The 278557-nt window shown below is 41.9% G+C and overlaps 6 protein-coding genes and 2 non-coding genes across 16 annotated transcripts; 6 read left to right on the forward strand and 2 right to left on the reverse strand.

The window, feature by feature from the left end:
• Window positions 1-13519: 13519 nt before the first annotated feature.
• Window positions 13520-16647, reverse strand: HPS6 (HPS6 biogenesis of lysosomal organelles complex 2 subunit 3). Its single transcript, XM_032491043.1, has one exon. It carries the CDS (start codon window positions 16493-16495, stop codon window positions 14084-14086), a length of 2412 nt encoding a protein of 803 aa, XP_032346934.1. The 5' UTR covers window positions 16496-16647; the 3' UTR covers window positions 13520-14083.
• A 3943-nt stretch (window positions 16648-20590) lies between these two features.
• Window positions 20591-173414, forward strand: ARMH3 (armadillo like helical domain containing 3). 2 transcript variants are annotated; one of them, XR_004323817.1, is made up of 27 exons: window positions 20591-20754; window positions 32971-33083; window positions 35400-35456; window positions 35566-35712; window positions 37882-37989; window positions 41524-41616; window positions 42363-42437; window positions 42514-42600; window positions 46600-46656; window positions 47960-48003; window positions 49084-49144; window positions 50794-50840; window positions 51352-51427; window positions 52982-53075; window positions 58116-58217; window positions 61962-62020; window positions 63567-63632; window positions 64499-64568; window positions 65653-65713; window positions 75386-75474; window positions 90368-90450; window positions 91398-91524; window positions 102088-102163; window positions 143315-143393; window positions 162483-162517; window positions 169392-169508; window positions 171723-171754. XR_004323817.1 is itself a non-coding variant. In XM_032491046.1 (26 exons), exons 2-26 carry the CDS (start codon window positions 32982-32984, stop codon window positions 171813-171815), a joined length of 2070 nt encoding a protein of 689 aa, XP_032346937.1. In that variant the 5' UTR covers window positions 20598-20754; window positions 32971-32981; the 3' UTR covers window positions 171816-173414. The 2 variants fall into 2 exon arrangements, 1 of the variants encoding a protein (XP_032346937.1); XM_032491046.1 differs by lacking the exon at window positions 162483-162517 and having other exon boundaries at window positions 20598-20754; window positions 171723-173414.
• Window positions 97040-97146, reverse strand: LOC116667412. Its single transcript, XR_004324294.1, has one exon. It is a non-coding gene; the product is annotated as a U6 spliceosomal RNA (small nuclear RNA).
• TRNAV-AAC lies at window positions 121589-121660 on the forward strand. Its single transcript has one exon. It is a non-coding gene; the product is annotated as a tRNA-Val (tRNA).
• Window positions 173415-175120: 1706 nt separating the features above from the next.
• On the forward strand, window positions 175121-192575 carry KCNIP2 (potassium voltage-gated channel interacting protein 2). 6 transcript variants are annotated; one of them, XM_032491048.1, is made up of 10 exons: window positions 175121-175506; window positions 187672-187767; window positions 188610-188708; window positions 189317-189441; window positions 189857-189926; window positions 190097-190167; window positions 190299-190406; window positions 190592-190696; window positions 190831-190893; window positions 191187-192575. In XM_032491048.1, the coding sequence occupies exons 1-10, from the start codon at window positions 175434-175436 to the stop codon at window positions 191232-191234; spliced, it is 858 nt and encodes a 285-aa protein (XP_032346939.1). In that variant the 5' UTR covers window positions 175121-175433; the 3' UTR covers window positions 191235-192575. The 6 variants fall into 6 exon arrangements, with proteins under 6 accessions (XP_032346939.1, XP_006183004.1, XP_032346938.1 ...); XM_032491047.1 differs by having other exon boundaries at window positions 175122-175506; window positions 188655-188708; XM_006182942.3 differs by lacking the exon at window positions 188610-188708 and having other exon boundaries at window positions 191187-191261.
• A 3890-nt stretch (window positions 192576-196465) lies between these two features.
• On the forward strand, window positions 196466-220241 carry OGA (O-GlcNAcase). Its single transcript, XM_006183010.3, has 16 exons — window positions 196466-197109; window positions 200210-200261; window positions 200701-200798; window positions 202352-202482; window positions 203865-204036; window positions 204992-205090; window positions 205811-206095; window positions 207799-207957; window positions 208624-209237; window positions 209630-209804; window positions 212948-213033; window positions 214013-214117; window positions 214617-214702; window positions 214987-215179; window positions 216675-216834; window positions 218104-220241. Exons 1-16 carry the CDS (start codon window positions 196911-196913, stop codon window positions 218238-218240), a joined length of 2751 nt encoding a protein of 916 aa, XP_006183072.3. The 5' UTR covers window positions 196466-196910; the 3' UTR covers window positions 218241-220241.
• Window positions 220242-221221: 980 nt separating this feature from the next.
• NPM3 (nucleophosmin/nucleoplasmin 3) lies at window positions 221222-223251 on the forward strand. 3 transcript variants are annotated; one of them, XM_032491049.1, is made up of 7 exons: window positions 221222-221383; window positions 221689-221774; window positions 222006-222125; window positions 222233-222326; window positions 222674-222795; window positions 222897-222932; window positions 223097-223251. In XM_032491049.1, exons 1-5 carry the CDS (start codon window positions 221266-221268, stop codon window positions 222784-222786), a joined length of 531 nt encoding a protein of 176 aa, XP_032346940.1. In that variant the 5' UTR covers window positions 221222-221265; the 3' UTR covers window positions 222787-222795; window positions 222897-222932; window positions 223097-223251. The 3 variants fall into 3 exon arrangements, with proteins under 3 accessions (XP_032346940.1, XP_006183000.1, XP_014413298.1); XM_006182938.3 differs by having other exon boundaries at window positions 222897-223251; XM_014557812.2 differs by lacking the exon at window positions 222897-222932.
• Window positions 223252-228418: 5167 nt separating this feature from the next.
• FGF8 (fibroblast growth factor 8) lies at window positions 228419-234363 on the forward strand. Its single transcript, XM_032492068.1, has 6 exons — window positions 228419-228635; window positions 228730-228766; window positions 229296-229382; window positions 229605-229785; window positions 232938-233044; window positions 233902-234363. Exons 1-6 carry the CDS (start codon window positions 228604-228606, stop codon window positions 234190-234192), a joined length of 735 nt encoding a protein of 244 aa, XP_032347959.1. The 5' UTR covers window positions 228419-228603; the 3' UTR covers window positions 234193-234363.
• The last annotated feature ends 44194 nt before the right edge of the window (window positions 234364-278557 follow it).

Consider the following 278557-nt stretch of genomic DNA (forward strand, 5'->3'; position numbering starts at 1 on the left):
AAAAGTTGTGAGTCAGCAGCCCCCTAGTTCCAAGCTGAATTTCAAAGATGCTAGTTTTGGCCTCTGCTGGTCCCAGCTCCCTAGTACACAGAATGCTTACAACTATCTACCATGTGGCTACAGTCCCATTCTCTCAGGACCCACCTCTCAGGCTCCTGCCCACCCCACCCTGAGGTCTTCAGTGAAGCAGAACAGGTCATGCATGGCACCCTACCATTCTTAGCCTAGGGAATGGGGGAAGCTGAATGGGAATGGAAGATGATGCCATCTCCAGGTTCCTACTCCAGCCTTGGGAAGGGACTATTTTCCCACCAATTCTGGGACACTTTTCCAGAAGTAGCTAAACCCTGGATTACTCCCCTCCCTGCTACCCTACCTCTATGTTACCAGCTCACTTCTCCAGGAGGAGAACCTAGAGACGGTTCCTGGAGAGAAGTTCCAGAGAGGGTTGGGAAGGAGAATCTTTTCTCCATCGTTCCCAAACAAGTCAGGCTACCTGGAGGAAGTAAGCGTGATTTCTCTGCCTTGCTTTTAATGGATGTCAGGTGCACACAATTAGATTAATCATACCATTGTTTCATGACATATTCTTTTCATTGCCCCATGCACAGGACACATTTACTTAATTATAGTACTGTCATAAGAACTTATCACATGAAAGTTAGGACCTTGGCAATAACTGCAAAACATCCCTCTCCCAAAGTATCTGTCATTCTTTTTCCCTTTTTATATGTTTATCTTAGCTTTATGCAGTCTTAATTTCTTTTACCTTAGTATAGAGGAACACTGCTGTATGTAGTTTTTGGCTGCTTATTATTTTTATTTAAAATTATTAAGATTCATATTGTTGCATATTGCTGCAGTTCATTTGTTTTGAGGGCTGTGTAGTATTCTCTTGTGTGACTATACCACAGTTCATTCTCTTGTCACGGGACATCTAGGTTATTTCTGTTTTTCTTTTTTAATGGAGGTATATGGAGATTGAACCCAGGACTTCATGCATGCTAAGCACTCACTCTCCCACTGAGCTATACCCTCCCCCCCTGGATTATTTCTATCATGATTTCTGCTATCATGGAGAACACTTCCAGGAACGTTTTTATTTCTATCTCCTATTGTACATGTGCAGAGTTTTTCTTGGTTATATACTTAGGTGTGATCTCTGCAAAGTCCTGTCCCCAACTCTAAAGCCCAAGTTTGAGTGTTTTTACTATGACGGAGGATCTAGGGTTGACTTGAATTAATATTCAAACATTTATTGAGTACCTTCTATATAAACTACTCTGTCCATTCATTCATTCAGCCAGTCACACTACATTTAATGAGCATCTACAGCATGCCAGGAGCTGGAGGAAGAACAGTGGACAAGAGAACATGACTTATACAATTGGGTGGGGAAACCGATATTAAACAAATGGTTGCATACATGTGCAATTACAATTTGTATATAACTGAATAGTGCAGGTTAAATATATAATAGGGAGACCTAATTAAGCTGGTGTGTTCAAGAAGGCCTCTCTAAGGGAGTGATGTATCAGCTAAGGCTTGAAGGATGAGGAGAACTTGACAAGGTGAAGAGCATGGGGAAGAGGATTATGAGTAGAGGAAACAGGTCCTGATGCTGGAAAGTGCTTAGTAGGCTGGAAAAAGAACACCAGAGGGTTCTCAACCTAGTGATCAAGGGGAAGTGGTGGCAGGAGAGAGGCTGAGGCCAGATGGGATAATGCCATGGTGTCAATGATGATGATGACGGTGATGGTAACAGCAGTTAACATTCATTCTGCGCCAGGTATTGTGAGAAATCCTTTATATCAACGATCTCATTGAAAGCTGACCACAACTCTATATGATAGATACTGTTATTATCTCCCACTAACAAGAGAACACTAAAGGCCAGAAACTAAGGGTCAGAGAGGCCAAGAAACTTGCATATGGTAACAGAGATAGCAAGGATTTTGAATTTCATCCAAATATAATCCGCTGTCACTGCACAGTCTAAGGCAGGTCATGATTAAGGCCTGGTCCCTGCCCTGCTGAAATTCCCAGACCAGGGGAAAGTCAAATCTGGCCATAATTTGAGTAAAAAGCACACATCACAGGGGAGGACTAGAAACCTGCAAAGTGTTATATAGACTTATAGGGAGAGAAATTTGTTTTGACCAAACAGATTTGGGAAGACTTCTTGCTGAAAGTGAAATTGATTGTAATTGTGGAAGGGAGGTGGACCTGTGGCAGGTAATTTTGTCAAGGATCAACAGATATTCTAAGCAGAGGGATAGCTTTAGGAAGGTACTGAAGCAGGATGGTGGAGAGAAAGAATAGTGGGTACTTTACTGGATAGGAGAGAAGGAATCAGCAAAACTGCCCTAGATTTTTCTGCTTCTTTTTGCCATTTTTCAAATTTCCTTCAGTGTATTCATGCTACCATTATAATAACAAAACACTAACCATAAAAGAGATGGAATCCTGGTGGGAAGTAGCAAAGTCCTGAATTAGGGTGTTTGTGGTGGGACCGAGGAGAAAAGCAGGAGAATTTGGCTGTTTAGTGAATATGGGGAGTGAGTGAGTGGGTGAGAAGGATGGAAGGTAATGTTGAGGTTTGGAGGAACTGGGAGGACATTGGTGCCAAGAACTAAAATAGGAATCTCTGAAGTAATCACAGCATAGTGGTTCAGAGCATAGGCTCTTGCTAGAGACACCCCTGTTTTGAGTCCTGGCCCAACCACTTATAGGTAGGGAACACTTGACAAGTTATTTAACCTCTTTGAGCCTGTTTCCTCATTTCTAAAGTGGGAATAATAATAGCACATGATTTAGAGGGTTGTTAGGAAGATGAATTAATATAGAGAGTTTAGAAAGTGCCTGATGCAGAGTAAGCTTTCAGTAAAGATTAGCTATTGTGATATGCCCAGAGGCCCTGGGAGATGGGAGGCGGTGTAGTGAGGCTAAGACTTCGTCCCCAGCCACCTGTCAGACCAGAAATAGTCCCTCCACCTCCCCTATCCTAGCCTGCTCACAGCCAGGAGTTCACCTCAGGAGATGCTCCAAAGCCCACAGGAGTGGGGCTGGATGATTGGATCCCTGCAGTGGGATGTGTGAGAGGATTGGAGTGGAGGAATGGGAGTTAGGAACTAGGAAACTGCATAAGTAGGCCAGTCTAGCAGTAGAGAGGCTCTGGAGCACCCCATCGGAGCCCTCCTGTCCCCATATCAGTATATCAAGATGCTTTCTGGATTGTGTAAGGAGGCGGCATGGGAAAGGCTATCTCCGTTTGCCCAGTAGGTGCTGGCTAATTGGGTCCATTCTGCCTCACCACTCTGCCTCCTCTCCAACCTAGACCTAGACTTGTGAGAGCACAAAAAACAAAGACAGGCAGTGGGACATCTACAAGAAGATAAGGGGAGCTCTGTCTGCAGGTTTGGCCTCCAGAGGCCACCCCTGCTATCGGCCATCCCTGCCCTGCACACGCCTGCAGTAGGACGTGTGAGGAGCTACCTAGACGTCTGGCTGAAGCCCAAGACCACATTCCCTCCAGCCCTCCTCCATGGTTTGAAATATAAGGCTGGCTACATAACTGTACCTGGTGTTTGCCTTCATCTTCGATCTGGTGCTCTTTCTGTCTGGCTGCCTGTGCGAGTTCTGCAGGGGCTATTATTTCCATCAGTCCAGTTCCCAGCACCACCCATCTGCCTGCTTCCTGCTGGCCATGACCCTGTTCCTCCTTTATGTTGCCCTTCCTCTAGCCAGTGCCCACCCTTTATTTCTGAAAGAGACTCCCTCAGGCCAGGAGCCACCTCTGGCCTCTTCAGGAAGATCCCCTCCTAACCTGTGACCCCTCCCCACCTTGTGCAACTTGCTCCCCACTTTGACCCTCTGGGCCCCATCCCTCCAAGAACCATCTCCTTTCATTACCCAGAACTCCCCAAACCCAACCCTTGCTATACCCTGGTTCCTCTCACCTGCCTCTGATCCCTCTTCCATTTTCCTCTCTCATCCCTGACCCTGCATCTCTATCCATCCTCTCCTAACTTCCACACCTCCACCTGGCCTCTACTGACTCTTTCATCCTCTCTGCACATTCCAATCTGACCTTGAGTTCTTTCTCTCTCTCCCTCCTGCCTTGTCTCCCTAGGGGCTGGAACATCTGCAGCTTCATAAGCAATAAACAGCCGTATGAAGCCATTTCCTACAGCAGCTACTCCCACGGAAATAACATGTACAACCTTTGCTTCTTCCTTAAATCCACAATTTAGGCACAGAGAAATTCCCTCTACCCCTGGAAATTTCTCTCTGTGTCCCAGACTCAGATTCCACCCCCACTCCAGAATCTCAGCCTCTAAGAGAGCCTGGGTCACACCCAGGGGAGTGTCAGATTCCAGGCATCACAGTCACAGATGTGAGACAGCAGTCCACCCAATCTCATTTCTCTGTCCCTTCTCCCTAAGATTTCTGGGCTGGAAACCCCCTTCCCTCAAGCTTTCCCTTACTCCTGGTGTCCCAACCCTGTTCCCTCTACCTCCCAGAGCATGGATATAAACACTATCTATGGATAGGAGACCATCAGAAGAATCCAATCCAACCTGCTGGGTGAGGTGGAAACAGCCTTCAGTGGGACTAGAAGGGGTAGGGAGCTTGGTGGTTCATTATCATCATGTCTCCCCCAGACTTCAGGCCCTTGCTGGGGATCAACATGTGGATTGCCCTCCATGGGTATCTCCATTATATTTCTTTCAACAACACCAAGCAACTCTCCAACACCAGCTGGGTGTCCTACTATTCGACTCAGTTCTGACACTATCTACCTGGAGAATAGTATCAGATCCCATGGGTGGAGGGTTCAGTCCCACAAGACTGCCCTCCATTTCAGATGGCAGTCATAAGTCCAAGTTGTTACCTGTGCTTCTGATAGGCTGGCTATTAATTGTATATTCCTATGCCCCCGCCTTCCTGGTCTAATTAATTTGCTAGAGCAGGTCAGAGAACTTAGGAAACCAATTTACTTGCTAGATTACCAGTTTATTACAAAGGAGATTAAAGAATACGAATGAACAGTCAGATGCAGAGATACATAGGGTGAGGTCTGGGAGGGTCCTAAACACAGGAGCTTCTCTTGCCATGGAGTTTGAGGTGCACCACCCTCCCAGACTGTGGATTCATTCTGGCTCGCCAGCCTGGAAACTCTCCGAATCCTGTCCTTTGGGGGTTTTATGGAGATTCCATCACACAGATATGGGTGATTAAATCATCGGCCATGGGCAACTGATTCGATCTCTAGTCCCTCTCCCTTCCCTGAAGGTCAGAGAGTGGAACTGAAAGTTCCAGTCCTCTAATCACTTGGTTAGTTCCCCTGGCAATCAGTCCCAATCTTAAGTGCTTTCCAAAAGTCACTTCACTGACATAAACCATAAACTCTGGTGGAGTTGAAAGGGGTTTGTTATGAATATCAAGACACATTTATCAAAACACATTTATCACTTAGGAAGTTCCAAGGGTTTTAGAGGCTCTGTGCCTGAAATGGAGATGAAAACTAACTAGATATTTCTTATTATAAATCACAATATCACAGCATCAAAAGCCCATGCTGGAATCCTTTTCTGAGCAGATTGAGAGTGAGAAGGATAGGTTTAGGGGTTGGCTGTGCATGGATGGCCCTACACAGGCTCAGGAAAAAAGCAGGCCCATACTGATAGCAGTCAGGATCCCCAAGCTGGATGAACAAACGCTTGGGAGGAAGGCACAACTATTAGGTTTGAATCTTGCTTCCACCTCAGTGGAGCCACATCACAGACACATTCACTTAGGACCAGAACAGCTAGCTGCACTCAGCAAAGAGCGATACCATTTTGAAAAGCTGGCAGGGTGAGATGGGAGATGGCATCTTGGTTACACTAAGTATGAGTTCAATGATTCAAACGTTTTTCACACACCAGGGACCCTAAAAGCAAGCCAACTTCCAAATCTGGTGTTTAACCATTGAAACAGCAATTGTTCCAAACTGGCTGAGCTGGACTTATTGAGAGGTTGGCTCTGCCTTATTCTATGGATGATTTAAGTAATTTTCATGTTTTGACTGCATGTATTCAATTTTTGACCTATGTGTTGACTTTAAAACCTAATCCCTTTGTATAATATAATTCTGTTGTACTTAACTTTGTGAACTTTTCTCCATCACTTATCCTTTAAGCCTGAGTTTCCTTCTGTGTAAAACAGAGAAATGGAACTTAGAGATTCCTAAGGTTCCTATTGGTGCCCTCCAAATGATATGTATAGAATTTACAACTTACAAGTAAGTTTTTCCACATTCATTTTCTCTTTTAATCCTCAAAACTGTCCTAGAAAGTAGATACTATTATTTTCCTCTTTTATAGCTGAAGAAATTGAGGCTCAGAGAGGTTGAGAAAGTTACTCAAGGTCACACAAAAAATAGATGGTAAAGGTGGGATTAAATCTTTTTGAGTCCTTGTGAGACCAGTTTGTCTCTAGATACACTTCTAACAGGAATGCATGCAAGTATGGAGGAATGCCCCAGATTGATGGGCAGGCAGGCTCTCTTGAAGGGCTGGGGCTAGTTACAATCGATGGATGTTGTACTTTAGCATGTACCTCCTTTGCTTTGTAAGTTTCTGTGTTCTTAGTCCTTTGTTCTACATCTGTTTTTCCTAAGTCTTAAACTTCGGCTGCTAGGGCAGTCCACTCATGACTGGGGGTCCCCAGGTCCATGGGGGAAGGGAAAGGGTGCTGGCCTGAAGCATGTAGACCTGTCTCCTTTCTAGTCCCAGCTCTCTCACCTGTTAGCCAAGGATACAGTTTGCCTGTTCACAGCTTAGTTCTCTCTGTAATATGGGTATCATAACCCCTGCCCTGTAGGGGTGGGCCAACAGATGAAGGAAGTGACTGGCAGGGAGGTGACAGGGAGGTACTCTGAGATGTGAAATGCTCTTCCAGTGTGTGCATGTGTATGTGTGTTGGGGAGGGTGTAAGTTATCCAAGAAGTCCCCAGGATTGTGGCTGCAGCTTGGCCTGGCAGAGCAGTTCCTCCCTGGGCTGAGGTCAAAGCCAGGTCCTCTTCCCACTGTCAACAACAGAGCCTGGGTCCTGTTTGTTGTTCCTGGCTCCTCTCCTAGCAACCAAAGCTTTGACAAAGGTTCTGTCAAGCAATGGGGACCTTGCCCCTCAGCTCACTAGGAAGAGGGGCCAGCTGAACCAAGACCTTCAGATGCTGAGCAGCAGCATTAGATCATCCTGGGCAAGTGCAAGGAGCTCTGCCAGCAAGTTCAAGTTCACGGCCTAAGGCTCAACCTCAGTCTTAACCTGGTGAAGGGGCCTCCTGGGACCTTCAGCACTTTATTGCTATCTGGAGTCTGACCCAGCAAAGACAGCCTCCACCCAAGATATAAACCTTGTCCTGAGGGAAATGTGATAAGGGAGACCCAACCTAATTCTTGGGGTGTGTATTAGCCTTCTAGGGCTGCTGTAACAAATTACCACAAACTTGGTGGCTTAAAACAACAAAAATATATTCTCTCACAGTTCTGTAGGCCAGAAGTTCAAAAGCAAGGGGTCCACAAGGTTGGTTTGTTCTGGAGGCTCTGAGGAGAATCCATCCCGTGCCTCTTTACTAGCTTCTGCTGGCTGGCAGCAATCCTTGGCATTCTTTGGCTTGTAGACCCATAACTCCAATCTCTGCTCCTGTCTTCACATGATCTCCTTCTGTGTCTCTGTGTTTTCTCCTTTTCTATATTATAAGGATACTCGTTCTTGGATTTAGGTTCCACCTTAGTCCAGCATGATCTTTTGAGATCCTTACCTTAATTAAGTCTGCAAGGACCCTTATTCCAAATAAGGCCACATTATGAGGTTGTGGGTGGACATATACTTGAGGGAGCATCAGTTCAGCCCACTAGATGTGCCTCCAATATGCTGGGGGAGATCTAAGACCACTCTTGGAGAATCCCTGAGTCTGAAAGGAGAAAACTGTTCCTGCCTAAAGAAACCCCTTTATGATGGGGGAGACCTCGAGTCCCAGCCTGGTTCCCAAAAGACTTCAAACTGAGACAGGCACACAAATGTCTGTGGCAGAGAAGAGTCGGCATTGGCAGAATCCTGACCACTGTTCTCTATAGAACAATGTGAGGGCATTGTGTCCATTATGTCAGGATTTGGAGCAGGGGGAAAGGGGAGTTTCTGCCTCCATGAGGCAAGTGAGGAAAGCAAGGTGCATGCTCCTAGTCTTTGCCCACGCCCTTTCTCTTCCTTCAGCTCCCGGATGTTCATGAGCTGATATCAGTGTTAAATAATTTTTTTGAAAATGAATTCCTATGTGATTATATAACAAAGTAGGACTATTACCAAGGATGGGAGGTGTCTTAGTATGCTGGGGGAGCCATCAGGGTTAAGGTCGCAGAGGGTCCTTTTGCTAAAATAAGCTAGCTCCCTGAGCCCTGTTTTTCCTTATTTGCCAGGGCCTATCCATTCAGCTGGGTTCTTGTCTTTCTCACTCAGGATCCCTTCCTGAACAGGGAACCACACATGCCTTTCAGTTGGTATTACCTGATGCCACCTTTCTTCCTTCCTATAAACTGTAGGAGCCTCAGCCTACTTACTACCCATTCAATCCTTGGGGCTCCTCACGCCCCTTGACTGGGTGCTGAGTGAGGCACCAGCTCTCCTCACACCAGCATTTTGTCTCCCCTGTTAAGATCTCCCTAAAGACAATTGCGTGGTACCTTTTCCCTTTAAAGGTTTTACAACTGATCACTATGAGGAAAGAGACCCAAACTTACCAAGTCCAAGGAAGGTTTGAAAATTTCAGAAGCCAGGGAAACTCTTGCCAACTCTGGTCCGTGGAGTGAAAGGGCAGCCAGCGGCCTGGTTCTCTCTCCTCTCCTCATAGACCTGGCCTGAAGATACCAACCAGGGCAATCACTCGTTACCCTTTGCCTCCAATGTGGCTGCATTTGAGCATTTCCCAGTTGGTTTTTCTCATCTCTGAATTTCCTCAGCCTCATGCAGGAACAGCCCCTTTAGGAAAAAATTTTTTAGGAGAACCACAAAGGCTAAAGGATCTCATTCTGAAGAGGTCCTAGTAGGGTAAACTCCTAATTCCCCCTTTCCTAGCATTAGTGGTATGGATTTGGGGTTAGAGAAACTTGGGATACTTTTAGAGGACCCACAGTCTCCCTGTGGTATCCCAGAAATAGAGGGTAAGAGGCACAGACATTGTAGCAGGTATAGGGTGGGTACTGCCCCAGCTCTAGCTCCTACTCCTACTCTACCACTCCAATTCCACCACCCCACCCAGACGTGAATATCCAGGTGGAGGATATCAGGATGTCAACAGAGTTTATAATACAGAAGATCTGTCAAATTCAACTTGGAAGAATTTCTGGACAACTATCTCAGTGATATCCAGGTCAGTGTCCCCCCTGCCCTGGCCCAGGACACTGACCTGGCTAGGCTGGAGTCCACTCTGCCTCTATACCTCCAATCAGACTTTTCTTCCCTTCCCCCACTGTAGCCTTCCCACTGCCAGCATAAGACCTCTGTCTATGTCTGGTGGGGAAGCCCTGTTCCCCAATTCTGAGGCTCTAGGCTGCTCCTAGAGCCTGTTAGGGGTAGTTAGGGGTGGGACAATGCCCACTTTTCCTGGTACAAAACAAAAATAATACAGACTTTGAGAAGACTGCATGTCACCTTGGAATCTGAGTGGCTGCCAAAGCCTGAGGACCTGAAACCTATGAAATACCTGGACAGTCTGCTCCTCCAGAATCTTTAGCTCAGGGAGGCCCAGATGAGATGGACTGCCCTCGTCTTGGTAAAGGCCACCCCCCTCACTCTCACTTCCTCAGCTCTCCACAGCTCCTTCCCTTTCCCTTTATTTCCCATATAAAGGAAACCTCTAGGAGACCAAATCTAGACCAGCTGTTCCACTGGCTCTATGCTCTGGCTGTAATTCTGGTGAGAGGCCCCAAGGGACTCCCCTTCTGCTCCTTCCATCACCTCCCAGCAGTCACACCTGAGAGCCTCCTCTGCTCCCCAGAGTGGGAGCATTTCCTGCCTCCCCCAGGTGCCTCATTCCCATCTGTCTCCTCTCTCTTCTCCTGGTCCAACCCCAACCTCTTACTCATCTCTTTGCCTCTGTCTTTCCTCACCTTTGTTCTTGCTCCTGTGCAGATACCTTTGGAGCCAGGCCCAGGCTCTCCCTCTGGGAATTAGAGGAGAAACCACTACAAGGCTTCTACCCACAACTGGTGAGTGACCCTGGTCACTCAGCCCTGACCTCACAGCCTGATTCAGCTTCCTTCCCCCTTTGAATTTTTGTTTACCAGCGGAAATGGGGACCCATGCAGTAATAGTGTAAGCAGTTGACAGATCACATGGTTCCCATGAGCCTTGAAATTGTGATTCTGAAAAAGTTTTATATTTGGGAGAAGTCACCTCCATTTCACATTTTGTGCATAAAGTGAGACTATTGATTTTGAATAAGGCCTGATATCTTATTCCTCTATTTCAAATACATATAAAATGTGTCTTCCCAGAAAACTCTGCTGTGTCCACAACTTCTTCTCCAGTTGGATCAAATTATCCAGATCAGTCTGGTAGCTGGGCACAGTGCCAGCCTGGGAGTGGAAGAATTTTAGCATCTCAGTCTGCCTTGTTTTGTGGGTGATACCTACCATCTTAAGTACAAGACCAGAGTCCCTTCCCCTTCTCATGATTTTGCTCCGTGAGTTCTAACCTGACCTCCTTCTCTTCCTCCTCCTCTCTTGCCCACAGAGAACCTTAATTTACCACCTCCATAGGCTTCCTCAGTCCTTAGGCAAGAAATGGGCAAGTATGTGCATGTTGTAGGGTAATGGGTGGAGCTGGCAGTGATGAGAGGAACCACCAGGGGGAGCCTGTGCCTAGGAAGAGACTGAACGGGGGCCTGGGGAGCCACTCAGGATTTTTCATCCCTTTTTTTCCAGGGCAGTAAGGGTGCTAGGCATTCCAGTCCCAGGTGGCTCCCTATAGAGTTGGGGCTCTAGAGCTGCCCTCTCCCCACTCTTTGACTCCCTCTTTTTCCCCTGAACACCCAGGGAAGGTGTAAATCAAATTCTGGTGCATTTATACAATATGGAATATTTCCTAAGGATAAGTGAGTGGAGATCCCAAGTCTGGGGTCTTTGGTTGGCAGGGAGTATTCTAGGACCAGAGGGTTGAGAGGGTCCCTAGACAGGATTTGGGACCTGGGAAAATGGGAAATCTATGGACTAAGGTCCTTGATGTTGGATGCCTAGGTAAAAGGGGAGGTTCTGGAGCTGAAGGTTTTAAGCAGTAGACAAGGTCCCAGGTCCAAAATCTCTGGGCAGGAGGTGGTAGGAGGACCTAAGGTCCCTGGGTAGGTGAAGGAGAGGATCCTAGGTCAGTGGATAGGAGCATTTCCACAGGTATGCCTCACCTTTGGAGATCTCTCAAGTTCACTTGGCAGTAGCCTCTGGAAAGCTTGAAGGTGAAGCTAAGCTAGGCAAGACTAGAATGCAGTCTGGGCAAAGGAGAGCAGGCAAATCCTGAGGGTCCTTTAGCTGCCTATATGGCCATGGAACCTAATCCTCCTTTTTTTTCAATCCCCCTCCTGCCCATTCATATTTCCAGTCCCAGCTCTATACTTCTCTTACATCACCAGGGGATTCAATGTCTGGACATAGACCACAATTTCCATGCTGCACAGTGACTGAAACACAGGACTACAGCAACCCAAGTCTTCAACCTGAAAAGGCCAGAAATCAAAGCCCCACCTCTTCTTCTGCATGTGGCCTGTAGGAGATTGGACCTGGTGGCCAGTGTGGGCAATGTCCAAACACTTCCTCGACTCAGCCCTAGGCCTGGTCCTGGCCACTTGTCATTGAGACTCCTACAGTGGACTCCTAGTCGGTATCCCTGTCTCAGTTCTAATCTTGCTTACCCAGAGTATTGTAACAAGCATATCTGATCAAGGGCCAGATTCTCAACAAACACATCTCTTCCTTCACGACTGACCCTGCCTCCGGTTCTAGTCTTCTCTCCAGCCACTTCCACCCTCTGAAGAATACATTACACTTTGAATTACCTCCGGTCCTAGAATACTCCCTGCCAACCAAAGACCCCAGACTTGGGGCAGTCCTTACTTTGGGCCCAAGCCTTGGACAAGGGACACCTGGGGCCCAGGATGATGCTGAGTAGCAGCACCCAGGGTCCAACCCTAAGCCCATAACCAGGCTGAGGGCTGACGGGTAGAAATGAGCAGAGGGCCAAGGCCTCTTTGAAGGTGGTTCTGCTGACTAAATCCAGAACAGGAATCTGTACTAGAGACACTCTTGTTTCTTGGCTTAGGGGGTCAGACTCCAAGCAACCCTGCTCCAGTGACTCTTGTTACTAAGCCAGAGGGCTCTGCAGGTAGCTCTCTTGTCTGTGGTAAATCTTTCTCTCAACCAGAGGCTGCTCCAGGAATCCTGGGGGAGATGGGCATAGGCCCAGGGCCCAGCACAGTTTCTACTTGGGAACAGAAGGGTCTTGGGGAAAGGAAGTGTGCAGCTCTGCAGAATCCCCTCCTCACAACAGGCTAGAGAAACTAGCAATCAGCCAGGAATGAGAAGCGCATTCAAGCCCAAGCAGGTAGCAGCTATTGGGCTGTACAGTGAGGTGGTTTAAATCTCAGAGACGCTACTTTCTAGTTGACTGACCTTGGTCAAGTAATCTTTCTAAACCTCTATTTCCTCACCTGTAAAGTGGGGATAATATTAGAACTTTCCCAATGGGATTATTAGAAACATTAAATGGATTATTTAAAGACCAGCAGATTATATGTGGAATCTAAAAAAAAAGGATACAAATGACCTTATCTACAAAACAGAATTTATCTACAGAACAGAAACAGACTCACAGACATACAGAACAAACTTATGGTTACCAGGGGGTATAGGGGTGGGAAGGGATGAACTGGGAGTTCGAAATTTATACCTCTTAGAGAGTGATGGAAATGTTAGCTATCTTGATTGTGGTGGTGGTTTCATTGGTATATATATCTATCAAAATTCATCAAATTTTACAGGAATTGTACTACAATAAAAGTGTTAAAAAAATAAAGATCAGCAGAGTGCCTGGCACATATTAAATGCTCATAAATGTTAATTTCATTATTGAAAGTGGCCGTTTTAGCCAACAGATTGACATTCAACCACTCCTTCTATAACCCATAAATCTAATAGTCTCTCAGCTGTTCAAAAACACACCAACCACATTTCTCTGTGTTTTCCAACACCAATGGTCAATTCTCTGTGGACACCAATTGGGTGCCCTACAAGTCAACTCAATTTTGACACTAATTACATGGAGTTAGCACAGACAGGTTAAGGGCTCAATCCCACAAGACTGCCCACACTTCAAAAACCAGTCACAAGTCACTGTACTTCTGACTGGCTAGTTATAAATGAGTTCCCATGATATAAACTGGTTTGATAATTTGCTAGAATGGTTCACAGAATCCAAGGAAATACTTCACTTATGTTTACAGGTTTATTAAAGGACACAGTAGCCAGATGGAAGAGATACTGAGGGCAAGGCATGGTATGGGGTGTGCGCATGGGGCTCCCATGCCCTTTCTGGGTGTGTCACCCTCCCACCAAGCCAGAAGCTCATCAAATTTCCCTGTTCAGGAGTTTTTACAGAGCTCAATCTCTAGCCCCACTCCCCTCCCAGGAGGCTGAAGATGGGGCTGAAAGTTCCAACCCTCTCATCATTTGGCCTTTCTGGTGATCAGCTCCACCCTGAGGCTAGGGGTCCCCACATTAAGTTACCTCATTAGTATAAATACAGGTTTGATCTAAAGGGGCTTGTTATAACAAAGACACTTCAATCACTTGGGAAGTTCCAAGGTTTTAGGAGCTCTGTACTAGAACAGAAATCTGAGGACAAAGACCAAACATATTTTTTACACCACAATATTTAACATACATATATAAAGGTTGCTCCAAAAGAGAGAAGAGTATTGCACCCACAGGTCCCACGCTGGCCCCTTCCAACTCCTAGGCACCCTTCCCTGATCACTGAGTTCTAGAAACAATTTTCAGCCTGTGTCAGTTACACCAAGGCCCTGTTCTGGTAATGCCCAGGCCTCCAGGCCTGGGTGCTCTGATGCCTGGAGGGTTGTCATAGGTCCTCGAGGTGGGGTGGGGGGTGGAGTGCCTGAGTCCCCTAGGATGTCCTCATACAGGCTTAGAACTGACCCTGAGGGCTGTCCTTGAGTCCCAGTCTGCTCCAGCAGGGTTCTGAGCAAGCCCACAGTGAGAGAAGGCTCTGCCCCAGGCTCAGGGAATGGGGTGGGGGGCTCCAACTCATCTGGGAGGTGTGTCCGCAGTAGAAGCAGGAGCTCAGCTGGAGCTAGGTCTGGTGGGCACAGGCGGCAAAGGAGGGGGAGGTGGGCATCAAGTCGACGGTGCTGGGCAAATTCAGCCAACAGCAGTTTGAAGATCTCACTTCGAAGCAAGGGACTGGAAGGGCTGAGGGCCAGGCCAGCCTCTAGAACCCGCTCCCACTGCTCCTTTTGCACCAGCTGTCCCACAGCTTGGAGCACAGCTTTGGGCCGCCCACTACCCAAGAGCAGGTCCAGCTCTAGTGCTTCCGGCCTAGTCCCATCCTTACCTAGTACTGCCAGGGCTCGGCGATAGAGGGGCAGCCCTGGACCCCCTGCCCCCCAGCCAGGCCCACCCTGCTGCTGTGCCAGCTCCACAAAGGGCGGTAGCCATTGTGGCTCCAGCCGGCAGAGGCACTGGCACAGGAGTTCAAAGAGGGGCAGCATCCCATTTGGTGGTTCCTTTCCAGTTGCTGTACCCGCCAGTACCTTCTTCCACACGTCAGGGGGAGCTTGGGACCTCAGCCTGCCATTCCCATCTGGCTGGAGCTGCAGGGCCCTGAGGATGGCACCCCAGGCTGCTGTAGGAAGGGTTTGGAAAATGGTGTTGAGCTGAGTCAGCTGGTCTCCCACCAACTCAGTCCTCAGCAGGCGAGCCACTTCGTGCTCTGCCAGCTCAGTCCAGCCAGCCTCCTCCTCATCCCCAGCCACCAGCTGGGCTTTGAGATGCTCTAAACCCCGGTAATCCCGAAGCTCGGCCCTCAGTGTGGTCAATAGTGTAGATGGGGATACGTGACCCTGGAGGATGGAGGCCAGGGCCTGAGGCGCCCGGAATGTGCTGTTGTGTCTCAGTTCCTCTGGGGTAAGCTGCGCACCCCGCAGGCTCCGACGCTGGTAATACTCACAGGCCTCCTCAAACACCAGGTCTTCAGCTGAAGGCAGCTCAAGGCCCTGCAGGGTGCCCCAGCCTACTCGAAACAGACCCAAGGCTGAAAGCAAACGAAGACCACCTCGGGTCTCCAGCTCTTCCTCATCTTCTGTGCCAGGGGCTGGGGGTTCCAGCAAATGTACTCGGTCTGTACTTAGGACCTTCCTCTCTAGCAGCTGCCCACTGCCCATGTCCAGAAGTTCTAATGTGGAGCCTAGCACACAGGCCAGAGTGCCATGAAATGTGCCCAGTGCTGCAGACCCTGCCAAACCAACAGGTGCCTCCTGCAGGGTGCCAACAGCCCGGGTACCACCGTGGGGCTGCACGAGGCTCACAGCGCCTCTGAAGTCAAGCCACAGCAGGCCATGGGGAGTTGGGGCCCAGGTATGTACAGTCAATGGCTGTCTGGGGGATAGCAGCCCAGGAAGGCCTCGGAGCAGGGTCCGGAAGTCCCATGTGTCCCCTCGTCCAGGATTTAGGCTTTTACTGTGGGAGAGGCCAAGACACGGGGCAGCCACCACCACCTTGCCCTTGCCTGGGCTCCAGATGAGCAGAATGTGGCCCACACCAGGCCAGGTGGTGGCAGTGGGCACTAGGAAGACGTCCTTGCGGGAGGCCAGCAGCCCGAAAAAGGGGCAGTGGTGCAGCAGGATGTGGGTTCGGCCCAGGTTGGTGCCGGCCTCCCCGCTGGGCTCCAGAGTCCGGACGCACACACAGTGGCTGAAAGCCACTGCGGGAGGCCCTACCTGGCCCTCAGAGCTGGCCTGACGCTCCTCGCACCACACGAGGCGGCCTCGGGGCGCCGCCACGGCCACTACGCGGGCTCCACCACCCGGACACAACTCGGTGCTCTGCAGCATCCGCCAGCCAGGCCCCATCTCAGCGCTCCACACCTCGGCTAGGCCACTCTCCCACACCAGGACCAGAGCCGGTCGCGCGGGCCACGGCAGGAAGAAGGCATCTAGCGGTGAGGACTGGCCAGCTGGCCAGGTACGTTCCAGCTCTGGGCCGGGTCCACGCACCGCGACCAGCAGCTGCGGGGCCGGCGCCCCCGGGGGTCGCAGCAGCAGCAGGTGGCGGCCGTCCGGGCTGCAGCGGACTCGGACAGCTGGGTCCCCAGCCAGCAACTCCCGGAGCTGGGCCGCGCCGCTGAAGTTGCTCAGGTCCGTGAGCAGGCGCAGAGTCCCGGCACGCTTCATGACGCCGCCCGCGCCGTAGCACACCCAGGCCCGCCGCCCCGTGGGGCGAGGCCCGGCTCTCAGTCAGGGTTCCCGCGGGAGGTCGAATGGGCTGAGACTTCCGTCCTACGCCGATGAGGTGAGCTAAGAGTCGGCCCCGCCTTTCCCGGCTAGCTCGGGACCTGCCCCTGTTTACGTCCGGCCCGCGCAACACCGCCCACCAGGGGCGGAGCCGGGGTGGGATCGGTGAGCCTCGCTGGGGGTGGAGCCTCCCGAGCATCCTAGGGTCTCAGCGACTTGGACCTCGCCAGCTCTTGGGACGCTCTCTGAGATGTAGGCCCGCAGCCCCAGGGCCCAGAGACTGACTCAGGAATCAGGATTCCAGCCCTCTCAGCCTTGAACTGATAGCGTCCAACTCCCAAGGCTTCCCTTTCCTCCAAGCCTCGCTCTCTCTCACACAGATTTATTCACCCATTTATTCATGAATTTTTTTTACTGAGTACTTACTAAATTCCAGGCTCTGAGTAGATAACCTGAACAAAAGAGAAAACCTCAACTTAATGGAGATGACAATCTAGTGGAAAACAATAATAATAATAATAATAATAATAATAATAATAATAATAATAATAATAATAATAATAATAGCTAGTACTTCCTTAGCACTTATTGTGTGACCCACCCCACCCACCCCATCTCCTTTTACAGATAAGAAAAACGAAGCAAGAGAGATAAATGGACCGAGATCACACAGCTATTAAGCGGTAGAGGTGGGATTTGAACCATAGGCAATCTGGGTCCAGAATCACCAAACCACTTTACCATATCAACAGTTCATCACCCAAACTAACATTTTGCTAGAAAACAAAATATATACTTCAATAGCATGGAGTCTGTGTGTAATCTCTCCAGCAACACCTACATATTGACATGCAGGAGTCCTTTCCATTCCTGACTGCCTTCTCAGGGTATTCTTCCCTCTTCCTTGAGCCTTACCTCTTCCTCCCTTTCCACACAACTTCCCTGAGAACTGCATCCATTTCTATTTCATTAGCCTCATTCTGTCCTCTTGCTCTCAGGATAGAAACACCCTCCAGTCTGTCCTATCTTAGTAGTCACTGTTTCATTCTCATCTCCAAACTTTACCTCTACCACTCCCTCTCCCTTTTCTTTCACAGTCTTGCAAAGATCCTCTAGCACTTGTTGCCTCTACTTTTTCTCCTTCCATTCACTCTTCAAACCATTACTTATCTGAAGTAGATTTTCCCGAGGTCTTTAAGTTATTTTAATTTCCTTTTCTCTTTGAGACATTTGACGGCTTCCTTATTGAAAGTCCCTCCTGTGGTTTCCAAAGCATCTTTCTCCTCTACTTTTCCTCTTTTTCAGACAGTACTGTCTGCAGAATTTTGTTTGCCATTGGTTCCTCTTCCTCCACGAGCCTTTAAATGCTGGTTTTAAATTCCATTTGGAGCCCTTTTCTCTTTTTTCTCCCTTATTATTATTTTTGTTAACCCTCTTCTTAGGCCATTTCTTCCCTTCTAATGGCGTGGACCATTACCACTAAGCCAATGGCTCCAAAATGTTTATCTACAGCCCAATATCTCTGCTGAGTTTCAATAAAGGATATCCAAATGTCTACTAAATATTCCTGCCTGGATGTCTCATGGGCATTTCGGTCTCAACATGTCCTAAACATCATCTTCTTCCTCAAATTTGCTCCTCCTCCAGCTGTTCATAGTTGCCATAGGATTTTTTTAATTGTTGTATCCTCACTTTAAAAAAAAAACTACATTTTTAAAATTGAAGTAAAGTTGATTTACAATATCATATAAAACTACATACTTTTTGAGGCTTTATGTTTAGCTATATTTCTGGTGGATACATACATGCATGAGTGCACAAAAGCACGAACACATGTATGTACCATTGTATTTTTAATTTTTTTCTTCCAGTTTCATTGAGATATAATTGACACACATGACTGTATAAGTTTAAGGTGTACGGCACACAATTTGACTTACATATATCATGAAATCATAACCACACTAAATTTTAGTGGACATCCATGGTCTCATATAGATATAAAATTAAAGAAAAAGGAAAAAATGTTTCCCTTGTGATGAGAATTCTTAGGATTTATTAACAAATTTCTTGTGTAACTTACAGTAGTGTTAGTTATATTTATCATGTTGTACATTATGTCATATCCTCACTTTTAGAGTAGAGTCTGGCACAAATAAAGACTTCAATAGATGTTTGGTGAAAAAGTGAGTAAGCTTAAGTAGGCATGTTTGCATGTGTGATATCACTTAGGAACCTTTTGATTAAGAGTTACAGAATAGTTACAGAAGTAGGATATCTTAAGGAAAAATGAAATTTACTAGAACATTAGGGCATCACAGAATATTCAGGAGATGAAGAACAGGCTTGGAAAATGCACAGGAACCAAAACACTCTCTGAAGGCGAAGAAATAGGATGCACAACTGTTTTTCATCAGGAACCAAACATCCAGGATACCACAGTTCCTGGTGCTACATGATGAGGTCACTGCACTGGTGGACAGAACCTGTTATGAATGAATTCTGACCATCTTTTCATCTTTGCATCTATTGATCAAGAAGCCCTTGGAAGCTGTACCTAGTGGCCAAACCCAGGTCATATGAGCTCACTTTACTTGATTGCCCAGGTCCCAGTTTTCCACCGAGACTATACACAAAGGAAGAGGCCCCCAGAAAAAGAGGGGGAAGGTTCAGTGCTGGATAACCAAACCAATATGACATAGACTTTTTAGACATCCCCATTTTCCAGATAGAAGACTAAGGCTCAGAGAGCTCCAAATGTCAAGTCATAGAGCTAGGAAGTAGCCCCCCTGGGATTCATTCCCACAGTATCTCCATAGGTAGTGTTTTTACCTACTCAGTCTATGGACTTCTAACCTTAACCTCTTCTGAATCTGTATTTAATTCACTTCTCACCAGTGTATTGTGTTGTTTCAGGTTCATACTTTATCGTTTCCTTTTCTCCTCTCCTCTAAGACTTGACTTGACCTTCCCCCAGGAAGCCTCCAGAGACTGAAATGGACTTTTCCCTTCTCTGGCATTTCAGGGCATTTATAACTTGAGCCTGTCTAAGCTTGCCCTCGATAATTCACTGTCTGATATTTAAAACTTTGATTTAATGTTTAATTGCTATCTATCTATCTATCTAATCTATCAGTTTGTTACAATATAATCTCAATAATTATAATTTGTTGTTTTTCTTCTGTAGTTTGTTTTTTCTCCCAGAATTTGGTATCCAGTAGGTGCTCAACAAAGATTTGTTAAAATGAATTCAGATATGGGAAGGGCTCTTTCAGCTGTGCAGGAGACTTCTAACTGGTGTTCAGGAACTCACCTCAAGATGTCCTCCTCTTGCCCTTCTTACTCTTTTTTATATCCTATTAGGGTACAACTTTTTACTACTAATCATATTTTATGTTACTGTGTAAATAGACAAGAAAAATTAAAATCTTCCTGAGCTTTTGGGTCACTAAGAACTTTTCTCTGATAGATCTGGGCTCAAACTCTTCTTCAACTCTTACTAACTCTAGAACATAGGGCAAGCTATTTAATGACTCAAAAACTTTGTTTCGTTATCTGTGAAGCACGTATTCTATAAAGTCATTGTAAGGAGACACGTGCACAGGTACTCACACACTGCCGGGCGTCTTTTTTAATCTCCCACTCTGCATATAAGAAAACTGAGACTAAGAGAGGTAACTTGCTAAGTTGACACAGCTTTACACGGTGATTCGCAGATAGTAGGCACGCTATACATGTAAGTTGAATGAGTTTGTTTCCAATCTTACACTTACAGTGTTGTAATAAATAGGTTATATATATATTTCCGAACTTTGCCAGTGTTCCTAGAGAATATTGAAGTGCAACTACTTATTTCAGAGTCGGCCATATTAAAAAGAAAAACCTGCTAATGCAACTTGCATCCAGTAGACCCTCGATAGTTGTTTCTTTTCCTAATTTCTTTCTCGCGGTGCATTTCGGGAGTCGTAGTCTTTGTGATGCTTGCTGGGAGTCGTGGTCTGAGCCAGTCTCAGGAAGCGGGCGCGAGCTAACCTATCACACGGCGGGCTTTAGGACCCCGCGAGGCACGGCGAGCTGGGGAAAGGGTCGGGGGAGGTCGGGAGCGCGTCCGTGAGCCCGGAGCGGCGGCCGCGTCGGTGGCGTCGGGAGCGAGCGGGCCCGTGAGCGGCGCGGGTGGTGGAGGAGGAGCCCGGGGCTCGGTAAGCGGTGCCGGCCCGGGCCGGTCTCCGAACCTGGCCAACCTCTGCGGGTCCTGCCATACTAGGCCTTGGCCCCGAGGCGGCTCTGGGGGCGGGGCCTGCGCTCGCCTAGGGGACGATGGGGGTGACGGGGGGAGAGAGAGGGAGGACAGCTGCTGAGGCGGGCGGAGGCTGCGTGCGGCTGGGAGGCTGGGCCTGGGGCGGCAAAGCGGAGTCGAGTGAGAAGCTGCTCGCTCCTCCTGCGGCCGGTCCCTCCCACTCTGGGTCCCTGCTGGGCCCTCCTGGCAGCTGAGGCGCTGACCTTTGACCCTGGCATGGGGTGACCCTGACCTCTCAAGCTACCTTGAAAGCTTTTCCTCCCAGGTTGTTCCCACCCCTGGTTGGCCTTCAGCCCAGCCTGGCCCGGGGGTGAAGAAGGCAGGGGGCAAGACTACTGAGAAGGTCTAGAGGAAGGCCTGAAGTCTTCAGGTGTCCCATAAGGGTCCCTTCCTGTCCTTTACAGGCTCTGAGCGCTGGGCTTCAGCCCACCCTTAACACACAATAAGTGAAGCTACTGTGTTTTCTCCGGGTTACGTGGTGTGAGCCTGAGAAACGAACCTGTTCCCATGCAGGGTGCAGGGAAGAAACGGGGAAAAACTGGTTCCCTGGGGAAGGAAAACTATCAGAAGCTGAGGAGTCTGCCTCTGGAGATGGGGAAGTAGAAACTTGGGCCAGGCCTGAATAAATGTTTCTGGATCATCCGATTCTCCTCAGTTCTTCCTCTCCAGAAAACATTTTGAGCTTAGTGAGAGCTGTTTCTTTGCTGTTCTGTACTTTCACTGACTTTGTAAACAAGGGCAAGTATGATTTGTGTCCCTGCCCTTAACTTAGAACAAATTAATTAGATTATTTTGGGTGTGTCTTTACTTGGACTTGTATGCACGGTATTTCCTATGTGAAAGCTTTCCAGATAGCAGATCAGTCAGGCTAGAGAAAGGTGAATCCTTTTTAGGATTGTAAAGGGGAACTCTCATCTTTCCTTAGTGAATAGGGGAGCCTTTAAGGTGTTTTCATTGGATGTTTAGGCACTGTAATTCATTCACTCATTCAACGTTTGTGTAATAATAATAAAACCTCTTGAAAACTCAAAATGCAGTTCTTATGAAAGTTGGACTTTCACATAGAGCCAAGCTCAAGAATCCATAAAATTTGGGGAAAATAGCCAAATAACAAATTGATCCAGAATATCGGAGGGTGAACTGTTTATTCAGCATGCATTCATTGAACACTTATTGTGTAACTGTACTGGGTTAGAAATATGAGTATCTTTTCTTAGGAACATCAGGGAGACATATTCATATGAAAATTGTGGTGCTGTGTGTTACTTATCCATTTAAAGAAGTTTATACAGTGTGAGGGAAATGTTACCATTGTCTGGAGAGTCAGGGAAATCTTTAAGGGAGGAGATATTAAGCTGGGTATTGGAAGATGAGTAGGAGCTTGCACAAGAAAGGAAAGGTTATTCCGGCTAGAGAGAACAGCATGAACAAAGGTGTGGTGAAAGTGTGAGGGGAAAAAAAATTAACATGACGCTCAAGTGTTAGAAAATTTGTCCAAAACAGGATGTGTGGTGGGAAAATCGCCAGGGGGTGAGACTGAAATGAGTAGGGAGCCATTGGAGCTTTTAATGTTAGGGAGTGACAGAAGTGCAGATTAAAGTAATGAGAGATGAAGCAGGGAGACTAAGAGTTGTTGCAGTTGACTGAGAGTAAATAAAGTGTGACAGTGGGAATGAAGAGGAGGGGATGGGTTTTAGAAGTATTTCTGAGACAGCTGCAATAGGACTTAGTGACTGGGGAGAGACAGTAAAGTTTTCTAATTTGAGAAATTGAGTAAATGCAAATTTCACTGATCAGGATATGGATTAGAAAAGGTAGAGCAGATTTTTTTAAGGGTTAGGATGGCTATAGTAAAAGGTGCAGGGGAGGCAGTCTGGTCTGCTGAGATCAAGTTGATTGTGGGGTATGCACATGGAGAGATGTCAGTAGGCAGCTGAAAGTAAGGAGGCCTGGTGAGCTTATTATCTTAACAATAGCTCTGAGTAAGTGAGAATATATATGAAAAAATCCTGGGAAAATGTTTATTTTGTTTCTTTATAAGGAAGTATTAGAATATGCACTTATTCCACTTAATAGCTTTCCAAGGCAGGGGCCATAACTCAGTAACTTTGCATCCCTTTTTCTCTTATGCTATACCTGTGTTGTTATAAGGTTTCGATAAATGTTAGTTATTAAGGTAGCAGGAAATCAATTTGCTTTGCCAGGTTGCAGTTACCTTTTGGGCTTTCCTTAAGAAGAGTATGGGAGTTTGTTTATAATTTTTGTTTTATACTTAGGGGGTATTCTTGGGACTTGTATGGTTCAACAGGAAAGGAAATGAAGACAGTATGAGTGACGTTGTGCTGTTTGAGGAAATTCAGGGCTTGAGCAGGAGATAGACAGTATTAATTTATAAGAGGCTCCTGCTCACTGAAAAGAGGATCTTGTGAGTTCTCATTCTGGGAGATGTCAGAAAAATGTGATTTTCAATCCGAGTTTCCTGAAATCCTGTCAATTTGAAGTTGATGCTTCCTACTGTAGGTGCAAGTGCATTCCTTCATGTGTAAAATCACTTAAAGGAACCTGAGATAGTCATGTTTATCTAAACCTCTTCATCTGTATTATTTGTGAAAGTAGGCAGACTCAGTAGATTCTGATGGGATTCGATTGAATTCTCTTCTGTGAAACTAGTTCACTTCTAGTAGTTACAGATTGTGGCTGATTCCCAGAGTAGAGATTGGGGAATTCCTGTTTTGCCACTTGTTGCTTAGTCTTGGAGAAGTCCCCGAGTTAATTCCACTTTCAAACACCCACTCAGAGGTGAGTGCTGTCCAGAGCACACACAAGGTATGGACACTGCCCTGTAGTGCCTCAGGTGTTTATTACTAAAGCAGGCTGGTTCTTTCCTAGCATTGAGAAAATAGGGATGATGCTTGTCAGATGATGTCCTGTGTTGACTGACTTTTCTTGGGTAAAGTGGAACTGTTGATATTATAGATATCCATTTGGAGTTTCCATAGAACTGGAGGTAGAAATGCCTAGCATTCTCTTAAATGCTTATAGTGCTACTATTTACCTTTGGGGAGTGTGGGATGATTTGCAGAAGGACATAGGGAGCAGATAACTTGCCTAAAGAAAAAAAAATTGCATCTAGAGGAACTTTTTTAGGAGAGTCAGGGCAGGAGACTTTCTGGCTTTAGAAACATATTGCCTCCTCTTGTTTATTCGGTGAACGACTCCTGGTCAGACAGTGGAGAGGTGATATTTGACTCAGCCATAATTGCTGGACAGGTAGGATTTTCATCTCCTTCACTAGGCATTATAGATTACTATAGTCAGTGTATCTTGTAGTGATCTTTCAGACATGGGCATCCTGGGGCTAAGATCCTAAGGAAAGGCGATGCCATTGTTAAGTTAAAATGGGGAGAATGAGATGGAAGTAGGTGAGGATTGCTTGCTCCCAGTGCCTCTTCTAGAAATGGCAGTTTTATTCATTCTCTCAGAGTTATCTGTCCAGATGCTCCTTTTCTTTTAAAGCCTGGTTTAAGGCTTAGATGAGTATATCTCAAACTTTAGTGAGCATCAGAATTATTTGGGGCAGGGTTTTTCAACCTTGGCATTACTGACATTTTTTTTTTTTTTTTGGAGTGAAGGTAGATTTATTCAGAGAGATACATTGAAAGGCAAGAGAAAGGCCACAAGGTGTGGGGGTTGGGTGCTCAGATTAAAAGTAGGTACGCACAGAATGTGGGCCATCTCTGAAGAGGGAAGAGAGAGAAGGGTGGCTGCGAGGCATGGTGTTGCTGGTTTTTTTATGGGCTTTTATGGGCTTGGTGGCTTCATATGCTAATGAGTGGAAGGACCAGTCTAAGGGGAAGGGGCTGGGATCCCAGAAAGTTGGCCATTTTCCACTCTTTGACCTTTTGTGGCTAGCCTTGGGATTGCCATGGTGCCTGTGGGCGTGTTACTCACCATGTTAATATATTACAATGGGCTTATAATGAAGCTCAAGATCTGCTAGAAGTTAAATCTCTCATCATCCTGAGCCTCAAGGCCTACTGGGGGTTGAATGTTTCACCATTTTGATGTTAATTGCTGTAGCATTCCTTGAATGGCTGTGCCCTGCCTTCTTCCTGTCTCATTCCCCCCTTTGAGATTTTACTCCCATAATTTTATGGGGTTGCAGAGGGGCGAAGGTCCATCTTCTAAAACTGCTTCCGGGCTGAGTAGGGGCGTTGACTCTGCCTATCAGGGAGTAAAAAGTCTCTGAATCCCTAATCTAGGGGCCCCAGGGGCAGGACAGCCTTTTGTTTTTGCATCCAAGGGCTGAGGGTGTGGGCTGGAATCCTTGCACAGCCATCATCTGATGTGCGGCTGCTGTAACCCACTGTTTCCATTGACTTCTGAGGAATTTTCTTAAAGATGAAACAACTTTGTAACAACAGTCTGACATTTTAATCAGGTTGCCAATTACTTGCCACGTGGTCTTAATTTGGATGTCCGAGTGGTCACCTTGGTGGATCTTCACAAGTCCAAAGAGAGAGAGTGATAGAGGAGAGAATGACAAAAGATCAAGGGGAGACAAGCCTTGGGCTCCTTCATGGCTAGAGAGATGGTCTACCAGATCCTGCAGGCAGCGTCAACCTCCACCTAAGGGCTACTCGAATCTGCACGGTGCGGGAGAAACCCCCTGCCACCCTCCGAAGAGAGGGTAGCCGTAACCCAATAGGCGGATCGAGATTATGCCCTTTGAACCCTGCTTCTTTATGTAAATGCCCCACACGTTGGGCGCCAGAGAAATGATGCAGGAAAACAGATGTGGGGCATGAGAAGGACTGTGTCCCAGGTCTCGGTTGAACCCCTGGGAAGTGCCCCGCCAAGTGTGGGTCCTTGGCTTCACGCAGGAAAGAATTCAAGAGCGAGCCACAGTTGAGTGAAGGTAGATTTATTCAGAGAGATACATTGAAGGTCAAGAGAAAGGCCACAAGGTGTGGGGTTGGGTGCTCAGATTAAAAGTAGCTGCACACTTCATAGACAGAATGTGGGCCATCACCGACGAGGGAGAGAGAGAGAGGGGCGGCCCATTACTGACTTACTGGGCCAGGTAATTCTTTGCTGTGGAAACTGTCCTGTGTACTTTAGGATGTTTAGTAGCACCCCTGGCCTCTGCCCAGTTGGTGCCAGTAGTACCTCCCCTCCCAGCTGTGACAACCAAAAATGTCCAGGTATTGACAGATCTCCCCCTGGGAGGCAAAATTGCCCCAGTTGAGAACCATTGACTTGGGGTGATTTTTTGGGAGGGGTGGGGGACATAATTAGGTTTATTTATTTTTTTATTTTTAGAGGTACTGGGGATTGAACCCAGGACCTTGTGCATGCCAAGCATGCACTCTACCACTGAGCTATATGCTCCCCCCAACTTGGGGTGATTGTTAAAAATGTAGACTTAATTCTTATCTTGAAAAGTCTATTTCAGTAGTGGGGAGAGGGAGTTTAGGAGTCTATATTTCCAGGAGGCCTGCCAGGACATTCTGAAACATGTGATCACAGCTCTGCAGGGGTAAAAATTTTCTCTCTTAAGCTGAGCACTGTACAGAATTTATACGTACTTGAGTTGCTCTCCATTTCATCTTTCTGTGTTTTACAGTCTCTTTCCATTCATTATCAAGTTTTGGTGAAGAATTATCCTCAGAGCACTGACTTAGCTCAATTAAAATAGTATGGATTAGATCCTGTAGTGGATATCAGTGTGTTTCAGCCCCTTTTTTTCCAATTACTATATTGGATGCATCTATTAACTTGGTTAGACACTCAGATTCTTCCTTTCAAGTTTTCTAATATTCTATTAATTTGTCTATCTCTTTTTCACTTTACCGTGATCAGTATTTATACACATATGCATGCATCAGTTATCTTTTACTTTCTACCATGGCACATCTACTTACTGGCAAACTAGTATGAAACTCAAGATATCTGGACTCTCCAGTTTGTTCATTAAGGTCACCAAGCATGTACTCTTCCTCCTCACTTACCTGGAACCTCTTCAGTTTCTCTATAGATGCTCAGCTTTGTATATGTGTAGATTACTCATAAGAGCTGGACTCAAACATCAGGCTGTCTGGATTTGAGTCCCTGCTCTCACTTACCTTGGCAAGTTGTTGTTGTTGTTTTTAACCAATTCATGCTTTAATTTTCTTACAGTAAAGTTCCTGGGGCATAGGTTTGTTGTGAGGATAAAGTAAATTAATGTATATTTAAAGTGCTTAGAACAGTGCTTGGTACATAGTAAGTGCTGAATAAGTGTCAATTCTTTTGTGGCTATTTTACATCAGAGTCCTGTGTGTGCTAGTTGGGGTCCTTTTGTTCTAGTGTTCTGCATGGATATTGTTAAACTTTCATATATATATGTGTATATATATATAAGCACACATTATTTTAGATTGAGGAATAGCTTATGTAATATGAAGTATACAAATTGATAATTTTTTTACACATGTCCATATTTGTGTGACCTCCACTCAGATCGAGAGAGCACATTTCTCACAGGGGACTATATTCAATAACTTGTAATAACCTATAATGAAAAAGAGTATGAAAAAGAATATGTATATATCTGTAAGTGAATCACTGTGCTGTACACCAGAAACTAACAGAGCTTTGTAAATCAACTATACTTCAATTAAAACAAAAAAGAGAGAGAGCACATTTCTAGCACCTCGGAAGGCTTCCTTGTGCTCCTTCCTACTCATCTCCCCTCCTAGGGTTAACACTATTCTGACCTCTGTCACCGTAGAGTAATTTTGCCTTTTTGAATTTCATGTAAATGGAATCATTAGTTTGTACTCTTCTTTCAGATATTTTTATTCAACATCTATAAAAATAATCAATATTGTTTCAATAATTTGTTCTTTTAAATTTCTGTGTAGTATTGTATATATTATACTATATATGTAATATAATTTCTCCATTCTGCTGATGTTCATTTGAATTCTCTTTATAAATTAAAAAAACTCACACAAACACCGACTTCAATAAATTTTATAAAAACATTAAAAAAAGGGAATGTTTATACTCTAGGCACTCTGGCATTTCTGTTTCTTGAACATGGCAAGTGTGTTCAAATCTTGGAGCCTTTGCACTTGCCATTGCCTCCGTTCGAAACACTATTCCTAAGATTTTCACATGGCTGTCTCCTTCCTGTTAGTCTGATCTCAGCCCACGGACACTTCTCATAGAGGCCTACTACTGCAATCTATTATAGTCCCGCTAAACAATTTGTCTTCAACATACGTATCATTGCCTCCATTTGTTTATTGTCTTTCTTCCCTCTACTAGAATGAAAACTCTGAGAGCAGGGATCTTGTCTGTCTTGTTCACTTCTGTGTCCCTAGTGCTTTGCACCTAAAAGGTGATCAGTATTCGTTGAATGAATGAATGAATGAATGAATGCCTGATCTGTGCATGTTTTTTTCTTTGTAGGTGATTTCTGGTCACATTTATTTTTATTCATTTTCCTTCTTTCCCCTTCCTTTTTTCTTTCTTTTCTCCTTTTTCTTTTCTTATATACTGGTTGAAATGTTTTGGGATGTTTACCTCAGTATCTACCTACACTAGTGTTTTGGAGTCTCCCTGAGCAGAGAAGAGAGGACAGTACTTGCTGACAATCCATTATAAGTATGAACTTAGGAAAAAAAAAACAAACTTAAAAAAAAGTATGAACTTAGAACCCCAGATTAATGCATTGAAAGCCTACAGAGAGCTGTTCCATGACCCAACCCCACTTATTGAGATATAATTGATCTATATCTTTAAGGTTATATATGATAATTATATGATAATTTGATATACATATATAGTGAAATGATTACCACAATAGTTAATAGATCTGTTACCTCACAAAGTTACTTTTTTTCTTTTCTTTTTTTTTTTTTTTTGTAGTGAGAACACTTAAGCTTTAATTGTAGCAACTTACAGATAACACAATACAGTATTGCTAACCATAGTCACCATGTTATACATTACATCCCCAGAACTTGTTAGTCTTGTAACTGGAAGTTTGTACCCTTTGACCAGCATCTCCCCATTTGCTCCATCCCCCAGCCCCTGGCAACTACCAATCTAATCTACTCTTTCTGTGTTGGGCTTTTTTTAGATTCTCCACATAAGTGAGGTCATATAACATTTGTCTTGTTAAAAAAAAATTGTCTTTCTCTGTCTGGCTTATTTCACTTGGTGTAATGGCCTCAAGATTCATCCATGTTGTAAATGGCAGGATTTCCTTTTTCATGGCTAAATAATATCCCATTTTGTGTATATATTGCATTTTCTTTATCCATTTGTCCACTGATGGACATTTAGGTTGTTTCTATGTTTTGGTTATTGTGAATAATGCTGTAGTGAATATGAGGGTGCAAATATCTCTTCAAAATAGTGATTTTATTTCCTTCAGATATATAAGTAGAAGTGGGATTGCTGGATCATATGGTAATTTTATTTTTACTATCTGAGGGAGCTCCATGTTTTCCGTAGTGGCTGTACCAATTTATATTCCCACCGATAGTGCACAAGGGTTCCCTTTTGTGCATATTCTTGCCATGGCTTCTTTTTACAGATTAGCAAATTGAAGCCCAGGGAGGGAAAGGAAACTTAAGGTTATAGAATGAGTGTATAAAAATTAGGACTAAAACTGAAGACTTTTTTTTTTTAAAGGTTTTTTCCAGTCTTTTTGAGAAATAATTGGCATACATCACTGTAAGTGTAAGGTGTACACCATGATGGTTTAATTTACATATATTGTGAAATGATTTCTTCAAGTAGATTTAGTTAACCTCCATCATCTCAAATAGGTACAATACCAAGACTTTTGATAGATTAACTGTGGTAAATCTGGAAGTTAGTGTATTTCTGTTAAATTAATATTCTGATACTAGAACTGGCATGCAATGTGCTCAAGAAGTCAATAAAACAAATGACAAACTAGTTAAGAGTAACTAGCATTCCTTGTATATTAGACATCAGAAGTGTTTGACTTTAGGTTTTAAAATCTTGAAGTTTGACTGTTTTATCCTGTAGGGATGTGAAGTGATATGCATTTAAAAATGTGTGGCTGGATTGCTATAATATATAGTTCTTAAAAGGCTGTATAACTTAGGTCTTTCACAGAGAAGTTGTGCTACATGTCATGGGACCAGCGGTCCCTAAGGTTTAGGAATGAAAGACTTCATTGATTTACCATTGGCTTTGGGGGATTTGAAGTCATTCCTAAGTTTGGTGGTAGGTGAAATGAGTATTGAAAAGTTGCCTGATTCTTTTTTATACTTTGTCTATTATGTCTTATTCCTGGTTAAAGCCTAAGATGACATTTCTGTGGGATTGCTGTGGTTTTTCTGTGTTTGCTTCTTTGTTAGAAGTATTTAAAAACTTGAATTAACTGAGGTCATAGCAGTCACAAAATGCTTCTTTCTCTTCTGTGTGGTCCCATAGCATTTTCATTGTACTTTTAATCTATTTCTCATGATTTGCCTTGTGTTATGGGTTATATGCCTGTTTCTGTCAATAGATTGTGAGCTACTAGAGGATCAGGCCTGGAGTTCCTTCTTTGTAACCCCTTAGTGCCTAAACGAGTGCTTTACAATATTTAGGTTTTCCTCATGTGTTTGTGGTATTTCAGTAATGCTGAGAGAATCACTAGATCATATGTTTAGCCCAATCCCCTTATTTTACTTGTAAGGGAACTGAGAAGAACAGTGACTTACTGAGTGTCAACTGAGTGTCAGTTGATTGGGAGAGCAGTGTTCTAGTCTCAGTTCTGCTGGTTGTTTGTTCCATTATGCCTTGCTGCTCCTCAGCTGGTACTGGTTCTCTCTTTTACAACAGGGGAGGATTGTGAAAGAGGAAAAAAACACTGGGAGAATATAAACAGATTACACTCACATACTGATGTACTGCAATTTACTGCTCTACCAGTCAGATATTTTACTTTCAAATTTGGCAGCACAGGCTTGATTTCTGAGACCTCAGAAAGACTTTTGTAAGAGTTCCACACTTCTCCCAGTCTACTACTGTAAGAAACACCTCTCTTTGCTGTGTTTTATGGGTAGAAGTGCTGACAGGAGGAGACTTCGTTGTGTTTCCAGTCACATTTCAGACAGCTTGGGTGGTGAATTCCAGGTGCCTTTGATGGTGACAGAGTAATGAGTTGAGATCCTTGGATGAATTTCCCCCTGCTCCAAATGGAAGGAGAATGGTGAAATGAATTTAATTTCTTAGGAAATTTGTTACTTTGGATTGGTATTATTTTTCCTTCCTCTCCTACTCCCTTTTGCTTATTAGAAAGTATTGATTCTGAAATAGAGAAAATAAGTTTATTAGATTTGGGGTGGACATTGATTAGCTGTAATCCAATTATAAATCTCAGAGGGAGATGTTTGTAAGCATGTGCTTTTCACATCCAGGGACTTGTGGTTCCTGCTGTTCTTGTTAATCACCTGGTTGAAGCTGAGCACATAAAAGATCTATATCCACTAAGCTTAGAATTGCGTTGCTTTTGATTTATTTTAATAGAATCCTCTTGATTTCCAATTTATTTCCCCCCCAATAAGGACATCTTCCTCTTGACAACCTATTTAAAAGACACAGGAATGTTTTGAAGGGAGCCTTTATTTAATGCCTTAAAGCAAAGCCATAATCAATATAGTATGAATTGCCCAAAAGAGTCTTCTCTTTTTTGTTGTTGTTTTTTCCTTCAGTTTTCTCTGGATTACGAAGGAGTAAGAGGGTTTATTGAAACTTTGATAGAAATAGGCCTTACTGAAATTTTAGGTCAAACCTGGGACTTTTCAGGTCCTCTCCTTGCCCGCACTTAGAAACAGTCAGTGATAGGCATACACTGAGCATTTACCATGAGCCAAGTGCTAATAAAAAAAGTATAAGATATAGTCCCTGTGCTAAGGATGGTTAATATCTGGTTGAGGAAATTTTCTGTGTTTTTTTGCTCATAGGTGAATCTCCTTTTTGGCTATATGTGTTAGAGAAAAACAATGTCTGAGATACAATCTTTATGCAATTGGATGCACCTCTTCCTTTAAATAAAAGTTTGATTTTGATTTGAAAGATAGTGCATATTTTCCAAGTGTCATTGAACAAAATGAATTTTGTTCTGCTCTTTTGGATTTGTCTGGAAGTAAAATCAGTCTCCTCACTACACCCATACTTGCTATTGAGTGAGATTAAGTTTCACAACTAGAGCCTAGGATTTAAGAGAAAGATAAGAATTTTGTCAGCAATAGAAAGAATCTCGGAAGTGAGAGAATATATGTAAAGCCACATGGAGACCTATGGGATTTCAAATTCTCACTTGAAAAAAATTGAGAATTCCTTGAAGCAAGACAGAAAAATTTGAACATGATTCATGGAACTGCTTTCATATAGAATTAAACTATACATTGAAGTTTGATCTGCAGTATAGTGTTATAAACATATATATATATATATATATATAAAATTAAATTTGGAAGGACTATATTATTATGTTTGGTTATTTTGAAATTAAATTAAATTTTTGATCTTTTAACTGCTGTTTTCTGCCTTGGGTCTCTCTCTTTCCAGAGGAATTTCTGAAGACAGTCAAGTGCAGTGTGATTTATGAGGCAGTGAAGGCCAAGTACTTTACAGTGATGAGGACCTACTTACTTTGGGGAAATCAATGGAGCACATCAGTCTGCAGCACATTTCCTGCCTTAATGGTTCTCAGCTAGATCAATACTTGAAATTTAACTTCACCATCAGTCTATGGGCAGTATGTGCTTTGCAGCCTTCCTTCCATCAACCTCAAATATATGGCCAGACCTATTATAGATGGAGCTAGTTACACTTTCCTGCTTGGTTTTGGATCTGCTTTAAGCCTTGTCCACTGGCATGTTTTAAGGATGTAAAATGTGTTGGGCTGTAGGCCAAGTAACAATTTAAACCTTGAAATTATGCAGTCAGAGGAGGGGGTTTTGGACAGATGCACAAGATCTATAGCATGGTTGTTTATCATTTCTCCTTCCTAAAAAATTTCCCATTGAGAGGAATTTCAATAGACTCTCCAGCATCTTAGAGAGCATTTCTAGCACTAACTGTGTCTTTCTCTTCACAGATTCTCTAACTATGGCACAGGTAGAGAAACGAGGGGGTTTGCTCCGGAAATCTTCAGCTTCCAAAAAACCACTGAAGGAAAAAGTGGTGCTGATGTATGATGAGATCTTCATGGTAAGGTCTGGAGCCCTGACATTCTGCACAGCTTGACTCCTTAGTTTCTGATTCCAAATGAGAAATAACCTTACCTCTACCTTCTAGATTTCTTCAGAGGGAAAAAAAGGGCGAGGAAGAGTGAGAGTAAGCTCTGTCATGGTAGAAATTATGATCATGTATTAATTAATATAGATTGTTATTATATTCTTCTTACAGATTGTTGCCTTGAGCTGGGTACAACAATTGAAAGGAGGGAGGAAGGGTCAGGAAGCTTCTTTTTTGAATATCTTTAGGACTTGTCTTCCTTATGATTTGACTTAAGGACCTGACTGTCCTAGATGTCCCTTGAAATTCCTTTTGGCCCTAGAATTCAATGGTTCACATATTTTAAAAAGATGCACTATTATATTCCATCTCAAGTTGTTAGTGGACAGAACAATTGCTTAGTTAGACTTTCATCTTCCAACTCTATGAGATGACTAAGGAATTATTAGCAATTGGATTGTGGATTTCTTTGGGTCTTCAGAACTGCTTATTAACCATAGTCAAGCCTGTGTTGTAAAATATACCCTATTAGGGAAGATTAGAGTAATTAGATAACCTGCAGAGGTACTTGCCTTCTGAAATCCTAATCATATGTAGTGCATGTAAAACAATAATACTTGTAAAAAGAGTTACCGTATGTTGAGTTCCTGCTATGTGCCTGACATTATTCTAAATGCATCACCAAATACATGCAAGAGGGCTGTGTTTTGACATGTGTCATGTAAAAGGATGTGTTCTAATGAGAAAACCACAATCACAGCTAGAAGGTGACAGAGCCGTGATTTGGACCCTAGTGTCTAACTCCAGAGTCCTTACTTCCTCAACTTTTCCACACGGCCTAGGATAAATAATTTGATCAAGTAAAATATCTAACTCTTGACAAGCCTTAGAGACAGAGTTTGACATGCAGACAGTTAATACAGAATTACCCAGGTCAGTACAGGTGGCTGTACAGAGAAAAATGAGTAGTTACTAGGATCCTCCCAGGCTCTTTCTATCTTAACTAAGCTTGGCATACCTGTGACTCCTGCTTGAGTGAGCTTTGAAGATGGGAAGTGCCAACTCCATGAATTCCCTGATTTTCATATATAGACAACAAAATGACATTACAGAAGTGTGAGGGTCAATATGTGGCTCCTCTTGGGGAAGCAGGACTTGAGAGAAAGGGGTAGAAATAATTCATTAATGAGGACCTTACGAGAAGGCCAGAAATGTTGCTTTGCTATGTCATTCTCAATTAAAAATCCAGAAGAGATTCCTAGTATAGTATTTTCTTAGGAGTTAGGAGTTTTTTTAGGATCAGGAGTTCTTAACTAATGAAGACATTACTTCTTGGTAGTACTTTTAAAAGGTCAGCTTAAAGTAAAGTGACAGCAGGCAATTGACCTATTGATTTTATGTTATTAGATTTCCTATAAAGTAGGGGTTTCTTTTTCTTATATCATTCATTAATCAGAAGCCTCTAACTTCCTAGATTTATGTTTGAAAATCATTGCTAAGAAAATTTAAATTTTAGCTAATTTTGCTAAACTTTTGGACCAATTTGAATTAAGAACAGAGTATATTAAAGGCTCTGTACAGAGGACTAAATTCATATAGGAGGGCAAGTAGAAGCAGGATGTTATAAAAATCATGGCAGTGTTTCTTAGATGATCTGGGTTCTGACCCCTGCACTTGTGTCAAGTCTTGTGGATCCTCTTTCCCAAAAGGAGGAGAATGATAATATGTACCCTACCTGGCTCACTGGGACTTTGTATTTCATATGTGTGAATAGGCTTTGAAAACAGCACGATGCAAATACAGTGGGGACGTATCATAATATGATTAACTGATTCGGATGGCTAGGTTCACTTCTTGCTAAGAAGAGAAAGTTTTTTTAATTAAAAAATTTAATATAATTTTTAAAGGTTATACTACATTTATAGTTATTATAAAATATTGGCTGTATTCCCTATGTTTTACAATATATCCTTATAGGCTGCCACTCACCCAGTAGTTTGTACCTCCCACTATCCCATCCCTATATTGAAAGAAAGTTTTGAAGGAGATTCTTTGAGCCATTATTTAACTTTTGGTGTAGGGTATATATATCCATGCAAAATGTGTTCCATTTGGGGAAAAAAAAACTCAAATAGCTGCTGTTCCCTATTATAGCTGTTTGGAGTGACCAAACATTTTCAAAGTAATTGTGAAAGGTAAGGTTGATTACGTGTAGTGACCCTTTCAAATGTATTCTTAATGCTTTGATGTTAGTTGAGGACACTGAATCTGCTTATCTTCTGGTTTCAGACCGAGGACCCTAGTAAATGCAGTCCTCGATTTTGGGAGGAACTCTTCCTTATGAAGGTAAGACTTGGTGGCATCTGTGGATTGTGCTGGTAACTGAGATTGCCTTCTCATGTGTTCTAGGTGCTACACTAAAAATGCACTCAGGTCCTTATTGTTTCCTTGGTAGGTGAATTTAGAGTACCTAGAAGGCAAGCTGGAATCTCTTGATGGTGAGGAGTTAATGAAGATCAAGGACAATATTAATTGCTTATTTCAACACTGCATCCAGGCTCTGGGAGAGGAACATCCAATTCGAGTGGTCAATGCATTGCAGGTACAAAGCTGGGAGATTGGGGAAGTCTTGTTTAATATGAGAAAGAAATTGTAATACATTGTAATACATCTATTGAAATTTGAGGAACTTAGAATTACCCTTAGGTATGACGTTTTCTTTTTTTTTTTTTTTTTTTCTTTTCTTTATTCCTTTAAGTAATCAAACATCTGTGCCATGTTTAACTATCTTCCTGATTGAACAAATTAATGCCTATAGTAGTAGTCTTGTCCATTTGTATAATTTGATCTAATGCCAAGGCAGATTGTTTGACAGAATTCTTTTTTTTAAAAATTTAATTAATTTTAATGGGGGGAAGGTAATTAGATTTATTTATTCATTTATTGATTGATTCATTCATTTAAAGTGGCAGTACAGAGGATTGAACCCAGGACCTAGTCCATGCTAAGCATGAGCTCTGCCACTGAGCTATGTCCTCTTTCCCCAGAATTCCTATTATTACTTGAGAAAAGGAGATAGAGAGAAAATTCAGGAAAGGATGCTTAGTCTACAGCAAAAATCAGAAGAATATGTTAATTAAAAAATAAACAATATTTTCTTAAATAAACTTAGTAGTTTCTCACTAGATCAAGAGTTCTTAATCTGAAATTTCAGAAGGTCTTTGACTCCCTGAAATTATATGTAATATTTTATGTGTATATGTACATTTTTTCTGGAGAGAGGGCTTTCATCAGATTCTCAAAAGGGTCTATAACTCAAAAAACATTAAGAATCTCTGTTCTTAATTCTAAGTGACATGATCATGAGGAAGATTCATTGAACAGTTATTTCTTGAATGTTATGTGCCAACCATTGGGTTAGTGGGGTATGTTATAGGCTTCTTGAGGGCAAGAATCATTTCATTCAGTGCTTTGTTTCTAGTGTGTCGAACAGTGCCTGGCAAATAGCACTCTAGAAGTAAATTTTTTTTGAATGAATGCTGGGCAAAATTTCTAAAGTTTATAGTGTAGTAGCTCCACTGTAGCCTAGATTGGGCTGAGTACCTAGGATTGTGATTGACAAGCTTAGAATATGAAGTACCCATGATAGCATAAAGAATTCTGTTGGAACTTTTGGTAAATTGGGTTTTAGTTTCTAACGTACAAGTTGGGCATATCACTTGTGAGCCCCAGTTTTCTCATCTGAGAATGTAGAAATTTCTTATTGAGCTGAAGCCCCAGAAAGAAGGACCATGTTTATCCTGTAGCTTTGTTAACTTTTGGCCAGTAAATTCTACATTTTGAGTATCATGGTTGTAGAGACTCATTGAAAGTTGAAATGAAAGTTGGAAATTATACTTCCTGTAATTGCAGTGGCTCACTGTGGAGGCATGAATTGTAAACTGTTTTTAGTTCAGTGGACATTAAGCCACTTGGTGACCCATAAAAATATAGTAAATTATTGTAATAACTGATATTTGTTAAGCTTTAACAAAGTTAAGTTCCAGGCACTATTCCAGGGATTTTAAGAAAGTTCCAGGGACTGTTCTAAGTGCTTTACATAGCCTTCACAACATTCCTATGAGATGAATGCTGTTATTATCATTTCCATTTTATACATGAGAAAACTGAGGCACTGAAAAGATAACTAATTTGTTCAGGCTCAGACAGCTAGTAAGAGAGGATGGGGATTGTAATAATTTTTTTTGTTTTAAGTGAAAGCAAGTTTATTTAGAGAGATTTACATTCCATAGGCAGAACACCAGCCATCTTAAAAGGCGAGAGTGGCCTGTAATGAATTTTTAAGATTTAAATTGATTGGTTGCTATCATATAGGGAGTTCTGTAATTATTAAAAATAACTACTAAAAATGATAAACTATAGTGTAAATACTAAAATTAGTTTTAAATAAAGGAAAGTTCCACCAATCTCATGACTCAAACTCAAGAACTGTTTATTTTTGAGTATCACCTTCCAGTCTTTGTCTGCAGTGTAATCTTTAAAAAGAAGATGGCCAGAAAACAATAAAAAAAAAAAAAGAGAATGACAACAGTTTCAGTTGCTGTTCCTCTTTTAATTTCTGGACTGTGTTTTGGATCTCAGAGAATAGAGCAATTGAATGTCAGCTGTGTAAGGAGGAGGTTCTGAGGTTGCAGTGTGAGGCTACTGATCCAGTGCCCTTTGTGTCTTGAGACTTTGTTTCTGTAAAGAATTCTTTCTCTCATCTCTGCAGACCTTATGTGCACTCATTCGAGGAGTCCATCAAAAGAATAAGTCTACCTCTGGGTTTGACATTATCAACATGCTGATGGGCTTTGACAAGGCGGAGCTGTGCATGAAGGTGAGGTGTAAGTGCAAATGTGCCTGTGGATGTCTGTTTCTGAAAGCTCTTCATGGGTACCTTCTGCAGACAGATATACTAGAAGATTGGGACTTAAATAGACATAGATAATTAAATTTGGCCTTGAATTTGGAATTTTTATTTTACAGATTTGGTTTATCTGAATAAAGGAAAATTTGAAACTCAAATTTGAGTCAAGTCATCCTTTCCCAGCAGGATAAAGACTGAGCAGCTTATCTTATGATTTATGTCATATGATCATAAATTCTTAAAAACATTTATGAATTTAAATAGAATGTAACAAATTAATACATGAGGATAACTTTAGTTCTAAACTTTGTTTTATTTAACACAATGACTTTATCAGAATTTTTATTTCTATTGTTTGATGCTTTAAAAAACAGCTTTATTAATATATAATTCACATATCATACAATTTACCCTTTTAACATATATAATTCAGTAGTTTTTAGTGTATTCATAGGGTTACACAACCATCACTGCTATTAATTCAGAACAGTTTTCATCACCCCCAAAAGAAAACATGTACCCATTAACAGTAATTCCTTATTCCCCTTTCTCTCCAGACCCTGGCAACCATTAATCTGCTTTATATCTCTATAGATTTACCTCTTCTGGACATCTCATATAAATGGAGTCATATCGTATGTGGTCTTTTATGTTTGTCTTCTTTCACTCAGCATGATATTTTCAAGATTCATCCATGTTGCAGCATATATCAGTACTTCATTCCTTTTTTTTTTGACTGATCAGTATTCCATTGTATGAATGTTCCACATCATTTTATTTATCCATTCATCAGTTGATAGACATTTGAGATGTTTCAGCTTTTGGCTGTTATGAGTAATGCTGCTATGAACATTCATGTAAAAGTTTTTATGTGGACATATGTTTTCAGTTCTCTTAGGTATATACTTAGGAGTAGAATTACTAGGTTATATGGTAACTCTATGTTTAACATTTTGAGGAAACTTCAAATTGTTTTCCAAAGTGGCTGTACCATTTTACAGTTTCACCAGCAATGTGTATATGTATGTACTGGAGAAATGTCTATTCACATCCTTTGCCCATTTCTAGATTGAATTATTCATCTTTTTGTTGTTGCATTGTAAGAGTTCTTTATATATTTTGGATATAAGTCCCTTATCAGATATCTGATTTGCAGTCTTTGTTGCTACTTGAATGAATATTATTCACAATATGAACTTTGAAGAACTAGTCTTCTCTCACCCACTGAATTTAAAATAAAAAAATCTGTATGTCAGAGAATCTTTTAGTGATTAGGTTATTTTTAAAAGTTATGAAAATAAAAAAGTTTCTTTTGTATAGCAGAGGGAACTATGTTCAATATCTTGCAATAATCTTTAATGGAAAAAAATATGAAAACAAATATATGTATGTATATGCATGACTGAGACATTGTGCTGTACACCAGAGGTTGACACATTGAAATTGACTGTATTTCAATAAAAAAAATGTTATGAATATACAATTAGGAATACACGAAGATTTAGTACCAGAGTCAATTTTTAATTCTAGGCTTTTACAAGCCATATATACCATGGTAAAATCCCAGATATCGTTTTTCATTCTTACAGTTTTAACTTCTGCTTTTATGCTGCTCATTATCAAGTCTCTATCTTTAGCCTTAATATCCCCTCCTGAGTCTCAGAATTGTTCTCTGTAAGCACTTGCTGAATGTATCCACTCACACATCCCTAAGTATCTCTTGCTTGGCATATCCAAAATGGAACTCATTGTTTTCCCTACATCTGTTCTTCCTTATTCATTTCCTGTCAGAATGGGGGCACCTGTCTTCTCAGTTCCCCAAGCCAAAAACCTGGGAGTCAACCTTGACTCTTATCCCTCATCTTTCATATCTAGAAAATCACCATGTTCAGCTAATTTTACCTTAGCTCATATTTCTCATATCTCTCTTTTCTTTTTTTCCCCTACTGCCGAAGTCTCCATTATCCCTCACCTGAACTATTGCAGTAATGCCTTAATTCATTCTTTTGACAAACATTTGTTGAGCTCCTACGTGCCAGGCACTGGGGATACAGAGGTAAATAAGACATGACAACGATCCTCAGAAAATTGATAGATTAGCTTTCATTTGTCTCCCTCCTTCCAGACTTACCACCTTTAAATCTGTCATCTACACTGACACCAGAGTGATGTATCTTAACGCTCAAATCTTTCTTGGTTAAAATCCTTCATTAGTTTCTTATCACTAAAAGGATAAAGACCAAACTCCCTCGTTAGCCTTATAAAACTTGCATGATGTACTTCCTATTTATTTCTCAAATCTCGTCTCTCACCACAGTGCCTCACTCTTTATGCTTCCATAATAACAAACTACTCATATTCCATCTGCACACCCAGGGCCATTCATTCCTCATTGGTCTTTGATTATGCTCATGCCTGTCTAGAATTCCTTTCCTCCTCAAGATTTAATTAATTCCTACTGATTTTTCAAAATACAACCTGCCCCTGAGGAGTCCTGAAATAGGTAACTTCTGACCTAATTCCCTTCCTCCATGTATATTTTTGTCGTATTAACCATTAAATTAAAACTATTTACGTACTTTTCTTTCTTGTTAGACTGGAGTTGCCTAGAGAGCAAGGGTCATTGTCTTGTATTTTTCTTGTATTCTTTGGAAGCACAATATTTAGCATATAATAGATGCTCACTATGTATATGTTGAATTGAACTGAAGTAGCTTATTTTGAACCTTTGCTTGAATTCCCAGCATGCTAAATCCTTATTCTCCATTCACTTTTCTGCTTCATTTAATTGGAATATTTCTTTTTTTCTTCCTTCTATTGTCATATCTAAGGGTTTTATTTTTGATTACATTGGCTCTAACAGCTGGCTGTCAGTACAGCTGATAAACTCCAGTCACATTGTTTGGTAGAATTGACCAGGATGAACATGAGCTAGCTTTGTTGGATAGTGCTTGTGGCTAGTGATTAGCTCATAGTGATATTGTCTGTGTTGTTTGTTCATTGTGTCTGCATCAAGTGATATGCTTTATTCATCAAATAATGAAACATACCTAGTTATTTTTCCATTATTATTAGCCTTTAATATAATTATTTAATTTATTATTTTAAATTTATTTGATATAATTTAATTTTACTTAGTTTATTATTTATTGTTTTTAATTTGTATATTATTTAATTTAACCATTATTATTAATCTTTAAAAAATTTACTTCATTCAAATCTAAAGGCTTGTATGAGGATGACAGGCTGCAAACATTCATTTGGTAGAATAGTGAACTCTATTATTCTGTGCAGTTGTTCTAAAGCATTTTCCCCAAAATAGCTAAACTTAAAAGTCTTCCTTTTCTTTGTCTAATCTTAAAAGGGGGTAGGCCTCAGGGAATAATATGGTTGCTTCATTTTATGTGATTCACATTACTCTGTGTAACATAATGCAGAGTTGGAAAAAGACACAGTGGAGATGTTATTTGATATGGTTTAATACTTAATGGTGCTCTTTCTCAGAACTTGATGGAGAGTTTGGACTCATTGCTTTGTGCAGAAGGCTCTGAAAGTCTGAAGAGTTTATGCCTGAAACTTCTCCTCTGCTTAGTGACTGTAAGTGACCCCTCTATATGTTTCTCTGTCAAGGGTGTTAATCCACAATAGGGGCAAATGTGAATATTTGAGCCTAAAGTTAGCAAAGAAAGGAGAAAAAAACATCTCTCACATCTCTACTGGGCCATTACATCACTCTGTTGTATTTGAATATATAGAAGGAAGTTAGTTGCATGGGTTTTCGCTTCCTGCTCTTTGGGGCAACTGCTGGCATTTTTAACCTATACGGAGAACTACCCTCTTCTGGATTGCCAGATTTTGCCCTTCTCATCAGGTCTCATTTGGAAACAGTTTTTGTAATTCCGAATATTTTTATTTGCCCTGACTGATTTTATAGGGGGGGGCTGGCCTGTATCTTCTAGTAGGAGGAGGGCAGGATATTATTCATTCACGTCAGGTGGTTGGTTCCCTTTCCCTGCCTCCGCTTGAAGATTCTGGATCATAAACTTCTTCCTGTTCATTTCAGAAATGAAATCCAAGAAACTGTTAAGCCAATGCTTATGTGAGGGTATGAGAGAAATAATGAAAAGTTCTAAGATTAAAAAGTTTTAATTTGCTAACTTCTTGTCCTTCTAGTGTCTGTCTATTTAAGCTATGGTGGCTTTAGGAGTGCTTATGAAAGGTCTATTGAGTATCTAGTAAAATGTTTTAACATTTCTGTTTCTTTTAGATAGTGGGGGAGGAGATATATATAAGATATCAGAGTGTCTCAGTATAGACTTTAAATAGCCTTTTATTGTATTCAGGTAACCGATAACATCAGCCAGAACACTATGCTGGAGTATGTAATGATCAACAGCATATTTGAAGCAATTTTGCAGGTAAGTCAGTTTCCTCTTTCTCTTTTGGGTAAACCACCTCCTCAAGCACTGTCATCATGTCTGGTTCTTGTTACAGATACTCTCCCACCCCCCAAGTCGTAGGGAACATGGCTATGATGCTGTAGTCCTCTTGGCTTTGCTGGTGAACTACAGAAAATATGAGGTAAGTGGCTCCCTTAATGGGCAGCTGTTATCTTTCTATAATCTTCCTAAATGTGGCCACTCCTAGAGGACTTGGCTTAATGTAGAAGACATGTTCTTAGTAAATGGTATATAGGTTAATTTTGATACATTCTAGAAGTCCTGTATTAGGTGCCTGGGATAGAGGATGTAGCTGTTTAAAGGAATCCTGTGGTGCAACTTCTAATAAAGTGAGTAAGTATCTCTTAATGTAGTGGTTCCCAAACCCACCTTATTACTAGAATCACCTTGGAACTTTTTAAAAAGAAGGCATTTCTGGGTCTTTCTCTTGACACACCAAATCAGAATCTCTTAGGTGTGAACCACTGACTAAATGCATCTGTTTTGAAAGATTGGACTTACATATTGGATTTCCCTAATGCAATCCACTTGTGTAAGTATCACTGTCAGTCTGGGGACTCTCTCTGATTTTAATGGAAATTGAAGATAGGGCCTTACCCATAATAATTCTGGAGTTCTCTTTGCCTCTGAATTAGTCAGGGACAGCTTAATAGGTTTTTGAGGTGAAGAGCTGAACTGAGATTTATACTTGGAGTAGTACATCTACTTGAGTCCCCTCAAAAGGCAGAATACATAGAAGAGGAAGGGGGCCACTTAGGGCACATCAGGAGCCTCGTTGGGGATTGCTTTGGAGGAATAGGGGGCATTTGGCACTGAGTCCAGGATACTAGGAATACTTTACTGAACCCAGAAATCAGGAACTGCATCAAGGCAACTGACTTTCTAATAAGTAGCAATACTGTGAGAAATGGACTAGCAATACTGTGAGGGAAGATTTTCATTTTTGAGCTCCTGGATCTTCACTTAGTGATTTTTTGATATGATTCCTAGTCAGGTCAAAAGTGATGGGTAACAAAATCTGGAGCTTATTCTTATAAGGAGAGATATGAAAGAAGAGGAGGCTGTAAGAGAGGAATACTTAAAGAGGGACTGGAATATGTGGAACAACGTTAATTTATTATAAATCCTAGGAGCTGACGGCTTTCATTGCTTGGGGGACCTGATGAATGGTGTACAGAGCTACTAATAAATATGTAACTTATCACCAACACCTGCTTTACTGGTGATCTGGAGGGGCCAGCATGGTAGCCATCTTGATCTCTGTCATGTGTAATAGACTCTGGGGCTTTATTACAACAATGAGAAAAATAGCCAAGGGAGAATACCGAAGATAGTTAAAGAGAGTTTAGTTATATGTGATAGGAAAGCGCCATCATCAGTAATGAATATTTTTGGAACATTCTGCTGGATGTAGGCCACTCTGAGGCAATGACTTGGCTTCTCTAAATGTGAACTGAAACCAGGCTCAGCCCAGTAGGACTTCCTGAAATGTCAGCCTGAAAAATTGGACATGGCCAAGGAACTGGAGAAAATCATATTTCTGGAGTGGGATATGCATCTCTAGTCTGTCAGAAGCCCCAGAAGAATTAGTATAGTAGGCAAGGGCAAACTGGTGGGCATAATTTATCTGGGCTTTTGCAGCTTGTGATATAAGTCACTCAGCAGAAACTGTTAGGGAAACTTGGTGACCATGGAGCAGGAAGGTTTTTGACAGGAGCACGAGGAGTTCAGATGAACACAGCAAACCCAAAACCTGGAAGTTTTATGCGGAATATGAGAGGGTATGTGCTAGGGAGAACAGCATTCTAGTTACCACCACAATTGATCCTATGACCAATGAAGTAAGTTGTAACCTTCCCAGAAAGGTGCTCAGGGCACCAGAGAGACTTGGTGCCCAGCTAAACACAGAAAAGACAAACTAGGTGCTGGACTTAAGGATTGGAAGTAATTCTTCCTCACTTTAAATAATGTATTCCATTTTAGTCATTTCATCTAAAGAGGTAGAGGAGGCAAAAAAAAAAAAAAAAAAAAAAGGTCTAGGGAAGAGCAATGAAATTTGTTAAGTATGTTTTAGATCAAATAAAGGCAGGACCCTATTAGAGTGATTTTCTGTGAAGGCTCACTGAGTTTGTAATTCTGTCTTGTGGTTGAATAGTAAATTGCCTTGAGTTTTAAAACATGACCAGCACCACAGGTATGTAGTGTTAAGGAAAATCAGTGTCTGGTAGAATAGAAATTTTCATAGCATTAAGATCTTGGCCTTCTAGGTTGGCCAAGTCTCCCTGAAGTGATGAAGTGATTCAGTCTCCAACTGCTGCCCTGAACATAATGTTTCCCAGAAATTACAAAATTGTTTATTATGTCCAGTTGTAAGTTGTTCTTTTTCTTTCTCTCTTTTTTTCCCCTCAAGAGCTTCCTTTGAATGTGATAAAAATGTCAAAGGAGAAAAAATATAGCTACCAATTATTGAGCCCTTACCATATGCCAGATACTGTATTAAAGATTTCACTTGATTTACATCTCATAGCAACACCAAGGAAGAAAATATTAACCCCCATTTTACAGATGAGAGAATTGACATTAGATTAATTGACATGTCTAACTTGTCAAAATTAATAAGTAGAGGAGCTAGAACTCAAGCCCTTGATTTTAGCCACTTTGCATTTTCCTCAGCTGTTGCTAATGCATGGACTGTTCTTGGTAATCAGATGATCCTTATTACCTAAGACAGTCTACTTTTGGGAAGGCAAGTAACTAGAACTTGCAAAAATTGTGCCAAGAGACAGTGGCTTGCTCCTTCTAGTGTTGTTCTCATCATGATGGCATCTCAAAATCAGCCTACTGCTGATTTTCATTTCCAAAAATCCATTTGCTTGGGATCTTGTCTGAAGTCTATAGTATCAGCAGGATTTGACTCTTAGTTTTAGGAAGAATGTTGAGAGCCTTCCTCTGTCAGATCAAGTAACAAATGGAGTGGGTTTTACCTCCTTGAATTGTGTTGTAGAAAACCTTAGAAACATTTGGGCTGTTAAGAAAGCAAACTGTCTCTTTCTCTGTTCCCGTTTGACATTCAAAAAATGCCCTCAGAAACTTGATTAAATAAAGTCTGTGGGGAGGAGGTTAGCCTTTCAGTTGGGTTTTCAAGTTTCTCAGTAATGAGTTTTCTCTGTTGTAAAAACTGCCAACCTGAGAACTATTGTTTCTTGCTTCCCTTGGGTTAGAATTGGTGCCTGAACTCTATTAGGTCTTTCCTCACATCCCATAGGTGAGCAGATCATTGGTTCTCATCCCACCAGTAGGAGATGGCCCAATTGCTTAATGGGTTTAAATATGTGTCCATTTCCATATGCTGCCCAGCTGAGATTGAATCTGGAAAAACTCAAGAAATCTTCCAATGCTATATGTGATGGAACAATCATTATCCCAGTTCCTGACCAGATTGTACTTTGGGTAATCACATCTTATTTTCAGTTCCCCGCAGTGTAATTTGAGTATTGGATTCATAAATGGCCTCTCTGGCTGTTAAGCAGCTGCCACTTTCCACCCCCAAGGTGTCTTTGTTTTACGGGTGGGTGAATCAGTCCTTGCACGTAGTTTGTGGAATGGTTAGGGAGCCTTTGGGATGTACGTTAGCAACTTATAAATTTGTGCCTTATGGCAAGGAAGCTTTTAATGTCCCCCCAAAGACAGCTGTCCCTATGGACTCAGTAAATTATTGGCAGGATAGGACAAAAGTGAGTTTTGTGGGGTATTCACTTCTTAGAAACAAATAAGAGGGAAAGATGGGAGAAGTGGCTGATGTAGGCCTGAGCTGATTCAGTCTAGAAGGAAATGCAAGTAGAACAGAACTGGTGTGTGTGTGTGCGCGCACGTGCGTGCATGTGTATGTGTGTGTGTGTGTATCCATGTATCTGTGTGTGTGCTTGGTGAATGCCCATGCACACTGAGAGATTTACAGGAAATGGGGAAAGTCAACTGGCAAGATAGTTGGGCATGGGTATTAGGAGCATCACTCTAGAGAGAGGGCCTTATAGAAGCATTTTTGTTAACACTTTGTTGAATACCTAATGGGTTCTTAACTAGGTCACACTCACCTAGAGTCTCTTCTCTTGTTTAACAGTCTGTGAATCCTTATATTGTGAAGCTGTCTATTGTGGATGATGAAGCCACACTCAATGTGAGTATATGGATCCTGTGTATTGCTTTAATTACTAGCCTTTGGTGGCCTTATTTCAGTGGATATTTAGAACAGAGAGTAGAGAGCTGTTGTGTTAATTTTATCTGGCTATAAAGAGGGAATATGTCTTTCTTTCTTTTTAGAGCATCAGTGCTATTGTCTTATTGTTTTCTATCTCCTCATCATGGAACAGATATCTGGAGGAGACATTTGCTTGCTAATCATGATGAAATGATCATTATATTTCATGTTCTACTGTGCTAAGGTTGGTTATCCTACAGAGTCAAGAAGTTACATTTCCAAGAATAAGAAGGTCTAGATGGTATGTCAAATCACCATGATGTACATTTTAAATATCTTATAATTTTACATGTCAGTTATACCTCAATAAAGCTGAAATTTAAAAAAAAAAAGAAGGCTTAGATGACTAAATGTTGGGAGAGTCCTTGTAGAACCAGCCTGATTTTATTTACAGCGTGAGTTGGTGAAGCTGAAACATGGAGGAGGATATGTGTCTGCTACATATATCCTTGAAAGTTTGGGAATTAACATCTGATCTCTGAATATAAGGAAGAAAATGACCAGGTGTCTGGCTTTATTCTCTTTCCATCTTGCCCTCTTCATTCTTCTAATCTCTCTTATTAAAAAAAAGCACACATGATTGATTCATCCTTGGGCCTTAATTGATTTTTGTGATACTGCTTAGCAGGTTCTAGAGGGAAAGTTGATAAATTACTTTAACATTTATTAAGTGCTTTTTTCCATTACACTCCTATTTTCTTCTGCCCTGAAAGAGAGTGGCTCGTCTGTATGCACCTTCATTTCACATGGGACTCGTTGTTAGTTTTATATATATATATATAAAAACATTTTTTATTGAATTATAGTCATTTTACAATGTTGTGTCAAATTCCAGTGTAGAGTCATTGTTACTTTTATTGTGGGTGTTTTAGAGACATTTGAAAGCTTTTTGTTTGAAGCTTCTAACTCAGTCTTCTCTTTTGAGGTGACAATGGTCCCAGTGAAATGGTCAGTGACCTGGGCTGGTCTTTCTCACCTCTTGTTACTCTATTTTAATTGTATCTGGAAACATTAAATAAGATAATTAGATCAGAAAAATCTTTCCAGAGAAGTTCCTTTTGATCCTTTGATAATGTCTCTCTGAATTTCTGTTCTTGTCACCAATTTTCAGGTAGAACTTCTTGGGCTTTGACCGTGGGGCTGTGATTAGTGTTTTCCCTGGTCTAGTCATAGCATTGCCACTAGCCCCTTATTTCATCTGTGCTATGTTTTTTCTCTCTAGGGAATGGGGCTTGTGATTGCTCAGGCTTTATCTGAGTACAACAGGTAAGTACACCTTTCCAGAAGGGAAGGGTCTAAATTTCATTTGAGTTTGTTGAGTAGGAACAGGTTTGTTAGCGTTTGTGGGTGAATGTCCCTTACCTCTCCTAGAAGACTATTCAGAGGTGCAGCTGCTAGCCTTTGTATTTGCTCTAGCTTGTCTTTATGACTTTAGCAGGAGTTACTCCTAACACTAGGGAAAAAGTAGCCACCAGGTTAGTGTCCATCTTTTGTTCAAGCAATTCTTACATTCAGACATTCTTTTGCAACCTTTGGTATTTTATTGCAGAGTATTTAAACTACTTTTCCAGCCATAAATAGGCTCTTCCACTTAGCCCAATGTATCATACAAATACCATTTTCTATGTAAAAAAGGTTGTGAAGCACTGCTTCTTTATATGCTTAAAAAAATGAAAGGAGAAAGCATTGAATTAGTTTTAGTTTGACAGATGCTTTTTTTTCATCAGTAATCAACTGTAGCTTCCCAGGGTTCCTGTCTATTCTGAGGGCTCTTTTCATTGATGCCTGCTTTCCCCCTTGCTGGGGATGGGGAAGGATCTGGTATTCAGTGAATGAGAACCAGAAGTATGTCTAATCCTGGCAAGGGCCAGGCAGGATCTTTCTTACTCCTTTCCAGACTTTCCTCACACACAATTGGGTGTTGGAATTTCAAATCTGTCCTATCTCCACAAATAGTTTAACTCACAGATTTCCCTCCTCTTCCTTCAAAAACAAACAAGATTTTCACTTTTACAGCCTTAAACTAATTTTACTGTCACACTTTTCAAATAATAGTCTGTTTGGGAAATAACTGGATCAGCCATATGTTAGAGCAGTTTCACACTTTTGCAGCTTGCTTTCTAAGTCTCTCCCAAAGTAGCCAGGCACTTTGGTGCACATTACCTCAAGAGCAGATGGGCGCCTCTTAGCTTGCAGGGGAAACTGCGGTGGCTAGATTGTTGTAACACTTTTGTTTTCTGGAGTCAGTGAATTCTGCAAGTGAGCTGCCCTGCTTACTTAGTATGCCAAAGACAAAGACATATGTGATAAATAATCCTAAAGTTGAATTTAGTTATTTTTATTCAGGCAGTATAAAGACAAGGAAGAAGAACACCAGAGTGGTTTTTTCTCTGCTTTAACAAATATGGTAAGTCTTAAACATCTACTTGTTTTTCCTCTCCTGTTCAGAAGTCTGTGAGATCTGCTGGTGTGGGCAAATCTGGACTCAAAAGTTTAGATGTTTGAGATGAAGGCATGATGAGAGGGGAGGGAGGCTGCTCAGAGCAGATTTTTTGAGAGCTGTATCTCTTAGTGATTTCTAAACCCAAGTGAGAAAGGGGAAAGAAGAGCTCTGATTTCTCTGGGACTGATTTTTTCAAGTTAATTAATTCAGTTTTTTAAAGGCTTAAAATAAAAGGTTCATATTAAGCCAGACTTTTGCTTCCTAAGAGTTGGCTTTATTTGAGGACTGACACTATGAAACACAGAATAGGAGGGTTTAGATCTCTGTCCAAACCTGAGTCATCTTTGGTTGTCTGCTTTGCCCTCTTCATCTCTTGTAGCTGGTCCTGGAGTTGAGGAATTGGTGCAGTGATCTGAGCCACTCTTCTAAAGGCTTAGGGTCTGGGCTGAGAGGTCCATGGTTGAGGAGATTTGTTTGAACCATGGTTGGTTCACTTTGTAAGACTGCTGAGCAAGGTTTATCAACCTTGATATTACAGGCATTTTGGGCCAGATAATCTGGGACTAATTTTTAAGAGATAAATCTGGAAGGTCTTAGAACCTAGGCATATTCAGAAAGTCTGTCTTCTTGGGCATTACTATTCAAGTAATCAGCCCTAGGGCAAGATAGTTTTTGAGTTCATTGTAAGAAATAGCAATCTCCCGCTCCCTCTCCCCAAATGGCAACTTCCCCTCCCCTCAATATCTCTGCCGTCTTCTTTCTCAGAGCCTGTTCTCAAGGAAAGGACTTGGTAAACTCTTTAACTGTGAAGCATAAATGGGTAGTCCCTCAGATGTCAGAGCAGTGTGAGTGATGTATTGGTGTTTTGTTTAATGTATTGGATATAATTATATTGCATCCAGAGACCTTTGCTCTTTAACAAAGATGAAAAATTTTGTACCAAACAAATGAAGCTCCAGCTGCATTCTTTTGGGCATCATTATATAGGTGGAAAAGGTATATTTAGAGGGATGGGCACCTATCTCAGTGCCTCTGATATCACACGTATTGGAGGCAACCTACTCCATTTACTTACTCAGCTGCTCTGCCTAGGACACAAACAAAAGATTTTATGATGTGAAAGATGGACAGTGGGTCTTAATTAGACAGTTCTGGTCTGAAACCCAAGTATTTTCATGAAGACAATTCATGAAATTGGGGATGAACAGCCTGCTTTCTGTGATGTTCATTGTGAGTTAGTTTCTGACTTCAAATAAGCAGGAAAGATGCAAAGTGATGAGGATGTCTAGGTTAACATTTACTTGCTGTCAGTGGTTACTTAATTTGCACGTAAAATGTAGAGCTGGACCAAATTACTAGAATTAAAAAAAAAAAAAACTCCCTTTAAGTAAAGACAATTTAAAGGAATTCTCATTATTTCATTTGTTACTTATGATTCTTTTAAGATCTTCAGAGTGAGCTGGTTTTGGTGTGTGTGACTGGTGGGCCAGAGTTCCAAGTTCCCTGGGACCGCAAGCAGTTTGTTTTTTCACTATTTAAAGGCTATTTCATAGGCACCAAGCTCCTCTCACACTTCCCTGTTATAAGTATGCAATGCCCCTTTTCTTCCACAGGTAGGCAGCATGTTCATAGCAGATGCCCATGAGAAAATCTCAGTACAGTAAGTGCCTGAAATTCTTGTGCATTGACTTGAACTTCATTGTGGGCTCTCTTGATGGTTATGAAAGTGGAAATGTTACCTCTGCTAATCTTTTACAGATTCTAACTTTTTTGGTGATTTATCAAATGTTTCTTGAGTTTTAAATGATAGTGAACCTTACAAACCTCTACTTTGGTCACATGTACTGAGCCCCAATAAGAATAACTTCCCAGCTGTCTCTGGAATGAAATGAAAGGGGATTGGGTGTCTGAGCCAGTTAAGGACTCAGTTGGCTTGGGGTGGAAAAGTGAGAGGGGGAAAATAGTGAATGAAGTAGATAACTAGTTCTAAGGAATTAAAGTTAAGGCCCTGACTGTGTACACTTTATATATGCCCAAAAAGGAAATACAGAGAGCATTGGAAACTCAAAGCGATTTATAATGAGGAGCTAGATGTAATCTTACCTTCATGATTTTACTGTTTTAACTCCTCCACTATAGGAGACTATTCAATTTATTCTCTTTTTCTTTAGAACCAATGAGGCCATCCTTCTGGCACTTTATGAAGCTGTTCATTTAAATCGCAACTTCATCACGGTGTTAGCCCAGGTTGGTTATATAAAAACTTCAATCCTTTTTCTCCCTGAATTTCATACAGATTCACTGTATTGAAAAGTCTGTCTGGCTGTGCCCCTGTACAACCTGCTTTGCACTGGTGAGCGATAGTAACAGAGTTGCCTCAGTTGCCTTTGTTTCATGCTCTCCTTTAATATGTGTGTTTCTATCTGCTGCTGAAGTGGGTCTGATAACATGCGAAGTTAGGGATTTTGACCAATTTACCGATTCTGTTAACTCAAGTGAGTTGAGATTACTTCATTTTGCTCTCTGGAAATCCCTTGGTATTATCTGCCCATATGGATTTTTATAACTAGCTTTCTGCTTTCTAAACCTCTGTGGAATTACAACCAGAGATAAAATAGGCCACATCACTTATCTTATTATCTCACCCATTTCCAGAGAATAAAAGTACAAAATAGCCTTTGCTGCATAAGGTTCGCTGTTAACAGAAAAAAAAATGGTCTACAAATATTGTAAGCTGGAAGTCACAGCATACTGAGTACTGGGTCGCTTGCCTAAGGGATCTCCTCAGTAGTTGGTCCAGAAGGGAACTAAAATAGGCTGAGAACTCAAGTGCTGCCCATGAAAGCTGTCTTAAAAAATTGATAGTGTTTTTATTTTAAAACCAGACTGTTTAAAATATGTATGAAGGTTTCTTTTAAAGGAAAGTTTGCTTATGCTTTTTCCTTCAGAGGGCAGATGTGTATGGGATCCACTGGGTTTCAACAACAAAAAATAAGGTCAAAAAAGCAGTGTGCTGGTTGGGGTCTTCCTCAGAGGCACTTAAGGTTTTTCACAACTGATAACATGAGACTTTATCCACTATTCTCATGATGTTCCTTGTCTGCTCTCCAAATTCCATAATTGATTTTAAAGGAAGAGATGAGGAAGGTAAAGTCTCATAAAGCTGTTGGGCAAGAGAAGCGAGTAGCCACCTCTCAGCCTAATTCTCAAGAGCTAATATGGCCAGGATGGCTAAGGAAGGTAAGGGAAAGGGGAGCCATCTGGTTTGGTCCCTAATGGATGTCTCCCCTCGTGTCTCTGCCTCACTGTGCTACACACTCTTGTTTGTTGTGGAACAAGAAGGCTGCCCTCTGCATAGCTCTTTTAATAGTACCTGTTATCCCCTTTGCTCACCTGCATTTATTAGTTGACTGTGTAGTCATCAGAATAGTCTATAGATGTGTTTTAGGTTGGTCTGCTAAGAGTAGTTCCTTCCCAGGTTCAGATAGGACTGCAAATGCCCTTTTTTTTGGGTAGATAATCCTGTGTATTTGTTTATCCTAGTTTTTTATTCATATGGTTCTGCAGAAAACTTATGTAATGGGAACTTATTTGCTTACAGAAAACTAGCCTGAAGAGCTTCTTATTAGAGTTTTGCAAGCATCAACAGTAATCAGGTACTCATGGGAACTAAATGTAGAAGCAGTTCTTCCTCAGTGAGCTTTCTGTTTCATTATGAGGCCAGGAATACCAGAAAGGATAAGCAGAGGATACCCAGAACTGAATTTTCTCTTTTCTTACCTTATCTGTGCTCTTTTTCAGAGTCATCCAGAAATGGGCTTGGTGACAACCCCTGTCAGTCCTGTTCCAACAACCCCAGCCACACCACTTGGGACCACGCCACCCTCCTCTGATGGTAAGTCCACTACCTCTTTTGTTATCCTGATTAGTATGATCTTGAATCTCTAGGGGGTGAGCATAGCTTTCTTTTTTTTAACAAAACCCACAATTGTTAATTCTTTCTCTCAAGGAATTGTCGGAAGAACTGTCCTTCAGAATTTCTGAAGCTCCAAAGAAAACTTTGAAGAAGATAGTCAAGTGCTTTTCTGTGTATAACAAGCTATATAATTTCAGCTTGTCCTCCTCAGGGAATGGTCGTAGAATCAGGGAATGCTAAATCTAAAGGGACCTCAGAGGTCAGTGATGCCTGTCCTGCCAAACTCTCAGGGTACTTGTGAGGCTCAGATGAGACATTTTAGTATACCTCACTGAAATAAATGTAAAATAGTAATATTATCTCATGTTATCATTTGACAAATGAGAGAATTGAGGCCAGAGAAATAAGTAGTTTGCCAAAGGTTAGTGAGAGTTAAGACTAAGAACCGAGACATGGGTCAGGGCAGGGACCATGCCTATTTTGTTCACTACTAAATGCCCAGGATAGTGTCTGGCATGGTCATTGCTTAGTAAACATTTATTGAGTAAATGAATGAGAAAGTGAACCTGATATTTGCTGACTGTTATATGTCTGCCAGCCACTTCCAGTTAGGAAACAACAAGGATGTAATAATTGGGAGTTTGGTGGGTATTTAAGACTTCTCTCCCTAAAAAAAAAAAATAAAAAATTTTCCACTTTAAAAATCTTATCATTGGAACATAAGAAAAGGATAACAGAAAAGAAATTATGAATTTTGCTTAATAAACTGTGTCAACTTGAGTTGGTTCTATTGTCAGCTGAGTGTATTTGATGGAGTACCTTAACCTAAAAATAATCTTCATTAATACTTGATGTTTTGCTTCAAATATTGACCTCATTTTGGGTAAAGAAGTACAGGAAATCTAGCTTTGATCCTTTCTTTGTGCCTCTCTATCATCTATATGTGAAATGACCTTCTTTGATCTGCCTTTTCTTCTTTAAATTTTTATATAGCACCAGTGGCAGCAGTATTTTAAGGTAGTATAAGCAGTATTGGTACAAAAGCATGACAGAGCGGTGCCATTCAAGTCTATGGTAGCAAATTTGAGCTGTTTAGAATTGAAAGTCAAATTCCAAAATATAGATTTCCCCAGCTATCTGAAAGTAGACCTCTCCTATGAAACTTGCCGTAAGCTGAAATGACGTAAAGCAAGGAAACAATTACCTTAGGATGCATCTTGCTAACAGATGCACAAAGTAAATTGAGATAAAGCACAGATGCTCACACAGTTCTCAGCTTGATTCTTAGATGTTGAGTATAGTTCCTGGTGGAGGAACTTGGTGGTGTCACTCTCACTGCTTGTGGTGCTTACTGCCTCTATTACAACTCACTGCAAAACAAATGCTGAATGGTATTTTCATTTCTTGGCTTTCTTCTTTCTCTCCTCCCACCCCAACTCTTGTCTCTTGTTAAGTTCATTTCTAGTTAATAGGTGGTAGGATTTTTTTTTCTATATTTTTCTTTGGTTGAATTTGAAAAAGAAAAAGTTGAACATATATACTTAAAACTTTTTTTTTTTAGCTTTATTGAGGTTTACTTGACAAATAAAATTGTAAGATATTTAAAGTGTACATGGTGGTGACTTGATATGCATGTACGTTGTGAAAAGAGTCCCCCATCTCTTTGATTAACACATCCATCACCTCACATATTTATCTTTTTATTTTTATTTTTTGCAGGGGGTGAGAACATTTAAGTTCTACTCTCTTAGCAAATTTCAGTTAATGCAACATCGTGTTATCAACAAAGTCATAATGTTTTACATTAGATCTTCAGACCTTATTAATCTTATAGCTGAAAGTTTGTACCCTTTAGCCAACCTCTCCCTAGTTCTCCCACTTCCTAGCCCCTGGCAACCACTTTTCTACAATTTTTTTCTATGAGTTTGACTTTTTTTTTTAAGATTCCACATATAAGTGATGCCATACAGTATTTGTCTTTCTCTGGTTTATTTCACTTAGCATAATGCCCTCAAGTTCCATCCATGTTGTAAATGGCAGAATTTCCTTCTTTCTCGTGGCTAAACAATATTCCCTTGTGTGTATATATGTATACATGTCTTTATCCATTCATCTATTGATGGACATTTAGGTTGTTTCCATGTCTTGGCTACTGTGAATAATGTGGCAGTGAAAATGGGAGTGAAAATATCTCTGATATCCTGTTTTCATTTCCTTTGGATATGTACCTAGAAGTGGGATTGCTGGATCATATGACAGTTCTGTTTTTAATTTTCTGAGGAGCCTTCATACAATTTTCCTTAGTGGCTGCATCAGTTTACATTCCCATTAACATTGCACAAGGATTCCCTTTCCTCCACATTCTCACCAACATTTGTTATCATTTGTCTTTTTATTTTAAAGTTAATTAAATTTTTTTTTATTGTGTATTTTATTTGTAGCACTTATAAGTTTCAGGTGTACAACATAGTAATTCATAATTTTTAAAGATTAGACTCTATTTATAGTTACAGTAAAATATAGGCTTTATTCTCTGTGCTATATAGTATAATCTTGTAGCTTTTTTTTTTTTATACATAGTAGTTTGTACCTCTGAATTCCTTACCCCTATCCATCCCCTTCCCATTCTGCCTTTTTTCTTTTTTTTCCCTTTTTTTCTGGAGTAGGTAATTAGGTTGGTTTGTTTGTTTTTAAATGGACGTACTGGGGATTGAACCCAGGATCTTTTGTGTGCTAAGTACACACTCTACTACTGAGCTATACCCTCCCCAACTCTTGCTTTTGTGTTAAAAGTGAAAATCCTCTTTGGATTTCTTTCTGTTAGAGAAAACAGGTACTAATGTAGGTTTTTAAAAAAAGCAAAATGGCTTACATAAAATGAGCTTTCGAAAAGTGGGGCATACCTGTATCCTCATGGGAGGGGAGCATGTAGTAGGATTGCTGCTTGTCTCTGCTTATTCAGGTCATTGAATAATCCAATGGAAATACTGTTCTTTCTTGTTAAGGATGAAGGCTGCCTGGTTACCATGGATATCAGAAGCTATATATATATACACATACATACACACACACACACACACACACACACATACACATACATACACATCTATCTGAGTTCCATGTGATGTTAGGGTTTGAATGTTTCAGAGAACTGCCTTTCAAACTGTTCATTGTGAACACTTCCACCCACACTCTTGATTATGCAATGGCAGGATTTGTGCTTACTTACCTGCAACCAGTGAGCTTTTATTTTTTCTAGTGGGACGATGGAGTCAGCCCACTTTCAGATGGCTGTCTCCTTTGACAAAGGCAGCTGGGAAGAATTATGAAGCCAGAGATCAAGGAATAACTTATCCTTAGGAAGGAGATTTTAATTTGTGAGGGATTTTATTCTGTCTTTTCTATGTTGTTCTTTTTCCTCTCTCCTAGCTCATTTCCTTTCTGTAGGGGCCCTAAGTTTTATAGCTCTGTTTTCAAGTTTTGGTTTTTAATTGGTTTTTAATATAACTGGTGCTGAGTAGCCTAGTTATATTTAAAGTTATGCCACTGGAGCCATTATTTTTAAAAGCCAGCGGTTTAGCTGTAACATTTGTTCTCAGTTCAGACTTGACATTTGACAGCTCAGCCTTGGCATGACAGGACTTTTCTGGTAAACTAAAAATACATATACTTCTATATTTCTACATATTATATAAGACAGTTTTCCAGTTATTGCTCCATTTGAGTGGGAAAAAAGTCCCACTTACCAGTTAGATGCCTCTTTGTGTTGGACAAAGGAATGACTGTGGGCTCTGAGCTTCAGAATAGGCTGTAGTTTGAAATGACAGTCTCAGGTCATTTACCTATAAAATGAATTAAGACCTTTTAGTATTTAAGCATAAAAATATATTTGTCTTTTATTAGTTCTTAGGGGCTGAATTGTGGGAAAACAGCCAAGGGTTGGGCATGCTAATTTCTCCTCATAAGACTTTTTGCTGTGCTTGCTGTGTATTATGGATCCATAATATGCAAATGTATCCCAGTGTTAATAAATGTTCTCTGCATACATTGTTATAATTCCAGAGGGATTCATTATGGTTATAAATACATATTATGAATAATTTCCCAAACTCAGCTCAGTCTTCATAGGTGAAAATATAAGAGAAAGCTATAGATTCTCTAGTTTGGGCTATCATGAGCCACCTTTTGCCCGTACATTATGTTTTAGGTAGTGTAAAAACACTTAACAAGTTGCCTAAGTCTAATTTGAAGTATTAGAAACTTGGGAAGTCTATATTAAGTCTGTCCTGTGCGGGTCAGCCCAAGTCTGGTCCCTTATTGTTCATTGGGACTGTGGCTCAGAGAGTGTGAGTGGAGGTAGTTTCTCTTGGAAACAGCAAGCAGCTAGGAATATAAAACTCAGTTCCCAGGCTGTCCCAGTCAATAATGTCCACTTATTTTCAATTTGCATATTCCTTATCAGGTTCCCTTTCAGGGAAGGGATTAAGAAATAGAATTTGAATGTAGTTCTGCCTTAATTTTTTCCCTTCCATTTGAATATTTCCAGCCTAAAGGCTTATTCTCAAAATTGAGCAAGATTTTTCCTTGTTAGGAATGAATTGTCATTTATTTTAAGCAGTAGACTCATCAAAGCAAGGCTCATTTATATTCAATACAGATCTTTCCCTTAGGTACAAATTTAAGTGCTTTTAAAATGGGCCTTGAGCCCTTTTGGGTTACTTGGGGCTAGAAAGTAGAATCAAAATAGCCTTCTTAGGATGTTGGGAGAAAAGCACTATTCCTGGAGACTGGCATTCTTAGATATGAGAGAAGGGCATTGGGCTTAATCTTGGGGGTTGGAAGGGCTCTAGAGGCCTAGGAAGAGCAGATAAACATTTTATGAGAAGCGCTTGGTTCTTCCTCTGTTGTGGAAAGAGCTTGTTTAGTGATTTCCTTGCCTACTGGCAAGTTGGCTTTGTAGGAAGAAGTGTTAGATGTAATATGTTATAGGCTAAGTGCATTTCATCTGTTCTCTTCCAGTTATAAGTTCTGTGGAACTCCCTCTAGATGCAGATGTACAGACCAGCAATCTCCTGATCACCTTCTTAAAGTATAGCTCGATTGTCATGCAGGACACCAAAGGTAAGGCATGCTGCTTCGGGGGCTCAGGAAGCAGGAGGTGTGGTAAGCAGCTGCTTAGCTGGATCAAGGAGCAGCATCAATACTTTGAAGCTTTGACAAGTTGAACCACTGAGGCCCCCTGTGTAAGGTGATGGTCCTGTTTACTGGAAGACAGTGATTTCTCACTGCCAGATGGCAATTAGGTGGTGTTGGGAAAACCTGGAGCTGGAGGGGGAGTGCTCCAAAATAGAACAGGAAGAAAAAATTGATCTCTGCAAAAACTAGCAAGTCTTCTTAGCAGATTTGGTAAGTAGATGCAAACTCTTGTGTGTGGGAAGTAGGGGGATTAGCATGTTTCAGGGAATTCCCTTTTGAGGACAAGGACCGAAAGCATCAGCTCCTGGTGAGAATTAGAGGACTGTTGTACAGAGTACAGTAGGAAAGGGTGAGATTCAGAGGGACTGTGTTCTTTAACACTTAAAACAGAGTGTCAGTACCCATCCCTGAAATGCAGAAAGAAAGTGGGACAGAAGTAGGTGTTGAAAAAGTTTGTTTATTCTGTTTTTTTGTTTTTCCTTTGTTTATGATTTTTCTGTGATCTTTTAATTGGTGGTAGGGTAGTAGAATAATTGGGCTAGGAGTGACAGAGGATTGGGAAGAAACCCAGCACAGTCTGTCTATATATCTTTTTGTGTTTGTTTGTTTTTTATATATTTCATTTATTTATTTATTATTTATTTCAATTTTTTTTTTGCAGGGGGAGGTATTTTCTTTTTAACCTAGTTTTTCCTTATACTGGATTTATATGAGTGTTTACAATTTTTTTGTTGCAGTAAAGTATATATAACATAAAATTTACCATTTTCACCATTTTAAAGTGTATAGTTCAGTGACATTAAGTACAATCCCTAGAATTCCAGAATGGAGCTGAAAGGCAAGAGCTGCATAAGAGTTATCCTCTTATGATAGACTTACAAAGACTAGGATTGGGGGACTTTTGGAGTAAGAAAGAAACTGTGGTAGACAGAGATAGAGAGCTAAAAGATAAAAATGAGAGATGAAGAACTGCCAGAATTAAAAGGAACCTGGGCAGACAGAATCTAAACTGTTTAACACTTAGACATACTGCATTAGCTTTTTGAGATCTTTGTCTTGCAGTCTTTGATTTTTTTCTCTTGTTATGCCTTGTGAGTGTGCTCTTCCCAGAGAGAGCTATGTATTGGGATGAGATGGATACAAGTAGTCCATGTCACAGATTCCTAATTTAGAGAGTTCCGTTGGGAGCTGCAGAGATGGTGAGCCTCTGAGACTTGGCAAGTGAGATCTGGCAGGCAAGGATAGCGAGACTCTTGTGTATCAGTGTTTTCCTGAGGCCATCGCTTCTCCTTTATGGAAATGGGTAACCTCTTCCTTTCTCTAGACATATTGCAGCAACCACAGAAAGAGAAAAACTGCATAGCAGTGACCCTGAAAATGAACTTTTAGCTTTGCTTGATATAGCACAGTGAATTGAGGCCCTTGGAACTCACTTTTAGCCTTAATGATTATATAAACCCCTTTGTCCTGGTCACTTTGCCATCCATAAAATGGAAAGCAAAATTGAGGGCATTTTAATTGCAGTATGTGTGGTCTCAGGCTATTTCTCTAAATTGAGACTGGGTTAGGTCTTTGCCAACAGGTAACCTAAATATGGCAAGGTATGTATGGCAGCCTAAATATGATTAGGTATGATGAAGAGTTACTTTTAAAAACGGCTCCTGTGTGGCTTCACTGGCCCAGCTCTCTTCCTTTTGATTAAGATCCTGACCTGGCTAACAGGATCTCGTTATGTTTTTAGGAGCAATAGAAGCAACTTCTTCCCTTGGCTCTGTTCCTCCTCCCCCTCCTCTCAATACTATTTCTTCTTTATTATATATCTATCATTTGATACCTATAAAAAGATGCTTTTAATATATATGACTATATGACTATCAGGTTATACGTTTATAATAAGCATAATAAATAGCATAGGTCATAAAGTATAATAATAAAGTGAACATATGTGAACCTACCACTCAACTTAAGAAACTCTTAATGCTGTTAAAACTACCTTTGTGTCCCCTCCCGAGTTACTACTCTCCTCACCATTCTCCAGAATTTTGTGTTTATCATCTCCTTGATTTGGCTCTGCTTTCAAAGCCTTTTTTTCCTGAAGATCTTCTGACTTGGGTATTGTCACCCTAAGAAAATATATACTTAATCTTTAAAATATACATTAGGCAAAAATATTAAAGATATGTATGTATATCTGTGCATACATAGACTTAAAGTTGATTCACCCAAGTTTTAACAGTATTGGTGTCTGAGTAGTGTGATTAAACTTGGTTTCTATTATCCTTTTTTATGCTTTTCTGAATTAAAAAAAAGTGTTTATAATGAAATATGCCCTATTTTTATATTCAGAAACAGTTTTTTTTTTTTTTCCTTTTTCTTTATAAGTGGAGAGATAGCTACAGGCTTTTCTATAAGAGTTGTTTATGAGCTTTGGGGGAAAGGGAGGATAGTGCCAGAGAAACCCTGTGTCCAAGTGTAGGTGGAAGAGTCTCATGAATCTAGTTTTGCATAGGCAGGGGCATTTCTCTTCTGGCTGCCTAGGGGCTCTGGTGTAAGCCACTGGGAATGCCAGATAGGGATTAGCATCATTTCTGTTTTGCATGGCCTATCTCTGAGGAGAGATGAATGTATTTCTTTGACCACAACCCTCATTATGCCTTCTGATTGTCAGATTTTAGTTGATAGATTCCATCTTTGAGGAAGTAACAGGTTAATGTCAGGATGAGTACTATTAGCTAACTTCTGTAGCACTGTAGTCTGCTAATAGATCTCTCCAGAATGGACTTTAGTCTGGGTCCTGTCAAAGCTAATTTGAAACATCATAAGCCATTTATCTGTTTTGGATATACTGGCATGACCCTCTTTTTTCCTCCATTTCACCCTGTCACCCACAAAGATCCTGAAAAGTAATTAAGCTTTGATGGTTCTGGTAATTGGCAGTGATAGAGTAGCTCTTTCTTGGTCATTCATGTGGGCTTAGAGCCCTGTTATTGAGGTTGCTTTCTTTCTTAATAACTAGAATGTGAATTCTTAGAGACCACAGACTTTTGGTTAGTTCAGTGCTACATCTCTAGTGCCTAGCACAGTGTCCATCATATAGTAGGCACTAAATAAATATTTGTAGAGGCAGTAAGAAAAATGATTAAGAATTCTCTGCTTTCCTGGTCATATATAAGTAATATTCACAGTACAAGAGAAGTATGAGGTGGACCCTAGTCTCCAGTTAACTTCTTTCTGATTCTACTGCCAGTTTGCGAAGAACAGGTATAAAGTTTTTCTAGATTTTGTGGTAGGTGGGTAAAGATGATGGTGCTTATAGCTAATGGATGGGGAGGGGTGGGAAAGGGAATGGACCTGATTATTCAGAAGCAAAGGGCTGATACGGAAACTAAGCGCATGGCCCTGATGGTAATAGGAAACATTATAATAATTACATGGTTCTCTGGATGGTGGTTAGCTGTTCATCAGACTACCAGAGTATTAAAAAAAATACTGGGGCAATTCTTTTGCCTAGAAGATAAGCAAGGATTACTCTAGTAGAACCTTGACTTTCATTCATGAGTTTTGTAGGGAAAGAAAGTATGAATGTTCTTTTTGATGCTACACATCTTTATTCTTTCTAGAAACATGGTCTGGATGATTTAAAGAGAAGAGTTTATTTTTTCTTTTCAGATGAGCACCGACTTCACAGTGGCAAACTCTGTCTGATTATCCTTACATGTATTGCAGAGGTAGGTCTCACCAGCCTTCTGGTATTAGCTTATCTTGCACCAAGTGTTTTCTCTTTCTGCCCTTTTCCCCAGTTCCTGTCTCCTGGCTTTTATAATCCTAAAGCTTGAGGGAGAAAAATCTTCCCCCATCTTATTGTCTCTTCCCTACTCCAATAGTACTTTGTCTTCTTCGTAGTGTATTCTTAGTGTCTGGCACATAGTAAAGGCTCAATTAGAATTTACTGCATGAATTAATAATGAATTGTGATATGTAATAACTATAATTGAGAACTGAAAGATTCTAGTTTTTAAGAGTTTGAAATGAGACTTATGCCTCTTTAGAAAAAATAATCCTGCTCCTTTGAAGCTGTTCATGTTTGGTCTTTTGCATTTAGCAAAATGGAAAAAGGAGCTCAGGTTTCCTGTGGGGAGAGGTAGAGAGAAAAGCCAAGGAGGGGAATTGGAAACTGAGTAAAGTGGGCTGATTGCAGTTTGATGAAGAGCAAGAGCCCAAGGGAAAAAAAGAAGAGGTTTTTGGCTTTGTAAGAAGGCACTTTTGGTTGGATTAATTGGGCCTGAACTCACCCTAGATCTTGGTGGCAACACAGGTATGCCAAAAAATGAGTCAATTTAGAGCTAAATTTGTACTTTCAACCTCCTCCTTCACTTATTCCTTATTTTGATCTTTTCTCTCCTAAGAAAAAGTAAAGGTGTGGTCCACATGGAGTAGAGATCTCTCTCAGTCTTTCCCTTTTTATGTTCTCTGTGGAAAGATGACCTACTTTTCACCAGGTTAGGGGTAGCTGGTTTTAGAAGAGCTGCTTATTAGCAGTGGGCCTGGGTGTAATTGCTTTTCAAAAATCTTTCCAAGAAAATCTTTAAAGGAGTTGTTTTTCACAGATTGTAACAGTTCCTAGTAATTGGAGTCTGTAGGCATGTCAGATCTTCAGAACAGGTATTGGGAAAGGTCCAAGGAATGTTTATTACTGACCCATGGTGAGAGGTTTTTGATTTTCCATCAGTCTTCAGCAAAGCCAGGGATAAATGGGGTCTTGCCTACTGCCATGCTGCCTGTGTAAGCAGTATTCTCTTGCTGTGCCAAACCCATTCCCGGCGGAGTGCAGACCTTTCTTCTTAATTGTAGATCCTCATGTGGAGCTTGCACATGCATCCTGCAGTTCCTATGAGAACCTTCAAGCTGTCACAAACAGAGCAGCCTCCTTGGGCAGATGGGAAGGAAGAGAGAATAGGAAAACAGATTCCTCTCAGCATTTGCCTCAAATGCCCATGCCTTAATTTTTATTGTTTGTAATTTGCTTAGAGATTTTTGGCCAGTTAGAGACACACTGGAAGATTACACCCAACTGAAATCTCATGGCTTAAGTAGGGATTGACATAAAGGCTCTAGGCTTATCCCACGAGCTCTCTCACTGGTCCTTGAAAGGAGTTCTTTAAGTCCTACAAATCCTTGGACTTTAAGATTATAGATTATAGATAGATTATAAACTGAGTTTCTTAAGTATAGGTTTCATTCCTTACTTTTTCTCTATATTTTTATTTTTATTAGGATCAATATGCCAATGCATTTTTGCATGACGACAACATGAATTTTCGTGTAAACTTACATAGAATGGTAGGTGTGACTTTTGTTTCTTGTTTCTTTGTAGGGAAAATTTTTGTGTGTGTTGGTAGGATTGGGGAGGATGAAATTGATTCTACTAGAACAAATGCGGGTGGAAAGTTGTGCTAAAGGGCTCTTGCTTGACTGCTGTTCAGTAGACCCATGCCTGTTGTGATTTTTTGTGTGTCATGGAGGTGTTACCTAATCAAGAGAGAATAGAAAGATCCACAACCATATACCCACAGCAGTAATACTCATGGCAGTAATATTAGAATCTATCAGTAACATAGATTTTAACAAGAAGATAGGCCTAAGCCTTTTGTTTGTAGTATGATCTTTGATTGATCGATGACAGGTACTACTTTGATTTATTCACCTGAGAGGTGGGGGAAATAGAATATGGAGGACCAGGGAATTTTCTAAAACATGGAGGTACATTCAGAAATATCATATTGAGGTTTACACTGAAAACTTTCTTTTGTTTTTTTGCAACTGTGACTGTTACTGCCTCTATATAGTCACCTTCTCCTCTTCTTTTTCTTAATTATTATTTTATCAAAGAAAAATACTAATATACCTCTTTTGTTGTTAGTAATATCACTTGTATAGAGAAAATCAAAGTAAAAGCGACAACTTTCTCATTATAGTATGTTCCTGTTGTCTTGCTGTGAATTGTGTTTTTGTTACAGGCCTGCATTGAAAACTGAGAAGCATTTACGTGTCCTCTCTGCCCCACCCCACCCCCACCACTAGAAAAAGAAAGAAAAAGTAGCATCTCTGTAGTAGTGATTTTATTTGCATGAAAAACATGATAATGATAATGAGCCATTGGCTGTTGTTTCAGGTGTCTACTAATTTAATTTCTTTTTTGTATGAAGCCTATGAGACACAGGAAGAAGGCAGCAGACAAGAATCTTCCCTGCCGTCCTTTAGTATGTGCGGTACTCGGTGAGTGTCATCAAGATTGGCGTGTTTCAGAGCCAGTGATAGGTTTTCATGATTAAGATGAAGGATAGATCCTGGTTGATGTTCTTCCTCCTCAGTGAAGAAAGTTACTAGTTATGTTTCTTCCCTGGCCTCAGAAACCGTGTTTATTGTTGAGTTTGGTAAAGTAATCTCAATAAATATAATTGTCAATTAAAGGGTGCTCTGATGAAAAGAAAAGGATCTTTCTAGGGAGACAGATGGCTAAGTCTAAGCTTGATATGTGATTTAAATTTGTAAATTATCTTACTCCTGATCAAGATTTCAAATTATTCCTTCCTTTTCTTGGTCTAAATTGATGTGTCAGCTGGCTAGGAGGCTTAAAGTTCAAGGTTCAAACATACAAAACTTCCTCTGAGTAAATTAAGCTGAGATGAGATTGACAGAGCTGACAGATAGGGGGATGTATCATAGCTAATTTTTTCTGCCTAGAATTCTGCATTTTCCTCAGGGGAGTGATCTGAACTCTTAATCTCATTTCACTTGGATATCCAGCCCTAGTTCCTAGATCTACTTGATTTTAGAAACAGTAATTAAGACGATATAATAAACTTCTATTGACCCAAAGCTCTACAGACCATTTCAGTCAATATCTGTCAAACTGAGTGTGATAGCAAGATGAGACAGACTTACATAGCTTTAGAGTTTTAGTCTCTGGTTACATGGATGTGATCCGTAATTTTTTCTCAGCTTGCTCATCACTTGGGTCTCAGAATATGATTTCCCTTTGGCATTTTGCATTAGTTCCATGGTATGAAATATCTATGATGAAATCTCCCTTGTATCTGAGTTTATTGGCAGGTCAAGATATCCTTCTGGAAGTAGGAGACAGAACTAATTTTGTTGTTACAAGTGTCAGGTGTTGAAAAGTGTTGCAAAAACTGCCTCATATAAAATAAATTTAAGTGCACATTAATAAAGATGTGGTTGATGGATGCCATTCAGCATGAGTGCAAGGTGTACTGGGAAGGTTTTTTTTTTTCCCAACTTAAAGGCAAGCAATGAATTTCATTCTGATTGATCTAATTTTTTTCCTTTTCCCATTCAGACCTGATGGTAGAGTTTATTGTAACACACATGATGAAGGAGTTTCCTATGGATCTCTATGTGTAAGTACTGTGGTTCATTTAATGTGTGCAAATCTATTTTACAGAATTGAGTGATGGGAAGTTTATAATCACAAAACTTCTATATATATGTCATTTCAGGAAAAACACATTTATATGTGGAGAAATGTCAGGGAGCATTTTGTGGCCTGGATTTATATGTTTTCCCAGAAGCGGGTAAAAGTGCAAACCACAGTTTGAATTCACATCTTCATTATCATTTTTAGGCACACCGAATGAAGAACTGGGCTGATACACTGAAGCAGTGATCATAGGTGGCTCTTGTATCCAAAGATATGGAATACCAGCAGAACACTTAGTTATCCCTGGGCTTTGGTATCAAAGTAGTCAGCAGCAGGTAGAAGGCAGGGAAAGACCAGAGAGTTAGACCTTCTGGTCCATTCTTAGCCTACATTGTCCTAGCAGCCTAGTCAGAACTCTGCTAGCTAGGCAGATGGTGTGTACAGTGACCTGGCTGGGAGATTCCTGCCTACTGAGGAGATCTGATTGTCTATCACAATTCTTTTCAACCAGTACAACTGGAGACAACTGAAAATCATATTTTAATAAAGTTTAAGCCTTTAGGCTTTCTCTCTTCTTTGCTGTTTCAGTATTCTTATCGTTAATGCCCAAGAACAGCTGTGCCATGTTAGTGTGATCTCAAGTGTGTATATTACCTTTATTCCTTAAAAAGCATTGGAATTCATGGGTTCAGTCCCCAGTACCTCCTAAAAATAAATAAGTAAACCTAACTCCCCCCTCAAATAAAATAAATTTTTAAAAATAATAAAATAAAATTTTTAAAAAAGCATCGAACCTCAGTCTGACAACGAAATTAGTACCTCCACTTTTTTGAGTAAGAGAACAGTTTGGCACACAGCAAGCTTAGTGTACCTTGTTCCAATGCCAGGGCTGGGATCTAGGGAGATATAAGAGATTTTACTCTGAATAGAGTAGATTGCCAGCTTTTTAGACCATTTGTAGGCTACATAGTCTTGATTTCCTAGGTATGAAATAATGATACAAATTTTATGTTTAGGTAAATAGGTTGTGGTTTGATTTTTCCATATCTTTTGGATGTTTAAAAGTAAATCTTATCCTATATTTCAATTCAAAGACCATGAAAGGCTGCTTTTTTAAAGCACTTATTAGAGGAGTTTTCTGCTTGTGTTAGATGGGATCTCTGAACATCATTACCTTAGGGATCAGATTTGTTTTGCCACAGACTGTATTTCTAGCTTGATTATCTTATGTTCTAGTTCTAAGATATGTTATTGACTTTGTAGTATATTATTATAGTCTCAGTTTTCTCATTTTCCAAGGAAGGAAACTGAGGCTCTGGAGATTTGGTATTCAGTTAGTAAGCACCATTGCTTGAACATGAACGTAAATTTTCTTATGGTAAATCCTGGGCTGTTCCCTTCCTTCTCAGGTGTATTATCTATTTCTATGTAACACACTACCCCGAAACAGAGAGGTTTAAAACGAACATTTATTATCTCACAGTTTCTATGGTTCAAAAATCCAGGAACAGTTTAGCTGGGTAGTTTTGGCATAAGCTGTAGTCAGCGTTTTGGCTCCACTGAAGCTCTACTGGGCTTTACTGGGGCTGGAGAATTGCTTCCAAGCTCACGTACATGGTTGTTGGCAAATCTCAATTCCTTGCTGCATGGGCCTCTCCATAGGGTTGCTCAACATGGCAGCTGGCTTTCCCCAAAGCAAATAATCCAAGAGAGAAAGAGAAGGAGGAGAGCCCAAGATGGAAGTCATAATGCCTTTTATAACCTAATCTATAATGACATACCATTCCTGTTGGCCACACAGACCAGGCCTGATACAGTGTGAGAAGGGACTACATAAAGTGTGAATGCCAGGAGGTGGGGACTAATGGGTGCCATCTTGCAGGCTGGCTGCCACAGTTGCACACCTAGTTAGTTGCATCAGCAAGAGTCAAACTCAAGTCTGTCTGACCCCAGAGACTGTACTCTTAACTACTACTATGATAAGTAACAAAGGAAATATTTCTTTAGGATGACTAATGCTGACTGGGGCATCGGAAAAGGCTGTATTTGACCTGAGTCATGAAGAAACAGTAGGAGTTTTCTATGTGGAGGAGTGGGGAGGGACACCTCAGGCAGGGGACCAGCATGTTCAAAAGCTTGGAGATTTGAAAGTGTGGCATGTTGGAGAATAGGAAGTAATTCAGGATGATTAGAATGTAAGGTGCATGGAGGAAGGATAGGAGGGCAGAAAAAAAGTTGCCTGAGATTAAGTGGATAATGGATAACAGTTAAAGGTGGGATGACAGGGTAAGACTGTGTGTTCAGTATTTAGAGTTACTGGTATGTATCTGTCCACCCAAACCCTCACATCCTAGCCATTGAATCTAATCTACACTAACTGTTTTGACTCCCTCCTCCCCTGAGTTCCTAACTTTTTGGTTTTGCCTTGCTTTCTCAATTCTTTTTCCGCCTGTTTCCTAATTGAATGTCCTGAGGTTAGGGAAGATGGAGAAGATAATGAGGCATCAAGCTGGCAGAGGCTGGGCAGAAGGTCCCACCCTCAGGCTGAATTCACTTTTCTTCATTACTACCCATGGGCATATTTCCACATCTTCCTCTCCTTACTTCCAACCCTCTTTCCAGTTTTTGGCATTTGGAGCATCACATCCTTTTTAGGTGAACTTACCTGCTCCTAGCTGGGCATCAGGCCAGGTTGCTACTCTCACTTCTCATTATGTACTGCTTTTCAGCAGCATAGAGCAGAATGAGAAATTGAAAGCAAAATGAATTTCTACCATTTCAGATAAGTTTATAATCCTCCTAGTAAAATATGAAGAAATATGGAGTGTGAAAGACTTAATACTCAAAGCCAGAATCTGGGTCAGAAATGAAACAGTTTCACATCTGTATATGAATGCTGTAGGTAAAGTAATAATGGGGGAAGGTGCTTATACAAAAAAAAGAAAAAAAAAAAAAAAAAAAAAAAGAAGAAGAAGAAGGAAAGAAAAGCCTTGCCTGGAGCAGTAAGAGGGAGGAAAACCCAACCAGTTAATTTCCAGTTCTGGCTGTACTCTTTTATTCTTGCCACCACCCCCACTGCTGCTACAGGATTTGGGAGTTAGGGGAAATAGTCTCTGAGGAGAGTAAACTCTCCTTTAAGTTACTCTTACATGGAAAATGTGGAGTCTTTCTAAATCAGGGATTCTCAAACCCATGTGTGGAGATTTCAATGGACCCTACAAGAAGATTTCAGGTTAAAGTGTCTTGTGTTGAAGTAGGAAACCTCTACATGCATAAAGAGACACCCTAAGTAGTAAATTTGGAGTCATTCAACCAGTATGTTTTTAAGATCGTAGCAGTTGTTAAAATTTTCTTTCTGCTTGGTAAGTAGTATTAAGTTACTGAGACCACAAGGATAATAATGTCATCTTTTGGGTGGCTGCAGAGGTGGGAACAGAGCCTGGAGTGGATGTTGAAAGCCTTTGAACTAGAGGGTGCTGGCATCAGAGGGTGGTGACATAGATAGTATCTCACTGCTGCTCCATAGTGGCTCAGTATTGGGACAGTGTTGTTAATAGAGATAAGGTGCAACTGTCCAGGTCCAGGCCATGTGAGAAGTGCTGGTGTCCAGTGTACTGTGTGTGGGTGGTCATGCATGGGCAGGTTCCAGCCACCCTTGCTGGCTGCAACAAAGCTTTCAGCACCAGGGAGGGACCTAGTGACTATCAGTTTAATGTCAAATTGATAGAAGAATTTGTATATTCCTGAGTTAAACCATGGCTCAAACTAGGGCATCCTGTGGTTAGTGACAACTGCATCATATAGGAGATCACACCACAATTTCTAAACATCAACAAATGATTTGGGAAGTACTAGGATTATTTACAGTACAATTTATATTACTTTGTAAGCAGTTTTGATACAATTTATTTAAAGAATAAAAGGAAATTGTTTAAAATTTTGATACATGTATTGATGTATATGTTAATTTATATTTCTTTCTGGTTTGCATTAATATCACTCCTGGAGATACTGAAGTCTTTTAAGAGAGATCTGTTACATAGTCCTCTCATAAAGTTCTGTCTGAAAGGCCTCCTACAAAACTACTGAGAGCTGTAAGGAGTGGAAAGAACAGAGAGATATGTATAATGAAGCCAGTAGAATAGGCTGGTAAGGTAGCAATGCAGGCCCATTATTGGAAATATTCTGAAAACTTCCAGGACTTTAACATACAAATTTAGTTCATTTCAATTGTATGTTTGATGTGTTGTCAGGCACTTTAATCCCTTTAGCTAGTGTCTTTAGCTCTCACTTCACAGAGGGAGGTTTGTGGAGGGTTGGTTTGTGGGGGGATGCTTTTTTTTTTTTTGCCTTTTTTTACCTTCTGCTAAGAGGCCCAAGAAATTAGCTACACCATTTTTGCTTGATTCCATGAACTGTCAAATTGATACCCTACAGATCGATACGGTGTTAGTTAGTAGGATCCTGCTGAAGTCAGTGAGATCTCAGGATACTCTTTGTCTTATATTAAAGCCATAGAACCTGTGAGAGTCTTAATCCCACCTCTAGAAGTATTCTCCACTTGAAGTTACCATTCAGCTGAATTTCAGTTGGGGCACATTATGTGGAGAGGAGCCACTTTGCTAAGCCCTTTTGCCTTGCTTATTTTCTCTTCTATTTTTGTTTTCTTTGCCTTATTCTTTTCATGTCAGAACAGTTTCAAGAGAAAAAAGCCTCTCTCATTTGCCTCAATCTAGCAGGTTATGCGTATCTAGTTTCTAAGAACTTGACCACTTAGTTCTTGTAAGACTTAAGTGTAGGATGTTTACTTGGTATGCAGTCAGTATTTGTGAAATGAATGAATGAAGAGATAGGTCTGACTTCTGAAACTTTTGGTTTATATGATGAGCCTGGAGCTTCAGAGCAGTACAGTCCAGCCTTGGGCCTCTGTGCCCCCACCCTCAATCTACTTTCTGTCTCTCTCTGTTTGCCTATTTTGGACATTTTTATAAATGAAATACATATGATCTTTTGTGACTGACTTTTTTTTTTTTTACTTATGTTTTCATCCATCTTGTATGATTTATATTTTATTTATGGATGTACAACATCATTTCATTTATCCATTCATCATTTGATAGACATTTGGGTTGTTTATACCTTTAGCTGTTATGAATAATGCTGCTATGAACCTTCATGTACAAGCTTTTGTGTGGATGTATGTTTCATTTTTCTTGTGTATATACCTAGTAGTAGAATTTGTGGGCCATATGGTAACTCTATGTTTAACATTTTGAGAAACTTTTAAACTATTTTCCAAAGTGGTGATACCATTTGACATTTCCACCAACAAGGTATGAGGGCTCCAACTTCTCTATATCCTCACTACTGCCAAGGTTTTTGTTTTTGCTTGGACTTTTTCCCTCTTTGGCAAAAGTAGAAGGAACATTAACTTAATTTAAGAAATGACAGTGTAAAACCTTGAGTACTTAGATTCTTGGTTCACAGATTTACATACTAGTTCTCTCCATATTAATTCTCTCATGTTCTGCCTGTTGGTTTCTAGACCCCCATTGCCAAGGACTTACTAACAGGATTTCAGTAGGATGAGTGGTTTGATGAGTTTTAACAAATGTATACATCCCTGTAACAACTATTCTAATCAAGATATAAAACATTTCTATCTTTCAGAAGTCCCTTTGTGCCCTTTTCTAGATTTAAAACATTTTTTTAAATGAATTTGTTTTAAATGGTGTTTTTTTTTTTAAGCTATAAAAGTAAAATATACTTGTAGAAAATTTGGTGAAAATAGAAAAAGAGAAAGAATAGAATTCACTTACAATCCTACATTGAAGCAACCACCATTAACATGAAAACTTAATCTGTTTTCTATGCATTTGAATATAGTTGTAACCATTATATATTTAATTGTATACAATTTTGCATGCTGTTTTTTCATTTACCATTATAACAGAAATATCTGTGTTGTGAAAAATTCTCCATGAATGTGCTTTTAAAGAGCTTCATGAGATTTCATTATATGTATGTGTAATAGTTTGCGTGGGCTGCCATAACAAAAAAACCACAGATCGGGTAGCTTAAACAACAGAAATTTATTCCTCACAGCTCTGGAGGTTGGAAGTCGAAGATCAAGGTGCCAGAACCTTTGGTTTCTACAGAGGCCTGTCTCCTTGGCTTATAGATGGCCCTCTTCTTATAAGGAAGTTAGTTCTAGCAGATTATTAGAGCCCCAGCCTTTGACGTCATTTAACTTTACCTCCTTAAAGGCCTTTTCTCCAAATTCAGTCACATTGGGGTTAGGATATCCACGTATGAATTTTGGAGGAACACAGTACATAACATTATGTAATGATTTACTTACTCTTCTTTCAGTGTTGGACATTCTTTTCACAGTTATTTCCAGTTTTCTTTTACTCTGAATAAGATTATGTTGAACATCTTTTTGCATAAAGCATTTTTTTTTCCATTCTGGATTAAAGCTGAATTTTCTGGAGTGGCATTAGTGGATCAAAGGATATAAACATTATTAAGACTATTCATGGAGATTGCCAAATTGTCTACTAAAAGGGCTCTGTACCAATTATACTTCCTCTGATAATATATGAGTGGCTATTTTGCTGTACTTTTGTCAGCATTAAAATCTATTAATTTGATATGCAAAAGCAGGATCTTTTTTTTTTTTAAGGGTGGTATTTTTCATTTATTTAATTTATTTTGGGGGAGAGGGTAGGCTTATTTATTTATTTATTTTTATGTAACGGCAGTATTGGGGGATCAAACCCATGACCTTGTGCATGCTAGGCATGCACTTTACCACTGAGCTATACTCTTCCCCCAGGATCTTGTTTTAATATGACTTTTTTAGGTGAAGTTGAACATTGTTGGAAAATGTTAACTTTCCATATTTCCCCTTTATTGGGGGACGGGAGAATTTGTTGACCATTTCCTTTGCCCATCTTTCTTATTAGGAGCATTAGTTTTTCTTATCAATTTGTATAAATTTATATATATTAAGCATAGTAACCCTTTCATGTCATTTGTTGCAAATGTAATTTCCTGTATTGTTTGACTCTTAGTTTTAATCATTATAATTTTTGTAATCAAACAAGAGGTTTTCATTTTTAGGAAGTAAATTTTATCAATATTTTCCTTTATACTTTCATCCATAGCTTTTTTTTTAAACTATTTTTAAAAATTGAGTTATAGTCTGTTTACAATGTTGTGTCAATTTCCAGTGTGAAGCGCAAATTTTCAGTTATACGTGAATATATATATATTCATTGTTGCATTCTTTTTCACTGTGAGCTACCACAAGATCTGGTATATATTTCCCTGTGCTATACAGTATAATCTTGTTTATCTATTCTACATATGCCTGTCAGTGTCTACAAATTTCGAACTCCCAGTCTGTCCCTTCCCATCCCCCTCCCCTCTGGCAACCACAAGTTTGTATTCTATGTCTATGAGTCTGTTTCTGTTTTGTATTTATGTTCATTTGTCTTTTTCTTTCTTTCTTTCTTTCTTTCTTTGGATTCCACATATGAGTGATCTCATATGGTATTTTTCTTTCTTTTTCTGGCTTACTTCACTTAGAATGACATTCTCCAGGGACATCCATGTTGCTGCAAATGGCATTATGTTGTCATTTTTATGGCTGAATAGTATTCCATTGTATAAATATACCATATCTTTATCCAGTCATCTGTCAATGGACATTTAGGCTGTTTCCATGTCCTGGCTATTGTAAATAGTGCTGCTATGAACATTGGAGTGCAGGTGTTTTTTTGAAGAAGGATTTCTTCTGGATATATGCCCAGGAGTGGAATTACTGGGTCATATGGTAAGTCTGTTCCTAGTCTTTTGAGTAATCTCTATACTGCTTTCCACAGTGGCTGCTCCAAACTGCATTCCCACCCTTTTCTCCACAGCCTCTCCAGCATTTGTCATTTGTGGACTTTTGAATGATGGCCATTCTGACTGGTGTGAGGTGATACCTCATCATAGTTTTGATTTGCATTTCTCTGATAATTAGTGATATTGAACATTTTTTCATGTGCCTATTGATCATTTGTATTTTTTCCTTGGAGAATTGCTTGTTTAGGTCTTCTGACCCTTTTTGGATTGGATTGTTTGTTTTTTTCCTGCTACATCGTATGAGCTGCTAATATATTCTGGAGATCAAGCCTTTGTCAGTTTCATCTTTTGCAAAAATTTTCTCCCATTCCGTAGGTTGTCGTTTTGTTTTGCTTATGGTTTCCTTTGCTGTGCAGAAGTTTGTAAGTTTAATTAGGTCCCATTTGTTTATTCTTGCTTTTATTTCTATTGCTTGGGTAGACTGCCCTAGGAGAACATTTTTGAAATGTATGTGAGATAATGTTTTGCCTGTGTTTTTTCTTCCAGGAGGTTTGTATCTTGTCTTATGTTTAAGTCTTTGATCCATTTTGAGTTTATTTTTGTGTATGGTGTAAGGGAGTGTTCTAGCTTCATTGATTGACATGCTGCTGTCCAGTTTTCCTAACACCATTTGCTGAACATCCATAGCTTTTCAAGCTTTCAAAACCCTACGCCAGTCAGAGATGAAAAAACATTTTGTTGTTAGGTTTATAATGTTTAAAAATGTCTTTCATCTCAATCTCAACCTACTAACCGCTTATTTGGAAATATTCTCAAAAACATATATGTTGTTAGGATGTGAATAATGTTGAATATTCCAATGATCTAGAATAGCACTGTCCAATAGAATTTTTTGTGACTATAGAAAAGTTCTGTATATCTGTGCTGTCCAGTGTGGCAACCACTAGCCCTGTGTGGTTATTGAGTATTTAATAATGTGGTTAGTGAAACAGACTCACAGACATAGAATACAAACTTGTGGTTGCCAGGGGCGGGGGTGAGAAGGGATAGACTTGGAGTTCGAAATTTGTAGATACTGACAGGCATATGTAGAATAGATAAACAAGATTATACGGTACAGCACAGGGAGGTATATACAAGATCTTGTGGTAGCTCACAGCGAAAAAAAATGTGACAATGAATATGTGTATTTTCATGTATAACTGAAAAATTGTGCTCTACACTGGAATTTGACACAACATTGTAAAATGACTGTAACTCAATAAAAAATGTTTAAAAAAATAATGTGGTTAGTGCAACTGAGGAACTGAATTTTTAATTTAACTTTTAATGTAAATAAAATTTAGATTTAAATTTTAAATAAATTTTAAATCTAAATTTTATTTGAAATTTAATTCATATTAAAAACAAATTTAAATAGATCTAAAGACTTAAGTTCTTTAATTTTGTGTTTTCTCATCATATGTTTGCAGTTTTGAGTGGAGTAGTATAATTTTGGTCCACTGGTGCATCCTTCCTCTCAGGAAAGATACTCAAGGGAATGTTAACAATTGTGTCTAATTGAATATTGATATGTATGTGGTTATAGCTCTCTTTTCCTAATGATAAGGGGAGTTAACACAAGCAGTGTGTGTATGGTGGGGGGAGGTGGGATATATCCACCAGAAAACTGTAGGTCAAAGTTCCTTTATTTTGCATGTGTACAAGTTCATATCCAGCTTCTTCAGTGGCCTTAGCAAAGCTGCCTTGCTAGAGAAGGGGTATTTGGGTTATTCCATTTTTTCTTTTTCTGTTACAGGCGCTGCATTCAGGTAGTACATAAACTACTTTGCTACCAGAAGAAGTGTAGAGTACGTCTGCATTATACCTGGCGGGAACTCTGGTCAGGTAACTTTCTCTTTTGAATTTATCCTCTTACTATATCATTTATGAGCCCCTAGACGTGGGCATAAGGTGAATTTTTTTTTTAAATTTTTTGGTTTGTTTAGGTTGCTCCTATTTTCATTTATACTTTTTGTCATTTCAGCCTTACTCTAATCCAAACCTGGGTATGTCACATATCTTTTCCATACTTTCTCTCTTATTCCTTCTCCTCCCTGTATTTTTTTGTTAGCTGGTAGAATTAAATATTTCTTGAGTTCCAATGATTCTTCCTTTGAGTGAGAGTGAGGTAGGAGGAGTCAGTACAAACTTGGATTCTCCCTTGGCTCCATTTGGTAGCAGCATATGGACTATAGGGAGGCTTCTGTGTGTTTCTTCGGGATGAGTAATCTCAGGAGGAATGTCATAGGGAGAGAGGGTGGGGAGAGGGTGGAGAGATGGGGGAATCCTGTTCTTTGTATTACATCTGGCATTATTACTGTTTACAGACAGTGTCAGTTTTACCAGTCCCCCTGTGCTGCAGACAGAAACAGCAAATTACAGTGTTTACTTTTGCCTTTCTATCCATTTGGTAGCCCAGCAAAGTCACTGTCACCCCTGCAGGCGAGAAGTGGCTCTTCTCTAAGGGTACAATTAATACTGGCTTGCTACCCCTTTCTTTTGTGCAACTAAATTGGAGGTTTCAGGAAAGCAGAGGAGACATGTTCTCTGTGACATCTGCTTGCTGATAAGTCCTGTGGCTTTTGTGACCTGGTGGTACAATAAAGTCTTCTCCAGATGATTATAGTGATGAATCGTTGCCCCACCCTTGAGAGAGCTACTTTGTATTCTGAGCAGAAGAGGGTGTATTAAGTGTCAGAGGCTTTATGAGAAATGGGCCAGTAACCCTGCCCTTTTCCATGGAATTCATCTCACTTGTTGTGACACATGGTTTCCTCCCAACTCAATTTGGCCTTCTAAATTTAGTCCTTCATAATGGGAAGTACAGATACTTAATTAATGGATTAGGAAGTTCTTTGTAGTTACTGCCTATGGTGGTGAAGGGGGAGTGCACAATAACACTAAGTGCCAATAGTGGCATTTTGATATTTTAGGAGAAAACAGTATGATTGTGTGAGAGTTTGAGATGAAGGGAATGTCAGAAATGCTAAAGAGAGATCAAAAGAGATTCAGACTAAAGTTAGTAGAATTTCTTAGGTAGGAACAATTCTTTTTGATATAAAGGACTATTATGGTTATATATGGATAATTATGTGATGATTAGGCTCCAAAATTTTAGAATTAAAGAGAAAACACAAAAATGATGCAAATCTCTGGATATCAGGATAATTGTAGGACTTAAAACAAGTACAAATGGTTGATGTCTATAACTGAGATGAAGTTACACATTGTAATACTGAAGAGTTGGTGGTAGTAGTTGTTTCTACCTGCTTTTGATTCTCTTCTGGTTTTATTTTCTCTTTTATTCTATTCTTCTTCCTTTCTATCCTAGCCATCCCGTGTCTGCCTTTCTTCTATGCTTGTCATCTTCCTCATTGTCCTGTTCCATTGCCTCTTCCATTGCCTCCTACCCTTCACCCTGGTCTGTCTCCCTGGGGCCTAGGGCTTCCTATTAGTCTCTTACCTCTACCTTGTATCCTGTCCTTTATGCTGCTGTTGTCACACATTTTACTTTTACATATGTTATAAATCCCAAAATACATTGCCATCATTTTTGTTTTAAAAGGCAATTATATTTTAAAGTGATACAAAATGCCTTTTATATTTATCTTTCTGAATATTAGCTTTTCCTATTCTGGCTAGAAAATTATGAGGCAGGAGACCATTCTTCATTCTGTGTTGGTCGGTTGACTATTTTTTTGAGTACTTTATGTCATGTTCAGCTCTGTTTATAATTATTTACTATTTTAGGACTGATTGATTTGCTTTCTAAGGCCTTTGATAGTTTTGAGAGGAAGTGTGTATGAGTGTCGTTAGTGAGACTTGGACAGCTGCTTGTTCCTAAGGCATAGGCGTTTGTACTAGAGTTCTCTGCCAAGTGAGGATAGTTCCTTTTCCAATGCAGACTAGGTGAGCCCTCTTGGAACCCTGGCTCCCCATATTCATGGATGGAGTATATACAGTGAGATGCCGAGCAGCAAGTGTTAAGGAAAGCTGCAAAACACTACACTACATCTGATGCATCAGAGCCCATGATAATGTATAATATTACAATCAGTGAATATAAATGTGGCTATGGTGGATCCACCTACTCCTTGGCTGACTACCCCTCATATTTTGGTATGCCCGTATTTTCATTCTTTCTTTGCCTTCTAGACTTACGGATTTGAGGGAGGTGTGTGAAGCTCATCATGGCAAGCATGCTTATGTATATAGATGCTTGCCCATGCTGCAAACGTTAATTGAATTTTACTTACAAATAAGACTGGTAAGATATTTGTTGTTAGCTTGGAAACACAGGAGACCTGGAGTGCCTAGGAAGCGGTCAGCTAGGGTCCAAATGCCATTTGTTATTTGGAATGGGGGTGTTTAGTATCACTGCACTTCTAGTGGTGATTTTTATTCTTATATGTTTGATTATAGTAGCTCTTTGTGATTAGGGAGGTAGCCAGAGGTCCCCCTCCAAATTCCTGTATGGAATTCTCAGGCTTGGTTTTATGGATGAGGAGGAGCCAACTATATTAGTTAGGGTTTAATCCTGCCTGATATGTTGGTTTCACAGACATAAGCTGTGACCTACTCCCTGCTGCCACTGTCTATTTATATGATGCCTGTCACCATGGTATCTGAGTATGTGGGGAAATATATTTAGGCTAACTTCAACTAGAATATGGAAAGGGAGAAATCCTGCCTTTCTCATTGCCTTCTTTTCAGCAGTCACTATTTTTCACCAAGTTATGGAAAGTTCATAGTTCTTCTCTGACCTCTAGGCTACCCAGATCTCCTATTTTGAGTAAAAGATTAGATCTTAAAACTCTTCTCTGATAAAGATAGAAAATTGGGTTTTAGGATAAGATCCTAGTGAAATAGTTCTTTACCTTTGAGATTATAATGAAAGATATGATCCAGGAAAATATCCATTTGCACATATATATTTTGCATATAATTTCAGAGAGTTCATGGACCTTCTGAAGCCCATCCATGATCCCATGTTAAGAATCCCCATATTTTTAGGTTCCACAACCTCCCAATTAATTCTGTCTTCATAGAATATCTTAATACTTGATTAATTTTTTCTTTATTTACTGATTGTGCTACACCCCTCCTAGGAACTTTAGTAATCTCTGAAATTCTTGAGGCTAGAGTCGTGTTGGTCCCTATGTTTTGTTTCCTGTGTCTTCCTACAGAACTTCGGGCTTCTATTTTAGCATATCACATTATTTTGCTATGTTTGCCTATGTCTGTACAATGATTTGTTTAAATATCTATCTTTCCTTTTTAAAAAGTTCCTGGAGGGCAGGGCCTGTGTTTTAATCATTGTTTTAGCCCCAGCACACTGCTTGGCTTATAATAGGGGCTCAGAAAACATTTGAATGAATAAATAAATGGATGAGTGGGTATGTAGAATTTCCAGTAATGATGAATCAACATTCTCTTAAAGCAGCCCAATGTTGTATTTTGACCTCAAATAATAATAATATAATAATAATAATAATAATAATAATAATAGTAGTAGTAGTAGTAGTAGTAGTAGTAGTAGTAGTAGTAGTAGTAGTAATAGTATTAGGAGCTGACTTCATCACCTTTTTGTGTTGTTGATGTGAAAGGGAGTAGTGGGTAATTTCTCTTTCTTTTGTCTTTCTTCCTTACCTACAGATACATGGATTGCTTTTAACCAAGTGAAAATGGAAACTTAGGTGTTTTCTAAGCCATTAACCAAAGAATGAGCAGAATGTGTAGAGAGACACATGTAGTTGTTGGAGAGGAGAATACTTGAACAGAACTTCTTGGAGTCAGCTTCTTTTATTTCTACTGTGGACAGAAGGAGTATTGGGGAGGCAGCCTGCCTTTAAATAGAGTAGCTGTCTACAGTCTGAAAACAAGGGTCGATTTAAAGGCAGATTTATATTGGCATTTTATATTTGACATTTATCTATGGATCACAGTTCTTACTCTTTCACTTTGCCATACCCCTCGGTGATAAGTCATTGTTTTTATCACCATTTGTTGGAAAATGGAGTTGAGGTATAGAAGGATAAGTGAGTTGCTAAGGATCATGGAACCAGACACTAAACAGAGTCATGATCAGAACTTAGAGTTCCTGACTCCTATGCTCAGACACAGATCACTAGGCAACGTTTGCCTTCCTGCAGGAAGAGGCCCCTAAAGCCCCCAAAACAATCTGTTCAGCTTCTCTGTGTTAAATAGCATCCAAAGCATTCACAGCTTTCTGAAAAAGAGAGAAATTGTACATGGCCTGACCTTTTAGATACCTACTGGGAAAAATAGAAAACCCACAGAGTGTGACAGCTTTCTGGATCCAGCTGGGTCTCTCATCACTGACAGAAGCCTATGACTTCATGGTTAGGTACACCTTGAGACTGGGAATTGAGAGTCTTTCATTGGGAGCTTGTTACACTATAGGTGTTGTCATAAAGGACTGAAAATTTTCAAAAGAAAGACTGACTTGAGTCGTAGATTTATTTGGCAGTTCTTGTATCGGTATAGCTTTGACGGTTTAGCAGTCCCTCCTGATTTGGGGAAACTGTCTTTTGAATTTTTAATTGTCTGCTTCTTTTAGTTTAGTTTCTTTTTTGAACTTTTTATTTTGATATAATTACAGACTCACAGGAAGTTGCAAAAATAGTACTGAGAGTTCTTGTACCCTTCACCCAGCTTCTGCCAATGATAACATCTTATATAACTCTACAATATCACTTTTAGTTTTGAAGAGGGTATATCCAGGTGGGAAAGAACATAGCAGTAAACAGCTAGAGTATATGGGAAGAGGAATTTTGGCAGCTGCTATTGCTGTTTTGTTCTTAAAATTGCTTCTTAAATTGTTCTTCCTCTTTTCCCCAAATTTTCTCTGATTTAGGGGAATATGTTACACGATGTATTCTAGGCTTGATGTGCCTAATTAAGACTGCTCTAGCTTCCATGTGCAAGAAGATGGAGGCTTCTGTGGACAATCAGTTCCTCTCAAAGTTAGAATGTTCTGATATACAGGCATTAGAAGGTATTTCTCTCTTTTCATAATTTTGTTATGAAAGATTTTGTACAGCAGTGTACAAAGCTCCAAGACTGAAAAAGAATGCTAGGAAACTTTTTTTTTCCTTCAAATCACCACATTTGGCTAAATCCAGAATTTATACTATTTTGAGTCTTTCTCTTGTCCTCATCCCCTCAGAAACTTGGCAGAAGCAAAAGATAAGAATTTCTAACAAGTTAAGCCTGTTAGGAGAAAAAGATTCCTACCTACAAGCCTCTTAAAAGAGTGAGCAATCTCTGTTATTTTCTTTGCACATAAAGTCACTTCCTATCCAGAGAAATGTCAACTCTCATAGGCCCATTAGCATCTTGTCAAGTAAAAGAGGCAGAGGAAGGAGTAGCTGTGCTTTTGTTGCTCTGCCTAACTGGTTGGTTTCATAAAGTATCATCATTCTCTGGATCTCTAGTGAGCGGGACAGGTCTGTTACTGGTTTTCTCTCATTTTGTCAGAAAGTAAAGTTCTTGGTTCTACCTCAGATGGCTCCACTGAGACATGGTTTCATTGACTTAGATTTCTTAAACGGTGACTTTGACTATCTTTCAGTTGAGCAATGTTGGAAAAATAAGGAAGTGGTATAGGGCCCGAGAAGGCAGTGGCTTCTGAGCTTGCTTAGTTAGAGGCAGCTACATAAGAATGAGGTGTATGGGATCTTGCATTTCTCAGTCTAAGTTCCATATGGGAACTTTCACATAAAAGCTCATTTTCATGATAAAGAAGAGGGTGGGTGGTAACTGTGAGGATTGCAGTGTCCTCAAGAAAATGGGGAATTGGAGACAGTTGAGAATCTTATTTTCTCTTTAGCAGGTATACTTCAACAGCAAGGAAAATTGTAAGACAAAACCTAACTTCCATTTAAAGAAAGGATTTGTTCTTTTTTCCAGGTCATCTAGAGGAGTGTGGCACCTTTAGACAGTGCAACCTGTTGACATACTGACTTTTTATTGTGTTAAAATACACATAACAACACATGTGGTTACCGTCTTAACCATTTTTTAATATATGTTCAGTGGTACGAAATGCATTCATACGGTAATGCAGCCGTCACCACCATCATTTCCCAAAACTCTTGTCATCTTGTAAAACTGAAACTCTTCTCCCTTTCCCCCAGTCCCTGACAACCACCATTCTGCCTTCTGTCTTTTATGATTTTGACTACTCTAAGTACCGCATGTAAATGGAATCATACAGTATTTCTTTTTCTGTGTGACTGGTTTATTTCACTTATAATGTCCTCAAGGTTTAAGAAATGAGATTCTCCCCCTTCCTGCAGAGTTTGCTGTTTCTTTTTTTTTGTTGTTGTTGTTATTTTTGATTACAGATTGTAGACTGTCTTTGTGCTAGTGATCAGCCTAAGGTGTAAACTTAATGTCTTTTTAAAGGTCTCCTCTGAGACTTTTTTTGGGCATGCACAGTCATTCTCTAATTTCCTCTGTATATGCAGTTGTTTTCGAATGTCCTAGTCTTTAATGTCTGGCTCCTGAAAGGGGAAAAGTAAAAAATGAAGGTGGGGAACAAGGGGGGCACTGGCCCTTTAAATCTGGAGTCACTGTCTGAAGGGGAAGGGCTTACAACAATGACGGGAGGTATAACAAAATGGCTGCCCATCTCTTTGCATCTCTATGTTCAGAAGCAGCAAATCAGTGATTAGAGCACAGGTCCCCATATTTGGAAGACAGGGTCCTTTTTGCCCACACTAGCCCCTGTAAGCTGCTCCAGAAACAGGTGTACAGCAGCTTGCCACATGGCTGGGGGGTGGGGAATGGGTAGCTGCTAATGTGCTAAGAGTTGAAATTGACCAAAATGAACCAAATTTACCGTCTGCTGGAAGTTGCAAACCTTCGTTGGAGTCCAGAGTTCTAAAATAGTTACATCAGACAGATTCTGCCAGTGCAGTTACTGTCTAGGAGGGGCCAGAGATCCTGGTGCTTCACAGTCTTCCCGGAATCCTCCCACTAGATGTACTGACTTTTGTGCTCTGTTCACCTGGAGAGGCTCATAGCACATAGCCAAACCATTTCATTTTCTTGTTTGACTCATTGGCCTCTGTTTCAGTGAGGTGCTTGTGTTTGCCATCAGATACCTGTATTCTGAGAAGCCATCTAGTGTATTTTAAAATTATTCTGCTGGTAAGTGTTGGTTTCTAAGTCCTTCCTGTGCCACTTTGCTGATTGACAGTGAGTCTGCTGATTGCTGGCAGTGTCCCTGGGTAATTGGTGATTTTGTCCAGAGATGCTAGAATTGGCTAGAGTTTATAGTGCCTCTGGGGTTTTGGAGGCATTGGCTTGTTACACTAGTGCTATTTCTAGCCTGCCCTTTGAGTTCTTCTACCTCTTTCCTGTGCAAGTGAGGTGCTAAGTTTTTCTATTCTATCAGTCACTTTGAAATTATTCACTTCCCCTAATGAGTGGATTTTGACTTGGAATCTCTGGCATCTCATCCTCGCTCCATGCCAGGCCACAAAATAGTGCCTGGCTGAGTCTTGCCTTTGCTTTGTCTCTCTTCCTCTCCATAGCATGTAAAAGCTGTTTAAACAGACAGCTCTCTCTGACCTGATTCTTCAGAGACATTTATTTGTGCTCTGCTGGAGGCTCTCTGTCTCCTTCCTGTTTTTAATCTTATTTAAATGTCATTCACTTGGTTTTGTAATTAAACCTCCCCTCTGCTTCTCTGAGGCAGACGCTGAGCTACCACCTAATTGTGTCTTCCCATGGTTGGCTTGTTCCTCTCTGCACCTGGTTTACCTCAGTGTAGGGCACAGGTTTTAGCTCTGGAGAAGTTCCCCTATCCATTATTCATCTTACTTTCCTACATGGCAACACAATTTGCTGCTTGCTACCTTCTTTTCTTCCCTTTGAATTCAAAGCAGGTTAGAAAAAAGTCTGAGAAAGTCCTCATTGTGTGAGTTACACTAATGCTAGGAACAGCTCTGCAAACAAGGTTCCTTGTGGAGTGAGGCGCGGCAGCGGAGGGGGCCTGTGTAAGGTGGCAGAATTCTCAGGTGGATAGTTCTGAACGCTTCCCATTTGAAAAACAGATTGACTGCTTCTGCCTCTGGGAATTCACTTGGGGCTCAGGGAACAATCAAGGTGTCCATTCCTGGCTCAGCTTCCCAGAACCTGCACACTATCTTCTATTCTACCTATGTCTGCATACAGAAAAGTCAGAACTTCTGTATACTGCTGCCATATTTGATGCCCAGGAGTCTCCAAGGAAAAGAGCTAGGGCCAAAGATAAGTAGGAGCCTGACACTTGCCTCTAGTGCAGAGTCAAAAGAGGCAGCAGTTGCAGCCAATTGGTAGTTCCTGAAAAAGAACCCAGAAACTAAGTTTTCAAAGTGCCTGGAAAAAAAGACTTTTCAATGAAGACCTAAGTGTTCATGGAGCACCCACTTCCCTACAAATTAAACATATGGAATGTGTAATTTAATACCTCAAATGTTTCACTGACATAACTTCTCTATTTGTCATTTAGTGCAGGTAGAGACTAGTTGGAGCCAGGTATCTGGAGCCTCATTTAGTAGAAATAGAAAAGATTAGGAGTCAAACCCAGGATCCCCAAGGATTTCCAAGAATATTGTTAGTACAGTTGACCCTTGAACAGTGTGAGTGTTTGGGGTGCTAACATCTCCCCACCCCCTCCATCCCTGTTGAAAATCCGCATGTAACTTTACTATCAGCCCTCCTTATCCACGGTTTCTTATTTGTGGATTCAACCAAACATGGATCGTGTAGTACTGTAGTATGCATTTATTGAAAAGAATCGAAATATAAATGAACCTGCACAGTTCAAATCCATGTTGTTCAAGGGTCAGCTGTACTTCAGTGTGTTGATAGCTTTGATTGTAAAGTTTGATTATTATTTTGAAAACTGCCATAGTATTGTCTTGGAAGCTGTCTGGGGTTTATTTTGAATTTGCATTTCTGCCCAAGAGTCCATGGTTCTCTGATGATTGAGTGTATTTGGCTCCTTTTCTTTTCCCCATCAAAAAGGAAACACCTTTGTATGTTTAGCTCTGTACTCAGTTCTGTGTACCGTGATGTAAATTTCAGCTCATCAGTTATGCTGAGGTTACAGAAAGTTGGGATGGAGAGTTTGCAGGGCTCATACTAGTGTCCATGGAAAGAAAAACACTGGTCTCTTGCTTGTTTGTTTTTTTAACTGGTAAAATCATTTTTAAGTGTACAATTCAGTGGCGTTAAGTACATTTATGTTGTTGTACAACTGTCTCTACCTTCCATCTCCAGAACTTTTTAATTTTCTTAAACTGAAACTCTGTATCCATTAAACAGTAACTCTGCATTCTTCCCTCTCCACACCCCTGATAACCACCAATCTATTTTCTGTCTCCACAAATTTGATTTCTCTGGGTACTGCATATAAGTCAAATCATAGAGTATTTGTCTCTTTGTGACTGACTTTTTTCACTTAGCGTAGTGTCTTCATGGTTCATCCATGTTTTAGCTTGTGTCTGAATTTCCTTCCTCTTTCACGCTGAATATTATTCTGTTGTATGTATTTACCATATTTGGTTTACCTATTCATCTGTCAATACATTCTTGTATTCCTTCCACCTTTTGGCTATTGTGAATAATGCTTCTAGGAACGTGACTGTACAAATACTTGAGTTCTTGCTTTCAACCTCTTGTTTTTGAAAGAATGCAGGTTTAAATGTCCTGGGTCAGTAGAGTGAAACCCTGAGATGCTTACAAAAGAGATAGACTTGAACTTACAGGATTTTTCCATTGGTCACTTGGGTATGTGAGGGGCTGATTATTGGTGTTCTGACTAAAGTTATGGTTTTGGGAAGCAAATATAGGTATTGGCCCTAGATAGCTAATTGCTTCACCATCAACAAATGTTTTTTTAATTGAAGTTTAGGAGGAACCAGTACAGTTTCATAGACCTCAGCAGTGGGAGTTCATGGACCTTCCTGTTATGTTGCCCTTAGTGCGGTCTAGCTCCAACTAGCTATGTGGTTTGGATTACTTATTCATTAACCTTTCTGAATTTCAATTTGGTCATCTGTAAATTGGGACAGTAATACCTACTTAATTGGATAGTTAAGAGAATTCAGTGAGAGTGATGTACTTTAACTGCTTTACATAATGCCTGGCATCTAACAGGTACCTAATAAATGTTACCTCCCTTGTCACTTGTGATTGATGTGTTTCTCCCTTTGAAAAGAGATAAATGCAGTGTGGGGGAGGTGATTCCAGTAGTTAAGTGTCTCTTTTTAAGATACCAAGTGGAGGGCAGTAGAAAAGAGGGAAGTTTTGAGATAGTTGTCCCTCTATATCTGTGGTTCCATATCCATGGATTCAATCAACAATGGATCAAAAATATTTGAAAAAAATTCCAGAAAGTTCCAAAGAGCAAAACTTGAATATGCTGCACACCAGCAACTATTTATATAGCATTTACATTGTATTTACAACTATTTACATAGCATTTATATTATATCGGGTATTATAAGTAATCTGGAGGTGATTTAAAGTATACAGGAATATATGTGTAGGTTGTATGCAAATGCTATGCCATTTTATATAAAGGACTTGGACATTTATGGATTTTTGTATCTGTGGGGGGTCCTGCAACTAATCACTTCCCAAGGATAATGAGGGACAACAGTACTTTGTGTGAGCTTCTGGCACAGTTCTTGACTTGGAGCTGTCACTCAGGAAGATACGATGAATTTCTTTATATATTATATCTGTTTCATTGGTGTTTTGGGGCAGCCTACTCCTGAGACTGTGGAGGATGGGGGCTGCTGAGAAGTGTCTATTTAAAGGCCTGGAAGGTCTCAACCACCAAGCTTTCCTCATCTTAAAGGATACTCTGCAATAAGCTGTGCCATTTTGTTACATGGGATGAACAGCAATTGCTCATGTAATGGGCAAAACAATTTATACAGTACTGAGTTTCTATAACATAGGCCCTTTTTCTTTGGAAGCCTCTCATAGGGTTGTGTCTTTAGTGAGGAAGAGCTTGTGTTAGTCTCTTCCCCTCTGCTTCCTTTTAAAAACTATTATTTAAAAATTGGAAACATGGTAAACCAAAGGGTTAAACTAAAGAGAAAATGGAGTATATCCTGCCCCTTTATCTTCACAGTGACTACACATGTATTGTACTTGATACCAAACTCTTACAGACATATGACTAATGAACAATACTATGTTTATACAACCAACCCTTTATCTTTTATAGTTATCTTAACTCTTTCCTCTATGTAATGTTACTTCTGAGACTGTCCTTGGAACAGTTTGGCTGGTCATGTGCCCAGATGGCACCAAGTGGACAAGAGGATTTTCTAAAAATGGGTGTGTATAGAGAGTATCCGTGAGCCAGAAGCCAGCCAGCATGAGCTCTGTGCTACATGTGTGTTGGCACTGAGCTCCTGGGTACCAGTTCTATAAACTCCTTGAACCTGCCCCTGACACAAGGCTTTTCTTTGGCCTGCAGTTAAACCTGGTCTTAGCTTTATACCACAGTAGCCTATGAATAAGCCTGGATATTAACTGTTTATACTCATGTTTTGGTTTTGGTTCTGATTTTGCATAAAGAAAGGGGATCTTAGCTCCCCTTGAAGTCCAGATCCAATCATATTCCATGTTCAGTACATAATTAAAAAGGAGGCAACCCTGAGTGAGGGAAATAGAAACAGTTTTAGTTGACAGGTTTTGTTTGTTTGTTTGTTTGTTTTTAAGATACTAAGAGAGGAAGCAGAAACGGAAAGGGGGAAAGATGTGTGTGAAAGGAGAGAGGTGTGTGAAAGGTGAGATGTGAAGAGAGATGAGAGCGGATATATAGGGCCTGCTGAGGCGGTTTATGCTGAGAAAAGCTACTGGGAGTTTTTTAAGTGATGAGAGTAGAAGAAAAGTAATAGTGAGGTATTAAATACCTGTACTCTAATAAGTAGCTGAGGACCAAGAGAAGAAGGGGACCAAATATATGAAAATAACCTTGGAGCAGCCAAGAAAATTATAAACCAGAGTCTGGAGAAGTGTTTGTGATCGTATAGGCAGCAAGTCTAAGCACACCATTCATAAGTTTCCTTCCCTTGAATATTTGATTCTATCTAGCACCTTTATTTGTTTAATGGTAGAAGGAACATTAAATAGGAGACCAGGTTCTAGTCCCAGCTTAGTCACTAAATAGTTGGGGTGGTGGGGGAAAGGGGATGTTTTCTAATTCCAGAATAAGGGAATTGTATTGAATGATCTCTAAGGTCCTTTCTAGCTCAAAAAATCTATAATCAGGTATGTCGAAGCCTCACAGACTTTGAACTTTCATCACAGCAGGTCAGAGGATAGAAAAAAATGTGTGTAGTAACGTGTATAGCACACTGAACAGTTGATAGAATGAGTACAAAATCAGAGAGATGATGGAGGAAAAAAGCACTGTTTTATGGGATATTTGGGGCATTCCCTCTTGAAGAGGAATTGTGGTCCCTGATGGGTTGTGGCAACCAATTTTAAGGTTGCTTTGTCCATTTTAACTGCCTACTAAATTCCTACTAGAGAATGATGACTTCCAGGTAGGAGAACCTTGGCTTTTTTGGGAAGGTAGGATTGGGGAACCATGCATCTGACCTCAGTTGTCAGGGGCAGAGTGCAGGTTTCTCCTGACACTGAAATCCGAGTATCACAGTGCTGGACTCTCCTTCCCAATACTATGTGGCTCTGCTGATGTCTGTGGCAGTTGGGACACATGCCGCCTCTGGGCCTGAGCCAGAATTACTCTCTTTTTCCCCTCATATTTACCACTTTGTCATCCCCCACTCTGAATCCCAGAGATCAAGACTAGCTCTGGTCCAGCAGAGGAACAATAAATCATTGCTCTCACTTCCTTTTCTCTAGGTTTTCTGCCTCTTAATTACCACATAACCACTGCTGAGGCTGCATCTTTGTGCTGTGTGTGCTGGGGACAAAAGCCCTTGTTGATTGGATGTGTGCAAAAGGAGCTTTGTCTCTGTCTAGCCATTATGTTTTGCAGAGTGCCACATGTGTTACCTATCCTTTTCTCTTGTCTCCTGTGGGTTTATAGGTCTGATTGTCAGGTGATTTATCCATTAACAAGGCTTGTCTAAGCTCTGGGGTTAGGGGGTGGAGTGGGCAGACCTCACTCATTAAGGAGAGAGGTTTGGGCTGGGTAGTCATTTTTATGTGGATTTTAGCTAGTTCTCTTCATTCTCTGAGCTCCTGGTAGGAGCTAAGCAGGTTTTGTGATCCAGAACGGGCTCCCATGGAGCGTTTTTTGGGTCCAGTGCAGTAGATCACTTGTTAACAGACAACATCAAAAGGGCCAGCTGCCTGTCATTTGCCTTTCCATTATGAAACCTCAGAGACCTTGAATCGGGGTGAAGAGTTCATAAACGAGGATGCCTACCTCCTTCATCCTTGACAAGACTTTTTTCTTTTTCTTTTTCTGTTTGAAGGGAAGATTCAGGCTTTAGAAGCAGAATGTAGACAAGCTCTTGTACTTTTCCTTGCCTGCTGTTTCTTTACTGTACCTGTGCTTTTAGAGGATTGAGAGTGAGGGGTGTTGTGTGGCAGGCAGCCAGTGTCTGGAGAGACTTACTCCTACTCATCATTCCCTGCTGTTTAAAATCAAAGCTCACATCTCTTCTCTAAGAGTAGTAAACTTCACACAAAGCTCAGACAGCATGGGAGAATGGACTCCTTTGCTGGCAAAGAAGCAGATACGGTCTTAGAAAAAGAGAGGTCAAGCCTTTTTTTGTGTCTGTGGCAGTAGGGAGGGTTGGGGGGGAGAAGACAAAAGGACCATCAGTTACTTGCAGCTGCTGAACCCCTTCTTTGTAGTTCCTCATCAAGCAGGGGAGATAGGTACAGGGGTAATACTCATGATGGGCATAGAAGCAGAATTTATTTTGTGATCTTGGGTGAAAGAGTGTAAGGTAACTGATAATTTCTTTTATGCTTAATATTTATTTGCAGAAATGTCTTTAAAGCTGCACTGTTGACCTAGGGACTTGGCAGTCAGTGTCTTTACTGAGATTGCTTGGATTTTAGCACTCTCTCCCCTCATTAAGGATTGCCAGGCAGAAAGGGGACCTTTTCAGTAAATGTTGTCACGGTTGAGAGAGGACAGAGCAAGCTGCACTTTTGTTTGAATAGTTCAAACAGTTGAGGGCTTTTTCTTCATGAACTCTTTTCTCATCCAGAGCTGAAGCAGTAGGTTCTACAGTATAATTGGCTCATCTGTTGACCAGTTAGAATTGAAAGATGTCCTTCGTAGCAATGATGTTGGAAATATATACATAGCTAAAACTTGGTGATCTGGGATGCTAGCAGCCTAGAGGGAGAAGGGGACACTCATTTTGACTAGTTAACTGAGCAAATTTGATGGAGAAATTGCCGTACAGGAGTAAACTTGGAACACTCAAGTGTCCATTTTATAGGCAAATTTCTGAGCTTAATTGATATTTAAGAAGAGGCAAAAAGTAGATTTTTAAAAACCTATGGCAGATAAGCAGATATGTGCTTGGGCAGGTTAGTGCTTTCTTCAAATATACCTACTTTTCCTGATTTTAAAAAGTCCTTAGTAGCTGTGATGTACTCATTCTAGCCCTATTTGGCTTTCTATAGAGCTAGTCTACTTTCATTTAACTTTATTGATTATGCTTTGAATATCTTATTGATGTCTTTCTTTCTTTCTTTCTTTTTTAAGCCTTGATAAATTTGCTGAAGTTCCTTATGTCAAATGAGACTGTACTTTTGGCGAAACACAACATTTTTACATTAGCTCTTATGGTGAGTAACAACAACAACAAAAATACTTCTTTTTCTGAAGCCATAACCTAAGGCAGAGATGGGCCGGTTTGAGACAGGAGCTGGTGTTCTAGAGATTAAGACACAGCGGGGGACCAGGCCTTTATTTTTCCCTTTGGGTCAGAATCTCTCCACTGGCACTCCCCACTTTCACCTATGTCTTTGGAGAACCTGGGACTCTTTTGTGAGAGTATATTGTCTGGCAGGAGCAGGTGTAGGTCAGATCTCTGGGTATGAATCGTGAGCCTTGGTCCCAGTTGAGACACTGTACTAGACCACTGTAATCTCTGGGTTGGTACTTAGCAAAGCTCTAGCGATGTCTCAGCAAATAAATAGTTCCTCATGGCTGCATGTGCTTTCTGAGGGACATTATAGGTACCTTCTTCTCTGACTGGTTCTTTAGGGTAGGAGGGCATTGGGCCTTTTGACTGTCTTCTTAGGATGTTGCCCAGTGTGTTCATAAATGTTTAGTATCAAGGGAAAAGCCTTGATTTGTGGAATTTGCTGATTTCCTTGGTAAAACTACACCCATGCTGGCCATTTTCAAGGTGTCATCATGATATGTTGCATGCAGAGTTGGGAAGAGTTAAGCAGTAACACACCAGTATATGATATTCCCACCACAGAGATGTATGAGGTATAAATTAATTTCAAGAGCATAATACTAAATACTAAAAGGTAGAAAATAATTAGGAAGTGATGAGTTTTGAGTATTTATTACCTTTATTTTAATATAATTTATTGAATTATAAGTTTATGTAAATTAATTTTTAATAATAGCTTTGTTTAATAACCAGCTCACAAAATTTCTGAAAATCTAACAATTAGCTCTTATAAGACAATAAAAGCTGGCTACAGCATATTACTGATAATATTTTTCTGGTCTTCATGGTGTGGTGCCTGTATATGGACTTTTGCTTCTGTTTTAGATTGTGAACCTATTTAATATGTTCATCACGTATGGTGATACATTCCTGCCCACCCCCAGCAGCTATGATGAACTCTACTATGAGATTATCCGCATGCATCAGAGCTTTGACAACCTCTACTCCATGGGTAAGTTGTCTTCTTTTTACTCCTCTCTCCCCGTCAGCTGTGACTTTTTGGCATATAAGAGGAAAAGACTGCAAAAGATTCTCCTCTAGTTGTTTAGTGCCCTTGCTTGGCACAGAATTATAGTAGTCTCCTTTTCTCAGACAATAGGAAGGTATATGTGGATTTCTTTGCCTTCAGGAACTCAAAATTCATCTCAGTAGAAAGCTGGTTAGCAGCCCTGTGGGCCTTCTTGATGTCTGTGAAAGAGAGAATAGGGAGGCATGTGGATTTAGTGAATGCCAGTGAGATGGCAGTGAGAGTGGGTGGGAGTTGACAGCAGCAAATAGAAGAGCTTGGATCCCAAAGGAACATTGTGTGATTTGAGAAGGCATAAGGTTTTAAGGAGTTTTAATGTACCTGTGTATTTTTAGTATAACTTACAAGAGAAAGTGGGCATTAGATAAAAATCTTTCTTGCAAGCCTTTTGTGATTGGCTCACTGGAGATTTACTCTGCAGCCATAGTAAGTGTAACTAATTTCTGTAAGAGATCATGTATACCTGTAAATGTGATTGAAGAGTCCAGTCAAACCTACCTAAATTTGAAAGATCAGGAAGGATTTCTGTAGATTGCATAGAAACAGAAAGCCACTCAATAAAGCTATGAAAAAACTACTTATTTGTTTTATTGAGATGTAATTGATATATAGTAAACCGCACTCATTTAAAGTATACAATTTTTGATGTTTTGATATATGTATATGTACATGAAGTTGTCATTACAATCAAGATAATGTACATATCCATCCCCTCCCCTTAATTTCCTCATGTCCCTCTTACCCCCTGTTATCCCTCACCCCTCTATCCCTGAGTAACCACTGATCTGCTTTCGGTCACTATGGATTAGTTTGCTTTATCCTTTTGTTGGGGCTATTTATGAAAACCCCATCTTCTGCTTGGGCTCCTGAGAAAAGTATCATGAGAAAAGTAGAGGGGATTTGGGACAAGTACCAAGAGAAAGAATAGAAGCTAACAGTGGGAAAGAAGAATGGCCTAGAAGGAAAAAAATTTTTTTTCTAATAGACTTGTTTAGGGGGAGGGTATAGCTCAAGTGGTAGAGTGCATGCTTAGCATGCATGAGGTCCTGGGTTCAATCCCCAGTGCCTCCTCTAAGAATAAATAAATAAACCTAATTATCCCTCCCTCCCCAAAAGACTTGTTTAGAGCAGTAGAGGAAAACTTTTAAGAGCGCCATGTATAGCTTTGCTGTGACATCTTAGGCAGTGGGAGTAGGGCCTTGTGTTACTAGGATGTTTTCAACTGCAAGTATCAAAAAACTCTGGCAAACTATCTTAAACAATAGGATAATTATTTCACTTTACAAGAATTCTAAGGAATAACAGTTCCAGAATTGTGTGATCAGTTGCTCAACAGTGTTTGCAAGGACCCAGGTTTTTTTCTATTTCTCTGCTTTCTTATTTTCAGTGTAATAGCTTTAGCATCAGGTCAGCTTCCTTAAGAGCAACTCCTGTTGTCATAAAAGGCACATCTCTCTCTCTCTTTTTTTAGGAACTAGGAAGTCTTCCATGAGAACCCTCTAGCAAACTTCCCTTTGGTGCAGTGTGCTTAGTGTACCCTGGTGTGGTTTGCATCTACCTGGCTTTACCAATGTCCTTGTTTTTGAGAATGTAGAATTTTTTGAGGGTGAAGAGCTGCTGCAGAGGTTTTCACACCCATTAACAGATGAATAAAGATGTCTTTTCAGTGAGGAAAAGAAAAAGAGTTGGAGTGGAGGAGATATTTTATAGAAGTCTGACTTATCTGCTCAACTGGGCCATGCACACAGTCAAATGAGATAAGCCCTTGTAGCTACAGCAACAAGATAAAAGAGGATATCTGGGAATGCTCAAATCTGCCAAGGGAACTGAAATGTTAACCAGAAAAGCACAAATAGGAAAGTGAAATTTCACTAAATGAAACACAACGAACAGTAGGAGATAGTGTGTTTCAGTGCTCTCCATTTTGTATGAATTATGAAACTTCTAGTGGAAATAACATTTTTTTAAGTCAGATTTTTTGAGGTATAATTTACATATGTAGTAAAATTCACCCTTTTTAATGTACAGTTCTGAATTTCCACAGATGCATATATAAATGTAATTATTACAGAAAATCAAGATATAGAAGAGTTTTATCATCTCAGAAATGCCTCTTGTGCTCCTGAGGTCAACTCCTCTACCACCCCAACCTGGCAATCACTGATCTGTTCCTTGTCCCCATAGTTTTGTCTTTTCTAAAAATATATATGCAGATGGAATCATACAATACAGTCTTTTGAGTATGATTTCTTTTACCTAGTAATTTGTTTGAAATTCATCCATATTGATGCATGTATCAGTAGTTCATTCCTTTTTATTATAGAATAATATTCCATTGAGGGAATATGCTGGCTTAGTTTATCCATTTATCAGTTAAAGGACATTTGGGAGGTTTCCAGTTTTTAGTGATTATAAATAAAGCCCCTGTAAACATTCTTGTATACAGTTTTATGTGGACACAAGTTTTCATTTCACTTGGATATGTGCCTATGAATGGGATTTTGGGATATTATGTAAGTATATGTTTAACTTTATAAGAAACCACCAGACTGTTTTCCAAAGTAGATGTACTGTTTTACATCCCTTCAGCAATATGCAGGAGTTGTAATAGTTCCATATCCTAGCTAGCTTTTTTTTTTTTTGGTGGGGGAGGGGGCTTCTTACAGGTGTGTAGCGGTGTCTCATTATGGTTTTAATTTGCATTTTCCTGATGAGTAATGGTGTTGAACATCTTTTCCTGCTCTTATTTGCCATCCATATATCATCTTTGGTGAAGGGTTTGTTCAGATCTTTTGCCAGTTAAAAAAACATACATTGCATACCCATGTTTATAGCAGCACTGTTAATAATAGCGAAGAGATGAAAGCAACCCAGATGTCCATCAACAGATGAATGGATAAATAAAATGTGGTATATACATATGATGGAATACTATGCAGCCTTTAAAAGGAAATCTTACTACATGTTACAGTGCAGATGATTGCTGAATACATTATGGTAAATGAAATAAGCCAATCACAAAAGATTTCTACCTATGTGAGGTATCGAAAGTGGTCAAATTCATGGTTACAGAATGGTGGTTACCAGGGTATATAGTGGGGAGGATGTAAAAGGAATTGTTTAATAGGTGCAGAGCTTTAGTTCTGTAAGATAAAATGGTTCTGAAGATCTGTTTCACAGCAGTGTGTATATACTTAACATCATTGAACTATACACTTTAAGATGGTTAAGATGGTAAATTTTATGATAGTTTTTTTTTTAACCACAATTTAAAAAATACACTAAACTCTAGACTTTATTTGGATTCTACTAATTTTTCCTCTAATGTCCCTTTTGTATTCCAGGATCTCACCTATTGCCACATTATATTTGCTCATATTGTCTACTTAGTCTCTTCTTATTTGACAGTTTCGTATAATGTTTCCTTGTTTTTTCATGACCCTGACAGTTTTGAGGAGACTGTTCCTCAATTTGGGTTTGTCTCATGACTTACTCATGGTTGGACTAGGGTTATGGCTTGGGGAAAGAATGTCACAGAGTCAAAGTGGCCTTTTAATCACACCAAGAGTATATGTTATTAACATGACAGTACTGGTGATGTTAATCTTGATTACTCGGTTAAGGAAGGGTTTGCAAAGTTTCTCCGCTGCAGAGTTGCTTTTTTTTTTCTCCCTTTCCATGCTCTGTGCTTTGTAAGCAAGTCACTAAATGCAGCCAATGGTATGGAAGTAGGGGCTGGGAGGGAGAGGTTAAGCTGTACCACCTTGAAAGGAGAGTATCTACATACGTTATTATTTAGAATTCTTCTATAAGGAGAACTGGGTCGTTTTCTTATTTTTGAGGTGTGAGATTTCTTGGTATATTTTGCACACTGTTCCTTTCTCAGATATGTGTTTTGCACATATTTTCTCCCAGATTGTAGCTTGTAGTTTCATTTTAATATTGTCTTTCAACGAAGTTTTAATTTTTGATAAATACAGTTATAAATTTTCTTATATGGTTTTTAATTTTTGTGTAGCATCTAAGAAATCTTTCTCTAACCCAAGGATAAAAAGATTATCTTTTAATTTTAATTTTTGATTTTTATAGTTTTAGCACCTTACACTTAGGTCTCAGATTCATTTTAAGTTAATTTTTCTGTATAGTGCTAGGTTTGGATTGGGGTTCATGTTTAATATATGGATTTTCACTTGTTTCAGCACCATTTGTTGAAGAGATTGTCTTTCTCCATTGAATTGCTTTGGCACATTTGTCAAAAATCAGTTGACCTTACATATGTAGGTGTATTTCTGGACCTTACACTTTGTTCTGTTGTTGTATGTATTTATTTTTTCACAAATAACACTATCTTGATTACTATACCTTTACAGTTAGTCTTGAAACCAAGTAGTGTGAGTCCTTTAACCTTGTTCTTCTATTTCAAAATTGTTTTGTCTATCTTAGGTCCTTTACTTTTTGCATATGAATTTTAGCATATGTTTTTTGTCAAAAATCTACTGGACTTTTGATTAAGATTATGGTGAAGCTATAGATCATTTTGGGGAAAAAATGACATCTTAGTAAATGTTACCGTCCATGAACAGAGTATATCGCTTTGTTTAATGAAGTCTTCTTTGATTTTTCTCATCAGTGTTTTATAGTTTCAGTATGCAAATCTTGCACATGTTTTATTAAATTTATCTCCAAGTAATTCATAGATTTTAATGCTATTATAAATAGTATTTTTTACAATTTCAATTTTTATTTGTTCATTGCTAATATATAGAAACATTATTGATTTTTGAATTTGACCTTTTATCCCATCATCTTGCTTAACTCACTTTTTAGATTTAGTAGTTTCTTGTAACCTTTTTGGGATTTTCTGTGTAGTCAATAAAGTTGCCTATGAATAAAAGTTTTATTCCTTCCATTCCAATCTGTATGCCTTTTGTTTCTTTTTTCTTGCCTTATTTCACTGGTGAAATAGGCTCTCCAGTACTCCAATAAATAAGAGTGGTGAGAGTGGATATGTATGCCTTGTTTCTAAACTTAAGGTATAAGGATTTAGTTATTCTACATTAAGTGTGCCATTATCTATAGGTTTTTCATAGATAACCTTTATCAGGTTGAATAAATTCCCTTTTGTTTCTAGTTTCCTGAGAGTTATGTTCATTAATGAATGTCTGATTCTTTTTTTTTTAATTATTGAAGTAAAGCAAAGTAGTTGATTTACAATATTGTGTTAATTTTTGGTATACAGCATTGTGATTTAGTTGTGTGTATATGTGTGTCCGTGTGTGTGTGTATTCCTTTAAAAATATCAGGGGGAGGGTATAGCTCAAGTGGTAGAGTGCGTGCTTAGCATGCATGAGGTCCTGGGTTCAATCCCCAGTACCTTCTCTAAGAATAAATAAATAATATGTAAACCTAATCACCTCCCCCCACCAAAAAAATTAAAAAAAAAAAAAAGGAACACTTCATGAATTTGCATGTCATTCTGGTGCAGGGACTGTGCTGGTCTTCTCTATATCATTCCAATTTTAGTATATGTGCAGCTGAAGCAAGCACTGTGTTGGATTCTTTTTCAAAGCATTTATTGAGATGATCACATGATTTTCCTACCGTAAACTGTTAATATAGTGATTGATTCATTTTTGAATGTTGAACTAACTTCACATGAATGTCTGTAGAGCCTTTACTGATTTCCTTTCTTTCATTCCTGATGTTGATAATTTGTTGGTAATTTGTATCTTGTCTTTTTCTTGATCATTCTGGCTACATGTTTGTCAAGTTTATTGATGTAGGCAGTCAATCTAGTTAAACTACAAGTTCTCACATTCAGAGGGTGGTGTTTCCAGTATCAGTTCAGTTTTCAAAGCCTTTTCTGTGATACTTGAATCTTGGATACGTGAATCAGATTCTTGGATCTGGTCCACACATGCATCATTCAGGGGTTAGCTGGAGACTGTGACTGTAGTTGAAATACCAGTTTGCTTTTTAAACGTTTTGCTTTGCTACTTTGTATTTGTTCCATGCTTGCTCAACTCAGGGGTGTGGCTGAGAATTATACAACTTTCATATACAGAGTTAGGGGAACACTTTCTCCTGGTCTATCTAGGATTTCCTCTCTGTTTTCTGACCAGCAAAAGCCCCTTTCCCTGGTGTCTATCTTACAGAAAGATGAAGTTACCAGCTCCTCCATCATGCCTCACTGTGATTGTCTGGACCTTGAGGCAAACCTGCAAGAGAAAATTGGAAACAAGAAAACCTGGACACCCACTTTTGTGGGTGTTTCTCCAAGTTTTGACTCCCTTCTATAATCTGTCTGCGTTTGTTTAATTTTCAGAGCCCTCTGGTAGTACTTTTTATATTTTATACATGATTTTTAGCTGTAATCAGCAGGGGAGAGAGGCTATAGTGGGCTTACTCTGCCACACTGGAAGTGGAATCTCACCTTCATTTTTTAAAGACATTTTGCTTAATATAGAACTTTTCTTTCAGTACTTTTAAAAAAATGTCATTTCGTTATTTTCTGGCTTGCATAGTTCCTGATGAGAAGTCTATTGTCATTCTTATCTTTATTTCTCTGTTTATAATGTGTCTTTTTTTCTCTGCATTCTGTTAATATTTTCTCTTTACCACTGATTTTCTGCACTTTAATTATCACATACCTTAGCATGGTTTTCTTTATGTTTATTTTTCTTGGGGTTCTTTAAGCTTCTTGGATCTGTGAATTCCTAGTTTTCATCAAATGTGAAAAATTGTGGGCTATTAATTTCTTCAAATATTTTTCTGTCCCCTCTCCTCTTGTTTTGGAACTTCTATTATATATATGTGAGACCTCTTGACAATGTCTTATAGGCTACTAAAGCTCTGTGGGTATTTTTTTTCTTTCCTTTTTTTGGTCTTTTCTCTCTCTCTTTTATTTTAGATTGTTTTTATTCCTCAGTCTTCAAATTCACTGATCTTTTCTTTTGTATTTTTGTAATATGCTCTTAACCTCGTTAATCTCAGTTCATTTTATCGAGTGTATTTTTCATTTCAGAAAGTATTTTCTTTCCTAGAAGTTCTATTTGGACTTCCTTTTTTTTTTTTTAAATGTTCATTTCTTTCCTCACCATATTTATATTTTCCTCAATCTTCGTGAGCATATAGAGCATATTTACAATAGTTGTTTCAATGTCCTTGTCTGCCAATTCCATCATCTCTCTTCATGTCTAGATCTGTTTCTATTGACTGGTTTTTCTCCTGCTTATGGGTCATATTTTTCTGCTTCTAATAATGATGGTAATTTTTAAATTTGATTTTGGACAGTGTGATGTTAAGGTTATAAGTGCTTGATTTTGTTATGTTTCCTTATATAATGTTGGATTTTGTTCTGGAATGCAGTTACATTATATAGAATCAGTTTCATCCTTTCAGGGTTTGCTTTTAAGAGTTGTTAGGGCAGGTTGAGAGCAACTTTTATTATGGGCTAATTTGTCCGCTTTACTAATGCACTACCAGTCTGCAGAGTCTGCCTGATAACCCACGTATTAGTAGGTCTTCCCACTCTTGCTGGTAAAAACACAAATTGTTTTAATTAGTGGAGCCCTCTACGAGCTCCACAGTTTCTTCTGTTTTCCAGTGGTTCTTTGCCCCAGCCTTGGGTAGTTTCTTCTCTATCTGCAGATCAGCGCTTAGCAAAAGATGTAAGACAAACCTTCTACAGACTTCTAGAGTTCCCTGTCAAACCCCCTCCTCTACAGTACCCTGCCCCACAAATTCTAGGTGCTTTGGCCTTTCCAATTGCAATCTCTATATCTTTGACTTGGCAAGACTTCTGGGTTCTGTTTAGGTTCCTCCTCCCTGCCCTGCAGGCCAGAAACTTTTCCATGCAATAAGGTGGGATAATGTAGGGCTCACCTTATTTGTTTCCCTTCTTCAGGGATCACAGTTCTGTATATCTATTTTCCAGAGTCTGATAACTATTGTTTCATATATTTTGTCTAGTTTTCTTTTGTTTAAGGTAGGAGAGTTAATTATGTCTTTGTTACTCCATTCATGGCTAGAAGAGGAAAGCACATGTTTAATATTTCTGTGGCATTAATGTACTGCAGTGACATCCACTGAATAGGATGGACTTAACAGGAGCTGCCCTGAGCCATAAATAATATCATATTTTGTTGAAATTTTTTTTATTTAAAAAAAGCTAATTACCAATACTAAAGAAAAAAATTACAATCTTTCTAGTATGACCACTATTTTCATAGTTGTATATTAGTCTACATAGTGAAACATAGTTTCACATAGTTGTAATCATGTTGTCTTATTTTGTGTTAGGAAAACACAAATTATCATAAAAATTTTTCCTTTTTTTTTTTTGTAGTTTTCTTAAGTCTCTTTCTCTTTTTGCATAGTATGGATATAGTTTATTTAACCATTCTTTTTTTTCATGGAAATTATGGTTGTTTCTAGTTTTTGCTATTACTTAAGTCTCTTTTTAAACTGGCTGCATAGTATGTTATTTTTGTGTACCATAATTTGCTACATAAATGATAACCTTAGCTTGAGGCTTTTATGACATTTTGGAATAATTTTATGTTTAAATTTGGTAACTTAGAAAAGAACGTAAAAGCCTATGGCGTTTCCAAAGGAAATACAGTGATGAGGTCATCTGGGTACCTGTTCACTAAGGAACAGAAGTGACAGGATGTTACAGAGAGATAATCCATGGGCAGAGTTAAATACTTCTCTGAGGTAAGGAGAGGAAAATTCAGCTCAGTTCCGTAAATGTTAGATCCTCACCATCAGAGAATTTATGATTTGGTGGAGTATCCAGTGGAAAACAAACACATCTAAACAGTTTTTGGATTAAGTTGAAAAAAAAATACATCTGACCTGCTGAAACAATTTTGTTCATTATATGAGTAAATTTGCATATACAATGGGTGAAACCTGAGTTCAGACCGTAGAGCTCTAACTTGGAACTATACCAAGTTCCCTTGCATGAAATCTTGTAAATCAGAAAAGCAGCGCTCTGATAATATGTTTTAACAAGGCTTCCATTTTCTCTTTCATAAAATTGCATGAATTTATAAAAATGGGGTATTGCTGGAACAGATGCAGAGCAGCGAGACGAGTTTTATTTCCCTGTTACAGCCATAGGCCCTCCCTCTGGTGGAGTTGCTGCTACTACTCTTCTTGCTAGAGGAACACTGGTCAGGAGCAGGTAGTGATGGTACTCAAATGTAAAGTAGCTACGCAGATTGGTTACAGATTTCTTAACGTTGGCTAGGCTCTGCTTTCCTTCCTTTGGGAAAGTCTCGGGTACATTCATTTATTTGTTTGGGAGGCAGTTTATTTAAATTAATGATAGCTAATACTTATATAGCATTTACTATGTGCCAGACACTGATCCAAGGCTTTATATACAGTGACTTTTTTGATTTCCACGATAGTCCTTTCATATAAGTGTTACTATTACTCTCAAGTAAGTGGCAGGGGCTGGACTTGGACCCTGACATTTGGCTTCAGAGTTCATACTCTTAACCACTTGTTGTATAAGTGTAGGCTCTAGATTCATTCCCTCCAGGTTTAAATCCCAGCTGCATTGCTTACAACTCTATGAATGAACTTGATCAATTAATGACTTGTCTCCTGTGAGTCTCAGTTTCCTCGTAAGTATGTTATATTGCATATAACCTTCGTCCATTTCCTGGTACATAGTAAACTGTCTACATATTTAGCTTGTTACTTATTTGTTCATTAAAAACATGTACTCGGAGTGCCCACCATATGTTTGTGCTTGTTTGTCTCTTTTCTAAAATAGTGTAGCTACTGTGTGTGTGGTCCTGAAGCTCATAGCTGATAGAGGATATGATGATATGTATTTCTATCATTCCTCCTCCTGTGAGTAAGTGTGGAAAAGAGAATTTGGTCAGAGAAGGAAAGACTTTTTCTATTGTTTCATGTTGCAGGTCACATGATTAAGTCAGAGGAACTAAAACTGGTTACTGCTTGATTGAAACATTACCATCCTATATCTGGCAAGGTTATTTATCCTGTTTGACCCAGCCTTAAACCTTTAGGAGAAAGATATACTATATGTGGTGCAGGATGGGGCACTTACTCAGCTGGCCAATTCAGCTAAATCAGCCCCAGCCATTGGGGAAATGATTAATGTGGCAGTCAGGTTACCCTCACATCACCCCAATGTAGATTTTAAATGGATGCAAAAACTAAGTGTGGAAACCTGTTTGTGGGGAGTGGAGGGAGGGGAACCCAAGGTAGAGGAGGAGTAGAATATTTTGATAGAAAGTAAAAAAAAAGAGGAAAAAAAAATACCCTATAAAAATAGTTGAGAATAGCTCTTATATTTTTCTCCAGGATGAGGATGTCTTAACTAGAAGATTGGCACAGGCTGTGTTTGGTTATTCTAATAGTGCTGTTCTGAGATGTGTCTTTGATCCTTACATTTGTGTTTTATACCAGGGGTCTGACACATCTTTGTTTTTTCCTTCTTTACAGTCCTGAGGCTTTCTACCAATGCAGGCCAGTGGAAAGAAGCAGCTAGCAAGGTGACCCACGCGTTGGTTAATATCAGGTAAGGGATGAGAATTTATCTCTTTTAGAGTTCCTTGGCTCATCCTGAGGTTTATTGTACCTTTCTAAGTGGAGTGTGTTGAACACCACTACTATTTTAAGCCTTGATGTCTGTAGGAGTGAAAGAAATTGTCGTACTTGATCAAGAAAAGCAGGAGTGCATGTGACTTTCATTTTGTCATATTGAAATAGCTCACAGTGTTTGCTACTCTGGATTTTCTTACCAAGAGATGGTTGCAAGCCATTTTCAGGCATCTTTGTTGCCAAAGTGTTTTCTGTGTATAGGCCATCGGAAAGCTTTTCTCTGGAAATTTTTTCTGCTGTTCTCCATGAGCTCAATGAATGACTCATGGGGATCTGGAACTTTGACGTTTTGCTTAACATGGCTATTTCTATTTGTGGTAAACAGAGCCAAATGGAGCTCATGGGGCTAAGTCATTTTAGGTTCCTTATGAAACAGCAAGGCAATTACAGAGTGCTGTATATATTGGATAAAATTGAGTCAGACACGAAGTTGGTTTAGGGTCTTGAGAAAGTAGCACACACTCCAGGCGTGAGCTGTTTGTAAATTGAGAGAATGTGCTTTCAGTATTATGAAACCCAAAGCTGACTTTTCTTACACTCCTTTTTCCTCTTGTGCCTATCATTTTTCATTTTCTCAACAGTTATTAAGTTGTTCTTGCAAACAATTGAAAAATTAACACTGAGTAGAAGAGGCAAATCCAACAGATGGGGAAACTTGAATTAGCTCCAGATATATGCCTTGCCAGAAGTTCCCGGTAATAATAGTAGTTCACATATACAACTTGGTATAGATTCTAATTTGTGCCAGAGCTGGGATTCAGTGTTTGTTTCTGTGTTTTTCTTTTCTTGCTTTATTTTGTTTTGTTTTATTTATTTATTTATTTATTTATTTATTTATTTATTTATTTATTTATTTATTTATTTATTTATTTATTATTTTTAAAGGTAAAATGCCCTGTCCCTGCAATGATTTACTACAGTGTTTGGCACATCTGGGAACAAAAGAAAAAGTGTGAAATGTGTGTTGGGAGGGCTGGGATGAGGGAGCATGGGGGTGAGATGTGCTAACAAGATTGCACTGAAGGTTGATCTGCCTTACCTGACCCCAGAGACATTTTATAGCAAACACAGCTTCATAAATCTCACAAATAAATGCATATCTTCATCTAGCAAATAAACCAGTTACTGTAGTAAGACCTTATGATAAATGTGACTTTCTGTAAGAATCAGGAATTACAAACTGCCTTCTACCAAATATCCCTTTGTGACCCAAGAGCAGTATGACAAATGTGGGTGTTTGAAAGAAGCACCAGATTCTGGGCTAGGGTATGAAGTGCATATGGGTATAATTTATGTTGTGTTTATTTATTCATGTATTTGCTTGGGCTTTCCAGGCAGCTCCTTTTCATCTGGGGCCTGTTTCCTTGATCACATTCCTTTATGCTTGCTTTATCTCCTACTTTGTTGTTTTTCCTTTCGGTGGCTTTTGGCTTGGATGCTGTCCTTATTCTTCCCAAGGGCCATCAAGCAGCTGATTTAAGCTATTGTCCTGTCCTTCTTCTGAATAGCCCAGAAAGAAATGGGCTGAGCTTTGAGTAGATGCCCATAACCATGACCTCTTCCTTCTCTTTGTAAGTCTCTGTCAGGCCTATACCTTCATTTTCATTCTTTAGACTTTTTTTGATGAACTTGCTGCAGAGAATAATTACATCACCTTCACTGTTGCTAATGAAATAGACTTGGACTATATGGCGAAAGTTCAAAGATCCAGTCAGTTTTTTCCAGAGATTACTGGAAAGATGTGTTCGAATGTCACTTACCACACTGAGGCCAGATCAGGGGAAAATATTGGTGATACTAAGCCTGCAAAAGTTTACTCTTTTCCTTTTTAATATTTGCTTTCACTTAATAAGTGCTTACCTTTGTGCAACTCTTTCATATACTGCTGTCTTCTTCAATCATCAAACTCTACAAAGTAGAGTATATTATAAACTTTTAAAAAATACACTGTTTACTAATGAGGAAACTGAGTCTTAAAGATATTGTAAATTGCAGAAAGTCCCACAACTGTTGTGTGGCAAAGCTGAGAGTTAATCATAGGTCTTCTAAATCCAAGTCCAGGGCTCTTTCTTCTATACCATAATGCCTTCTTCCGTAGAATTGCATCAAACGCTACTGTGGAGGTAATCAGAAGTCTCAGCATGATATATTGAAAGGAGCATTGGAATCTGAATTAGAGGAACTGGGTTTTAAATTTTTTGTCTATACCTCTTAATGTGTGACCTTGAGTAAGTTATTTATCTTCTCTAGACCTCTTCCAACTATCTATAAGATGAAAGTCATGATGATATTAACTGTTTTACAGGGAAGTGATTGTGAGAATTACATAATGTAATGTTTATGAAAGCACTTAGTAAATTATAAAATACTGGTCATTTCACTTAGCATAATGTCTTTCAGGTTCATTCCTGTTGTAGCATGTGTCATAATTTCCTTTTTAGGCTGAGTAATATTCCATTGCATGTATATGCCACATTTTGTTTATCCATTCATCCAGTGATGAAACCCCAAGTCGGTTGCTTCCACCTTTTGGTTGTTGTGTTTTGGTTATTTGTACATGGATGTACAAATATCTGTTCAGTTCCTGCTTTCATTTCTTTTGGGCATATACCCAGAAGTGGAATTGGTGGATCATATGGTAATTTTGTTTAATCTTTTGAGGAGTTGCCATACCATTTTTCAGGGTTAGCATTTTGAGCCTTCCTAAAAATATTTCCTAAGTATGTCTTCGTTTATCCCTTCTATAAAAGTTAAGATGTTACCCTTAACCTTAAAAGGTATTTGCTTTTCTTTGTAGGTAGGCTTTGATGCTTTGAATGAGGGTGGTTCAGGGAGTATTCTTTACTCTGAGTTAGTATTTTCTCTGAGTCAGTATTTTCTTAGCTGAGGGCAAAAAAAGTGGTATGCCTAAGAAGTCTGATTCCACTGAGCCAGCAGTAATGAGTGCTGCCTTCAGCTCCTTTGCTTTGTTTCTTTGCTCCTTCAGAGCCTTGGGTTGTACATCCATGACACTAATAACTTTGGATGGCTTAAAAAACAAGAGACTGTTAGAAATTTGGACTTATGAGTCTCCCAGGGATACCATGGGATATTTAACTATTGGCTACCAAGTTAATATCAAGGACAGAGTATATAAAGTCTTAGTAGTAAAATTGTGATGATATGTAACATTTTCTTTTATTGTTTATAAAGGTTATTTGTGCTGTTCCCATACTTGGAAAGGATTTCTAAAGCAGAGGGAACAAACTCTTAGCCACCTCTCCTGTAGTGTGTTTTCTGATAGTCAGGGGAAGGGATTGGGTGGCATGCAAAATTTTCAGACACCTAACAGCTGGGAGAGCCTCTGAGACTGGTTTGCCAGTTGATGACAGCTATAAGTTATGTCTTTGGGATCTTCCGGAATGCAATGCAAGTAATGGCAACCCTAACATAATATCTCACCAGCACTTTCTCTGCATACCTTTCTGTACTTTGGAGTTTAAATTGTGACAGTGAAAGTTAAAAGTACTTCTTCCACTTGCTTGGAAGCCTAATTTGCTCAAGTGTCAGTCTGTTTCTTTTTACTTGTCTTTTGTGACTTAGTCATGCTAGTTCTTAATTGTCACAGTTATTTGTGTTTAAACAATTTGTCTCTCTCTTCCTATTTGATCCTTCAGAGAGATTCTTAAAATGCAGCTGCTTAGAAACTGCTATTTTTATTGAAACACTTGATGCCATTAATTTATAGGGTTCTATATTTGTTTCTCCCCTTCAGAAGATTGTTCCATTGCTTTGCCATGAGAAAAAATAGTATTGCTCCACCTTTAAAATTCCACTTGGGGTAATTGTTACTTCAGCTGCCTTCACAGATCTCCTGATCCACAAAGGAAAAATACTCTTGAGGGGTCATGTGCAGGACTGGAAGGAAAACATTTGAAAGTTTTGCTTGGAGACTTCTGTGTTAAATATTTCCTGCCACCATTTAGCAGGCTACTCCAGTGAGGTCCTGTACTTTAGGGAAGACGTCTGCTGACTATTAATCTAATTAGTCAAAAGAGAAGAAGAATGTTAGACTAAAATCTGACCTTCATCTAACCAAACAACTTTCAAGGTAAGTAATTTGAAGCCCTTAATGAATCTCTTCAAGTTAACGTCTTAATGCTTTCGCTTAATGAGCATTTTATTAGCACCATGTTCACAATCCTGTTCTCTGGTTGCTCACAGAAATAGTGGCTGAATCACTGCAAATAGGTTTTTCTCCTGATTTGTAATTTTCTTAAGGTGGATAAAGTTTGAAGTTTGATTATATATTAGTTTTTCTCTTCATTTGGAATACATCAAGATAAAGTTTAGTTTTTCTTAAAAAAAAAAAAAGACAAATGACTTATATATAAAACAGAGACAGACTCACAGACATAGAATACAGACTTGTGGTTGCCAGGTGGGAGGGGTGTGGGTAGGGAGAAAGTGGGAGTTCGAGATTTGCAGATACTGATTGGTATATATAAAATAGATAAACAAGGTTATACTGTATAGCACATGAAACTATATTTGATATCTTGTAGTAGCTTACAGTGAAAAAGAATATGAGAATGCATATGTGTATATCCATGTATGACTGAAGCATTGTGCTGTGCACCAGAAATTGACACAACATTGTAAACTGATTATACCTCGATTAAAAAAAAAAAAAGACTTAGATATTGCTGGCATTGTGACTAGCCTGGGGTTTGGAATGAGAATTTAGTGTATCTTTGTAAGTCTCTTAATTGTTCACCTAGTGAATTTCCCTGTTGTCCCCTTGTTTGCTCCATGTCTTTTTGTTCCAATGCTGACATGCCCCCTTCTTCCTTCTTATGTGCTTATATAGCTATTTTCCTTCACCCTAAAAATACTCCCTCAAAAAAAAAAAAAAAAAAAGAAGGGATACTTTAAATGTACACTTAGCTGGGGGAGTTTAAGGAATAAGAAAAGCTCTTGGCAGCTTCTAGATAAAGGGGTTTATTGAGAATAACAACTTTTGGAATGGGCTGGGTATAGAATTCTGAATGTCACAGGTAGGGGAAGTGGGGACACCCTCAGGGAGTAATCTAGGAGAGTATACTCACGGTTGATGACCACAGAGTTAGGGTTGGGAAGGGAATGGAAGGTCTTAGCCAGGCAAAATCCCCCCAAATCTCTTTGCCCATGGACCTTTTTGGGCTACAAAATTTGCCTCTTAGTCACAGCTCTCTTATCAGAATGGATACTGACAAGTTGAGAGGAGGAGCAGTTTGATGTCAAGCACTTCAACTGAAGGATGCAACTTAGGCTAGTGAGAAGTAAATGTGGGCTAAAGGGATTAATGATAGGAGTAGAGGCGTTGGGCTGATGACTCTTGAGTAACAAGGAGTACATGAATATAACCTAGTTCAGTTGTCTGCTCTAAAGTGGCAGGCAGGCTCAGATTATCCTTGGGGTTAAAATTGATCAGTAATGACCTTTTTTTCTGTTAATCAGACCCTGCAGATCTCCCATTACAGAGAATGAAAAGCATTATGCAGATTAACACAAAGCACCAAAATGAGGCTGCTGTAATACCGTTTCCCCAGTGGCTGGGAACATTACATATTATTCTAATAGTTGCTGTTCTCTAATCTCTTAAGACTACAGCTAGAAATGAAAAACCAAACGCTGAATCCCATGTGGTTAATCATCTGTTTTGCCTTAACTTGGTTTATGCTGCAAAGTGAGGTTTTGCATTAGGTCATATCTGGGCTTGGTGAACTGCAGTGCAGTAAAGAAGTTTTGGTTTAGGAAATTCAGATATTTATAATGAAATATTAAGATTTTTTTTGTTGGGGCTGCTGTGATTTTAGGTGAGTGTGACTTTAGCTTATAAAACCCCTCCTTACCTCAACCTGAAATTCCCTTGGGGTCTTTTTCCACTTTGCTTTTTGAAAAAATAATTGTGGGAAAATATACATAACATAAAATTTATCATTTTAACCATTTCAAAGTCTACAGTTCTGTGGCATTAAGTACATCCACATTGTTGTGTAACCACCACCACCAGCCATCTCCAGAACTTTTTCATCTCCCCCAACTGAAACTCTGTATCATTAAACAATAATTCCTCATTTCCTCCTCCCCCCAGCCCCTGACAATCACCATTCTGCTTTTATGTGTCTATGAATTTACTACTCCAGGAACTTCATATAAGAGGAATTATACAATATTTGTCCTTCTGTGACCGGCTGTTTTACTTAGCATAACATCCACAAGGTTCTTCCATGTTGTAGCATATATCAGAATTTCCTTGCTTTTTTTTTAAAGACCAAATTCAGTATTCCATTGTAAGTATACACTGCATTTTGTTTATCCATTTGTCCACTGGTGAACCCTTGCATTGCTTTCACCTTTTGGCTGTTGTAAATAATGTTGCTGTGAACATTGGTGTACAAATATTTGAGAATATTTGCTTTCTGTTTTCACTTCTTTTGGGTATATACACCCAGAAGTAGAATTGCTGGATCATATGGTAATTCTATTTTTAATATTTTGAGGAATCATATACCTTTTCCCACAGCAGCTGCACCATTTTACATTCCCACCAATGATGCACAAGGGTTCCAGTTTCTCCACAGCCTCCTCAGCACTTGTTATCTTCTATTTTTTAAAATCATAACCATCCTAATGGGTGTAAAGTGTATCTCATTGTGGTTTTGATTTGCATTCCCCTGATTACTGGTTGTTTTGAGTATCTTCTCCTGTGCTTATTGGCTGTTTGTTTATCTTCTTTGGAGAAAGGTCTATTCAAGTCCTTTGCTGATTTTTAATTTGGGTTGTGTTGTTGTTGAGTTTTAGAAATTCTTTATGTATCCTTGATCTATCTTTTATCAGATACATGGTTTACAGATGTTTTCTTCTTTCCATAGATTGCCTTTTCATCTTATTGATAGTGTCCTGTGATGCACAAAAGTTTTTAATTTTGGTGAATTCCAAATTACCTATTATTTTTTTCTTTTGTTGTCTGTGCTTTTGGTATCATATCCAAGAATTCGTTGTCAGTGCAAGTCATGAAGCTTTTCCCTTATGTTTCTTGAAGAGTTTTATAGTTTTAGCTCTTACATTTAGGTCTTTGATCCATTTTGAGTGAAGTTTTTTATATGGTGTAAGGTAAGAGTCCAACTTTGGCTTTTTTGCATTTTCTCAGTACTGCTTTGTGGGAGTATTTTTGCAGTTTTTTGGTTTTTTTTAATGGAGGTATTGGGGATTGAACCCAGGACCTTGTGCATACTAAGCATGGTTTCATTAATTTTTCTCTTTTGTTTTTCTATTCTTTATTGTATTGGTTTCCACTCTTGTTTAATTATTTCCATCCTTCTGCTTACTTTAGGCTTAATTTGCTCTTCCATAAAACAAACTTCAATAAGTTTTAAATGATAGAAATAATACAAGGTATATATTCTGTGACCACAGTAGAATGAAATTAGGAATCAACAATGGAAAGAAATTTGATCCTAGAAAATACTTTGTATAATTTCTGTTAATTAAAAATTTTGAGGTTTGTTTTATGGCCTAACATATGAACTATCCTGGAGAATGTTCTATATGCACATCAGGAAAATATATATTCTGCTATGGTTGAGTATATTTTTCTATGTTAGGTATAATTGATACATAGTGCTGTTCAAGTCTCCTATTTTCATGTTGATCTTCTGCCTGGTTTTATCCATTATTAAAGAATGGGTATAGAAGTCTTCAGTTTTTATTGTTGAATTGTCTCTGCCTTCATTTCTTTCTTGGCATATCTTTTTTTTTTCATTGTTTTACTTTCAATCTGTTTGTATCTTTGAGTCTAAAATGTGTCTCTGGTAGGTGGCGTATCATTGGATATTATATACTTTATCCAGTCTGATAATCACTGCCTTTTGATTGGATTGTTTATTCCATTCATATTTAATGCTATTATTAATATAATTGGACTTATGTCTGCCATTTCACTTCTAGTTTTTTGTGTGCCTCTGGTCTTTTTTGTTCCTCTGTACCTTCTTTACTGCCTTCTTTTTCATGAAGTGAAGATTTTCTCATGTAGCACTTTGATTTATTTAATGTTTTTTTTTCACTATTTCTTTAATGGTTGCTCTAAGGCTTACCATATACACCTTAACTTATTAGAATTAGAAGCTGTTCAAATTTATAATAACTTAATCTCAGTGAGATATAGAAACATTACATTTATGTAGCTCTAAATAACACATATATGCAGCATTCACTTCAGTAAACTGTGTTTGCCAAAAAACGCACTAAAAGGGAGAATTTCACATACTTCCTGAGAAAATGAGGTTACATTAAAAACAGGACCCCAGTTTTCTCCACTTTTTTGTGTCTGGAACTAGGACTAGATGATAGTGGAAGAAAATTCTGTATTTAGAGTTTAGATACATGTATTTCCTTTGTGAGAGATTTTCTCACATGTAAATGTTAAATACAGCATTCTAGATCCTGCCTTTATTCTTTGGTGAGCTAATAGCCCATAGCTGTTTCTTTTTCTTTACTCAAAATGTGAGCAATCTGAGCTCATTGGCTCTTGATGCCTACATGTTGCGCTTTATAACAAAGAGTACAGGTACAAAAATCAAAGGACTAATTAGGGAACAGTTGTTTTGGAGGTATATAATTTTTGAGAGAAGGTACACAGTAGTTTGATGTGGAGTGCATGAAAGAGTTGTTAGGTGTGTTCTTTTATGTCTGGAGTTAGTATTGGTTTGTGGAAGATATTCTCGTCCTGCCCCCTATCTTTTGCGTGTATCTCATTTTCTTGCAGCAAGGTAGTGGCTGCTGATTGTGGCCTGTTTTTATTGACTCAGATAAGGGACTGTCTGTGGAGTATGACTCCTAGGAGAAAAGGAGTCAACTTTGAGCTCAGCCCTCTGTCCTGAATCAAGCTACTGGAATGTGAAATAGAAGGATCTCCTTGGGGGGTTCTAGGTGCATGATCTGACAGTATCATTTGAGGTCTCCTAGACATGGGGCCCTTACCCTTTGTAAAGGCTAGTATTTTATAGAAATGTGAGCAGCCAACTTAGGGAACCTTGTAATTGTGAGTTAGTTGGGAAAGATCTTATATGTATCTAGTGACCTTATTTTGAATGTTGTTTTGGCAAACACTTAATCTTTTTGCTTGTTAATTACATTGACATTTTTTCTCTTGTAATGAATTGTGCCAATTACTTACTTGAGCCTTTTGGAGGTGGCTTACAGGGACTGCCTTTGTGACTGAGCCAGTGATAATGAAGTAGCTGCTTCCTGGTGACTAAGATAATTAAGAGTACAGGGTCTTGAGGTAAGTTGGAAGGGTTTTGTTCTGAGCAGACAGTAGCAGATGAAATTGCTGAGAGCACCGGAAGAAAAATGTCTGATTGGCAATTTGTACCAGAATATTCTAGCCCTTGGTCCCAGATGTGTGAATGAATGGCCCCCATGTGGCAGGAGAGCAAATTCTCTCCTCTCTCTTTAGGTCTGCAGTCTTATAACATTCTTTATTTCTGTAAATATATATTTATATAGCAAAGGCCTTTGGTTTGTACTTGTCCCATTGGTAGTTAATTGGATCTCCTACCTATAATTTTATGGTGTGGTAAGTTAACTTCAGCATTAAACCTAGCATTAACTTTTTTTAATGAGTATCTGAAATGAGCCATCTGATATATGACCTTTATATTCTGCTAATTTTTTTTTTTTTAGCTAATCTTTTAACCAGCAGGACCTACCATATGCTATTTAAAGTTTCTTTAGATAAGCATCCAAAACCTGTGAAGAGAAAGAGAGTGAATGAGAGGAAGTGTGGTGTGTTTGTTGGAGATAGATTTGGGCCTCTTTCTTTAGAAGACTGTGGTTTTAGGAGCATTTCTTTATTCTTCTCTTTCTGTCACTGCTTCCTTAGTTTTACAACTCTTTCTAAATACTGGGAGTTGAGAACCAGAGGGGCAGTCAAGGTGATGTAGAATTGCAGCTCTGTCTTAGCAGGTCAGGAGGAAAGATATTTCCAGTTGACTTATTATGAAATGGGGTCATAGGAATGGGAAGCGGGGCTAAAGTCTACAGCAGTCCAGAGCCTGTCCTTCCTGGGCTTTTGCCTTTGCCCAGCCAGCTGTCTCCATCCTCTGGCTCTCTGGAGATGGCCTGCTTTTGCTGGCACGACTGTCCCTGGTCCCTTAGGAATTTGCTGCTCCCTAATTATTATTGATCCTAAGAAAAGAAGAAACATTTTGTTTTCACCTGAGGAAAGGTTGTTTTGTTTTGTTTTGTTTTGTTTTGTTTTGTTTTTTCCCCAAAAGGAACTCTTGCTAGGTAATGTAGACATTTAATCATGGTTTAGTTCATAAAATGCTGGTTTCTAATTGTAACTTATATAAAGCCTAGCCACAAGTGGAATCAATAGGCATAGTTTAGCTCCCTAATTCCTTTCCCTTTTTCACCCCATATCTAAGATACTTTAAAAAGTAGTCTTTTAAAAACTGTGGGCAGTTCTTCATTTTATCCCCTACTTTTCCCTCACCATTTATCTTTTCCAACAGTCAGGGTGGAACTCTGTCCTTATATCTCAGGTATTCTAACCACATTGAACAGTTGACTGTTAATCTGCTGATAGGATGAAGAAGCCATTACTATTGGGTAGCAATATATTATCCTGTCAGCAAACCAAAACAGGCATCTCTTCAGCAGATGAAACTTTAGGTTTCTTTAGATTATTGTGAACAAACAGAGACGTGTTCTTGGCCATAGGAGCTTAATCATTGTAAGTTCTCAGATTATACTAGAATGGCTAAGGTCCCATACTTCCTGTTTTCTATTTGACTTTGATCTTGCAGATTAACAGTGCTGGGTCACAGAACCTTAAAGGCTGAAAGAATTTAAAAGTCCATCTACCCCACTCACCTTCCCAAATCATAAATCTTATTTGTTGGGGTTAATATCCAGCCTCTGCTTGAAGACTTAGTGAAATAGTACTTAATACTTTAAGCTTTATAGTGTCCAGCTTTTTAAATGATGAGACTCTCGTGCTAATGTCAGACTCTTCCTTTTTATAACCTGAATGTATTGATTCTATTTCTACCTTCAGATGCAACACCAAAAAATTTACTGTCTTCTGTGTTGACTTCTTCAAAGGGCTAACATGTATACTACTGCCCTCTGTAGGCAAAATGTCTTTTCTTCTCTCAGTTGTTCTTCGTATGACATGGCTTCAAAATCTCTGGCATATTGTGATTGTCCTTTAGATTTATTCTAACTTCTCAGTTTGCCTCCTGAATTATGATGGTAGAGTGTGCCTTGTACCAAATAAGCATTCAGTAAGTGTTATTTGGATTGATTGACGCCTAGAACTGGATCCAGATGTGATCTGAGTATCTCAGATTGTAGGGAGACTATTAGCACCCAGGATATGGACCTATTTCATTTGTAGCCTCTAGTTGCATTAATTTTTCAGCAGCTGAATTTCATTGTTGGTTCATACAAGCTTAAGTCCCACTAAAACTTTCACATCTGCTTAAAGTGACCTGCTGTCAAGCTAACTCTTCCCCATCCTATAATTGTTCAGTTGGTAGTGCTATTTTGCTTTCTGGTGCTGGTTTGTTTGATGCTATTTGCGCATTCTAGAAGCTTTTTAAACAATACAGAAAAGTGGAAAGGACAAAGTAAGGTAAAATCATCTAAAAACATCACATTCAGAGATAGGTACTATTACAGTTCTGGTGAATCTCCTGAACATCTCCAGTTGGTTTTTGACTTTAAACTAACCTAAAGGAAACTCTTTATTGTTTTTAAATGTATCTTGTTGACAGCAATCATTCTATGTATTGGTTTTTCTTTGCAGCTTTGAATCATTAGCACATTTGATAAATATGCTTCTAATAGAATTTATTCTTCTATTTCTAGTCTATTAGAATTTCTTCTACTAGAAATTTAGATTATGCCTTCTAAATTTTTGTCCAGATGCTTTGATCTAATCCCAACTCTGCTACTGATTTGATGGATAATTTGGGAATAATCTCTCCCCTTTCTGGGTTTTGGCTTGCAGCTATTATATAAAATGGCCTTGAAGACTGAATTTTTTTCTTAAGAGTCAACTGCAAAGCTCTTTGTAAAGAATAAACTTGTGAAGAAAAAACTGTGGGTGGGGAATCATCAGCCAGGGCCAGACTAGAAAAATAAAATCCTTTTGTAGAAAAATCAGGGATGACAACCTTCATAGAATAGTGCAGAATGAAGATCTGATCCTGTATCCTCCTACTTCCCCAAAACCCCAGCAGAATGATTTACCAATTGACATGTTTAAAAAAGAAAAGAAGAAGGAAGGAAGGAAGGAAGGAAGGAAGGAAGGAAGGAAGGAAGGAAGGAAGGATGGAAAGAAAGAAAAAGATTGTAGCAAGCATTACTTCTTATATTGAGAAATTAGAACATGCAGGTGAAGGAGATTAAAAGGCAGCTTGGAGTGAGGGTGGGTGGGAGAGCTTTACTGTGAAAGAAAATGTTCTTTACGGTTTTCTCTTTTAATTAGTAGTAAGCTTGGTGGTCACAGTAAAGGCTCTTCTCAGTTGGGGTACATAGGGAGAGAAAAGTATGAAACTCACTGCTGCCTGCTATTTCTCCCTAAACTAGCTTTGCCTGTGCATTGCTTTCCCCCTGGGTTCTTAAAGAAGGTGTGTGATAATCTAAAACTGAAACTGAGGTAGTGCTTTAAGCAGGCAATTAATGACGTGGTAAGAATTTTTAGCTCCAGTAGATTAATTGTTAAATGAATTGTGTCTGAATTTTACTGTCATTTTACTGTGGTATCAGCCTAATTATAAATATAGTGTTACATAGTAGAAGACAATAATAAGCAGAATTATGTACTCAGTGATCAGACTTTAGGAATTTCTAACACTGAGGAGAGATTTTCTTCTTAAACTATCTCTTGCGGTTTCTTTTATGTAGGCTTTGATTAATTTTACCTCGATTATACATTTTCCCCTGGAGCCTAGATACTGTGCATGCTCTAGCAAAGTGAGCTCCTATCCTAAGAGGTTTCATGAGATTTTTTTGTTATAATTAGTTTCTATATAATTTCTTTTAAAACCAATAACATGTGAGTGGGATGTCAAACATAGGGTGCACCGGTGCATTTTTACTACCCTGGGCACCAAAGAACATTAATTTCTGTCTCATTTGACACTATTTTCATATAACGAAAATTCTCAATCTCAAGGAAGCGCTAGAGACAGTTGGTTCTCATTGGACTCTCCTCGTCTGCACTCATCTTGGTGACAACTCCGAAAAGGCAGCAGGAGTAGCCATCTGTAGTGCGAGCTCGTTCTGAGCATAAGGGGCTGATTCCTGACCAGGGTTTTGACTGTTACCTCATCTTTCTTATGGGATAATTTACTAGATGGTGTTCAGGTAGAGATGGATTAAAATCTGTTCCCTTTGCCCATTTAATCTGAACCAATTTCCTACTTCAAAATTATGAACTATTTGATAAATTGTAAAGAGTACAGGATTAGTGTTTATTTGTAATAAAGCTTGATCTTAAAATGAACATCTGTGAACCATTCACCTTAAGAAATAAAATTACCGACACACTGAAACCCTATCTTTGTTTCCTTTTAATTGAGGTAAAATGTGTGAGATCTTAGGTGTGTAATTGAACAACTTTTTTATGTGTGTATATACCCATTTAGTCACCATCCAGATCAAGACATAGAGCATTTCCATCAGCCCATTTCCCTCATGACCCTCCTTTTCCCCAGAACTAGGCAGTTTTCTGACTCCTTTCACCACAAGTTAGTTTTGTCTGTTCTTGAACTTAAGATAAACAAATCATGTAGTACATCCTCTTTTGTGTTTGGTTTCTTGCACTCAATGTAATGTTTTTGAGATTTATCCACTTTGTAGTATATATTAGTTCATTCCTTTAAAAAAATAATGCAGACATTTAAAAAATTGTGATGAGAAACATACACAATTTACCATTTTAACCATTTTTAGGTGTAGAGTTCAGTAGTGTTAAGTATATTCATATTGTTGTACAACAGATATCCAGAACCTCTTCATCTTGCAGAGCTGAAACTCTATTCTTGTTAAACAACAGCTTCCCCCAGTTTCCACCATCTCCCCAGCCCGTGGCAACCACTGTTCTACTTTCTGTTTCTATGAATTTGACTACTTTAGATATCTTATATAAGGGAAATCGTTCGTATTTTTGTGACTGGCTTTTTTCACTTAGCATAGTGTCCTCAAGGTTCATTCATGTTGGAGCATGTGACAGAATCTCCTTCCTTTTTAAGGCTGAGCTGAATAACATTCCATTATATATATAAACTGTATTTTATTTATTCATTTGTTGATGGACACTTGGGTTGTTTCCACTTTTTGGCTATTATGAATAATGCTGCTATGAATAGGGATGTGCGAATGTCTGATAGTTTATTCCTTTTTATTGCTGAGCAGTATTTTATTATTGTATAAATATACCATAATTAATTTGTTCATTCTCTGCATTTCTTTTTCAGTTGGATTCTCTAAGCTTCTAGTCTTGTTTGTCATCTTCATTGCCTCTTTCTCTCTTGCTCTCCTCCCTGTGCTTATTCCCGTCACTGGCTCACTCAACACCTGCAGAATAAAATTTAAGTTCTGTAGCATGGCATACGGTTCCATTCTTAATATGCTTCCTGGAATATCTGTCCTCATTGCAACTATGCCAGACTACCTAGAGTTCTCTGGACAAACAAGAGGCTCTTATAGTTCCTGGACAAACTGTTTTATATTCCTGACCCCATATATATATCATTCCTCCTTGCCTTGGATGTCCTTCCCAGTTGTCCAGTTGTCCATTTCTCAGCCTGTCTCCTAAAATAGTGCGTCTTCAGCATCACTTTATCCTTGGAGCCAGTCCTGGCCATTCTACAGCAGTAACTATCTACTTGTCTCTCTTCTTTACTAGACTGTGAACTCATAAAGGCAGGCCTCATCTGTGCCTTACTCATCTTAGTAACATGGTGCTAAGTGACATTCAATGAATATTTGTTGAACACAGATCAACATAGAGTTCTGCTCTCTTAGACAAGCTAGGATTCAGGGTACTGACTGGGCCTGGTCTGGAATGGGCTGGGAGTAATAGTACTTCAGTTACTATTGGGCTGATAGAGGGAGTCCATAAGGGCAATTCAGAGAGAGCATCTCAGAGTATTACTGAACAGAAGTTGCCAGGCAAAGTCTCCAAAAGAGAAAAGGACTGGAGAGCCAGGCTGACTGGAAGAGTTCAGATACAAGTCATTGATACCAGCCAGAAATAATAAAGCAAAAAAGGTTTGAAGGAGACAAGAGTAAGGGTTAAAATCTAGAGGTAAATGCCCTGGGCCAAATAGGTTTTTCAAATTGTGAGCACAGTCAGGGTGAAAGTGTAAAAAGCATGACTTTCCGGGTACAATTGAATAAGTATTGAATGTTTCATGGGACTCAGCATTAGAAGTCGATCAGGACAGTAAAGAGAAAACCACTTTGGTTGTAGCCAGAAGATGCCTCGGACTCTGTCAGGTGCTTTTATCTACAGGAGTTTGGTTTAAAAAAAAAGGGAGGCATAGCCTTTTAAGACTAATACCTAGAGAAAAAAAGTCAGTGAGAGATGAGAATATTAAAAGAAGTACCATGAGCTTCCTTGACAAAAAAAGAGGGCAGTTCATCTAGTCTCAACTAGAGCCAAGCAGAGAGAGTAGCTGGGAAGTTGGAGATACGAAGAGAGCCTCTTGTATCTTCTTAGCTAATGTGCGTCACTCTGTCTTTGAAAATTGAGGCCATTCAAAATAACCGGCCTGTTGGTATTCTTCAAACGGTGAAGCTGTTGGAGCTCATGGAAAATGGGTCGTTGTTTAAAGAAAGAAGGAAGGAAGGAGAGAAGGAAAGAAGAGGAGAGGAGTAAAGGAGATTTCTTTGACTTCAATTTTACTGCATAGATATGCCCTCAACACTTGCTCTGAAGATCAAAAGCTCTGTTTCTCTCTGTTGTCAGCTATTGAAGGTCTTTCCTTTGGGTTTTGCTAATATTTGTGACCTATAATTGTCACTCCTGATGTTAAGTGTTTTCTTTTCATGAGTCATTTAGCAATTATCTATGGTTTTGACTAAACTGACCTCAATTTAGAACTCTTGAGGTTAAGACCGCCATGCCTATTGCCGTGTACCTCTGCCCCAAAACCCTTAGCTCTCTGGGTGCTCAGGGACTGTAACTTGATTTGAGAAGCTCAGTGTTCTTTTTTCAAGAAATCCATGTTCTACTAAAGCTGACAATTCATTGTCTACTGTACAATTTTGAGTTGGGATAACAAATTAGAGTTTGGGATACATTACAGATGATAAATGTGACTTCCTTAAAGGGAAATCCATTTGTTTTGCTTAGTGTTTCTGTGATTAATTACTTGCCAGATTAAATTGCTCCATAAAAATGCATAGTATTTTATTCGATTGCTTTTCATGGTGATTAATTAGGCCATACTGTTGCTTTGTATGTTAATTATGCTGACATTTTTTTTTCTCTTCTAGTTTAATTAATACAGCATTTATTTGAAAGACTGTTTTTAGGACAGGACACTGTTTTAGGAGGAACAAAACTCAGATTTGCTTTTAGGCTGGTGTTAGGGAGTAACATCTCAAATTTTCCGAGTGTGCTCTCTCTGTTGGTCCTTGTCTGTATCTGTGATTTGCATAATGTGTGCTAACTGTGAATAAGTTAATAACTGAGAAAAGCTCTGTTAGGTTTTCCTGTAGTTATTAAAAGTGATATACTGAAGATTCTTGGCTCAACTGAAAATTAATTTAAGAATATAGAGGAGAAGCTACTGATGCAACATATCCTATAAAACAAGTGTAAAGATAAATGGTGCTGTGTGTGGCTTGGGAAGAGTGTTGTTTCCTAGGATGCTGCAGGGTGCTTATGAGGAAAGTAGGAATATTTAGCATTTTTTATTAATGATCTAGGACTGAAAGTAAATAGAATGTTAATGAAATTTGTAAGTGATGCTGATTTGGAGATGTTTACTACACTCAGGAGGGCAGAGAAATGATAGAGATGGACCAGGAAGAGAAGCATCACAGAACTAGCAACACAGCTATTCCATTGGGAAAATACATATCTGTTGTATAGAAATAGCTTATATAGAATTGGGCAGTTAGTTTCAAAAGTAGATCTTCCAGCAGTTCACTCCTAGGAATTTACCCAAGTGAAATGAAAACTTGGGTTTGAATAAATGTTTACAGTGGGTTTGTCCACATATCTCTCAAAACTGGAAACAACCCAAGTGACCCTTAGCTGATCAGTGAATAAACTGTGGTATACCCATAAATTATGGAATACTACTCAGCAATAAAAAGGGGTGAATTACTGACAGATGCAGCAACATAGATGAATTAAATTGCATTATGCAGAAAGAAACTAGATTCAAAAGGCTGCACAGTGTATGATTTCATGTATGATATCTGGAAAAGGAAAAATTATAGGGATAGACTTTAGATCAGCCAGGAGCTATGGTTGGGAGGAGGGTATATGGGGGAATTTTTTGGGTGATAGAACTGTTCTGTGTCTTGATTATGGTGTTGATTACATGACTGTATGCATTTTTCAAAAAGACTGTACTAAAAAGGGTAAATTTTATTAAATTCAAATTATACCTTAATTTAAAAATTAGGGGAAAAAAAGGATCTTCACAGGGAATAGTAAGAAATTCAACTTTTGACTATCACTACCATGCTTTATGTGTAGCAACTTTTTGAAAGTGATTTGAGTAACAAGAGCTAGAATTGGAGGATTTGGATTTTATACATGTTCCTTCCAAGTTCCGACGTGTTTTGGTTTGTTTGTTTTTGAGTGGAAGCAGAGATGGGAGGGTGAGTTGCAATGGTTTTCCTTGGGTGTCAGCATTATATAAACCTGTATACTGATGAAAGGGTTATTTTAAGAAGGAAATCACAGTTAAGGAGATTTTGGACCTTGTTGATTGCCATCAGACATAGACATGCAGATCATTTCCCCAATTTATGGATTGAATCCAATTATTTGGAGTTGTGTGGATTTAGTTTTTGTTTTAAAGCTTTGTTTATTTGTTCTCTCTGGGCCTTTCCACCACTGAATTGTTATAAGACCCAGAATAGTGCCCAGGATATTTCTGTTCCAGAGCTAACCTCAGGGACAACTTCTGTACCTCTCTACATTTGAACTGGAACAAAAAGCTTTGTCACACTATGGGTTTTTGAGGCAGGTTTGCAGAATGTCAGGGACCCAAGGATAGGTGAACCATAAATGCTAACTCATTGCTGAGGGCTGCTGTGCCTTTTTCCTCCCCTTCCCCATGTCTCCTGTGATCTGAACAGTGTATATAGTGCTTGCTTCTCATGTCCAACTTGAAGCACCTCCCTGAATGCCGAATTATTCAATATCTATTCAGTGTCTCTAAAAATAGCCCAGTGGGGGAAAATTATATGGTGGTAGTATTGTTATACTACTTGCAGCAGAAATATTCAATATAGCTCTATGGCTGCAGATTAGTGTGCTAACTGCTGACTACCCTGAGCAGATCTGTGGCCACCATTCTGGCCCAGACGAGGCAGATAACATTTAGCAAGATGCTGATTCCCTGAGTGACTTGCCAAGCAAATATCTCTAGGTCTTTCAGTGTTTGCAGCTGAATGGTTTTCAGCACTGGACCTGATGGGGCTGCTGTGCCCCCAACCAAGACCCCATCTGTTAAAGCTTCATATTGATTTGTATCCCTAGTTATAAAAATCTGTCCCTTCTCCTCCTAGTGTGATAAATAATAACACATATAATAGATGAAGTCTGCTGTTGGAGCAGAACTCTTACTGCTCAGGGTTGGATTAAACTAATTTAATCAGAAGTGGGACTTTCTCAGACATGTCAAGTGGCTTATTGTCTTCTTACTCTGACTTAGCATGTTCACCTATACTTGCAGGGTCTAGCAAGTAGTAATTAAAAAGCTATAATTAACACTGTAAAAAATGACAAGTTTTAGTAGGGAAAGAAGTTATAAGATGACATTTAAAAATTTTGACTAGATAAATAGCTGATAATGAAACCCTGTTAGATAAAGGCTTATGTCAGCAATGTATCGTATCTTAATCCTGTATTTTTATGCCCCTTCCACCCAAAAGGGATCTAAAATGCAATTTGCTGACTATACATAGTAGATGCATAGCACTTCATCTAGCTGGCAAATGCAGCTCCATCTTGGCTAACTCTTAATTAGTCAGTAATTACTTATTTTATATTTCCTGTGTACCAACCCTGTGCCTTAGCTCCTGACCTGCATCAACAGTACCACACAGTGGGGAAGGTATAGCTCAGTGGTAGGGCACATGCTTAACATGCATGAGGTCCTGGGTTCAATCCCTAGTACCTTCGTTAAATAAATAAATTAAATTAACCTAATTACAACGCCCCCCCCAATAGTACCACACGGCAAGACTTCATAAGGGTAGAAGGTCATTGCAGTTAACACTTTGGAAGGACATCTGAAGGCCAGGGTACAATTATGTTGTACCCAAGATAGAATGTGACCAAGATAGCTGTGCTCCCACTGTAGCTCCTTGGAAAAGCTCCAGGAGATGACAGACTGCTGCTTACCACCCATTATTTGCTTCTGGAGAGTTTCTGAAGCATTCCCTCCCTCCTGTGTAGTCATGGAAGTCACTGAGGAACTTCCAGGAGGGAGGAAACCACTTTAAGCACCAAACCAGACAGGACATTTGCCCACTAGAGTCTGGTTGCCTTTGACTTTAGTCAAGACTGATATCTTTCCTTCTGTCTGACCTTTTAAATAAGGGCTTTCTATTAGAGCAAGAATTCCCCACTCTTCACCCCTATCTTGGGTATCCTTCCAGAGATAATGTGTGCATTGTGGAATTGTGTTTTGTTTGGGGATTTTTGTTTATCAGTCATTTGGGAAATGCAAAATCTGACATCTATTCCTGATAAAAATTCTCAGCAAATTAGGAATAGAAGAGCTTCCTCAACCCTATAAATTTAGCTGTCATATTCAATGTTGAAAGACTAAATGCTTTTCCTTGAAGGTCAGTAACAAAGTGAGGGTGTCTGCTTTCATCACCTTTATTCAAGTTTGTGATGGAGATTCTGGACAGTGCAGTCAGGCAAGAAAAAGAAATGTAAGGTGTCCAGATTGAAAAGGAAGGCATAAACTGTCTTTATTTGTGGACAACGTGATTGTCTAAATAGAAAACCTGTCTAAATAGAGAACCTGATGGATTCTTCAGAAAGTTACTAGAATAAATGAGTTTAACAAGTTTGTTTTCTCTTGGTAGTAAATTTCAGAGATGAAGGTCAATTTACTTTTAATTCTTCCTGCTAGTATCAATAGCAGTTAAATACAGCACTTATTTACCAAAGACTGGATATTTTGAAGAGCATTTCAACCTTTTGTGTTTTTAACTTACCAAGGCTCCATCATTGTAATCATTTTTTGTGTCGAAGTATAGACCACAGAAAAAGCAAGTGGACCAGTGAAAGGAGAAACATTTGCAATAAGGTCCAGAGAGCAATGGTCCAATATAAGTATATTGTCAGCCACATATAGCTTTATTTTGAAATAGGTGAAATTAATTTTAATAATACGTTATTTACACATATCACATTTTGCGTTGAAATTAATAGTAAACCTTTTGTAAACCTTTCCACAGCTCAACCAGTAAGCATTGACAAGAACTCAGCATCATTAAATTCATTGTCTTCTAGTTCTCTCAACTGTTCCATAATCCTGCAGTGTTCATAGATTTCCCAGGTATATATTAAATGATTTTAGCAACTGTATCCATGACACTCACAGAGTCTGCTTCAGAAAACTATGCACGAGTATTTTTAACATGTACCATGCAGTAAAATGAAGCAGAAGGGGAAAACTTCAGTATTGTTTTAAAATGCCAATAAATCTGGAGTTTTGACCTAACGTAACTGGAGCACCATCTGTGTTCTGGAATTTTTTAAAAAATCTAGCCAAATTCTTTATTGATGGATGTAGAAGATTAAAAAATATTTATGCCATGAGTTCAGGTTTGGGGGCTGAGAATTGACACTATTTCTTTGTATATTTGGAAGTTCTTTAAGACAGATTGTACCCAAAGTAGTAATTGAGCAGTATCATCTAAAATCTAAAGAAAAGTAATTTAAAACATTTTGAATCAATTGATCTTTTATATCATTAGAAATGTCTTATATTTTATAGGCAACTGTTCGGTGGTTTAATTGAAGACCTTTCACTATTCATAAGGTAGTTTTAAGTTTTTTCCCCATAGTTTTTGATAAACTATCCATAACTGAAATAATAGTTTCTTTTATGATATCACCATCAAAAAAATGGTTTAGTGGCCAAAAATAAAAGCTCATATTCTGTTCATCATTAAAATTTTTTTGTTGGACATGTAATTCTGATTTCAGACAAACTATTTTGTTGATTCATTTTTAATGTTCTAATATTAAGGATAAACTTTTATTCACTTTATATTTGCTGGCATTTGTTAATAGCATTTATTACCTTGAAAAGTTGTTTACAGAACTTCCGTTTTGCCTTGCTGAAGCAAATTGCAGTTGCCATTCTTCATGAAACTTGCAACATACCTCCTTCCAGTCTCTTTTTTCCTTTGCTGTTCTGCAGTAGTTCTATTATTTGCATCTCTACTCAATAATGCATCCATAGTGTGCCTTCATTTTAAACTTTAAAATCTATTCATATTTACTTTTTAAAACTAGAAACATAATTTAAGTATAATTAAAAACTAGTAAGTATTTTACTTTAATTACCAATGCTGGTTTGTGTAGGTATCACTGTAACTCAGTGGTTCTCAACCGAAGCAATTTTGCCCAGGACATTTGGCATGTTTTGGTCATCACAGCTTGGAGGGGGTGGTGCTACCAGCATTTAGTAGATAGAGACGAGGGATGCTGCTAAACATTCTGCAGGACCCAGGACAGCCCCCCCACAACAAATTATCTAACCCAAAATGTCGATAGTGCTGTGGTTAAGAAACCCTGCTATAACTTATGCTGTCTGCATAAAATAATAAATGAATGCATTACATTTTTAAATTCATACATAGAAACTGAGTTTGAACTGAATCAATCCAATGATATCAACTAGATTGGTGAGACGTTTATGTGTAGTACTGGAAACAAAACAATGCCTGATGTACTCTGTGATAGAACAGTAATATCTTACACAGTGCAATGGTTAAAGTGAAATGTAGTCCTTCCAAGACAAAGTTGTATTTAATGGAATAATATTTTGCACTGCTTCAGTTTAAATTAATTAAAAATTCAATCCCTCAGTCATAATAACCACAGTTCAAGTGGTCAGTAGCCACATGTGGCTAATGGCTACAGAACAGGTCAAGAAAATTAGACATGATGGGTTGACTAACACCCATCCTCACACTGTAGGAGCAGGGACAGGGAGGACAGTTGTGTTTTTTTGTTTTTTTTTTTTTTATTGAGTTATAGTCATTTTACAATGTTGTGTCAAATTCCAGTGTAGAGCACAATTTTTCAGTTATACATGAACATACATACATTCATTGTCACATTCTCTTTCTCTGTGAGCCACCACAAGATCCTGTATATATTTCTCTGTGCTACACAGTACAATCTTGTTTATCTATTCTACATTTTGAAATCCCAGTCTGTCCCTTCCCACCCCCACCCCCCTGGCAACCACAAGTTTGTATTCTATGTCTATGAGTCTGTTTCTGCTTTGTATTTATGTTTTTTGTTTTTGTTTTTTTAGATTCCACATATGAGCGATCTCATATGGTATTTTTCTTTCTCTTTCTGGCTTATTTCACTTAGAATGGCATTCTCCAGTAACATCCATGTTGCTGCAAATGGCATTATGTTGTTGGTTTTTATGGCTGAATAGTATTCCATTGTATAAATACATCACATCTTCTTTATCCAGTCATCTGTTGATGGACATTTAGGCTGTTTCCATGTCTGGGCTATTGTAAATATTGCTGGTATGAACATTAGGGTGCAGGTGTCATTTTGAAGTAGGGTTCCTTCTGGATATATGCAGTTGAATCCTTACTCACCTTAGAGTTTGAAATGTGGCATTTTAGCCTGGTTTCTTTCTTTCTTTTTTTTTTTTTTTCTTTTTTACAGGGAAAATAATTTTATTCCCGTTTTATAGAAAAGTTTGCTGAGGCTTGGACAGTTGTCCAGAACAACATATCTCGAGGATGTGAACCCAGATCTACATGATTCCAAAGCTCATAGTCTTGCCAAACCCTAGTCAACATGACTTTCATAGCCTGGTTTCTGTAGGCGCTGGATATCTCTACTTTTTCCCTAAAAATAGACCAACACATTATTTTATTAGAATATAACTCCAGGTTTTTAACCCTGCATTTTCTGAGGTCAGTTACCACTGAAAATCAGGCCTGACACTGGTTGTACAATAGATTCCCAACTGTTCCTGTATCCCACTAGAATGAAACTTCTGGATCACAGCTATTATCTCATTTCCTGAGCTTCTAATTCACTTTCTTCAAATTAGGCAAAGAATGAAGGCTTATTCATCACAATTTCTCAGTAACTGCTTCTCTTCTTGCTTAAAAAACACCTTTACATAGATCTGGAAGAGCAAAGAGTTCAAAACACAGTAAATTATAGAGATGCTTAAGGGCACTCAAAGGAGGTAAGACTTGTTCCCATTGACAAACAGGATGTCAGGTTGTCTCCCCTTTGGTAATAACATTTCAAGCACAGCTTGGTAGCTCTTTGAGGTATAGTGTTATGAAGCTGTAATGTTTCATCCTTGCTTGTTCTACCTTAGACTGAAGGTTTTAGTCTAAATAGGTGGATGGTCAGATATAGAATTAGTTTAAGGGGAGGGTACCTACCTTGTATCATGGGGCATATAACTGATTTTTCCCCCTTGAATCAGAGAAACTAGTGTTAACTACCGAAAGTGCTGCTATCTTTATTTTTTTCTTAACTGTTTTGAGCCTGAATATCTGATTCTTTATAGCTCCATAGGTGAACAGATTTCACAGTTTTTACTACCAGCATAGTCTTGCCTCTTGAACTTTATAACCTACCTAGAGATCCCACAAGTACCTCAAACATTCCAAACAATATACTTTATTGAATATGCCAATTTGAGAACCATATCCTCCCATGTTTACTATTTCAATTAGTAGTATCATCATCTGTTAGCTGACTAAAGCAGAAATCTCAAGATTGCTTTAGAATCTTTTCCCTCCTTCACCTCGTCAGTAGATTGTTTCAGCTTTACCTCCTAAATATTTCTCAAGTGACTTCTTCTCCATTTCTACAACTACCATTTTAGTTCAAGGGCTCATAACCCCTCACATTTCAAGAGCTTCCTAACTATTCTGCCTTCAGTCTTTTCCTCATAGTAGCCACTATTCAGTTTACTTAATCACTAGAGTTGAATTTCAGAAGGCAGGTCATTACACTGCTGGTGGGAGTATGTTGGTACCATGTTTGAGGGCAGTTTGGCAATATCTAGTAAAGTCCAAGTTGCCCAAACCTGACAATACCGTAATTTTATTCTTAGCTGTATTTCTTGGAGAAAATTTTCCAAATGATCGCTAAGATAAGAATACTTGTTAAATATTGTTTTTAATACCAAGAAAGTTAGAAACCACCTAAATTTCCAACAATAGAACGGGTTGTGGTATTTTTACATACTGGAATATTATACAACACCAAAATGGACTAGACCTACACGTCAACAAAAATCTCATAAATATAATATTGAATGAAATAGCTACCAAATATAAGATAATTTGCACATATTAAAAACACAAAAAATGTTACTTAGAGACATGTTTCTATTTAGTTAAAGAATAAAGCTGTGTATAGGAATGATAAATACCAAAATCAGGAGATTGTTTACCACTGGGAAGAGAGAGACAGACATGCAATTAAGAGGTACACGGAGGGTTTGAAAGGTATTTGTAATGCTGTCTTAAGTTGGATATCGAGTACACAGACATTCAGTATGTTCTTCTCTACACCTTTTTTCTCTGTATAAAGTATTTCATTAGAAAAATGACTAGATTTTAAATCTTGTGTGGTTTCCCATCATTGATAGGGGTAGGATAATGTCCGAATTTCTTCACATAACACCTTCATCCCAGGCAATCTTTCTAGCCTTATTTACTGCCACTCTCTCATCTATCCTAAGATCTGGCGGAATTAGACTTGGTCACAGAGTATCAAATTTCATACCTCTGTGCCTTTGTACATGCTTTTTACCTACAATGTCTTCCTGTTCTTCTTTTCACTAGCAAAATCCTATTAAATGCTTCAAAATGTAGCTCAGATGTCACCTCGCTTTAAAGCTTTCTGGATTCTTTGGAGCAGGATGATTCACACCTGCATTGCCACAGGACTTTGTATGTTTCTCTCTTAAAGCACTTATCACACTAAGGTATAGTTGTTTATATGTTTGTCCATCACTAGATGGTGAGCTCCTAAGGACAGAGACCATGGTTTTTTTTATTTCTGGAATCTCTGCCCCAGCACAGTGCAGTGTGGTACAGTAAATGTTTGTTTGGTGCATGAAAAGATGGCTGGAATGAACTGTTCCGTCTTCCAAGGCCTTATACTGCTGCCATTGTGTTGCAGAATCATCAGCTGACCTGAAGTTCTAAGCTATGGAAGTGGATGTTAAGATGCCTGAGAAGTGCTTGTAGGGCTCCCCCGCTGGTAGTACTTCCCAGATGTGTCTGTGGAGCCCCGTTATAAAAGTCTGCTTCAGATCTTAATAGACAGCAGGAAATATAGTCTTGGCAGCTCCTGGGTTAATCTAGTATAGCCAGGAAGTATGTTTTGGAGTTGTTACCAGAAAGTCCCCCTCAATGATGAGCTGAATTGTTTATTCCAACACAGTAGAATTTACTAGCTTCTAATTCCCTCCAGGGTAACAAGAGGACAGCCAAGAGGTTTTAATTATCTGAAATGGGGCTTTGAGACAACTAAAGCCACTTTGAAGTGAATTATAGATAGCATTATGCATTGTTTTTCTTCCTTTTTAAAGTAACAAGTTAAGGCATTTAATGCTATTTTTATCTTGCAGACTCACTGAATTTTAAGGATGATTTTAAGGATTCTTTAAAAAACCCTTTCATTGGCTGAGTGATGGGTTGCTGTCATTTATGTAAGCTAGAGGCCCTGCTGAAGGAATCTATGTGTTCTGATGCTGTTTGACATGCTGTTTTTGTTTTATAGCTGTTTGGATGCCTTACTGCTCTTGGCAGTAAGGTGTATTTTCAGGTTCTTCATGAGGTTAAAAGTTCTCTTGTGTAATTCTTATTGAGGACCTCCCCAAATGTATATTATTGTCTTATAAGCCAAAAGAGAACCAAGGAAAGTGTTATAATTAACAAGCAGCTGCAAAGCAGAGCCATTTAGTCTCTTCAGTGTGGTTTGATGGAGATCAGAGACTAGAGGCTTCAGTCTGGCTTTACGTGAAGCAGCTGCATCACCAGCTGGAAAGTGACACACTGTAGAGGGTGGGCACAGCACAGCTGAGATCCATCCACTCCCATGTGAGACTCAAAGGCCTGCCTTCAACTTGTATAGTTGCTTTGTGTCTACATTTAGTTTATGGGAGAGGAGGTACAGAACTTGCCATGAGCATCTTGAGTCAGCACTGAGCAAAAAGATGCAAACAGGACCCCAGCAGGCAAGGGTCTCGTGGCTTTCACTAAGGTATCCTGCCACCCCTTAGCTGAAAATATTTAAAACAATATCCTGGGAAAGGAAGCTATCATTTTTCTCTTTGGTTTACTGGAAAAGGTTGGCTGGTTGTTTTGTTTTGTTTCTCAATGCATTAACCTAATTTAACTTACCTAGTAAGGTTTCTTTAGTCAGATTTAGTGAAAAGTGGGTAATAATCTCCATCCCTAGAAGGAAATGTGTCAGGGAAGGGTATAGTTCAGTGGCAGAGTGTGTGCTTAGCATGCACAGGTCCTGGGTGCAATCCCCAGTACTTCCATTAAAATAAATAAATAAAAACCCAATTATCTCCCCTGCCAAAAAGAATTTTAAAAAATAAATAATTTTTTTAAAAAAAGAAAATGTGTCAGAACATTCTTACCTTTCCTTACCTGCTTAAATTAACTCATATTTCAAGACTCCCCTTGAGCACCATCTTCTTCAGGATGCCTTTCCTAAGTCCTCAGATTGAGCTAAGTACCCCTTTTCTGTGCGCCTATGATACCTTTTGTCTTCTTTGTCTGTCTAGCCCTTACAACATCATAATGAGATAATCCATCTATGTTATATATCTTTTCCACTACCTGTAAATTCCTTGCTACCTGGGATCAAATTTCATTTACCTCCCCCATTGCCTAACATAGTACCTGCACATAGTAGTTATTCAATTATTTGTCAAACAAACTGAACTATTGAGTCATGGGCTATGCTACCAAACCCTAAGATTCAGATACCATAGAGCTTTCTTCTAGGGACAGAATGTTTCTTTACTATGTGAGAAAGTAGTCAGTTTACAGAATAAGGGAAGAGGAGAGAATATAGAAGTTCTGTCTTTCTAAAATGGTGCATATAGGATAAACAAAGTTCTGTAGTCACTTTAAAACTTAATCTTTCCTTTTGGTAGCATTACCTTCTCAGGAGGGGGAAAACTTGCCACTATTTCTGGTATATTGGAGAGAAAGCAGCTAATAATTTCTTCGTGAGCATAAAACAATTATACCCAGCCTCCTGTAGAGACAATCTGCCAGAGCTAGCGGTCTCACCCTCCACATGGGCTTCATTTTCTTACCTCCGATTCCATAGACTCTCCCCTAAAGACCTTCATCTTGTTGCACTATTATGATGAATGTGTGGAGCTGGCTCTCACCCCCTGCTCTACAAGCTATTACTGGAGGTGCTGTCAAAGAATCAGGCCCCAAATTTATCCTCCCATTAAGTCCTCTCCTGGGCAACACTGCTTGGTTCTGAGTAGCAGTCATCTAGTCTCCTCTCCTTTTCCCACCTCGCACTGCCTTTGAATGTAAGGAAACCACAGGCCCTCTTGCAAAGAGTGGAGAGTAAGGCTGCAAATCACTTTCTACCACAGCTCTTTGTTTGCACTCATTCTAGGCCTAGAGAGAAGCTCAGATATATGAGTGCCTGCACATGCACGTGCTATGAGACCTCCATCAATTTCTGTCACAAACCCATTCCATGTCATTTCCTCAATAGGCTAGTCATGTCTGTCTCCCAGCAATGTCTTTAGGATCGCCTGTCTATAATGAGTTAGAGATTTATTGGCTTCTAAACACAGGAGCCTTACCTGCTTACCTGTCTACTCTTAACTACTCTGAGTGACAGACACGTGGCTTTTGATGAGTTTTTAAATGTGCTATATGATTTTTGAATTTGTCCCCTTAGAAACTCTTACAGCCTTACTCTTGTGAGGGTTTCTGTTGAATAGAAGCTCTCTGGGTCCCTGACTTAGTAGGCTGCCATTTAGTCAGTTTGGGGCTTTCATTTTGACTCTCATAATTCTTTGCAGAAGGAAACAGGGCTAAAGGTGCTTTGGGTGCCATTTGTACATGTTATGATAATTGATGAATATCCATTTCCTTTAGCAAACAGTGGATTTTGTTCAATAATGGATGCTGATTAGATTGTTGAGAAAATCTGATCCTTAGCTTTGGTGCTAACTCATTAATAAAGCTGATATTGAGGCTGCCTAATGTTGGAAAAGCAATATTCCTCAGTAATATTTCTTTTCCTGTGGAGAAAGTATAATACAATGAAATTTTAACTTTTCCTCTTTTCAGTGAGAGAGATACCATCAACTTCACCTAAGCAGAATGGTTCAAAACTTTGAGCAGCTTGTTTATTCTTCATTTACTTCTTAATTTACTAAACCTTCCCATTCTTCTTACCTTACTAACTGAATTGCTACCCAGCTCCCCTGCTTTTTCTCCCACACCCATGCTCTCTACCTTTCAAAGCTCCTTTTTCTAGCCAACCCCACCACTTGCCCCTACAATTTATACCCAGGCTTAGGGGAAACCACGTGTGCTAGGGCTTCTCTGAAGGCAGCAGAAGTCACTGCCAGAGCAGGTGAAAGCAGCCTGTTGTTTCAGAGCTGACAAGAAGGGCGAAGCTCTCTGTCACAGTGGGCAGCCTGCAGAAAGGACCGAGTAATGCCGCGTCTCGGTGGTTAGCACCTGCAGGCTCACAGCTGACAGTGCACTGTAATAAAATTCATCCCTGTTCACTTAACTGATGTGGGCTTTATGGTAAACGTTCTTGTGCTTAATTACTTTGGCAGACTAGCTGATTGCCTTTCCTGAGGAGTTCTAAAAGATCCCCCTGGGATGGAACATAAACCACTTTCCATGTCTTTTAATTTTATTCTTTACTTGGAGTACTTGAGAACCGGTATGTGATCCATATGGCCACCATTCTTTCTCCTTTATATGAGCATCAGGACCACTCCTGTCTAGTATGGTGTCCATATGGCCCACACTGGACCGCTCAGGAATCTTGACAGCCCTCTTCCGTTTTTGTTCACATGTGATCTCCATTCCTTCCTCTCCACCACTGAAATATATGCACAGCTCTTCTCATTTAGTTTGGAATCCATGTGCCTCTTTTTCTCTAACTAGTATGGGATCCACAGAAAATTTCCCTCTCTCCCCAGTCTAGCATGTGATCTACTAGATTAATTTCCCTCTTTTTTTGAAGTGATATGAAGAGAAGCCTGCGTTAGTCAATTGCTATTTTTTTTTTTTGCTATTCTGCCCCCTCTGTGCTTAAAAGTTATAAATGTCTTACAATAAGTTGATTAATTGCACTAATGAGAATGAGGTGTAATTAAAATATTTCAGGGTTTTGGCTCATGTCAGATTTTTCTAAAAAGTTCTCAAGTCACATTCAAGGGATTGGAATGTTCCCCATTAATTAAAAGTAGATCACTTTGGGTTTTTGAACTGATCACCACTGCCTCAGAAGTCCTCCCAGGTATGTGTTAAGATTTTCTTGTATCCCAAAGTAGGGCAGAAAATCTATTAGGCATTTTCATATGGCCTACTTTGTTCCTTTATATTCAGTAGATGTTTCTGAGAGTACAGAGGGGCCTTGCTTCTGGAGATAGGAAATCCAGAGCCAAACTACTAATTGCAAAGGCTGTCAAAGGTTTGCATTCTGCAGCTTCAGGAACTCTGCCAGCAACTCCTGGCCTGCCACTTGAGACAGTAAGCGAATTTGTAGCACAGAGTAATGGAATCTGAGCAGGGTTAGGTCATCTGGTAGGTGTTTTATCCTAAGCAAGTTTTGGAGCCTCTGTTCATTTATTGAGAGAAAGTGTTGATAAAAAGCAGACATTTCTAAGGAGCATGGATTAAATGATGTCTTTTATGGAAATGTAGATGGTCCATTTGACTTTTGTAGTTCCTTTATCTCCTGTGGTTCATTCTTCTCCATTTACATTCATTGTGATTATAACAGAGAGAAAATGTCAAGTTGGTATCTAAAGCAGGAAGGAATTCTGTTTCTCTCTCTTGGCAGTGCTAGAAGAGACAATTTAGCCAAAGTGTAAAGCCCATGGCATCTTACTTGGCTTAAATCTATGGTTTGGGGCCACAGTTACTAGAAATTTGTTCATTTTTCAAACAAAGTAGCTATAACCAATTGCTTAATTTCCAGCAGGTGATGAGGTGGAAACCTACATTGGGCAAAATCATGCATCAAAGTAGAAAGCTCAAACTGCCAAAGTGTGTAGTCATGCACAGCTTCAGAAAATGAGGCGACTGCCCCTCAGGCCGTGTACATTTCATACACATTAACTCTTTCCTGTTTATCTCCCTTTAATGAATTGTGAACCTTCATTTGTCTAATGCAGAGCCTGGGAAAAATGCTGTCCAGTAGGTGAATAACTTACCTGCTATGACACATGTGTTTCTCACCTAGAAATCACAGAGAATTATTCCTTCAAAACATTCTCCAGGTTAAAGCGTGAGGGTTACTGTGGTGTAGTACAGAACATTCTCTGTTCTACTCCCTTCAGTCAATACATTTGTGTACACAAATAAGTCAGATTCTCTCGATCAATTTCCAGACTTGGAGCACTGCATACAGCAAGCAGCTAGATGCAGTGGCCAATAGCTCATCCTTCCTGATGGTTGTCAAAATGCCTTCTATAATGAGGTTCCATTTCTGTGTGTCTGGTCCTGAAAAGAACAGCCCCAGGAACAGCAGTATGAGGAAGGGGATGATTGGCATGAAAGAGTTAAGACCTAGTATCTAAGAGATAAGTTAGAGGGACAGTCTGAACAGGTCACTCACTGAAGTTTTGATTAGATAGTTTCAAAGTGAAAAGGTTAGAAGGCATTCTAATTTGAGGTTTTATTTTGTTTAATGTTAATCAGCAGAGTCTCTGAGGCTTGTAATGCACTGCTGTTAACAGGCATCAAGGGAAATTGCTTTTTTTGTTGTTGTTGTTGAATTGGATGGGCTGAAAATTCACTGACTCCATGAAGAAGGAAGCTCATTACTGCATGAAATGGGAGTGTATGAGGCAATTCTGAAGGTGAAAAGAAATGTTAAATAACTCAACCCCAGATGAACCATTTTAACCACTGCCACATACCACTCAGTCATACCTTCACTCTTTTTCAGAAGCCAGTCTTTACCTGTATGTTTGAAGGTTTCCCAGATTGAAGCAATTATAAATATGATGGTTTTTCTTGTCTTTAATCCCAGATATCTGAGAATATACTCTGTAGTCTAGATTACCGGACTGCTCTTTGGAATCTAGGAAGAGGGAAGCTGCTTGGGAAAAAAAAGTTCCCTTTAGGGCAAGTCATATGCTTATATAGGAAAACACAGAGGAAAGCTTTGGAAAGGAAACCCGACCAGATGAAGAGTACCTCTCTGGTACTCAGAGAGGCTGGTCTTTTGCCCAAGGTCATACAGCCTAAAAGTGGAGGAATCAGGATTTTAACTCAGGTCTATTGCCTTTAAAGCCTTGCTTTTTGCATTCTATATACAATGTTGTTCAGAGAAGCAATTGTATTTTAACTTGGCCTTCCAAAAGGAAAAGTAAGACTTAGGCTTTTTAGTGGTGAAGAAAAATAGCATTCCATGTGAAGAAAACCATGTAAACAAAAGCATGACATCCAAGTGTACATGATGAGCAAGCATTTGAGAATACAGGGCTATAGCTCTTATGAGGTTGGGGCTTGAGATCCAAATGTATTTTTATCAGGCTTCAGATATTCACTCACAATTAGACTCTTTAATGTAAATCTGGTAGCCTTATAGGAATAATTTTTGGGTAAAACTTTTTTTCCTCCACACACTCCCTCTCAGCTCATAGGTAACACTCCCTCCATTGAAAATGAAAGCCCCAGGAGGGGAAATAGCCCCCTCTTGTAAGACAAGGATTTCCTTTGGGAGAGATTCCACATGTCACCTTCAAACCAAATATAGGCCTCCCTGCACCCCCAACCTCAGAAACTGGACTGCAATTTGCCTTTAGAGGTGGATGATCGGCCCCCACCCTGTCCCTGCATCCATTAGGGAGAGTTGGTTGCCTCAGACATGTCCACACTAAAGGCGTTTGGGGGACTTCCCTTCTTTCTCCAGTAAAGATGTAAGAGGAGGGATTTTCATGCTCAGAAACAGGGCAAAGGTCTGGTAACCCATCCTGACCAAGTCACCCCTTAGGGTAAAACTTGTACGAATCTTCCTAGTACGTACTGTGTTGAGTATACCAGTTATGTTACTCCTCCTTCCTTGGAGTCAGAGCTATAGAAATTTTGCCTGTAAACAACCTTTGCCTGTTTTTCTCCTTTTTGCCTGAAGGATTTACATAGCAGCTTTTAGAGATAGTTTGCTTTCTTCAAATGTCTCAATAAGGAAACAATCACTGTTCTAAGCTTCTGGATGAAACTATTGTTTATTTATTGTTTTATAAAGACCCTTAGATGTTTCTGTCTGTGGGAGGTAGCTGGGATTGTGAGAAGTTGCATCTTAAGAGGATTTGCTGTAGGTTCACATTGGATATGAAGAAGAATCCACATTTTCTCTTAAGCTACATTGCCTACATTGTTAAAGTAACATTTCCATGCATTTCCCAGGTAAGTTGGGCATTAACTATGATTCTCAGCCATCATCCACCCAGCACTGGGGAAAAGAAAGCTGCTTTGTAGAGTCATGAGTCAGAGAGAATAAGTTAAAAATGGACCAAGAAATCCCCAGCCAGTTTGTACCTCAGCCTTGCTGTTCCATCTGTCCACTTCATTTTGCTTCAGTTTATATAAGTGACCCCTGTCTTCAGCATTCAGAAGTTGACAGTTGCATTGGAGGGTGGCCCAGATTCTTGCCCTTAAAGGTGCTTTGGGTGCAGAGCCTTCCCTTAGTGTGGCTGGCTTTAACAGTTTTCCTTACCTACGACACTGTCTTTTTATTCTTCCTTTCCCTTTTTTGGGACTTTCTAGTTCAGTAGCATTTGGAGACCCAGTACCAGAGTTTAACATACTCTGCCACTCCTCCCCCACCCTCCACCTTCAAATAAACAAACAAACAGAAACTTAGGCTTACTTTTAGAAGACGTTAGGTTACTTTAGGAAGAAGTGCCAGAGAGCTTTTCCCTAGCCTCCTGGTATGACTTAAAAAGAAGAGAAAGCTTTACTGTCTTCAGTGACAACTTTTGCTCTTTCTTTGGGGGACAGCTGTTCATGTCTGAGTCACCTTTTCTTCTGGAATGGGGATAAGACATTTTTATTGTTATTTTCATACTTTTGGAAAATAGCTCCTTTCTTGTGGTGAGATTGGACAAAAACCTTAGACTTTATCACTTACTCATTTATTCAGTTTTAAAAATTGAATCTCTTAATATGCCAGGCATTTTGCTAAAGGCCTGGGAATATATTGGTGACCAAAATTAATTTGGTCCCTACTCTCATGGAGCATTTAGTTCCAGTTTGAGGAAAGCTGAAGGCTTGGTGAGAAATATCGTTCCTATTCCCCCACTGAGTTCTAGCTCCAGACTCCTTTCCCTTTCCTTGGGCTTTATTTCTTTAAATCTTCTTCCTAGTCTTGGATGGATGGCTCTCTGAGTAATGTGGGCAGCTCCAGCCATTTCTCAAAAAACAAACAAACAAAAAGTGGTCAAGAGTATTGGGGGTTGGTTCTCCCCCACCAACATTTTATTCCAAGGAGTTCTGTGTTCAGCAGCCAAAAGTGGATGTCATTTGCCAAATGCAGACCTTTTAATCTAAAGAAATCATATATGTTACCAGGAGTTGAACTTTTCTTATCTCCAGGCAGGGTTGGTTCTCCCTGCACATGTGGCTTCCATTACCAGTCTCACCCACATCTCTGCTACCTCTTGTGGTATTGCACCACAGAGGCTTCTCCAGAAGCTCCTAAGACGTTATCTGCTATAATTTACAAAATAGTGGCCCAGTGAGCTTTTCCTCCTGCCACCAGCATCACTAACATGTGCAAGCTCTAGGAAATTATCTTGGTGAGTGAAACACCCTGCTATCTTTGTATTCTATGTGGAATTGGTTGCTGAGGAAAGCAGCTTACTCAAGAACTGCTGGAGTTAAGGAGGCCTTAATCTTTTTTTTTTTTTAAACAGTTTTATTCATGTATGTTATACAATTCACCCATTTAACATGTACAACTCATTTTTATTTAATATATTCATAACGTTATACAACCACTACCACAATCTAATATTGGAATATTTTGTTCCCCACAAAAGGTACTCCATACCTATTAGCAGTTAATCCCCATTCCTCCTCTAACCCTCCCTTCAGCCCCAAGCAACCAACCACTAATGTATTTTCTATCTCTCTAAATTTGCCTATTCTGGACCTTTCCTCTAAACAGAATTGTACAATATGTGGCCTTTTGTGACTTCATGTAACATATTTTAAAGATTCATTCATACTGTAGCATTTATCAGTACTTCATTCCTTTTTATGGGTGCATAATACTCTATTATAGTTATGCCACATTTTATTTATCCATTCTTTCAGTTGATGGACATTTGGGTTGTTTCTATTTTTTGGCTATTATCAATAATGCTGCTGTCAACATTTGTGTACAGGTTTTTGTGTAAATGTAATGTTTTCATTCTCTTTGACGTATATGTAGGAGTAGAATTTCTGGGTCATGTGGTAACTCTATGCATTAACGTTTGAGGAGCTGTCAAACCACTTTCCAAAGTAACTGTACCATTTTATAGTCCCATAAGCACTGTTTTAGAGTTCTGATTTCTTGATGTGCTTGCCAACACTTGTTAGCTGTCTTTTTGATTATTGATGTCCTAGTGGATGTGAAGTGGCATCTCATTGGGATTTCTCATCAGAAATATGATTTGCAAATATTTTCTCCCATTCTGTGGGTCATCTTTTCACTTTATTTATTTTTATATTTTTCATATTATTTCATTATTTTTTGACAGAGGGGGGAGGTGATTAGATTTATTTATTTTTTAATGGAGGTTCTAGGGGTTGAACCCAGGACCTTATGCATGCTAAGCATGTGCTCTACCACTTGAGCTATACCCTCCCCCCTGTCTTTTCACTTTCTTGATGGTATCATTTGCAGCACAAACGTTTTTAAACTTGACCTACTTTTTTTTTTTGTCACTTGTGCTTTTGGTATCCTATCTAAGAAGTCATTGCCTAACCCAAAGTCATGAAGATTTACTCTCATGTATTCTTCTTAAAAATGTATAGTTTTTACATCTTACATTGAATCTGTGATCCATTTTAAGTTTTGTGTATGGTGTGAGGTAGTGGTCCAACTTTATTCTTTTGCATGTAGATATTCAGTTGCCCCAGCATCATTTCTTGAAAAGACTTCTTTTCTAATTGAATTGTTTTGCCACCTTTGTCAAAGGGAAGCCTTAATCTATTCATAATGGCTATTTTCTCATTCATTGCCCCACTCACACATTCCTGTGCCTCCCTACTCCTCCTCTTCCTTTCAAATCCCCTTTTCCAAAATACTTTTAAGCATTAGAGCTTTCTGCTGGCACAACCTTTTGTTTAAATACCTGAAAGACTGAGATCAGATGAAAACCAATTTCAAGATGCAAATAAAAGGGAAAATGTGCACTTGTTTCTTTGCTATATATGGTACTACCCACCCTGGTATCTTTTCAGACATTGTCTCTGTTCAGTGTGTGTGTGTGTGTGTGTGTGTGTGTGTGTGTGTGTGTGTGTGTGTGTTTTCTCTGTGGCACAGGCTACTCAAAACCCCCTGCAAGATCTTTCTTTACTAAAGTCTGTTTCTCACCTAGTAAAGCCTAAGGGCCAGGTCCACTCTGCCTGAGAAGCTAATAACCCATGTAGCTACATTTATGACTAAAACTTTGTAGCAGAGGAACGTTGGACTGATCCTCTTCTAGAAGAGAAGGATACTATAACCTGCAGTATAAAGGGTATATTGAGAGGAAGTCCCCTGCAGAATGGGAAGCTGACTTTATCTACGCTACAATTTTCCTAAGACTGACTTTGGCTTGGGTTCTGCTTTGCCCAAATGCCAGAATCTCTGTGGAGAGTAGAAATCCACATATTAGTCTTCTCAGCTGCCATAACAAAATACCATAGACTAGGCAGTTTAAAAAACAGAAATTAATTTTCTCACAGTTCTGGAGGTTAGAAGTCCCAGGTCAAGGTCCAGCAGGGTCAGTTTCTGGTGAAGAATCTCTTGCTGGCTTGCAGACAGCTGCCTTCTGGCTGTGTCCTCAAATGGTGGAGAGAGAGAGAGATTAAGCAAACTCTCTGTTGTCTCTTGTAAGGAAACTGATACTGTTGGATCAGTGCCCCGCCCTTATGACCTCATTTGAATTTAGTTACTTCTGTAAAGGCTCTCTCTCCAAGTACAAGTACATTGGAGGTTAGTGCTTCAACACATGAAGGGGGCAGGTTGCGAAAATATTCAGTTCATAACAATCTAATACAAACCTGGTAGAGGTGCCCTGATATAGCTTCTTGCTCAGGCAAGAGGTTTGCTCCCTGGTTTCTTCAGTTACCTTCTTTCCTTATTGAGCTTCATTTTCTACCAGGCTAGCCAGAGGCAAGGAACTTGGGTCCTTCTTGTAGTATTCACCTTCTCTGAACCTGACCTTTTTAGATGGGATGGGTGGGGAGGGAATTGAACTCATTCTTTGCTCATTTATCTTTTGATAGAAAAAAATTGTCATTTCTTCCTTGCTGGAACTCTCAAATTTTGTACTTCAACACCGGACAGTTGCTACCTGTCAGGTTTTGATCAGTGAAAATGAGAGCCCTACTGTTAGAATGTCTCAGTATAGCCCTTCCCTCTCTCCAGATGTTCAGAAGAGATGGTAGTAGATCCTTTTGGTGGTGGTATCAGTGGGAAGGAAAGCCTAAACTAAAAAGAGAGACTCCTCCTTCATCCATAAATCTGGTATCTCATCTTTCTCCCACTGAGAGCAAGTCAGCTGTAAGTTTTATTCTAGGACCACCGCCAGGTGGGGCAGTGTGGAATCACAACCCAAGTGAGCCCTGGTAGCCTCCAAACTTCCTGGGGAAGGAGAAGCTAAGTATTTCAGTCACTGCAAAGGTATGCGTCACTCAGTGTGGGCTGACTTAGCCTGGTTTTGGTGTTTTGTCATCACTTTGCTATCTCAGAACATTTTTCCATTTCAACAGTATGAAGTCCTGAGTACTTTAGTAGGAAATTTCCAAACCATCTCCAAAATACCTTGCTAAACAGCCTGGAGGGAGAACAACCAGTGTCAGACAATTTTTCTTACTCTTCTGCCTAGTGCCCTGCACCTGATACCTCCAGTAAATCAGATCAGTACTTAGATTTTACAGGTAACAGTCCCAAAGAAAAAGTAAGAAAAATAAAGCAGAGGCATATACCCTCTGTCCTTTGTGGGTACTGAGTTAGAGATTATTAACCAGCTTTATACTGTTCCTCCTCTCTTGGGTTTCTAAACAGTCCCTCAACTTGCCTGGTAGGAGGCCTTCATCACCTGCTGAGATCTGAAGCCCTAGGATGAGAATGTCATAGGGTAGGTTGGAAGATGATTTTATCTTCATCCCACATATAAATTCCCGGAGTGGCAAATCTATCATACCCTTAGGATGAGTTTGCCCAAACGGTATCAGCATATATACCCTGCAATATCCAGCACAGGGCATCCTTAGATCCAGCTGACATTTGCTAATGGTGAGAAGGGAAGGAAATAAGTGTGCTTTCTGAAGATAGTACCTTCCAGGTTTTTTCTTTCCCTCCCTCCTGCCCTCTCCTCCCTTTCTCCCTCTGAGTTCCTGACCCCACCCACATCTAACTTTCTTCCCTCTTTTTCTTTCTCCTTCTTTTTCTTGCTTCCTCACTTTCTTTATTAGCAAGAAAATTTCTCAGATAGGGAACAGAATTACAGCATCCCCATGGACCCAGGGATTATTTCATTGTCCAGACCTCACAGACTTCTCTGGATTGCTAACTGGACCCCAGTGGCTGCTACCATCCTACCCAAACAGACATTAGAGTTCCTTGGAGTTCTCTGTCTCCAAGCCTAGGCAAAGCAAAGCAAAAAAAAAAAAAAAAAAAACAGTCCTAGTTCAATTGAGTCAGGATTTTTTTTTCAAACATTTTCAAAAAAATTTTTTTTTACTAAGAAATTTAAGGAAAGCCTTAAAAAAAACTATAAAAGCATGAAATAGATGTATTTACAGAGTGCAGATTATTTTTCCCAAAATAACTGAGGTCTAATAGTAGATTGAATTGGCTATTGTATTTCCTTTCCTTCAGTCCTATCACTTTTTGGATGCTACATCCAGAGTCTACACTGGGTTAACTGTAAGTTAGTACTGCTGCTAGGTTTGGTGGGATTCTCAGTTCACTGTATCTGTTCCCCCTGTCTTCTCATTGGGTCTAGGCTCCTGGTTTTCCTTTCTGCTCCTGGACTGTCATCCTGCCAGTACCCTCAAACTTTGCCTTCTGAATGAGAAAAATATTTAACACACCACTTGGTCACAAATCAATTTTGGATTTAGACCAAGCTACAACCTTAACTTGCAGATAACATCTCTACCCTTCTTGGTAGTCTCTGGAAAAATGAGTTACCAAAACTTGCCTCTTGCTCCTGACCCATTTCTGTTTTATTTGATTTATTCATTCACTTAATATTTATTGAGCACCAGCTGTGTGCCAGGCATTGTGCTAGATGTTTGACATTGCTTTATTATATAAATGTTGCAAGAATCCTCATAAGATTTAGTTCACTCTTTAAACAAATGGTTATTGTATGCCGACAATGTACTATTCCTAGGTACTGTGCTGAGTGCCAAGGGAGTAGTAGTATTCCCATTTTTTCCCCCTCTGGTGAGACATACAGCTTCCGAAAAATCATTCAGAAAAACAAGTGGTCAAATTAGGATTTCAAACCATAATTTTTTTTTTGAAGTTTCTGGCTTGTATTTCTATTATTTGTGTTAGATTAGATGGTTCTATAATTCTTTATTATCAGTAAGTTATGTTGAAAAAAATATTGACTTCTATTGTGCTATCACACACATTTTAATAAACTTTTTATTTTGGAATAATTTTAAAATTACAGGAAAAGTGCAAAGATAATACACAGAGTTTCTGTATGCTCCTCAACCTAGTTTCCCCATCTTATATTACCATGGTGCATATATCAACATTAAGAAACTGGTACTGATATATTACTATTACCTAAACTCCGTATTTTATTTGGATTTCACCAGTTTATCCATTGATGTCCTCTTTCTGTTCTGGAATTCAGTTCAGAGTATCACATTGCATTTAGCTATCATGTCTCCCCAGGGGCCTCTGGTCTGTGACAATTTCTCAAGTTTTGCTTTTCATGACCTTGACCGTCTCAACGGGGTAGTGGCTAGGTATTCTGTAGAATGTCCCCCAATGTGAGTTTGTCTGATGTTGTTCTCATGATTAGACTGAGATTTAAAAAAAATTAGACTGAGATTATAGGTTTTGGGAAGTATGCAACAGAGGTGAAGTGTGCTTCTCATCAGTTCATACCAGGGGTTACATGACAGCCACATGACACCACCGGCGATCTTCACCTTCACTTGGTTAAGGTAGTATTCACTGTGATCCTTTACTGTCAGGTTACTGTTTTTCCCTTTCACTACTCTGTTCTTTGGAGATAAGTCTAGCCCACCTTCAGTGGAAATAGGAACTAAACTCTATCTCCTAAATAGGAGTGTGTCTACACATATTATTTGAAATTGTTATGTTAGAAAGATTTGTCTCTTCTCCCCATTTATTTAATAACTTTTATATCACTGTAGACTCATGCTAAACTCTAATCTAAAGCCTATGCTTTTTCTGCTACATCAGATAAGAAATGACAAAGACCTATACCAAGACACTGGTTTCAGGGACATTTATTTCAGATCTCAGAGGTTTTTAAGAGGTAGATTTGATAAGACATGGTGACCTTGAATGTGACAAAGTGGTGGAGAGGGGGATTTTGAAAACGGCACTCAGATTTTGGTTTGAATGGCTGTAAATAAAATTTTGGTTTTAAATATTAACCAACGAGTAAGAAGTTTGGTTCTAGGCTTTGATAAAGCGCAGCTTCTTCAGAGACTGTGTTTAGCCTACATGTTAGTTTAGCTTTACTGAGTGCCCTGTTCTAAGTTAGAGCAAACGACTTCCTTTCTGACTGAAACACCAGGGCCCCCTAGTGGACAGCCCCCCGGGTCCTGTTTCTTGTCTGAAAGAGGGTTGGGTTTTTGTTTTTTGTTTGGTTGTGAGGTTTTCCCCTAGTTCATTTGCAGAGCAGAGTTGCTTGATTCTATTCTCTGTCTAATAAATTATTAAACCCTTCCCATTTTAGAGTTATAGGTTCATCGCCATGTGACCTCATGTTCATAAGAGGACAGTTACCCTCTGACAGTCACTCCCATGCTCTTATACACTAAACCAGAGGGTAGTTGATACTTGTTTTTAACTCATTTATCCTCTTCTTCTATCTGGTGCTATATTAATGTTAATTCTTTGTTTCAGAGCCATCATCAACCACTTTAACCCCAAAATTGAATCCTATGCTGCTGTGAATCACATATCCCAACTGTCGGAGGAACAGGTAAGCCACTACATTCCCCAGAGTGACCCTAGTTGGTGGCCTAAATCAAGCAGTTACCCTCCTCTGATGGCAGAGGGATTCTGTGACTGAACTTCTAATGGGAGTGGAAAGTACCAGGCTGCCAAGAAGAATTAGTAAGGGATTTGTTGATAGTACTTTAAATAGAATGATGGCTTCTGCTTTTGTGCCATATGAAGGGTTCATTTAATTATGTAGAAGATATGTAGGTGAAACTTTGGTGAATTATTATTTTAGAGTGGGTGATGAGACATTCCTTTTTTTAAATTTTGGGCAGAGAGTCATTTTGATTTTTGAAAATAAGTAAAAACTTGGAAATGGTTGAAACTACCAATTAGAAAAACCCTGAGTTCAGCTTAATTTGATGTTGTTTGGCTCCCTAAAACATAAGCCCTCCTTAGGGCAGATTTCCTTACTAATTTCTAAGCTCTATCTACCTTGAACAATTATTTCTGAGTGGATTTTTCTATGGTATTGACTGAGTTGGAGATGTAGATAGTGTTGTATGTTCGTTTTCCTTGAGTCTGGCCTGATTTCCTCTTCAACCAAAGTGCCTGCACTCAGCTCTGCATTATATAAAAGTCCAGATGGGGCTTTAGCGTGGCATGGGATTGAACTTGATGTTTCAGAATGAGACTCTTGAGTCCTGTTTTTTAAAAGCACAAAATGAAACATCTATTCACACAATCTCAATTCCTTCCCACCCTACTCCCAAGGAGGGCTTAGGTATTCATAAGGTGAGAGTCCAGATACAGGCTCTAAGCCAATTTAGAAAACCCACCTATGCTCTGTTCTCCCTCTTTTGCCAACTGCATCAGTGTAACCCTTCGCTGAGTCTCTTGCTGGCAGGGCCAGCCAGCCAGCTGTGGTGCGATTGTGTATTCAGTGTTCCTAAAAGCTATTCAGCTCACCAAATGAGGCTCCAAGCAAGCCTTTTTCCTAATGGACAGCTTCTCAGTATTTCCACTGGTGGCTCTTTCCTCAGCCAGATGGATAGGACTCGATTAGTCTATCAGTTGTTCCCTTTGACATATTTGTTCTCTTTTGTGAGGCCAGCTGTGAGAATCCATCCTCTTATTTAAACTGCTTTGATAAATGGCTTTCATTTTCTTTTTTCCTCTTCTGTCTATGAAGCAGTCCCAAGTCCTGTTCTTTGATGCCACTGCTCTCTGTGAGGTGCTCTGAGATGCTACCTTTTTCCTGTCGGACCAGTTCAGATTAGTTTTATTATATCATTTTTATGCAAGAGAATTCAATATCTTGAATTTTGTATAGTGAAAGAAAGGGTGACTTTCCTACCACAGCAAGCTCTGGTTAATCTAAAAGCTTTTTTTTTTTTTTTAAAAAAAAAGGAAGACACATTTTCCCAGTCAGCCACGTGCAGTATTCATCCCCCAGCAGCTTGGGAAGGTCAGGCTGAAATCTTTCTAAAGCAGTAGCAGCCACAGACCAATAATAAAAATCCATTCTGGCGCATGAGGCAATCTGGAAAAGAATGATTAGCAAGCACGTGTCCTCATCCTCCTCCTACTTCTTTCAAAGTTAAATGAAGTGATGAAAGTGCCTCTTGAAAAGAGTCCATAAGTCAGAGATGAGGCGATTTCTGTGGAGTGGGAGAGTACACAGCCCTATTCGAGAATATGGAACAGATAGCAGCTCTCAAAGATTTATTTTCTTAGTCAATAAGTAATTGCATGCCTGCTGTATACAAAGTGTGATGCTGGGTAGTGGGGATCAGAGGTGAATAATCTGAGTGTGGTCCTTGCTCTCATGAAGTTTTTGTACACTCATTACTTCTCTTAACAACCCTTTTCACTTGAGTTGGGGAAGGGTGGTATTATTCTGGGACCCTTTTCAAAACTGCCCTCAAAATAATATTGCTTCTCTTCCTTGACTCTGAAGGGTGATAAATGACAGCATTAGGGTGCACTTGGTTTTATTCTCAGCACTATCAAATTAGAAGTATTTGACTGCCTTGTTAATCTCCAACATGTGTTGGAGCACTTCTCTCCCTTCACTTAAGAACATTAATGCTAATATCACTAATGTTAAATGTGTTCACAGCTTCCCAAAGAACTGGCTTTGGGATGCAGTAGGGCTTGCAGTTGTTAGCAGCAAACTAAGTAGAAAGGAAAAATCAGAAACTTAATCCCCAAGTAGGTTCTAAAGTACTCCTAAAGTAAAACCTAAAGACCATGGATAGGAGTTAACTGGGATTTATAGCACTTAGTAAGACAGCAGACAAGAGAGGCCTCTGCTACCTACCCAGATCTGCCTACCAAGACTGCTGTTTTCTTCTGGCAAGAAATTAATGACTTTTTGAGTTCTGCCAACCCCCAGACACATTGTAGCCTCTGTTTGAGGCATTTCAAGATGCTTGTAAGTCCATTATTGCTTATTAAACAAAGCCCAGTCTCTCACACTGGGGTTTCTTTTCAGATGTCCAGAAGATAGATGACATTTTTCTTTTACTTCACATTGACTTCATGGAGGGCAAAGCTTTTTAATCAGTTACTACCCTCAGCATGACTGAATGTTCTTGCATTTTCTAGTGTAATAAACTGTATTCATTTTTATATTGTGTACAAAGGTGTCATATTTGTCTGGGATTGATTGCGAAGCTTGTTCACTTTGACTCCTTTTTTTGTGTGTGATAAAGTATATATAACATAAAATTTACCATTTTAACCATTTTTAAGTGTACAGTTCAATGGCATGAAGTACATTTACATTGTTGTGCAACTATCACCACTATCCATCTTATCTATCCAGAATTTTCTCATCATTCCATATAGAACCCTATACCCATTAAACAATAACTCCTCATTTCCACTCCCTCCAGCCCCTGATAACCACTTTTCTACTTTGGTCTTTATGTATCTGACTATTCAAGGTGTCGCATAGAAAGTGAAATCATACATTATTTGACCTTTTGCATGTGGTCTGTTTCTCTTAGCATAATGTCTTCAAGGTTCATCCATGCTGTAGCATGTTTCAGAATTTCATTCCTTTCAAAGCTAAATAATATTCCATTGTATATATATAGCACATTTTGTTTATCCTTTCTTCCATCGATGGACACCTGGGTTGTTTCCAACTTTGGGCTATTGTGAAGAATGCTGCTCTGAACATTGGTGTACACATAGCTGTTTGAGTCCCTGCTTTCAGTAGAATTGCTGGATCAAATGGTAACTCTATGTTTAATTTTTTGAGAAGCCACCATAGTGTTTCCCACAGTGGCTGCACTGTTTTATATTCCAATTTTTCCACATCCTTGTCAACACTTGTTGTTTTCTGTTTTTTGACAATAGCCATCCTAATGGGAGTGAAGTGGTATCTCACTGTGGTTTTGACTTGTATTTCCCTAATCATTATTAATGTTGAGCATCTCTTCATGTGTTTATTGACCATTTGTTTATCTTCTTTGAAGAAATGTCTCTTTAAGCCCATTTTTAAAATTGGGCTATTGGGTTTTTGTTGTTGAGTTTTAGGAGTTCTTTATATTTTCGGGATATTAATCTCTCATCAGATATGTGATTAGCAAACATTTTCTTCCATTCTGTAGGTTACCTTTTGCAGTGTTGACAGTGTCCCTTGATGCACAAAAGTTTTCAATTTTGATGAAATCCTATTTGTCTGTTCTTTGGTTGCCTGTACTTTTGGTGTCATCTCTAAGAAATCATTGCCAAATCCAATTTCATGAAACTTTCCTCTCTTTGATCCATTTTGAATTAATTTTTGTATATGGTGTTTGGCAAGGGCATTTTGACCTCTTTATATTTCACATATCTATATGAATAAGGTTTATGGAGAAGATACAACTTGCTTTTCCAAGAAATGTAAAACCACTCCCAGTTCATTCCCTACTGGGTTTACTTGTCTCTTGTACATCTTATGAAAATTGTCCTTCAGGCCCCTTGCCCACCCTCAACTAATTTAGCACCTTTCTTTTCCTGTTACAGCTGTTGATAGGATATGTCCTAGCTGGTAGAATCATTTGTTATGCCGCCCCTATCCCTACCAGTGACCTGCACCCTGACTTTCATTCTCCCACAAGGATAGCTGGGTCACACAACCAGTGTCTCATAGATAAATCCCAGTGACCTTTTTGTCTGTACTAAAAAATGTGGATGGGAGGTATTTAAGAGAGTATCTTGACCCTAGACTCTTGGGTTTGGATGTTTTGAGGATATCCTGCATATTACATTTGAGATGGAATACTCCCTCCAGATAAATATGTTGAAATAGAAGAGCCCTTCAGGGGGTTCTCCTCCCAATTTTGTCCTACCCTAAACTCTTATATTCTACCTCTGCTTTATTCCTGCTTTGCAAATTAGGAAAAAGACTTTAGGCTATATCTTACTAGAAATGGGTCCACACTCAAGAGATCTGTCATGAAATTCCTTGGAATAATACTAGCTCACAGGTTTTTAACCCAAGGTCCAAGAATAGGCTGTAGAGAATTATTGCATACTCTAAAATTGTGTAAAATTATGCATCTTTTTTTCTTCTTGAAGGGGCTCCATTTTTGTAAAAGTTCTGAACTAGTCTTTGACCCCTTCAGCACACACAATTTTTTAAAGAATCACTGGCTTGACTGCCTTGAATGGTACCTTATAGCTTTCCTTGCCCCCAGAGTCACCAGACCTTTGAAAATGCCCATTGAGGATCTTAAGCTCCTTTTAGGCTATTCACTATTTATTTTGGTTTGCAAATGCTATGACATTGATTTATATCAGCTCTAATTTCCTTATAGACAAGAGAGGGCTTCATAGCAGAACTTTGTAGAAGATTCCCTAGAGCCCTGAATAACCAGATAACATACTGGCCATTGAAGATTCAAGTCAAAACCTTCTCTGAGCACCTGATTCCTTAAGCTTTCAGTCCCTTTCATGACCAGTTTTGTACCTTTGAAATATCCCATTGGAGAGCAAGTAAATGACTGGCCCGCTTTTGCTTTCTTCAGCCTTCATTCAGCTATCAGTATTTTAGCATTTATTGCTTTGTGCTTCATTCAGATCATGATGGGCATTTGAGGAATACAGAAATATAATAAAGGGTCTTTGTTCTCAAAAGATGGAATAAGTGCAAAATATGGCCTAAGGCAACTTATTATCAATAGCTGACCAGTAGTAGCAATAGGATTTGTGAGCTCCTGTTAAGTAATGATCTCTGCAGATTGTGGTGGTCAAGAAAGGCCATATGGAGGAAAGAACTGAGTTGGACCTTGAAAGAGGAGGAATAGAAATTGGGTAACTGGAGAGGCATAGATTGTAAAGTGTACTTAAAGCCAGGATCGGAAAAGGACAGAAAGATGGAGAAGAGCCCCAAAGTTTCCATGTCTTTTCCTCAGGTCACAGGGTACCCAGAGAGTGGATGGCTTAGAAATATAACTCAGTCATTTAAATTGTTAGCACAGCTTCCATAATCCCTGGTGCACTGACTCTCAGCCCTGTCCTAATTGTACTGCCTTTGATTCAGTTCACAAGCGTTCATCAAAGGCCTAGTATGAGCCAGCCTCAATGCTAGTAGGCATATGATTAGACCTAATGGGTAAACCGATCTCTCTTTTTTTTCCCCTGGTAAAAAACACATAACAAAACTTACCATCTTAACCATTCTTAAAGTACAGTACGGCAATGTTAATATGTACATTGTTGTTCAGTTGATCTCTAGAACTTTTTTGTCTTCCAAAACTGAAATTCTGTCTGCTGAACAACTCCCCTTTCCGCCTGGCAATCACCATTCTACTTTTTGTTTCTAACCTATCTTGAAGCTGGTGTTCCTTTCAACCAAGTGGCCCGGGAGCTTGCTAAACATTTGTCTACATACAAACTTAGGAATTTTCTGGGAAGATCAGAAAGATGATCTACGGGCACCCCCACATGTCTCAGGGCTGTAGGACAGTGTAACCAAATATCCAAGCTTTCTACATTTGGAGTTTCACCTCCCGTTATTTCTCTAGGTCTTCATTCTCACTAGGGCTTTGGATTTTGGATTCAGAGGAGGCCCTCTATAATGTAGTATATTATAAGAGATATCTTTTAAAGTATTAAGACAAAACAATATAATTCATTTGTGGGAGCAGGTTAAAGTAAATTAGGGAAACAAACGAAAAAATACTTCACACCTGAATAAAGTTTACATTGGAAGCTAAGTATTTATTTTCATCTAATAGTAATCTTTCTAAATCTTTTTGATTTTCTCCTGATCCTAAGATCCTAAGATAAGAGCTACTGTAAATAACTGCTGGGTGTTTAGAGATCCTAATGAAAGCTAGCTTTATTTTTCCCAGAGAGGAGTGAGATACTAGTAAGAGGAGAGCCGTAGTTTGTGGGGCAACATTGTTAGGGACCCTAAACACCCATTACTTGAGAAAATCTAGGAGGAAGCACAGAAAGATCTTGAGGAGATATCCTAACAGCTTTAAGACTTACAAGGAAAATGGAGCCTGGTACTGCAGCTTGAGTTGTTGGCCCTTGGGGTGCTAGTAAATGTTTAACAACTGGTAGCCGTGTGAGTGGTAGGAAGGGGCTGATTTGAAGTGCAAGGTGGTGGGGGCAGTGAATGCTCCCACCATGGCTACCAATGTGAAGCCAGGTGGCTCTCACAGTGCTTGAAAATTTAACAGTCAGCATCACAGGCCAAGCATATGTGAGCCAGCTCCCACATACCACTGGTTGTTGAGGAAGACCTGGAGAAGGGGGCTGTAAAGCTGCCAGGCGGGGCTTTCTGAGCAAGAGGTGAGTGTGGTTCACTTTCCCTATGAGAGCTACCTATATAAAGTTCTCCCCAGAGTAATTGAGGCCTCGGAGCAGCCCACTCTGAGAGCCCCTGTGCTGTTTTCTCATCTTAGAACCAAGGCCTTAGCCACCATGCAAGACAGCCTTAGCAGAGACGTATGCCGGAGAGCTGAGATTTAAGACGCCCACAATAGCCATAACTCAGTTTCCTGTACGTGGCATTGTGCTTTTCTACAACAGCCTGTAGTTTTGCACTGCCTCTCTATAACCCTGAGGGATGGTTGCTGTGGGAACTCTTAGTGAGTCCGAGCATGTGACACAAGCGTTGGCTGTCTGACCCTGCCTTTCTTGTTGCCATTGTTTAGATTCTGGCATTTCAGCTGATCTCTTTGGGAGAAAAAAAGATTGATACGGGTTATTTGTTCACTGGATTCACTGAAGCAGGAAAGACAGAAAGTCAAAGGCGGAGGGATTTTCCTACAAGCTGCTTAACCTCAGAAATCAACTATGTTATATAGGGCGTCCTGAGAAGGTCCTCATAAGGAGGTCAGCTGTTATGTGCTGCTAGAATCTCTCCTCTCTTACTTGGACCAGGAGGTAAGCTATATATACTACCAGAGATAGGGGAGAAAGTATTTTGGATTTTATCTCCTCTGAATAAAGGAGAAAGTATTTTCGATTGAAAAAGAACACAAGTAGATAAAAGGAAAGGAGCAGCTAGTAGTTTTTGAGCTAGACACTTTTACTTAGGTTGTTTACTTAATTCTTTGATCAACTGTTTGGGGTAGGTACAGTTATTTTCATTTTATAGATGAAGATGCAAAAGAAGCTAAGTAATTTGTCCAAGGTCACACGGCTGTTAGTAGTAAAACCCTAATGTGTCCCTAAGTCTGTCTGACACCAGAGTCTAAGCTTTTTCATCAGGCCGAGGCATGTGAGACTACTGGAGCTTGTCAGGTATTCTGAAGGAAGAGGCAAGTCAGGATAGGAAGGGAGAGGGAGAAGCAGTGAAAGGGGAGCTAACAGGGCTCATTCCTAGGGGATAGGGAAAGGTCCTGGTTGGGAAGGGCCCACTCAGTTAAGGAGAGAGAGTACTGAACAGGGGCCTGGAGAGTTTGCTTGCCAGTTAGGCAGAAATGCCTAAGGAGAGGCTCCTGGCACGGTATGATAGCTTTATAAGTGAGGGAAGAGTGTCTTCCATCCAAGCATGTCAGGAAAGCCACTATGAAAAATAAATCCACACACCAAAGGAAGGTGATGGATTTTAAAAAGTATCCATTCATTCATTCATTCATTCATTTAAAAGACAATGTATTTATGTGGGTTGAAATCTAAAAGGTTGCACACTGAATTTTAATTGTTTTTAAAGTAGTACTTCCAATTTGTCTTGGGAAACAAAAAAAAAGCAAAATGAAGATTCAAAATTAATGTCCCCCAGCCAAGCTAGCTGAATGCAGAGGTCACTGGTGAAGAGCTCAGCTTATTATTCATGTCTGCCACTGTCAGCATTTTCTCCAATTAAGTATGAATTTTGAAATGCCCATCGCATAAGCTTCTGGTCTTTCTCAGTCAGGCTTCATTGCCAGAAGCTTCATTGGCAGTGCATGGGAGGAACAGTGTTGGAGCTCATAGGAATTCCACTAGTTTTCAAGAAGTTACAGGAGACAGCAGCCCTTGCTTTCTTGATTTAAGCTAAGACGGTTCCTTTATCCCAGTTATTTAGTTGTACAGGTAGGACTTCTCTCTTCTATTTTTTAGCTGCCTCCTTCCTTCCAAATAGATCTTTGCAAACTTTTATTTCCACTGCAGTCTCTTCCCCAGGTGACAGTTCAAACTGTATAAGGTGTGCTTGGAAGAGCATGGTTTGCCATTGTGGTAGTTAACATTGGAGGAAAGAAGTGTTGCTCTGCAAACTTTTATCTCTGTTGTAAACTGTGTTAATTGGAAATGTTTTTGCTAAGTGCCATAACAGAGCTTTGACCTTTCACAGTGATCCTGCTCAAAGGAAGTTGCAGTCCTAAAAATTACCCACCCATTTAGAAGAACTGTGAATAGCCCACAAATGGGTTTCTGTTAAAAGAATTCTTGTCTGTTAGGAAAGGTTAGGTAAGTAAGGTCTGGCAGGGAGGCAGAGACCCCATGTCAAATTGTGGGAGAATTACAAGCAGAGACTGTTTTCTGTCTCCCTCCCTGATACGTAATATGCTTCCAAGGAAAGAAACCTCAAGTAGGGAGGACTGAGACATCTGCCCCTTAGTGTGATGGCATGCCTTACTTGTGCAGGTAAGGTAAGGACTGGAGCACGTTGGATCTGTAATTACTGCAAAGAAAAGCTTCACAACTGTTGTCTAGAGTTTCAGCCAAATAAAATCAGGGAGGTAGGACAACAGCCCAGGGAAATTAAAGAAAGTCAATGTCATCACTCCTTTAACCAGCCTTTCACTCATCACGCACTGTGAGGTTCATTATCTGGTCCCCCTTGCTGAAGGGCCGAGCCAGTCTGTCAGATCAATAAATCTCAGGGCAGTGGAAGAGCCCATTGGTAGCAGGCTTGAAAGACATGGATGGACTGGAAGAACTGGCCAATTTAAACTGGTTCTGAAATCGAGTTTGGTCCTGAAGCATATGAGATGAGAATAGAAAGGGGAAAAAAATTCTGCAGATTATATGCAAGGTGGCTGTATTGAGGAAACTGGTACCTTTTAAAAAGCATCATCTTTTTTAGCCTAAGAGATCTGTGTCCAGCTTTTGGATCCTTATTTCCAAACAGTTATATTGGATGATTATACCTTGGAGAAATACTCAGGTTATCTTGGATAGAAAGTCATTGTAAGCACCCAGTGGAGGGAAGGATGATCACTCAATGAGGCCTGTGATTTTGTTATCAGGTTGCTAGTTGTTCTAGTTCCTATACTATTGGCTTGTTTTCTTTTTCTTCTCTTTCTTTCTTTCTTTTCTTTTCTTTTCTTTTCTTTTTTTTTTTTTTTTAGCCACTTTGAGCTAAAGTGTTTTGAAAAAGAACAAATTCTTGCCTCTCAAGGAAACTCTCAGAACCTGATTTGGTCTAAGAATTCTCTGCTTCTTGGTATCCTTAGTGCAATAAGACAAGGAATGGGTGCTCCAGCTTCAAATTCCCCAGATTATTTTCTGTGTGGAAGTACAGAGGTATCTGCTGTATGCCAAGCCAGGGGCTATAAAAATGCAAAAATCATACCTGCCCTTGAGGACTTCACAGTATAAGAATCAGGATCACTACTTTCTTGCTTAGACCTTTGCCTTTGTGCTCTCCTGTAGACCTTACTCAGCTGGTGTATTTGGCATGCTTGCAGCAGCATCCCAGCCCCTCAATACTTTATAAACTTGAGAAGGACAGATAAACCTCCCTCCTTGTACCCTAGTGAAAAATTGCCTCATGATAAATCCATATATGGTTGATTGGCTGATGACCCTTATTTGGAGTGAGTTTCCGTAAGGAGAGCCATGATCATCTCATATCTTTCACTCCTGCCTTAGTTTCATAAAAAAGGCAAGAGTAGAACCTTAATTAGATGTCCTTGGTAAAGGGTAGGACCCTATAATTTCCTGAGTTTGGCAAATGATTGTTTGTCAAAAGATCTAGGTAAGTATACCCACTTTAAAAAAACTTATGTGGCTACTGCCCAGCTGAAAATTATTCTAAACACTGTTGATTGTTACCTGGAGTCAGGGAGGAGTGCCATGGATGGAGAGATGGATAGAAGTAGGACAATGAGGGGAATCTTTGGTATTGTGGAAATACTAGGAACTTCTAACTTATAGTTACTGATAAATCAGTATGAATCTTTCTTGTCCAAACCAAAAATGGAATGGTAAGACCAAAAATGCTGTAAGCTTACTGCCATGACCATACATCTTTTTTCTTTTTCTTTTTTTCTTTTCTTTTTTTTTTTTTTTTGACTAGGCATGCTTTATGGGACTTACTTTTTATTTAACTTTATTGAAGTATAATTAACATATAATAAGATATAGTTATGTAATCATTACCACTACAAGATATAGAACATTTCCATCACCCCTAAAAGTTCTCTTTTGCATTTAGTCTTGTTTGCAGATCTGTGCTCTAGGTAACCACTAATGATGTAATTTCTATCACTATAGATTAGATTTGTCTTTTATAGAATCTCACATAAATAAATTCATACAATACGTGCTCTCTTGTGTCTGAGATTCATCCACATTGTGACACTTCTAGCTATTCACCCAAGAGAAATGAAAATACATATGTCTACCCAAAGACTTACATACAGATATTCATAGTAACATTATTCATGATAACCAAAACTAGAAACAAACTGAAATGTCCGTCAGCAGCTGAATGGATAAACAAACTGTGATACATCCATACAATGAAATATTATTCAGCCATAAAAAGGAATGAAGTACTGATACATGCTACAACATGGATGATTCTTGAAAACTTATGAAGGAAGCCAGTCACAAAACACCACATATTATGTGATTCCATTTATTTGAAATGTCCAGAGTAGGCAAATCTAGAGAGACAGAAAATAGGTAAGTGGCTACCTAAAGCTTGGGTTGGGGAGCAAGTTGGGAAGTGACTGCAGATGGGTATGAGGTTTGTTTTTGGATTGATGAAAATGTTCTAAATTTAGATCATGATGATAATTGCCAACTGTGTGAATATACCAAAACCGTTGAATTGTACACTTTAAATGACTGAATTTTATGGTATGTAAATTATATCTCAATAAAGATTAAAAAAGAGAAAGAGAGTGAAAAGAAACTACCAAACTGTTTTTGAAAGCAGTTGTACAATTTTTAATTTCAGCCAACAAGTTCTAGCTGCTTCATATCTTTGTCACATTAGAAATTGTGAGTCTTTTCAATTTTAGCCATTCTGGTGGGTATGCAGTGCTCTCATTATACTGCTTTTAAAATTACTACTTACTTTGCATGAGCAGCTGACCATTTGCCTGTTTTTAAAATTTGATTGTCTGTTTTATTATAATATGAGTTTTTGTATATTCTGGATGCAGGTCCTTTGTCAAATATATGTCAGTCAGTGGCTTGCCTTTGCAAGTCCATTAGGTGTTTGTCCAGACATTTTAATGAAGACCAATTTTAATTTAACTTAATACTTTAAAGTTGAATTTATTAATTTTTAAACAATTTTTGCTTTTGTGTTTTATGTAGTAAATCTTTGCTTACTCCTAGTTGTGAAATTTTTCACCTACATTTTCTTCTGTAAGTTTTATAGTTCTGGCTTTTACATTTAGTTCTTTGCTCCATTTCAAGTTAATTTTTTGTAAGATGTTTGGTAATAGTAAATGTTCATCCACCAAACCCAACCCCAACTATCCAGTTGTTCCATTGTCATTTGTTGAAAAGACTATACTTTCCCCAATTGAAATACCTTGGCACATTTGTAAGAAATCAATTGATTATGTATATGTGGGTCTATTTCTGAAGTATCAGTTCTGTTCCATTGGTTTGTATGTCTAAATTTATGCCCTACACTGTCATGATTATTGTAGGTCTGTAGTAAATCTTGAAATCAGGTAACATAAGTCCTCTAATTTTGCTCTTTTTAAAAGTGTGTAGAATATTCTAGGTCCTTTGCATTTCTAAATAAAGTGTAAAATTAGCTTGTCCATTTCTACTTAAAAAAAAAAAAAGCCTGCTAAGATTTTGTTTGGAATTACATTAACTCTATAGATAAACTTGGGAGAGAATTAACACTTTAGTAATGCTGTTTTCAAATCCATGATCATAATACACCTCTCCATTTATTTAGAGGTTTAAAATTTTCTCATCAATCTCATTTCTCTCAATTTTATAGTTTTTAGCATACTGTTTTGTACCTATTTTGTCCAATCTGTCTATAAATATTTTATTTTTGTTATATAAATGGTATTTTGAATTTTGATTTCCAATTTTTGCTAGTATATAGAAATATAATTATTTTCAAATTGACCTTTTTTCTACAACTTTGATAAACTCATTTATTAATTTTTTTTAGAGTCCTTAGACTTTTCTGTACTCACAATCATACTGTGTCCAAGTAAATTCAGTTTTACTTCTGTCTTTCAAATCTGTATGTCTTTGATTTATTTTTCTTTCTATTTTGCACTGGCTGGGACCTCCAGTACAATATTTAAATGGTAAGAGTAGGTATCCTTGCCAGATCTTCAGGAGAAAACATTTGGTCTTTCATCATTAAGTAATGTGTTAGCTATAAGTTTTCATAGATTCCCTTCATTCCTGAGTTTGCTGAGAGCTTTTATTATGAATGAATGTTGAATTTTGTCAGTGGTTTTTTCCTGCATTTATTGAGATGATCATATGGATTTTTTCTTTTATTCTCTTAATATGGTGACTGATTTTTAAATATTAATTCAATCATATTCCTAAGGTAAACCCCCTTGATCATGATACAGAATTTATTTTATATATTACAGAATTTGAGTTGCTAATATTTTTGTTGATTATTTTAGTGTCAGTATTTATGCAGAATATTAGTTCATAGTTTTCTTGTGATGTCTTTGTCTAGTTTTGGTATTAGATCATGCTGCCTTATAAAATAAGTTGGGGAGTATTCCTTCCTTTGAAAAGAGTTTGTGAAGGATTGTTCTTGCCTAATGATTAATAGAATTCACCAGTAAAGGCATCTGGGTCTAGAATTTTCTTTGTGGGGAGAATTTTTTACTCAATGTTTTATTATGAAAAATTTCAAACATACAGTAAAGTTGAAAAAATTGTATGGTGAATACTGATACAACCACCTAGATTCTGTCATTTAAGTTTTACTATACTTCATCACATATCTGAACACCCAAAGAATGGATCTCCATCAGTCCATCTTATTTTTTTATGCATTTCAAAGTAAATTGCATATATCAGTTTACTTTTGTGGGAAGCATTTTAATTATTAATTTGGTTTCTTTAATAGATTTAGGGATAGTCAGGTTTTCTACATCTTCTTGAGCCAATTTTAGCTATTTGTGTCTTCAAGGAAGTTATTCATTCATATAGGTTGTTGAACTTATTGGCATAAATTGTTCATTATATTCACCTTTTTCCTTTAAATGCCAATAGGATTTATAGTGATGTCCCCTCTTTCATTCATGATACGGGTAACGTGTGTCTTTTCTTTTTTGTTCCTGATTAGTCTAGCTAGAAGTTTATCAATTTTATTAATCTTTTCACAGAATCAGCTTTTAGTTTCATTGATCTTCTATTGTTTTTCTGTTTTCTATTTCACTGATTTATGTGATTATCTTTATTATTTCCTTCTGTTTTAGTTTAATTTGCTTTTTCTAATTTCTAAAGGTGGAAACTTAAATCATTGATTTTAGTTCTTTTGTTTCCTACTGCAGTTGACCCTTGAACAACGTGGGTTTGAAATGTGTGGGTTCACTTATATGCAGATATTTTTCAATAATAAATACCATGGTACTAACACAGTCCATGGTTGGTTGACTCCATGGATGGAAAGGACAAGCTGTAAGTTATACATGGATTAACCCCCACATTGTTCAAGGGTCAGTTGTTTAAAAATTTAGTGCTGTAAATTTCCCCTGTGTTAGCAACATCCCACAAGTTTTGGTAGCCTCTGTTTTCATTTTCATTCAGTTCAAAATATTTTCTCATTTCTTTTGTGATATTTAGAAATGTGTTGTTTCATTTCCATTATTTGGAAATTGTCCAGGTAAATTTCTGTTATTAATTTCTTATTTAATTCCCTGGTAGACAGAAAATATTCTCCATGTGATTTTAATCCTTTTAAATTTATTGAGATTTGTTTTATGATCTAGCATATGGTCTGTCTTGTTGAATATTTTCTCTGTGCATTTTCAAAGTTTATGTATTCTGATGTTGTTGAGTAGAATTTTAGATAAATGCCTTTAGGTCAAGTTGGTTGGTAACATGGTTTAAATCTTCTCTTTAGTGATTTTCTGTCTACTTAGTCTATCAGTTACTGAGAGGAGTATTGAAACCTACTACTGAAATAGTAGATTTTTCTATTTCTTCTTTCAGTTCTTTCAATTTTGCTTCATTCAGAATTTTGAAGTTCTGTTATTAGGTGCACATACATACAGGATTGTCTTCTATATGAACTGACTCCTTTTTCATTATGAAATTTTACTCTTCTTTTAAATTGAAGTATAGTCAGTTTACAATGTATCAATTTCTGGTGTACAGTATAACATTTCAGTTATACATATCCATACATATATTTATTTTCAAATTCTTTTTCATTATAGGTTACTACAAGATATGGAATATAGTTATCTGTACTATACAGAAAAAACTTGTTGTTTTGAAATTTCGTTCTTTATTCCTGATAATATTCCTTGTTTTGAAGTCTCCTTTGTCAGGTATTAATATAGCAGTTCTTCAAATTAGTGTTAATATAGCATATCTTTTCCATCTTTTTACTTTCAGCCTATTTGTGTCTTTGTATTTTAAGTGGATTTCTTTTAGACAGCCCATAGTTGGGTCTTGATTTTATATCCACTCTGACAATCTCTGCCTTTTAATTGGAGTGTTAGTGTTACATTTAATTTATTTACTAACATGGCAGTGTTAAAATCTGCCATCTTGCTTTTCTTCTTCTTCTTTTTCTCCCATGTATTCTTTGTTCACTTTTTTCTTTTTCTGCCTTTGTTTGGATTAATTGAATTTTTTTTGTGATTCCACTTGATGTCCAATATTAACTTCTTAGTTATACCTCTTAGTTTTATTTTTTTTAGTTTACTCTAGGTTTTACAATATGCACCTTTAACTTATTTCAGTGTACTTTCAAAATATGTTATATGATTTCATGTAATGTATAATAACCTTGCAACAGTGTATTTCCATTTGTCACCCTCCTGTTCTTTATACTACTGTTGTCATACATTTTCTTCTAAATGTCTTATAAATTTCACTATATGTTATTACTTTTTTATTATTACTTTTTGCTTTAAAGAGTCAATGATCTTTTTTCCTGGTTCTCAAATTTATGTAAAAGTATTTTATATTTACCCTTATTTACCATTCCCAGTATTCTTGTTTGTTTGTTTTGTCAGGGGGAGGTAATTAGGTTTATTTACTTATTTTTTAAATGGAGGTACTGTGAATTGAACCCAGGACTTTGTACATGCTAAGCATGCACTCTACCACTGAGCTATACCCTCCCCCCCCAGTATTCTTTGTTCCTGTTTATAGACCCAGATAATGTAATTTTCCTTCTGCCAAAGGAACTTCTTTTAACATCTCTTGTAGTGCGAGACTGTTGGCAACACATTGTCTTAGACTGTTTGTTTGAAAAGGTCTTTTTTCACTCTTATTTCTGAAGGATGTTTTTGCTGGTTATAGAATTCTAGGTTAACAATATTTTTTTTTAAATACAGATATCATTCCATTGTCTTCTGGTTTGCATGGTTTCTGACAAGAAGTGTGACTTCTTATCTTTGTTCCTCTGTATACAATGTGTTCTCCCTCTTTTGGCTACTTTTAATATTCTGTCTTTAACACTGATTTTCAGCTATTTTATTATGATGTACCTTATATTTTCCACTTTACTTCTTATTATGTTCATGGTTGTCTTTAAACACTTTAACATATTTATAATAGCTCTTTAAATGTCCTTGTTTACTAATTTTGTCATCTCTCTCATTTCTGGGTCTATTTCTGTTGACTGATATTTCTTTTAGCTCTAAGTTACATTTTCCTCATTTTCCTGCTTCTTGACATGTCTGATAAACTTTTATTGCATACTGGGCATTGTGAATGTTATATAGTTGAGTGCTAGATTTTGTTGCCTTTCTTTATTAAATAATGTTGAACTTTATTGAGGAATGTAGGTAAGGTATTTGTGGAGCAGCAATTACTTTTGAAGCTTCTTTTTTTCATGTGGTCTTTTTTCCAGTTTTATTGAGATATAACTGACATACAGCACTGTTAAAGGTATACAGCATAATGACTTGACTTACATATTTGTGAAATGATTACCATAATAAGTTTAGTTAACATACATCATCTCATTATAAATACCAAGGAAGGGAGGTTTCTTTGTGATGAGAACTCTCGGGCTTTACTCTCAGTGACTTTCAAATATACCATACAGCAGTGTTAAGTGTAGTCATCATGTTGTACATTACATCCCCAGTACTTATGTATAACTGGAAGTTTTATCTTTGTTTAGGAAGGTTTAGAGTAGCCTTTATCTCTGGGTCTAATTTAGTCCCACTACTAAGGTGTGACTGTTCTGGTGTCTCTTTTGAATGCCCTATGTATTCAACAGGTACTTTTCATTCCAGTTGTTTTCTTTCTCTCTGAATTCCTGTCCTGCAATGCGTTATACCATGTATGAAAAGAGTTCTTTCTTTCTCTGTGGAAGTGGAAGTCCTGAACTACTTTAAAATATTACTGTATACCCTGGGTTACCCACCTAAATTTTTTTTCCAGCTAAATTTTTTAAATTTCATACACTTTTCAGAGAACCTTTCCTTGCATTAACTATTCAGGCGTATTGTCCATTTTACTTTATTCTCTTCCTCCCTCCCTCCCTCCCTCCCTTCCTCTTTTTCCAGTTACTAGAGGGTAGAGTCTTGAATGGATATTGGAAATGTTATAGTGAGCATTTTAATATATTTTTAAAGGTAATCCACTAAAAAGATCCTCTTCCCTTTCCTCACTTTTTCCTTCTATTCTTTGGCCCAGGTCCCAGCCTTACATATTTAGAAAGGATCAACCCTCAACTCTCTTAAAACAGCAGGAACTGAAACATGAAGCTCTTGGATAGCTAATATTTTGCCCTGATATTTAACTGTCTGCTTGGTCACCATACCTCTTTTAGGCTGTGTCCATTTGGATGTGGACCAAGCATTGTCCTGAATAAGAGAAGATCAAATAGATAGCATCTAAAGGAAGCTAACAGTTTTTTCTGGGTACTAGTTAGCCTTGGAGTTTATGAATCTAATAATTTCTTCTCCTTGTCTTCTGAGATGCAAATCTGTTAGTTACTGTATGCAAACAAGTGCTAAAAATAGCTCAGCAAGACTTTGAACCTGGCTATTCAGAGATCACTATGTGTGTCTGCTCAGATTGTTTTGGACAGTTATCTAATGAGTACACTGCACAATTGAGTTAAATTTGTGCAACTGAAATTTGTTGCTGTAAGCACCCTCAGAAGGGTGTTTCAGAATGAATCAAACCTGATTTCTGAAAGATTGAAACTATAGATTGTCTGTTTGGGGAGTAAAGTGACATTCTTTCCAACCCTTTCAACCTTGTGATCATCTTTTGTGCAGGATTTACTTTTTCAGCATCTGGGCTGAGCCTGAATAATCTGCCCTTCAGATAACAGACCCTGAGTGGAGCCTAAGCCATCAGTGCCAGAGTCACAGACCTGTCAGAGTTAATGGCCCTCCCTGTGGCTGCTGTCCCAGGAACCCTGTGACACTGGTGGAGAATTTTGCAATCCAAATTAGCTGAGTAGAATTAAGTAGGCAAAAGATAAAAGACCTTGGATTCCTTAATTTTCCCTTTCTTAAAAAGTGTGATACTATTTCACTCAGGCTGCCCATTCACTGGTCAGTTTTGCAGCTGTCTCCAAACCACACTTAGTACTACTGCTTCAACTGTATATGTGCTTCTGTGTGTGGGTATGCCCTTCCATGGTGGTTTATCTTGAGTCCCCATTTTGCTTGTTAGCTCCTTAAAGGCAGGACTTGGCTCTGAGGGCTTTAGAAGCCTATCAGAGTGCTGGGCAGACTGTAAAGGCCTAACTCTAATCTTACCGTGTGAACTTTGGTTGGGCCTGAGTGTTACTAAATTAGTCCACAAGCATGTTGAGTGTTTACTGTTCCTTACAACTGTGTTAGGCATTGTGGAAAATCTGTAATGTAACACTGAGTCCCTTCCTTCAGGGTGCTGAGAAGCTAGCTGTGACACAGTTTCAGTGAGGAAATCAGTAGTAATAGCATGTTTATTTCTCCAGGAGAGGGCCTGCCACTCAGCCTGCCTACACCTGCTGATGCACAAACCCTAAAGTGGCCTGCTCTTTTCTCCACAGGAAATCCCTCATTGGGAAGCCTGTAGAAGACAACTTTCTTCCAGAAATTGGGGGGAGGCCGAATTTGTTCACTTATAGAAGGGGTTGGAATTTCAGGTCCTAAAAAGCAGTTATTCATGGAGTCATGTTAAAATGAAAGTGAATAATAATGATAATCGCTATGGTTTTAAGTACTTCTGTATGTCAAGCAATATATTTGGCACTTTATATACATTGCCTTATTTGATATTCTATGTGATGAACATTATTATTATCTCCATTTTATAGATGAGGAAACGGGCTCACCCAGCTCCTCCACGCTGGTAAGTGGTAGCAGTAGGGTTGGAGCCAGGCAGGCTGGCTCTAGAGCCATACTCTTAATTACATTATTTTGAAAATTAATAGCTATTGGTTGAGACTCTTTTCAGGGCCCAGGCCCAACTAGACACATACTGTGACCCACCAAAGTCTTTACTTGGAGAACATCTTTTCAGTGCTTCTTGTTTAGCTTTAACTAGTCCTGAATTTAGAAGAGTAAATATGGATTATGGAGGAAGAAAAATTGGCTTTTTGCTTCTCTGTCATCAGAATTCTCCTTATAAGCTGTCTAACACCTGACCACAACTTCATTGTGAGAAAGCCACTGAGAGTTGTCCTTAGACTGGTGGGATTGCAAGGTTAGGGACAGACCTTTATTGCTTCTGGGAGAAAAGAGTGTTGTTCCTCACTGGGGGACATAGAACCAGTTCTGGAGAAGATCTGCTTTAGGAAAATAGAGGAAAAGTAAGAGGCTAGATTAGGTCCTTTCAGAGAAAATGAAAAGTCACACCTCCTGTTCCTCTTCAGTCTCTTACTGACATTTATAGAGCATATCAGCCCTGTTACAAATCCAGAAAAGGGAGTTAGGCCCTGAGTAGGTCATTATCATTTTTATAGGAAAGGGGATTTTCCTTTGAGTTTAAGGACCTTTACTGGGTAGTAGAAGGAAAAAGGTTCCAGCCTTCCTGACTGAGAAATGGTCTGTTTGACTTGTTATGCTCTTTTTCCACAGTTGATGAGAGGATACCTCAGTTTGCATTTACCATAAAAAACACCTGCAGCTACTTGGACCTTCCTGTCCTCTCTAGCAGTCCATTTGCCACTGACCATTATTCAAGGCCTGCTCTGTGCTCAGCACTATTTCTTTTAGAGATAAAGCTTTAGGCTAGAGCAATGAACAGTTTAAGGGGGCGGCATGGAGAGCAAACCTCATAATTCAAACCTTCTTGGTTCTATAAGCACCAGGATAGGTTTGCCCCAAATCCGGAACCATTGTGAGGGATGGATTTTATTTCTCACTAACTTGACATTGACCAGACTCCATCATCAGTTTGTAGAATAAGCAGTACCTGTTCAGCTCTCTGTTACTGACGGGAGAGAGAAGCAAAGGGCAATGTCCACACTTATGCCTAGTGATGCTCTTGTTTGTCATTTCAAAGCTTGATCCCTCAAGCTGTCCTTTCCTACTTTATAGAAGGAATGGGACTGAAAAATCATGTTCTCTAACCAGTGAATAAACATCTGAAATATAGCAAATGGCCAGGGTCCAGTAGAGAGATGGATGGAAATTATCATGAAATCCTCTAAAAAGCCTCATCTTCTTTCTTCCTTTTACCTACTTTATCTGTTTCAAACTATCCAGAGATTAATTTTTCTATGATTAGGGGTTTGGCAGGGTTAAAGCAGAATGACATAAAAGTGGAAACAGAGTGCTTAGAGTCTCTTTGGAAGAATGGAAAACTGGCCTTGAGGTATGAACATTCATTGTAGAAGGGATTCACTGAATCCTCTTAACACACCACCCCAAGCCTAGAAACAATTTGGTGGCTGTGGCCAAAGAAGCCAAATTAAAAATTAAAGACCTTTGAGTTTCAAGCTTCTAAATGAGTATTAAGTAATTAAAATAGCAACCAAAACCAGATTTTGCTGATAATGAACCTGAGAGGTCTGTAAGGTTTTGTAGGTGGTTTACACTAACTATCAACGGGGTCTTCAGCTGCTGTTGGTGAAAGATGACAAGCCCTGGAGCCCTGACGACCTGGTATTCATTAAAGCTCAAACATCAAACCAGGCCTTCCCCAGATTACCTTCTCAGCTCTCCACAGATGATGCTTCCCACTTCTTAGGAGTGAGTTTGAATTCCTTGAATCTTTGTTCTCTGAAAGATTGTTTCGCCTGTAAGCTCAGGAATGTGCATCAGATTACACTAGCCTGCCAGTACAGGAAGAGCACTGGACTAGGAGTCTCAAAGGCTATCTAATCCCATCTTGTGTCTTTGGGCAGTTCAGAATCTTTCAGGATATCTGTTTTCATCTGTGACATGAGGGCCATGAACCAGATAGGTGATTTCAAAGGTTCCTTCCAGAACTATTATTTCTGATTCTGTTTCTATGGTAACATTTCAGCAATAAGAGAAATGTTGCCTTCCGTATCACTGTCCTCAGATATTAGTGATAACTCCAGACCCTCCTGGGCACCATTTAACCACCTGATTTGTCTTATTTGAATACATCATATACTTTCTATTTCCATTTTTTCTTTCTTTGTTTTCAGTAACCTTCATTCATTTGGCATCTTTTATTCGCTAGATCCTATCATTTATATTTTAACATTTATATATTATCTCTAATCCTTGTAATATTATAAGAAAATATAATGACTATTTTACAGATAAAGAAATTAAAGCTAAGACAGATCAAGGTCATATAAGTAAATTATGGTGCTAAGGTTTCTCTAATTCCATGACCTCTTTCCATTACACCCCTCTGCAATCTTGATAGGTTCCATGTTTATTTTCTGTTCTATGAGAAGTCTCAGTACGTTTCTCTATTGGTGTCTTGTGTTTTCATCCTCATTTGGCAGCCTGGCCTCTAGGGAAGGCCATACATGTTGCCCTGGCTGAGAGTGGGCTAGTGGCAGACTTACATACTCTCCCCAAATATAGGTTATGTACTATAGCTGTCAGTTCAAATTGAGTAGAAGGTAGTGAACACAAGTTTGTGGTCAGGTCACATCCTATTACTTAGTTGTTCCCTCATTCTCATTCTGCTGGAAATTCAGTCCAACAGAGATTTGAGGCCAAGCAATTTTTCAGGCACAGGGCAAAGCCCCTGGCATCAATTGGATAGCTATTGCCAGGAACTTCCAACTTGGTGAGTCTCTTTTGCTGCTGTCTTCAGGCTAGAAGTTATTTACCATTTCAAAGGCCCTGCTAAAAACAATGGGGCAGAGGCTACTGAATAGTCTTTGGGGAATGCCTATTATATGTGATAGGGGAATGGTGTGTGTGTATTCAAAACCTCACCAGCAATTTTGAACTTTGTGCACTAGGATCTTGCTCCTTCCTGATGTGGCCAAGAGCCTTACAACCTGTATTGTGTAAGGCCGGGCCTCTATAGGCCTCTCTGCTCAGCTTTTCTTTAGTATAACCTGTATCCCCTTGAACTACCAAGATTGTTTGGTTGGCAGTAGGCACTGGGCATTCTGTGACTTCTGGATGATGCATTGCCGGTTACACTCAGGACAGTGGGGTCATTATAGGAAGCCTGCTTTCGTATTGAATAGAGAACTTAGGTTTTCTCATCACCAGTATGTGCCGTAGGCTGAATGAAGGTGTGTAAGGCCCTAGCCGCTGGTTTATGGTTAGAACTATTTGGGACTAAGCAGAACTACCAAATGCCCACTGTCACCAAAAAGAGGCTTTCATCACAAAATTAGTAACCATTTATTGACTGTTCTTAATGTGCCAGGCATTGGACAGTCATTATCTCAATTCATCCTCACATCAGCCCTATGACGTAGATAGTGTTATCCGCATTTTACAAATAAGAAAACTGAAGTTCAAAGAGATTAATGTATATAAGTTTTCATAGCTAATTAGTGGTCAATCTGGGACCAAAATTGTGGTCTCTCTGACCTCAAAGCCTATGTCAGGACTTTCCCCTCCAGAGACCTCGGGGGAGGGGTTTAGGTCCCCCCCCCTTCCTCAGTTTATTCTTCCCTCACCTGAGGCAGAATGTTTCAAGGCAAAGAAGAGGGCATGGGATCTTTGAAACTGAGGCCATTTGTGTCTTCCACTTAAATCCAGAAGATATTCCTTTGTGGTAAAGAATCATCCATGCACGTAAGATCTTTGGGACAGTTTGAAATAGGTAGGTACTTCATGGGCTGTGAAGACAGTGTGGAGTCCAGGAGCTATCCAGGTAGCTGTATAGCCATTGGGATGATAATGTTTCCATCAGTTGTATGTTACTTTCAGGAACTCAAAACTTTTATTCCCATGTCATTTTTGGAAGGTGAGTTCAAACTCCATCTTATAGAGAGAAGGGCTGAAGCTCAAAGAAGTTAGCTGATTGTCTGAGATCCCATAGTAAAAGTGGGACTCCTAGTTCAGTTCTCCATCTATCAGGCCTTCTGCAAGGACCCAGATTCCTGTGTACTGAGTATCATAGGTAGGAGTGTAAGGACTGCTTAGAGAGCATGTGGCTGGTAGATAATTTACTGTCTTTAGAGCTACATTGAACTGAGGTGGTGAACATAGTTCTAGGAGGCCCACAAGCCCAACAACTGATGAAAGAAGGTGGGCTTGTGCCAGGGTATAGACTGTTATCTGATGGATTGGGGAGGGATGTCCCCCTAGGAGGGGCCTTTGAAATTGCCAGGAAGCCAGAAATTGAGGCTGCAAATTATGGTAAAACCTAAGGTCTTTAGGCACAAGGACTCTGGGAAATTGACCTCTGCCTGAGTGCTGCCCTTGCCGTGTCCCAGGCCAGTGTTGAGTGTGAGGCCCAAATAGGATATGTTCCCAAAGTCTGAAACTACAGGAAGCTAAGTCTGAGACTAGGAAAGTACCCCTAGTGTTCCAAAGTCCCAAATGGGCTGGTTCCCAGACCTGAGATTAGAATGTTTTATTCTCTTGGAAATGTAAGGGAAGTGATATAGGCAGGTGATGGCAGGGGCTCGGTGAACACAAGAAAGGACCAGGGAAGGAGAAGGTGACACTGGGCAATGTCTGGACAGGGGGAGAGCTGAGATCATGTACTAAGTCCAGCCAGGCCCCTGGTTTCCTTCCAAGGAACTGATAGCTCAGGTGCCTTCTCTGCTTTCACCTCCCTGCAAGAAACTGAACAACTTAATTCTGGCAAAAGCCAACTTTACTGAAAGGAAAAGTCTCTGTTCTGAGCTATATCTTAGACTTTCTACTCTGCCCTGGCAAGAGGAAAGAAAGCACAGGCGATCAAGGCAGCCTTGTCTGAGGCTTTCAGGATATAGCATCTTTTGACGTGCTGCACCTTCTTCTCAGAAATTGGCTTTAGCGTTGGTAGTTGCCTTTTGGCACCTGGCACCTCTTAGGAAAGGCTGAGCCCAGGTTGCTGAGTCATAGCCATTGCTGAGCAGCTGCCCAGAGTTCAGGGTTTGGGAAAGCAGGTATTATTTTATTCTGCCTGATTCTTGGGGGATGGTCCCATCTTGCCTTTTTCTGGAATTTTGCCTTTTTCTTGTCTTGAGCCATTCACTTCTGAGCCAAGACCTTGGCTGTAGATATTCCAGCCATGAGCACAGTCCACGTGCATGAGAGGGCCAGATTACTTTTATGGGTGACTGGCGTTGCTGGGTCTTCCTGCTGACAGAGCTGACAAATGGAATTAGAAGCAAAGGAGCCAGCCTATATTATGTCTGTGGGACCCAGCTTGGCAAAGTGACCTTGAGGAGCCTGAGTCTGGACCAGAGCTTTGATCTAACTGTTCGTTCCCCCCAAACTCAGGGACACAAGCCTTTGTTCTGCTTCCCTACTCTCTCTTCTCAGGAATTCTTGGCAGGCAGAAGTGTTTATTACCAGGTGAAGTCTCCTCTGGCACAAGGCTGAGTTGGTGAAGTAAACAGCCCAGAGGCACCTTTATACCCCTCAGGAGTCCATCCTCAGTCCCTCTGGGCAGTCCTGACTCTGGTTCATTCCCTTTACCCCTACCTTCTGTTGGAGCTGAGCCTCCCTCATTATACTCATTCCTCCCAAGACTCCCTACTGAGCTGGGAGTTCTCCATGACATGGTAGCCTTCCCTTCCAGGTCAGATCAACTTGCAGAATAGCTATCATCCAGATTACCAGAGTGAATAATCACTCTCTCTCCTGGTCTCTCCTTTCTGTCCAGCTCACTTCTTCTAACTTGATATAGAAAATCTGTATCTTCTGATGTAACTAATCATTGTATAACACAAATATAATTACCTTCAAGCTGGAAAGACAGTACTGCACTCTCTAAATCCTAGTCTGATCTTGCTAATAATGGACATGACATATCCAAAATAGTTTTTAATACAGTGGGCAGCAGGGGCCAGGCTAAGTCTTCTGAATATTTGTGACATAACTAATTGTCGTTGCCTTTGGTTTGTGGTCTTATAAGCTGAAGGCACTTCAGGACTGGCTTTGGTAATCCTTTCCTTCTGGAACCACAGAGATCCAAGGTTTTGGAGTCAGTGGAGGTCTGAATCTACCTCCATAGAAAGTCAGAGGCATGGTCGGGGAGGGACCCCCTCATCAGAACTAAAGAGGATGGATGAGATGAGCTCTAGCTTAGTCTAGAAAGTGTCCCCTACACTCCAAAGCATGGATGCCCAAAAGTTCCATTCAGGCAATGGATAGGAAGGTTGAGTTGGCATTGAGAGATGAAAACAAGTAACAGATGGTGATGAGGAACATCCCAGGACTGAAGAAATGTGGTTCCCAGAAAGGGAAGAGGAAGGAGACATTGGCAAAGTCTTACTCAGTAACTGTGACAGCTTGGCCAGGGAAAGCTGTGGGATATGGCTGAGAATGCATCTGCGGTATCAGAGATACTGGGGGGCTCAGATACTCACTGTTCTGTCACTTCTTCTCATGCTCCTTTACCATACCCAGACTAACAGTCTTGGTGGCCAGGTTGGACTGGTCAAGAAAGGCAGGAATTGGAAGAGATTAGAAAGTGGCCTCAGAAACCTCCCTGTGGAGGAATAGCTCCTGAAGCCAGGCTTTTTTTCTGGATAATAAGTAATAAGCAAGGTCTCTTGGGGGTGTGGTCCCAGACTGAATCCAACCTGGCAGGGCAGCAGGAGGGACATGGGGGCCAAATGACTTAGGGTTTGTATGGCCCAAGCCCCTCCTGGTCCTTGACTTCCCACCAGGTGCTAGAGGTGGTGCGAGCCAACTATGACACGCTCACACTGAAGCTGCAGGATGGCCTGGACCAGTATGAGCGCTACTCAGAGCAGCACAAGGAAGCTGCCTTCTTCAAAGAGCTGGTGAGTGTGCCCCGTCTCTGTCCTGCCTGTGCCTCTTGGGGGCCCTTTCCCAGCCACAGGGTCCTGCTGTGTAGATGAGCAATGGCTGATAGAAGTAAGACTGGAAGGGTCTGCTGGGGTTGGGTTAGCAGCTTCTCTCCCATAGCAGTCCAGGAAGGACGAAGCAGCAAGAGAAGAAGATATTCCCCTGGGTACTGGTGCCACACTGGGAAGGGTGAAAAGCCTGAGGCAGCAGTGCCCACCTCTCCTCTGCAGCCATGGAGACAGTCCTTGCACAGCTCCAGCTGGGCCTGGAGTTTGATGTGTGTTCCCAGTGGCAGCTCTGGCTCATTACTCCTTATCCTGTCCTCAGAGCAACTAATGGGAGTAATTGATTCTTCTTCTCCTTCTGCAGTCACTTCTACCTAAATTCCTAATGGGATCCTGGTCTTAGTGCCTTCCCAATCTAGTTCTCCAGTCTTCACTCCCTACCCCTGCTCCCACTTGCCAGTCACTTAGCTTCCCGCAGCCCCCTCCCTTGGCCACCTGGAGCTATTGAATATTTGTTCTGCCCCCTATTCCACCTCCCAGTCAGCATCTCCAGGGAACTGGACTCACTCTGCTGATGGTCCCTTTCCTGCCCTGTGCTCACTAGCTACTCCCAGGAAAAGCTCAGTCTCCTTGTAGTCCTGCCACTCCACTTGCCTGGTCGTGCGTGAGCATCCTGGCTGGGGGCTGAGACCAGGACACGCAGGCCTCTGTACCTACTTTCCATGTCCTCAGACCTCTCACTGCTTGGGGCAGAACTTGCATCAGCCCAGCTTTTACTTTCCTATGCCCAGTCTGTGATGAAGGTGCTGGATTTTAGACCATCTGTCTTGTGCTAAACTCAGCCCAACTCTGACCATGCCACATGGCATTCCTGGGATTTTGGACTTCCCCAGAGGCAGATATTCCCTGAGGTGAGTTGGTTGGGAATGAGGAAGCCATTAGTGTAAGGAGATAGCAGAGTAGAGTATGTTTATGGAGTGGTTGGCAAGTCTTCAAGTGGGGGGCTTACTGGGAGCTAAGTCTTAACAAAGACAGTAAGTTATTAAGAGATGAAGAGGTTGTAGAGGAGAGAGTTCGAGCAGTTCTGTCTTGAGGCTTTTGGGCTCTAGCCTCTGCCTTACTCAGTTCTCCTGTCTGTTCCTCTGGCACAGGGGAGCGAAGAGGGTCTGGTCAGGATTGAACCTAATGAGCTTGAATTGCCTGCTGTTTGCCATGCTGCCCTTTGCTCTACTTCCTCCCTGATGACTTCATTAAGTTTCCCATAGCAAAGCAGAAAATGAAGAAAAGCTCCCTGGACTTTGGAGCCTAGGACAGATGTACATTTTTTTTTCCTTCCTCCCCTGCTTTGTCTCTTGTGTTCACATCTATTTCCCATGAACGAATCTCTTTCCAGAGTCTGCTGGATTCCTTTTAGAACCACTCAGAGCAGGGAGTTTGGCTCTCTGACCCCTTTCCCAGAGGTCCTTTCCCTTGCTGACACAGGCAAGACTTCCTGCAAGGTTCTTGGTCTGTGGGTACAAAGCGTGTGAGGTGAGCGGTGGGGACATAGCAAGAATATGGCCAGACTTTCTTCTGAAGTGGGCAGCATCTTTGTGGTATGGAGATGCTGGACCAGGAGAGAAACCTGCATCCTGCTCCTAAGACTGGGTCTCACCACTATATGACCTGATCCTGGCCATTGGCCTCCTTGGATCATACTCCTGCCATCTATGTCAGACAAGGGCTGCACCTCTAAACATTCTTTCCAACTCAGAAAAGTAGATAAATACAGAGGGTGGTTGAGGAGACTAGAAGCACACCCAAAGAGAAGTAGCTCCAGAGCATGAGTCCTCTGGCCTCAATTTCTCCTCCGCCAACAGACCACTGACCAGACCAGTCCCCTCTTGCCTGGCCGTGGCAGGGACAGAGGCCTGACCTCAGCCCTCCTTCTCTGTCTGTGCCTGCTTCTTCCTCTTCACATGCTCAGACACTCTTCTCACATCCACTAGAGTTTGTCTCTCAGTCCCTCTTTTCTTCACACTGTCTGCTCATTTACTTGCAGGGATGATAGCTGTTAAGGGTTAATTTCCTAAGAGAGAAACTTCCAGCACTGCATCTTGGCCTTGTGCTTCACCCTAGCCCCTGCTGTTTGTAACAGACTCCCTTCTGTTTTGTCTCTGCCTCTGCCCTCCCACCTTTTCCCAGGTTCGATCCATTAGCACCAATGTCCGGAGGAACCTGGCCTTCCACACACTCAGCCAGGAAGTCCTGCTCAAGGAGTTCTCCACTATCTCCTGAGGCCACGCATACCTGAGCAGCCACTGACCGCCCTTACCCATCTGGGCTGGAGAGGGAGCGAGGGGAGAGGGCCTGTTCCCAAGGTTGGAGAAAAACACAGATACCGAGTTCTCTCGGTGAAGGCCATACTTCAGTGGAGCTTGGACAGCAGGGGCCAGGATGGGCAAGCCAAGGATAATCTTATTTAGGGAGGGAATGGGTGGGCACAGGGAGAAGCCTTCAAAAATGTGGGGACTTCCAGGGTGGGCTGCTTGAATAGCTCCTCACATTTCCAATTGAGAGTACAAGTTGTGGCTACTGACTAATTTTCAGGAGCTGTTGGGGCAAGCCTTAGGGTGATGCCGACACCCTAGGGATCAGTGGCTCTCCTAGGCTTCTGAAAACAGACTAACTCTCAGATGTAGGTGGAGCCAATTCTGCTTCCTTTGAGCCTGGGGCTGAGCTGGGCCTGAAATCTGTGTCCCCTGCCCACCCTGGCACTTTGTCCAGTCATTAGGGCCCTTCGCTCAGGCTTAGGGGGAGGTAGGAACGGGATACCTTTTTTCTAAATCCAGAGCTGACTCCTCTGGGAGAGTGGAGATTAGAATGCCCAGTGCTCTGCTGTCCAGCTACCACTTTCTGGATTAGATTCTTGGCACCAGGAGTACCTGTTAGCTTTCCCCTGCCTTCCAACCCATTGACTCGTCAGCACTACAGGGTCACAACCTTAGCTTTTTATTTTCAATCTGATTTAAACTGTCTTAGAGTATGTGTGTGAAATAAACATTGACAGGTTTTCTGGAGCCCTCAGGTGCCTACTTTGCTGGTTCCCTTTCCAGCAGCTTCCCCACCTCCTTAACCACCCCCTCCTCTGGGAGCCTCTCCTGCCTCTGCTGAGCTCCCCTCCACGTGTTCCACCCCCTCACCCGGCTGTTGTTTACATCCAGCCTGCCTGAGAATTTCCTCTGGGGAGGAATCTGTTCCTGCTGTGGTCTGGTGCCTGGGAGGGAGAAAACTTGCTGGGGCCAGGCTCTGAATCAGGCCAGGTGAGCATCCTGGAGAGGCCATTCTGTCTACCCATATTCTGGGTGGAACCGCAAGCAGTTCTGCTGACCTTTGGGAAGTTGGCCTATGGTTCCTCATCTGGACAGCCTCCGTGGGACTACTGTAGGCTTTCCCTGCCCCACAGCTGCCTTCAAAGTAGCTGCTACTCTGAGATCCTCCCTTTCCAAAGCACTTTCTAAAGCCCTCAGGATGGCAGCCAGCAAGCAGCACAGAAAGAATCTAGGAGTAGGTGCAGGAATCCAGCAAAAAGAGCAGGTTTGGGACCTCCCCAGCTTCTATTCTACTGGACTTAGATCTCTTTTGGATACATGCTCTCCCTGGGAACCAGAGTTCTGGCTCCAGCATTCAACAGATAGGTACTATTTCCAGAGAATCCACCAACATGCTGCCAGGTACAGTTGTAGACTCTTAAGAGATCAGAAGCTGGGTCATCTCTGATCACTAGATGGGTAGTTCAGCCTGAGACATTTAGTGTTTTCCATTGATAAACCCCAGAGGAGCAGGAGCTGGAAGCTGGTGGCAAATTGGAGTTATTAAAAATTGATTTGTATGGGACCGTCTTTTTAGTGTCTTTTTTCCCCCACCCTTTATCTCTGTTACCCAGCACTCATTTCTCAAAGACAAAGTTAAGGTAATGTCTCAGGCACTGGTCTCATCTGGCTAGGGGCCCCTTTAGAGACTCTGTTCCTGAATCTCCTGTCCCTAATGGAAGCCAGTTCAATTCAGAAGTTGTAGTCTCCCTTGCCTTCTGAGTGGAAGGAGGGAAAAGAAAATCCTTTTACCTCCAAACTTGCTGTTGAGGCCAGTCGGCCTATTTGGGCTGTTTCTGGATTCCTGCCAGCCTTTCCTATGAAGTGATTAAGGGCTAGTCTAGGGCATGGTGCAATAAGCAAAGCCCTCCGTTGTAAAGACCCGTCTCTTGACCCATTTACACACCCATTCTAAAAACTGCAAACAGGAGTCCCATCCTTTCCTAGAGTTCAACCCCAAAAGGAGCTGCCTATACTCTGTCCGTGCCCCAGTGTGTATGGCAAGTCTGTGGAGAATCCTTCAGATTCAGGGGAGAGCCAGGAGCAGGGCATTGCTCCCAAAATAATCCCTCCTTCAGCTGCCCCTCTCATGCCTGAACTCCCACCACAATTCCTCCTGAGTTAATTGAATCAAGCCCTTGGAAATTAATCCATTTGAAGAGATTAAATGTGTTGGAGTCACTTTAGCTGAAGCTTTCAGTCTTGGCAGGTCATTCCTGCAGAGGAGCTGTTGGACAGGAAGGATTACCTGGGACACTGCCGCCATACCATCCAGACACATCAGACATTGCCACCACCATCCCCAAATCCTCACAATGGCTGGGGGGCTCATGGGCTAGGAGCCCAGGAAGCATCCTGGGAAAGGTCAGACATGTAGGATCAGCATTCAGTAGCCATTCCTGGGAGCCAGAGGTAGCCCAGCTCTATGCTAGCCCCTGGCTTCAGAAAAGAGGCTAATCTAAGGGAAGGGGGCTTCATAACAAGGGTATTTCTCCCCCACTCTTACCTGCATCCTGAAACCCCTCAGTCGTTCCCCAAATCTTCTGGAAAACAGAAGGAATCTAGGACAGGGCAGGTGACGGAAGAGAACAGGGCAGAAAAGTTGAAAGAAAAAAAAGGGGAGGAGGGGACAAAAGAGCTAGAAAGTCTTGAGAAACTGGCCTGGTTCACTCTTTTCCTTTTCTTCCCAGTTGGCCAACGAAGGTCATTAGATCAGGGAAGAAGGCACTCTTGAGAGTGAATGGGGCCCAGAGGCAGGGTCCTTAAGTGGGTGAGGGTTGGAGTCCTTCCAAGAGAAGAGAAAATTGTAGTCCACTGACCTGAGATAAGCCTGTATTAGAGGCTGGGTTGATCTTTGCGTCTCCAGCTCCCTTCAAGCAGGGTGGGCACTGATGGGGGCTGCAGAGACTCATTCATGAGAGGAGAACAGCAGAAAAATAGGGGCTTACATGCAGACTGACAGGACAGGGGACTTAAACATACCCTGGCCAGGAGTGACGGTGGGAGAAGGAGTGCTGAGAATCTGGGGCGGGGATTTCTCATAGAGGGGCCTTTCTGGTCCTATTCCCTCCACCCCTAGCACCCAGGGCTTCAGGTTTGGTGGGGAGTGTTGCAGGAGAGTCAGTCTCCCTCCCAGCACTTAGCTCACCCTTTCACCGGGTGCCTCCCCCGAGCTGCAAAGAGGAGGGGGCGGGGGTAGGGGGAGCCAATCCCGGCAGCGCCAAAGGGGGGAGGTGGCGGTGACAGCCGCGGGGAGGGGGCGGGAGGAGAGAGGCTGCTCGGCTCCGGCTCCGTGCTCTGTTCCGCTCTGCTTCCGGCTCTGCGCTCACCTACTGCCCAAGCCTCCCGCTTCTGCCCCAGGATCCCCAGGTGGGCCCTAGACCCCCGGCCCCGGTCCCCAGACTCAGCCCCAGCCGGGACTCTCCCGGCCCCCAGCCCCGGCAGCGCGCTACGCCGCCAGGGGGCGCCGTGTGAGCGCCCCATCCCGGCCACCGGGCGCCCCCTCCCACGGCCCAGGTGGGACGGGAGGGGGGCGCCAGGGGCCATGCGGGGCCAGAGCCGTAAGGAGAGTTTGTCCGATTCCCGAGACCTGGACGGATCCTATGACCAGCTCACGGGTGAGTTGGTGGCACGGGGGTCGGGGGGAGGAAGGGTAGATTCCGTACCCCCAGACCCTTAAGCCTCTCTGACCCTGGCCAGTCCCTTACCCACACTCTGCCCCATTCCCAGGCACCCTCCTGTTTTGGGCAGCAGCACACTGAGGTTCAAAGCCTTGGGTCCTGCGGGGAGGAGGTGGGGGGTTGGTTTCAGGGGAGAGCAGGCATGCAGGTGGGGAGAGGCAGCAGGTGTGGGCGTGTGTGACACAAGGCTAGGAGGGTGTCTAGAGTGGGAGGTGTTACGTGCATGAGCGCCTGTCATTCTTTGTGTCTATGTGTGTATATATGTGTGCGCCTCTCACAGCTGGTTGCCATGTGCCCTAGGCTTGGTGACAGCCAGGGTGAGTGTGATTGTGTGTGGCTGTGAAATTGTATGATCTTGTCAGATGTTTGAGTGAGGTTGTGTAGGACCCTGATTTGACTCATGAAGTTGTTTTGACCATGCATCTCTGTTCTGTGTGCAACTAACTGCGTGCTTTGAGTGTGTGATTATGTATGAAGTGGCATGTGACTACCAGTTTGTGTCAGGTCTTCACTTTATGGTGGTATGTCTCTTTCTTTGTAAGACTTTATGACTGTGAACTCCTGGGACAATCATTTGTTGAAGTGGTTTGTGTCGTGTTTTGTGATTGTGAGACTATGCGGATTATATGGGTGTTTGACACTGATTTTGTCCTTTTGTGTGGTGATGTCTGTAGTGTCTTACCCTTGCTACCTCTCTGGCTTCCTGGTGCAGAAGGGGGTCTTTAGTGCACACCACTGCTTCCCTACCTTTTCCACATATAGCCCAGGTGGACCCAAGGAGGGATTCTGGTGTCCATCTGCCCAGCCTGGGTGCCAGGAGAAGCCAGGTGCCTGGCTCCTGTGGGAAGGTTTTGGTTAATGCTGGGTCAGCCACCCTCCAAAAGTATTTAGAGATCATTCTTACAACTGAAGCTTCTTCAAACCCCAACAACCCTCCCAAAACTTCAAACTAGAGGAAAACACAGCCTCTTGACTCCCCTCCAGACCCAGAGGTAGAAGCTCTAGGCCTGGGCAGTGCCACGTGGCCTCCCATTGTAAGTATCCCCCCAAACCACTTTGCTGTCCAGGCATCCTCTCTCTCCCACACTGGGGAAGTATGTGAGACCAGTACATCTGTGCCTGTGCATATTCCTGGGTTTGGTAGGCAGATCCATGTGTTTGTGTGGGTGACTGTGTCACCTTGTGTGCATTTCCATGTACTTGTGTTTCTGTCTTATTGTGTAGCTTGCAGAAGAACTCCAATAGACATGGGAGGAGGGAGACTGTCTCACTTGTCTAACAAGCTGGGGAGGTGAAGGAAGGCCACGATCCTTCTGTCCTGCTCCGAGTGAGGTTAAGACTTGGGGATGGGGGAGAGGGCTAGGTTGTAATGCCTTGAAAAAGTGTCTCCCTGACTCACCCACCCTGAAGAAGTTGAATCCCTATGCCAAAACTCCCAGAAAGAGGAGCCCTTCCACTCAGGCGGCCCCAGGTGTGCCCTAGATGTGTCTCAAACCTGGATGGATTCTAAAGGTCCAGCTGACTAGCTCTGCTTTGAATTCTGTTCTCACCAACTCAGGATCCTTGAGAATAGTAAGAGTCTCAGGGCCCTCGTTAGCACCACATTAGTCAGTGTTTGCTTCCGTCTTTAATTGATTCTCCCTTTTAGTGGAATCATCCCTTCCCCACTTAGCTGTTTGAATCAGAGATTGGTTGGAGATGGGGAAGCACTTGCATTGGAAGATGCAAGAATGGAAGTGTGAATACCAGCTTTGTATGACTTGCTCTCTGGACCTTTCTTTTCTCATCTGTAAAATGGGAAATACTACTTCCTACCTGCCTTCCTCCCACGGGAAATAGTTCAAATCTTGACAAGCATCAAAAATCGTGTTCCACGTGATCAGCATCCTCGCCGTAGATAGCTCCACACACGACTTGGAAAGTAGAAATAAGACTGCCAGGAGCTCTCCTCTGGAAGAAGGGCTTATCTTGCAGTGGGAGATAAGTGGGGTTGGGAAGCCGGTGTTATGGCTCCGGGTGCTCTGAGACGCAGGAGCTGAAGCCTGAAGGGGAGTCGTTGTCCGCAGTGCTGAAGAGCGCGAAAGGCCGGGGGTGCAGTCAGACCATTCAATTTTCCAACGTTCCTTCCCTATTCTGCCGGGATTCCTGGGATCGGACTTGAGGGTATTCTTTGGCTCCAGTCACCTCGGCCTATCAGGCCGACCGGAGGGGGCGCCAAAGCCATACCTCAGGGCATCCTGGGTTGCTCTGGCAGCTTTTCTTCCCCACTCCTACCCCAGGCTCAAAACAAATCTTGGGGAGACCTTTAGGGGAAAAAAATCTGAGCCCCACTCCTCCCCGCATCTAACCCCTCCGGTCTTCCCAGCCCGGCAGGGCAGCTTGGCAGTGCGGCGGGGTGGGAAAGGCAGCGATAAGCGGCTGTCCTGTCCGAGCTGGAAGCAAAGAAAGGACTGGAGAAGATGAAGGAGTTGGGCCCTGACTGACCACAGTCAGATCTCGGGTCCCTGCTGGGATCTCCGGAGTCCTGTCCCTCTGGCCATAAACGTCGTTCCTTGGACTGGGGCGCCCCCATGTGGTCTTAGAGGAGGCATGGTTGTGAAGCTGATTCCAAAAGGGGATGTCGCCAAATCTAGTGGCAAGATTTCATGGAGTTCGAAGGTTGACTATCGCCTCGTAAATGTAGGATTTTCAGCCAAAAATGCGGGATCTGGGTTGGAGGGGTGGGATGCCCGTAGGCCCTCCCACCAATTTGAAAGCGTTAGTGGGTCCTGGAAAGGTTTACGATGGGTGAAACCAGATAGCGATGAGTCCAAGAAAGGTGTCTGGGCCAGGACTGTGGGGAGGGGGCTTCTCTTTGATGCATGTGGCTGGCAGTCCTCGTATGATGGGAGAGTGTGAACCCGCCAGATCAGGACACAGGGACACAAAACAGAAACAGCTACAAGAGAAAGCGATGATTCGATGCCAGAAGACAGAGACTGGTAGGGGCACATCCCTGCTGCTCCTTTGTCACCCTAATACACCGGTCAGTTCCTCCTCCTCCCTCCTGCTCTCTTCCATTGGTCCAGGAAGTATGAAAGTGTGGGAAGTTGCCATGACAACTGTGTCCTCTTACCCCTTCGCATCTCTGCCAAAATGGGAGGAGGAGGGGTGTGACAGCGAAGGAGGGAATGAAGTAGGCTATTAAAAGACAATGTTCATTCCCCCTCCAGCTCCTTTTTCAAAAACCGTGGGTGCCCCCCTTCCCCACCAGAAATTCAAGAAAACGTTCCTAGAGAAGACTGTGAAGAGAGTACGCGCTGCCCCTTGCCTCCACCCTCCTCCCGCCGCCCCAGTCTAGGAACTTTGGGGGCGGGTGCTTCAGATGAAGGGGCGAGGGTGAGTTCCCTTCGTGTGGCCTGGAGAAGACGGAGGTGGGGCGGTGTGGGGGGACTCTGCTGTCTGAGATCTTGGTCCTATGGGTCCCGCCCTCCCGCGCCGCCCACGCAGGGCCCACTCGGGTGGGGGCGGAGACCTGACCGCCGGGCCTTGGGGGCGGAGCTTGGCCACACTGCTCAAGGCTGGACCATGAACCGATGCCCCCGCAGGTGCCGGAGCCCGTTGGGGCAGGCAGCGCGATCCCTCTACCAGCTGGTGACTGGGTCGCTGTCGCCAGGTATGAGGAAGGGGGGAAGGAGCTGGACCCCTCAAAAAGTGAGTGAAATGGGATAGGAGCCTTGCCTAGGTGGGTAGAGAAAGGGCCACTCACAGAGATGGAAGGAGCAGGGTCCCTCAAAGAAAAGGGTTTAAAGGGCAAGACCACAACAGAAGTGAAGCTAGGGTCCCTTACTGAGAAAGTGGAGGACATAGGGATCTCAAAGAGGAAAGGAGAGGTGTCATCATGGTCCCTCAAATGGTGGAGGAGGGGGCAGGACTTCTCACTGAGAGCAGAGGTGGAGCCTCAAGTAGATGGAAGTAAGGGGCAAGGTCCCTCACAGGGACAGAAGGAGGAAGCTTGCAGCAGAGCAGGGAAAAGGCAAAGCCCTTTACTGAATTGCTTAGTTGAATGGGATCTTAAGATGACTGGAGTCAGTGTCCAGAAGGAAAAAATACTGAAGTGGGGCTGGACCAACATGAACTCAGCTAGTGAGTTTATACATGATGGGATAGATAGACTTGTGTGGCATAAGGATTGTATGTCTCCATTTTGTTTATCTCTGGGAGTCTGTATTAAAGGGAGTTGTGCATCACTAGGGTTGTGATTACTGGGGCTGTGTGTCCTGGAATTCTGTGACACTAAGACTGCATGCACCTGGAATTCTATGCTTTAGAGTTGGGTTGGGGGTTCCTGGGTCACACTGAGTTAGTTGTGTAGCCTTCAAAAGGTTATGCCTTGGTTTGGGATTTGTGGAACTTGTGACATGTGGATTGTGGGTATCACATCATAGTACTGCTGAGATTTACACACACCTCCACTTGGGTTTTTTTAGAGCTGCCTGGGCAGGACCCACAGAACCCAGCATCCCCTCCCAACCTGGCCTAGGGAGACCAAAACAACCTAGTCTTGTGGCATTCTGGGATCTGTAGTTCTCTGGCTGTCTCCATGGTATCCCTTCAGGCCCCTGGAGTATAAACAGGCCTCTCTTTATCATGTGCTCCCCAGAAGGAGGGGAGATGGGGCTGAATAGAGCCATGCTTGGATGTCTCTTGGGGAGCAGGTGTCCTCCAAGCCCCCTGCTTGGGCCTGTCTCCAGTGACAGATGGCTGGAGCCAGGCAGGGCCAGCTCTCAATCATAGCAGGCATGACTTCTAGGCCCTAAAATAGCCCCAAGGCCTAGGGAGGTAATTAATCACCTGATGCAGCTGGGGGCTGCTATGTCTTCTGGTCTGGCTGGGGATGGAGTGGGGCTGGAGGGCTGAGAAAAGGGTCTTCACTGACTGGGTTCTTCACTGGGGGAGCAAAGGCAGATGGGAAAGTGGGACAGCTACATAGTGTGGGTCCCCTTCATAAGGCAGTATTACTCTGGGTTTGAACTTCAGGAGGTAAATAACTAAATGACAGGTGTATCTCTGTGGTGAGATTTGAGGGGCTAGGGAGGGCTCATCTAATGCTTCAAGATAGTTTTCCCTTCAGCCCTCACTCTGCCTGAAGTGCTTCCATTAAGACTTCACTCCTTTGAGTGAAGAGCTAAGTGGCACAGCGATGCTTGAGGACAGAGCTGGGCAAGTTTCTCATAGGGCCCTAAGACTTGAGAGGTCTCTGAATTGGGGTGGAGGGAGAGCCTGAAAAACAACTTGCTCTTTCGCTTCCATCAGACCCTCCCACCAGAGGTCTGCTTGAGTTAAGACCTTGAGTCCTGTGAGGCTGGGTCAGGGTCTCTGAAGGTTGAGGGTGGGGGTGAGAGAGGGGAGAGGAGTGTCCAAGGACAGGGCAACCGGCTGCATGGTTGTCAATCTGTCCATCTGGGAATCAGCTGCTGTGCTGCCTCCTTTCAAATAGCCTGGCTTGGCATTCAAGGTTCCATGGGATCTGATCCTTTTTGGTCTTATCAGTCATAGCTCCCCCAATACAAAATTGAGCTGCACTCAGGATTCCTTGACACCTCCACACACATTGGAGAGACAGCCTGAGGGAGCTGGCAGATCACTGATTCTGATTCAAGTCTTGATTTATCCTTTATCATCTATCTTATCTTGGGAAAATCACTTATTTTAGCTTCAATTCCTTCATCTGCAAAATGGATATACTACTGCTCAATCTGACCATGTCAGCCGTAAACACAGAAATAATAAACCCTACCTCTGAGGGGTAACAGATAATATATGTAAAGTATCAAGGACACAAAATGTGCTCAATAAATATTGGTCCCTTTGTTAAGGTGGACTGTTGACATTTCAGCCATTCTTTAAGAACCAGCTCAAAAAATAACCTCTTCAAGATTTTCCTGGACTCCCAGTTAGAAAGCTTTTACTATACCTCATTTCATGGCCTGCCTAAGACAGTTCCTACCACATAGTCAGCACACAAAAAATATTTTTTGAATGAATAGATGACTGATAGTTCTCTCAATGGGCTGTCTCTCCCTAACCAGTGGGAGCCAGAACCCTGTTTGGTTCATCTTTGTTCCATGGGCACCAGCTCAGAGCCTGGCATTCAATTTGTGTAAGTCCAATTTTTAAACATCTTTGCCCTCTAGGGGCTTGGAATCTAGCTGAGGAAACAGGACTGATCCAGAAAGATCTGAGTTCAAATTTGCAAAATCTCCTCTTAGCTAGGTGACCTTGAACAAATTCCTTTACCTCTCTGGGCCTCGTTTACATTATCAGTGAAATGGGCACAATACTATTCACTCTACCTACCTCATGGGGTTGTCATGAGAAGCCATTGAAATAGCAATGTTTGTGGAAATGCTTTGTAAATTGTTAAGAGCTGTAGAAATGTAAGGAGGGGAGTGTCATGTTATTACTAATGGCAGCAAACACTTATAAGCAGTTACTCTGTGCTAGGAGTTATGCTAACAGCTTTCCACATATTAATTCATTTAGGAGGACTTAGCAACCATATGAGGTAGGAAGCTGAGACACACAGAGACTAAGAACTCACCCTGTGAATTGCAAGTGGCAGATCTGGGATTTGAACCCAGGAAGTCTGCCACCCTTGCCCACACTATTACCTACCATGCTAAGCTGCCTCCTTCTACTGTTCCCACTCATAACATCACAGACTTAGGTGATGAGTTTTGAGGGCCCACCAATGAGTTCAGTAGCATTTCAGGTAGCTGGGAGCCCACAAGGGCGAGAGGCTCTGAAGGGAAGGGAATTTAAGCTGCCTCTAAAGGACAGGTAAGAACTGTAGGCTAGAAAGAGCACAGGAGGGATGGCATTTCAGGCAGATGGAATAGCAGGAGCAAAGACACAGAGACAGCACCTAGTTTGGTGTATTTGGGGGACAGTGAGGAGGCCAAACTGGCTGGAAAAGAGATCTGCTGATGAGGGTAGGGGGAAGGGTATTAAATGTCAGACATAGATTTTGGACAGTGAAAGGGGGATACATGGTCAGCTCATCTGTAAGCCTGTAACCTCCAAAGGTGTGAGAAACCAAAAACAGTCTCTGAGTTTACTTCTTTGGGGGCGGGGTGGGAGAGGCAAGCAGAGGACCACACCTGCCTGAGGCATGCCCTCCTTCCCAGTCTTTTCCACTCCTTCCCAGTCTTTTCCACATCTTCCCAAGGATGTGGGAGAGGGAAGGGTAAGATAGGGTGTGAGATGGATGCCTGACCCCCCAGTGGTATCCATGTAGAACTGCAGATCAGTGAACCTCTAATGAAGCATGGCCCCCATCCTCACCCCCACCCCACAACTGGGGCTGAAACACACCCATACCAGAGCTGGACAAGGTGGGAGGGCTCCCTCTGGGGTTAATCCCCTAAACTGGGCCTCCTAGGTGGGCAAGCCATCTAAGAAGGGAGCCAGTGTAGTGAGGTCAGACTGGATTAAAGCTGAGGCTCTGATACTTCTTGATCTTGGAGATTTACTTAACCTCTTTCTGTCTAGTTTCCCCACCGGTGATGTGGGGACAGTAGTACCTTCTTCATAGGTTTATTGTGACAATTCAGTGTGATAATGCCTGTAAGCACATAGCACGTTGTCTAGCACACAGTGAGTGTTCCAGTCTTTAGCCAGCTGTGGCAGGACCCCAGAGGCACTTGTCTTCTGGCTCACAGTCTCTGCAGGCCTCTCCCTGCACCCCCTACACACACACCATCATCCCCACCACTACCACCAGGAGGGAGCAGGGAAGATGGGGAGGGGCTCCAGGAATACTCCAGGGCTCCAGGGTGGCTCCCTTGGAAGGCTCAGATTTCCCTCCTACCCTGGGCTTTTCCATCAGCTCAGTAACAATTCCCAAAGAGCAGCCAGGAGGGCGAGAAGAGCACATCCCTCATCCTCTCCCAAGGAGCTTGAGTCTCTGGGTCCCAGAGGCAGCTGCAGTAATTCTCCTCCCAGTGATAGGGCTAAGCAACCTTTTTCCTACTCAGACTATTGTAACTAATCCCACCTCCCATGGGCCTCAGTTTCCCTGTCTGTAACCTGTGGGAAGAGAGTGCTTCCCACATCACAGTCTCTATGGCAACCTTGATCGATGTGGGTGGTGTCCTCCTGATGGGAGAGGTCACTGCCTTCTCCCCCTTTATATTCTCAGTTTCATGCAGATGCAATTACACAACCACCATAGACCCATGCTTCTAATCACAGGACATATCCATACCAGTCTTCAGACCCACATGCCACAACCCTGCTAAAATACAAACCTCACACCCCATACACACTCGGAAGTACTCCAGTACACTCTCACACACACATACTATAGATACCCAGGTCACAGACCTGTATACACCAGACACACACCTAACAGACAGATGCTCACTCCTGTGCAAACACACAGAGACATATGTAAGAGGAGGTACACACACTCTCCATACAAACACAGAAATGTACACACAAGAAAACACCCAGACACCCATAACGCTTTCTGACCCGCACATCTATTACTTATGCATGTGCAGCTCATACTTTCTCTCACACACACACTGCCTTTCTCTACCTTCTCTCTAAGCCCAGCTCCTCTGGCTGCCCCTTCCCTTTGGCAAAGATTAGCCACAGGGTTTCTGGGGGAAGCTGCCCTCAGGGACAGGGGCAGGTCACTGCCCCCCTCCTCTGGCTTCGCCTGGCCTGGCCCATATCCTTCAAGCCAAAGGCTTCTGAGGAGATACCAGTGCAGAGGCTGAGGTGGCCCCGTGAAGAGGAAGAGGCTATGGCTGGGAGGCTGTGGCTGGGAGGCGTGTGGGGAGGCGGGGTTGGGGGGAGGGGGAGGAGATCCTGGGAGGGAGAAGGGGAGGGAGGCTGCAGGCAGTCCTACTCAGGCTGGGGAGCCCGCGGGGCAGGTGGTGTGGGTAGGACTGGCCAGCGTGTCTGAGCCTCAGCCTGTGGGGCCATGCCCCAGGCCCACCATGAACCTGGAAGGGCTGGAGATGGTCGCTGTGCTTGTGGTCCTCGCTCTGTTTGTCAAGGTCCTGGAGCAGTTTGGCCTCTTTGAGCCTGTCTCCTTGGAAGGTAACCCAGGTGTCTGGGCATGTCTGTCTGGTCTGTTGGCTGGAGGGATAGCGGCTGGCAGGACTGTGGAGGGATTACTCTGGCCTTATGACTCACTTGGGGGCTGCAGGGGTGAGGAGGTTAGTGATGGGGTGGGACATCTGGGGGAGGGGAGGAGGGGAGTTAGGGGAATAGGACATCTGGGAGAGGTAAAGAGGGGGACTCGTAGATCTGGGGGAGGTGAGGGAATCTGGGGGAGTGGGTGTCTGAGGGAGGTGAAGCCCAGCATGGGAGGGCTAGAGTTGGGGGGAGGAGTATCTGGGGGACATGAGGAGAAGTCTGGAGACGGGCAGGGGTACCTGGAGAGGAAGGAAGTTCCAGAGATCCTGAGACAACACCAGACTTCTGGGGAGTCCCTTTTGTGGTCAGGGACCCACAATGGCTCTGAAGATGTGTGTGACTCTCCACACCTCCATCCCTCAAGTGTGGGTTACAGAGTGCATGTGGACTCAGTGTGTGAGAGATACAGGGGGTGTGGCTGTGTGTTCATGTGTGTGAGGAAGGACAAAATGTGTGACTACTTGGGCCTGTATGTATGACAGGGGTGTGATTTAATGTGTCTGAGTGACAAAGTGTGTAGCTTTATGCGATCGCGGATGTGACTGTGCCTCAGAGGCATGGGGCGTGAGGCTGAGCTTCTTTGGGTATCTGATTATGTGGGGGGCTGTTCCCACAGTTCCCTGAGGATATACCAGCTTCATACCCAAGTTGAGGGAGGGGGGTAGGTTCGGAGGGACAGGAGTCGGAACACTGTGAATGAGACATTTATAGATCAGCTCTGGCAGGAGAGTGAGGAGGGATCAGATAAAGGACCCTGCTTCCTAAGCTCCCTTGCCTCTCCTAGCTCCTCTTAGGAGGGCAGAATGGGCTCCAGGGCCTAGACATTGGGAGTGGGAAGTAGATTCTCTGCCCCACCCCAAAGTTAAGTGGAGAGATCGATACTGGAGGTCGGGATAACACGTTTTGCCTTCCCCAGGGAGTTTTGGCCTCTCCCTCTTTTCACACCAAGAACTGTGCAGCTCCAGTTCCACTGGGGACAGGAAAACAGGCAAGAACCGTGGTAAGAGGGCTGCAGGGTAGACACCTGGGAGAACTGAAAAGATGTGAAAGGAGCTGGGGACAAATGGAAGGCCCATGAATTGCCTGCCCTAGGGTTTAGTAAGAGCAGAAAACTCCTAGCCTACCCTCCATCTGCTGCTGCATTTATTGGGGTAGGGTGGGGAGCAGAGATTGGTCCTGGATGAACTGGGATTCATACAGTCCTGAAAAGATGAAGTCAGCTGGCCTGTAACTTGCCATCTCCTTTAGACTATTTGGTGGGAAGCAGGGGTCATCCAGGAAACCCAGACATCCAGTGTGCTGAAGACATCCCCTTTTTCTTCCTACCTTCAGAGCCTGGAGGAGATTGAGTCCTTGAAACAGGCAGGGGACCAGATATTTGGGATATGTGAAGAGGAAGAGGTTGGGAGAGGAGGGAGAGCTATCCTCCAGTCCAGTGGCGACAACACCACCGGAGGCCCCAGGCACAATCCGGCTTCGGGAAACCAAAGTCCAGGCTAATGGAGCCCTGGGCCAGGGGCCAGGCCGCCATCGATCCCCTACCCAGCCCACAGCCTCCCTCCCACCTCTCCATAGCTCCTGTGGGGGAGCAGGGAGAGAGGACTATGGGAGGGAGAGGAGGCCTTGAGCAGCTATCTCCTGGGAGCAGAGCACTGTCCTGAGGGTGGAGCCTGGCTTGGGAGCGGGGCCTGTGAGGGAGCTGGGGTGCCAATCTACAACTAAAGGAAGTTGGGCTCCTCCAGCAATGGACTTCAGTGTGCCAGGTTCACTGAACTCTGGCCGGTGGGTGCAGCCCAGAGACAGACACATACGTGAGTGCGCGCACACACACACAAAGGTGGAGGGTCTCCCTGGGATGCAATTAGAGCTGTAGGACATATGTGTAAATAAGAGGAAGTGAGGCGAACTGTGATCAGTGGGCTCTGGGTAGTCCCACATACTCATCCCCAAGGTCTGTCATTGCCTCAAAGTTCGCTATCATTTCACCTTCAAAGAGTAAGCCACACTGGGAAGGACAGGGAAGGGACACACCTTTATGGTGGATGAGTTAGATGATGAGGAACTCTGTTCCATTGGCAGGAAGATTCTAGGTGACTTGCATGAGGGGTTACAGGAAAAAGTGGGTGCATCTTGGGCAAATGCGGGTTCCGTGCATGAGGTGCAGTCTTAGGTGTCTGGGTGCCATGGGCACCTAAGTCACAGTATGATATGGGTATGTGTCGTGGTGACCTTAATATGTCATGGTGACCACACTGTGCCTTTGTGTCCCAGGGTTGTTCTGTGTTCTTTTGTGGTTTGATCATGCTGTGTTTAAGACGGTCTTTATGTGTCCTTACGTGTGTGTCATATTTTTTCTAGGTCAGTCATATTTGTATGTTTGTATTAAGGAATACTAGGTCAGAGTGGGTCTGTCTCTGTGTGTGTGCATGTGGATGTGAGTGAGTTACTGGGTATCGAGCTGCCACTGTATGGGGTCCATCCCCTAGTGATTTATCATTCTATGTGTCATTATACACGTCTGTCACTGTATATGTGTGTGTGTTGAGAGAGGCATTCCTGCCCAGGCAGTCTTTAGGTTGGACATCACTCTCAGAGGTCCAGCTATAGCACTGGAGCCAAGGCACTGGGTCAACAAAGACTGAGGTCAGTGCCACTTCCCTTGCTGGCCCCCTCCCTGTCCCCGGCTAAGTCCCTTTATACAAGGTGCCCGAGCCACCTTGGTGGACTTTCCATGCCTGTGAAACCCACTGGACTCCCCTAACTGACCCCAGCTACCCTCGTCATTACCCCTCCCCCGTCTTCCCCCAACACCCACCCCCAGCCGGGTCAATTTATGATGGTGGGGAGGGTACAGGGAACAGAGGGACAGCGGAGGTTAATGTACCTTCCTGGGGTCTTCTCTCTTCCCAGGCCACCCTCCAGGGCCCACTAAAAAAGCGCTGAAGCAGCGGTTCCTCAAGCTGCTGCCTTGCTGCGGGCCCCAAGCCCTGCCCTCAGTCAGTGAAAGCAAGTGCCTCTCCTGTGCTTCCGGGGGCGGGGCTGTACGTGTGTGGGCGTGGCCAGTGTGAGGGGAGCCGGTGCGCGTGCGTGTGTGTGTGTGAGCGCGACCAGTATGGCAGAGGTGGGCTGGGCACTGGCTGGCCTGAGTGTGAGGGGGCGTAGCTACCGAGTGCAGACCGGAAAGTGTGAGTGTGATCAGTTTGGGGGCGGAGCCTGAGTGTGGGCAGTCTTTGGTCTGTTAAATGGGCGGGATCTGGGTGTTTGGGCGTGGTGTTTGTGGCGGGGCTGAGGCGACTCTGAGCCTGTGTGGGTGTGCCCAGTGTGGCAGGGGCAGAACCAGGCGGCTGTGAAGGTCTTTGCGTGGCTTCGCTGGGGTTAGTGTCTGGCTGCCGGTCCCGTGCCTGGGCATGTTTTGAGCCTTGAGATGTAGGTAGCCAGTGCCTAGACTAGATGGATGCAAGTGTAGGGGTGGAGCCCGTCTTTCTCCAGATGACAGGATACTTGAGTTTTCTAGTCCTAGCCTGGTCCCCAGTTGAGTGACCTTGTTTTGTCTGTAGGCTTGTTTTCTCATTTGGGTCTTGCCCACCTCATAGGATAACACTGCATTTTGCAAACTATAGAGGCCCAGTTTGTAGTCATTATTTGACAGTGTCTTTATGTTTGATTCCTCTGTGTCCCACATGGGAGTAGACTTGGAAAAAGGAGAGGTGTCATGTGCCTGGGGTCAGATTCGTGTGTGTCTATGCTCATTCGTTACGTTGCCTTTGGGCGCGGGGTTGGGGTGTGTGCATTGTAATAACATGCAGGTCTGTGAGATTTGCTGAGTGTGAGGGGCGAAGTGTGTGTAGTCGGCTGGGTCTTCCGCTTTCTCGGTGACAGTTCGCTCCCTTCAGCATTAGCCGCCCCAGCCTCCCTCCGCCCCCACAGACCCCGCCCGCTGGACCCAGGTGACTTACTCTCCTGGTAGGGGCGGGGGCGGGAGACTTGGGGAGCTGGGGTGGGGGCACTTGCCTGGGGACTGGATGTTGGGAACTGGGGCGGGGCTGAGATGGGCCGGGGGTGTGGCAGGAGCCGTATGGGTGGGGCTTGGCTGGAGCTGGGCGGGGCATGGCTCAGGCATGGCTGGGATAGGTGGGCCTTGGCTGGAGGGAAGGATTCGGGCTGGGCAAAGGTGGGGCTGGGCGGATCTGAGTTGGTCAGAGAAGGCCCAGAACTCAGATGCCTCCTCTCCAACCTATTTTTCCTACTCCTGCCTTTCTGGGACGAAGATGGGGCTGAGGGGCCTTCCCCTCCAACCAAGGATCAAGGACCCAAGGGCCAGCGCTGACTCAGACTCCTGGCTCTGGGGCAGGCCTGGCCTTGGGCTTGGCCCACTAGTGGACCTCAAAGCATCTTCTCTCCTTGCCTTGATGTCCTTAGTTCAGGGTCCAGGGAAATAGCAGGCTGGTCTCTGGAGTCAGAGATGGGGGAATGGATGGTTCAGTGATTTTGAAGAGGGGTCGTGGGGGCCGGGCCTGAGGCGCGGCTGTACCCCACAACCGCCCCCACCCCGCAGACAGCGTGGAGGATGAGTTTGAACTGTCCACTGTGTGTCACCGGCCTGAGGGTCTGGAGCAGCTACAGGAACAAACCAAATTCACGCGCAAGGAATTGCAAGTCCTGTACCGGGGCTTCAAAAACGTGAGTGCAAAGCTGAGCCAAACTGGGTGAGGGATGGAGCAGCAGGGGCAGGACCTATCCAGGAGTTTTCAGAAAGGTTGCCCTGGTTGCTTTGGGGAGTGAAAGGGAAGGGGAGGGGAGGGGACAGCCCCCCTTCCCCATAGATCGAACTTCTAGATGGGGGTTCTAGCCGGTTTGAGAAGGTGTGAAGCCTATAGATTGGCCTGTCAGTTCTGTATTTTTTATTTGTGTGCTGGGGAGAAATTTTACCTCCAGTAGAAAAGCTATGTGGTGAGACCCCTGGAGACAAGAAGATTTCCCCTTTCTCTGGGAGTCTCTGAACACTAGAGTAGGGGATGGGGAGGGCGGGGAGGGGTGAGTGGAAGGGGTTTTTGTCTCTTTCTTCAGTCTGGTTTCCCTCCCCCTGCCTCCCCAGGAATGTCCCAGTGGAATTGTCAATGAGGAGAACTTCAAGCAGATTTACTCCCAGTTCTTTCCTCAAGGAGGTAAGGGTTTGAGTCCTGAGAGGAAGCAGCTATCCATCTCTAAGCTGAGGCAGGGAGAGGTTCTGGAGGGACTGGAAATGCCAAGTGAATGGGGTTTGAGGAGCCGCATAGAGGTAGGAAGTCCTCTCCTGTCTGGAAGCCAAGCTTACTCATCTACATTTATCCTACAGACTCCAGCACATATGCCACCTTCCTCTTCAATGCCTTTGACACCAACCATGATGGCTCAGTCAGTTTTGAGGTAAGCTGAAGGAGGTGGGCCAGGGACGCCTGTTTCCTGGGGCTTCAGGGCCAGCATCTATGGGACAAACCCAGAGAGATGGTTGGATGAAGGGTATCTGAAGACCCATTTCCCCCCTGCCTCCTTCCTAGGACTTTGTGGCTGGTTTGTCGGTGATTCTTCGGGGAACCATAGATGACAGGCTGAACTGGGCCTTCAACCTGTATGACCTCAACAAGGATGGCTGCATCACCAAGGAGGTGTGAGGCAACTGAAGAGCTGGAGGGGCTGTATGTGTGTGAGGAGGTGCAAAGGGCCCATAGGAGGGAAACGTGACCCACATAAGCGTCACCAGCAAGGGGTGAGGTCTGCCCTAGGCCCTAGGCCTTCCGGTTTGGAGGCTGGAGGCTCTGAGGAGGGATCTTCTTCTCTCTTGGCCTAACAGGAAATGCTTGATATCATGAAGTCCATCTATGACATGATGGGCAAGTATACATATCCTGCACTCCGGGAGGAGGCCCCAAGAGAACATGTGGAGAGCTTCTTCCAGGTGCCTGGGACTGGGTAGGCTGGGTTTTGGAGTGAAGGGAAGGAGGTAAGGTCCCAGCAGGGAATTTACCCAAGTTCTGCCTGCCTTTCTTCTGCCATCCCTCCCGTTTTCCCTACCTGACTACCTTTTTGCAGAAGATGGACAGGAACAAGGATGGTGTGGTGACTGTCGAGGAATTCATTGAGTCTTGTCAAAAGGTACAGGCCCTGCCCTCATTTCCCTGGTCTGGACTCAGGGCCTGATTCAATGATGTAGCAGAAGACTCCTCTGAGCAGAGTACCATCTCCCTAACTCACCCCCACTCCTGAATCCTATTTCCTCACAACTTGAGGAGGCCTGTCCCTTCCCCACTTCTCTGGGTATCTCCTTCCTCACTGCCTCTCTGTCTCTGAATGTCCCCATTTCTGACTCAATGTCCCTTTCCCTGTCTCTGATAAGCTCTTTTTTCTTTCTTTCTCTCCAATCTGCTTCTCTCCCACCATGGCTACAGGACGAGAACATCATGAGGTCCATGCAGCTCTTTGACAATGTCATCTAGTTCCCCAGGAGAGGGGGTCAGTTGTCCTGGGTGACCATGCTCTATCCCTAGTCCAGGTGGACCTCACCCTTCTCTTCCCAGGTCTGTCCTCATCCTAGCCCTAGTCTGGGGGTTGTAGGAAGCCAAGAGCCTGGGGATTCAGTGGTCCAGATTGCTAGAGCTGAGGTGGCCAGGGAGTGGGCAGAGTTTCTCTGTAGGGTGTTCCCAACTTCCAACAGCTCCCACCCCCTTCCTGTCTGAAACTCAGTGCTGAGGGTGCCTGTGTTACAGGAATTGAGTGCTCCTAACCCTCCCACCCGAGAAACCACAACACTAGACAAAATGTCTCCTGCTATGGTGCTTTCCCCATCCCTGATCTCATAAACATTTCCCCTAAGACTCCCTTATCAGAAAGGCTGTTTTGTCCTTGGCACTGACTGGCCTTTCAGACCAGGGCCTTTGAGAGCCCTGTAGGAGGGGAACAAGAATGTAGAAGGAGTAATCTTGGGCCTGAGCCAGTGATTAGGTCCTAGGAAGTGGCTGGGGTAGAGAGCAGAAAGGCCTGGGGATTGTCAGGGAGAGCATGCCAGACTACAGCTTTGAGCTCTACAGGTCTGCCACTCAAGCCATCAGAATATGAGGTTCCAGGCTCTTCAGAAGACCTTGTTTCCTTGGAAATACCCCAGAAATTTTCCATACTCCTCAGTACCCCAGGAGAGCCTGAGATCCTGGTGTCTGGCTCATCCTTGGAATTCCTTCCCTCCTTCCTTTCTGTTTGTATGGTGGTGGCGGCAGCAGGGGGAACATGGGCAGGAACTGTCCTGGCTGATACCTGCCAGAGTTTCAGCCTACCCTCTCTGATGGCTACAAGTTTTCATTTGCCATTTCCTCTAGACTTGGAGGCACAGAGTGAGCCAGGGACCACACAGTGGATGCCTTAGAAGAAAAGGGAAAGGAGGCAGGCATAGCATTTGAACCCAGTGTGGGGGCATTTATTAGAATCTTTGATCTACCCAGGCTCTCTTCCTGCCCCCCACATAGCCTCCTCATTTCCCACCTAGAGTCTCCTGTTGCTCTAATCAGTCTACCCAGAGATGCCCCTGAGCACACCCTGAAGGCAGGGGCCATAGGACCTAGGTCCCACCTCACTGTCAGCACCCCTGCCATGCTGCCACCCCTTAATATATCTGCTTGTCCCATTTAGCTCACCCTCCCAGTCAGCCATGATCTGAGGGGGAGGGCCCCCAAGGAACCCCCTTTCCCATCAGAACACTGTTGACTGCTTTGCATTTTTGGCTCCTCTGTATATTTTGTAAAATAAGAAACACACCAAATCCAATAAAACACAATGGCTATGCATAGGCTGCTGTCTCCGCCTTTTTGTCCCTCCTACCCCACACATAACTCATACCCCATAGTTCATACACCTGCAGCCTTTTAGATCCCAAAGAAAATGCCTCCTTTCCCATAGTATGGCCATCCCTTGGCAGGAGACCAAGACACAGGTTCTGGAGTGGTTGGAAACCTACTGGACTTCAGAGAGGCCCCCAAATCTTCCTCCCATATCCTTAGAGGAGACAAAGAGACAGGATATTGATGTCCAGAAGACTATGCCAAGCTAGACATTCTTTAGAAGTTGAATCAAGAATTTCTAATTTACAGACATTTAATTTCAAAATGGTTTCTTTTGAGAGGGGAATTCCCTTTAGTTTCTAATTAAAGTTCCTTTGTATAAACATCCCAACCTTGCCTCCAGTGTAGGCATACATTTGTGTCTGTACCCCAGCCAAGAATGATGGGGGATCAGATGGAGAGGACCCAGGGCAGGTCACCATGGAGAAGGTGACACAAAGGGTAATAGAGACTTCCTGTGTAGGGTAGAAACATACTTTGTTCTGCTTCTGGAAAGAGGCCACCAATGGTAAGTTCCTCTCATCCTTTCTCTAGGGCACCATTACATGGTGACTAAGCTTCACCATTCATAGAAGGGGGATCAGGCCTTCTCTTCCAACACTGTACACAATGACAAGGTCAAGGGAGTGGTATGGTGTCCAAGAAACAAAACCTTACTTTCAGAGTTCATCATTCTTTCTTCAGTGTTCCCTCTCACATCATCACAAACTAACTGCTCCTTAGGTCCTTGGGTTTCTTTGGGTCATAACCCCTCTGAGATCTAATGAAAGTGGTGGCCCCACTATCCAGAAGAACAAAAAAAGCAAGCACACTTTTCCATATATTTTTGTGTCCCTGAAGCCCATCCATGGGCCTTAAGTTAAGAACCTATAACCTAGCCTACCTCTCAGCCTTCCATTGTACAGAAGAGGAAACAGGCTCAAAGAGGGCAGAGGACTTGCTCAAGGTCACCTGATGAATTTATAGGAGAATTGAGACTAGATCCAGTCTCCCAAGTCTCTGTCCAGAGTGGCCTTGGGGCACAGTAAAGATCTGTGTGTGAAAGATGGATGCTGTGCATGTAATGCACAATCCAGACAAGGTGATGCTGTGACAATCTCTCATGTTGCCCTATACTTTTCCTTCCTGGCACTTCTCAGTTTGTGACCGTATATTTATTTGATAATACACTTTTTCAATACACTTTAAGCTCCTGAGGGCTCCTTGAGTGCCTGGACTAGTTTTTCCCATCTCACCATTCTATCCCGGGGCCTGGCACATAATAGGCATTCAATAATTGTATGAGTAATTGTATGATTGGATGAATGAACGTGGTGAGTGTGTGTGTATATAACGGGGTTAGGTATGGAGACAGTCTCTATATTTTAGGGCATATCCAAGTTTAAGGGAAGTTGAAGTCTGAAGCTTGTAAGTTCTGGGGAGATGAGAAGTACCCCAGAGCCAGGACAGACAAATGGGATCCAGAAAAAAACAGGAGGTTGGCATTCTGATCATTTTTTCTGGCCACTGGTTGGATTCTGAATGTTGTTAGCTACTCCATCTCAAAACACTCTTTTTTTTTTTTTTTGCCTTTCAGTGTTTCATGCTCTCCTAGTTTTCCTCTTACCTTTCTGGATATCCTTTCTCAACTTTCCCTTGCAGACTCATCCTTCTCAACTGGAATACCAAATATTGGGCCCCACAGCTCAGACTTGAACTTATTCTCCAAATCACATCCAATCCCATGGCTTTAATCACCATCTATATGCACGAGAATCCTAAATTTATATTCCCAGAATTCTCCTCTGATCTCTAAGACCCATATATCCTATTCCTATTTGAGATATTCATGTGGATCTGTAATGGTTATACTTAACATGTTCAAAATGGACTTTGATTCATGCCTTCCCAGTCTTCCCTATCTCAATGAATGACACCATCTGCCTAGTTGCTAGGTCAAAATTTAGGAGTCTTCATTTTTCCCTCTCCCTCACTCTCCCCTCTAGTCAGTCACCAATTCCACCACCAAAGGAGCACTATCTCTGTCTCCACTGCTGTTCCCTAGTCCAAGTCACTGACACTGTTTACCAAGATTACTACCAATTCTTGCATCTGAAGTAGCCCCTCCTTGCTGTGGTTACTCTTCATCATGTCACTATATTTCCTCCCTTCATAGCACTTATCACAAACTGAGTTCCTGTGTATGTACTGAATTTGTTACTGTCTGTTTCCCCAACCAGAACATAAGCTCATTGAGGGCAGGGCCCTATCTCATTCATTCCACAAATATTTATCATAGGCCTATTATGCTCTGGTTCCTGTTGTAGGTGCTAGAGGGTAGAGCTGTGGTGTGGAGAGAAAGTGTGTGGCAAGAACTACTCTACAAGTTTGAGTAGTACATATATGGAAGGTGGATCTTACCTGGGTCACAGCCCCCGGAGTGTGGACTATGGAGAGTAGATGAAATTGTCGCTGATGACTTGCTAGAAGTTGCCACAGTATGGGTGTGAAGCAAAGGGTGAAGTGTCATGTGACTAAAGTGTCATGAGATTGGAATGACAGCCGCCAAATCCCCTAAGGACTACAATATCCAGCGAAGCTGCTGTGGCCCCCAACTGTCATCAAGGAGGTCCCTAAGAAAATACTTGCTCTTAACCCTCATCTCAACAGTCCAGGACTAAAAAGGACTATAAGAATCCGTGGAGCTACAAGTAGGATAACCACTGGAAGAGTCTAATATGAGATTGAAGGGTAAAATGGACAGTATTAAGTCTTAATAATAGAATGAGACTGACGTGTTTATTTCACATTTATACTTCACATGTTGCAACAGATCCCTCAACCAACAGGTGCATTGTGAAGGGGCCAAAGGGAGCCCTGAGATCATACAACAAGGGGACCCAAACCCATCTAGGGCTCAGGGAAGGCTTCCCGCCTAAAAATGTTTATGCTGAGGCCCAAGAGATCTCACTTCTCCCTTACACACACTTCACAATCCCCATTCTCAAATAAGCCAGGTCTTTTCACCCCCCTACATTTGTACTCTCTTCCACTGGCCTAGAGTGCTCTCTTCTCTTCTCCCCTACTCAATCTGGCTAACTCCTACTTATCTTTTATGACCCAGCTCAAAAATGAAGCCAATGCCGCCGCCTCTCCCCAAAGGAAGATTAAATCAGTCCCTCCTCTGAGCTCTCACAATACTTAGGTACGCAGTGGGGAGACTCTGTGTGTACTCGCTTGTCAGCATCCCTAACCTGTGAGCTCATAGTGGCCCAAGAGGCCAGCATGAGGCAAGCTTAACAGGTGTCCGCTGAATGAAGGAATGAACGAATGATTGATTTTTTTAAAGGGGTTATTAGCGCCAAGCTGGAGGTGGAGGGAAATGTTTCCAGGCAGAGGGGTGAGCTGAGCTTCTTGGAGTGTTTGTCTTGCCAGAACCAAGCTTGGGTCGGGCTAATGTAATGAACCAACCTATCAGAAGGATCTCAATAGAAAGTAGGTCAGTTTCTTCCTATCGCTTTAAGAACTAGAGGCTTCGTTTCCGCGCCTGCGCATTGAGAGAGTAAACGCCTCTCCTTTTCACCCTCCCCCCCCCCCCCCGCAAACGACCCCCCGCCCTTATCCCTATTGCCCCAACTGGCTGCGGCCTCCTCCCATACTCCCCTTTCTCAGGTCGGGTAATGGTCCGTTCCAGGGCGCCTGGCTCGTTCTGGAGGGTGGAGAACATAAATGGTACATTCCACTGCCTTCATTACCTTCCGCTTTTTGAGTCTCTTCTCTTCTACTTCCCCCTACCGAATGAAGCTAAATAGGCTGGCCCAAAAGAAGGAGGGGGAGCCGGGCTGAGGGGACCGGTCTAAGCCGGTCTCCGGCGCAGGCGCAGTGCGGATAAACAGGAAGCGGGCGGTAGAGGCAGTGGCAGAGATCTAGGGGCTTCGAGTGAAGGCAGCGGAAGAACTAGGATTATTGGAAGGGCAGCAGAGGCCGACTGAGAACGAAAAAAGGCGCCTTGGCCATCTACCTCTAGGCAAGGAGAGATCGCGGCCTCGCTCTCCGCTTGGATTTCCGGATCCGCAGCTTAGGCTGAGGCAGCGGCTGACAAAGGGCTCGCGCCGGTGCCGCCGCCCTTCTCATCCGGGCATTCGGGTCCCTGCGGAGAGGGAGGGGGAAGGGCAGAGGGGGAGGGGAAGGAATAAGAGGGGGGCGCGCTTGGAGCCGAGGCCCTCTCTAGGGCTCCGGGCCTGCAGCCCAACGGACGGAGGCCGAGGAGGACCTGCAGAGGTGGCGGCGGCCGGGGTCAGGAGGATGGTGCAGAAAGAGAGCCAGGCGGCGCTGGAGGAGCGGGAGAGCGAGCTCAACTCCAACCCTGCCGCCTCCGCGGGGGCATCGTTGGAGCCGCCGGCAGCTCCGGCCCCCGGAGAAGACAACCCATCCGGGGCCGGGGGAGCAGCGGTGGCCGGGGCGGCAGGAGGGGCTCGGAGGTTCCTATGTGGCGTGGTGGAAGGTGAGCGTCCTCCCTCCCGCTCCACACAGTACCAACACTTTCTTTCCCCGTGAGGCGGGTGGCGGCGGTGCTTTGCGGGGCTCTAAAAAGAGGTTATTCCCTTGGGTCTGAAATTTGATCCTGCTGAAACGAGGTGAGGGGCGAGACGGAGGGCAAGCAAGCCTTCTCGAGTTCTTAAACGGCGTCGAATTCCCCTCTGGCTATTAACAAGCCTGACCCCACCCGTCTTGGGCTTGGAGCCAGGCATGCTCCAAAGGAGGCAGTGGTAAGCAGCCTACTCTTAGGCTAAGTTACACATCTTTGTGCCTTGGGATCTTACTATCTAGGGGGTTTGTGTTCTGATGGAAAGACGTGTATAGTGCTGCTGTTCCCTACCCTTTCGAAAAAGATAGCCCGTGTAGGTGTGCTAGTTGGACTCCTGGAGTGAAGAGGAGCATAGTCAGCCTGTAGTTTGACACATCCTCTTTGCTTAGAGGGTTTTTTGTTTGTTTTTTGCTGGCCAGTCCCATCCCCTACCCTTTGAGGATTCTTTTGCAGCCTAGAAAATTACCCTTGGCCAGCTGCTGTGCTTTGCTTCTGAAGGATGAAGCTTTTACTTTAATAGTATCTGAGATACGGAATTTCAGTTTTGTGACTGAAGAGGTTTAAAAATGCCCTTCTCACCTCCCTTTTCATTTCCACTTAAAAGTAATGATGGACTTTTTTGATGGTTGGGGAAAATGACCGAAAGATTGTATCACAGTTTATGAATGTAATGGACCTTTAATTCTCTGGAAGCTTTTCGTTCTCTGGAAGCATGAATCGGTTACACTATTGCTCTTTCCTAGAGTACAGCATGTATTTGAACTTAATATTTTGACTGACCCAGGGTTTCCTGTCTGTCTACTTTACTAGTTCTCTTCTGTATGTAATGGTGTCCATAGGAGTAACACTTTAAAAAAATTGGTCTTTATTAAGATGTGGAAAAGGAAAGGAGGATTGTGTTCTTGGTTGAGAGCTTAAGCGTATGTGGAGTATTCATTTGAAAGATGGGTGGTGGTTATGGTATCTCAGATAAAGTTTAATTGTAGGAGAGAACAGATTTAATTTGCAGCTACAGTAAGGAATGAAATGGTTCAGCAAAGTTAACTGTATTGCAGAATTTTGGGAAAACAGAATGGAAAATTACCTATGTATTTGGAGTCAGTGTTTCTGAAAACAAGATTGCTTTGTTTGACTTTACATTGATGTATTTATTGGGCTAGAATCTGTATTTTGTCATCTGAGATCTTGGAGTGGAGGGCGGAGGAGTGCTGGGGGATATAGAAATTTTAGAGCTAGACTACAGTGAGTCTAAGGAAACTATTACATCTACAGTAAAGATGGAGGAAAAACTAGTTGTGGTTTAGATCAGTTGGTTTGTTTTTCGGAATAGTATTAAAAGGGAACAGTCTATTTAGAATTGTTTTATCTGTTGTGTCTCCTCCTTCCCATTCCCTAGTATATTTTCTTGGTGACTGAGCACCTCATATTTTTTTGTTTTGTTTTGTTTTTCTTTCTTCCCTTCAGGAACCTTTGTTGGTTTTAACTCGTGTGTAACAGCACTGCTTCCTCTCTATGGTGCCGATTAACTAAACCTATGAACCTAACTCTGAGATCAAAATCAGGGTTTCTGAAGATTAAAATGTTAAAGTTAGACGCTTGAAAACTTTTTAAAATGTTGAATCAGTTCTAAAGGAGTGTTTAATGCCTACTCCTTTAAGAGAAAAATGCTAAGTGTTGTAGGAAAGCTGTAAGGAGTTTTATAAAATTCATCTATTATTTTAAATCACCTCTAAGTGAGTAACCATTGCATTGTCAAGACAAAGTGCTACAGTTTCATGTGAGTATGTAATGACTTTTTCTCTGGTCTATCATAGTCCTTGTTTGTGGTGCAGAGTAACCATTCTATCTGGAGATAGGAGCTTATTATCCTTCGGAAATTTGGGTTTTAAGTTAGTCTTTTAGACTCTGTGTGTGTGAGGAGCATTTTGTGTTCAAAACCCAGTTTTAACCATCTTCTTGGTATTCCTAAGAGACTGTCCTTATCTCTTGCAGATTAAACTGAGAAAGGTGGAAAATAAAGGTTAGACAAACTTTAAGGTGTGATTAGCACATGAGGCAGCTCCAAATACCAGTTTGTTACTTATGCCACTACTTAAGTCATCAGTCAGCAGCTTTGTTTCCTGCAGTGTGCATTACTAGTGTTTTCTCCCCATCTGGGACATTCTGGAGCAAGTCACATTCTTGAATTTTCAGTTGTTCAAACATGTGCTCTGGAATTGAGATTGCTTGAGAGTTTCCTGTTTGGGCCAGTTCCAATGTTGAATTTGTTGTGAGCGTAGTTTAAGGCAGTTTTTGGGCGGTCCCTTTTATTACATCAGGAACCTAAAAAAAAAAAGTAATCATAAAATTACGTCAATGAAGTTCTTTTCTAATTCTGTTCCTGATTTTTTTCCTACCTTGTTTATCTCCTCTTTCCCTTCTAAAAGCAGTTTAACTCTCCCCCTAGGTAGTAATTGTTATTTTTAGCAGTTTTGGATGACTCCCGCCCCGGTAAGATTGAGATAATCTTTTTAACGGTTAGATTTAAATCTGTTTGGTCTTTGTTGGTAGTGAAAAGAGATGATGATGTTTAGCTGTTTTTAGATGACTTTATCACATAAGTAATAAGTGTTCATGATAGAAATTCAAAATTTGTTTCATGTGGAAGAGCTGCATTCAACTTTTTTTTTTTTAATTTCACCTGTTGCTTTTTTTGTGTGTGCTGATTTTTGTTTGTTTGTTTTAATGGCGATACAGGGGATTGAACCCAGGACCTCTTGCATGCTAATAAGCACGTGCTCTACCACTGAGCTATACCCTCCCCCCTGAAAAATCAGAAAATTTGCCTAAGCAAAAGGGAATAAAAAGTCACTTATAATATCACCCCAAAACACCTTCATGTTTTTCTAAACATCCTTCAGATTTTGGTGTATTGTACATAATTTTTTTACAAAATGGCATTGTATGTATTATAACCTGCTTTTCTTGGTAGACAGTTCATCACATTCTTACAATTTCATTCTTACTTTGAATTTAGGATTTTATGGAAGACCATGGGTTATGGAACAGAGAAAAGAACTCTTTAGAAGGTAATTTTTTATTATGTGAAGGAGAGTCTTAAACCATTAACATTTCATTTTGTTTGAAGAAATACTAACACCAAATAGGGCAGGTGCAGTTTGATTATTTCTCAGTTGCAGAACTTATTTTTACCTTGGTCTTTTACCTCTTCTTCACCTAAGCTAGTGGTTCTCAAACTTGCCTGGGAAAGCTGGATAGGTTTTGGGGTTTACCTGCCTTCACCCAGAGCTGTTGTGTTTTTATTTAAGACTGTTTAATATGTTGACTTTCCATATAAAGTTTAATTTTTTTGCAATTCCACTGGGTTACAAAAAGGTTAAAAGCGACTGCCTCAGAATGTTAACTTTTTAAGAGATGGGGCTTCTCCAAGAAAAGGGAAAAAAAATGGAGATTTACAGCGTTTACATGTTGTCTCTTTATACATATGTAATTTTCTTTCCTCTTAAGGCTCCAGAAATGGGAACTAAATACATATTTGTATGCTCCAAAAGATGACTACAAACATAGGATGTTTTGGCGAGAGATGTATTCAGTGGAAGAAGCTGGTAATTTTTCTTTTTAATCCATAAATTTAGAGTATGTGAAGAAGACAGCTGTATTTTAAATGTAGTTGTGTAAGAATTAAGTATTTCATTTTCAGTTTGTAGGTAGTATTCTTTTGTTCTATCTGGTAATTCTTTGTGTTAGTGCAGATTGAAATAATGGTGCTAAGAGTGAGCAGCCATGGTGTGATTCATGGGTATGCCAGTCTGACTCTGCCTGTTCTGTCGTCATAAATTGTAGTTTTTAACTTCTGCCAGTGGACTAAACAGTGGGCCACTGTACAGAGAGGTGCTGAAGCATGCTTAGGCCTAGCTAGGGCAAGGCAACTGAGGTGCCTGCCTTGGATGCAAAGTTTAAGGGAATCCCAAAAAATCAGCAATTAAGGTAAATAATATTTCCTTATGCATTTTAAAAATCAGAAGTAATGCAAATAATTTAAGAATAAAGTACCAAAGTTTTAAGTGAAAATGAGATCAGAATTACTGATGCTTTGCTTCAGGCTCAAGAAGGGCTTGGTCTTGACCACTTGATTACTATTACTGATCCTGTCTTTATTTAAAATAAAGAAGGACCTCACCCTAGTGCAGGCTTGTACTGAATTGAAAAGCCATCCGAAACTATCCTTGCTACTTGTGTTCTTATGTTGAGTTAGTTACATAAAATTCATAAGTAAGATAAGTAAATTAACCAAGTGGTGCTTTTCTTTGGGAACTTGAGTGAACGGGGAACATTTTCATATCTAAAATTAAATGGTATACACATGTAGCTAGCAAGATACTTGGTTAAAGCCCAGCCAAGGCACTGAAGGCAGAAAGTTTTCTGAAATTATGAAGAAGCAATTCATACTTATCCCATCTGCATCTAGTGTTGCTGTTTACTACTCTATATAATTTAAGTGTGTCTTCAACTTGATTATTTTCTGGTAAAGCTGGTAGTGAAATTTAATATGATCAAAATATAGTCAAATGACTTATCTTGAGATACCACTGAAAGTTATTTAAAGATACATCCTGTGGTATGGAATAGTATTTCAGTTTACTTAGGATAACTGGCACATTTTAAAAACTTTAAACTGTGATGAAAATTTTTCCTGTGGTTACAAAGATGAGGGGGTCAAGATTGTTAAGGCCATCACTTAACCCTCATTCTTAAGAACACATTTTTCTTTTCCAAGTTATAAAGTAGATGTAGATTTATTTATTTAGGAATTTCAGTTGTTAAGAGACTGCAAAAACAAAAAACATACCTCTCAGATACTATAGAAAATAAAAATGGTTTATATGCAGTAAGAGAATTGATGCTTAATTCAAATTTATTGAGAAGTGGCAATGAAAGGAAGAGAATGCTTTTATTGAAGTTAGGATGGCATTAGATTACATCAGGTTTGTGTCATTTTGTATCACCTGTTGTCACAATGAACCTGACAATTTTGTAAAATTTAAAGGACTTTATTTTTCTTGACATTGAGCATTGCAGAAAATAACCTCTTTGGTTGAAAGATGAAGGTTCTTTTAGTTTTCTGTACTGCTTTCTAAAATCATGGACTCTTCTTTAGAGCAACTTATGACTCTCATCTCTGCTGCACGGGAATATGAGATAGAGTTCATCTATGCTATCTCACCTGGATTGGATATTACCTTTTCTAACCCCAAGGAAGTATCTACCTTGAAACGCAAACTGGATCAGGTAATTTCCTTAATTCTTTGTTGTTTTTCTCTGAATCAGTTCTTGAAACTGAAAATTTCTGATTTGGTTCTATGATGTTAAAAGGAAACCAAATTCATAGTACTTCTTTGTTTCTATACAAAGTTTTTACTTTACCCCTTTTGATAGAGGAATATTTTCTAAAATGAGTGAAAAGAGCTTTACTGGAAGTACTATTGCTTCTCAAACTTCAGTTTGCATAAGAACTGCCTTTAAAGAATGCATAGAAGTGATGCTTAAAAGAATGTTCATAGGCTCCATTCCCAGAGATTCTTACACAGACTTGGGGTGGAGACTTACCTCAGATTCCAGGTGATTCTGAGGTAAGTGGTCCAGAGTCACATTTCAAGAAACTGTGTACTTTTGGGTGCTTGGCTGAATTTCTGAGTGAGGTTATAGAAACAGAATTCCCTCAGTTACATGAACAAGAGATGAAATTCAGTATGTTAATGGTTGGCTGGTTTCCCAAGATGAGAAGGTAAACTAGGTAAACATGTAAACTGTTGGAGAACTTGATTTAATCTAAATTCTACTTAACATAAGAGCTGCACATCTTTTTTGGTGAAGAAGTTTTGCTGGTATATATATTTAGGCAAAGGTTTATATTATTGGTGGCATTAAAATGGTAAAAATTTTAAAGTTGTTAAATTTCTATGAATAAACTTTTAAGAGGTTATTTCTGTATTAGATCATATTCTGTGTTGATCTTTATGATTGATGACTTAGATTTATGTGCAAAGAAATTAATTAGATGGGACTGCTTTTTAGAGGGGATGTAATTGGGTTTTATTTATTTATTCAGTGGAGGAACTGGGGGTTGAACCCAGGACTTTGTGCATCCTAAGCACGTGCTTTACCACTGAGCTATTCCCTCCCCCTAAGAAATTAGGATCAGTGAAATTTTTTTTTTTTATGGAGGTACTGGGGATTGATCCCAAGACCTCATGCATGCTAATACCCACTGAGCAATAACCACCCCCCAAGGATCAGTGAATCTTGACTAGAACAGGCGACTTGGGTTTTTCATGTCTTAGGTTACATATTGTTCATGTTTTTGGTTTTTTCTGTTTGGTTTTTATATTAATCAGAAATGAAAGAAGTGGACGGTTAGGCCACATTATAGAAGCTTTGTTGGAATATGTTGGTGTATTGCATTCAAACCCAAATGAAAAAATGGGTCCCCAAACTGTCTAGCTGTTTAACATAGAAAATGTAAAAGCAGTGGTTTGGCGCTTAACATTCTACTAAGGGAAATATTTGACTTTCAAGTGTAACTATTAAGTATATATTTTAATATATTTTGAATCCTGTATTTCTTACTCTTTAAGATGGTAAAGCATCTTTTTTTTTTTTTCATTTCCTAGGTTTCTCAGTTTGGATGCAGGTCATTTGCTTTGCTTTTTGATGATATTGATCATAATATGTGTGCAGCTGACAAAGAGGTATTCAGTTCTTTTGCGCATGCCCAGGTCTCCATCACAAATGAAATTTATCAGTATCTAGGAGAGCCAGAAACGTTCCTCTTCTGTCCCACAGGTATTGTATATAATAGCCTTATATTTAAATGTATATATATTATATTTATATAAATTTAACATAATTTTATAATATAATTTATATACATATAACATACAAAATATATATTTTATAAACAAATACATTATATAATTATGTATATTATGTAATATATTAACAATCTGTATTAAATAGTCTTTTTGAAATATTTAACTTTCAAAGGACCATTTATGGGCTTTATTGTGTTGTTCCCTCTCCCTTTGGTGTATAAAGGTAGGAATTCTTTTTCTAGAAGACATTTCTCAAGATCTTAAATTGGGGGAACTTTAGAGACTAACAAATGACAGCTGAATAGGCCAAAGATTTTATGTATTTTTTAGTACTGAAAGCATATTAACATTACATTTTCAGAGTTAAAGGAAGGATAGTATTATCGAAATGAAAACTAGAAAAAGCAAATTTACATTGCTTTTAACATAGTCACTCCTCATTTCCTCCTACTTGTTCCTTTTTTCTGCCCTTGCATATCTGTATCCCTTTTCACTCCTCCCACTCCCATCTGGGCTCTTAACTTCCCATAGTCAGCATAGAAAGCTTAATAATTTTTCCCCCTATCCCTTTATCCCCTCCTCTTCCCTCCTTGGTTCCTTCCCTTGAAAATATTCTGTCTCTTTTTTGCCTCTCAAAATTCAGCCTGTAGGAAAATTTCCCTAAACTTGACTTCTTGCTCAGGAATAGTTAAATAAGTTAGTTCTAAGAAATTTTAGACCGAATTTAACTGTGTGTATGTCTGTCTTAGAGTATTGTGAGCCATGAACTTTATCTCAGTGGTCTCATGCTACATGAGTACTCAGATAATGTTTAATAAGATTATACTTGGGGATTACTTAATGCACTACAAATTATAATTAGTTGTAGTTGAGACTAATAGCCAGGGGCATAATGTTGCGTTCTTTAATTTTTCCCCTACATTCAGAATATTGTGGCACTTTCTGTTATCCAAATGTGTCTCAGTCTCCTTACTTAAGGACTGTGGGTGAAAAGCTGCTACCTGGAATTGAGGTGCTTTGGACAGGTGAGTCTTAAGATTTATACAGCAAAACTTACAATTAACTAGGACCTAGAGAAATTTGTTGTTCTGGTTAATTGGATACTTTTTTTTAAAGCTGAGCCTTAGCTAGAACATTTTGCTATTCTCTTTCTTTTATAAAGTATAGATTCTTCACTTAGTATTAAAAAACACCTTTGAGGATTTTGCAGTGAATCTGAGTTATCAGTTTTACTGGTAAATTGTAGATCTGTAGGGATCTGGGCTAACAGGCATTGATCACAGCACTAGGGTAGTGTTTTATTTTACAAAATGAAATCTGTAATGCTAGATCAATAGTAATCAATGAACTGTATTAGCTTTTATTCTGAGAATGAAGGGCAGAAACCCCAGAGTTTAGGTTAACTGAGATTTGTCTAATTGAAGATACACTGTATTATAATGGAAAAAAGTTGTTTACATGAAAATTTGTTTCTTATTGATGTATCAGTTTGAGGAAACTTGCCCAAACTTTAAATATTCATACCTTTTAACTACTAATTCTATTTCTCAGAATCTGATCAGAGGAATTATTGATGGGGGTGGGGGATAAAACCTAGTAAAAAGACGTATTGCTGTGTTATTTTAAAAAGAAAAAAATTTTAGAAATTATACATGTAACAAGGAAATACATACCAAATTATATGCAGTATATTTTGAAGAATCATGTATGAGAGTATTTTAATAAATGGTGATCATTATTTCTAGGTCCCAAAGTTGTATCTAAAGAAATTCCAGTAGAGTCCATTGAAGAGGTTTCTAAGATTATTAAGAGAGCTCCGGTAATCTGGGATAACATTCATGCTAATGATTATGACCAGAAGAGACTATTTCTGGGTCCATACAAAGGAAGATCCACAGAACTCATCCCACGGTTAAAAGGAGTCCTGACTAATCCAAATTGTGAATTTGAAGCCAACTATGTTGCTATCCATACCCTTGCCACTTGGTACAAATCAAACATGAATGGAGTGAGAAAAGATGTCGTAATGAGTGAGTAGATGATTTAGTTCTTGACCTTGGGAGGAGAATTGGGGTTAACTACAACCATTGGCAAGTACGTATTCCTGTGTCATCAAGATTTAAGAGGTTTATGTTTTGTTTTGTTTTATTTTGTTTTTAAAGGTAATGTTTAGTCCTATGGATGAGATTTATGTGATAGAAAGAAGGGCTGAGTGGCTTTGGACAAGTTACTAAAAATCTCTTGGCCTCAGTTTTTTGTTTTTTAAAATGTGACTTAGCCTTTGAAGTCTGAGTAATTAGACAAGGTAGCCTTTTAGTGTTCCTTTTTTTTCCCCTAGAATAATTCTGATTGAATTTGTGTTTTCGGGTGATTTTGCTAAATGGTATATTTTAGATGGCTAGATGTTCTTGTCTCAGTTACTTAACGTATCATTTAGATTCAGCATACATTTATGGAACATATTCTCATTTTAGACATTGGCTTACTGACTTTCATTTGTGAAAAATTCCTAATTGAGTTCCAAGTAAGAGAATGCTGATTAGTTGTTTATTAACATTTAAACACGTATTTTGTGGCAAGTGTGTCTTCCCAGGCACTAAGGATGCAAAGAATAAAATAGTCCCTACTTTGGAAGAATTTAGTCTGGTATTAGATAAAGCAGATAGGCTACTGTACTATATATAGTATGATAAGTGCTGAAGGAACTTAGAAGGGGAGGGAGTGATTACTTCTGCTAAGCAAAAGTGGTAAGAAATGATTTTCATAGAGGAGGAGAACTTAAACTGGGTCAAAGTATAGGTAAAGTCGGCTGGGCTTTAAAGGTTTGGTAAGCTAGAGATGAAAACACTGGACACTGAAAATTTGAAGTTATCTGAATTTTGGCCCATTTGGAGGTATTGAAATGTCACATTTTGATGCTTGGGAGTATGTAGTTGAAAGTTGTGTTGTTTCTTAGTTCTGTACCCCTACTTCCAATTCTGTTTATTGAATTAATGCCTTCCTTCAAGGTTCAGTCATTGTCACTCCCTTCTCCCCAATAAAAAATACAAAATTAGGGATATAATCTCAGTCCCTTCTGTACACATGGCTGTTAGCATCTCCCTCTTTTAAGGCAGAGCATGAAGCATATTAAGGATTGGTAGACATTGGTCAGACTGGGTCATGTGCAGGAAAATAAGGAAAGCTAAAAATAGTGGGTTTTGAATACCAAGGAAAAGAGAGTTTAGACTTTTCCCTACCATTCTCCTGATTCAGTGCTAAATTATATGCTTTTTATCTCTGTTCATATGTGGGCTCTCTGTCAATTTTCTCTTCTCCCCTCAGTGCATTTATTTGCCCATTTTCATAATTATTTGCGTTTTAAGTTATAAGCCCCTGAAGGGTGGGGAATGTTTTCTTCATGAAAAGCATGGTGCCTTTAGCCTTGCATTCCCACTAATCGGTACGCAGTGGACATTTAAATGCCTTTTCCAGTGATTCTAAAATTAGTGTTTTTTATTTGAATTGGAATTTTACATTTAGCAATAAATGCATTTAGTTGACTGTTCTAGGTAAAGTGGTTCGGTGAAGGGTCTTGTTTGTGTTTGCATTGTTATGCTTAAGGTTTATTCTTTTTCCAGTTCTTTGCTTCTCTCGTTTTACTGTAGCAATTAGTGATTTGCTTTTGTCCCCCTCACTTGTCTGGAGGCTTTTGTAATCAAAACTGTTTTTGTGTTCTTTCTCTTTTTTGCAGCTGACAGTGAAGACAGTACAGTATCCATCCAGATAAAGTTAGAAAATGAAGGCAGTGATGAAGATATTGAAACTGATGTACTCTATAGTCCACAGATGGCTCTAAAGTTAGCTTTAACAGAATGGCTGCAGGAGTTTGGCGTACCTCATCAGTACAGCAGTGAGTTTGGCCATTCTTTGTAAGGGAGTTGGATCATATTGTTTGAGACATAGAGCAAAAGAACATTTATGATGTCTTCTTATAGGCCCACCAAGCAAAATGAAATTCAAGAATCTAGAAAATAAGGTTTTAAAAATCTTACTTTTGGTCTTAAATAGCTTTCATCTTGATGGAAAGTAATTTGTTTTTAAAATGGCTTTTTTGAAATAGTTGTTTTTATTTTTTAATTTTTACTTACTTCAATTTTTAAAAAAATATATTTTAATGTTTACTAAACAACTGTTTTATTTTTATTTTGTGGGGGAAGGTAATTAGGTTTATTTATTTTTTAATGGAGGTACTGGGGTTTGAACCCAGGACCTCATGAATGCTAAGCATGTACTCTACCACTGAGCTGTACCCTCCCCCTGAAATAGTTGTTTAAATACAGATCTTCAAAAGAGAAGAAAATAATAGATGTTGACATTTTTATCATCTTTTTCCCCACTTCTCTTTCCTTGCCCACCTCCTTGATGGTTTAGAAAAAGTTGTGCTTTTCTCATGGCTCAAATTATTGGGAATCTCAAGTTCAGATTCATAATTACAGATATGCTAAGAGGAAAACATTTCACCAGATCTAATTTGTTCTGTTTCTAATTCTGATTTTCTGGCAATTTGTTTTTGTAGGTAGGCAAGTTGCACACAGTGGATCTAAAGCAAGTGTAGTTGATGGGACTCCTCTAGTTGCAGCACCTTCTTTAAATGCCACAACTGTAGTTACAACAGTTTACCAGGAGCCCATTATGAGCCAAGGAGCAGCCTTGAGTGGTGAGCCTACAGCTCTGACCAAGGAAGAAGAAAAGAAACAGCCAGATGAGGAACCCATGGACATGGTAGTGGAAAAACAGGAAGAAACAGACCACAAGAATGACAATCAAATACTAACAGAAATTGTCGAAGCTAAGATGGCAGAGGAATTGAAACCAATGGACACTGATAAAGAGAGCATAGCTGAATCAAAATCCCCAGAGATGTCTATGCAGGAAGATTGCATTAGTGATATTGCCCCTATGCAGACTGATGAACAGACAAACAAGGAGCAGTTTGTGCCTGGTCCAAATGAAAAGCCTTTGTACACTGCAGAACCGGTGACTTTGGAGGATTTACAATTACTTGCTGACCTATTCTACCTTCCTTATGAACATGGACCCAAAGGAGCACAGATGTTAAGGGAGTTCCAGTGGCTTCGAGCGAATAGCAGTGTTGTTAGCGTCAATTGCAAAGGAAAAGACTCTGAAAAAGTGAGTATGCTTAATTTACCTGCTGCTTTAGCCTGAATGGGTCCCTGTGCTGATGATATAGAGGGGTCTTAAATGAGTGAGAATTGACCACATCTTAGAATGTGTTCTGTAAAGTAGATGTGAACTCTGCTGAATTTGGTACATACAGTTCCATAGTTTGACCTTATAGTAGTTAGGAATGAAGAAAAGTCAAAGTTTATTATTTTAGGAGTATTTGTCAGTTTGGGGAGAGACAGACTTTTATTGTTTGTCTTGAAGAGTTTAACCCAGTGAGTCTTTAATATTTAGAATAAATTTGCAGGTACCTGATAACAAACAGCTTTGTTTGTAACTGTTTTAGATTATTTTGTTAAGCTTTCAATTTTTTGAGTGTTTTTATTAATCCTCAATAGATTGAAGAATGGCGGTCACGAGCAGCCAAGTTTGAAGAGATGTGCGGACTAGTGATGGGAATGTTCACTCGGCTCTCCAATTGTGCCAACAGGACAATCCTTTATGACATGTACTCCTATGTTTGGGATATCAAGAGTATAATGTCTATGGTGAAGTCTTTTGTACAGTGGTTAGGTAGGTGCAACAGGAATAATCTCTTCTCCTCAGATATATTGTCCCCTAAAAAAAAAAAAAAGATTATCCCACAGGGAGAAAAACATTTAGGTAATTGGCAAATTTCCAACTGTTTAAACTCTTTACCTAAATTTCTTTCAAAGGTGTAGCCATTTTTGCAGACTTGAGGTGCAAGCCTCAGTGTATATCTGGCACATTGATTTTTCTCCCTTGGGCTAATTCAGCATAAGTATCTTGAAAATGTGTTAGAAAGTACTGACTTTAACTTGCTCTGACTGAATGCTTCCTGGATGGAACCCTGTATACCACATTTATGTGATTTGGAGATTAGACACTATGAATTGTGACTCTGTAAGCTCTCTGCTGCTTGCTGTGTCTTGATGATGATAATGCTGTGTTTAACAGAACAATTGCTGAAATGACCCTAAGGGGCCTGGAAAGAGGAAGCCATCCTCCCAGCCCTGTGCGCATGCGAGCTTTAGTGGTAGGCTATTCTGGTGCTACTTGGTATTATTTCACATGATTTTTTCTTTATCCCTCAACCACGTAATTGGTTTTAGCAGGGGATAGAAATTACAGTCCCCTAAAAACTCTCTGCTTCATTAAATGGACTTCAGTATGTCTCTTTTGAAAACTGGTTCTTTTTGTTGTTGTTTTTTTTTTTTTTTAATTCTCAAACTTTGTAAAAAGCACCAGCATGGCCAAGTTCCTCCAGGGATTTCATTTCATTTCCAGGTTTTCAATCCAGCTATAAGGAATATGTAATGGACTTAGACACATAGCACACAGCAGGCAGCAAGGCTAACTGACATGTCATAGTTTTCATAGTAGTCACAAATAATATGATGGGTTACATAGTCTTAGTTGTGAAATAGAAGTGTGAAACATGAGCTTAGAGTAACTCAGGAATAGTTGCAAAGAGATTTCTCACTTTCTGCTTGTATACTTTTGGACTCAATAAAAAAATTTTTCCTGTGGTACAACTAATTAGCAGCTAAAAGTAGTCTCTGTTAATGTGAAAATAAAGAACTTTGAGTTGCCATGTATATAACATAACAAGTAGAAGAGAGAATTTTGCTCTCTTCTTGTTAAAAGACTCCAAGATACCTCTTCTCTGTGATGGATAAGTGCCCTTAGGCGCAGGAAAGACTTCTATATTGATTGTTGGATGATGGCATTTGCTTTCTAGGCTTTGGCTAGGGGGTTATAAATTGAAATCTTAAATTTCCAACCTGTAATCTGGATTATTGAGCTTGAGAAAGTATTGCTTAAAACAATTAATACTCAGCTTTTAATTCAAGAATTATTAAAAGTTCTTGGTTATATACAGTATTGCTTCATTTTCCTCTCAAGCTTTACCTCTGTACTGTGCAATTAGGGGGGCAGCTTTCCCAAATTGTATGTGGCTGTTGTACAATCTCAAGGTCAGAGCATTTTAGAAGTTTTAAATAATCATCTTGGCAACCACAGAGCTTTACAGTAGCTCAATGAGAGTATTTTCATGGTTCTATAATAATTTCAGGGAGTTACTGATTAGAATCCTTTGTTTTCCTCCTCTCTCCAGTCCAGCTGGCATTCAGTCCTTTAAAGAATGTGGCTATGCAGTACTTTTGATTACTAACGACTTCTATTATCTTCTTCCCCATTGTGTACAGATGGGAGAATCCTCAGCACAAGTGTCTACTACTATTGGATGGACAGCGGCAGATGTTCACAGCGCGTCATGATAAATTAGTTTAAGTTGAAAGGTTCTGTGAGGTAGTTCAGGTAGAGTTAAGGGCAGTAGGCATGAACTGAAGTCACGTTTGCGCAGCGACTGAGGCATTAACCATGTTTTCATTTACACAGCTCTTCGTACATGCAGCTTTTTATTGTAATAGTTGGAAGTGCTAGTTACGTTGTAGTCTCAAAGTAGGGGGTAGGGGAAATTGGCTGATCTTAAAAGTTTGAGAGGTATAGTTTTTACCTGCAGTGTACATTTACACTGAGCTATGGAATGGGGAAGATTCTCTTCCTAGCCTAAATTTTGACCCTATTTCATATTTATTTTACAAATATTAAATTATATATTTTTAAAGTACCCCTACCCCTAAAAAATGACAACCCTGGATATAACCTCTTAATGGGCCTGAATTGTCAACAAAAAATTTGGTTTGCTTTGGGACTGTCTGACTAGCACACTATATATTGTACTGATGAGACTGTTAACTTGAACAGGAGGTAGAATGCTGTCTTCAAATGGAAAAGAACTATTTGCGCTGCTTTATCTTGTCAGAAGACTGGGCAGGTGATTTTGATTTGGCCTCCCAAGCATTTGCTTTTAATTATTGTATTATTAGCTTCCTTTATTGCCTATGGAGTTGGTTAAGTGGTGACCTTAAATACTGACTTCTGGACCTCAAAGCCTGCCATTCTGTGTGTGAGCTCTGCACTGCAGAGACTGTAATGGTCCATCAGAGGAGCCAGATACGGTCATACTTTTAAGAAAAGTATGTTTTAGCTCTGGACAGAGGAAAGCATCAGTCAGCTCTCCTTAGTGTTTAGAATCTGTCAGACTGGTATTATTACTAGCCAGGTCTGAATTTGGATTATCCTTGTCAGGAAAAAAAAAGTACTCATTTCGTTTCATTGTCAAATTATAGCAAGTTCTTTTATTTATTCTGCTGATCTTAGTTTTCTGACAAGATTAACCCTCCTTCCCTTTTTTCCTTTCCTGTACCCTTTCTCAAAATGTAAAATGTGACTTCAGACAGGTTTAATTCCTTCGTGGGCTGTGATAATAAAATATCTCATCTATCTCATTCATTTCACTCTATGGTTACTGTAATTTTGCTGCAGAACAAGCAGCTACCTTGATTTTTATAGTTGTATCTAGGTAATATATAAACTTGATCCAGACAAAGTTTCAATAATGTAAGAAAGGGTAGAATTCTTAACAGTGATTATTCATTAATTAGAGGAAGGAATATCAGTATTGAAATTCCATTACAAATTTTAAAAAATTATTATCACAGCCTTGTTCTGAAACCCTGGATTATTATTGTTAGCTATTTCCACAAAGTGTTTGTTAGTTTGTTGGACGTTTGAGACCCCAGGAAATCCCCTTTCTCGTAACGTTCTCCGCTTGGATCTGATCTCAACAGGGTGTCGTAGTCATTCTTCAGCACAGTTCTTAATTGGAGACCAAGAACCCTGGGCCTTTAGAGGTGGTCTAGCAGGAGAGTTCCAGGTATCAATATGAATTCACAACTGAATTGACATTTTCTTTGTTTTATGAGAAACCTTATGTTGCGCATCAGATGGCTGGAAGGATTGGTCTGCCGAAGGCTTTCTAGTCCCAAATTCAATTTAGTTACATAGCTGGATTTTAAATCAAATTTTCCTCCTCTTTCACAGTAATTTCTGAAGGAGATGCTGCCAATTCCCCCCGCGCCTGCGAAGCGCAGCGGCTCTAGGTATACACTTCACATTGTTTCTTTGCAGGTCGCACAGCATTTTAATCTGCGCCCGCAATGCACAATGCGCGCATGCTTGTCTGCCAGTGGAAACTCCATGAGCAAAAAAAAGGATGAGTAATTATGCAAGTGTATGGTAAAAGGACTTTTGGATATTTTCCCAATTAAATTATAGATAAAACTCGTACTTGAAAGAACAGTCCATTAATGAAAATTTGAACAAAATATAAGGTTATTTTGGTGTTGGAATTTGTTCATGGACTTTTCAGGTGCTCTACTTTTCTCCCCCCAACAGGTGCTCTGCTGCGCACAGCAAACTGAAGCGCATTGCTTTGGGGATAAAGCGTCTCCTGGACAGATAACCCTCTTCAGACCAAACCTCTCCTCCTGACATTCTGTTCTGCCATCTTTTAGTAGAAAGATGGTCTATATGAGATTGGTTTAAAAAATAGATTTGTCATAATTGGAATAGTTTTTTTTTTGTTTGTTTTGTTTTTTGGGTTTTTTATACTGTAAATTTAAATCCCCAGTAATATGCCACTAAAGCTATGTAACTCAGTTTGGATAATTTCTATTCAGAAGCACCCCACTCCCCCAGCAAAGAGGTGTTTATGTTAGTAAAGCATAGTGCATCCCTCTTCTTTAGGTCTGCCTGCAGTAGCCAGTTAATGTTAAGTTGGTAATCTGCAGTGCACACTAAGAAATAGGTATCTTCCCAGCACTAATTCATCTCCCTTTTTTTTCTTCCCACAGCGTTTGCTGCCAATTGATGGGGCAAATGACCTCTTTTTTCAACCACCCCCACTGACTCCTACCTCCAAAGTTTATACTATCAGACCATATTTTCCTAAAGATGAGGTAATTGTCTACCTGCCAACTTGGTGTATGGTTTTGGTGAACACTTATTACTTTCCTTTGTTAAAAGAATCAGTTTTGTGTCTTAAAATATGAACTTTAGATGGAGAAAGTTAATTAAAACACTGAACCTCCAGGATGTTTAAGGAAGAAGCTAAGGAGTTTAGACTCATAACATCTTGTGCTAAATCCTTTAAAAAATCAGATGAAATGTATTCAGAGTTGGAATTACTAAATAGTATGTCTGAATGATATGTTGTCCTTGGCTGATTTTCTCCAGTATATTAGTTTTCTGCAATTTTCAGCTGTAAAATACCTACAGGCTGTTGATAATCAGTTATAGAAAAAAGCGAGCCTGTTTAAAACATTTTGGACATATAGAAAAGTGAGAGAGACTCAGACATTTTGTTACTCCCTCTTCTAGAAGTCCAGTCTGACTTATGAGTGTCATATTGTTAAGTTCTGTTTCTTGATGCATTGCTTAACTGGATTATATTTTCAGGCTTCCGTGTACAAGATTTGCAGAGAAATGTATGACGATGGAGTGGGTTTACCTTTTCAAAGTCAGCCTGACCTTATTGGAGACAAGTATGTGATGAATGAAGTATTTGGACTTATTGGACCTGGGAATAAACATTCCATAGCCATATTTATCAGGTTGAGGGGAGGTGATGACTGGAAATAGTTTTTTAGAAGTTCTACTGTAGTTTAATAAAATTTGAGTATTCATACGTGTGTATTTCTAGTTTGTATTTCCATCAAATATAGTTTCCACAGGTTGTCATTTGAGTGTATTGGGTCTTATATCACTGAATTCTAAAGTGTTAACATTAGTAACTTCACTCACTCTGGCCTCTTTTTTTTCTGAGCAGGTTAGTAGGAGGGTTGCTTTCCCTCAGCCTGGATTACTGTTTTGTCCTAGAAGATGAAGATGGCATATGTGGTTATGCCCTGGGCACTGTAGATGTGACTCCCTTCATTAAAAAATGTAAAATTTCCTGGATTCCCTTCATGCAGGAGAAGTATACCAAGCCAAATGGTGACAAAGAACTCTCTGAGGCTGAGGTAATTCACAGATTTAGAATTATACACTGGTAATTTTTTTTTAAGTATTTACTAAAATAAAGGGAGTAGATATATCTTAAAATCTCTGCTTTCTACACTTTCTTACAGAAAAGGATTCTTAGGGCTTATTCTTATTAGCATGTAACTTCCCTACAGTTTTTGACTTGGAAGTGTTGTAATACTTCCTGAAGTAAAAGCACAATATAGACAGTTAAAGAACTTTCTTTTTCCCTCCCTGTTTTGAAGCACCAAACTTAAGGATGCTATAGTCTCTTCTTTGGGTTCTCAGGGCACCCGAAATTTCTCATTTGCTTACTAATGAAGCTAACTTATTTTCTCAGTAATGCATTTCTCATTGTAATTAAAAAATAATAGGGATGAACTTTAAATGAAGTTTTTTCTTGAGGATAATTTTTATGCTTAGTGAATACTCATAGATAATATATTTGTGACAACTTTTTTCTTCCATATTGCTTCTCTTCCCCTTTTCTAAAATCCTCTACCCCTCTCCCCCACACCAGTGTACTCAGATTCTCTCTATAGTTTATTACTATTTTTCACCTTTTGCCCCTGGCCGGATGGCTATGTAATAAGGGGCTGGTTTGGAGTGGCCTCCCTTACTTGGGATTCATTGACACAGACCGCAGAATGCTGGTGATTAAGCTGTTGATGTGTTGCTTTTCCATATCTGACAGTTTTCAGCACAGAAACATATGAAGAATGACTCGTGTTTATTACAAATTGTTTTGTAAAAATTGTGGTAAAGTATACACAGTATGAAATTTACTGTCAACCATTTTTAAACTTTATTTATGTACTTTACAATCTTCTTTTTAAATTGAAGTATAGCTGATGTACAATATTTCATTTATAGGTATAGAATATAGTGAGTCACAATTTTTAAAGTTTAATACTTGATTTATAGTTACTAAAATGTTGGCTATATTCTCCATGTTGTACAATACATCCTTCTAGCTTATTTTATACCTGATAATTTGTACCTCTTAATCCTCCACCTCCATCTTGCCCCTCCCCCTTCCTTTAACCATTTTTTAGTGTACAGTTCAGTAGTGTTAAAGTACATGTCACATTTTTGTGCAGCAATACAGGCTTTTAAAAAACTTTTATTTTGAATAATAGTAGATGTACAGAAGGTACAAAGATAATAGAGTTCCAGTATACCCCTCACCTACTTTCTACATTTATCCTACTCTCAGAAACCAACTTTGGTTCATTACTATAAACACCTCACTGTACTTACCAGTTTTTCCATTCCAGGATCCAATTCAGTATACCACATTACATTTAGACAAACTTTTAAAAAGTGAACGCTCCAGCTAGAATTATAAACTAATTCTACATGTGGTAATTTTATATTACCAGGAGAGTTCTTGAATGTTACTTTCCTTTTCCTGTTACTGAGTTCTGTAGTTGGGATATAGATTCATAATGAATAGCTACTGAAAGTCAAAAAGAGTCTTCCTCATTTTTACAGAAAATAATGTTGAGTTTCCATGAAGAGCAGGAAGTGTTGCCAGAAACTTTCCTTGCCAACTTTCCTTCTCTGATAAAGATGGATATTCACAAAAAAGTAACTGACCCAAGCGTAGCCAAAAGCATGATGGCTTGTCTCCTTTCTTCACTGAAGGCTAATGGTGAGTACATATTTGTGGAGTTGCCGGTGTTTGGGCTAGGTGGGGACAGGACTGTATTTTAGGATAAAAAGAAAGAAGTGAATTTACATTCCTTTCCCCACCGTTTATGGTTTGCCTTCAGAATTAGTGGTGCAAGAATTGCATGTGTATTAGTCATTGAAAAATACTGCTCTTTTACACTATGAATGCTTACTTTGAGCCCCAGTTGAAAGAGAAGTGAACACATGAGGTTGTGTTTGTTTTGCCAGGATACTCATAAATGATAGTTGAAAATTAAATGAACCTCGGAGGGAGACTTCATTTCGGAATGCAGAATCACCGATTTTTTTTTTTTTTTTTTTTTTTGAGTTTGCTATCTAAACCTTCAAAAATACTTTGCTATACATTAGTGGTATGGAAACTTTCTGTAAAGGGCCAGATAATGTTTTAGGCTTTAGAGGCAACATACAGTGTCCTGTTGCATCTTTTTTTTTTTTAAAACAATCTTTTAAAAATGTAAAATAAAACAAACAAAAGCCTTATTTTTAGCCTTGGGCAATACAAAAATGGGCAGCTTGTTGAGCATTCGTTAGACTGTTGTTGATACATGAGAATGCACTTTCTGTGTCTTTATATCTGATTCAGTGGTGTCCCTTTGTGGGACAATTTAAACAACTCTGAAGAAAGCATTATTCTTAGTGTTTTGCCTAAAACTGAATCATGCAGATGTATGAGGTATGTCTTAACATACAACACATTCTGGTTATATTGGCTTGTGACATAGGCTGGAATAGGCTCTGCCCTGTGGGCTCCTCAAAGGTATGTTTTATTATATTAAACAGTTATCTTTTGCCTTGAGGTTTCTTACAACCTCTCTGTCAAAAGATTTTCTTTCTGGGAAAGTTTTACTCACCATTGAAAAAAATGTTGGGGGTGAGGGGCAATATATCTTATAGTTAAGAATTGTATTTATTTAAGATATACAATTTGGTGACTTGCAATATATTGTGAAATAATCACCATATTCAAGCTAGTTAACATATCCATCATTTTAAGATAGTTATCACTGCAGCATCCATTATTGATGAATATTAATATTCATTAACTTTTAATATGAATTTAAAAATTATATGAAATTTAGGGGCTGATATAGATAAGCTCCTACTATGATCTATTTGGAATATATTAAAGATTAATCATAATTTATATTCATAATTCTTCATATTCATAATTATTGATATACTTCACATTCATAATTGACATTCACATTTTGAATATTTTTTTTCCTAGGCTCCCGAGGGGCTTTCTGTGAAGTGAGACCGGATGATAAAAGAATTTTGGAATTTTACAGCAAGTTAGGCTGTTTTGAAATTGCAAAAATGGAAGGATTTCCAAAGGACGTGGTTATACTTGGTCGGAGCCTGTGACATTTGTTGGCACTATGAACTGTCGGAAAGTCTCTTAACTTCACCTGGTGTGTGGTGGTTGGGGTCTTTGTACAGTTCAGCCTCTGGAGCGGCAACAAATCAGCTGATGGGGATTGGAAACAAAGAAGACTATATAAAACTCACCCATCGTACTTTGAGACTACTCACTGGTTGGAAGAAGATAGTATTGCTGCAAATCCTGTGTGAAAGAGATCTGGGCCTCCTTATTGGGTCTTGTGTTAGGTGCCAAGACCTCTTACATGGGCTTTAGGGAAGGGTTCTTCAATAAATGTAGTCAGCACTGTTTTTTGCATCCAGTATGGTTGCATTTCTCACCTAAGAGTAATCAAAATCATTTGTCATCCTCCTTGGCTTATTGAATGAAATGTATCTCATTCTCGGGGTCATGGCAAAGATGAGAAAGATTTGGTTTCAGAGGCTTCAGGGTGGAGATTCCAAGTGGGATGGTTATGGCATAGTTTAAGCTGAATAAACGATTTCAATTTGGGCAGTTTTTCTGCTTTTTGTAAAGCCATGGCCAATTGTCTTTGTAGTGACCATTGGTTCAGGCATGTTGTGCTTTGTAGGGACAAATGTGCAGTTGTTTGTGGCAAAAGCCTAAAAGTGACAAACTTGTAAAAAAATTTTTGTATATAAACTAGCTGTAACCTGACTATCCTTTGTGTTTACTGTTTTTGTAATTTTCCTTTTGAAAATGAAAGGGTGTGGTTCAGGATGGCACTTTGAATAATGTTATATCAGTGGAAGGTGGATTTTCTTTACTTTTGTCTTCGTTTTTTTAAGAAGTTTTATTACTTTTGAAGTGCCTCCCACCTAGGGCTAGGCCATGACCACTTTGGGTACGAGAGCCTAACTTCCATAGGACTCAATCTGTTGGAAAGTACAGTCACTTCTGGAAATTAACCTCAATGCAGGTCAGCATGTGAAAAGTTTAGACATCTGGCAAGTAGGGTTCAGGGACTGATTGATCTCATTTGCCCTCAGGTCAGATGTCCTTTAATTTCAAGACCTGTTACTACTGGTTTTATTAAATCAGTCTTTAGTTCTTGCATGTTTGTATCTAATTTTTTTAAAAGAATGAGCACACTTTAACCAATGACTTACAGTTAACTTTTTTTCTTTAACCACAGTTACTGAAAGCTTTATTTTAATTTAGATTTGGTGTTTTTAAGGGTTCTGAGCTTGAGACTAGCGGGTAATCTCTGCAGGATTCATTTTTTTAATCATGGCTGGCTGACTTCTCCAGATTCCTAACAGTATATTGTTATCTTGCTTCCCTGCAGTTTTGTATCAGCTGTTTTAACTTTGAGCTGAGAGGGGAGCATCAAGGAAAAGGAAACTTGAAACATTTTCCTTCCTAGATTTCCATCCGTACGGGTTTTGAAGAGTCTTTTAAAGCAGTACCCAGTGCTACCAGGTGACTTTGAACCAAGGCCTGTGAATGTGCATTGAATGGGAGAGGTGAAGGAAGACCTCTTTATATTCAGTTTAGAAATCTTTAACTGATAGCAGGATATGTATGGTATGTTGGACAACTGGAACCTAGCTGGCATTTTCAAGGACTTAGGTGAAGGGAAGATCTTCGCAAGATACTGTTTAAAATGGCTTAATGTCATTTGGTTTTCTCTTAAGTACATTTTGTACATGAGTGGACAGTTTCTAGCATTTTATCTGGAGAATTTCATGGTCAACCTCTTATGGAATCAGGATTTTTAGCAAGTTTGCTTGTGGCTTTATCTTGGCTTTTAATTATCAGTTTGGCTGGTCTTCTGGTCACAGAGCTAACTATGAAACAGATTTCCAGGCCTCTAGGATCGTAAAGTGCTATGCTGTCTTCTCTATGGTTATGAATATTTATTAAGATTGGGATGACATTTCATTGATTGTTTATTAGATCACAGCTCAGTTCCTGTAGAAAACGAACTGTAAAACTATCTGAAGACCATTGCAAGAGGCAAAATAAAACTTGAAGTGAATGTGCGTGGTGTACTATGTAAACCTTCCTGTTTCTTCCTCCTCTTTCTTCTGCCCTTCATGCCTCACCTACAAGCCGGTATTCCGCCTCTCAGCAGCTGTTCGAAGTTGGATTTCAAAGGCAGTCCTCCCGCACTCCCAGTAAAAGATTGCCTTCCAGATTCTCCTCAAGGCAAGGGAAAAGAAAAGACTAGTTCTTAGTCAAGCCACTTGCTTGCCACAGTTACAACCTGGGTGTGAATTAGGGCAGCTAGTTTGAGTGAGTTCCTGCCATGTAATAGAATAAGGAACAGAATTTGCCTGATGATTTGATCAAAAGGTGAAAGTTGGAGGCGTAGCCTATATTACAAAACGGGGAGTCCAAGGCAGAAAGATGTTCCTGGACTAGCATGCCTCTGCCAGAAACTGCAGTTAGTCCCACGCTTGAGCTAACGTCCTCTTCTAGCAATCACCAGCATCCAGCCAGCTTCTGAATGTCAGTGAAGATGTGCCATCTGGATAGAGGTGCAGGGTCGTTAGAGTAGGAAGCGTGTCCAGGAATGGACTGAGTGGTTTGGGCAGAATACCTAGAACTGAAAGTCTTCCTTCAGGCTCCTCGGCTCCCTTGGAGAGAAGGCAAATCTGAGCGTATTTCCTTTGCTTTTATAAGAAAAACGCTGCACTGTATCTCGCCTTTGCTGGGAGAATTGGAAAGGCTTCATTTATATACACTTCTTTAAAGAAAGCTTACCTTGGGTTGGGGGACACTAGAGGGTGAGCGGAATTAGAGAAAATGGAGGCAGGAGCCGCCCTTAAGAGTCTTGGTCATGGAAGTGAGCCAGGGCGTTAATGTTAATCCCAAATCCATCTTTAATGATACTTACTCTGCGGTCTCGATGCACCGGCCTGAAACTCCTGAGCCGAGACGGGGCGATGGAACCCTGGACCCCGGGCGCCTGGCGAGAGTCTCCTTTAATAGGCGGAGCCGGAACCGCAGAGAGTCCCCGGCTTTGTACGTGTCGGGGGCGGGGCCACAGACGGCCCTTGCAGCATGGCCGCCGGCGCCGCCTCCGCCTTGGCGTTTTTGAGTCAGGAGAGCCGAACTCGTGCCGGGGTTATAGGCGGTCTGCGAGTCCCGGCCCCGGTCACTATGGACAGTTTTTTCTTCGGTATTGAGGAAAGGAGGGACTGAGGGTGGTACTGGGGCGGTCGGAGGCAGGGCTGAGGAATAGAAATGCAGAAAGGTGCACGACGTGAGGGCGGAGGGGGCCTCGCATGCGGCAGCTCTAGCAGAAGCGGGTGGCCGGGACCCTGTCCCAGATACGCGAGGCGGGGCCCAGGCTGAGAGCTCCAGGTGTTCCTGAGAAGTGGGCGTGTGAATGGCCGGTCAGACCCTGGCTGCACGTGAACGGGATTCGGTGAAAACATCGCCACATATTTACGCACACTCACCGCTCACCGTTATCTCTTACAGGTTGTGAGCTCTCGGGCCACACCCGCTCTTTCACCTTCAAGGTAGAGGAAGAAGATGATGCGGAGCACGTGCTGGCTTTGACCATGGTAAGGGGCGAGGAAGGGGGTTGGCGGTTAATAGCTCTACCTCAGCAGGCAACCAGTGGTCCTCTACCCGCGTCTCTCCCCTTCCCCCGTTTACTGGGAGTCACCTCCTCCGCCTAACCCCGGCATAGAGGGCTCCCCTGGCCAGGTGATCCAGGGACCTCTGAGGCTGGGCAAGTTTGTGGTGTCCACCCTCACTTGGGGAAACTCCGAAGCCCTGTGTATCCTTCCTAGCTCTGCCTCACCGAAGGAGCCAAAGATGAGTGTAACGTGGTAGAAGTTGTGGCCAGGAACCATGACCACCAGGAGATTGCAGTCCCTGTGGCCAACCTAAAGTTGTCCTGCCAACCTATGGTGAGTTCCCTGGCCATACCTTATGGGGTTGAGAGGTAGGGATTGAGGACTTACGGACTCCTCACAAGATGGGGTGGGCCAGGCCTTCATCCTTGTTTTCCTTCCAGCTCAGTTTGGATGACTTCCAGCTCCAACCACCTGTGACCTTCCGCCTGAAGTCAGGTTCTGGCCCTGTGCGAATCACTGGGCGGCACCAGATTGGTAAGTCTTCTCGCTTGCTTCCAGTGGACTCTCCATCAGGATTCCTGCCCCACCTCAACCTTATCTCCCAGTGCAGTTCCCATACAGACCCTTTATGATGTGTCCTCTACTTTCTGTCCTCAAGCCATTCTCCTTATGGAACCTGTCTAGCTTCTCCAGTTCCAGTGATGTGGACTCCTTTGGCTCTTTGTCATCTAGTTTAGTATCTGAAGTTTTTCCCACAGACCATAAGCTCTAGGAGGTGAGGGTCCCGCAAGCCTAGAGCCACAGGGCATGAATAAATAGCATGTGGTATGAAGGGAGTGTGGCTTTAACTTCCCTCCCTGTATTGCTTGTGTGCCTACCAGTTACTATAAGCAATGACCTTTCTGAGGAAGAGAGTGAAGAAGAGGGAAGTGAGGAGGAGGAAGCTGAGTTGTGTCCCATCTTGCCTGCTAAGAAGCAAGGAGGCAGGCCCTAACCCTTCCTGGTAAGTTGGGGGTAGGCATGCCCAGCAGAGTCGGGAGTTGTGGGGCAGGCAGAAGGAGCAGGTGTGGGCCTAGATGCTGACCCCTTGTTTGCTCTCTGCAGGTCAGCTAGCTGCCTGCCACATGTACCATGCACCAGGTTCCTGCACAAGTTTCAAGAATTTTATGTTTTCTCTGTTGAAGAGGGAGTGTGGGGGTGGATGGGTGGGGTCTTGGGCTGGTGATAGAAGAGAGGGGTCCCATTCTCCACAGGGCAATGGTTTTCTAATCCTATACCATGTCTGGGGTTTCCCTTTTCTCCAGGAGTGGGAGGAACTCTGAATTTTTATCCTGACCCTCTCTCCCCACTTGCCTATGAGATTGGAGGTCAGCATCTGAAGCTCAGGACTACACATTTCTTATATTTTTTACATTTTTGGATAAAGGTTGAAATAAAGTGTGGAGTTTTTTTTTTGCTACTTATTTGTGTGGCTTCTTTCCCTGCTGGGGTGGCATTCCCCTAGGGACCACCAGGTGGCACTGTGGCAGCACAAAGGGTGGCCTTGGGTCTGGGGGAGGGTGGGATCCTGCTATTCCCAAGGCCCTGGGACTAGCCCAGTCCTAGGCCCTAACTGCCTTCCTAAAAGAGGATCTCCCAACACCAAGCCCATTCCCAGTCCCTAAAGGTGGGGGAGGGCCATTCCAGGAGGTTATCAGCATCCAAACAAGGGGTCTGGGCCTCTGTCAGCACTCAGGCTGATGAGCAGGGGTGCAGATAATGGGGCTTAAGCAGCCCAAGGAATGTGCATCTCTAGCCCCATGAGGGGGCTCAGGCCCTAAGAGGGCCTGTGAGGGGTAGGGCAGAGGCCAGTCTTTGCTCCTCCTTCCAGTCTTGTAGCCCATCTCTGAGCCAGTCTGGGCCCTTAGAAACCTGATTCCGGGAGCCAGATGGAGGGGGCTGGCCAGATTGGGTGACAGAGAAACCAGAATCCGGGTGGCCTGGCATATGGGGGCAGAGAGGAGCCCCTGGGATTCAGCCTCCTGGGCTAAGGTGTTCCTGGCCCCAGCACACTGCCTAGTGTGGGGGTTCTCTGGTGCCTGAAATAAGGTAGTTCTGGGATTTGGCTGCTGCTGTGCTAGGAAGAGAAAGATGTACCTGTGTATATGACCAAGTCTGGGGTCAGCAGTTCAGCAGCTGTGTTGATGGGGGTGGGGGGCGATGTCTCAATGTCCTCCAAACAAACAAACAAACAAACAAACAAACATAAGGTTACCTCCTGAGACAACCTGGGGCCAGACATGCTGAGGATGGATAGAGAACAATGTCTGGTGGGGCTAGGCCCACTCACTCCCACACTCGCTCCTGGGCAAATGAGTGAACAAGTGGGAGAGGTCCCTAGATAACCCCAAGAGGCTGGTATTGGGGCAGGTGAGGTAAACTTTGGAGAGAGTGTCCCTACAACATGGAAAATCACTCCCTCTTCAACACATCCCTGGAGGAGTTTACCCTCTCTCTGTGGTGAGGAGCAAAGAGGTCTAATTTTGAAACTCCCTTTTTCCTCAAGTTGAGGATAACGAAAGATGATCCCTTTCTGTGTTGCAGTGTCGCAGGCCCTTTTCTCTTCTCTAGGAGGACTTTCCTGAAGTGCTTCCACCGGGAACCAGAGGGGTGGGGGCAGCTGGAATAGGACCGTTCCCCTTCCCGCGACACCGGGCCGGGAGATAGTGGGGGAAGGTGGAGTTGGCGCCCTCTGGTGGACAAGGTTGAAGCGGCCTGTGGCCAAGCGGCTTCCCACGCCGCCTCTCCAGGAGCTCCAGGCGTGAGCCGCAGGGCAGGCGCCTCTACGTGCCCTGCGAGTGGTCTGGGCGTCCGCAGTTTAGGCAGAATAAGAGGGAATAAGTCAGCAAGGCTGGTCGGAAGCCTGGCTGAGTGCAGGGAAAAGTCATTTCTCGGGGAAAGCCTTCCCAGCCGACCCATCTACCCTCTGCGTGTGGACCAGCCCCAGTATTTACCACCACCACCCCCACCGCCACTCCGCGACGCCGCTGACCGCTCATTGTCTGTCAGTGCCTTGGCTGGTTTCTTACTGGGTCTCCCCGCAGCCCTGGCCGGCGCCAAGCGCGCTCCTGCCCGTGGTGGGGGCCCAATCCACATCTGTTTCGTCCAGGAGTTTCCTGGCCCGACGGGGCGCCCCGCGGACAGAGCTGGGAATTGTTCTTTCTCCCTATCCGACCCCACCTCTCTTGGATCCCCCTTCCTGGCCCCTCAGCGCACAGTAGGAGCGCTGCCAATTCACTTTGGCCTTAGAGCGCTGAGGGACGAAGGCGTACGCCCGTACGCCGGGGTTTGCAGATCGCTGGAGGAGGGGCAGGCCTGTATTTGCGGGGCGCAGAGGGAAGACTCCCAGACCGGGACTCCAAATCCTTAACACAGTCTCGGCGATTTGCATTTGAACGGTCCGCGGAGGGTCTGCGGCGCTTTGAACGCTCGGGCGCAGGAGGCGCGCGTTGAAGCGAGCGGCAGTCTAGGCGGCCCGCGCCGGCTGGTGTGGATTTGAGGGGCCCGGGGTGGGCGGGGGGGGGGGATGGGGAGGTGACAGATGCGTTTGGAAAAAAGGCTGAAGGTGTGTGTTTGGGTCCCCGCGAGGGTGTGTTTGCGGAGAGGGGCCGTTTGTGTTGGCTAGGAGTGTGTGTTTGTTTGCGGGAGGCGAGGGAGTGTGTGTGTGTGTGTGTCCGTGTGTGTGTCTGTGTGTGTGTTTGTATTTGCGGAGTGTGGGGGCGGCCAGGAAAGGTGGCTGGGCTGTCATTCAGCGATCAGGTTGACAGGCGCTCCCTCATCAGGACCAGGGAGCTCTGATTGCAGATTCGAGGAAACAAAATAGCAATTGTAATTACGGGGCTTTGATAAGATAAAGGAAGGAGCTAGCTGGCCGGCAGGCGAGCCAGAGAGCGAGGGAGGAGAGAGCGGCCTGCTGGGGCCCGATGGAGTATTTGCATCTGTCACTCACGAGAGTGTGCCCTGGCAGTACTGGGCGCCTGATGTGGGGGTGGGGTAGGGTGTCCCCATTGCGCTCCTCCTCCCCTCCTCTGTCTAGAGACACCGACTTTTGGGGAGATGAGAAGAATCCCCTAAACTGAGGAAGGTCCAGTTCAGGGGAAGTTCTCCAAATGTAAAGGAATTCTGGTCCAGTAGAGGCCCCTTGGTAGAGGTTAAGGTGTAGGACTCAAACCCTGATCTCCACACTTTTAGGCCTTGGATTGCCCACCTCTGGTGGAGATAGAAGAAGGTGGATTAATATCACTGAGGTTCAGCCCAAGTCCTTCATAACCTTCTGGGGGCTCCAAACCAGGGTTGGACCCTCATCTGAGCCAGGTACTTCTGCATCCACCTACACTTTAAGGAAAGGCAGGTGCCCAGAGTGACTTAGGTTGTTAACTCCAGGACTATGCACACTAATGATGGGCTAGGTGCCCTGACCCCTGCCTAGGTCCTGCTCCCTGCTGTTCTCAACAAACTATTTTCAGAGGGCTGGGTCCCTGGTGAGGAGAAGGCTCTTATCCTTGCTCTCCATCTCTCCACTCATTTATTTATTTATGCATACAAAGAAACATTTTCAAAGGCCTATTATGTGCAGGGCATGAAGTTAAGGAGGTGAACATCTTGGCTGCTTGAAGCAGTGCAGCTGGGAAGGTAGACACTCAACAAGTGGCTAGTAACCTCTAAGACAGAAGGGCACAAATGAAGGAAAAGTGCTGGTCTGGGCTGTGGGCACTGAAGCCCATCTCACCTCTTTCCCTTCAATGGACCCACCTCCCAGTAGGATTGAGAAGAGACAGAGCAAACTCAGCCTTTAGCAAATACAACTGGTCAATAAATGGTGGTGCTTATGGTTAGTATCTGTTGGGACGGTGGTGAAGGCAAGTTTCCTTGGGGAGGCCCCACATGCACTGAGGTCTAAATGCTCAGCCAGTTTCCCCATTATTCATTCATTGAATACTAATTGCAGAACAACCCTGCCCAGCTCTCTGTCACAAGCTGCAGCATCCCAGCTAGTTAGACATGGCCCTTGCCTAGAGGTCTGTATGGGCAAGAGTGAGCCAAGGGGAAAGATTCCTGGAGGTGGGTAACAGGTGGGCTAAGGGAGTCTACTTCTCTGGGGAGGGATGAGACATTGGGACAAGTCTTCCAACTCTTTTCCCATCTAGACCCTGCTCAGTGTTAGCATTATGGCTGGGATTGGGAAAGATGGGGCAGAGGAAGGGGTGGTGGGCAGAACTTGGCTGTGCTGCTATGTAGGACAAGGGCCTGCTTACTGTGTCTGGCCTAATGGCTTTCTGGCACCACTCCAACCTCTCCAGTCCAACCCCCAAGGACATGGGGGGGGGCCAGTGGGGTAGCGAAAGTCTTGGGAGAGGGCAGCAGCTGGGCAGGGCATCAGTAGCTCCACCTGCTCCTCAGAGTTACCTATCCCAGGGTACCTCTGCCCACCAAGGTTACTCCCAAAGAAGCACCGTGGTACATGGAAGGAAGCAATGAGGGTCTGGAAAAAGCTTAGACAAGTCCCTACCTCCTTTTGGCAGTCCCCTTTCCCCACAGGTGACACAATACACCAGTCCATGTCTAGTAAAAAGTAGGTGTGCCTGTTCAACGCACAAATAATGGGACTCTGACTGGCAAAGCCTGGGTGACCTGAATCTACGTCTCTTCCCCAGGAAAAGCAGCTGAGAGTAGCTGTTTTTGCCCCTTCTGCCTGCTGCTTTGGGTGGGTGGTGGGGCAGCACTGTAGGTCTTCCCAGTGACCTCTGGGCTCTCCCACGTAAGTGTCTATGGTTCCTCTCAAACTTCAGACTAGTGAGGGCAGGGGACGGGCAGGGGCAGTGGTGATGGTGATAATGGAGGCGGGATGGGAAGGAGATGCTTCTCGATCTCAGGGCCTTCTTGGGAGACTGACCGAGACAGGCGAGACCAGCATGGCGGGGTACTCAGCGGAAAGACTGAGGGGGTCGGGTCCCCGTCGCACACGCACCCACTCACTGCCGGAGAGATGAGCGCACTGCCATTCACTCCAGCGTTAGCGGCCACTAGCAGGAAGCAGGCCCAGGCGAAGCGCACAGTAGGTGGTTCAGAGACCCACCGTACAGCCTGAGGCGTAAGCGGACCCGGCCCCATGGTGGGGACCTAGCATCTTCCGACTCGGGAGCACCGGCAGTCCGGGAAGCCCCAGCCGAGGGTCTCTGGACTCCAAGGAGCGGGCTGCCCGAGACGCCCCTCATTGCAGCGCGCCCGGACCCCAAGAACGCGCGAGGGGACAGGCAGGGGATCGGGGGAGGCGCCCGCACCGGCGGCCCCCGCCCCTCCCGCCAGTCCCCAGACCCCTCCCATCGTCCAGACCCCCAATCCCAGACCCGCCGGCCGCCCCGCCCCGGTCCGCCCCGCCCCCGCTCCGGGCTGCCTCCCGGCCCCCGCTCCCAGCCGGGGGCTGCGGGCTCCGGCCGCCCGCCCTGCGCTCCCCCCTTGCGCCCGGTACGGCGCCCCCCGCCCCCACCCCTCCCCCTCCCTTCCCACCTACCCACCCTCCCTGCCGGCCCGTTACCCTCCCGCCCGCTCCGGCTCCTGAGCAGCCAGCGGCCACCGGCTCCGGCAGCGGCTCAGAGGCACTCGGCGCGGCGCGGCGAGCTCGACATTCCCCGGGTCCCGCAGAGCCGCGTCGGGATCGCCCGGGCTCCCGCCCTCGAGCCTCGGCCACCGCCGCCCTCGGCTAGTCTGTCCGCGGCCGCCCGAGCGCCGGCGCGATCCCGCCGGGGCCGTGCGTGCTCCCCGGCTGCGCGCCATGGGCAGTCCCCGCTCGGCGCTGAGCTGCCTGTGAGTACCGCCGCCCCGCGCCCCGAGCCGCGCGCCCGCCCTCCCGCCGCTCACCCCGCGCCCCTCTCTCCCCGCCCGCTTTTGTCTCCCACAGGCTGTTGCACTTGCTGGTTCTCTGCCTCCAAGCCCAGGTAAGGCGCGCCGCGCGGAGGCGGGGGCCCGGGCGGGCGGGGGCCGGCGGGGGGCAAGGTCGGGCAGGAGCACTGGGACCGACCCTATGGTCGCGTGGCGGGGCTGGAAGGCACCTTAGAAGTGCAGCCCTAACTACCCCGAGAAGGGAGCTAAGGAACAGAGAGGTAGTACCTGCCTAAGGTCACACAGCCAGTGAGTGGCGAGGCTAGACCCCGAAGTCTCGGAGTCCAGCGCTGTCTCCCACGCCTTCTAGCCAGGTGGGGGTGGTTGGGGAACTCCGCGGGCAGCCACACCTGGCCGCCGAGGAAGAGGGCATCCGGGGCTAGGGTTGCGTTCGTTGTTAGAAGTCCGGTGACTGCATCAGGGACTCTCTCCGCGGCTCTCAGGGGAGACTTGCGGCGGATCTGGCCGAATAATCAGGTGTCTAGGCCCTCTGCGCTCTCAACATTTGCTCCGTAAATTTGTCTTTATAAATGTCAGGGGTCGGGCAGCGCTGCCTCCCGACTTAAAAGCGCCCTGCTCTTCTAGGAAGGCCCGGGCGGGGGGCCTGCGCTGGGCAGGGAGCTCGCTTCCCTGTTCCGAGCTGGCCGGGAGTCCCAGGGTGTTTCCCAACAGGTGGGTCCAGCTCCTTCCCCATCCCCGGCTCATCCATGCTAGGCTGGGTCTGTCTGACTTTCCTGGGTGGGGGTGGTGGCCCGAGCTGGCATGTTGGGGGGACCCCAGCCCTTGCCGGCTTCCTGGGGCAGTGGAGGGGGGTGCCGGGTGATGGGGGCCACTTGGGCCCCTGGGCGGAGTAGCATTATAATGGCGTGTTGTGTATTTTTCAATTTCCTAAAGGTAACTGTTCAGTCCTCACCTAATTTTACACAGCATGTGAGGGAGCAGAGCCTGGTGACGGATCAGCTCAGCCGCCGCCTCATCCGGACCTACCAGCTCTACAGCCGCACCAGCGGGAAGCACGTGCAGGTCCTGGCCAACAAGCGCATCAACGCCATGGCAGAAGACGGGGACCCCTTCGGTAAGGCGAGCTGCACTGTGGCCAGTAAAGGTAGTTTGCTGAATGTGCCCCCTTACCCCCTCGCTGGCCTGTTGTGACAGGACCCAACAGCCCCATCTGTGCCAGGACAGAGGCCTGCACGGTCCCCAGCTCAGAAGGGAAGGAGTTAAGGCAAAAAAGCATCTTGGGGGTCAGCTGGAGAAGAGAGGGCTGGGGAAGGGACCTGAGGGAGTACTTGGCCCACAGGTGCCCCCTTCCCTGCCCAGCAGATGAATGAATCCAGGAATCTCCCTTTCCACCTCCCCCTCTCATACCCCTCCCCACTGCAGGTGGAGGCAGAGGGTTCAGGGGGAGGGGGCCCAGGTTTAAGGGAAGCTCTTGAAAGAGGATATGTCGCCAGGGCCCACAAAAGGAGAGTGGGAAAGGGAAGGGAGAGAAATCCCCCCAGCTCTCCCAGCTTGGGGGGTGCTGTGAACCTTTAAATACTTTGATCAGGAGGGTCAATTACGCATGGGGGCTAAGCTAGGAAAAGGGCCCTCCCGGCTCTACTTGTCCAGGAACCCAGGCAGTCGGTCAGAGCGGGGCTCCTGGCTCCCGGTGGGGTGGTGAGTACAGGGAGCTACTGCGGAGCGGAGAGGCTGAGGACTGATTGATTTCTAAAACATTCAATATTTCTGCCTTGAAACAAGGCCAATTTCCAGAGTCCTGGATGTACCAAGAGAAAAGCAAGCCCTCTGGGTGGCTGGTGTTGTTTTTAGAGAGTGATTATTGTGAGTTTAAAAACCTTTAAATAATGACCAAGTTAAACAAGCATGAAAGGAGAGGGGAAGACTCTATTAAAATGTAATAAAAAGGTGAGGCATTTTAAGAGCTAAGAAGAAAAATGAAGAATGATATAAAACAGAAAAAGAACGAGCCTTTTTTTCAGATGTGGAGTTTGAAAGGAGTTGCAAGTCTGTAAATGTTAAAAAAGAGGTTCAAGATTGTTCTCTATGAATCTCTGGAGAGACCCCCGCGTCTGGCAGAGCGATTAAAACTCTTCTTACTTTCACCTTTTTTAACATTTCCTGAATACTTTCTCCTCTTCTCGAGCCAGTTTGGGGGATCGAGTATGTCTCGCTGCATTTTTTCTGCATCGACGTAGCTAACTTCCCTTCAAAGCTGGAGAAGGAGACATAATTTTCCTGGGATAAATCTGTCACTGGGGTGGAAGAGTAGGTTTGAAAATGTTAAGCTTTCCAAAAGCCCGGTCGGGAAAGCCGCTGTAAACTGCGGCCCCAGCTCCCCAGATCCATCCAGGAAGGAGAGTGGGGGCTTTCGGAGGTGGGGGTGGGGGTGGCCTGCCTGGTGGCCGAGCTCCCCCGCTGGGCTGGCAGGGCCAGCCTACCGTCCCTTTGTCCCTCCAAACTGGCTGCTTGCTGCCCTTTTCAGCTTCCAAGGAAAGGAAACGAATGTCTGGTTCCTCCTGGGTTTGCTCCACTGGAGCAAATGGTCCAGCATCCTTGGGTTTTGAGGAGGGAAGAAGAGGCTAAGCTGGCCATCGAGGAATTCATCTTCAGACATCAGAGTTCTGATGCCCACTTCTCTCCTTGCAAGTATAGGAGGCTTCCCAGGTTCCCTGGTTCCTGCCTGGTGGGCAGGAGCAGGAGCAGAAGGGCCCAAGACCAGAGGCTTAGGGTGTACAGCCAGGATGGAAGAGTCAGGGGAGAACAGCGGGGAAGTCCCAGTTACTTCCTTATGGGCCCCAGGGAGGGACAGACAGGCTATTCCATCCTTACTGCCCTGTTTGGCCAGAATCCTCAGAATGGGATCCTCTTCCCTCTTTTCTAGTCACTGTCCTTCCTGGCCCTTAAAAGTAGCTGCTTCTTGCCCTGGAAGGAGGGATGAGCAGACTGGCTGGGTCCAAGAGAAGGTGGGTGGGAGGGGAGGTGACAGCTGCATTTCCCTGGCTGACTTGGAGCCAGACTGGGGACTTGGTTACTGGATCCCAGCTACGTGCTTCTGTGAAGGGGGGCAGGTAGTCACAGGCTGGGCAGTGAGGGCTGCCTTGCTGACCTGTGCCCATCCCCTCCATTAGTTTCAGGGATCGAGAAGGTGCCACCTGGTCAGAGCAGGCTGGGAGGCCGCCCTGGGAGTCCCCAAACTTCTTTCTCAGGGAGGGAAAAATGTTGAGCTCTGCAGGAGGGAGAGCCAGAGACCCAGCGCCTTCGGTCCCATTCCAAACAGCTAAGTCAGCCCCCACTCCCTCCTTGGTGACAGCCTCAAAGGGAGGAATTGTCTGGAGAGTGGACAGGGATCAGGGCTTCTGTGGCAAGCTGACTGTCAAAGGGAAGAGGGAAGGGGGAAGGCACAGAATTCAGCTTCCAGTCTCCAGGCTCTCCAGAGTGAGAGGCAAGCACACCTGACTTCCCTCCTCACCCACAGAAAGTGTTTGGTCACTGGGGTAAGAAGCCCAGCACTGAGGGAAGTTGAAAGAGAAAAGACTATTGAGTTGTTGATTTCTGGACACTGGGGCTGGGGACTGGGGTACTGGGAGGCGTGGGGAAGAGGCAGCATCCTCCCAGCTGCTGTCAGAGGTTCTGGGGACACAGCAGGCTCTGGGCTGTGTGTACAAGAAGAGCTGTTCTCATCTCTGGCAGAGTAGGGGTGGGGTGCGGGGATGGTCAAGGCTGTGAGTTAGAATCTGTGGTACCAGAAACAAGAAAGAGTGCTTTATGTTTGACCTCAGGACCGGAGGTCACCACTGCACCTCGGATGTGTGTAATGATCTGTGAGGCATGTGCATACAATATTTTGAAGAATCCTCAGACATCTTTTGATTAATAGTGGAATTCTAGTCAAATTAAATTTTACTTGAAGCCTCAACATAAAATTCATTAGTCTGGTTTTTATACAGGGTCTTTTCAATTTGATGGCCCCAAAACCCCTCTGCAGAACCCAGTTCATACACTGGGTCCAATGTATGTCTCGTCCATCCCCCTCTGTAAACCCAGAGGAGGGGCCTGAGGCCCAGAAAGGGGACCTTCCCAGGGCTGCACAGCTTATTAGTAGCTGGGCTGGGGCTGGAGCCCATGTCTTGGGGGTCTGGCCCTTGGAGCAGTTGCTCCTGGGATGGGCCAGCTCCTGGGATGGGCCAGATGTGCCAATAACCATCCCCCTACCTTCCCTGATAGCAAAGCTCATTGTGGAGACAGATACCTTTGGGAGCCGGGTTCGAGTGAGAGGAGCTGAGACAGGCCTCTACATCTGCATGAACAAGAAGGGGAAGTTGATTGCCAAGGTGAGGTCCCAGAAGGAAGGCGGGGTGCCTGGGGCCTGGGGAGCAGGCTGCACAGGCTGAGCTCTTGCAGGATCCCAACAAGGTGGGCAGAGAAACAGAGGGCCACCTTGGGGTTACCTAATGATTGGGTGGGGAGGCGGTCGGGGAGGTGGGGGAGGAGGAAACTGCTTGAGAGATGAAAAGCTATAAAGGCAAAGTAGGAAGAAGGAAGGCTAGGGAAGGGGCTGTGGAGGGGGTGTCGGTAAATTCCATATATCTTTTTAACAAATCGCCAAATTGCTTTGCTATTATGTCCAATTACATGGTACCAGCATTTGGAATGTTCAGTAAGCCGCAGGCCCAGCCCCTCGGCCGAGCTCTGAAATGGCCCTATTAGTCACGGCTCCTCTCCAGCCTCGAGCTCCCCGCTTCCTGGGCTTCTGGGGCTTGGGGCTCAGCACCTCGTCACCGGCCTTCCCTCCCCTATAGGGTGGCAGCCCTGGGGCTGCAGGCCGGCATCCTGAGGGGCTGAGGGGGCAGGTGGGGAAACGGGCTCTAGCAGCTTGGGCCAGACTGGTGGGCAAGAGGCCAGGGCGGGCAGAGCCCGGGCTGGGCCCCTTCTCTGCGTCTCTGTGTCGGGGCCCAGCCCCTTCGTAGACAGCCATGTGTCACTGCTGCCCAGGAGGACAGGAAGTTGCCGGGTGGGCTGTGGGTTGTGAGGGATTAAAGAGCGGGTGCCCGGGCAGGGGGTGGGGCTGCCCACCCTGCCATCTGCTGGGGTGCCCACCTGCTGTCTGGGACCGCCTGCCCTCTGCCTCTGATGGGGGGGTGCTCCGGACAGAGCCCAGTGACACCGTGTCTGGCCCCTCTACCTGCAGAGCAACGGCAAAGGCAAGGATTGTGTATTCACGGAGATCGTGCTGGAGAACAACTACACGGCCCTGCAGAATGCCAAGTACGAGGGCTGGTACATGGCCTTCACCCGCAAGGGCCGGCCCCGCAAGGGCTCCAAGACACGGCAGCACCAGCGTGAGGTCCACTTCATGAAGCGGCTGCCCCGAGGCCACCACACCACCGAGCAGAGCCTGCGCTTCGAGTTCCTCAACTACCCGCCCTTCACGCGCAGCCTGCGAGGCAGCCAGAGGACTTGGGCCCCTGAGCCCCGATAGGCCCTGCCGGGCCCCTCCCCGCTGCTCCGAGCACCGGAGATTTTCATCTTGGGCATCTCCTGCAAGATGAGGTCTGCGCTACTGAAGGCTGGGGAGGAGCTGGGGAAGCCCCGGTTTCTAGTTGTTGATAATTGTTTGCTGTTGGGTTTTTGTTGTTGTTTTTTTAAAACAAAAGAGAGGCTCTATTTTTGTATTCCACTTGGTTGTGGTGTCTGTCTTCTTAACTCTCAGGAAGGCTGGTGAATGGCCTAGACTGGGATTCCGGCAGGGGTTCCCTGGGGGTGGGGGGCTTTTCTAGTCTAACAGAGGTGCTCCTGAGACCTCAGCACCTGCAGGGCAAGCCGGCCAGGCAGCCAGGGGCTCCACTGCACCCCCAGGTGGGGCCTGGGAGGAAAGGGCCACGGCTTAATGTCAGGTCTTTTAAGGGTGGGTTGTCAGTGGGGGAGGTGGTTGTATATTAGTTGCTATTAACTGAATGAAATATTTATTTAACTGGAGTATTAAAAGTGTGTGTTGGAGAGTGAGTCCTGCTAGGGGTCAGCAGCCCCCCTCCCCTGCATTACCTCAGCAAACCAGGCTCCAGCTCTGACTGTGGCCTCCCTTCCACCTAAGGACCTGTACCTGTAGGCATTCCCATCACTGTTACTGGAGGGGTTTTCCTGGGAGGACAGAAGCAGGGAAAGTGGCAAGAAGAGGCTCTTAGGTGGTCCTGGGACATCTTGACTTGGGCTCTTAATAGGAGTCATTGCTAACACTTTCCCAGGCCACTTCTGGATCAGAAATAATGACTGCTAAAACCGGTGCTGTAAACATGGATTCAGTGAGTCCTTTAAAAAGTGCCTTTCTTGTGTGCCTTGGTCTGTGTGAGAGACAGATCAGAGATGCCAGAGCTAGTTCTTTCTGAGTATCAGGCTCCAGAAAATGAAAAAAAAGAGCAGCTGCTAGGGTCCAAGTTAGGGGTTTGTTGGATGGGGGGCCGCCAAAGCTAGTGTTGACAATTGTGACATGGAACAAGTGTTAATTTTGGGAGATCTGGTTAGAGAGTTGGGAGCAGGAGGTGCTGAGCTCAGGTGCTGAAAAAGAGCCCAGGGGACTATGGTCCAGGGAGAGGTTGCTGACCTTGGAGAGATCGGCCCTAGAGGGAGAGGAACTGGCATCGGCCAGGAAGGAAAGGTCACCAGCCAAGAGCAGAACTCAAACTCTGGCCAGGAGGAGAAGCAGCAGGTGGTATGTCAGAAGGACTAGCCCGTGAGGAAGGATTGCTATGGAGGAAGGAAGACCAGGTCATTCATGGTGTGGACAAGAGGATTGGCCTGTGGTGGGTGGAGGGGTATGGGTTTGGAGGTAGACTGGTGAGATTGGCATCACACCACCCCCAAGAGAGCCCAAGCCTAGAGGCAGTAGGTCTGAGGACAGAACTGGCTCAGTCAGCATAACTAAGGCCTTTCTTTCTGGCTGCTTCTGCTACCTTTTCTTAGGATGCTCTGGGCTGATCTCACAGCCCAGTTATTGGGCCAACCCAGAAACCTCTTCCCTCTGGGCCTCTGTTCTTTGGTACCTCCTTTGCATGGAGGGCAACTCAAGGCTTGCCCCACCACATGGGCCTTCCAGAGTTGCAGCCACAAGTCTCAGGCTCAGGCCATCCAGGTGGATCAGGAATTCCAAGGCTCAGTGAGAAGCCTTGGAGTAGAGAGGCTGGGGTACTATGGGGTCTCTTCTGGCCTGCCATGGGGGTGAGGGGCTCTGGATAGAGTAGGTCTCTCCTGATGCATAGACATGGGGGATGTGGGGAGGTGCTCTAGACATCTCCCTTCCAGCTCCCCCAGCTCTTAGTGCCTCCTCTTCTGCTCCATCCCCTCCCCTCCCCCTTTAATTAATTCTGGGTGAGCAGCCTGGCTTTATTGTGCAAGGAGCTGGGGTCTCACTGTGGGAAAAGTCACACCTTCTGAGCAGCTTCTGATGCCATGCAAATGAAGAGACCGTCCAGGAAACGCTTTCATCTGCACGGCCGCCTGTCCAGCCCCCAGCCCAGTAATTACCCACATTTCATTTGTTTGAGAGCAATTCCTAGGGGAAACCACAGAGCAGGAGGGAGTCTGGGTGGGTGGGTGGGGGGTGGAATGTCAGGCTCTCCCTGCCTGTGATCCTGGCCACAAGTGGGGCCAGGCTGGGCCAAGGCTGGTCACTGGCTAGACTAAAGTAACCCTGAAGCCCCCAGGCTGGGGATGCCTGAGTACTCCAGGGTAGTAGGGTGGAACTTTGCCATGGGTGCCATGAGAGAGAAGAGGTGGGCTGTCCAGAGAGCCAGCTGGACCTGCCTCGTGGAGAGCAGAGAGATGACTGATGGGGGAGAATAGGGTCTGGAGCGTTGCAATCTGGTCCCTGAGATGGCCTGAGGCTTCAGGAAGGGGTTGACTCCCAGCAGGACCCAGGCCAGGGACCCTTGGGAGCTGAACCCAGAGCAGTGGGGCTGGGCCAGGCCAGAGCACCCACCATCTTGTTTATCTTTGTGTAGCTGCCTCCACAGAGCCCTCGCTAATGGGGTTTTACAGCCCACTCAAGCTGCAACTGGCCAAGAATCAATCATTACCGGCACTTAGTGGTTTGATAGTTAACAGCCTGAACTGAAGCCAAACTGGTTGTTAACTGTGATAACAACTGATTTCAAGGGGTTATTGCCGGCCCAATATGCTCTGCCCATTTATTTCAGGGAAAACAAGCAGGGAGCTGTTTCAAGGCCCAGAAAAGGGAGGAGGATTGGGCTTTCCTCAGCCAAAAGGCCCACCGCTCTGTCTCGGGGTGGGTGCTGGCTGTGCGGCCCCAGGGGCCGGCTGAAGTGTGCGTGGAGGCTGGGCCTCCCAGAACTCACTGAGCACCTGTGTGTGGGCCCAGGTTATCCATGCAGAAGGGCCTCTCTAGTCCTCCCTTCTCCCCACGTCTTGCCTCATCCTGATTCCCCATCTCCCGTCTCCTCCTTTTCTTACAGCAGCGACCCTCGTGAGGCCCTCACAGGGACCGACTCTCCATAAGGAGGAACCTAGGCCTGGTGGCCAGGCCTCTTCTTGTCCCTACTCTGCAGGTGTGGCTGGACCTCTTCACCCATTCCTCCCTCACCCAGGGCTGCCAGAGCCCAGGCAAGTCCAAGCCAGAACCTTGCCTTTCATTTCAAAGCCAGTGATGACTCCACCTAAGCCTTGACTGGAAAGAATGAGTGAGAGCTCTCTCCTCTCACTCCACCAGGTCCTGCCCATCCCCACCTGTTACCCTCAGCTGAATGGCAACAGGTGAGGCTATGGCCAAGCATCATTCTAGAAAGCTGCTGCAGCCAAGGACCTGGGGTTTCTCCACTGTCTACAAACAGATAATCCGAGGCCCAGAAGTCACATAGCCAGGGTGAAAGGTAGTACGAGAAATCAGGTCTTAATTCCCAGACCCAGGCTGCCTCTTGCGGACTTTCTCTAATTCATTTACTCATTCACTCTGTATTGAGTACCTGTTATGGGCCAGGCTGTGTTCTGGGTAGTGGGGAAAAAGCAGAAAATAAGAGACAAAAACCCTGTCATTATGGAGCTCATATTCTAGTAGGGGGTGGGGGTAGGGTGAGAACCAACAGTATATAGAGTTTATCAGACACTGACAACCACGAAAGAGAAAAATGCAGAGAGGGAATGAGTGTGGAAGGTGGGGGTAGGGTAGAAGCAATTTTAAATTGGGTGGTCAAAGAAGATTTCACTGAAAACTTAATGCTTGTGCAGATACCTGATGAAGGTAAAGCATTCAGATATGTCAGGGAGGAGACATCCAGGTAGAGGGAATAGCCAGTACAAAGCTTATTGCATTAGGGGAAGAGGAGAGAGGCCAGCGTGGCTGGAGCAGAGTGAAGGTAGGATATGGGTGTAATGTGGGGGTAATGGGGGGGTGGAGAGTGATGGAAGCCTAGATGAGGCTGGAGACATAGAAGAGGTGGCGGAGGAGGGCAGATCCTGTAAAGCTATTGAAAAGACTTTAGTCTTAACCCTGAATGAGACAGCAAGCCACTGGGAGTTTTTGAGCAGTAGACTGACATGATCTGAATTAAGTTTTAACAAGATTGCTTTGGCTGCTGTGTTGAGAATAGACAGTAGGGGGGCAAGGGAGACCAGTTATGAAGTTTCTACAGTAATCTTGGCGAGAGATAATAGGGGATTAGAGGTGATGAGAAGAGATCGGTATTTTGGACATTTTTCACAAGTAGGGGTGACAGGATGTGCTGATGGATTTGGATGTGGTTTGTGAGCAAGAGAGGAGTCGAGAGGTGTCCACAATTTCTGCCCTGAGTGACTGAAAGGATGGAGAGGCCCTTTACTGAGACGGAGAAGATTCTAAGAGGTACAGATTTTGAGAAGAGTAGGGGTTTAGTTTTGGACATGTTAAGTCTGAGCTGACTAAATATTCAGGTGGAGATGTTGAGTAGGCAGCTGTCTGTGAGTCTGGAATTCAAGGGCGAGATCTCATGTGAAGATATAAATTTGGGAGTATTCTGCTCATGTTTTTAAAGCCAGGCGATGGAATGGATTTCCTAGGGAGTGAGCATAGTTAGTAAAGAGGAAAGCGCCAAGCCTGAGCCCTGTAACCTGCGAACATTTAGAGGTCAGTCAGGGTGAAGCAGGGAACCAGCAGTGATTGGGAAAGTGTGGCCCAAGACGTAGGTGGGAGGAAGACCAAGAGGGTGCGTGTCCTGATGATACCGGAAAAGGACAGTTTCTGAGCCCAAAGCTTTCAGTGGGGTTAGGATAGAGTTTTACTGTCATCAACTATCTCCCTTCCCTCCTACCCCTGACCAATCACAGGGCCAAGAGGAAGTAGTCAACTAATAGGGTTAGTTTAACCTGGTTTCACCTTGGGGTCTCCTTGACTCTTCTTTCTGCCTCCCCCTGCCTTGCATCCTGCTGCTTTTACTTCCAGAAGATGTCTCAGATGTAGCCCATCTACTCTCCTGCTTTTCTACTGCCCCCTCCCTGCTCCAAGGCACCATCAGCTCTTGTCTGGCTTATGGCAACAGCCCTGTCACTGCTCTCCCTGGTTCCTCTCTTATCCCCCTACAATCCTTTCTGAACTCAGTAGCCAGGACTTCCAAAAACACAAATCTGATTATGTTACTTCTGCCATATCTAGGATGGAATTCAGACTCCTTTCCAGGGCCTGTGCAGTCCCCTCCATGCTCTGGCCCTTGTCTGCCTACCTTAACCATATGGCTTAATCTCTCTCCCTCTTGCCGACTGCGCTCTGGCCACACTTCCTTCCAGCTTCTCCAAAAAGCCAGGCTCCTATCTGCCTCAGAGCCTTTGCACTGCTGTTCTCTCCACTTGGAATGCTTTTCTTCTAGATCGTTGGAGGGCTGACTGCTTGTGTAGATCTCTGCTGTCATTCTCTGCTCTCTTTTCTTTATTACACTTATTGCTATCTAATGTTATCTTGTTTTTTATTTATTTACTTGCTTTTGGTCTGCCAATTCCTCCCAAGAGAGCAGGGACTTTGACTTGGTTCACTGATGAATATCCAGTGCCTAGAACAGTGCCTGGCACATTGTAGGTGTTCAGAAAACATTGGTTGAGGCAATCAACTAATAAAATGAGAGTAGAGGTGGAGGCTGTTGAACAGAGAAGGTGGGTTGGGGACTCTGTATCTGGGACTTGGGTCAGGATTTAGGAAATGCCTGAAGGTCAGGAAATACCTGAGGATGGTTCTCAGATGGGTGACCCTTGGAGCCCATCTGGATATCACTGTCTTACTAAAAGAGGGTTCAAGGCTATCTGGCACAGGCTCACCCCCATTTTCTCAAGCCGCAATAAATGTCTTCAATACCTGGACAAACAAGCATCTAAGAGGGCCTATTGGGATGGATGTTTCAGAACCTCGTGAAATTCTGCTTCCTTCTCTGCTACTGGGTTTCCATAGCAACCAGGGGATTTCAAAGGAGGGAAGGGGAATTAAGAGCCAGAGAGAGCAGAGGAGAGAGGAGGAGTAAGTGGGTAGCAAGACAGATGGGGAGCTGGCAGGAACTCCGGGGGATCCCCAACTCCCATGTTACTGTGGGAAGTTGTGCCAATAAGGTCCCTTTGGCTGTCCCCCTTCCCCATCTGGATCTCTTGCTGACCTTCAAGAACCAACTGTCCATCTGGGCAGGCCCCAGAGCTGACCCTTATGCATGCCCCCCTCCTACTGGCTGGCAGATGCTTGACGAAACAATGCAGATGGCAGATGTTAGTGAAACAAGTTGGGGCCACTGGATTGGTTTGGGGAGATGCATTCCTTTCTCTCCCTTCCTTGGCTGCGAATAGTCAGGAAAGGACATGGCGGGAGGACAGTTAGGGCGTGATCCTATGCCAAGTGAGGTCCCAAGCTTTGGCACTTGGGAGTTAAGGTCCCCAATCATGAAGGATCAGACCGGCTCTAGCTTGGACCTGGCTGGAGGTGCTCAGCAAGGGGCCGGCCGGGACACTGCTTTGAGGGAGCAAGAAGCAGCCTGCACAGAACTCTGTGCTGTTTGCAGCCTCCCAGTACCTTGAGCCCAGAGGACCAGAAAATGCCTGAGACTGGGGCCTGGGGCCTGGGGCCTGGGAGTGGTGGAACAGTAAGCTCTCGAGGAGCCGGGGCACTGGGCCCTGAGACCCAAGCCAACTGCCTGGAGAACCAGCCAGTGACTTCCAAAGGTGAGAGTGACCAGGCCAACACCAAATTCCAGCTGTCCCTCTGTCTCCTCACAGGCACACAGCTCCCGAACACACAGGCTCAAAACCTCTACCTTCTTGGACTCCTCCCTATTTCCAGCTACAGGCATTTAATTGTTTCAATTGGACAGACATCACCAACTCCTACTAAATCTTTCTTCACAGAGAAATCTCCCTGTCCCATTACAACTATACCTGGGCCATTTCATGTCCTCCCACCTTGTCTCCCTGGGCTTTTTTGTATCACCTCCCCCTCCTTGCCTCCCGCAGCCTTCAGTAATGAAGAGCAAACTCATAAAACATTCATCATGGGTAATACACCATGTAGGATCCACCTGATCTCAATTCTGATAGGAGAGCCGGGTCACTAGGATGCTGGGTCTTAGGCTTCTGAGGGTTGGGGCTGACTTCTCTACCTTGGGCTCAAGTTCCAGCCACTTCCATTAAGCCAGGGCTGGTGCTCCCTGGTGGGGTGGGGGGTAGGGATCTCTGGGCAGAGTAGAATAGGGGGTTTCTGAGAAGAGGGACTAGCAGTCCAAGGAGGGAGAGGTGGCTTCTAGGGGCCCTCCTAAGAGAGGTATGACTGATAGCTGGGGCTCCAAATAAAATTTGGAGACAAGGTGGGCTGTGACCTTGTACTGAGTGAGGAGTGTCAGAGCCTAAGCAGAAGTGTCTGGAATGGTTATTTTTGCCCCAGGGAGCCTGGTAAGATGGAAGTGTGCACAGATGTGTGAGGGAGGGGAGGGTGCGGTGTTGGTGTCAGCCTGCCCAGGAAGCAGGCCTCCAGGTGGGGACAATTTCATCAAAAGCAGAGAGAGGGAAGGGAAAGGAAAGGGAACCTTCTCTTACTCTCCGGAAAAGCCGTGGAGTTTGCACTGACGCCCACACTGATGTGTGCCCCCGCCCCCATCCCCCAGGCCTTGGCAAAGTCAGAGAAGGACTTCAGAGAAATGGCACCGGGAGCAGCCAGAATCAGCTGTGGCTTTGGAGTCAGATGGGACTAAGTTGAATTCTGAACCCTCTCAGGTTCCCCCTTTGTGCCCAACATCCCAGCTAGGGCAGGTGGGGAGAGAGATGGAGGGCCTAAGCCTGTCAGGCTTCTCTCAGGCATCCAGGGGAAGATGGTGGCAAGGACCCTCCAGAGAAGAAGGGCTGGGTGGGCTCCAGGCCACCCCCTCGGCCCTGCTGGGAAGGTGCCTCCAGGCCAAGGGGCCAGGCCCGCTCCCTCCTCAGAGCACCTGGACAAGCGGGCCTGTTCCCACAGCCTCTCAGAGAGGCTCCCGTCTCTTCCTGCACTGACCACTCACACCCAGGGATTATCCCAACCAGAAACTTCCATTCGGAACAAAGCTCCCAGGAATGAAACCCGAGCTGCCACGGAGAGGCTCCCAGGCTAACTGGGAAGTGGCCGGGAAAGGGAGGGAAAACTTGCAAAGCACCAGGAGCCTCAGGGAGGCCGTGAAACCTGAAGACGAACGACTAGCCAGTGGACTGGTGCTGGGGAGCTGCCACCGCCTGCTGCAGAACCGGGGGTCAGCGGAGCCGGGTGGGAAAACGGGGTTGGGGGGAGGCGGGGGGTGCACCCCCAGGCTTTTCCAGGGGAGAGTAATTGGTGCACCTGTGGCTAGGGCCAATATCCCCTGTGAGGCCCTCAGGGCTGGCCTGCAGTTACTCAAGCGGCCCCCTCCCTTCTCCCTTCCCCACCCCCCTCCCAGCTGCTTCCACTTACTCCAGGGGGCCGCTGGGTCGGTCAGTGCCGGGCCTGCCAGCACGCCCAAGGGAGGGGACAGAAGGGTAATACCCATGGTTACCATTTATCGAGCACCCATCAGGTGCCAGGGTGCTGCATATGTGATTTCTAATCCTCACCAGAGCCGGGGCAAGGTCAGTACTACCAGCCCCATTTTACTGGTGGGGAAACTAAGGCTAAGAGAAGTTAAGCAATTTGCCCCAAGTGATAAAGCTGGTTAGCGGTTAACCTAGGATCTGCACCGGGGCTTTTGGACTCTGAAGTGCTAAAGCACCTCTGCCCCTCCACGCTCTAAAGTCTTAAAATCCCGCATTAGAGCCCTGGTTAATTTAAAAATAAACTCTTCCCCTCAAGCCCCTCAAGTGTGACAATGAAAAAGCTATGAGTGGTCATTTCTCTTGGATCCTGGTGACCTTGTGAAAGTGATTTCACTGCTCTGGGGCCCAGTCTCCTCATTTGTAAAATAGGATTCATAATAGTGCCTACTTAGAGGTGGAGGGCCAAAAAGGTAATGCACATGAAGTGCTCAGAGCAGTGCTGGGCACAGAGGAAATACTCAATAAATGCAATTCTTGTTGTTAGAAGGATCCTTTCCCCCTTTGCCTAGGAGCCTAGGGCCCTGAGGAAGAAGCCCTCAGCAGGCTGGGTGGATTATCCTAAGCTCACCCCCCTCCCTGCTGGCCTCTATGGGTTCAAATGTAGGTTAGAAGGCACCTCAGAGGGCCAAGGACTTTGAGGTATTCCGGAGCCAACAGGGAATCCTGGCTTCCACTTCCAGAGCAGCTCCACCCTCCAGTGGCTGAGCCACCCAGTCTTCCACAGAAGTAAGGCACTTTGCTGAACTACTAGGCTGTCCTGGTTTGGCTCTGAAGGCTGTCTGCGAATCCCAACCCAGCAGAATCCTTCTTTTGGAGGATCCTTGGAATTGAGCTGACCTGGGAAAGGGGCAAAGGTAAGGTGGCTGGGATGGGTCCCTGGGGCTGGGCTACCGTCTGGTGTGGGGCTCCCTGTGGTATTGCCAAGTGGTAGGCAGCTTTGGCTCTGAGGAGGAGTCATTTTCCCGTGCTGAAGGCCAGGAGCTTAGTCAGAGGCTGTGGCCTTGCCTTTTACCAGCAGCCTCCCCAGGTCAGGCTTCCAAGACGACTGTTCTCTGGGGCCAACACCAAGGGCACTAAGGACTGGCTTTGCCCCACAGGTAGAGAGACCCTGCTAGTCTCTGCTCACTTTCCCAACATCTGGGCATCCAGAGGTCTGGCTTCTGGCTACCATTAGTGACTGGGGCTTGGGCTAAGAGACTAAGGATATCATGTTCAAGGACAAACTCGAAGTCACCTTTTGTGATGCCTATGCTTGAGCCTGTGCAGTCAGCAGAGGTGACAGCTGAGAAGGGGTAGTGGGCTGGGCAGGAGGGCATCTCCCAGCTTGGGGGCTGGCTCCATGTGGAATGTGGGGCAAAAAAGGATTCTTTCCAGGAGTGGGAGCATAGCTCTGCAGTAGAGCACATGTTTAGCATGCACAGGATCCTAGGTTCAATCCCTACTACCTCCATTTAAAAAAAGAGAAAAGAATTCTTTCCACTGCCATGCGCCAAGCACTAGGCTCCACTCTACCTCTCATCCACAGTGAAAGAAATGGTTTTGTTCCTGTTCTTGGGGCGTTTATAGTCTAGTGAGAGAAACTACATGTACAAATCATGGTTGGATATCAAGTAGGCAATTACAAATGGGGGTGCTTTTTACTGAGTCTATACTCATAAATATTTTAAGCTAAGTGCTTAGGTACCAGGACTACAGTGTGTGTGTGCACTTGTGAGTGTGTAACATGTTGACATAAATATTCTTTAGTGAGCGCCTTACATTTCAGGCAGTGTGTTTACATACTTTATTTCTATTATTCCTTCTATTCATCTTCTAACAACTCAGTGTACTAGGTATCACTATTCCTAATTTACAGAGGAGGAAGTTGGAGTTCACTGGGGTTAAAGAATGTCTCCAAGCCACACAGCTGGTCAGTGGTCAGCCCGGGATTTGAAGCCAGATCTGTTGACTCTAGTCTTTCCAATCTGCAAAGCACACCAATGACTAACAATGCAGAGCAGAATGTAATGGAAAAAGTGACCTAAGGCAGGTACCAACATGGTGCTAGGGAATTTCTGGAAAGGAAGAGTTCCCGCCTGGTTGAAGGGTAGAGGCACTAAGGAATCAAGACTGACTTGCCCAAGGCCATACAGCTGAATAGCAAGGTGTCAGAGGTAAAATTCAGGAGTCAGGACTCCAAGATCAATACCTGTTCTGACAATAAGAACTTTGAGAGGAATTCACCTAAGCCCTGTTTTGTTAAAGAAAAAATTCTGAAGTCTGTGGAAGTCCCTCAGGACCTGTGTGACATTTGGATGAACTAAAAGCAAATGTGAAAAGTGGAGAAGAAACCCACTTCTTTCCTTCAACAGCACTCTGCAGGGGTGGTTATCCCTAAGAGGATTTTACCCCCTAAATAAGTTGTTATCCCCATTTTACAACTGGAGAAACTGAGATTCAGAAAAGTGAAGAAACGTCTTCCTTCCAAAGGATTTAAATCCAGATCAGTTGGTCTTTAAAACCCAAGCTCTCAACTTCCCAGCTTTTCTGGCTCAGACTCCTCCAAGAGTAAACCTTTTCTTCTCTATTAAGGGGGAAAACATCTTCTGCCTGGTTAGAAACACCACTGGCTTGTGGGTGGTTCTGAGCCGTATGGCGCAGGGACTGGGGTTACACAGGCAGGCTGTGAGAGATCAGAAGTTCCAGCTTGATGTTTGTGCTGAGATCTCGACATGCACCCTTGGGGCTGGGGTGGTGGTGGCGCTAATCACTTGCTTGTGACCCCCTGACCCTACACCCGCCTCTGGCTTCTGCCACTCCTGGAATGGCCCATGTTGATGGCTCAAGCAAAAAAATTAAAAACAAAACAAAATAAAAACTAACTTAGAATTTACTTGGAGTTCCCTCTTCAGGTTACTGGCACTTTGTTAGGAAAGTAAAACTCCTTGTTGGAGGCTCAGAAGGACCTCACTTCGAGGACTAAACCTGGGTTCTAGCCTGGCTTTTGTTACTAACCAGCTGTGTGACCTTGGTCAAGGGGCTTAACCTTATAAGCCTTTGTGAGTGGGCAGAAAAGTGGGCAAGAACACAATGTACTTTGGAAGGAAAGATTCAAATGACAGCCAGAGAATGGGAGTCAGAGTTGGGGTTTAGGTCGTCCTGGGAAAGAGGCTCCAGACCTGCTAGGCGTAGTGTCCCACTGCGAGCCCACTTGGGAGCAGGCACCATAGGGAATGGGGAAATGGGAGAGGAAACCGAAGGCAAAAAAAGCTGCTGCTTTCCTTGTGTGGGAGGCCAAATGTAGGCCCCATCACAGTCCCTCTGGGAAGTCAAGTCATGGACATCTAGACACTCCCAGCCTCAGGAAGCACTGACTCTCCCATTCTTTGGGCCTCTCTGTACCCAATGCACTCTTCTATCTCAAAAGTGGTTCCACTTCCTGTTACTTTAATGTCAACCTTCTCGGTAGAAAGTGAACTCCTGGAAGGAATGGAACTTGACTTTCATTAATGTTCCTTGGCCCCTGTACTGACTGCCCAGCACAGGAAGTACCACCTCCCTGTCTGACAGAGAACAGAATGAATAGATAGGTGGATACATCTCTGGTGAGTAGGAAGAGGTTCAATATCACAGAGTAGAAAAAACCTTTAAAGCTCATTACAAAAGAGGAGGAATATTCAAGAAGAAATGGAACCTCAAATGGCTTGCAGGATTTAGGAGCCAAAAGCTAAGAATGAGAACACCAATTCACATGGTTCCTGGGGCCAACAGTGGCCAGGGAAGCCTGGACTGGGTAGACCTGAGGCCATTCTCAGGCTCCTTGGAGAAGATGTAAAGGGAGGTGGTGTGCAGGGCTCAGGTTCATTGTCTTTAGATGGAGTGACCATGCATCCTGGTCTATACATAATTTCCTAGAGTAATTATTAATATCTCAAAGTATTTTGGTCCTGGTTTGGATGACAAACTCTCTTTTTAAAGTAGTATTTCCCTCCTCCCGTCTTTTCTTTTTTGTATTTTTTGTTGAGAGATAATTCACATACCACAAAATTTACCCGTTTAAAGCATATAATGCAGTGGCTTTTTAGTATATTGACAAAATTGCGCAATTATCACTACTATCTAATTCCAGAACATTTTCATCACCCTAAAAAGAAGCCTTGCCCAATTACTCTCCATTCCCCTGGAATGCTAATCTGCTTTCTGTTGCTATTGATTTTCCTATTCTGGACATTTCATATATTTTGATTCATTCAGTTCGCGGCCTTTTGTGTTAGGCTTCTTTCACTTAGCATAATGTTTTCTAGGTTCATCTATGTTGTCACATGAATCAGTACTTTGGAAAACAAATTATTCGGTCACTCTATTTATAGCTGTTAATTCGGTAGCTATTGCATTGTGAGTGTCGCCCTGGGGCCAGAGAGGAATTTAGATGGAGGAGCCGGGCTAAGATTCTCTTACTAGAGAGGTTATTCTGTTGGCTCAAGGCACAGAAGCACTGATGGGGGATACAGCAGAGAAGGAGCCTTGTTTAGGATTCTAGAGTCTTCAGCTGGCATTTTTATTGGCTTCGAGCTCCTTGACTCCCTGTTAGTAGTTACAGAGAACTGGCAGCAGTCTGATCTATTGCCAGCTTCTTGGAGAAAAGCAGAATTTAATGAATTAAAAAATGAATGAGGGGAGAAATGAACCACAGGCTCTAGGTTGAGTGTGCTCAGTCACTGGCTTTGCGTGAGTCCCTCCGTGTCTACTCTCTGTAAGATGAGCACAGTGATAATAAGGAAAATCCAAAGCTACTAGGTTTTAAGACACTTCACAGAATCTTCCAGTTTTCTCTGGACTGTTTTGCAGATGTGTAATGCTAAGATCCACACACTTAGGGCAGGCTGGACCTTTTGAAAGGTGTAGAGCTCACAACTGTGTGGGGGTTTGAGCCGTCCATCAGTTGGGTAGTTTGTGCACTAAGCAGGTAGGCCAGGATAGTTTGGGTATACCTCACACTGTTTTAATGGCATGGAGTTAATCATGAGAAAATGTTATGTATCTTTCTGCAGATACATTTCTACTTGTCTGCCTTTCCCTGATGCATTGAGTTCCCAGGAACAAGGGCCAATTCTTATACAGTCTGTCTCCCCCATAATACCCAACACAGGGCCTTACACATATAGGGGTCCCGTGTGTACTAGGGGAAGGGAAGGGAAGGCCAAGCAAGTAGTACTTGTTAGTGTGTAGAAGTATTTCTTCATCTTTAGGGGACTAATTAACAATCTGCCAAAGACTTGGGCGCCATGGGGAGGGGCCCCTCGGCCCCACCTTAGGCAATCAGAAACAGTCGTGTGGTGCCACCAGACCCCATACAAGGAGGCACAGCACGAAGCAGCGGGGCCTATGAGTTGGCAGACCTGGGGAGGCTGTCCTCAGGGGAAAACCGAGGAGGGCAGGGTGTGCTAGCCAGGCCTGCTGTGCTGAAAGCAGCAGACGGGTAATTTTCAAATGACCATTTCAAAGGAAGGTTGAATTTCTCCCAGATAAGAGGGAGAGCAGAGAGCATGCCTATATCTCTAACCCCCTGAGCTCACGGCCATGATAACAGCTGTGGGGTTGGAAACCTAATGCTGATGAAAGAGTTAAAGGGTGGCCGCGGGCAGCTATCGGTGACAGCGCTAGGAATTGAGCGTGCTCCTGGAGCGCGGCTGGGGACTGGTGTGACTCCATGAATAGAGGCCACTCTCGGGAGTTTTTCCTGGAACAGAATGGGGTCAGAGAGCCGCTTGGGGAACAATGGTTGCCACCGACTAGCTGAATTTCTTACAATCACACACCATACCCCCTGATCAAATAGCTCCTTTGTCCGGCTGATATAAAAACATGTCATACAATGATGATTTGGAAGAATGACACGGGTTTGCCTTTCACAGAGATCAGAAGGGCTTGTTGTGCAGCAGGGGGAAAAACATCAGAGTCAAGGAAAACCTGGAGAATAAAAGGAGCAAATGGAAACAGACAGCAACAATAAGAAAGGGCTGGGTGGCTCGAAAGGCAGACAACGGCTTGGTTACCAGCAGGGAGACAGAGCGGCCCGGCAGCTCCAAGGAAGGAAAAGCCTGCTGGCTGCCCTGTAACCAGATTCACAGCGCCCCCTTAAAACTCTTGAAAAACTCAAGGAATTAAAAAAATACAGCTTGGAGGAAGAGATGGTCCAAGGTGACTGGTGTACGTAGAGCTATGTGTACAGAGGGGAGGGAACACCTAAGCGATCATATTACCCGTACCATTATTTTACAGATGGGGAAGCTGAGAAGTGGGGAGGGTTGGGGGGCTTAGTCATTTGCTCGAATTGTCTAGATTCAGGTCTTGTTGTTCAGCTGTGTATCCCATTTCCCTGACTTTGAAGATGGAAATGCAGGAATTTCCCAAGCATTCTCTGTTCAGAGAGTAGAAGAGTTGAGATTTAGGGGTTGTACTGGGACTCCTGCCTGAACCAGTGATTCCTTATATAATGGAACTCACGCAAGGCGGCACATTTCTGTGTACCTCTGTTTCCTTGTCTATAAAATGGGGGCACTCTCAAAGCCAGCCATTAGTTCAGCCATCCTTTGTTAAATGCCTTCTGTGCGTCCCACTCTGGATGAGGGCACTAGACAGGGGAGGAAGGGAGAACCCCAATAAAAGATAAGCCACAGTCTCCAGACCCAGTTAGGCAAATGCTGTCCAGATAGATTGTGTGGACGGACACCAAACCCTGCTTCTCAGCTGAGACCTGTAATTGAGGTGGGCAGTTTTCTTGTCTGTTTCAGGTAGGTCAGACTGAGACTTTTTGTTGTTCAAAGAGACAAGGCTCATATAGTAAGATCCCTGGAGCTCCCAGTCATCAAAGTAGGTTTACAAAGAAAATGACAATTGTCAGTGCCACTAATTAACATTTGTCTTTAGTGCAGCAACTGTAAGTGGATCTGAAGCCTTTATATTAGATTTCCCTAGAACTATGTGGGGTTAAAAAGTAGGAGTATTTTGTGTTAATATATTCTCTTTCATTCCCAGATCCTGAAATCCTTTACCAGTAGATAGCCGGTTCTCAATGCTACCCCTGTGGGGAATGTGGCAAATGCCACTCTCCCCATTCCCCAGCTGGTAGGCCTGGGTCACAGAAAGGTTCTGAGCCTGGCAGTGGGGGATGGACACCAAGACTGTCACCCTCCTGTTCACTGCTCTGCCTCTGGAACTAAAGAGCAAGGAGTTGGAAGTAAGCTGGAGGTTAAACCAACAGTACCTCTGGTATACCTCTGTTATAGAAAAGCAGAACTGCTTTCATGTCTTTAAATTTTAATTCATTTGTTCAAAAAGATAATACACTTACATGGTTCTTCAAAACCATATAGGAAATAAGTAGGGGGAGTAGGAAGTAAGTCTTCCCCTAACCTCTGGAGAAGAGTTTGCACACCATTATCTATCCTGGAGAAGACAATTCTTAAGAGATTTTCTATATTTATAAATATATACATAAAATACTTTTCCTTTCTCACATTGATATGTAAACTATTCTGCACATACAGACCATGTGAAAATTAATATGAAATTAGCAGGGACTCAAGGTTGGGAGGATTATAGGAATCCAAAGATTGTCACCAGGTCCAGGAGAGACTGCCCAGCGCTCTCAAATTGAGTGGCTGACTTTCTGTGCTCTGCTTTAGAGAAATCTATGCGTAACGCCAGAGGCCAGTGTGTAGGTTCTTTTGAGCTTCTTAAAGAGAACTCCCCTAAAATGTGGCCAGTTGTGATCCTGCAATGATTCTTCCACATTAATAAAATGGAAAGTGAGCCAGAGTAGTAAAATAGGAGGTCAGGGGCATTCCACCTGAGTCTCCTCTTTCACGTAGGAACTGAGATCCCTTCTTTGATGTGACTCAGCCCATATAGGTTTTTGTTTGTTTGTTTGTTTGTTTGTGGGGAGGGAGGTAATTAGAGGTGCTGGGGATTGAACCCAGGACCTTGTGCATGCTAAGCTGCACTTTCCCACTGAGCTATACTCTCCCCACCCCATATAGGTTTTAGAGCTAATATTTTGAGTGCTTATTGTATATCAGGCTCTTAAAAAGTGATACATATTTTATACACTATTTTGTTTAATCCTCATCATTTTATTGTCTGTGCTCTACCTCTGAGGCTTAACTAATAAATGGCAGAGCTAGGAAAACTTGACCTTAAGTCCATGTTCTACCTTCTTGCTTACTCCCATGAGGTCCTTACCTCTGGCTGGTACCTGAAGAATCAAATCCAAACTCCCCAGCCTGGATCTGAGGACCCTCCACCATCTGTACAATTTCTTTCCTAGGCTTATCTCTTCTCGCTCCTTGTCATGCACTGCAAGCTTGAGTCACACCAGATCACTCGTGTTACTGGTCCTTGCATTCTTCCAGGCCCTGCACTGGCTGTTTCCCCTGCATGGAATCTTTTTCTCTCCTCTCTGCCTGGCAAAGTGCCAATGTGATTTTTCTAAAACTTAGTCTAACTGTGTTACTTCACTGTTTAAACCTCTCTGTGTTTCCTCACTACCTAATGTGATCAAGACCAAGTTTCTTAACTTCCAACGGGATCTTTATGTTCTGGGTCCTACTGACCTCTGGGCTCACCTCTTCCCCTGTCGTCTCTTACTTAATGCTCCACACCCATGATCTAGCTCCCTAAATATTTTGTGCATTGTCAGCTCCAGGCCTTTGCATATGCTGTTCCTTTTTCCTAGAACACACTTCCCCCTGCTCCTTCACTTGGCTAAGTTCTCCTTGGTCTTCTGATCATTGTTTGGGCCACACCTGTCCAGAGGTCCTTTCCTTTACCCTTCCAGGATATCTGTTTTAAAATATCTTTTTTCTGTACTATGAGTTCCTCAAGGTCAATGATCAAATTAATGTCTGGCTCCCCAGAGCCTCACATCAGGCCTGGCATCCAGGCCATCTCAAGAAATAAGTGATGAATGAAAGAATTTATGAGGGGATAGATGGACGAGCTAGAATGCAGAGTCCCTGAACAGGGCCTAAGTACTCAGCCTAACCTTAGACCCTTCCTTTTTTGTCGGCTGCTGCCTGATAGTCTTGCAATAGCTCCCATTATTTGGAACCTCTTCGCTGCAATGTGACCTTGTTTATGTGAGTTTACCTCTTTGAGACGCAGTTTCCTCAAAAGTAATATGAGATGGTACGAGTACATGATCCCTACTTTCCCTTCCAGATCAAATGTTACATGAATCCATGCTGCTTGCAAAGGAGAGGAATTTTCCAAGCACTGTGTGCTTGTGTGTGGGGAAAGCACTGATGGTGTTGGTGGTTGCAAGAGATTTTCGGAGACTTCATCTTAACCCTCTAACTTGGAGGTGGGTAAACTCTAGCCCCGGGCCAAACCCCTGTCACTGCCTATTTTTGTATGGCCCACAAGCTAAGAATGGCTTTTATGTTTTTTAAATGATTGGGAAAAAATCAAAATAAGAATAATATTTCATGACATGTGAAAATTATGAGATTCAAATGTCATAAGTAAAGCTGAATTGGGATGCAACTGTGCTGATTTACTTACACCTTGTCTATAGCTGCTTTTACACTCCAACGGCAGAGTTGAGTAGTTGTGACAGAGGCTGGTCCTCAAGTCCTAAAATATTTACCATCTGGCTCCTTATGCAAAACATTTGCCAACCTTTTTTCTGACTCAAGAACCCTCAATGATTTCCCACTATCTATAACAGCGCTGTCCGATAGAAATACAATGTGAGCCACGTATGTAATTTGAAATTTTCTAGTAGCCAGGTTAAAAAGTAATATACACATGATTCTAAGAAGACTAATAATATATTTTACTTAACCCAATATATTAAAAATATTATCTTTTCAACATGTAATCAATTTAAAATTATCAGTGAGGTTTTACATTCTTTTGCTCATACTAAGTCTTCAATATCTGGTGAATATTTTATACCCACTGCACAACTCTGTTTGGAACATCCACATTTTAAGTGCTCAGTAGCCACAGATGGCTAGTGGCTACCTGTATTTGACAGCTCAGAGCTATAAGATCAAGTTCAAACTCTTTGACATGAAGTTCTAAGCCCTTCGTTATTGAGTCTCAACTTTAATTCCTAACTACTTCCTTAAATGCCAGCCAGACTGATCCATTCTATGCCCCCTACATTAGATGTAAAATACTTTCCCTCTCTACTTCCTTGCTCTGTCCTGTTTTTTCCTTTTCTTTCTTTTTTTCTTTCTTTCTATTTTTTGGGCAACAGTTTTATTCAGCTATAACTCACATTCTGTGCCATCCGTCCATTTAAAGTGCACAATTCAACAGTTTTTAATATATTCAGAGTTGTGTCCCATCACCACAATCAATTTTAAAACATTTCCATCACCCTGAAAAGAAATTTCATACCCTTTAGCAGTCACCCTCATTCCTCACATCCTCCTCCAGCTCTAGGCAACCACTAATCTATTTTTTGTCTCTATGAATTTGCCTATGCCAACATTTCATATAAATGGAATCATTCATATAAATGGGACCATACATATGGTCTTTTGTCCCTGGCTTCTTTCACTTAGCATAATGTTTGCAAGGTTCACCCATGTTGTAGCAGGTAACTGTTCTTTCATTCCTTTTTATTGCTGAATAATATTCCATCGTTCCTTCCTTTCTAGTGTGCCCTTTTCCTCCAATAACTTTTCTTCCCAGGGCCTCACCAAAAACCTGACAAGGAAAAGAAAACTCTGCCCCTCCTTGCCTACAATGTTTAAAATTAAACACAGGTTCTGTCCAGATTTTTACAGGAAAAAAGAAAATAAAGACTTTGTGAAATCTTTACATTAGTAACAAAATACTCTTTTTTTCCCCTAACCAAAACCCCACACATGCTTTCCCACGAAGGGAAAAGAACTTCAGCTCAAACTGCTGACGACTCTAGAAGAGTGTGCTGGTTCAGACCTTGTGTTGCACCAATAAACTAAACATGGCAACCCAGCCTCAGCTAAGAGACCCCCACAGTACAGGCTATAAGGAGTCTGACCTCAGTTCCAACTTCCTTCCATCAGACTCTCTGGCTGAGCTGACTAGTCTGTTGACAGCTCCATATGCAACAAACCCCATACTCCATACTTTCACAGGAAGAAAAAAACAAACCACAAACACCTACTAAACTCCAAGCCTTGTTCCTTCAGCTCCTAGGCTTATGCTCCAGGTGATTCTGACTCCTCCAAGACCCCACCCCAAGTCCTTCTCCCCCTTCCTCTGGCTTAACTCCCCGTTTTGCCATGGCTCCATCTTTTCTTCTCCTCTCCTGATTCCTCCTTCCCTATTGCTCCCCTTAACTCTTCCCTTTCCTCCTCACTCTCCATCCTTTTTCAATCTCTTCTTCTCTTTTCCTATCTCCTTCCCATTCTCAGTTTCTCCCCTTCTTTCCCATCTCTTGGTTGCTCCCTCCTCCCCTCATCTCTCCACACTGTCCCTGTTTTCCTCTTTCCTTGTCTTTTCTTTCAGTATGTTCCCTACAGTTGTGGCGCTCGGAAGGCCCTTAGGCTCATCTCACAGATGACAGCCAAGGATCTAGGAGTCGGAGCTGAGGCCGAAATTTGGCTGCATCACTTAATAGCTGTGGAATTATAAGCAACCTCCCTCACAGGATTAAAGGTATACACAGTAGCATACAACGAGCTTTCAATAACCACTCCTCATCCTTTTCAAGACAACACTGGAGAAGAGAGTAGGAGACCCTCCCCTACAGGTTCCAGAACCATCAGTCACCTCTGCGATCTTTCCTTCACACCTCCTTCTCACCTTCTCCCCAAACCCCAGCCCACATGCATCCTCTCTACTTCTGGAGGCTGCCCAGACTCTGACTTTCCATCTTTGCTCTCCTCCCTCTCTTTCTACAGCTCTGCTACTCTCCCTTTTATTCCCACTTTCCCGAGTCTTCTCGGGGCCCCTCCTCAAGGACGAGCCTAACAGTGCAGGCACTGGGGGCCCTTCCTGACCTTAAGTCAGGTGGCTCCCCAGGGCCCAGAGTGGTCCTAGCAACAAAAAGACCAGGCCCAGCTGAGAACCTTCTGATTGTTTGGTTCTCTTGGACGGGGTTTCCTAGTTCCACTACACCTAGTGCGCAAGCTCGCCACAGTCACATCACCCAGACCTTCGCGTCTTGGGACCAGTCCTTTCTGATGGGGCCCAGCTCCTCAACTCCTCTTTGTTAAGTTTTCCATATTATTCTGGTCTCTAGTAGTTGCTAAAGAAACTTTTGAAAGTATAAAAGTGAAAACAGGCAGTTTCTTCTAGAACCGTACTGCCTCTTCAGTCTCGGTGGGAATGTGAGCTACATATGTACTGGGTTTTTGTTTTTGTTTTTGTTTTTGTTTTTGTTTTTTGGTTTTTTTGGTGAGGGGAGATAATTAGGTTTACTTATTTATTTATTTTTAGAGGAGGTACTGGGGTTTGAACCCAGGACCTTGTGTATGCTAAGCATGCACTCTACTACTTGAGCTATAAACTCCCCACTGTGTTGTTTTTAAAACATTGGCATCCTGCTATAACAGGAACATAAATAGTGATAATAATAGGTAAAATTTATTGACAGTTTCTATGTGCACAATTTTAAGTGCTCTTTATGTTTAGCACTGGTACTGTCATTATTCCCAAGTACAGACGACACACTGGCCTTACAAAGGCTAAGTTATTTGCCCTAGATCTCACAGTTAGTAAATAGGTGGTAGAGCCAGGATTTGAATCTGAGTCTGACTCCAGAGTTCATGTTAAGTCTCTCCTCTGTACAGAGTGGTTTTTACATGCGGTGTTTATTCTCTCTCTGTCTTCAGAGGCATTAATCTTCCTATAGTTTAACGGCCTCTGTGCAACATCCCCGGTTGGGTGGATACTTAGGAGACAGGAAATGCCAAGTGAGGATTGGGTTAACTCTTTTGGAAAAGGCCTATTAGGCCTGACTGAGAGTCAGCCATCCTCACCTGTTTCCAGAGATACTAAGGGCTGGACCACAAAGGGGCTGACCCTTGGGATAAGGGGTTCCCTCTGGTAATTAATGACCATGTAGCCACAGCTGCAAATGTTCAATAATAATAACAATGAGCATCTATAGGGCATGGGCTAGATGACAGGCAATTTATAGGCATTATTTCAATCAGCCCTCACAATTAATTCTACAAGGTGGGTGAAATGACTTGCCCAAAGACCCAGGCTTATCTGATGCTGGAAGCTGTGATATTCCCATCTTACCCTTTGCTTTTCTGTAAAAATGTACCAGTCACTAAGATTGAGCCTCTGTTATGTGCCAAGTACTCTGCTGACTTCTTACATATATTATTATCCCCTTGAATCTGCACAATAATTCCTTCAGAGAGATATGATATTCCCCTTTTATAGATGAAGAAGCTGATGTTCAGAAAAGTTGAGTAACTTAACTCAAGATTACATAGCTGGTAAGGAGGAGAAACAACATTCACACTCGCATTGATGGACTTCTAAACTTATGGCTTGTCGGCTGTCCTGTGCCAGGGATCAAAGTTTTGATTTGGATTGAAGGTTTGGACCAGAGCTGGTTCAGCCCTGGCAGACACTTGTTTAGGGAACAGGTAAGAGCTGAGATCTGTCTGAAATTTCTTCAGGACCCCAGGTTCTTTCTCTGACACCCTCTATGGGGTAAACCGGAGAGGAGGCAGCTGTTCCTCTTTCTATGAGGGGGTCACAAGGAAACTGATGTTTTCATTGTTGTGCTTTAGTCCCCACATCCTATGCATCTAGTCCCTGCTGAGCCTTTGGCTCTCTTGATTTTGTTTAAAAGAAAAACAGCCCATGCCACAGACTCACAGGGGTGGAAAGGACTTTGAAGGAGAGTTACTAGTACAACCTTCCATTTGATGTGTCTCTGTTCCCATTTCTTCTTCTGCCTCTCAGGGTTACAAGGTCTTGGGCAGGAGAGGTAAAATCATGGAGGCAGTAGCATAAGAACTGGAATAAATAGTTTATGGTTCTGAATACTTTAGATCCACAGTTCTCAAAGTGAGCCCAGGGCACCCTGTGGGTCCTCCAGATCCTTTTAGGGATCTCTACAAGGTAAAATTCATTTTCATAATAATACTAAGATGTTATTTGCCTTTTTTACTCTTACTCTCTCACCAGTATATGGTGGAATTTTCCAGAATTATGTGATATTGCAACAGATTAAATAAAAAAGCAAATATGAGAATCATATCTTCTATGAAGCCAGAAATTAAAGAGATTTACAAAAGCACAAAACAGTTCTACTCCTTTTACTAACTTTTTACAAAATATAGTTATTTTTAACAAAAATGTTATCTATGTTATATGTAATGAGTTTACTATTTTAAAAATGAATTATCTATCTTTAAAAGTTCTGCTTTAACTTCTAATATGGTAAATATTGATAGATATAACCTACATAAACAAAAGCTCTTTGGAGTCCTCAACACTTTTCAAGAATGTAAAAGGATCCTGAGGCCAAAAACTTTGAGAACCATTGCTTTAGAGCATCACCAGCATCACATCAGCAGCCTATTAGGCCTAACTGTGCGTGGCGCAGAAGGTTTCTAGAATCATAGTCCTGACAACTGGCGTTTCCAGTGGGAAGAGCCAATAACAGTGAGGTCCTCGCACCCCAACAGGACTCGGAGACAAGAACATAAAAATATGAACCAGAGATGGACTAGGCCTTACAGTGTCAATTATAGTGAATAGTAAATACATTTGTGGAAATGATTTAAGGAATGGGATTTTGAGTGAGTAATTTTTTTCAATTTTATTGAAGTACACTAGCCTGCACGTAGCTAAAGTATATAATTGATCAGTTTTGATATATGTGTACATCTGTGAAAATATCAGCACAATCAAGATTCCAAACAGTTCTATCACCTCCAAAAGTTTCTTTGTGCTGCTTTGAAATTCATCCTTCCCTTCACTGCACCCTCAGGCAACTGCTGATCTGCTGTCTCTTACTATAGATTAGTTTGTATTTTCTATAATTTTGTATACATGGAATCATACAGTAAATACTCTTATTTTTGCCTGGCATCTTTCCCTCTGCATGATGATTTTGAGATTCATCCATGTTATTGTGTTGAAGATGAGATTTTAACACTAGTTCTGCTACTTCTTAATGGCATGAGTTTGGGGAAATTACTTAACCTGTTTGTTCTTCACAGAGGAAACAATGAATAATTCCTATCTTGCATTGTTGTGAAGATAAAATAAGTCGATATAAGTAAATAAAACAGTTCAGTTCCTGGTACTTACTGGGTGTTTGATAGATAGTAGTTATTTTTGAATATATGTCTGTGGTAGGAATTAAGGAGGGTAACTAGTACAGCATGGGGATGGGGGAGAGTCTTGTTTAGACTAATTTGATTCATAGCTCAAGTTTAAACTGTTTGTTAAACGTTTTTCACTTGCACACCCAAAACCACCACACATGCCAACCTAACCAGGAAATTTTTCTTTAGTGAGGGCTGGGGACATGGAAATTTGTAGCTTTGAAAGTCCTGCCAATTTGGAGTCACCCTGTTGGAAAAAACCAAAATCCCACTAGGCTGCTTTGAAATGGAAGAGGTGTATTCTCCATCTTTGTTGATTCCAGGTCCAGCAGGCCAGGTTTCCTCAAACTCGGAATGAAAACCCCTTGCCTGGGAGTAGGGGTGGACTTCCAAAGGTTCTTGGCCAGAGGAAGCGGGAGATTGAAGTTTTCCATGTGACTTGCTGCAGCTCAACCTGGGTTGGGACAGAAATGGTCAAGCTGAGGAGTTTCTCAGAGAATCTGAGCGAGTTCCACTGCTTCTAGGCCTTTCTAAGCGCCAAGAGCCATGGGGACCTCTTACAATCCTGTTGTGTTTGCTACCAGCAACTGAAGCTTCCTGTATCCTCATGCTGCTGGGAGGTGACTGCTTTTTCCTAAGCCTGAAGACACAGTCTGAGAGAAAAAAAAAACAAAGAGGACATGAGAGAAGAAGCAAGGGAGGGAGGGTGAGAGAGGGCTGAATTGATCGCTGTCTGTTCAGGTCTAGCTAGAAAACACAATAAAATGAAAAGGCTTCTTGGTTGGTGTGCTTTTCTTCATTTTTTTTCCCCAGGGTTTGAAGTAGGGAGGGAGGGATGGGAAAAAAGAAAAGAAGAGGTAGATGACCGGCAAGCTTGAGCAGAAGCAGCACGAAACCCTCAGGGTTAGGGAGGAGAAAAATAACTTGGTGATTCTGGGACCCTCCCGGATCACCTTCCCATTGGTCAATCTCTTCCTTCCACCAGAGACTGTGGCTCAGGACAATACTGGCGGTAGGGCATTTTGAATGAAGTAAAACCAAGTGGGTGAAGCTTGCTCATCCCTCCCCTAGAAAAAAACACCATTTTTCTTCCAGTTGAGGGTGGGGTGGTTGATGATGTGGGTTTTATTTTTTTCCAGGATAGAGTACCTGCAAACTTTTATTGAGTTCTTACTGTGTGCCGAGCCCTGTCCTAAGTACATTAACAGGAGTTATCTCATCCTTACAACAACCTTGCGAGGTGTGGGTTCTAGGATTATCCCCATTTAACAGATAAACAGAGGCTTAGAAAGGTTAAGTAAAGAACCTAAGATGGTGTAATTAGAAAGCAGCAGAACCTGGCTTCATCCCCACATCTGTCTGAACTCTGAGCTTGCATTCTTGAGACCACACCATACATACATTTAGATATTGTCTCTTAAATAGCTCACAGTTTACTATTTCTCTTGTAGGAGGTGGGTTGAAGCTGGGAAGACAGTAGATGGATAGTCGTGTGTGAAATCTACAGTACAATGTGTTACGGGCCATACTAACAAGTTGAAATAAATGCTTCAGGAGGCTAAAGAAGAGAATATTTATTTCTATAGGCCTGGGATGATGGAGTTAAGGAAATCCTTTCACTTTTTCATAAAATTGAAATATAGTTGATTTACAGTATTATATTAGTTTCAGGTGTACAACATAGTGGTTCAACATTTTTATAGATTATACTCCATTTAAAGTTATTATGAAATATTGGCTGTATTCCCTGTGCTGTACAATATATCTTTGTAGCCTATTTATTTTATACATATTAGTTTGTACCACTTAACCCCCTACCCCTATCTTGTCCCTCCCCTACCTCACTGGTAACCACTAGTTTGTTGTCTGTATCTGTTTCTTTTTTTGTTATACTCACTAGTTTGTTTTATTTTTAAGTTCTGCATATTAGTGATAACACACAGAGTTTGTCTTTCTCTGTCTGACTTATTTTACTATGCTTAATAGCCTCCAGGTCCATCCATATTGTTACAAATGGAAAAATTTCATTCTGTTTCATAGCTGAGTAATATTCCATTGTATATCTAGACCACATCTTCTATATCCATTCATCTGTTGATGGACACTTAGGTTGCTTCCATATCTTGGCAATTGTAAATAATGCTCCTATGAACACTGGGGTGCACGTATCTTTTCAGATTAGTGTTTCGGTTTTCTACTTTTTTTTTTAATATGTGACTTTTTAAAAGTTTAAAAGCTCAAGTGGCAGAGCTTACTGCCTGGCATCAATTAAGACTGTGACCTTGGTCAAATTACTTACCCTGTCTCGAGATTCAAGTTCCTCATCTATAAAATGAAGGTACATTCATTCATTCAACAAGTGTTTACTGAGAGCTATTTTGTGTCAGGCACTGTCCTAGGCAACAGAGATATCTGGATAAATAAGACAGGCAAGGACCCTGCACTCACAGAGCTTATATTCCAGTGGGGATAATAACTGTACCTACCTCCTGGGGCTGAAGTGTCTAGAATACCTTGGTTCTTCACCCCTATCCTTTCTTACCTCAGCTCAAGCTTCATTTCCTCAGAGAAATCTTCCCTGTCTGCTTGACCAGGTCGGTTTTCGTAGACCATGGACCTATCCTTTATAACTCCTAGCATCGTTGTAAGTTTTTTGATTCTTTGACCAAAGTGTGTTAACTCCTTGAGGGTGGGCATAATGTCTGATTTCTTGTTTTATTTTGTTTGTACCTCACCAGTGACTGGTTTAGAGTAGGCTTTCATTAAATACTTTTCGAATGAAATGAGGTCATGCAAGGAAAAGACCTGGCAGAGTCAGCCTCAAAGTCATGCTATCTTCTATTATTACTTGATATTTATGCTTCTCGATTTGAAAACTGAGGTAAGCCACATCTGCACCTACCTGCCTTTGACATCTAATGCTGTGTGATGGACTCTGCTGGTTGCCTACTTAATTGCCTCTGCCCCTTTCTCAGGCAGACCCCCGATTTTTTATGATTGTCCACCTTCTCCCACCAGACTGGTAAGTGGCACAACTGGGATTTGAACCTAAGCAGTGGGCTCCACAGCCTGAGCTTTTAACCTTTTAGAAAGTCACGTATTGGTAAATATTTGCAAGTCATAAATCTGACAAGGAGTTAGTATCCAAAAAATATAAGGAACTTCTACAACTCAACAACAAAAAACCAAACAACCCAGTTAAAAAACAGGCAAAGGGCCTGAATAGACATTTCTTCAAAGAAGGTGTACAAATGGTCAATGACCACATGAAAGATATTCAACATTACTAATTGTTAGAGAAAAGCAAATCAAAGCCGCAGTGGGAATCTACTGCACACTCATTAGGATGGCTACTATTAAAAAAAAAAAAAACAACCCAGAAAATAACAAATATTGGTGTGGATGAGGAGAATTTGAAATCTTTGTACACTGTTGGCAGGAATTTTAAATGGTGCAGCTGCTATGGAAAATAGTATGGCAGTGCCTAAAAAAACAAAGACCATTTAACCCAGTAATTCCACTTCTGGGTATGTACCCAAAAGAACTGAAAATAGGGTCTCAAAGAGGTATTTGTATACCCATGTTTATAGCAGCGTTATTTGCAATAGCTAAAAGGTAGAAGCAACCCAAATGTCCTTTGATGAATAAATGGATAAATAAGTACAATGGAATATTACTCAGTATGTATGTATGTATGTATGTATGTATGTATTTATTTATTTATTTATTATTGAAGTATAGTCAGTTTACAGTGTTGCATCAGTTTCCGGTTCACAGCATACATGGAGGCAATGGTGACATGCTGAGGATGTCAACTGGAAAGTGCTGCATCCAAAATGATGACACAATGATGACGTCATTGAATTCTAAAGTAAGCAACCCTGGGGTCCTCCCTCCTCTAGATTTCTTCTTCTATGAGATTATAAATGTTCTTTATTTTTGTTCGAGCTATCTTGAGTCGAGTTTTCTGTAACTTGTGGCCAAAGGCATCCTAACAGATGTAGAATATCGTAAAATCAGGCCTCGGATTTTCTTGACTGTGGAGTGCTTTTCCTTTGCGCGGCCTTCCCCAAGTCAGAATAAATCCCATTTTCCTCTCCCAAGGAAGCACTGTTCCTTTGGCAGCAAAAAGTCTTCGGTGTGCGACTGGGAATTTGTGGCACTTTTGGAGGTGTACCACTCAGATTTCCCTTCAAGGGAGAACTTGCCACACGGCTGCCCTTTGGAGCTGTGCACATGCTCCTCACAGCCCTGGTTGTGACTGAGCCTTGCAGGGGTGGGAGGCCTGGCTGTTTCTGCCCAGCGTAGGACTCCTCGAACCAGCATCTTTCCTCCAGAGCGTCTTCCTGTCCAGGCTGCTCTTCCCTCCTCTACCTTTCACAGACACCACCGCCCCTCCACCCAAACTGCTGGTACACCTCACTCTGTCTCAGAGTCCGCTTCCTGACACAGCACTGAAGATCACTAATGACTCTTTTTGAGGAACTTGTCCAGCCTGGTCTGAAAATAGAAGACCTACTTTCTCCTTCTGGTCATTCTATATCTTTCTAAACATATTCCTAATATCTTGAACAACAGATCAGTAGATACTCAATTATTTAGTAATGAAGTGCCTCTTCATGCCAGTGCTGTACTGGAGGCCTTGAGTTCCTTATCGCAGGCAAGATAATCCTCAGCGAAGTCCTAAGAGAGGAGTACCAGCATCCTTATTTAACAGATGAGGAAACCGAGTCTTGAAATGTCAGGTGATGTATCTATGGTCACATCATCAGAAAGGGGCAGATCTCACTTTATTCAGATCTAGTTGTTATCCTCTCAGAGAGCCCTGTCTTTCTGTCTAAAACACCTCCTCTACCTCCATTGTTCTCTGTCCCCCTTTACCACTCTCTGAAGTTACCACTGTGTTTAGTCTCTGTCTCTCTCTGAATAGGAACCTTTCCAGGACAGTGGTCCTGTCTTATTTACTGCTGTAACCCCAGAATCGAGAACAGTACAGGCATTAGGCAGTGTTCAACTAGTCACTAAATGGATACATAAAGGAAACTAAGCTTATCTTTTTTTTTTAGTGTGAGATAATGAGTATTTGTTGTTTTAAGCCACCAATTCATGGGATAACTTGTTAAGGCAATGATAAATAAAAACAGTGTGCAGATGTTATCCACTAAACATCTTAAATAATCAAACCATTTCTGCCAGCCATTGGGAAAACTCCTAGATTTGAAGGTGAAAGGATCCTCAGGCTACCCGACCCCAGGACTGCAGTCAAGGTAACCAAGCTCCAGAATGAGCTGGTCCAGGTGGGCAGGTTTCAGAGCTGAGTGCATTCATACACCAAAATTATTTTCACATAGGAAGTCTCAGTCACACTGTGGGTTTCCTTGAGGTCCATCCCAAGAGCGTGGGCTATTCCAGACTCAGATGGAAGGAGGCAGCACCACCATATACCTGAGGAGGAGTTCCAGGGGGGTTGTTTTAATGAATTGTTCTTAAATTTGCCTTTGATGTAGGGCACCCAGTCCAGAATCAACCCCAGTCGGTGGCCCACACCAGCCTCAAGGTGCCCTCTGTGGCAGTCCAGTTTCTGGCCTGTTCTCCCAGTGTGGGCCCGGGAACCTGCTCAGCAGCAGGGCGGTGCCACTGTCCCAGCTCAGGGCAACCCTGGTCTGGCTGCAGGCGGAAATAAGCTCATCTTTAAGGCATGTTTATGTTCATTGCTTTAAATAGTAATACACCACATTTGAATAACGCTGCACAGTTTACAAAGTGTTTCCAGTCATCTCATGTGGTCCTCCTAGAAATCTTTGAAAGAGGACTGACACTGTTCCTCCTTCTTCAGGGTCTTCTCACACTTGCTGGTCCTTCTGCCTGGAAAGCTCCCCACCCCCTGCCCCCCCAGTTATTTGCCTACATCACTGTCTGCCTCCTCCTTTGTCACTCACTCCCTTAGCAGGGCTAATCCTGCAGTCCAGATTAGGAACCTGTGTTACACACTATCTTCACACAATGGTAGTTATATAATTATGTACTTATTTTATGACTGCCTCCCCCACTAGCTGAGGCTCCATGAGGACAGGGCCTTGCTGTGCTTGTATATGTCATAAGCCACCATGCACGACACACTGTGGTGCTCATTATATATATGTACATGTATAAAATGAATTATTTCCACCCAATAGGTGGGGAAATCAAAACTCTATGGTCTCAGCCACTGGAGGAAGCTGTTTTGCTCGTTACCCACAGTATTAATATAAACATACCTTATTGTTCATCGTGACCCCAGGAAACACACAGCCACACACACGTGATAGTGCTTAACATATTGTGGACTCAGTGCTGATATTTTCTGTCCTATTCAACTTGACTTCATTAAAAATATTTAGTTCTACTCTATTTCACTGATCTCATGACCAACTAATGTCTGAACAACCTTGGCCTAAGTGACTCGATCAATGTCACCTAACTAGTATGGTGGTGGGATTAGGAAAATAATCCAGTATTTCCCACCTAATACTACTCTCTGGTGGATTTCTTGCCTTAATGCAAAATTATCACTAAAGTCTTGTGTCAGTTTTGATAACCAAGGAACAAATTTGTTCTTTTACTTTTCAGCCACAGTTAAAGCAATGCTGATCTTACCATCTGCAGGCATTTCAATTTGGTTTGACACCTCAGTTCTCTGCAATGCAGCTGTCCAGAAGGTTCTTCCTAGAGGCTCCAAAGGGAAAGATTTAGCCCTAATGGGTGGCACACCCAGACTTGCTGGAATTCTCATCCAGATTACATCAAACATGAACATATGGACAAAGGCACATGGCATATTAAATGATTTACTGGGGTCAAAGATCAAGTCAATGGCAGACATCCTCGTCTGCTAGGCTAAGACGCAGGGAAGCCCCGACTAGGCAGGGCCATCAGCCTGGACCTGGTCAGCCGTCAGCCAGTTAATCTACAACGGCACCCTCTTTTGCTACCAGAGGGAGGTTTGACTTGAACTCCTGGGAGACCTGTTTTCTTAGAATCTAGATTTCTCTGCTTCAGACTCTAATTTAGCTGGTGCTAGACTCAGATGCCTAAAGAAAGCTGAAATTTGTTTATTTGTTCTTTTATTCCTGGATTTATAATTTGACCTAATATATTGTATGTCTGTACATGTGTTGATCTCAAAAAATGTTTGAGCTTGCCTGCTTCTCAGGCCATGTTGGCAGGCAGCTGTTAAAGCCATCAGTGATGTTTGCTTCCAGTTACAAAAGAAAACATTCTCTATTTGGGACTATGTTGTTGTTTTTTTCTTTCCTGATTTAAAAGGGGGAAATATGTTTCCCAGTAGAGATGTGGGGCTGCCCCCATTCCCTTCTAAGGCTCAGAATGACTAAGAAACCTTTTCGGCACACCTGGCTCATCATCTTTCTAATATTCATACTCTTTTTCTCTCCCTCTGGAAGTATTCTTTGGGGATTTGGTTTAAAATTGTTTGAGCAACTGGGCAGGTTTCTCTCCCTTCCCTGGGGATACCAGTTTATGGCTCAACATCTCCCTCAAACTCTGGTGTGTTTTTAGCTAAAAAAGAGCCAGGTTGTGTCCCATTATCAGGTGCACTGACGAAATAACTGCTGATGGGACCAAGAAAACATGAGTAATTCTAACCTCTGCCCAGAACCTTTGAAGGAATGCATAAACCCTGACCTTGCTTTGGTGCTTTGGAGAGACCATCTGGGGAAAACTTCATTTCCCAAAATATATATGAAATGAGAGTTCCTCTGGCTGGGAAGTAGGAAAAACCATATGGCAAATGCGAGCTTCGCATATGCAAATATTTGTTTCAGAGAAAACTATTTAAACGTGATAAGTACACTCTTGAAGGACTGATCTGTACCCGGGGGAAGAGCACAGGAGGAGTTGGAGGTGGAGAAGAGTGAAGAATGAGGAAGTCAGACAATAGCTGGGAAACAGGACACCAGACAGGATGACTTGCTGGGGGTTGGAGGTGCCTTTGGAAGTGTCAGACCAAAGTTCAGTAACCAGCTGGAAGCAAGAGAGGCAGGAAGGTTTGAAAAGGAGTGGAAGCCTGTGGGGAAGATGTGGCTGCCGAAATGAAAGAGGCTTGGAGAGGAAAAAAAAAAAAACTTGACAAATAGAACCTCAGAGGAATCTAGGGATGGTTAGAATCCCTCAAAAGACAGCTTTGACTCCAAACTGAAGATGAGAATCTGGGCCACTACAGGAAAATTCTAGTAACCTCAGGGTTTCTGACTGAAGGGCATAGTCAAGTTGAAATTGCTAAGTCACCAAGCTAATGGGCTAATCATCTGAACTAAGTGACTCTAAGAAACAAGATTTTTAACATCATCTTTTTAAAATTTCAGATTCCAATTGTTCATTCCTACTATATGGGAAAGCAGTTGGTTTATATACTGACTTTCTGAATCTCTTCCCATTTATTTATATCTTTTATTTCTTTCAACAGCGTTCTATAGTCTTCTACACAGAGCTCTATACATGTTCTGTTAGATTTATAATTAGGTATTTATATTTTTTGGTGCTATTGTGAATAGTATTGTTTTAAAAATTTTAAATCCCAATTGTTCGTTGCTGGTCTTTAAGAAATCATAAGAAACTAGACTTTTATCTTCTTAACTGCCTTTTTGAGCTTGTAAAGACACTCTTAGTGAGCAAAAGCTGGGGCAGGATGGGTCAGTAATCACAGCTGCCCCCTCCCCACCTTTCCCTCCTTCTTCACTCTGTAAATATTTGTTTATTTCATTTGTCTGAGTTGATGTTATGCTGAAGAACAGCTAGGGAAGGGTGGGTACTCTTGAGAACTAAGGGAAAATGTCTAAGCCTGTAGGTTAAGATCTTTGGAGGGAAAGATTTTTGAGGTCTTGGTGTTTGAGACAGAATAGTGGGTGTGGGAAAATTCGAGGTAAAGCATTATGAAAAGGGAGAGAGGGTTTCACCAAACAATGTGGGTAAAGATGAAGGCATATTATGCCTGGGGTTACGTGTAACCATCTACTAAAATAGTATGTGAATTGAGATCAAACTCCCGTTTTTGGCTCAGAGTAATTAGAGTATAATTAAGTCATTGCTGCGTTAACGTTTATGCTAATGTTGGTTTCAGAAAACAACGAGATTGCAAACAGGAACAGTCTCTGTGCAGCTTGGGTTTTGTTGCTTGTTGGTTGTGACAAAGTGGGGCTTTCAGTGGAAACTGGGTTGAAAAAAAAAATGAGATGAGTCTGTCCCCGAACTTTTTAACCCCAGGTGCCTAGCAAGTTACCTGGGGAAGTACTTCTCATACACATATATTAAACAAATCTGGAAACAGCTCAGTAAATTTGACTTTAGTGCCCAAGTGTCTGGGGTTGGGGCTAGGGCAGAGATGAGCTTAAGCAACTGCTATCAACATAGTCTAGGGTATCACTTAAATCAAGATTCATGTGGCTTCTAGGGATTTTCACTGACCACAGGTCAACCAGCACTCTAGACAGAAGGCTCTTGCTTACTCAGTGACTGAGCTAGCTGAAGACATGGCTCTGCTTTGGATCGCAATGAACTGTCTACGGATCCACACCTTCCCTAATTCTGAAGAATGTCTCCTGAGCTGTCAGGGAATGAAATAGTGTAGCGAAGGAGATATGCTTATAAGGTGCTGATGCTGGAGGACCGTGTAGTGATAGGATGACCCTTAGAATCTCTTCTGATCAGGATCACCTTATGATGCCCTTGAGATGTGGTTAAAGGTTTGCTGGAGGGACCCTAGTTCATGAAGGGTGACTCTGAGGAAGAACTCTGGGAACCAGGACCAAGACTTTGGAGCAGAAGCCCTTGAGACCTGAGGCGTGGGGCAGGAAGTCAACTAAGAGGTAACAAGTGCATTGGGGAACCATTTCTAAGAAGGCTGCTCTGAGTTGCAATTTATTAGCATATAAGGGAGAAGACACCTTCCCACCAAAGGCCCAGCTTTCTTTCTGGGTCCCAAGGAAATAATTTACACAAGGGTTTCACCTGGGACATTTCCCCGAGAACTAGCATATCATATCCATTTCTTTCATGCTTCTGCAAACACTAAATAAGTTTCGTTAGGTGGTTACTATACTCAAGGACACCACCATTTTCTTCTTAGGCATATTACTTCAGAGAGGGATAAATGTCCATTAACAGGTAATAAGGAAGGATGTTTTATTGTGTGAAGTCAAGGGCATGAGGTTTGCAACCAGTAGATTTGAGTTCAGTTTTCAGTTCTGCCATATACTAGCCTTGTGGCCTTGGACAAGTCACTTGGCCTCTCTGAGAAATAGGGATGATTGTAACAATAATATCCATTCTATTGACCTTAGGCTATTGTTGTAAGCAAGAAAGTGCTATACATTAATTATGATTATTGTTGGGGCAAAATTGGTATCAGCCCTCCCTGAAAATTGCCCCAAGAGAGTCCATTTAGAAGCACTGACATGGACCTATCGATACAGGCAGGTCATGAACGGGGAGTGAGAAGGGTCAGTCAACAAATCTTAATTCAAAAAAATCTTTATTTACCATCTACGTCACTATGTGTGAAATATTCTTGATGCAGAGGGAGAAGGGTGGGGTGGGGGGTAAAGTTTCTGTCCTTTGAGGGGCTACCTGGAGAAGACAAATACACAGTGAAAAGTATGGCCAATACCAGGTAGTACAGACAAATGCCGAACGAATGGTCTAGTCAGGGAGTGCTAAGGGTTTTCATGGGAGCCAAACATGAGTTTTCAAGGGGGCTAAAACATGAGTTTGCTTTGATGGATGGGTGGGATTCAGATGAGAGAGGACTTTTCCAGAAAGAAAATGAGTGGGAGCAAAGGCTCAGAAGCTAAGATAAACAAGGCATTCCTGTCACCTATTACTCCCTCACTAGATGCTCCACATTGCAACTTCTTTTACATGTTGTTGTCTAGTTTAACATACATAATGATACAGTGAATTAGGCTTTGTCATCCCTATTTTACAGATGAGGAAACTGAGGCTCAGTAAGATTAAGTGTTTTATCCAAGGTCAGCTAATAAAGAAAAGGCAGAGCCTGTGCTCAAGTCCAGATGATCTGACTCCAAATCCAAATGTCTTTCCACAGAATATTCGGCTTGTTTGGGATACAGAAAAGAGGCAGTTTGAGTGGAAAGGGAAGTTTCATGCTGGGGCAACAGGATGGAGACAGGTCAGGGGAAACCAGAATATTGAGTGCTTGGCGGAGGGGTTTGTACTTACCACATAGCCTAGCTTGGCAACAGTCTCTGAGCAAGGGAGTGACATAACTACAGTTTGTCCAGGATTTCCAAGTTAAAGGCTCTGTGGAGGCGTAGGCTGTACCAACTAATAATTAGGCAGTTCAGAAGGGAGAAAGCTACCCACTTGCCGTTTATTCCTGAATGATTACTCCTCTTGAACTTATTTTCTCAATTGTGTTATTCCTGAGTACTCTTAAATACTTCTGCAATTTCCACACCACACACAGCATCATATTTCAGTAATGAGCAAAGTGAAAGACATTCAGATTGGTCCTGGATCCAGTAGTGAACTACAGTGATGAAAGTGCTCTCACACAGACTATTATAGCACCCTGAGTACCACTGAATCAAGCCTTCTAGTAAGAGGCTTCTACATTCTTTTCGTAAGCTGAAGGTTTCAGTGTAGGTCAATGGTGAAAGACAAATTGCTGGAGGGCTAACAGACAATGCCCACTCCTTACATTGTGGGAGGGAATTTCTCAACTGATTAAGTAGTAGTTTACTTGGGGTCTTAAGTGTTTAGCTTCAGTAGCAATTCTTTCTGTCCTTCAATCCCTCTTTTTAACTGAATTTTAAAATGGATGTTGATCTTCAAAGTTTTAACAAAACATATATGCCCTTTGACCCAGCGATATCACTGTTAGGAATTTATAAGCAACTCTGAAGCAAAGTCAAGAATGTGTGTATGGAGTGCTCTTTATAATGCCAAAACATTGAAAACACCCAAGTTTCCAATAATAGGGAATTGGTTGAGTAAATTTTGGTACATCTTATTCACTGGAATGCTATGTAGCCATTAAATTATATATATTTATATATTTTATATATGTATTTAATTGAAGTATAGTCAGTTTACAATGTGTCAATTTCTGGCGTACAGCATAATGTTTCAGTCGTACATATATGTACATATATCACTTTTTATATTCTTTCTCATTATAGGTTACTACAAGATACTGAATATAGTTCCCTGTGCTATACAGAAGAAAATCATTGTTTATCTATTTTATATATAGTAGTTAATATTTGCAGATCTCACACTCTCAATTTATCCCTTTCCATCCCCTTTTCCCTCAGTAACCATAAGTTTATTTATTATGTCTGTGAGTCTGTTTCTGTTTTGTAGGTAAGTTCATTAATATCTTCTTTTTTCTTCTTTTAGATTCCATATATGTGTGATATCATATGTATTTTTTTCCTCTTTCTGACTTACTTCACTTAGAATCACTTAGATGATCTCCAGGTCTATCTATGTTGTGGCAAATGACTTTATTTTATTCTTTTTTATGGCTGAGTAGTATCCCGTTGTATAAACATACCTTGTATATCTTCTTTATCCAGTCATCTGTTGATGGACATTTATGTTGTTTCCATGTCTTGGCTATTGTAAATAGTGCTATTGTGAACATTGGGGTACATGTCTCTTTTCAAATTATATTTTCCTCCAGATATATGCCCGGGAGTAGGATTGCTGGGTCATATGGTAAGTATATTTTTATTTTTTAATGAATCTCCACACTGATTTCCATAATGGCTGCACTGTAAAAAAAAAATATTACTGAAGAATATTTAATGGCATAGAAAAATGTCAAGATTATATTAAGTTACAGTTGAGGCCAATTTTTAACTTTTAAAAATATATAACCACTTCACACCTATTAGAATGTCTATTATTAAAACCAACTGGGGGGAAGGTATAGCTCAGTGGTGAAGCGCATGCTTGGTGTGCATGAGGTCCTGGGTTCAATCCCCAATTTCTTCCTTTAAAAAAATTAAATTAAATTGAAAAAAAAAAAAAACAACCAACCAAACAACCAGAAAACAGGTGTTAGTGTGGATATGAAGAAATTGGAACCCTTGTGCATTGCTGGTGTGAATGTAAAATGGTACAACCATTGTGGAAAAGAGTCTGGTGATTTCTCAAAAACTTAAACATAAAATTAACATTTGATCCAGCAATTCCACTTCTGGGTATGTACACAAAAGACATGAAAGCAGAGATTCAAATAGCTATTTCCACACCAACGTTCATAGCAGCATTCTTCACAACAGCCAAAACGTGGAAACAACGCAAATGTCCATCGAGGGATGAATGGATAAACAAAATGTGTCACACACATACAATGAAATATTATTCAGCCTTAAAAAGGAGTGAAATTCTGAAACATGCTACAACATGGATGAACCTTGAAGACATTATGCTAAGAGAAATAAACCATCTACAAAAGGACAAATATTGAATGATTGTATTTATATGCAGCACTAAGAATAGTCAAATCAGTAGAGAAGAGTGGTAACCAGGGCCTGGGGGAGGGGAAGCGGGGAGTTATTGTCTAATGGGTTTGGAGTTTCAGTTTGGGAAGATGAAAAGTTCTGGAGATGGTGGTGATGGTTGCACAACAATGTGAATGTTTTTAATGCCTCTAAACTGTACACTTAAAAATGGTCAAAATGGTAGATTTTATGCTATGTATAATTTGCCACAATTCTTTTAGAAACGTATGTATACAAAAGGCAGGGTATCAGATTAATAGGTGATTTAATTTTTTTTCTTTTTAGTTACCTTCTATTTTTTTATCACTTAAAATTATTTTTAATTACATGAGAAGTATATAAATACATTCTTGTAAAAAAGTAAAACATTACAGATAAGGTTACAATCCCCTTAGATCCCATATATATGTATCCCTGAACTCACTAAAATTATATAAGATTGTTTTATACATATCATTCTTGTAATATCATTTTCAACTTTTTTTCACTCAACACTATTTCTTAGACATGTTTCCATGTCACTCTTTTCTAGTTTCAGTCTTTTTAATTATATATTATTCTATAGATGGATACCTTGTAGTTTATTTAGCCAGTTGCCTACTGATGGACATCTAGGTTGTTCAACTGCAGGTTTTTTTCCCTATTATAAACAATGCTGCATGGACACAATTTGTGTTTTTTAAATTGATTCTAGTAAAGTGTGCCATATTTATAAAGGGAAAAAGTATTTCAAAATATTAAAAATACTCAGTTTTACTTTGAGCTGGAACAAAAGTGGTGACTTTAATCCAATGTGTGCCCCCATTTTCCTAGAGGCCAAGGTGGCCCAAAACACATGTATTCCCTGACACAATTGATGTGTTAGCAACCAAGTGATAATGCTTGGCTGCTACTATTTTTTTCTCACAGAATTCAGGGTAGTATAAATCAATTAACTCCCCAACTTTCAGGATCCATATGAAAATGAAAAGACCAACAGCTGCTACAGATAAGGGATTGAATCCCTCTCCTTCTAAAACTTCAAATTAAAGCACTGAGATCCGGGGAGAGAATGGCTCATTGAGGGGAAGGGTGATAAGACAGATATCTTAACCCCCATGGCACGTCAAAATTCTTAGGTAGAATTGATATAATTTGATCCCTTGGATGTGAAACTACATTAGCTCTGCAACTACCTGAGCTTCAACTCCTAACTGTACACGTGGGAGGCTGGAAATGTCAGCATTAATGAGGAAATCAGCAAATTCCCAGCATCTTCTACTTAGCACCATGTCAGCTTTAACCAAAGGTGCAACTGAGTGTAAAATAAGTCGAGTTCTTGAATTTGCTTAAATGAATTACAATGCAAAGTCTCTCCAGTTAAAAAAAATTTAAAAAGAGAAAGAAAAAGCCTCTCCTCCCTCCAGCCTCCCCTCAAGCCACTAATCTCATCTGTGAAAAAGAACTGTACTTTACTGTCCACAAAACAAGACTATTTTCAAAGTGAGAGGAGAATTGCTCCGTGAGGACAGCCATCAGTGACCGCAGTTCATGAATTCCTGCTTGTTTATAGAAAGCAGTGGCTAAGGATAGACACTTTGAAACCACCTGTGAAAGAATTAAAGACCAAGGGGGGCAAAACCCCCATCACAAACAGAATCTCACTGATCAAGTGTAAAAGAAAAGGAAGAAAGAAAAAGCCAAGTAGATCTTTGCAGGCAACCACTAGATGGACATAGAATTCAAAAACATTCTTTAGTGAGATCAAGGATGGCAGGCTTTGAAGCCTGGAGGGCTGGCGAGTCTCAGGAACAGCCTGGCCGTGGCAATCCCCACACCGTAGCGTCCACAGTCTTGCACTTGCTGGAGGAAAGCATTTAAATTGGAACAATGTCAAATTTCACAGCTATCTTATGTCCAGTGACCTTACGGGACCCCAAGGGAAAGACAGATAAAAAATGATTGTTCTCCACAAGTTCCTGAAAGCGAAGAAGTCACGCAGACAACCTCGAGAATCAACTTCAAAATAAAAACACCCACAAACTGTTGCATGAACAGTGGCAAGCAAACGGTGCTTATTTATTTCAGAGATTCTTTTTACCGAGGACTCATGGTGGGCCTTAATCTTTACAGAACACACACAAAGTTCCATCACCACAGTACCTTAGTTTATGAGGATGATGTTATTGTGGGAGAGGAGGAGGTTGCAACTTTTCTGAATTATTTAATCAATTTGAAACAGGTTTTATTGTTATAAAGAGAGACATAACTAGGGTCTCACACACACACCAAAAAACTATATGTTACACGTGTTTTTTAGACCAGAATTTCAGGGACACTTCACATGCCCTAACTACGTGTCAGTGAATCATCTTATTTTTTTAAAGAGAAATTTTAAAAGAAATAAACATTGCAGATGTAGCTAAAATTTCCTTTCATCACGACTCCAAATTTCCTACCTTCCTTCCCAGAGGCAGCCACCACCATGAGTTTGAGGTGTATAATTTTGTTCCAGTTTTTTACTTTTATATGCATATATATGATCCCAAAGGAATTATGATACTGTCTTTTATGTTCATTTTTTTCATAAATGATATCACACTATATATATATTGCTCTGCATTTATTTTGCTTATTATACTCAACTTTATGTTTTTTCCACCTATCCAGATATATGTTTCATTCCTTTTTTGGACTTAATATTTTAAAGGAAGAAACCAAGAAGAAAGAAAAAAGTTATTCATAGCAGAACAATTACATGTCCCTATATGTTTCAGCCTGACTCAGATCAGGAGACTAAAGTCGGGAGGACTTCTTGGAAGAAGGGAGGCCTACATCCAGTTTTTCAAAGAAAAAAATGCTAATTGACAAAAATGTCATAGGGTATTTCAGAGAGACCCCTTAAAGCAATTTCCTAAGCTAGGAATTGTGAGGTTTGCTGTATGATGTTTCCTTCACTATTTAGCATATAGGTTCTATGGCTTAAAGAAATTTTTTTTGGCTAGATGAAGGTTGTGACTGTAAAAGTTATATTTAAAAAGGAATGTATACTAATCAAATCAAGATTTATTAAAACCAAACAACTCCAGCATTCAAGTCCAATAGGTGGACACACAAACCAATTACAAATGAAAGAATCTTTGATCAATGGAGTCACTGGTGTGTACTGAATAAAATAGATTCAAAATGTATTTATAGTGCAAGATAAAGATATGAAGGTCACAAGTGAGTGCCGCTTATGTTATTAGTTTTAATTTTACCTTGTCAGCACCCCATGTACAAAAGTTGAGAAAGAGAGACTTTGATTTGTTCAGGTTTCCTTAAGGAGGGGCCACAGAATCCTTGAAGCATGATTTGAAAAAGATGGATAAGATATTCCACCCAAAATTCAACATCACCTTTAATCTTGCCCTCTCCTCCTCTAATCCCTAGGTAATGTTTTGTGCTTCTTTTGCAGGAAAGCAATTTTGTTAATCACCTTAGCACCAATTCTTGCATCCCTGGCAATACTCAGAACTGCTTCCATCCAAGTCTTTGATGTGGGAAAGAAACACACACACTCTTTCGCATGTAATCTGAAAACAATTCACCTCTTGCCAATGAATGCACAGCACTCCACTTTAATAGAGGGCAAGTTCTGTGGAGGTTTCTAATCCTTTCTGCCAAAGAAGAGAAGAGAGAGAATCACTCAGGTAGCCCAACCTCATTCAGGAGTTAAAATCACTTGGAATGTTTTGTAGTGTGTTTGGGGCTTTTTAAAAATATCACTTGCTGGAGATTACTGCTCTCAGGGGAAATCAAAACAACTCAAGATCAAAAAAAAATAAATAAATAAAAAATAAAAAATAAAGATTCCCCATCCCCAACTCAAACAGGATATTCTTCTCAACTCATATAACTCTTGATCTAAGTGTATTACAAGAAACCTGCTTTAATCCCTCAAAGCAATGGTGTTATAGATAAGTAGCGGTAACATAGGTGGCTTAAATTCCAGAGGTGTACAAAAGATTCAGTTAGAAACAAAACTAAACAAGAAAGAAAACTCAATTCTGCATTGCTGTAACTTGAGGAAGTAAATTTAGGGCAGTAAAAATGCAAAGAATGACCCCTGAAAAAGAAATATCTATAAAAGTCTAGAATTGTCTTAATGGTCTTGTGGGCTGCTTACAGTGCGTGTCTGAATGTGTGTGTGTGTGTTAGGAGTGCATCTGTGTAAGCATTTTAAGAAAGAGAAATTGTTTTACTGATTTCTGGATCTGATGGGGTTCATTTGAAAACTCTTATACATTTTACTACATTCTGAAGCTTTATTTCACAAAGATTTTCTTTCTCTCTTTTTATAATTTTTAGTTCCAGCTTTTTCTCCCTGTTTAGTCCTTTTTTTCCCTAACATATCACTGCTTATTTAAATGCAATGAGATGGAATTTGTTCTTTTTCCTTCTGTCAGTAATTATCATATTATTACAATCTGGGTATTAATTTTGATCTGCCTTCTGACATATAATATTAACATATTGCTAATTTCCCCTGCTTCCTTATAGCTCTCCATGCAAGGTAGTGGCAATTTCTTTCATTATGGCCTCTTCTATTTACCTGAAAAATATTCAGAAATGCTCTTTTACTTTTTTAGAGATAATGGTATTATTTGATAAGTAATACAAACAGTTAATAGTTTAAATTTAAAAGGTATAGAACAGTATACAGTGAAGAGAAACTCTGTTCCTCATCCACCCAGTTCTCCTCTTTAGAAGCAAATACGGGTACTAGGAATCGTGTGTTTCTCCAGAGAGATTTGGCATACAAAATCAAAGCTCGCAAATAGTTTTCCCCCAACAAATGGCATTGTTGTGCATTTTGCTTTTTTCACTTAATGTATATTAGAGATTCTTCTGTAACACTGTATCTGATCTTCCTCATTCTTTCCCATAGCTGCTTACTCTTCTATTCTATGGATGACTCATGATTTATTTAAACAGTTTGGAATATGTTTGTTCCAAACACATCTAGTCTCTGTCAGTGGCTTTTTTCTTCTCAGGGTTTTTTTTTTTTTCTATGATTCTACTGTGGGCACTGTTGAATAAGTGATTTTAATTGTAACATGGAAATTAAAAATTTTTATTTTCTGAAATCTTTATAACTTAAAAATATTACCCAAAGGGATATGGTTTATAGTTTTGAAAAATCTGCATTATGGAAGTTGTATGAGGCCACGACTTTCAGTTACTTCCTCTTGGTCCCATTGTGGATCCCACCTGCTTAAACATTTAAAATTCCATTGTTCATTGATTTCCCTACGTGGGTTAACATAGAACACTGAGCTGAGAATTTCTTTCTAATAGCTGATATTAATTTTAATTCTCTTAACCTAGAAAATATTAAAGATTGTTTTATATACCTTTAATTGAACACCAATTCAACATGCTATCTCTACATGACTAGGGACTCAAATCAGGGAAACTGGAATGTGTGTTTACCTCAACTCTTGGAAGAGTGCTAGGCAAGCTGTGGGGCCTTATCATCCTGATTTCTCTCCTTCTGTTGAGTGGTCCCAGAGATGGAGATTTTGAGAGATTATAGAGTAAGTCTCCTGGGTTGTGCCACACACGCATCGAGATTGGTCATGCTTGAGGAGGGCATAAGCACCTGGGCAAAAGTTCCTTTCTACCTCTTGGTGGCTCCACAGCACTTGGAGGCCCATGTCCTTGCCAAGTGAGGATTTGAACTCCTCACTTCACCTCAACAAATTGCTATTTGTGCAGGTTATTGTTTGGTTCTACTATCAGATTGACTTCAATTTCAGCTTTTATAATTGTCCATTTTGCTCCTAATTTATGAGCTTCTATCACAGATGTGAAGTTTAATTTCTCTTTGCTCACTCTTTTACCGGAGTCTCTTCTAGCAGAAAGCCTGTTATCTATAGTGAAGGAGAGCTGGTGTTGACTCGTGGCAACAGAGTTGGTGGTCCAGGGAACACTGCCCTGTGTTAGGAGCAGGTGGTCTCGCTAAGCTCCATGTGTTTGGAAACTTCTCTGACCGGCCCTTGTGCTGTTAAAGGAAGAGGAGCTCAAGCTGTACTCCTTTTTTCAGGTCAATCTGCTGAACCTGGGAAGATTCCCCAGGGGCTAGCTTGGACTTCTTCCTGCTTTTCTCTCCATGGTAGATTTTAAATGTAGGGTTTGTTTTTTTTTTCTCATTTATCTCTCCACTTGAGTTTGAAACAGCTGCCATTAGAAAGAGGAAAAAGCATATATACATAGAGAGAGAGAGAGTAAGAGAGAATATATAATTCTTCAGGGGCAATGACAGGTTCTCAAAGGATAACAGTTAAATTTGGGTCGAAAAGCCATAATTGCTTTTTACTTAGTATATGTGTATATATATACATTTAAAAAGCAAAAGTAAAAATCCCCCAAATTAAATAAGACCTATCTTTATTCCATGCACATCCAAACTTTTGTTTATATTTAACAACTGAACACAACCATCATCTGTTCAAAATAATGTAATTGAATGATACTCTGGAAAAGTTGTCCTTTGTGTTTTTCCTATTTTTTTTTAATGGAGGTACTGGGGATTGAACCAGGGACCACTCTTGCCACTGAGCTATACCCAGCCCTGTGTTTTTCACATTTTTAACAGGACCCCAAATCTAGGACAAGATAAATTATATCCTGTGGTTTCATTCAGTGTAAAGAATGTCTCAAATGAAAAAATTTACTTGAAGCTAGGCATTCTTTAATAGTCATAATTATAGAAACAGAAGTAAGAATTTTATATTTGACCTTGCACTTTCTTCCAGAAGAACTGAAGATGCTTAGGAGAAATTTTTCTCTAGAACTTATCATTCTTTTCTTGAAAAAGAACTCATATTTGTATATATTCTATCTCAGTGGTAACCTTATTTTTATATATGTATATCTGTATGTATTTAAAGAAATCCTCAGGTAATCATGAAAATTTCACAAGATTTTGTGGTTCCCTTCCTTCTCAAGTTTTATATCTTCCATCATTTGTTGC

Source organism: Camelus ferus, chromosome 11 (assembly GCF_009834535.1).
Source record: "Camelus ferus isolate YT-003-E chromosome 11, BCGSAC_Cfer_1.0, whole genome shotgun sequence".
NCBI classification, from domain to species: Eukaryota; Metazoa; Chordata; class Mammalia; order Artiodactyla; family Camelidae; genus Camelus; species Camelus ferus.

Coding starts and splice junctions, on each gene's coding strand:
- KCNIP2 (XM_032491048.1), top strand. CDS start 175,434: ATGCGGGGCCAGAGCCGTAAGGAGAGTTTGTCCGATTCCCGAGACCTG. Junction 187,768..188,609: donor CCTGCCCTCAGTCAGTGAAA/GCAAGTGCCTCT, acceptor AAGTGTGTGTAG/TCGGCTGGGTCTTCCGCTTT. Junction 188,709..189,316: donor ACCCCGCCCGCTGGACCCAG/GTGACTTACTCT, acceptor CCCACCCCGCAG/ACAGCGTGGAGGATGAGTTT.
- NPM3 (XM_006182938.3), top strand. CDS start 221,266: ATGGCCGCCGGCGCCGCCTCCGCCTTGGCGTTTTTGAGTCAGGAGAGC. Junction 221,384..221,688: donor TATGGACAGTTTTTTCTTCG/GTATTGAGGAAA, acceptor TATCTCTTACAG/GTTGTGAGCTCTCGGGCCAC. Junction 222,327..222,673: donor CACTGGGCGGCACCAGATTG/GTAAGTCTTCTC, acceptor TGTGCCTACCAG/TTACTATAAGCAATGACCTT.
- ARMH3 (XM_032491046.1), top strand. CDS start 32,982: ATGGCACAGGTAGAGAAACGAGGGGGTTTGCTCCGGAAATCTTCAGCT. Junction 33,084..35,399: donor TGTATGATGAGATCTTCATG/GTAAGGTCTGGA, acceptor TTCTGGTTTCAG/ACCGAGGACCCTAGTAAATG. Junction 51,428..52,981: donor TCATCACGGTGTTAGCCCAG/GTTGGTTATATA, acceptor GCTCTTTTTCAG/AGTCATCCAGAAATGGGCTT.
- HPS6 (XM_032491043.1), bottom strand. CDS start 16,495: ATGAAGCGTGCCGGGACTCTGCGCCTGCTCACGGACCTGAGCAACTTC.
- OGA (XM_006183010.3), top strand. CDS start 196,911: ATGGTGCAGAAAGAGAGCCAGGCGGCGCTGGAGGAGCGGGAGAGCGAG. Junction 200,799..202,351: donor GTATTCAGTGGAAGAAGCTG/GTAATTTTTCTT, acceptor ACTCTTCTTTAG/AGCAACTTATGACTCTCATC. Junction 214,703..214,986: donor CCTGACCTTATTGGAGACAA/GTATGTGATGAA, acceptor TTTTCTGAGCAG/GTTAGTAGGAGGGTTGCTTT.
- FGF8 (XM_032492068.1), top strand. CDS start 228,604: ATGGGCAGTCCCCGCTCGGCGCTGAGCTGCCT. Junction 228,636..228,729: donor CGCTCGGCGCTGAGCTGCCT/GTGAGTACCGCC, acceptor TGTCTCCCACAG/GCTGTTGCACTTGCTGGTTC. Junction 228,767..229,295: donor TTCTCTGCCTCCAAGCCCAG/GTAAGGCGCGCC, acceptor CTGCTCTTCTAG/GAAGGCCCGGGCGGGGGGCC.